This window comes from Cyrtonyx montezumae, unplaced genomic scaffold, assembly GCF_038088225.1.
Source record: "Cyrtonyx montezumae isolate F1298 unplaced genomic scaffold, pur_monq_1.0 scaffold_10, whole genome shotgun sequence".
NCBI classification, from domain to species: domain Eukaryota; kingdom Metazoa; phylum Chordata; class Aves; order Galliformes; family Odontophoridae; genus Cyrtonyx; species Cyrtonyx montezumae.
In genome coordinates, this window is record NW_027071826.1 from 6,531,195 (window position 1) to 6,817,996 (window position 286,802).

Sequence of the window (286,802 nt, forward strand, 5' to 3'; positions counted from 1 at the left end):
AGGAGCTGAGAAACTGTGTCACCTCCTGGCAGCCAGTGCCACTCCCCCTGGCTGTAGGTGTCCCTGCTCATTGCAGGGGGTTGGACCAGATGACCTCCAATGGTCCCTTCCAGCTTCACCAGTTCTATGATGTGGAGGTTGTGCAACATGCACTGGTCTGTAGCACTCAATTGCCTACGGAAGCGATGTCTCACTGCAGCACTTGATGGCATTCCCAGAGCTAATGGGCACTGGGGGAGGACTCCATGCTAATGCTTTTGGGCTGGGGTGAGCACTCACACATTGCAGTGCATGAGGCCCTTTCATGCCCCTGCTTCGTCAAAGCTTTGGACATCCCCAGAGCTTTTAGCAGCCTCCAGGCATCCCTCCAGATCTTTAGAATCACAGAATCATGGAGCTGTGTGAGCTGGGAGGAGCTCTTAAAGGCCATCTGGTCCAACCCCCTGCAATGCAGAGGGACACACAGCTCCATCAGGTGCTCAGAGCCCTGTCCAGCCTGACCTTGGCTGTCTGCAGTCAGAGCACTCACCATCTCTCTGGTCAACATGTTCAACCTTTCTTTGCCTAAGCTCGTGTGCATTGAGCAACCAATCACAGGCAGCTGAAAGGAATTGCCAGGATCATTGTCCTGCGTACAGGGACAAAGCTTTCATTTTCCCCAGCTGTACATATCAGGCAGATTTTTCCAGCATGCCCCCGCCTCAGAGTTAAGTGTACAATAACCCAAGTGTGTTCTTCAAACAAGGGTGAAACCTCTTCCTATGTGCCCAGGAGCAGCTGCTGTTCTTGCTCAGAAGATGGAGCCGCCTTCTGAAATGATTTTCTAAGGCTGAGAGCAAGCAATGCCTGCAAGGGGATGTTGCAGCGTGCAGTTCTGTCTCTCCAGCTTCTTCTGCTGCTTTAATTATAACAGCGCTTCAACGCTTTCAGAAGAAAAAATGCTGAAAATACATTTCTTCTCTTGCAAGCGATGAGAAAATGCCTTTCACCGGTGTTTGATGTCACAGATGTTCAGCACCACAAGGAGCAACGGTAAGAAATATCAGAGATGCTGAGCAGCGCTGGTTGCAACAGAGCAGCAGTGTTCTGCAGAGGCACTCCTGCAATAGGTGTGCTCACACGGGGCTCACCAACAGACTGACATCGCCCAGCTCACCGCCTCCATTGCAGCTGCCTCTAATGGCCGAAATGCAAAACAAAAAGCATTTCCTGTCGTCCCCTTTTACTGAGCCCTTTGTTGACCGCCCTTTGCTTGAAGCATCCCCGCCACGGGTTTATCTGTCCTGCTGATCTCGGCGAACACATCAAGGGCCATTGACTCTCAACACAAATGAATTCAGATGGGTTAGAGATCTCGCTGAGGTCACCAAGTGCCCAACCAGTGCTCAAGTGTCTAAAAACTGCCACCCTCAGCTCATTTCTGCAGCAGCTTCTTGCCTTGCCCAGCTGTCTCCAACCAGCAGATGTCCCTTCGTGCTGCTAACGGGGCTGGAAGCAAACACACGAAACTGAATAAGGAATTATCGCAACACTCCATTTTTTAGCCATCCCTGAAGGACCCCAGCTGTGAGCAGCCAGCCCTGGGGGTCCTCTTCTTGGGAGGCTTTAATTGTTTGCTCAGCAAAACCCCTTTTTCCACCCAGCCCAGCTGCAGCCCCACCAGAGCGACCCAAGCACCCTGATGGGCATGCACAGTGAACACAGCAGCTCCTCACAGCGTCCACGCAAGCTCAGAGCCTGTTTGTTTTTTTCCCTTTGTCTTAAAACACAACTTGGCAGCCGCTCCATCCCCTGCAGTGCTCAGCTCCCTGCCCAGCAGCCGCCCTCACAAAGGCCTCCGTGGGCTCTAAGTGCAGCAGCAGTCTCATTCCAGATCCTGCTCCAGAATGAGATGACAGCTCGAGGGTCCTGGCTACGAAGAGATGAAGACCGGGCACGTTGACAGCAAACAGTTCTCACTATTGTTCAGAGCCTCCTTTCCTACACAGTGACTCAGTTCTGTGGGGGCTGGTGGATGTGAAATGGGGACTGGGGACTGGGGTTACTGGAGCAGCTCACCAGGCTCCGGCTTCTAGCTGCAAGAGGAATCTCAGTGCCACAAGAACATGGATGCTGAGATGGGTTGGAGCCCAGCTGGTGGGAAGCATGGGTACCTCAGGTGGAAAGCTACAGAGGGATAAAACACAAGAAGAACGTGTACAGTTTTAAACCTCCTCTTGGATGACATTACTTTTCAGAAATTGGGCAAAAAGTCAACATCTTACCATCTTAAGTGACTCCATAAGCAGGCAAGAAATAGCACGTTATGTATTTGTTCAAGAACCGTGGAGATGTGGTAGAGTCATAGAGAATCCCGAGTTGGAAGGGACCCGAAAGGACTGTCAAGTCCAACTCCTAGTTATGTAAGAAATATGTAAATAATGTTAGCAATTCATTTGACAAGAACTCTACGGCCTGTTGAAGTCCAGGTTGCCACTGATTCCCTTGAAAAGATGAACCTTATGGCTCCCATGTGCATTTATGCGGAGATTTATTAACTGCAGTTGTAAACACAAACTTTGGGACTTATCTCCTCATTTATTTTAATTAAAACCAAACTATTTGGGAAGAACAATATATGTATTTCCCTCTACATTTCCCTCCATCTAGAACCAGAAGAGCAATTTCATGGGCTACAAACAGCCCCTGATGGCACTCTGTGTATTAGGGGACGTGTAAACCTCACACCCAGCAACATGATACGAACTCCAGTAGGGCAAGGACAAGTTCACATTTATGAACATGTAACCGAGTCACATGGAGGCTTCCAAGGACTTACAGCTCGAGTTTGAAAGTTAGAGAGGTAAAAAAGTAAACACACAAACCAAACACACTCTTCTTCACAGCTAGCTCAGTGGGAGTGCAACTCTGGCTGAGGACAACAGTCAGCTCTGGCAGCTCAGTGCACCAGTGTCCAACAGTTGCATAGGGAGAACTACTCTACCAGGATTGTATCCACGCTTTCCTGGATGAGATCAGACTCCAGTAAACACGCATCCAAGTGATCTTGGGACAAGCTGGAACTCTTCCCCACGCCCTCGCTGTCGCCGTAGGGCCGGAACCTGGGGGTGAGGGGGCTCTCCAGCTGTGGGCCGCAGCCGTGCTTGGGCTGCTTCCCCCGGTGTGTGTACATGTGCTCCAGCAGCTGGCTCTTCCGGAAGAACGTGCGGCCGCAGACGGTGCAGCTCAGTTTTCTCTTCCTCGAGAAGGAAAAGTTACAGTTCAGCTCCACCGGCTCGTGGTCCTTGGAGATGAGAGAGAGCTGCCCGATCTGCAGGGGCTCGAGCTCGGCGCAGCCCGGGTGCTCCAGTGGGTTCTCGTCCTCCCTGAGGAGGAAGGCCCCGAGGCGCTGCCCACCCTCCCTGCCCTCCATCAGGGGCTGCACCTCCCCGAGCCCGCTGCTCTCCAGGATGGAGGCTGGCACGCCGAAAGGCAGCGAGCCCGAAACATGGGTGTGCAGGTGCTCCCGCAGCCCGGCCCGCGAGTCAAAGCGCTCCCCGCAGTAGTGACACAGGTGCACCCTGAGGCTGGCCTTGGCAAGGACGGGGTTTGCTCTGCCTGGAGAAGGAGGGCTGCAGCTCTGGGACACCACAGGCTCAGCCTCGCACTTCTCCTGCTTGATGGAGACAGAAAGCTTCGGCAGCTCCTCCGCCGGCCTGGCCAGTGCTGCGGGCTGGGCTGTGGGATGCGGGCCCGGCTGCTCGTGGCTGCTGTCATCCAGGCCGATGGCGAGGGAGAGCTGCAGCTGTGGGTGCTCAGCTGGAGCAGAAGGCCGGCTCCCCGCGCTGCCCAGCGTCTCCTTGGCACCCGGCCACTCCTTCGCTGCTTTGTGCGCGGTGGAGATCTGGATCCCATAGAGGTTTGAGGACTGCACGGCCTCTGAGGGGAAGGCCTGGTTCATCTCGACAGCGAGGTGGGAAAGGTGGTCGGCGTGCAGGAAGCGGATGCCCTCCTCCAGCCGGCTCTGACTGACCGCCTGCTTTGGGCCCTTCCCGGTGTACATGATGTGCAGGAGGTAGCTGAAAATGTCCGGCTGGATATCTGCAGGCTGAATCTTTATGCACTCACTGAAACAAGACAGATGATTAAGCACATTGTTGACTCCAAATTACAGCCCTGACCCATTATCTGCCCATTCATCTGCACAGTCATTGCCTTGCAGAACACAGGCGCTGCCACCTGGCTGCAGGGCCATGACGGGCAGCGCTCCTTGCCAAGGCCTGCAGGAGCACGGCTGCCTTGTGTACTCAGCATGTTTGCATATGGACCGGGCTCTGAGCACCTGATGGAGCTGTAGGTGTCCCTGTTCATTGCAGGGGTGTTGGACCGGATGGCTTTTAAGGGTCCCTTCCAACTCAATTCCATGATTCTGTGTATCTGTGTGATGGCAATAACAGCACACAGGGCCATGGTGAAGGACTGTGAGCACAGCCAGCCTCTGTCTGCCCCACCTGCGACAGCACCTAACCACGTGCACCACCCTCTAATAGGAAGCACGGAGTGTCTGTGCGCTCAGGTAATAAATCCAGCCACCACTGCTGTGTAATCTTTACAAGCCTTGCACCTAAGTGTCAGCAAACAACACCTACTGCCACAGAAGTTCACCCGTCATCTCACTTCCAGGCAAAGGCTGTGCATGGATGGACAAGGATCGGGGTCTGCAGCATTGCCCCTATGGGAACGGCTGAGAGCCCTGGGGATGTTCAGCCTGCAGGAGAGGAGATGGAGAGGGCATCTTATCAAGGCTTATAAATACCAAAAAGATGGGAGTCAAGTGGATGGGGCCAGGGTTTTTTGGTGGTGTCCAGTGACAGGACAAGCGGCAATGGGCACAAGATGGAAGTTCCATTTGAACATGAAGATTTATTTATTGTGAGGGTGGCAGAGCGCTGGCACAGGCTGCCCAGAGAGGTGGTGCAGTCCCATTCTCTGCAGATATTCAAAACCCGCCTGGACATCTTCCTGTGCAATCTACTGTTGGGAACTGTGTTAGCAGGGGGCTGGGGTGGGGGATCTCCAGAGGTCCCTTCCAACCCCTGTGATTCTGTGACAATCTTCCTGGGGAGGTGCTGGAGGCCAGGACCACAGGCAGGAGGGATTAATCCATTGCTGCAGTTCAGAGGTGAGGTGAGGACTTGGAGCCAACTTCTGTATACCTGCAGAACCGCTCTGGGCCCGGTCAGGTGAAGCACCTGGAGAGGAGATTGGAATATGTGGATGCTCACAGTCCCAGCCCTTATCTGCAGCCTCTGAAGTGCAGAGAAGAGATAAGGCCACAGCTCCTTGTCTGCCCTGAGCCCACGGATCCTGTCAGGAGGGATCTGGATGAGCTGGAAAACTGCCTGAGCCGCATGGGGTTGGCTTTCTCCTTGGCTGGGGCAATTCCTGAGGCCATGGCAGCACCAGTGCTGGGGAGGCTGTGTGGGAACCGAGGTGTGGGCCAGACTAGGAAACAATCTCAGGCCACATAACATCCCCACTCGGGATCTTTAAGAGTGCAACACTTTTAGAAAGAGGAAAAAGCAGAAAGCCGAGCAGAGCAGTAAGGAGACAGGAAGACAGCTGCGAGTCCTTACCTTGTCTGATGGATAAATATCATCTTAAAATAGTTTGAGAAAGCAGCGAGCACCGCTCTGTGGGCTTTGAAGTAAACATCTCCAATAGCAACTGTGCAGTCGCACAGGAAGCCGAACTCCCGCTGCATGTTCAGCTGCTGGAGCAGGAGCAGGCTGTGGCCGGCCACGTCCATGGCGCGTCTGGGAGGAGGACGGGAGGTCTGTCCCAGCACGAAGTCCCATCAAGCACACAGCACGGCCCCGGAGCCTCCCCCCGCTGAGCAGCGGTTTCTCCTCCCGGCACCCAGTCCCGAGCCCACGCCGGGCTGTTACCGCACCCGCTCCGCGCACAGCACCGAGTGCTATTGTTCCCCCCACCCCGGTAGCACAGCCGCGCTCCGAGGGCCGCGAGGGGCCGCTCCCCGCGCTCGGCCGCCCCGCACCGCTTACCCCCGCGGAAGCGCTGCCCCGACCCTGCGCGGCTCCGCCCGCTCCCTGCGCGGCGGATGGGGTGGGCGCAACTCCCCCCGCGCTTCCTGCCGCCGGGCCCACGAGTGGAAAAGTGAGAGAGGCGGCTGCGCGGGGGTTGCGCGGTCGCTGCGCGGTGCTGAGCCTCCGTCCGCGATGGCGGCGACGGCGCAACCCCGCGCAGGACTTCCCCCCCACCCCACCCCACCCTCCTCTGTCTTCGTGATGGAGCGGGCGCTGCCGCTGGTTCGTCTGCTGCCCAGCGGGTCGGTTTGAATGCGTTTCCTACTGAAAATGGCAGCGGGAATCACCGCGGGTGCGCTTCCTCCGCGTGGGTTTCGCGCAGCCTGGCGCACGTGTCGCGCTCCGCTCCGCGCTGCCTCGCACGTTTTTCCGGTCGCCTTCAGTTTTCCCGGAGCCTTTGATGTTTTGCTGCTCGTTGGCACGGTGATTTTAATCGGGCCAAATCCGAAGCCTTTAGGGCAAATGCCGCCCCAATAGCGGCAGACGTGGGACTGCCCCCAGAGCAGCCTGCGGGAGGGCGAGTGCTCCGCTCGGAGCTTGCTGCCCGGCCCACTGCGCCCACAGATATTCCTTTTTCCAGCATTCCCTGCCTTCCTTCTCCTATTTGCACACGAAGCTCACTGGGCTCGGGGCCATCTTCCCGCATCGGCAGCCGGGCTGAGGTTTAATGGCGCCCCGATCCCATTGCCCCTTCTCAGCACCGCTCGCTGCTTTTCTTCCCTCAGTGCTCGGCGGTGGGTGCTCAAGGTTCCGGGCTCCGCTCCCGAGCTACGTGACATGTTTATTAACCCGTGTGCCAAGTGAGGGGCTGTTTGCAGACCGCAGGTTATTTATTTAAATGATTAATTATTTACACGTTAGCTAGGTTGACCCTGGCCCAAACGTGGCAGAGAAACTGGAGCCAAAAGGATGGGAGCAATGATGAGGAATGACATTTCACCGTCAGAAAACCAGTCAGTGGTTTCACGGGGCTCCAGAGGTACAGAGTGGCCCAGCCCACACCTCCATGGCGGCCACTGTGATGCCATTCTCAAATCTGCCATCAAATCTTTTGCCGCCGTCGCCCACCTGGAGCTGAGCTCCTTGCTCTATATGATCTTCGTGGTTCGTTCCAGCAGGAACGATCCGATGTTTCCTTGGGTACCCGTGGTGAACGCAGAAGTGACGGCGGCTCTGGAAACCGCCTCTGACCGCCCGAGCTCTGCGGATGGAGCGCTCCCGCACAGTGCGGCCGGTGCCCTTTGGGTGGAGGAGCCGAGCGTCCGTCCAGCAGCCCCGCGGAGAGCAGAGGCTCCTGGCAACGCCATGGCTCAGCTCGGGAGGTCACGGAGAGGCGCGGGGAGGGTGGGGAACGGCGCTGGGAAAACTCTGAGAGGGGAAAGAAACGAAAAAAAAAAAGCAAAAAACCCCGAAGCGCTGCTCCGTGATTCGAAGTGGCGTCGGATGTGCGGTGCTCCCTGCATCAGCCGCGAGAGGGGCGGCGGCAGCGGGTGGAATTTCGGCGATTAAAAGAAGTAATAACCAGAAATCCCGTATCACGCGGCGTGGGGGGGAGGGGGTTCTCTCCTGATTCGAGGCAGCTGTCACACCCAGGGGCCGGGAAGCCGTGCACGGGGCAGCCCCGGCTCCATCCGGGCGCGGGGGCAGACCCCCCCCTCCCACCGCCCGCAGGAGGCCCCGCTGAGCGCCGGGGGGGTGGGGGGTTCCCGACGGGCCGGGGTGGGGGCGGAGGGCCGGGCCCGGCGAGCGATGGGAGGGGGCGCGGAGCCGCTCCGGCCCCGGCGCGATGGGAGGAGAGGGGAGCGCGGCAGGGAGCCGCCCGCCGGGCCCGGCATTGGCGCGGCGCAGCAGCGCTGGCAGCGGCGGGGCCGGGAGCCGCCGGCCGCCGAGGGGAGGGGTCCGGCTCCGTGCGGTCGCGGCGGAGCCGGCGCTGCGGCAGCAGCAGGCGCGGCGGGGCGGAAGTCCTTTGTTGCAGCGGCAGCGGCGCAGCGGCGGGAGCGGCGCGGGCGGCTCTCCCCCTCGGCCCGCGGTGAGTGCGGCCGTGCGGGCCTCCAACCGAGCGGCCCCGCGCGGAGCGGAGCGGAGCGGGGCGGGGGGAGCGGGCGGCAGCAGCTCCGCCGCCGGCGGGAGGTGGGAAGTGCCGAGCGGCGCCGGCCGCGGCGTGGCCCGGCCCGGCCCGGCGCGCCATAGTGGAGCTGCCAGGTAGGGGCTGCCCGGCCGGCTCTCGGCCGCCGCCGTGACCTTGCGCCGGGCGGGAGGGGCCGGGCCGGGCCGGTGCGGGGCCGCGCGGTTCTCGGCGGCTTTCCGCTCCAGCTGCGGGGCAGCGCGGAGGGGCCCTGCGGAAGCGGCTCGGGGCGGCGGATGCTGCGCGGGGCGGGGGCGAGAAGGGCACGGCGGCCGCGGTTCCGCGCTCGGGGCTCTGCGCCGCGGTGAAGCTCGGACGGCTCTCCGCGCTCTGCTGCTTTGTTGGTTTGGTTTTTGTTGGTTTGGTTTTTTTTTTTTTTTTAAGCGAAAAGTTGAGTTGCGGCAGTTTCACGCAGAGCGGAGCCGCAGTCCGCGGGGAACGCGCCAGCGCACCCCACCCCACCCCGGCAACGGGCAGCGCTCGGGGGCGGCCGGGACCGGGGTGGGGGGAGAGGTTGGGTATTAAAGGCAGCGGTGCCGAAGGGCTGCGAGGGCTGCTTCCCCCGCGTGCTGCCCCGCACGGAAAGGTAACGAGAGGAGGAGAGGAAGCGGTGCCGCTGTGCTGTGCGAGTTGGTGTAACTCCGATCCTCGACACGTCGGCGCTGGAGCTGCCTGCCCGGCTCCTGCCGCTGCGTGACTGCCCCGCGATACAGCATCGCGCGGCGCGGGCCGAAGAGCCAACCGGGGCTGGGGCAGCGCCGTGTTCCGTAGGCATTTAATTACATTAAACAAACATTCCTTTAATTAAAGGTGTTTGTTTAACATTCCTCGCTGCAGCCCTTGGAAAAACCCGCACAGCCCTCGCGAGCAGGGCTTGCTTTCTTTCTCTGCAGATTAGAAACCGAAGCTGTCCCAGGGCTGAGCCGGGGCCGTCTGAGCGCGGGGCGCGGCGCATCGGGCCGGAGCAGCACGTCGCATTGGTTGCGTGCTGCTGGGTGTTTGTCCGGGTGGGAGTGGAGCTGTGGGCTGGTGCTGCATGGGAAGCTTGGCAGAGCGCTGGAAAGCCCCGGCTCCAAGGAGCAGGGAGGCTTGGGCCGTGTGGGGGAGCTGAGCTGAGCAGATGCTTTATGTCTGCTGAGCACGGCTTCGGTTTTGTCACGGGCACGGGGATCGGCAGTAATTACAGTGAGAGTATGCACAGAAAGTCCAGGATCTTTGGTGGGCGCTTATCTGCTGCGTGAGAAAAAAGCTGCTCTGAGCTGAGATGGTGGCAGTGTCCTGGTGGCAGCCCTAGTGCCCGCTCCTGCAGGGGCTGCAGCTGGCCCCAGACCGCCTCTGCAGGACGTGCTGTGCGTTTGTCAAGGAGCATTGACCAGTGGTTGCTCCGTGGTTGCATTCTCTGCCCCTGCTGCTGCTGCCCGAGCACAGAGAGCACCACGCACTGAGCTCTGCTGCGGACACAGCTGTCAGGATTTGCATGAAGACCATTTTTAGCTTCGAATTGGTCTGGTAACTCTTTCTTTGCGTGCCTTGGGCCATCGCAGAGCTCTCTAGAACTAACCAGCTGCTGCCTTTTTCTCCACTAACCCACCTCATCTGATGGAGACTTTAGCAGTTTAGTTTTTTTTATGTGCCACAAGTGAATTTCAAAGCATTTAGGACCAGGAAGCGCTGACATGTCGTCTGACCCATGTGTCACAAGGCACTCCACTTGTGTGCGTCCAGTGACTGGTTATGCCGGCACGCAGCCTGTATCAGCCAGGGATGCTCGTCTGGAAGGCACTTATCTTTATCTGAGGGTCTTGGGTAGGGCTGAACACCAGGATGTCTCCTGAAGCTAACAGGGTGAGTTGGAGGGCACACATAAAGGCTCATCAGCCAGCTGCAAGGCTTTCAAGGGTGTCAGGATGTTCTTCCGCAGATCTTTCAAACGTATCATTACCACGTTGCCTCAGCACCTTTCACAGTTGTAAAGGCATCAGATAAATGGTGACTGGGACTTTATTGAGCAGTCTTCGGTGGATAACAAGTTACTTTAAAACATTGCGTGGGGCTCTGCAGTACTTTGTACTCCAGAGACATGACCTGAACTTGGTTGAAGCTGCAGTGGCAATTCTAAGGCTTCAGTTCAGACTGTTTTCCTAACTTAGCTGCTCGTGCTTTCCTGTCATCTTATTCATCTTTTGTGGTGAGTGCGTACTAAGAGTGTGACGCCCTTTAACTCTCAGGGTCTGACAGTGGAAACCTGTTAAATTGTTTCAGTTTCTCATTTGCGGACTCAGGTGCTGTGTCAGTGGAGAGCTCTGTGAGCTGCTGGGGGAGTGAATGGCTCCCACCATTGCTCCTTGCCTTTCCCTGGGTTTGATCCAGCTCAGGTGTCAGCTGGAGCTTGTTTCCCTGCACTGGCAACAGGGCATTTAACATCAGTAGATTCAGCCATCAGGATGTGCATGCAGATGAGGATCTGCATCTTGGCAGGCAGCTTCACAGCTCGTGTGCCTGAAGGCAGCTAATGGAAGGACTATGGGAGGAGGAGAAATTATAGCCGGTCCTTCCTCATCCAAGTAATGGAGCCTAATTAGACTTTCCCTGACAGTACAGAGGTAAATTAATTCACGATTGTGGATCCTGCACTCGCAATGCAGGCTGCATCTTATCCATACCTGCTGTTGTGATAACAGTGGTCACCTGGCCTCACAATCTTTGCCTTTTTTGCAAAGTTTGTGTAAACTGAGTACTTTCTTGGACTCTGCAGTACTATGGCAATCTCAGTGGCTTCCTCTTGCTAATGTCTAGATAAAACATGTTGCTTGTCAGCAACCCCGTAGTCAGTGTACCAGCTGAATGCCCAGATTTCTCAGGGAGCGTGAACTTGTGGGATAGGATATTTCTCGAGCATCTTGATGCTGTCATTTAGGGATCCATATTCTCTGCTGGAAGCCACGAAGGCAAAGTAATTCTTTAGGGAGGAGAGTCTTGGGAGCCCGCATCAGGCTGAGATGCGGCGTGAGAATGGGATGGGGAATTGGCTTTCTGCTGCCCAAGCAGTGCATTTCTTTGGAAAACTGGGCGTTGGTTCCTTGAGGTTTTTCAGTCTCATTTTCTATTAACACCGAGTTCTCCACTCATTTATTATACTTTTGTCCAGCCTCCTCTTGGTTTCTGAAGAAAAGCAGCCAGCCACTAAGCATGTAAGCAGTCTGTTTTTGCCTGCTCAGCAGTGGAAATGCTGGGTTTTGAAAACCACCTACTAATTTTAGGAGCCGAGACGCTCCTGAATCTTGAACCTTGTGGTACTTCTTTTTTGAAGACAGAGAAGTTAATAAAAGAACTTCAGCAGTCCCTTAAAGGTTTAACAAGGAAAAGCTCAAAGACTTCTTCTGTCTTAAATTTTCTGAAATGTTTTAAAACTAGAATTCTGAGGGAAAAAAGAGAACATGGAGCTACAGTAAGTGCTGTTTCCTTCTGGTTCTGAGCTTCTAAACAACATCCTTGGTTTGCGTAGTAGTGCAGCTTAGCTTGTTGGTGATAATATCTGAGTAGTAATTGTACCTGAGTGCTGATTCAAAAGAAAAACACTGTGGCATGTGAGCAGCTGGAATCAAAGCTTTGCTGTGTGCCAACAAACACAGCCTCCGCATACATTTTATGCTTCTTAGAGTATGAGCATCAGACTGAAATTACCTGACTAAAACATCTACGCTTCTCAGTTTCGTGTCAGACGCTTTTCCAGTACGTTCTTTTTCAGACCACGTCTGCATGGTTCTGTGCTGCTCACAGCACGGCTCATCGCTGTGCTCACTGCACACATCAGTTGTTACTGAAGATGGAGTGGTGTAGGTGCCTGGTGGACCTCCCTGTGATGTTTGTGCTTCATAAATGCAGTGTGCTGGTCAGGCAAGTGGTCATGTTCCTTCCCTTTGTGAAATAGGAAGCAGAGTCAGAGAGGCTCAGATAGACATTTGGACTGACCAACTTGCAAGTGTAGGGCTTTAATTTTCCAAGGTAATTGATGCTTAATACACACAGCCGGTAGCTCCTATTTGTATCAGGTACTGCTAATGGTTTCTCTGCATTAAGATGTTGGACGTCTTAAGAAGTGCAACCCTGATGTTGATGTGACTTGTCCCAGCACTGACAGCAATGGGGTACTGTTTTCCAAGCAGTGCTCTTTCTTGTGAGCTTTTCCTCTGCGTCTGCTGGCCTTTTCCACCTCACCTCCTCCAAACCCTGTGCCAAATGAGCAGGGATCTCACACTGTGCACAAAGGGCAGTGCTGCTTGGATCCATCCCCTGGACAGACCCAGAGGGTGAGCCCAGTAAAGAAAGAAGCCTTTGGTAAGAGGAGGGCTGGGAGGCTGCAGTGTGTACATAAAAGGTTGCTGAATGACTGCTGCACTGGAATTTAGCTTAATTAATGTCTTGTGTATGCAGTTAACTTTGAAACCTTAGGTTTCTTTTAAGATGGATGTTTTTGTCCTAATGACTGGTTTTTTTCCAAAGAAAATTTCAAAAATAGTTTGCAGCGTTGAACCACCCACGTGGTGTGTGACAAATGCAAATCTCTGACATTTTAGCAATTAAAATCACAAAATAATGGCAGAGGATCATTTTCTGAGAGCTTGCTCTTGAAGGGAGGACATTTTCCAACAAACCTGTGATATTTGCCGTAGCAAAGGAGTGGCAGAACTCAGAGTTCGGTTCCAGTTCTGAATGGGTGAATGCTGTAATAGTTCTCTGCCTGTTGCTCAGCAAAAGCATGTGTGTGTAACTGTGCTTGTGTGTGTGTGTATAGAAAATATTTTTCCTTTCTGCCCTACCACTTTGGTTCTTCCCCAATCCCTGGTGTCCCCCCCCCCATGTAGATCCCCACTGCACCAACTTTTCTGCCCTCTGCTGTTCCTGATCACAGCCCTCCTCTGAGCTCAGCCTGTCCCACCTGCTCTCCTGATGGCTCCCTGAGCTCTCCCCTCACCTCCCTCTTACAGTTTCTCATCTCCACCCAGTTTCACTGAGCCCATTCCTTGCTGGGCTTTCACCAGTCAGTGCCAGGTGTCGTTCCCTTCTGGCTGCCAGGGGTGCTGGGACACGTCCTGGTGCAGTGAGCACTGTCACCAGTCTGAGAGTGGAGGTGGCACACAGCAGCCAAAGGGGTTTTCACACTGGATGGGATGGCTTGGATAGGCCCCTGTGTACTAAGCAGCTATATGAGAATGAAATGCTCTCAACGAGGCTGTCATCTGAGATTTTAGTAAGGCACAGCAGTCTGAAGTGTGAACAAACTGATAATTTCTACCTTCTTCTTCCCCTCCTCCTGTCTAAGTTTCTTGTTTAGCTAACCAAATTCAGGCAGCTTTTTTTGTGGTGACAAAGAACATCTCTAAGACATGCCCCTTTCTCTCATGTGAAGTCTGATTAAGGTTTATGTCTGATTAATGTTTATACATCAAGGGAGGTGGGAGGCAAGTGGATGAGGCCGGGCTCTTCTCAGTGGAGCGTAGCAACAGAACAAGGAGCAAAGGACTAAAATTCAAACATAGGAAGTTCCATGCAGACATGTGGAAGGAATGCTTTGCAGTGAGGGCGATGGAGCACTGGAACAGGGTGGGCAGGGAGGTTGTGGAGTCTCCACATGTGGAGATATTCGAGACCTGTCTGGACACCTACCTGTGTGACCTATTGTAGGGAGCTGCTTTAGCAGGGGTTGGATTGGACTCGATCTTTTGAGGTCCCTTTCAACCCCTGTGATTCTGTGAGGTCTCCTAAGATTTTGCAAGACAAAGTTCTTTCAATTTTAAAGAAAGAATGGTATTTTAGATAAACAAAAGCTCTTTCTTAACCTCACTTTTTGAACTGCTTTAACTGAAATTTTCTGGAGAAAGAGAAAAGCTCAAAGCAGGCAGTTCACAAGGGAACATTTGCCTTTGCTGGTTGATGTCAAAGTTTTAAATAGACCAACACAGGTTCTCATAGTGGGAAGTTTTGGCAGCTGTAAATATTTGGTGACACACGGCAGGTTAATACAGCATACGGAGGAAGGCTGCCAGTACTTTCATTAACATAGATAACTTCAAACACTCTCTATTTTAATACCTCCTCGTAGTACTGCTGTGATGGAGGCTGTGTACACATCTGAGCACCTTGCTGGCCTGGCCAAGCTAGCTCGTGCTCGGGCTGGTTCTTTACAAAGCAGTGGTAGGAGAAGGGCATTACCGGTGCCTTATTTTTGCTTATTGGGGCTCAAGTGCTGAAAGCTCTGCAAGAGTTTCTCTGCCAAAAGAGGAAATGGGTTTCGCTTTTTCAAAGAAGAAGGAAATTTAGAGAAAATGAGTTTGTGCACCGTCACTGCGATGGCTGCCAGGTCATTCCCACTAGTTTGAAAGTCCTCTTTGCAGGTGTGTGCAGGTATTCGTGACCTTGCTGCCCGTGCTGCTGTTTTGCTACTGGAAGACATAACGAAGTACTTTCAGTATGCAGAAAATAAAAATGAAGAGTTCAAGCTTGCCACTTTGTGAGGACAAGAAGGTTCAAATAAGCTGTCTTGATTCCTTCCTCTGTCAGTTCTGATGGAAGCTGGCACTGAAACCCAATGGTTATCGGAAGAACTGTGTCTTCTGTTTCTTGTTGATTTTCAGTCTTTGGATGTGGAAGTTGAAGTCAGTTCTTTGTTATTATGCAGTTGCTGGTCTTAATTCTTGATGAAGTCTACTGAATTGCATTCAAGTATCTGATTAATAACCTGAAATACTAAGACACCTTAGCACTTCAAAGAATATAAAGTGCCCTTTAATGTTACGTGATGTTGAAAGCTTTGTTGTTATTCTCGGAAACCCCTGAAGTTACTCAGAAACTTAGTTGTCAAATTTCTGTAGAGAGGGCATGAAGCTGTTTCAGAGATTCTTCTGTTTTCAGAGCCACCCTCTTGCAAGTTAGTAAGAAAGCCATTGAATGGATTTTATGTAACAAGCTACATTTCTGCAGTAGACATCACTGACCTGAACTGGACAGAGAATTGTGATGTGCTTACTTTTGGAGTTTTGGGTTCTAGCAGTAAGTTGAGGGAAGAGGAGTAGCTGTCATCTAGGTGTTAATCTTCAGTATAAAACCCAAATCTCAAGATTCCCATTGCCAGTCAAGGTCTTCTGCTGATAGTGGTCCATACAAATGGCTGTTGTAGGGAATATTACTGGGTGGTGATGAGCATTTCCTCATGTAGAGAGCCTGAATGCATTTTTTTCCATGACACTCATTTGTGGAATGAAGGAGAGCAGTGACTAATGTTAGGTCTGCTACTTAACAGCCCAGGCAACATCTCTGCTTTGTGAATTCAGTGCTTGTTGTGGAATTTAATTTCTCTGCTCATTTTCCAGTCAATGGGAGATAGGTGTGAGCTGGAAGGGAGATGATGGGGAGGGGATAAGAAGAAACCAGGGAACATTTTGTGTGTATTTTGTTTGCATTTTGGATGGTTGAAAGACATGACAAATCAATCTGCATTTCATGGAGTCATAAAATGCAGTTTGTACATGTTGTTTGCTTGCCTGTATCTTATGTGTGCAAATCTCTTACTTTCTGTTGCTTGCAATAACTTTCAAAGTGTGAAGCATGCTCCTCGCTGCTTTAGGTCTTTCTCAGTGATGGCATTCTTTACCCTTCCTTTTGTTTTCTCAAACCACCCTGTCCTGGTCCTTGTTGTTTTAGCACACATTATGCATGTCAGTAAAGACTGAGTAGGGAATAGCCTTACTTGGTTGCAGTTTATCTTCTATGACTTGAATGGACACCTCCTGCATACACCTTCCAGCGCCTTCAGAGCTTTGCTCCAAGTGTTTGCTATTCCTCATCAAGGCTTCATCTCTCAGTGCTGCCATCTCTGGCTTGCTGGCCTTCAGTCCTCCATTAGCCGAGTTTGTGTTTTGTTTTTTTTTTTGTCCAGTCTCCAATCTAAGTGTTTTGCTTGTATTATATGAAAGAGTGGTTTTAAGAAGAGCTGGAGCACGGTGTGCACCACTTCCTGCTTCTGTGCTGTCCGTGTTGCACAGCAGGCTTGTGTGGGCCGTGCTGCCAGCCCTGCACTTCTGAGAATGCACCTGAGTTGCACGGCTCCTCATCTGATAGATGTCTTACAGATAAGGTCAAGAAGATCCCCAAGCAGCCGTAAAGAGCAAACAGTGTTTAGATGTAGCCTGTGTAGATGCTTCATTGATGCCTCTTCTGAGTTTCCTTTAGTGGGGGAGGGAAAGACCAGTTTGAGCCCAGCACTGGTGCCAGTAATGTGTTGCAACATAGGTCCTTTGGTCTGGCAGGTGAAAAAGGCAAGCTGAGACTCAGCGGTGGTTTCTTACAGTCAGCTCACCTTGTATAGCTGTTGTCCCGGGGCCGTCTTGCAGAAGTCTGCCCTGTGAAGCTTTTGAAGTTCTGCATCCAGAATTCCTATCTGAAAATCTTGGCTGTAGGACTTTGAGATATATTTGCTAATTTATATTCTAGCAGCATTGCTTTAACTGATTGTGGTGGTTATGTTTATTAGTTTACTGGTCTTGTAAGGCTAGTGGTGAGAACATGGGACGATGGATGTTTTCACTGGCATCAACAGTAGTTGCCAGCAAAGATGTCCAGACGGGAAATCATACCACAAACAGTGTGAGAATAGGAAGATCTAGAGAGGAAAAAGACAGCGGTTCCTTTCTGCGCTTAAATGTATTCTACTTCTTGTGCTCATGGTTTTAACAGATGTCATCTTCTTTTTGCAGGGCTGTAATTGAAGTACAAGATGGCAAGAACCAGCCACAGCAACTACGTCCTTCAGCAGCTGAACAACCAAAGGGAGTGGGGCTTTCTGTGTGACTGCTGCATTGCTATCGATGATATTTATTTTCAAGCACATAAAGCAGTCCTTGCTGCATGCAGCTCCTACTTTAGAATGTTTTTTATGAACCATCAACACACTACAGCCCAGCTGAATCTAAGCAACATGAAGATTAGCGCTGAATGCTTTGATCTTATTTTACAGTTCATGTATTTAGGAAAAATTATGACTGCCCCTGCCAATTTTGAGCAATTTAAAGTGGCCATGAACTATTTGCAGCTCTACAATGTACCTGAGTGTCTGGAAGATATACAGGATACAGACTCATCTAGTTTAAAATGCTCTTCTTCTGCTTCTAGCACCCAGAACAGTAAAATGATATTTGGTGTGCGCATGTACGAAGACACGCTCGCTAGAAATGGCAGCGAAACAAACAGGTGGGGCATGGAGCCGCCAAGTTCCACAGTGAATACATCCCATAACAAAGAGCCCGATGAAGAAGCTTTGCAGCTCGCCAGTTTCCCCGAACAACTGTTTGATGTCTGCAAAAAAAGCACCACGTCCAAATACTCTCACACAAAAGAGCGTGTGTCCCACTCGCGCCGCTTCGGAAGAAGCTTCACCTGCGACAGCTGCGGGTTCAGTTTTAGCTGTGAAAAGTTACTGGATGAGCACGTGTTATCGTGCACCAACAGGCATTCGTACCAAAGTGCCAGATATTACAGTGCTGAAAAAATAGACTTTAATGAAAAGGACTCTGCTTCTAAAATAATCTCCACGCAAACGGAAAAATACAAAGGGGATTCGAGCCAAGTCACCGATGACTCCTCATCTCCCGTGTCCAACATTACAGGCAGGAAAAGCAGCATGGTGGCATCTGAGATGTCAGGTGAGGAAGGAAGCCGAGCCTCTGAGAGGAAGAGGATTGTCATCAAGATGGAACCAGAGGACAGTCCCGCAGATGAGCTGAAAGAGTACAATATCATCAAGGTGACAGGTAAAGACTGCAACGAGTCTTCTGATAACGATGACCTCGACGACGAGCAGGAAGAGCCGCTTTACAGGTACTACGTTGAGGAAGAGATGAGAGAGAAGAGAAATGCTCGGAAGACTTTAAAACCCCGTTTGTCCATGGATGAGGATGAAAGAAGGTGTTTAAAGAGTCCGCGGCACCTTAACAGGAAAGCTCCCTCTGTCCAGGAAGATGTCGAGAATGCTCCCTGTGAACTCTGTGGGCTAACAATCACCGAGGAGGATTTGTCCTCTCATTATTTATCCAAACACATAGAAAATATATGTGCCTGTGGCAAGTGTGGTCAAATCCTGGTCAAGGGCAAACAGTTGCAGGATCATGCACAGACCTGTGGAGAACCCCAGGACCTGACCATGAACGGTATCAGAAATTCTGAAGAAAAAATGGACTTGGAAGAAAACCCTGAGGAGCAGTCGGAAATAAGGGACATGATGTTTGCGGACATGCTGGAGGACTTCAGGGACAGCCATTTCCCGATGAACAGCCTTCAGAAAAAGCAGTCATATAAGCATTCTGCCTGTCCTTTCCGATGTCCTAATTGCGGGCAGCGTTTTGAGACTGAAAACCTAGTGGTTGAACATATGTCCAACTGCCTGGAGCAAGATCTGTTCAAGAATTCCATGATGGAAGAGAATGAAAGAGATCACAGACGTAAGCATTTCTGCAATCTTTGTGGGAAAGGATTTTATCAGCGTTGTCACTTGAGGGAACACTATACTGTTCATACCAAGGAAAAACAGTTTGTTTGTCAGACATGTGGGAAGCAGTTCTTAAGAGAGCGCCAGTTGCGGCTCCACAATGATATGCACAAAGGAATGGCCAGGTATGTCTGTTCCATTTGTGATCAAGGAAACTTCAGAAAACATGACCATGTACGGCATATGATATCTCACTTATCAGCTGGAGAGACTATATGCCAGGTCTGCTTTCAGATATTCCCAAATAATGAGCAACTGGAGCAGCACATGGATGTTCATCTGTATACATGTGGAGTATGTGGAGCAAAATTTAATTTGAGAAAAGATATGAGATCTCACTATAATGCCAAGCATTTGAAAAGAACATAAAGCATACTCATACTGTTAAAGCATTAAATTGGCAGCAGAGAGAACACCAAAGCAAGGCATACAGTATAGTAGACAAAAATTAAGAAAAAAAAATTGAAAACAAGTCTTTTTTTTATTATTATTTTTTTAAGACCCTCTTAATCATAGGTGTCTAGGCTCATTAAGTATATAGCTTTGAAAAGCTTCATGTGTTTAATTATTACATTTTCACTGTTTCCTAATATCAGTTTCTGTTCTTAATTTTATTGTTTTACTAAGTAGATATACCAATCATTATTTTTAAACTGTAGATGAAAAGCACAATGTTACCCCTTCACTGACTGCTATTAAACAGTTCTCGGATCCACGTCCGTAAGATGAGTGCTTTAATATTTCCATGTGTTGTTTCTTCATGTGAAAATTTTAGATCACAGCGATTAATATGCAAGAGCATAATTGTTCACAATCCCAAAATTAATTTTCAAAAGGAAAAAAAATAAAAAAGCAATGCCAAGACGTAATCCTTTGCTCTCTGACTCTGCTGTAAGGGCAGAGCTGGCTGTGCCGATCTCAGCTTCTTGGCTTTGTTGAAATTCGCATCCCAGTGGTCAGAGCACATAGGCTCAGTTAAACCTTGCAGAATTGGACTGGTGTGGAGAGGGAGTTAATGACTGTCATGATAACTGAGGAGTTTCCAGCAGAGTGGTCATTATCCAGACTTGCAATTGTAGCAGAACTGTAATGGGCGCTTCTGCCGTGTGAGTGACTTCGGCCTTTTGCTGGCTACCCTTACCCACGTGGGTCTATATAACCTGCTTATCCTAATATACAAGGAAAGACGTGCTGTGGTGGATTGCTAGGAATACAGCATTGCAATGTGCATTGAAGACTTCTTCATTTCTCAGCTTAGCTGTAAATGGGTGCCTTGTCACTTCTGTTGGGAAGTTAAAAGTGGGATGGGTGTGTAGATAGTCCCATTGCTTGGGTGGGAAGGGAAGGGGGAGTGTGGCTCATGTCAACCTTAGATTTTTTGTTTCTTGTTTTCATGATACTTTCTGAATGTTCTGTTTTTCAACAAGAATATAATAAGAAAAGACTGCAGAGTTTGTTTAATAAATGTAAAGACATTTAATGCCTTTAAAGATTTCTTTCTGATTCTAGTATAGCCCTAATCTGTGTAGCTTGTCTCTTAATTTAACTGAATTTAAAAGTCCTGCTAACTACCAGCTGACATCAATTCAGTGGGCAGTTTGGCCTTGGGGAGAACAACTGGCTTTGACTCACAGGCACCAGCTGTCTAAATGTTAAGTGTATGGTTTTTAATGGGGGGCAATAGGATCCTAATATGCAATGGTAGAGAAAACTAATACAAAATAAAGTCTAGCTGTACTTTCTCCCAGCAGATCTTACTTTAGCAGCCAGCATAGTAATGCGGCCTCCTGCCAGGCCGTGGAGAGGGAAGTGATTTCAACCAGCTTGCGTGTCAGTGGTGGGACTGAGGGCAGAAGCAGGGACTGATCCCTTGTTTCTCAGGAGTTAAAGGGGTGTTGAGCTTTGAAAGACTGTTTAGATAGATTAAAACAGTTCAGAACCTCCGCTATATCTAAATCTATCTAGATCAAACCGAGTACCAGAGAAATCTTGTTTTTATTCAGTTTTAAACGTGGATTGGAATTTCTCTTGTTGATTTGATGAGGGAGTGGGGAAGGGCCCAGCCATGGGGCTGCAGGCCTGAGCTTGCTGCTGGCTCCCAGATGCTGCTTCAGTTGCAGTGTGGGCCTGCAGCATTTTGCTAGAACTGCTCAGTCTTAGGTTTTCTTGAAGGTGCTGAAGCCAGCTGAGTCTCCAACAGCAATGGGACTAAAAGCACTGCTGATGTTAATGCACTCCAGCTCTTGAGTTAATTCCAAGCTTCTCTCTTACTCGGATTTTGTTACACGCTTCCCATCCCATGCTGGGCTGAAGCTCAGTGTGTAAGAGTTCAGAGAATAACCAGGATGGCTATTGTAGCACTCTCAGTGCTGGATTCAGTGGTAGAAAGGTGATTAGAGGGATCTTAAAGTATTTGACTGCCTGTAGCAATCATCTTAAAGACAAAGTAGTTAAGCACTTGCTGTGGTAGAAGGATTGGGGGCTAATACGCTGCACGCAATGTCTCTGATGTTCATGTTCCCTCATAAGACAGTAGCTATGGCTGAACTGGGAAAAGCAGCTAAGGGAACTGAGGGAGAACTAGAGAGTGCTGTGGAGCTGACAGAAGAGCCTCATGGTACAGGGTGAGCTGGAGGAGTGGGAAAGCTTGGTGGGAGCGGGGGGGATGGCAGAGGCTGGAAGGATCAGGCAGAGAGACAGAATCAGAGCTACATGAAAGGAAGCAGAGGGGAAAACATCCTAATGGTAGCACAGAGGGGGAGCCTGGAGGAATGGATGAAGTCCTGTAGATGCCTGTTGAGGCCAGAGTGAGTATGACTTAGCTTGGCTGGGAGAGCTCTCGACCCAGATGATTAGCTCGCTATGGCACAAATGCATAGTGCAGATGGTGTGCTTGTGCTGGAAGGTCAGTGTGGCATAGCAAAGAATAGTTAAAGATCTTGTTGAAAAGGAGGAGGTGAGTTGTGCAAAGTAAAGATCATTCCGGAATACAGGGAATAGTTAACAGTAATATATGGACGCCTCTGGTCAGGGTCAAGAGCCATTCTTTAAGGTGCATTGGTCTGAACTTGACCTAAAAAATGATTCACTGAAAGAACAAACAAAATAACTTCTTAGCGTGAGTAGACCTGTCAACTACAGAAGTTAAATTCAGGAATTGTGAATGATGGTATTTATGTGAACTATCTGACTTTACAAACGCTCTGTAATCTCCTTTGTTTTTTGAATATAAACTGTATTGTAGTATCCTTTCAAAGGAAAGCTCGTTGTTCCTACTGAACTTGAATGAATGTTTTCTCCCTGTTCTTACAGAACAAAAGCAGTGCCTTGGTGTTCACAGGTATGCATGTCCAGACTAAGGCTCAAAAAGAGCATGAACTGCACTACGGGAAAGCTTAGAGTGGAGGCAGAGAATAGCAGAATGACTTAAATAGCTCAGCAGGTGACTGGGGAGTATATGACAACAAATCAAAGTTATTAAGGCATAAACAAGATGTCTTGCTTGCAAATAGATGCAATAGAGAACGTTTATGGTGACATGAAAATATGCAGAGAAGAAGGGGTGGCTGCCGTGCTCCTGAGGTCAGAATGGGACAATGTCCACAGGGGTGTGAAATGGTGGTGCTTCAGCCCTCCTACTAGGAGAAAAGTTACTCTCTGTGGAAACAGAATGAAAGCACATTGACAAAAAAAACTTGCAGTGATGGGATCCTAGAAGTCTTACTGTTACTTGAAAGATAATGAAGGGGAAGCAAAAATACTTAAGTCAAAATTCTGTTTCCTCTAAGAAATTTGTACTTCTCAGTCATGTTAACATAGTTCCTTTCCATTTCCTTCCTGCACTGTGTGGAGATTTAGCTTATAAGACCCTTAAAAAACGTAAGGATCCTTAAGATCGGATGCATATTGCATTGGATAAAGCATAGCCAGGAAGAAACAAGGATGCTATTTAAAAAGTGTTTTGCTATTCCTATTTTTAGAGGATCTCTCTCTGTTGTGCTTTTTTTCCTCATTTTGGCAGTGGTGTGAGCAGCAGCCCTGAGAATTCTTAGTGGCTGGCCTAGGTATTAGCTTTCAGGATTTACTGCAACTTAGAAGAGAGAACTCATAAAGACCTGAAATGAGCTTTAAAATATAACAAAAGCTGTCAAGCTGCTTTTTCAGTATCAAAGGAGATATCCGAATGTTTAAATATATGTGTGTGTATACTTAATTGGCAACTTGCTAATTCAAAGAATGTTTGCGTTTGTGTATGACAGTATTTGTAGCTAACAGGTCCCTGGAGAAATCTTGAGTTGAATATCACAGAATTCTAAGAATTTGTACTTTTACGTGGGGGCAACGCTATTTAATACATGCAGATAATGGAGAAAATACAGTTCAGCATATTTTTAATTGAAATCTAAAGACTGAAAGTCTGCTGTCCTGAAGAATATGTTAAAAACATACGGTTATGAAAGCAGATGCTTTGCCTACGCTGCTGTATTTGAACACACTAGTGCCAGAACATCAGGTGTGTCTCAGCTACTGCTGAGGATGTAAGTTTGTTCCTGATGGTGGTACCTTGAGCACTGTGCAGGTTCCTTCCTCCCCACCAAGTAGTTTCAACTCCAGTATCCCTTGTGTGCCATCTTCTCCCTTGTCAAAAGGCACGTGTCTATGTGGCTTAACAGTGAACTGGATCAAACAACAAACATTTTGTTTCCCTGAGGGTTATTTTTTGTCTGGATCGGTTCCCTGTTGCAGTTCCTTCTCTATCTCAACAGGAGTGTTGGTATGAGGGGAGAAATGAGTGGCTGGGAGCGGGCCCATTTGCTTACGTGAGCTATGTCAGAACTGAAAGCATGGCCGAGCTGCTCAGTTAAGTCTCTGTCTCACCCCAGCATCTTCATGGAAGCTGTATTCCTAATTCCTCTCCTATTTCCTGATAAGGAAAAAAGGCAGCCCAGCCTCTTACGCACAGATGAGACACATCTATGCTCTCTGCCCTCTTTATGAGAATTGGAAACCTTCCTGCATTCAGCTCACCCCACAAATATGCTCTGGAGCTTTCTTCGTCTTTCTCGAAATAGACGACGCAGCGCTCTGTGCTGGGTTAGTGCGGTTGGCCCAAGGCCAGGAGTGAGCTGGGCCCCTCGGCCATCCAGCGCTGGGACCTGCTCCCACCTCCCTCTGCTCTGTGCCCTGCAGCTCCAGATGTGCTGCCCACAGCTGGCGTAGCACTCACTGCCCTGTTACTCTGCCTTCTCCCTCTGCGTGCTCTTGTATTTTGTGGTAGCAGGAGACAGTCCCGTTTTGCTCTTAACACTAAAAGCTCAGAGCAGAGTGAAGTCAAGGGGATAGTGGCAGTATCTGTTCGTATCCCGGCATTCCTGCTTCTGAATTATAGGTGCTTCCTAATCTGAAGGAGTAAAAAATCAAGTATTCTGACCTTCCTAATTCTTAACTGGTTTGAAGCTCGTCCCAGACTTAAAGGCCTCCAAGATGAAGCATGACCAGTGTGACTTTAAGAAAGTCTGATGAAGGCCAGAAATTAGGAACGTATTTTTAAAAGCGGGCGTTTCTGTAGCTCTCAGTAGCTATAAATCAGTTTTCTGCATCTTTGTCCAACTTGTAAAAAAAAACCTCCTCAACTATTCTTGCAGTGCATTCTTAAGAAATGTTGGTAGGTTGAGGCAAGGTGCCAAAAAACCAGGACACTTTAACTGTGCCTTCTACCACTTTTTTATAGAGTTGCTTCTATGATTCTGGAATTCATTGTGATTTTATTTTTTCTTGAAGAAAGACAAATCCTAATTTGTTACAGGGCAACAGAGTGCACGACTCAGGAATCAGCTTGCCATGACTATAAATGTTCTGCCCTGAAACTGACAGCCCATGTTCCTTTCTGTGTACTCAAATGACCACCACTAGCTTTACAAGAGAAATACCATTGGACGTTTCTTTGGGGTTTTTTTTTGCCCTTATTGTATTTTTGTTATTCAAGTCGTCGGAAAACAATATCGTGCTTCATAGTTTTAGAGAAACTGTTTCTCGTGGCATTCCCTATAAGTAGTTGAAAACGTATACTTAAAAGTTTCATCTTCATGTATGCAAAGGAACAGACTGCAGTTCTGTGATGAGCAAGCAGTCAGAGGCCAGCTTTTAACTGCTCATTTTATTTTTGCATTGCTGGCATGCTGCCCCTCATCTCAAGAGCCTAGAATGTCAGAAGTGTTCAGTATCTCTGATTCTCTTGCAAGTCAGAAGATACCTCTGCTGCACACTGTGGTTGCGTGCCCTGTGTTAATTACCTTGTTCCAAAATCCACATCTGTCTCATGATGGATAGAAGTTTAACTTCTGCCATTCAGAGGAAACCAAAAGGTTGAGTCTTTTCCTGTGCCTTCTGGCCTGCTAAAATTGTAGTAAATCTTCCTGCAGCTACAACCACAGAAACAATGCTGCTCCTAGCATTTCCTGTGGGAGAAAAATGAGCCCTTTTGGAGCTGTTCAAGAATTTTCCTGTCCATGACTAACTCCTGCTGCTGCTATTGTGTTCACTCAAACTGATTTGTATCAGTGAGATTTTTGGGAGGTATATATTTTTTGGAAATGGGACACTCAAGGATAAGTGTGCTTTGTAGTTCTGTAGACATCCCAAGAGTCCTGACAGGGAATAAGAAGGCCTCAAAGGCCTCAGAATCCTGCAAGATGTGTGGACAATAGGAACTCCACTGGAGAACCTGGGGCTGTGCAAGTCCCTGTTTTCCCAGCCTGTCTGTAAGGCACGGTGCTGGCAGTGTCAGTGCACTGCTGAAGTCTCTGCAGCAGTATTACTGCCAACATGAAAAATGCTAAAATCAGTCTTTCCTTGTTGCTGTCCTTTTTTTTTTTTTTTTCCCTGTAACAAGGTTGCTATTTTAAAAAGGCATTCTTTGGATTTTCTGTTTATGCAAAGTATAAGTCCTTAGAGATGAAATCTAGAATATCCCTCCCATGGGAGAAGGAAGGATACAATAGCAGTGTAGAAGGGAATATCGGATAAGATCCCTGGATAAAGAATTTGTCTAAGAACCTTCCCACAGCCCAGGAGAGAGCTCAGATCTCTGAGATGCATTTCTATCAGGCAGATTAAACCTCATTTTTGTACATTTACCTATGCTGTTGTGAAGCATAGCACCAGCCACAGTCTGGGTGCCTGCAAGTATGAGGATGAGCCCCACCTAGTCTGCTTTCAGGCAGGGTTGTGTTTCACTTAAGTTCTACCAGTTTATATGGACACTGTCAGTTTTGACACAAAGTCAGAGCTCCTGATGAACTGTAACTTATAAACTGAAAAATATAGGACATAATAAGTATCTCAGTAATTATTACTGTTCTTTCTGCTTTATTTTGCTGTGCAAACAAATGGTTAAATGGTTCAAAGGCTGTTTTCTTTGGAGAATGTTTATTTGATTGAGTTCAGTGTGGCTTAGACTCCAAATAAAAACACTAATTTCAAACAGAGCTCTGCTATAAAAGTAGAAATAGTCTGTGGCCTTCTAGACCTCACAAACCGTGTTGGTTTGTTACATGGAGTCAAAACAAAGATGTCCCTTAAAACACATACACATTAACTCAGTGTCTTTCATACCCTGCAACCTTTTATTTCAGATCTGCTTTTCTCCCTAGTTGTTAGAACTGTGCCAAAATCCCTGAGATCCTGGGTGGATTACAGACTACTCAGCAAAAAGCAAATATGGTGCACATGGACCATCCAGCTTAGATTATTAGAGAACTTTTGAGAGCTACTGCTCCTATTTACTAAACTTAAAGTATTGCATCCTTTGGATTTTGCAGCAGGGCTTGTCTTCCCTTCTAGATTCCCTTTACATTCCAGAAAGTGGAGTGAGGAAGAACACTGTGAATGCTTCTCTTTCCACAGTTATTTTTTTTTTCCTTCCATGTCCTTAGCTGGCTGAATCTTCAGTTTTCTAATATATATGCTAAGCATTAAAAAAAGCACTGCTAGTTCATGATGAGTTAGGCCAAGTTCAACCACTTAATCTGACAGTCAAGCCCATGCAGATGCTAGTAGTACAGGAACTTGGTATCATGCCAAATCTGTAGGGTTACCTTTGATCTGTCTCCAGATTCCCCTTTATTTGTAAACATCTAGCTAATCACAGACTTCCTCTGACTTTTATGAAGTAGAAGAAACTGCATCCTTTGCAATATCTATGAAGTGTTTCTACTTTGCAGATGTTCATGGATTTGTGCAATGGGAGATACGAGCTCCATCTGGTGGCAAACTTAAAACGTGCACATTTCTATTTAAGATGGATCGTTTCTGGAGTTCAGATGAGTTTAATGTGTGAAGAGCATAGAAGCAGATCCTGTGTGCATTCTCAAAGCTACTTCTATTTTTAGGGCAGCTAGAATTTTTTAGCCTCTGGAAGGAAGGTACAATATTTTACCTCTAATCTAGCTCACTGTGGGCTACAAGCTACTACCAGCACTGGCAGTACTTTGGTATTCATAGCTCTGTACATATACCACACAACCACGGTTGGCACTAATATACAGCATTTTTGCAGCTCCATCAGGAAAAATGTGGTTTAATATTCACAGGCAGCTCACCTTTCCATGCTCAGAGGTGGTCCCACGCAGCACTGTCGCAGGATTTGGGGGAAGCAGTGTAAAGAACCTCAGCCATGCCACGTGAGCTGTGTGTGATCTACAAGTAACAGAAATATTTGTCTGTAAAAGGTGGGGTGGCACCTAAATAAATACTGATATTACATTGATATTAAATGTTGATATTAAACAGTGATACTGCCTGGGGGAGAATCCTTTGCTGATTTATAAACAAAAAAAGATGCATTTCGTGACATTAGAGCTAGTCAAATAAGAGCTACTTTGAGATAACAGCATCAGTCCAATGTATTCCCCTCCAAGATTCAAAGAGCGTACTAGGCAGCTGCAGTGACTAACAGGACTCTGAAACCAGCAGTTTGCCCAAAGGTGTGCCAGGAAATTTGGCCCTGAGCTGGCTTTCAGGGTGCCCTAGCAGGTGTACAATGCTGATCAACCTGGCTTCCCTTGCAGCCTTAAAGCCCTTCCTGCTCTGCAGTGCAGATGCAACCACTTGGTCCAGTGCTGCTACAGTGCACGTAGAAGTATCATGTGTAAATTAACTAGCTGTTATGTGAAAGTGGGACAGCAGTATAGTTTGTCCAGGGTGATTTCCGTAGCCAGAGGAAGAAGTCAGTGTTCCATGACAAAAAGAGGGTTGTCTTTACAAGTTGCATCCATGTGTTTCCAGTGTCTTAACTGTTCCTATCAGATACAAAGTTGCTCACATTTGTCATGTTAGTGTGGTCCAAAGAGACAGGAATTGCAAACATTTATATCATTCAGCTGCATTTAACCCAAAATAATAATCCCGGGGGAGGTAAATATGTAATAATCACCTCTGAATTAGGCAAGTAAAATCAACAGAAATGAGTGAAGAGGCAAATATGAAGCAGTATTCCAGAGTGGTGGGTGTTCCAACCTATGAGAAGTCCAGGCCAAGGGGAAATAGTACTTGTGTAATCTTTGAGCGTCCACTAAGCCAAGCTGTAAACCACTGCTGGAAAGTTACACATATAGTAACAAAAATAACCTCGGAGCCTACGGAACCAAAGGCTTTTCTTCAGCAAGTCTTTAGCTGTTTTGAAAACGAAAGGTAAAAGAGGAAGAAACGAGCAAATGAAAAGTTTCTGAAACAGGAGCAGAACGTTGTTTAAGGCTGTGTTTTGCTGGGGTAGGGGTGGAAGGAACCGTGAGCTTTTAAAGAGTTCCCTTCTGTGGTGGGTGTTCTCGATATAACTGAAGGATAGTATTTAGAGCAAAACCACACCACAGTGAGGTGGGAGGGACCACATCATGCTAGCAAATATAGTACTAGAGTGTGGGCTTCTGACTTTTAATATTTTTCTTGCATTTCTTTTCTGCATGGCAGTAGTGAAATAGGGACTTCTAAGCTTCTGAACAACTGAGAGAACCAGGTTTGAAGAAGACATGAGGAAGAACTGTCGGCAAAAGATTTCATAAAAACTCAGAACCACGTGTGCCAGATCTGAATTGGCACCACCTTTGCTTTTTTGACACACTGCAGCAGTCGCAAAAGGCACCAAAGCAGTCAAATTAGAACACTCAGTTAAAGTTGTTTTGGACTCTTCTCTGTATTACAAAACTTATTTCCTTGTGACTATTATTGACACCTGTCAGAAACAAATTTGAAGTCTCTTTCATGGAGCAGACAGCCCAAAGAGGCAGATGCCAGGCATTAAGGGCTGTGCTGAAATGAGCTCGCACAATCTGCTGTTCATGTGCTGCCGTGCTGCTGTTATGAAATGAGTTATTAGAGTTTCTTATTAGAGTTTCTGTCAAAAACTGTTGAGACTTTTTAGCTTTAAAGTATGTACTCATGAACTAAAATTAATGCCTTTTTCAGACAGTTACAATGCTAAACTAACAAGTGATAGAAGAGAGGGAAAAATGTTTTAGTCTGGAGTACAAGGTGAAAAAAAAACCATTAAAACTGAGCACAAAGGGTCTCTGAGGAAGGAGAGGATGGTGAGAAAGATCCAGCTGACCTGACTCCCTTTGCTGCCATGATCATCATATGCAAGCTGAAGAGGACCTTCCCCGGAGCTCAGAGCTTATATGTGGAGAGTAAAGAAATGGTGCTCTGGTCTTATTACAAGGATGGTGAAAAATTGTGACCAACAAGGAGATGAGTAAACACGCAGTAATCTTCACAGGGCACAGTGTGCACATGGTCTGGATCTGTAACTCGAAAAAGCTGCTTTGAAGAAGAGAATCAGGCATTCATGTTCAGATTTGAGTAATTTAGCAACCCTATTTTTTCCAGCTAAATTAATGGGAAGCAAACAAAACAAAACAATGCAGTAAACGCTCAAAAATAGGGCCATCGTGGCTTAAAAAAGATAGTAATTTCTTTTGCTTCTCCAGACAGCTGGATCAAATTGATTCTTGTAAGCAGACTAAACGTGCTCATCTATATTCTGCTGTAGTTATGCATCTTACTAATTCTGCTTATGACTATAAAAGGATGTTTTATTGTTTAGTATAACTGTTACCTCAGTAAGTCTGTCTACAATTTTATTTATAATCGGCATTTTTTTCATTACTGTTGTTATGAAGTATGTAAAATATTGTCTGTATTGCAGCTTGTACAGGGCGTGTGTCTGTGCTTGCTTTACTCTTTTCGAGTTTATAAAGATGCTATACAAATGCAAGAAAAGATGTTCAGGTATCTTTGAATGTCGTTCCTTAATCTGATTTCAGAGCCCCACACTTCTCAGCCTTTAGGTATTTAAGGAATCAGTGGTATTAAGACAAAGCATCTTAAAAATAAGGACAGGAATTTTACAAGTCTACAGTACAGTACTGGAATGCTGGCACTTCTGTCCCAGTGGCGGTGCTGGGAGAAGGAGAAGGCTCGTTATAGCTGGGAAATCTAACAGAAAATGTGATGTCCTTCCCATAGAAAACAGGGAGCACCCTCACAGAAGGGCCACTGCAAAGCAGAGAAGAGAAGGGAACTGTGTTTATAGTATCACCTAAAGATTGTCCTTAAACTATTTAACTTTTTTTTCAAGCAGAGGACATCTAGAACAGGCTCTGACTGTTCCTTAACTTAGCAGTTATTTGTAGTCTATGTAGAATATCAGTGAAGATATGCCAGGTTAATTTTCATCATCTTTAAAGCTTAATCTATGCTTCGATACAGTATCTTTAATAAAATGTTATTACAAGTCTGCTTACTATTTTTATTTAATTCCATCTTACAGCCAAGTTAATAACAGTTCCAGCAACAGGCTGAAGTTCCAGTTACCATCAACTTCATCTGCTCCTGCATTTTTCCCATTCACCAAATAAGAATGACGATATCAAAAACCGAGATGAGTAAAAATCAGATAACACGAGAAATTCACAGCACTGCTATAGTTCATTTATCTTCAAAAACCTTCACATTAAGCATTTAACTGAATCAGAAAGATAAATCAAATTCTGCTGGCCTGTCAGTATGAAGTATTGTGCTTTCGGTATACTGTTTTCCTTCTTTAAGGCTCAACATCATTTCCCAGCTTTACAGTTACTGCCAGTAATGATAGTCTCATTAATGCCTTTCACAGCTGTTCTAGCCAAAATTCTTTGTTTTCATTCACTAACCACCTGTACCACACAAGTATCCTTTTCACATATTCAAACAAGACCAAGTACAGTTAGTATTTAAGTATACTAGAATATATTAGAATTTAAAATAGTCTTAGCAAGGTGCAGATACGATGTGAAAACATGTGATGCTTTTTAATAGGAACAAGTGCAATTTGGAATTATTAATAAGCAAAGGAGCAGCTGCTTGATTTCAATTGAAAAGAATATATGTGTTACTGTGGATCAGGTTCTGAAAATGACTGCAACATCATGCTGTTGCAAATAAAGGTGAAATTTATGATGTCAAAATGGGAGTATAACCTGCTCCTTTAGGCATGAGTGAGTAATGTCTCCTATTTTGATTATGGCTTTTGGAAATGAAGATAAAGTTGCATGCAGAGTACCCAGGAGAACGCAATGTGAGTGTCAAAAAGCACTGCCTTTAGGAGAAAGCAGTGTGAATGTCAAGAAAACACCGCTTCCGAGGACAGATTGAATGATTTTAGGCCATTTTTCAAAAGAGATGTCAGAGAGGAATCACAATAATTTTCATATCTGTAAAAGCTGTGGGCAAAGAAAAAATACAAGTGTTCTCTCATATCCACAATCAATAGGAATAGAAATAATTGGCTTAAACTGCAAGAAAAGAGACTTTAGTTCGACACAAAGCAAGGTTCTGATCTGATTCTATGATTACTTGCAAACTAGCTGCTTTGAAGTCCTTTATCGTGCCAGTAGAGCTAGCACTGTCTGTTAGAAAAGGAAACTGCAGTTATAAGAAGTAGTGTAGAACTGAATGCCTGAATTGCACAAGGCACCAGTTGATCTAGCTGGCAGTAGTGATGCTACCCTCAGCTTTCGATCACACCTCAGCAAACTATCAGAAGTATATGTAAATAAGAGTGCCTGAAACCACTTAATGATAAGATAATTATTCCTTGAAACATCAAGAGCTGGTTTAATCAATGTTACATATTTTCTTGATTTTACTGAGCCTGTTACAGCCTAGTTTTAGTTGTGACATGGTGTAATCAGCCATTTTATTTCTTAAACTGAAAAAATAAAAAGATAACCTCTAAAAATGACACGGGAAATCCTTTAAGTGTAATCTGAAAATGTGCCAAAGATTAAAAGCCAGAAAGTGAAGAAAGTCACATGCGTTTTTTAAGGTCGTGATTTTAAATTTGATTTCTAATTTTGGACTTGAGATCCGTGAACCAGAAGGTTCAGCAGTACTTCATTACTGTGCTCTATATGCTGCTATTCTAAATATTTCCACGTGACTGCTCACACATTTGTACAGTTTGCAGAAAACATGCTACACTGACTTGCAGGTTTTTATGTTTTGCAGAAAGAAAAAAAAAGAGAAAGAAAAATTTAAGAGAAAACAAGACTTGTGGTTGTCTTTCAAATAAAGGAGTATCTACATGCAAAAAGTGAAAGCATCTAAATACAAAATCACTCCCAAAAGTTCCATGGTTCCCCCCCACACAGACTGTTGTTTTTAACACAGTCACACCTTGTCAGAAAAAAACCTGTTGTCACTTCAAACGTGGTAGTTCTTGTCTGAATTCCAATTGCCTTCATATACTCACAAATAGAAACAAGATGAAAAAGCTGCAGTGATGAAAGGGCAGTGTGGTCAAGTATTATTTGTTCTTGGCACAGTTGTTGCTTAGATCTGTACTGGGTGATGTAAAATAATTTGCTCACTCACCAGTACGATCCAGTGTATGCTGTTTTCTGGATACTTTTGCAAATGGGTGATCATCTCCAGAATTCAAGATCTAAAACATTCTGATCATCAGACCTCAACTCCTGTATATGACAGGCCATAATCTTTATGAACCGAGCAGCTGACATCTGATTAAACTGTAACTTGTGTTTAATCCTATTTTTACACTATATTGCCTTATAAAACCCGTGGAAAAAAAAATCTTCCTGTTATCAAGATAAAGATACGGGCAGAGTGCTCAGTTCCGTTCCAGATACCAAGCTCTTGCTTCACAGAAGAAATCTAAATATCATCTTCAGCTCTGGCAGGGTGGTGTAATGGAGAATAGCCTACAGCATATTGCATAACTGCCAAGCAGGAGACATGGGTGTGTGGTCGATCCTAAACACAAATAGATGCATCAGAGAGGGGCCTGTGTATTCCAAAGGCACTGACTGCATGTCCTGGAAAATGTGGCTTACAGATTCAGGACAGGGAATCCAGCAGATGTTTCTTTAAAAGGAAAAATCAGACTTGTGTCCTCAGCATAAAACTCACTCTCTAATTTCTGAACCAGTCCGTTTGGCTCACCTGTAACATGACTGCATATGAAGCAACATAAAAGAAAATCCTCTGGCTCTTCCCATATGAGAAGATGACTGTAGAGATGAGTTGGTGCACAAATTGTGCTGCAAGTCTTAAGAGAAGTGCTGACAAAAAGCAGGCTTGTAATAGCTCTGCTGAGAAGAGAGAATAAGTCTAATGAAGCTCTAGAGGCTGTTCTCTCTAGTTAGACTGGACTTTCTCTAAGGTCATCTGTAAGAGATGAGCAACAATGAGAAAATCACATCAACTTTTGGTTGGAAACAGAAGTTAAAAACAGCTTAGACCAATCGGTGTTGTTGTACAAGAAGAAAACAGCAGCTGTGTGCTCAGCTGGAAAAGAAATACTTATGCAGGGGCCTAGATTAAGTATTTGGTAGCCTGAGCCCACAGATCTTTTGATTTTTCCTGATGTTGTCCATGATTGCCCATAATTTACGTTATTAGCATTAAAATGGTATGCTTATGCCCTCCTCCAAGATATTTTCCCCACGTTTAGTACAGTGAAACTCCAATTAAAATTTTAAAATACATAGGACTGGTGGTAATAGGGTAAGCAGTAATCCAATCACTATGAACAGCTCTTTAGTGGGTTATCAGCACATCTGGGTATCTGCACAACTACACAGTTATTGGACGAAGGGAACCATCACCCCAAACAGGTTCCGTCTGGAGCTGATAAAACATATGATTAAAAGCTTTTGGCCAAATTCATGAAAACTCATTTCTGAATCAGACAGAACTGTTTGATTACTAATACATTTAAATAAGGTATCAAGTTAATTTTGATACAAAGCCTGCTAATTCTGCTAATCAGTATTTTTTGTGTTATTTCCTGGTTCATTTGTTCTCTCCATTTCTTTTTATACGTATGTTTTTGAGGCAAGAATCCTCTTTTTACTCTGAAATAATAGACAGCGCCTCAGTTTATATTACATGTACCAAAACAGGGTTCTCATGCATCACTAGCATTCTCAGGGTCAGCCCTTGGAAGGAAAAAAATAACAAATGACATTTATTTTTCACCTGAAGCTGAATTTATCAGCCAACTCTTTTTGTATTTCTCTGGCACTTATCTCTGCTCCCAGGGATACAATCAGCTGAATGAAGTAGCAGGGAATGACAGGAAGGGATAGTTTAGAGATGAATCAGCCACTGGTTTGACTGCAAAAGAAATCGACACCCTTCCCATCCAAGAAATATGCACATGGGATGTACAGAGAAGCTCCTGCTGGAGGTAGGGAGACAGACAGCTTCCACTTTCCATTGATCTCTTCTGGATTTCTCCAAGGTCAAAACCTCTGTATTAAAAAGGACCGAGATCTGTGGAAGAATAATAGTTATGTTTGTTACTGTAGCGTCAGAAATTGAAGCCCTTCTGCCCGCAAACTACACACACGCAGGCTACACAGTAAAAGAGGTGGAAACTTCATGTCACATTAAAAAAAAATATTTGGAAAGCACACTAATTGAAGCAAGGCTGTTTTTGCAAGGATGTAATAACTCCGTGGGCATAAATCACGCCGGTAAGAACTGTATTTCCTATGAAACGCAGGCGGGACGGCATCTTACATGAGCACAACACGCAGGAATTTGGAGGCGTTTCAAGAACGGCTGCCACGCAGCGGGGACAGCGAGCTGCACCCCACGGCAGCCCACGAGTGGAAATGACACGGGGTGTGTGTGTTGGGAGGGGGGTGCGGCTGTATCGCCCCTCTGCCATAGAGGGACAGCGGAGCTCCCTCAGGGGAACGACGGCGGCGGGCCGGGGACGGGAGGGGGGAGAAGTGGTGTGAGTCGCGACCAAATAAGGGTAAATTCCCCAGCAGCTGGCAGCCGGCTGCGGCGTGACACGTTTGACGGAGCTTTCAGGGATTACAAACACTACGAGCAGCGAGCGAGCGCCCGCCCGCCGCAGCCCTCACGGCGCTGCGCGGCTCCTATTGGATAACGCCGATGTCAATCATTCGCATTGCGTCGGACGTCCACTGGAACTTTCTAGCAGAGCTACGGGGAGAGGGCGGGGCGAGTGAGGAGCGCGCGTTGTGATTGGCCGAGGGGAGCGACGCACGCTGCAAAGCGAGACGGATCGAGAACAAACAGCAAGAAGTCCGAGGGTTGGGCCGGAGGGTGGGAGCCACGCTTCTGATTGGGCAGGAGGCAGGGGGCGGGCACTCTTTGGATAGTCTCGCATGCGATTGGTCAACTGCAGCGGCCGGGCGTCTGGATTGGTCCTCAGCGTTCTGGCAGGTTCCAGAAGAAGGCTGAGCCGGCTATAAAAACGGTGCGAGCGGCACCGTGACGGTACATCGCGCCGCAGACAGCAGCGGGAGCGGGTGGACGTAACCGCGAGCTAGCAACTGACCAGAGGAATCCGTCATCATGTCTGGCAAAGGGCCGGCCATCGGCATCGATCTGGGCACCACGTATTCTTGCGTGGGCGTCTTCCAGCATGGCAAAGTGGAGATCATCGCTAACGACCAGGGGAACCGCACCACGCCCAGCTATGTGGCTTTCACCGATACGGAGCGCCTCATTGGGGATGCTGCCAAGAACCAAGTGGCGATGAACCCCACCAACACCATCTTTGATGCCAAGCGTCTCATCGGCCGCAAGTATGATGACCCCACAGTGCAGTCGGACATGAAGCATTGGCCCTTCCGCGTAGTGAATGAGGGTGGCAAGCCCAAGGTGCAAGTGGAGTACAAGGGCGAGATGAAGACCTTCTTTCCAGAGGAGATCAGCTCCATGGTGCTTACCAAGATGAAGGAGATTGCTGAGGCTTATCTGGGGAAGAAGGTGCAGAATGCTGTAATCACAGTGCCTGCTTACTTCAATGACTCCCAGCGCCAGGCCACCAAAGATGCTGGCACCATCACTGGCCTTAATGTGATGCGTATTATCAACGAGCCCACAGCAGCTGCTATTGCTTATGGCTTGGACAAGAAAGGTACCCGGGCTGGAGAGAAGAATGTGCTCATCTTTGACTTGGGAGGGGGCACTTTTGATGTATCCATCCTTACCATTGAGGATGGCATCTTTGAGGTGAAGTCTACAGCTGGGGACACCCACCTGGGTGGGGAGGACTTTGACAACCGTATGGTGAACCATTTTGTGGAAGAGTTCAAGCGTAAGCACAAGCGTGACATTGCTGGCAATAAGCGAGCAGTGAGGCGGCTGCGCACAGCTTGTGAGAGGGCAAAACGTACTCTGAGCTCTTCCACGCAAGCCAGCATTGAGATTGACTCCCTCTTTGAGGGCATTGACTTCTACACCTCTATCACTCGTGCCCGCTTTGAGGAGCTCAATGCTGACCTTTTCCGTGGCACTCTAGAGCCAGTGGAGAAGGCCCTGCGTGATGCCAAGCTTGACAAAGGCCAGATCCAGGAGATCGTGCTTGTGGGTGGCTCCACTCGTATCCCTAAGATCCAGAAGTTGCTGCAGGACTTCTTCAATGGCAAAGAGCTCAACAAGAGCATCAATCCGGATGAGGCTGTTGCTTATGGTGCTGCGGTGCAAGCAGCTATCCTTATGGGAGACAAGTCTGAGAATGTGCAAGATCTGCTCCTGTTGGATGTCACCCCTCTGTCTCTGGGCATTGAGACAGCAGGCGGTGTGATGACAGCTCTCATCAAGCGTAACACCACGATTCCCACCAAACAAACGCAGACCTTCACCACCTACTCAGACAACCAGAGCAGCGTCCTCGTCCAGGTGTATGAAGGTGAGAGGGCTATGACAAAGGACAACAACTTGCTGGGCAAGTTTGACCTAACGGGCATCCCCCCAGCACCCCGTGGGGTCCCTCAGATTGAGGTAACTTTTGACATAGATGCAAATGGTATCCTGAACGTCAGCGCCGTGGACAAGAGCACGGGGAAGGAGAACAAGATAACTATCACCAATGACAAGGGTCGCCTTAGCAAAGATGACATTGATCGTATGGTGCAAGAAGCAGAGAAATACAAAGCAGAGGATGAAGCTAACAGAGATAGGGTGGGAGCCAAGAATTCCCTTGAGTCGTATACTTATAACATGAAGCAGACGGTGGAGGATGAGAAACTGAAGGGAAAGATCAGCGAGCAGGACAAGCAGAAAGTGCTCGACAAGTGCCAGGAGGTGATCAGCTGGCTTGACCGAAACCAGATGGCAGAGAAGGAAGAGTATGAGCACAAGCAGAAAGAGCTGGAGAAGCTCTGCAACCCGATTGTCACGAAACTGTACCAGGGAGCTGGAGGAGCTGGGGCAGGTGGCTCTGGTGGCCCAACCATCGAAGAAGTTGATTAAAAGGACTCAACTATAGACTAGTTCATGGACAGTCACTCCATTCTTTGCTTTATATATTTTTTCTAACGTTTAAGAAAAACGTCATTGCCAATAACAGAGTTTATTCTGTTGGGTGTGTATAAAGGCAGATGTATCAGCTTGGTTTTGATAAAAGGGAAGGCACGTCCTGCTTTATAAGGTTAGTAATAGAGAAGATTTGTTAATTCAGATACAGCTGCTCGTATTCTGGATGTTTGTTTCTGTTTAAATGTCTCTTCTATAAAGTAACCACTCGACTGTTGCAGTTGACAAGTTTCAAGTTATGCATGGGAGAAAAAAAAACTTTATGAAAGATGAGAAATGCCGATTGTGGAAGTTTTGGTAATAAATAAAATGTATTTAAAGCAGAAACCTATCTTTCTCTTTTCTGTAGTGGAGTTGGGGTGGTGGGGTTTTGCCTGGGGGACACGGGGGGTTGATGGGGCTCCAGGGAGAGCTGGTGGGGTGGTTTCCCTGGGCTGGCTGGGAGGACAGTGTGGGGCTCAGGGTGGCTCGCTATGTGTGTGTGCCACCGAAATAATGTGGGAACAGGGGCAGGGAAAGGATCCCTGCTCGCTGGCAGCATGGCGTGGTGCAGCTGGGTTCAGTGCATGGCCGGCTCCGTGCGTTGCTGAGTTATTTTCAGGTTGCTTGCGTGCAAGCGGAGCTGTTATTGTTTCCTGACTGTTTTTTCCCTTGCTGAAGATGATCAGAAGCGAAGCTGCCAAGGATTTCGTGTGCTCTTAACTGCTGAATAGCAACCGAGTGGAGAAGTTGGTAGAATAGGCAAATTTTGCAGTAGTTAAAACTCGTCTAGTTTTCCTACAGACTGCCTCCGGAGCTCTCGTTGTGTTACTGGAAGGAAAACTGCAGTGTTTGGAGGCAGAGGACTAAGGAGCAGTGCTGGAAGAGCCCGCTGACACGCACTTTTTGAGCTGCCTTGTCCTTTAAGGGAAAAAAAACCTCGGAGGAGGGAGCGGGAGCTGCAGGAAACCGTGCTTTGCTCGGCTGCCTCTTGGTCAGGGGACAGCTTGCGAAGGTGCTTGGATCCCGGAGGTTGGCGGAGGTATAGGAAGCAGCCCTATAGAAGGTTCTGCTACAAGAGCCAGGCTAAAATAAGCTTTTGTGCGGCGTTTGCTGGATATGAAAGTCCGGCTGATGAGGTGGGGTTTGCTGCGGCTTTCTGTTTCGCGTGGCTACGGAGAGGGGTTGCAGTCGCTACCGGAATGCGAGGCTTGTTAAAAGCTTGTTTGATCAGCTGTTGTCTCAAATTACTCGGAACCACTTAAAGCTTATTGAACGGTTCATATGTAAATGACAGGACAATCACAGTACCACTCCAGCAGTCAATTACCGCAACTTAAGCACCTGCTGAGTACTTAAGTGAAGTCTCAAAAGGCTGTAATCAGGCCGTGTGTTTTTGGCGTTTACGTACGCCGCCTTTTGCTGGCGATCCATCCCTTTGGTTTCCAGACGGTAGCATACATAAGGACCCCGAGGATGAGGGAGTCACCGTGGCTTTTTTGTTATTTTTTCCCCACGAACTATTACGAATAGCAATACGTCATCTGTAAGCGACAAGTCGTTGCTGCGAGCTGTGACGCTGCATCAGGTGGGCTCTGCGTAGCTGAGGCCCCACTGCTTTGGGGCGTCGGTATCCCCGCGGTCGTTGTAAATTAGAGTTAACTACTTTTTCTATTGACTGACTTGTAACCGTCCTTGCCACGTGGTTTCCTTTACCCTTCAGTTCTCGGTGTGTGCGTTCTTCAGTGTCGCTCCCCGGTTATTAAGTACAATTTCTTGTTGTTTTTCCCAAGCGTCTATTTAAATGGGTTGCAGGGCTAATTTAGCTGCATGCAGGCAGCAGGCTGTTTGTCCTACGCCTGCTCTGCCCATGTCCTTTCCCTCACCTCGCTCCCTCTGCTCCGCGCCTTCACTTCAGCAGTGGGGCTGAGCCCTCAGGAATGAGCCTCTGTACAGATGCTGGGGTTAAAGGACCCCCAGGAGTTGAGGATGCAAACAGGCTAACGCTGGAGTCTCTGTGGATTGTTTTTTTATTATGATTATTATTTTTTGTCTTTAAAAAGTGATCCTTTTTAGTCTAGACGCACCTCGACTGTGTGTGACATGTAAAGGGTGAGAAACTTCTGCCTGCTTGCACGGCTGGAAAAAGATTTGAAGCCTCGAGGCACAAACGATGCCTTTCAAATACGTAAACACCCTCCCCCAAAATGCAAGAGGCAGAAAGCGTGAAGAGCTCAGAGCTGGATTCCTCGCCTTGGTCTGCTTAGTTTATAAAACAAAGGATAACTTGGAGTTGTTTTTGGTGCGGTATGGAGGGGGTGTCCTGCTGGAGTTAGTGGCTACTTCCTACCGACTTCAGTGTGTATGAGTTCCCTTCAGCTCCTTACATAACTGAAGTAGATGTCAGAGGGGAAAATGCTGCTCCTCATTTGCAAGTAGGAGTATCTGGTGTGTGCTTATAGCTCTGTGCAGCAGCAGTTGCACGTCTGGAACGGGTTTGGCAAAGCCAGGGAAACAATCTAGTCTAAAATCTGCAGTTTCATTGCTTCCACGCTCAGCGTGCCTCATCCTTTGTGCTGCCCTGACTCGCAGGGAAAGTCACCTCCTTTCACCAGAGCCACGGGTTTGCGTTTCCAAATGTTGCTTATTCTCAGGTGGGGCCGTGCAAAAGGCCAAGCCCATAAGAAGGTTACCAAGCAGCTGTAACTTACAGCACTTGTGTCACTTCAGAGTTAACTTTTGATGCCTCCTCGTATTTGCTGACGAGGTTTATGTAAGTGGCATTATTTTATATAGAGGAACACCCCTAGCATTAATCCCAGAGAATTTAATCGCCTGAATTAAAACCTGTCAGCACCTTAGCACCTTGCTCCACGTGCAGCAGGCATGTAGCAACGCAATGCAAGGCAGTTATGCACTTCCCACCCTCACTGCCTTTGCAGTGGAGAAAGCAGAGCCCCCAGAAAGCCCAAGCAGAAAGAAATTAATGAAAAAATGACTGCAGTACTGTCTGGGAGGGGGCAGCGGGGAAGCTGGCTGCGGCCGGCCGGCCTGGTGACTCAGCTGCCTCCACAGCGTCTGTTTCAAGTCCTGCAGCGAGGCCCAGCAGACAGGCTGCAACCCTGCTCGTCCTTGTGATACCATCTCAAAGACAGGAGCCAGTATAAGCCCGCAGCCTGCTTTTATCTCTGGGGAGACACTGCAGGGAGCCCCGCGGGCTGGGCAGCTTGTCTCCTGGGAAATGCCTGCTCTTTATTTGAGAGGTTCTTCTTGAAGCTCTGGGGCAGTTGAGGAGGTTCTCCTCGAAGCTGTGGGTGCTGTGGGTTGCACCCAAGGGATGTCAGCTCTGAGAGATGTGAGAGTTCAGGGCTGAAATGGGAATCTTGTCTACCTCATTGACAGCCACTGCCGTGGGTGCATGGGAGGGAAGGGAGGAGAGGGCAGATGTGCTCAAGGAATTCACATTTCCAGTCTCAGCATTTTTTTCAGTGTATGTGTGAGGCATTACTTAAAGGCACGCACTCAACCCTTGCCTGCATACCATTTTTGAAGTCTCTTTTTCAGTCTTGCTAATGCATTGCAATGTAGTGACATTTCAGGCTCTAATTATTTAAAAGATAATCCAAATTTCTTCTTCTTTACCCAGCTCTATGCCTGGCTTGAGCTTCCCTTACTTGGTCCCTATTGAAAGTGCATAGTGATGTGTTCCCTACCTCCATGTGGGACGCTGTACTTCTGGTGTAAGGGAATCCTCTGATATTAAACCAACAAACCACGTGGATGCTTTTACTGCAGCAAAATTATGTTCTATAGTTCTTCATCACTGGAAAGTTACCACCCCTCCCTACCCCACAGCAAAACAAGTTATGCTCGTAAAGCTTCTCCAGCACACCTATGTGGGTCAGGTATCACATCTCTCCACTACTCTCATCCACGTATTTATGCAGCCTGCCTCTGGAGTAGATTCTGCTTGCAGCAGAATAATGATTATATAGTTGGGCAGGCCAGCATTTCCAGATGCAACAACATACTTCACTTCCACATATGAAACAGCAGTATTTAAAACCCCTGACCCGCCCTTGCATGACCCATTTGTCTTTACTCTCTCCTGCATCAGTAGGGTGGAGACATGGACAAGCTGGTTCCTCTCGTCGTCCCAATAACAGCACCAGTCAGGCATTTTAGAGAAGGCAGCTGGTACACTTTTGGTCTTTTTTTGTTTGCTTGCTTGCTTTTTTTTATCTCAAGTAAATTCAAAAGAAGTATAGAGATTTTTTGTTCCTCTTCCAGTGCTCCCACCATTTAGGAATTACTTTCTGTGTGTTGGCCTGTACAAAAATTGACAGATCTCTGTGGCATCCTGGACAATAAGGCATGAAATCATTCTTGCTCGTGCTAAGACAGCAGTCAGCAGCACTGCCCCTGTACACTATTTACTGGAACTGGTCTAAATGCCACTGCTCCAAATGATTGCAGGCCAGGAGTTAAACATCTGTTTTGAATGGAATTAAGGGGACAAAACCACTTCCAGAAGTGCTAATGCTATGTATTACAGGCTAGAATCTATTAAAAAAAGACACAACATATGCATGGATTTAGTGGTCTTGATTGCCTTCCATCATGAAATTTTTTCTAAAGATCAGTTCCTGTAAGAGCTGTGGCACAGTAGAACTGACAGTCTAGCAATCTCCTGTCATAGCTGAAAGTCACGTGGTGTTTTTTTTTTTTTTCAGGCCATATCTAAAAACATAAACATGTTTCTTTCAAAACCACATTTATCTGTAATTTGGCAGACTCCTTTTTTTCCTGCAGACCTCATTCACAATGTTTGCAAATATTCAAAGACAGCATGTTTAAAGACAACTAGTGCTAGCAAGTCCTTAGTCCTGTCTCTGGCACTACAGGTAGAGGAGAGCTAAGCTAAAAATCCTAAATGAAGTAGAATTTCTCAGCAATAATCTGAAAACTGAACATCAAATTCATATTATTATTTTAATAATTATTATTATTTTGAAAGCTCACAATATTGAATAGAGGATGTCTTGTCTGTATTCAATTTTCCCTATGTTATTTTCCCCCTCCTGTAGCAGGGAGATGGTTATTAATCCTTGGGCCGTTGATGTCTTTGTTAAGCTCCTCAGATTTCTGAGCACCTCAGAATACTGAGTCAAAATCAAATTTTTGAGAACACCTTTTGTATATGAGGCACATTTAGATACTCCCTCCTTTCCGTAAGAGGTGTGTTAATAACAAAAGGTTGATTGTTAGGAGCACAAGGCAAATGTCTGGCTGCATGGAAATAGCTGACAAGTGCTAATGTTCGGTATCTCATCCGATAAAACCATGTGGAGGGAGTAACTGCATGAGGATTTCATTAGAAGAATATGCAGCTGGTTTTTCTGGCTTTTCAAGCGCAGACCGTATTCCCATAGGCTGTGCTGGGCAGTTACTATGCTCTGATTTCCCTGTTCTGGCCTTGGCAGCTGGCTCTGCCTTTGACTGTCAAGCACCTTTGGCAGGGCTGTGCCCGTGGATGTGTCTGTCACTGAACACGGCGGGCAGCTGGGCCACGGGGCTCTGAGCCTGGGACATGGCTGGTGTGGGTGTTACAGGACATCAGGCAGACACAAGCTCTCTCTTCATGTTTTGCTTTGGACATCTGAAGAATGAGAGTAAAGGCTGCAGGGTTGATAGAGGAAAGCAATGCAAATTGCTGAAAGCAAAGAAACAGAAGCTTCAGTTCTGTGCAAAAAATCACACCAGTGCTAATGCTGTTATGCCTAAGGACATTATTCCATTCATACAGCATGATCGTGCTTTTAATGAGCAGGTAAAAGTAGTTGGCAGGTAAATGGCATAGTCATGGAATAAGTATTACCTTCTGTGGAATTGAATTCTGTATTTTTGTGTCCAAAGCACACGTAGCAGAGTCTAACATTACCAAGAAACCAGGGCTGACATTGACCTGCCTCTGGGAAGAGAGGGGAAAATCAGTACAGGGGCTACAGAAGACAGGCTTGGCACAAGAAGAAGTAAAAAGAGGCAGAAAAGTGGATGGCTGGATGGTGATATTTTGCTGAGTTTGTGCATGTGTTTATTTTCTAGGTGTGATATCTGAATTAAACATTAGCTATTCCTAAGGGTTGGATACGTATGCGTACCTTTGAGTGCTGAGACACGCATGGATACAAACACCACAAGAAACAACATTAAAAAACCCCATCAAGGCTGCAAAGTCACACTGGAAAATGCCAAGTGCTGAAATTGTGAGCAAATGAGCAATCCTATTTTTTGCTTTCTTTGTGCTTGTGCATCATAACCCAGTTTTTAATTACATGGTTACAGATTTATTTATTTTTTCCTATAGGGCACCAGGCTTGGTCAGTGTGTATGACAGACAGTATGTGCTCTCTAAGAGAGTAATATGTCCCAATCCAATGCTTGCCTTTTTTACTGTATGCTGTCCAGCCCCAGCTCTGAAGGAGTATGGTGTGCAGCTCATCACCACCACATGCGAGTGCTTCCCATTGCCATCCATTTAGCTTTCACTTCTGAGATGAGACACAGGTGATAAAACAGCAAAAGCCAAGCACTATCTGCCTGTCATGGGGTCTTCCCTTGTAAGTGCCAAAGAACTGTTTTGTCAGACAGTTTGGTATTCTGCATTCAGGTACAGTTCTCACTGACTTTGGTCACAGCTGTGCATACTTAGTCCTGCATGTCAGGTTTCCATGAAGCCAGGGCCCTTGGTTCTGAAAAAAAAAAAAAAAAATCATGTAAATAATGGCCATTAGATTAAAATGTGGGCTGAAGTGATTTGCCTGGAATTTTGTGACTGAAGCCCATATGGAAATCAGTTTCCTATATAGCCTCCAATGGCTTCAGCCATTACACCTTAATTTCCTGTCATCTTCTGGCTCACCCACTTTATAGCTCCCAACTTTTGCAACCGCTGGAGCAGGAATCCAGCAGACACTCTGTTCAGCATAAAGCTGGGCTTTTAGTTTCTCTCTCAGGCTGATATGCAGTTTGGCGATCAGCCTGGGTGGGATGTTTGTTGCTCGGCTCTGCATCCTTAGCTCATTATATAGCCATGGCAAACTCATCTCTTCCAGCAAGCACTCATTAAGGAGAGTACAGTCCAGTGCCTGAATACTTTAGGCCTCTTGGCTGAGTAACCCTGCCAGGCCCAGTTGTTTTCCCTGTAGGTAGTTCTCAGTGCTAGTTTCTCTCCATCTTTCCTCTGGAGTTTTGTGCCAATTTGCTCCCGCCCCCAGCACACCCTAAGGCTCGTCTCCCCTGCACTGTGAATGCTAACAAAGGAGACCCTGAGCATCTCCAGCATGTCCTTTACTTGTGATATCTCTTTTGGCATGACTCCTACTGGAGCCAGGATAGCCTGATGGTCTCCTGAGGCTGATGATAGCCCTGCTCTACTAAGCAGGCAACTGCTAAGCAATTAGTTCTGTTCCTCCCACTGTCTCCTCTTCCTGTAGTGCTGCCTGACTGCCATGGATGAGATCTGAGGTCGCTCTCAGACCTACTTCTCTCATCCTCTTAAATATATAACTTGGCTGCCAAGTCATAGGTATGTACTTGGCAGCCTGCAATAGCAACTGGAAACAAAACATACGCAATTCTGTATGTTAAAAAAATACAACAGACAACAGTAGAGAGCAGAATCAAATCTGAATTTTCAGGGTGATATGAGGTTCTTGCTTATCTTGGATTAAGTTTTTAGCGTGGATAAGCCTTTAAAGAGTTCCTACTGGAGAACAGATGCATTATCTGGACAGCTATGGAAACAGAGGGAAAATTAGGCACAGCAAGCAGATTGCTTCATGGAAGTTTGATTTCCCTATGTTGGATTGTCCCCATGTTCATCCATGTGCTCATGAATATCTCAGCACTGCTTTCAGAAATATCTTCCATTGTTAGAAAGCATTGCAGAAATGAATGAGGCCATCTGGAAGAGCTGAGAGCAGGAAATATTCTGTCTTTCAGAGCTGACTTGTTTAGAAGTCTCAGATCACATATTTTCATTGCTTCAAAGTACATTTTCCTAGGTTGTGGCTGTTTCTCACCTTTTAGCTGGAGGGATCTGCTGAAAGGTGTGATCCTCTCCCCATTGCCTCATCTTTATCTGTATTGCCTCTGGCCCCTCTCTGACCCACAGAGTGCTAACTCAGTGGAAAGCATCTCATTTATTTTTGCTGGGTTACTGTTTTGACAGTTTAGGGAAGCGCCTCGCTATGGGGACGAAGAAGGTAAAGAATCAACACAGAGATAAGCAGTGGTAAATGTTGGACGACAGAAAGAATGCCTCTTCCATCAGCAATTAGCTGGCTTAGCTGTAACACAAAACCTCAGCCTTCTCTTGACTTCTACAGGCAGGGAGTGCTTTTGTCAATAAAACTTGTGCCAGTTTGGGGTGCAATCCAAGCAGCACGAGGTGTACACAACAATACTGTTCCACTGTGGATGATCAGTATGAGAGATTTTCTGCTTGAACAGCAATGCTTCAAAGCATCCCAAACATCACAAATCCTCCCTCAAACCCATGACCTTAAGCAACCTGCCTGAGTAACCTCCCCTTTTCGGGGGAACTCACAAACCATGAGCTGACTACTTGCACAGAAAATTGGACGTGTCACGGGACATGGGACTTTAATATCTCAAAAATCCCAAGCTAAAATGTGTTTAATGGAGTTTTGTACAGACAACAGTGCCTTTACAGGGGTGAACTTCTGCCCATCTCGTGTCGGTGACTGCAGCTCCCGACCTTCCGATGGAAATGAGAGCAAGGCCCGAACGAGTAGCACTGAGCTGTTGACAGAAAACATTTACTTTTCCTGTTTCTCCAGTAAGGATTCCCAGGGAGACCGTTGGGCAGAGGTGGGAAGGAGCAGAGCATATGATGTCCTGAAGCTGGAGGAGACTTTGTGAGCCGGGTTCCACAGCTCCTGGGGGCTGTTTCCAGGATACTGCCACATACAGCCATGCTGCAGGCAGGCACTGTGACCTCGGTGAGTCCCCTCGTCCCACTCTGTGTCGCTACCTCCCATGTGTGGCTCTGTGGTGGGTCTGGGGGCTGTAGTGGACCCTATGGGTTGTGTGGACCCAATGGGGCAGCTATGGGGCCATCCTTCAGCCTTACCAGTGAGCACTGCGCTGTGTTCTGAAGGCACAGGCCTGGTATTCCCTCCTGCCTGTGTTGCTGTGGTAGGCGTTGCTCTGCCAAGCTACCCTACTTCCCATTTTTCAGCTGGAGCTGAAGAGGACTGAGAAGTTTAGGTATCTGCTCTTTAGGATTAGAGGATTAGAAACACTGTTTCCTAATGTTCATCTCCAGAGTCTGACCTTTGCAGAGGCTGCTGGCATGATCTTATTTTGGTGTTCTGCTACCAAATTAAATTGAGCAAGAATCGGAAACTCTTGTTGTTGTCTGAATGGCACCAGGCCAGGAGTCACTGAAAGCCTTTTGTGTTTCACCTGGTTTAAGTTTGTAGGCAGAAGGACTTCAGCAATAAGACCCATTTTACTTAAAAGGTGACCTGCATGTACCAGCTAAGGGTTTGCAAGTCTTGTTAATTAAGGGTTTGCAAGTTCTTGTTAATTAAGAAAGGGACTAATCCATCTCATTTTGTTTCCATGAGGTTTTTGGCTTTGCATGGATACTGTAAAATTGTGTCACCGGCCGTTTGCTTCAGTGTTCCCTGAAGATTCTCTCTGGTGTTTATTTAAAGTTCTCAGAACATCAGTAAAGCACATAACCCATCCCATTTTTAAACAAAGGCTTCCTTTCTGCTGCTGCTTAGTCACTGCAATTACATAAATATTATCAGAAACAAATAAAACCGATGGTTTGTTTAATCCATGACTACATTTGATCTCTCAGCCTTCATTAATTCACTGTCAACCGAAGAATTGATGTTCCTTAGCTAGCTTTCAGTGATTTATTCACAACCTGAAGGACATAGAAGAAAACAGATCCCTGTTTTTCCTTTGTTATGCTGGCAGCCTTTAATCTGAGAGATCTTCTGTTTAGCTAATTCACAATCAACATCTGAGAGAAAAGCAGACTTAAAGATATACAATGGCCAATATGCACAGCGCTTGTGTTATAAATATTTTGCTGAGCTGAACAGAGAACAAGAACCCAGTGCTTATGACATGTAACCTGCATGCTGTTTTCTTGCAGACGATAAAACTAACTTCAGGCGTGTGGTACTGGAAGGATGACACTAACACACTTGAATTTGCAAGGTAAAAGAATCCTGTTCAGTTTCAGATTACACAGCTTAAGGTTCAGCAGTTCCACATAAGGTAAAATCAGTCTAATGTTTTGCCTGAAAATCAACTGCGGGACAAATCTATATGTTTATATTATATATAATGGTTGGACTGCGTGATCTTTTCCAACCTTGGTGATCCTATGATTCTATAGATTTGTGTGTTTGTTTCTTGGGACTGGAGCTTGTGAATGTTAACTCTGTGACACTGAGTCACCATCTCTGGAGGTTGTCAAGAAAAGGCAGAGGAACATGGTGCAGTGGGCATGGTGGTGATGGGTTGATGGTTGGACGAGATTATTTTAGTGGTCTTTTCCAACCTTAACAATTCTATGATTCTATTACATTTTACCCACTGATGGAGATAAACAGAAATGTGCATTTACTCTGCACTACTCTCAACATGAATCTACTTCCAAGGGATTGCTGAAAGCGTGTGCAAGTTTTGCTGTGTTCCAGAAACCGTGTGCTGGAGCAGCAGTGATGACAGTAGGATGGCCTCCCTGGCACGGAGAAGTGGAGGTCCATAGGCTGATACATGGCAGTGAGAACTGAAGGACTGTGAACCTTTTGGTTCTGCAGGAGAGAAAGTGCATGTAGCTGTGCTTGGAATTTCTGAGACAGTTGTGGATCAAGATTTTACCTGGCATGAAAAATTTCCATACATTTAACCACTGAGGAACAGCTGCATCCTCCCCTCCTCCCTTCCCAAGCACAAGGCAGGCAGTGTGGTTCCCACTGCCACCTCCCTGCCGTGCTGGCAATTCCCAAGCCTTGGTCACAGTAGAGCTGGGCTACTCACTTGTTCCCTGACCACAGGCTGATGCAGGTGCCTTTCATGGTCTGAGTCTCAGCTGCTCCAGCCAGCTTGTCTTGTGGGTTTGGGAATGCAGCTGGCTCTGTACGGTGCTCTCTTGGGCAGGAATGAATTCCACAGCCATGTTTGATGCCTCTGCCATTTGTGGTCCCGAAGAAAAGCTTTGCATTTTGCATTTAAAATGTCTTTCCTGAGACAAAACCCTCTTCTATCTTCCTACATAAAGTACTAGTGGATCTGAAGGTCAAGAACATATATAATGGTTAACGTACCATGAATATGGTTAAGATGGAAATTAAAAGAAGGCTCCTATTCACTGGTGTTGTTAGGACCAAGAGGGTCCACTTGAGACACAGATGACTTGAAGGGTTTATGTGACGCAGGAGACAGCAGGAGGACCTTTGCTTACTGTGTGCTTCTTTGTTCTTGAAAGCAATATCTCATGTGGACCTCACCACAACCCAGATGTTTTCTTTGCATCAATTAGAAGACAAAATAGATATGTTTTTGTATCACTGAGTTGATGTCTTTGCGAGTTGATGTCTTTGCACTGCTGTTAGAAATGTAAATGCATACTGCTGCATTCTCATACTCTATTTCAGCTCCAGTCCAGCAGCTGAGGAGAACCTTAAAGAACAAAAATATGCTCACTTACAGGAAATATGTGTCAAGACATTAAAGAGGTATTTCACTTCCACTAAGCTAGCTCAAGACGGAACACAATTATTAGGGTGGGAATATTTCATCAGTTGTAGGAGGATCGTGTCTGAACACAACAGGTGAAGCAGGAGCCACCTGTCATTTCAGCAGGGTGGTTGAGTGGTCTGAGCAGAGAAACAGGGCCAGACATGCCCTGTGCTGAATGCCAGCTCAGGCAGTAGCCTGCTATGGCTTTGGTAAAGACATTCAGATCTCTCAGAATGAGGTAATAATTCTCATCTACTCTAAAGAGTATTGTGAGGTAATTAATTCACCTTTGTAAAGCACTTCAAAGATTAAAGTATTATTATTAATTTTATAAATTCACAACATGGTGTGGCTGACTTTCATCCATTACTTAAAACCTCTTTGATCTAAATAATACGGTCACGATTCATTATATTAGCAACTAAAAGGGCAAATTCAGAAGCAACCTTGGAGGTGAAATGTCCTATTTCTCCCAACATTCCCAGCCTGCTTTGTGGTTATAATGGTTGAAAGTTATTTCGGGATATCTGCCAAACACATGCCTGGCTTTGTGAAACTGCATGCAATAAGGACTGTGTGCACTGGGTAGGTAATGTCACTATTCTGTGACTGGAATTAACAGTGTCTTTAAATACTACATATTGGTCAACTACTAGAATTTTCCAAGATGAATGCAGTGCTTCGCTCCCTGAAAAAAGGCTGTCTGACAATGAGAGAAAAATCTGTAAGCTGTCAAAGTGGATAAAACATGAATATGTGACGCTGGATGATGTCAAATGTGAGTAACTGTTGGTGTCCTGCATCAGCAAGGCATTGCCCAAAGAAGTATTTCTACTATGATTGAGCAATTTTTGGAGGAGCAATTATTATTATTTTTTTGCTCTGTATTTTCAGATCTTGCTTTCCTTTTGAAAGAAGAAAATGAGTCATATCTCATGCTACCATTTGCAGCAGTTATGGGGTATGCCATTTAGGATTTGTTTCAAGAATTACATGTGTGCATTGGGTAGTGGAGGGACTATGCTGTGTAGAATATTAAATCATAGATTTAAAATCTCTTCTCTGGGGGGTTAGTGGGAAGCAAATGCATTTTCTCCTTGATATGCAGAAAAATAATCCTACCACTTGCTCGAAAGCATTCCACTCGGTTAGATAAAGGAAACTAAGACCTTGGGCCTAAATATCCAAAGGTTGTTATTCATCTTAGTCCAAGTTAAATGCAATGTTTGACAAAACTCTTTTTCATAATAATCTGGTGGTGCAGACTTACCAGTGACCTTTCTATCTTTTATTCAGGAATAAGAAACTGGATGAGTTTCTCATGGCCCTGCTTTTCTACATGTCTTTTTACCTGGAAAAAATTGCCCTGGAAAAGAAAATCAGACCCTTGATTTCGTGAGTATAGGACATCGGGGTGTAAATACCTGGAACTTGTCCTAGCAAATCCAGACTCGTGGGACAGTTTTTGTGGCAGTGGGATTCTGCATCCGAGCGAGGACCATTGCTTGAGCACAGACTGCCTGTTGGCCTGGTTGCCAAATGGAAGTCTAAGAAGAAAAAACACTGTTACACCTCCTGCCCCTTTGGCCTCTGCTTTCCCAGGACATCTGAACTAGTCATTACTAATACCCAAACTGTTGTGTGCTCTGGTTTGAATCGCCATCCCCCAAATCACATTTCCCAGTGACAGCATTAGCATCCAGTCCTTTCTGCTTGCAGAAGCACCCACAAATCACAGCTGAGTTTGCTGGGTGTTAATTTGTGCTGTGGGTCACGTTGCTCTAAGAACTCATTTCTAAGTACTTTGCAAAGCAGGTTCAGATGCCTCTTCAGCACTAGAAACATGTTACAACATGAGAAATATCTGCTAGGCAAGCAGTTCCCAAGTAAGGGTGTGTGACCACATTTGCCACCCTGCGAAGTGGAAGTGTGGATGCCAGAGGAACAGTTTAGGAGCTGCATTGTTAGGGAGTTATGTGCCTAGGGAGAAAGTGTTACAGAGCTACAAACCATGATTATGACAAACCTTAACATTTTGCTGGACTCTTTGATAGTCCCCGAGAATTGATTGATTGTTTCATTAAAACACACAGTGATTGTTTTTTTCACCATTAATGAAACCTCGATATAAAGAGGGGCTGATTTATCTGAAATGAAGAAGAGACTGCTGGAGGATTGCTGGCCTTAAGGAACTGATTTGTTCCATTTCCATAGATTGCCTGATGTTTCTCTCATTGTGCAAAGAATAATGCATACAGAAAGAAAATCATCAACATAATTTCATACACAAAAGTCTTAGGTCCAGTTGAGGAAGGATGAGGCAGACACTGCATTGGCCAGGACATCTCAACATGGCTCGTGTCATTAGGTGGTGTGGAAAATGCAGAAGCAGATTCAAAGAGGAGTTTGAACCCATTGCAACATGGGTTTGTATTTCTTGGGTCGGGGGGGCTGTGATGGTAGCTACCAGCTATAAGCTCTGGATAATCTCTGCCAGAAGAGATTTTTGGCTGTGTTATGGCACACGGTGCTCCCAGAGTGACTGATATTCTGTGATTCTGTGATGTCTTTTTGTGGGAAATGTATAAGAACTCTGAGCTTCCCGAAGGGATATTCTGCAATTCTGCTTTACTGAGATTCATTTCCTCCCCTGAAGGGAAGCAGTTTGCTTGTGTGTAGTATAAAATCAGAGAAGCTCAGAGAAGAGACATTAGCCATGCAGAGGTCAGGATATTGATCTATGAAAGCATAAATACAAAGAAGAAAAATGAAATGACAACAGGCATATATAGATCTTACTTAATGTTGAACTTTATCCTTAGTTGTTCTTGCACCTAAGCTGACATGGAGGACCAGGTGTGAAGAACTTTCTGACACTGCAGCTTCACTGTGTCCAAGGTTTTCTATTTCCTCCCTTATCCACCTGGTCTAATTCTGAACTTGGTATATGTTATATTTCACATCAAAATCACACAAATATAGGAAGCACTGCCTTTTTCCTTCTGTGCAGTAACGTTCTGGAGTAGTTTTCTACTAGGAAGTACTGAAGACGTGGGAAAAAAATACTTTTTTTTTCTGATGATGGAGCTCTGTGAGCTTGTGAAAGGGATTTTAAAACCACAGAATAGAATCATAATGACAGAAAATTACACTTGTGATAAGAATCCTGTGGTATGTGATATGCTTATGTATTTGAGAGGATGTGAAATAAGATTGCACAGCCATTTGCTTTCCTGTACGTATCCCACTTAAATCCCATGCTCAGGGCTGTTGCAAGTTGCTTGCTCAGGAAGAAAAATCCCTCCCCCTTCCTTCTTGATCTAATTAATTTCAGTGGCTTTTTGCTTTCCTGAGTAGTACTGGCTAGGTGCCACAGGCAGAGACAGACTGAAGGCAGGACATACTGGTACCCCTCCAAGCTGGTTAATGACACCTATAATTTGCTCAGCGTTAAACTGACTGACAGGTTACTTGAAGACTGGGCTTGATGACTTGCCTGCTTCTTTAGCAGCCCGACGTTCCCACACAGCAGTCACAGCCAATGTCTGTGTAGTCCTTGAGCTGCTCTTACAGACCTTGTGTGTGAACCTTCTGAAGCAGAAGACCATCCTCATCTAAGACCGTCCTTGCTTAAGAAGTCATTGCTTTCACACATTATATTTCCTTATGTCAGAAAGAGTTCCTGTAGGAGAAAACCAGATCTTTTGTTTTCTTCAAAAGAGACCAACCAGTTTTCCAAAGCAGCAGGCGTGAAGCATTGCCCTGCTGGAGACAGCCTGGGAGCATTCACCTCTGAAATATGCAACTAAGAACAAAAGCTAAGCAGTGGTGAATGAGACATGAACGGAACACGGACTATTATTTCTGTCCTTTTTTTTTTCCACTTACTTTCTTTTATGTCTTTTAAGTAAAATCTGTTGGATTTTATTAGCAATTATCCTTGAGAAGCCTGGAGTAATTGTCCTAATTATTAAAGGTGGGTTGTGTGGGAAGCTTTACAGCTGGAGGCCACCAGGGACAGATAAAACAGCTCTCCCCAGCGCAGAAGGAGGCTGGCAACTTTTAGTCCTGTAGTGCTCCTAGCACTGGGAGACAGCCGGGTGGATTACAGGGGAAGCAGAGGAAATACAAAGCTCTTTGGTTTGGCATTTCCTTAGCGTTTGATCTTTAGTGGTTTAAAATAAAGGGTTGTGGGGTCAGCCGTTCCTATTTAGAGGCCATCCCAGCAGCGCTTTGTGTGCCTTTTTGAAGAGGAGTAAGTGCTGTCTCTGAATGTGCCAGCACCACTGCTCCAGGCTGCCCAATTGCAGAGTCTATGCCTGGAGACATCTCTGTGTGCCTCTAGGGCTTTCATGTAGGCTGCAAAGAGGGGTTCATAAGCTATGCAAGATCAAAGACAGCAACCTGAAAAGCTGCAGGCATGGAGCTTGCAAGTTCTGTGGGGCAAGAGAGGCTGTCTCTGCCCAAGCACTAGGCCTGGCTGTCACAGCAGCACTACAGAGCTGTGCTGGAATCTCCTGAGCTTGGCCTTATTGCAATGTGATGGTGTTGTCATGCGGTGTGTTGGCTTGTGTGCCTGAAAAATATGCTTACTTCTCAGGAACTGTCGATCTTTCTAGCATCCCTTCCCTAACTATTTTTTTTCTCTTTATTTTAAACAGGACTGTGATTTTTCTGGAAAATAAAGAAATGGATGATGTGTTGGCGAAGTTAGCAGTGGCCAGGATTTACCTTGCCAAGGTTTACAGTAACCTTGTCCTTGGGAGAGGCATAGCACCACAGAGCCACACGTCTCATGGAAAGTAAGCCAGAAAATGATTTTCCCTGACATGTCAAGGGCCACAGCAGCCTAAGGCCCCTTTTGAGTGAAGGCCCAAGGCCATGCTTCTTGTCAGTCTAAGGGTTACGAGAGGACTGTGAGGTCTGGTGAGGTATTGGAACAGGTTGCCCAAAGAAGAAATGGAGTTGCTGTCCCTCCAAGTTTTCAAGAAAAGGTTAAGTGTTGCACTGAGAGACGTGGCCTAGAGTGGTCTCAGGCATGGGCTGATGGTTGGACTGGATGATCTCGGTGGTCTTTCCAACCTTTATGATTCTATGAAGTACAGACTAGCACTGTTCTCCCCGCAGCTCTTGCTAGTAACTAACTCCAGAAGTGTTTCTGATGAGCTGTTGCCAGCTGATTTGGCACAAGTTGTAGCAGAGCTCTGGATACCAGATGGTGAAACTGTAGCCCTGGTATGCGGAAGCCGTGTTAGATATACAGAGCAGGAAAGTTTGATGGGCTCAGCATGAAAGCCAACAGGACAAAAAACAATGCCAACCACACATCTCACCCCTGCCATTTTGACTAAACCTTGAAAGCAAATGGTTGTGTGCTTGCTGGTTGCCATTTATCCCTGCATAAATTTCTGTTTATACCAAGTTTGAGAAAGTCTTAAGACTATTAGTGAGGACAGGAGAACCTGCTCCTGAAGAGCAGCAAGAGAAGGAACTAGAGACAAGGTTATGCTGGGAACTATGGGTGTTAGAAGAGTAGGGAAGCAGGGAAGATAGTGCATAGATTTTTTGAAGCAGTGGAGATCAATAATTCTCTAGATGCCTTAAACCCAGTAAAGGACTGAGAGGGGCAGAAAGCCTTTGTGGGAATTAAAAAAGATGAAGATTGGAGATGGATACACACAGTGTTTCCTTTCCATGTTTCCTTCCCTTGGCAGTAGCCACTACGCACTCCAGTCCCTGGAGATCTTCTTAGAGCAGTTTCAGGCATGTTTTTCTAACAGCTGCTGTTAAACTGCTGCCAGTCTTCCATAGGAGCTGCAGTCCTTTTCCTGCCCACCTGCAATGTGGCTCCTGGCAGCAGCCTTGCTGTTGTCTGCAATTGGAGGAACCTGGATTTCCTCCTAGCCAAGAGGGGAAGGTACATGGTGGAGGCAAAGGGAAGCTGGAGACTGCTGTCCCAGTGAGGCTTTAATGACTCTAATTGCTGGATCCTGAAAATGAACAGCACATTCTCATTGTATCCTGGGATGCTGGTATTTCAGAGGGTATTCCTGGGAACAGTGTTGTGTACCAAATGCCTGCTTCCAGATTTCTGCTGAGGAGAGCATCCCACTAACCTTCTTGTTGGCTGGACAGGGTACATCGTGACAGCATTCGTAGTTTCTATTGGGTGGCCCTAATGCCTGCACTTATGAGACCTAGTATGAGGAACTTACTGCAAAAAGCAGCTTGAATCCAAGGACTGGATGCAGCTGGATAGAACAGCCTGAGCTGCATGCCCAGCTGGTTAGCTCTGCTGCCTCTTTACTCATTGTATTGTCTGGTGGGCAAACCCAGAGAGCTGGAACAGGGAACTGTTGTCTTCAGTATTTCCATCACAGTGGGGGTTAGGGACTGGCTGTGGTTTGGGACGCTAGTGTCTGGGCTGTAAAAACACAAAGAGCCACAAAAGGGCTGTGTCTTAACACATTCACAATGTAAGGTGTTGCATGCAGAGAGACCTGAGTTACTCATAGCAGGGTGGTGGTAGCTGACTACAGCGGACTTCAGAGTTAGGCTAATGCTGAGCATGTCACAACATACAGCACTTCTCATACCATGCAGCAATTACATAAATATAAACCCTTCCAGGCTGACTCAGTTGAGCCTTAAATGTTATCTGGAGCCTCCCAGACCATCGTTACGTGAACTGCCAAAAACAAGAGCTAAGGGACAGAACTGATTAGCACTCCCAATTGTAAAAGATGATTGGGAATTTTATCAGCACACACGTGTTTTGGGATAGAAAAGGTCTTTTTTTTCAAAATGGAAGCTGTGGTAAGGGTTACTTTTGATGATTTTTTTTTTAACTTGAAAAATGTTTAAATTTGAAAGCTGAGAAACTATTGATAATCCCCAGTTTCATATTTTATTATAACCCAGCTATGGTGTTGAAGCTTGTGCTTCTTCCCATAATTCACCATAGCAACATCTTAAAGAAATTGGATTCTATGTTGGGAAACTATTTTCCCTTCCAGATCTGCCAAACGTCCATGTTCTCATATGAAATTACAGATTTTTCATGTGAAGTCTTTCTCTGAAAATTTAAACATCCTCATCATAACCATTTACATGATTTGTAAAATGCAGCATTAAAATCTTAGTTTGATATCCTCCCAGACTGGAATTTGAAAGTCCCCCCAGACCTGTTATTTGTGCATGTTAGCATGAATTCTTTTGTGCCTCCAACGCTGAGGAAGGAATAGGTGTGTCTGGCTTTCTCCTTTTAAGTTGATGGGGGTTGTGCAACCTTTTTGTGGTGCCAGCTTCCTTATGGGCATTTGTCATGATGGGAAAAATACAGAGCGTTCCCAAAGCAGGAAACACACACACACACACTGTCTGTGGCACAAACAGAGGCAGCCCTTACGGGTCCCTGAAGCTGACTTGATCCATGAGCACTCGGAGTCACAGCTGTAGTTGAGGATGCTGCTAAAGCACAGGAAGTGTTACAGGAACAGTAGTTCCTGTAGATGTCTGGAGCCATTATCTTCTTACATCCAAACCTTGTCCTTGGCTGTACCTTCTGTCACCCTGACAGCTCCAAGAAAACACTATTACTGTATTTCTAGAAGTCATGATGTTCTTTGCTTGCTCCTTCACATGTTTCTTGCAGGTCCTGTCCTGAATCTTGATGCAAGTTTGATGTCTTCCTAAGCCTTTCTGCATTTTCCTAGGTAATTAGCAACTGTGCCCTAGACATGGGAGGACCTCCTAGTTCAATGCTTATCTTAGGAAACTTTATTTCAAGCAGGTCTCTTAGCTTAATACCTTACCTGAGGGAATAAAGCACTGGGGGGAAAGAAGGGTGGAGACCCCTAACATTATTTGCTTTTAATTATTGGTGTTAGTTTCTGTTGCTAGCCTCCATATCGGCTTCTCTGCTAAACTGGGAATTGATTCTGAGACACTGCATGAGCTATCTAATGCTGAAAGGTAAAGCAGAGTTTTACATTAAGGTTTAATAGCTGGGGTTGCATTAGGTTCCTCTGCTCTGGTATTCTACAGAAGACAGAATTTCCAGAATTCATAAGGAATCAAAAGCACTGAAGTTATCTGGGAGATCTGCTTGGGTGAATGGCCGTGCCATGCTTGAAGATTCAGGTTTTTTTTCCCTTGCACAACAAGGGGGTTTGGGTTCTCACCTGAAATGTCAGGAGAGGTATGACTGGTGAGAGCTAGGCGGGGAGATGTGTGGTCCTCCTGGTCAAAATACCTATCAATGAAAGTCAGAATAGTGTAAATAGAGATATGGGGCTGCAAGGTGTTATCTTCATGGTCTGCAGTGTTTCTGGGGTGCCGGCAGCTGGGTATGCCCTACAGGTGTGGAACAGTTGATGCCATCAGGAAGGCAAGGGACATTTCAGGAGTTGGTGAGTTGGCACAGAGGCAGGATTTCCCTTGTATATGGCAGAGTGAAGCCAGATCTGGTGGGATCTGAAAGCTGACTGAGAAAACTCACCTTCCCTTCCACAAGGATGAGCTGTGCCAGCTCCAGGGGAACAGAGCAGCTTTTGGGATGTGTGTGTGTGTCACCCTCTGCTTTGATGGCTGATTCCATGATGGACAATCATTTGGATTTCCGTGAGAATCCCCGGGCTCAAGTGGGTGCTGTGAATATCTCTCAGGCTTCCACTGGGCAAATTGCAGCTTCTTTAACAAAGGCACTTTGTCATTTTCGTACATGTTTTAAATTTCTTCTTGGAGATGCATCAGGGTTTTCCTTTCTGTTTTTGTAAGTATATTGTCTCAGCATTGGCCTGGCTTTGTACTCTTGGTAACTGCTCGTTGCTCTTCCAGTGATGCCAGGAAGAGTTTTCTATTTGCTTCAGTGGGAACTGGGTTAGATCAGTCCTGGCTGTTTTTGAGAGGCCCAAGCAGAGGGCTCAGTTTAGATAGCATGGTGGGGAGCCTCGCCCGCCCTTCGCATCCAGCTTTGTTCTGTTGGATTTAATTAAATGAGCCGTACAATATTTTGCATTTTCTACTTCTGACGCAATGCAGAAGTCCTGTCTTTCTCTTAGACAGTAGGGCTCTGCATGCTCGTAATGAGGATTTACCAGCAACAACTTATTGCTGTGGTGAAATGCCAGCTTGGCAGTAGCCCATGAATCACATTCAGTGCTGTGTTCAGAGGACTGAAAGGGTGACTGCTGCTATTAATTTTGTGCTCTTTTTAACTGCCTTAGGAGAAAAACATCTTCGCAGAAAGATCAGAACTTCTTTGAGGTAAGAAAGACAGAAAGATGAATGGAGATTTTGACTGAGTGTCAGCCCAGACCAAGTCCCTCCCTTGCACATTCAAATGCTGCAGACAGCATGCTCCTTTCCTTTTGGTCCACCCAATGGATTACTTGCAGGGCAGAATACCTACAGTAAAATTTTACCTCATGGGCCTAGATTGCAGTGTCTGTAAAATACCACTCCTGTGCCCTTCAGCACAAGCCCTTTCCCCCCTGGGAACCCTCAGCTGGGGATTTTCAGTCCTGCCCTGAATCTCAGATTGCAGACAGTTCCATCACAGGTTGAGAACCCCCTGGGAAGCCTGATCTGTAGGTTTCTCATCAATGCCATCTTTATAGGAATGAAATTTCACAGTCTTCTTTCATTTCCATTGTGCTTTGCAATATTTTAAGATGCCAATAAGCTCTTCTGGTCGGCCACATACAGCTGAGTGAGGAATTTGAGCCTCTCTATGTAGCAGGGCTTTGATAATTTGGGCCCTGCTGTTTTATATTAATTTATACTTCTCAAACTTTAGAAATTCCTTCAGAGAGGAGAACTGTGTATTGAATTCCAAGGGTACACAGTAATTCCAGTGATACCATCTTTTCAGGAACCTCAGTAGAGGTTTGATTTCCTGAGTGTTGATCCAGCTTGTGGCAGGGATCACATGTCTTAAAATGGTGTGAGAAGCTAGATATTCCTATTTAGTTAGCAAGCAGATACATGAAGGTAAGATGCAATGAATTTGAATTTGTTAGTAATATTTTCTGTGATCAGAAAGCTGTCATTTGGGGTGGGAATCATCTTGTCTAATTTTGGTTGCCCAAACAATAGCTGTCCCATCAGCCTAAGCCCTCAGGCTACTTAGACAGTCATGGAGATGAGAAGAAGCTCGGCCAGGGATGAACTGTTGCTTCTTGAGACAGATGAGTGTGATAAGAGCCCCCACAGAATGACTCATCCCACCAGTCTCTTTCCATCGATTATTGAAGGAATCTGGGTGGTAATCTCTGGTTCATTTTGGAGTTCCTTGCAGTGAAGCTAAACTAAAGAGGTCAGATTCAGCAAGATGAAATCCCTCTGAGCTAACTGTGTTTCTAGCCTCATCTCTCTGTATACTTTTAAAGAAACCAGTGCTTTCAGATCTTCACTGGTAAAGTTTGATGGCAGGTTAGTTTCTGGCTTTTAGTGGAGTCATGCCAACCTGCACTGTGGGATGTGCTGGGGCTCTGAACCTTTTCCCAGTGAAAATGGGATTCGTGTTTTCAATTTAGGGTTTCTACAACTTCTGCAGCTGTGTGACTTGGCTTGTGTTCAGACGGAAGCACTTCCAAGTGATTCGGGAAGAAATCGGCAGGCTCCTTTGCTCCGACATGTTCAATCTTGCCTCAAGAGACAGGAGCCATGTTTTCCTGCAGAAAGCAGGTGACCAGACTATTGATGCAAATGCAGTGAGATTACCGTGCCAGAGGTACGCATTTGACATACTGATGAGCCCTTAGGTAACCTGCCCTGTCCGAGTACACTAAGATAACATCTGCATTTGTTTTCTTTCAAGACAAGTCCATGCCAAGCATCCACACGTAAACAGCAGGGTTCACCAGCACTCACCTGTGCTCAGCACACTGCTGCCCTTACCGAAGGAAAGCGCTCAATACCGCTCCCAGAACCACTACTGTCGGGGCAGAGACCCACAGCCCTGCTCGTGTGACTACCTACCAGAGTTCTCAGAATTGCTCTCTACCAAGTAAGGGATATTTCTTGATATAATAGATTTGGTAGTGCTGTTAGAGAGGCTGCCAGACAGCTAAGTCTTCCTGGTTGGCAGAGGGACCATTGGACAACTCTGTGATTCTGTGACAGGGAATTTGCCTACAGGAACAGGCTTCAGTGAGCCTGAAACTTGTGGTCATGGTACTCTTGGTTAACTGATTGAATTGACTACTGTCTATCCTACTGCTTTGTTAACTGGAAAGTATTATTGGGAAAGCCAATAGAAATAGAACTTTTTCTTCTGATTAAGATAAAAACAGAAAACTTCAAGCCTGAGTGTGCCATGTAAGAGGATTCTATTTTTCCCTCCGTCCATTTGTGAGTTACCTTCATTTTCTGGGTCTTCCAGAGTTCTGGCAACCTCATGAATGCACCATACATACAAAATCTTCAGGCCTATCTACAAAATAAGAATGGTGAATCCAGTATTTCCCAAAAGTTTGCTACAGATGCACATGTAATTGCTTTGTGAATGCTGTCAAACCTTGGTGCCTCCTAAGCATCTTATTTTTGTAACTTCTGCACAGTAATTGATGTGCAGACGGGCCAACCTTTTGAGGCAGTGCTGAGTTTCACTTGGACATATACTATTAGAATTGCCTGCATGCACACCAGGCAGAAACATGACATGATGTGTGAGGTGCTGTGTGAACATGTGGTTCTTTATCCCTGCAGCAGAGATGATTTCTGCAGAATGTGTTATTCACAGTCCCACTAAAGCAGGTAGCATTCTTTGCTGGTTTTCATTGGGAAATACTACAAGTTGTTTTCCCTTTCTCCTGTCTTCCTCTGCTTCATTGTGTCAAACATATTAACAACATGTTTTCTAACAGGGTGGGCATCATTGGAGCTCATTGTAGTGAGTTAAATTCCCTTTTGCTCCAGTCTGATGAGACAGTGGAAGAGGAAGAACTAGACCAAGATGAAGAACAAAGAGAAGAAGAAGGAAAACTAAAGAGTCATTCCTTTGTCCTGACCAAAGATCTGAGTCTATCAGTTCTGTGAAACCCTGAAGAAGGCTTAGTACGGAGAGAGCTGTATTCTCACGAGCAATGGCAGAAGCTGACTGTAACCAGAACAGCAGAATAAAGTTGAGTGGCATGGCTTCACATTGCAAAGTAAATAATTTTGAAACTGCAGCTTAAAAAGCCAAAATCATTTGTCAGAGGTGGGGTCGTTTAGCATACGAGGATCTGCATGGGTGACTGCAGACCCAGTCTGTAATTCCTGGTCTGTCACTAACTATTCCTTTTCTATCTTAACGCCTTCTTCTCACCATTTCTGAGAAATTATTTTACTGGCTTATTTTGGGAAGTGCTTTGACACCTGCAGGTGGGTATGATTATTGATTTTAATGTCAGCCTTCTTTTTTTTTTAAAGGATTAGCTAAGTAACCAGGAGACGTGACTTACTGTGGCCTAGAAGTTCCTGAAACTCTCCTTTTAAAGGAAATTACTCTTGAATCTTAGATATATCGTTTACTCCTGTTTTAATTTCCATCACCTCTCATTTAGTTCTAATATTTTGTAGCCTAATTTGGTAGCCAAATTTATGACTCACTGTGAAAAGAGTACAGAGAAGAGGAATCTTCTTCATATACATGATGTGAATTGGTACACTCTTTACTCAGAATTAACATTTCCAAGTTTTACATTTGCGTTCATGTTGGGCAGACAGGTTAGTGCTCTTGTGATCTTAAAAAATGGTGGCAAGACCTTCAAATGGTGCTTTGGTTGCAGGTTTTCTGGGAGTCTGGTTGGGCAACAACCTGTGCAACTGTCTCTCCAGGCTGCACAAGCTACTCCTGGATGGTGCATACCTGGCTGGACATGCAAGAGGCAATTGTGGTATCACTGCCCTGCAGCAACACGGTTTCTCTACTGTATGATGTAGCAAGATGTTGGTCAATATATGGAGCAAAGGGAGGCTGCTTCGCAGCTTCCTTCTCATGGTGTTGGGAGAAACCTTTCAGTTTCTGCTTTAGGAGGCCTTGTCTTGATCTCAGTCACCTTTGTCTGTGTCTGTATCATGCTGTATGGCACACTCTGAGTAAAACCTATTGAGTTCTGCTCTTAAGACTGCGATAGTAAGCCAAGTCCTCAGTGATGGCTTTGGGCCATCTAACAACAGCCTTGAACTTTCTAGAAGGGGTTGAGAAATACTTTGAAGTTCAGATCCTTTAGTCAGCAGAGCCCTTTCCAGGGTTACCTTCTCAGGGCTGAGCGTCTGCTTCTTCTGAGGCAACGGATGTCTAACACAGACACCCCATACCTGTTTAAGCATGTAAGCAAGGCCTGGCAGCCTTTCACACATGACAGTGAGTCATCCTTCCAGCAGGAGAGAGTGAGTCAGAAAGGGCAGTTGACAAGCTTTATTTATCGGTCTGCTGTTATTTGGCCCCAGAGAATTTCACTCTGGAAAACCCACCCTTGTTAATGATAGGCAGAGCTCAGAAGCATATCATGCGACTACTGGCTTTTATTCCCATAGGCTTTGCATGCGGTTTTATTATCAGGAAGTCACAGCAGATTGGCCGTTTCCATTAATTTCTCTTTTTAAAGATACTCTGAACATGCCAGCTGTATCAGAACAACTTGCCCAACCTCGGGTTACCATAAACAATACAAATTCAAGTGCCTCTGGGTGATGAAAAGAGCCGGGGGTTCTGTGCAGCAGCATTTACTGAGTTCCCATTTACTTTCTTCTCTTAGGGCTGATTTGTTCAGAGCTTTAATCGAATGCTGCTAGCATAGCCTAGTGTCTTGATTGGCTTTTGATTACGGTTCTGCCACTCACAGGCTCCATATAGGGTGTGTCAGGCTTTCCAGTGTACGTGTCTATTTTCAGAAGTTATTTTGCTCTGTTGTAGAAATTCACACCAAGAAGAAAGTTGGCAGGAAACTTTGCAACTCAGAGATGGAAAAAGAAACAGGGGAAAAAAAAGAGAGTCTGCCTGATGATTAATGAAGAAAACTCTGCCCTGACTTTGTGCTTGGGAGAGAGTTGGCACTGCAGTGGAGAGATCCATCGAGATGTGAGGTGACTGTTCTGTGTAGCTGAGGTACAGAAAGAAGCAGTGTAAGCTTCATCCGTTCTACCTGTGTTGCAGAGGGGTTCAGGGCAGTAACCCATGAAGGTAGCACTCAGCAGCAGTGCTACAAGGCTCAGCAATCTGAGCCCACATGGCAGAGCCTGGGGCTCTTGCAAGTTCTTTGTGATCCTGTTGGTTCATCTTGTTCTGTTAGAGGCTGGTGCAGTGCCTGATATTCAGGGAAAAGCAGTCTTAGCCTGCTCGTTTTACTCTGCAGGAAAGGTAGGCCAAAAGCAGCACTTCATCAGCAGATGAAGACAGGTTTTGTCCAATTTAACTTGGATTCATACATGCATTCATGCAGTTAAATTTGCTGCACAGGAGACTAACACTTCCATATGCCTTTGGTAGTACAGCTTTTTGCTCCTAGCCACATGGGGACTTAACAGATGCTGCAGTGGTGAAAGGCACCATCTTGTTTCACAATCCTGCCAATATCCCTCCTCTGCCTCCTCTGAGTCCACCATTTTACTCCATCTCCTTTGCCCTCTCAGCTACACAAGAGATTCAGAAGTCCTTGACAGAGCTCTGAAGATCCTTCTCATTGCTCCTGTTTGTTCTGCTGCTCATCTCCCTCTCAAAGCCAAGCTGTACCTACCAACCAGTCAGCCCAGGAGAAACAGCAGCTCCTTTGTGCAGAAAACTGACACCATCACCTCAGTTGCTCCTCACCAGGGGACAGGCGTGATGCTTGTGATGCCTTTTTACCTCCAGGTGTGCTAGGGGAAAGAGAGTGGCAGTCAGACTGGAAACTGAACCAGGCAATGATTTGCACTAGGAGAGGATGTTGTCAGTCTGGATTTTCTTAAGCAAGGCTTCCAAATGGTAGTGGCATGTGTAGCTGTGCTGGATGGGACTGGAACCTCCATCTTGTAACTCATGCTGGAAATGTCACGCACCAGTTATGGTTCTTGTGGCTCAGGCTATATCAGAATGTTTGCAGTGAGATTTTTACAGTTTGCAGCAGAAATAAAACAAAGTGCAATTCACAGAATGTGAAGATATTCTTACTCTGGCTCTTCTTCATGTGAGAAAGCTTGAAAGAACAGGCTGTAATTATCCTGTCATCTGTTACAGCCCTTCTATTTGGAAGAGATGACAGTATTAATGCAGTGTGTTTCTTGGTGTCATTATTTACAAAACAATAGACATCCTTTTTTCCTTTTCCTTGAATACAGTAGAAACAACCACAAACAAGTTGTTTCCACACACACGTTCCCAAATCTGCTGGTCCCAACAAGGTCTGACTTGGAAAGAGTTCCCTCTGTGATGCTCCTTACTTTTCTCCCTCCTGTGCCAAGCCAACACAAGCACGTCAGCCATAGCTGTGTCTAGGCAAGTATGGCAATTCCTGAATTTGCAAAATCCTGCTGTGGAAACTACATCTCTGGGAGAGGGTTTCCACTGTTCATCTGTCTTTACTATGTTATAAAGGATAGTTATTCCTTCTACTGAACCTGGCGTAGGACGCATGACATGTTTTTACTATGTTATATGGATATTGTGGAGTGAAGACTTGCCCAAAGGCTGCTATTAGCATTTCTCAGTGTAATAATCAAGAGAAGGAGTTGCAACATCTAATTTAGGTGTTTATAGCAGGTCATCTTAAGATAGTGCCTAGATCTCTATATTGATTGTACTGGGAGACACGGTATTGCAGACCTGGGTAGGCAAGGGACTGACCCACCCTTTGTCCTTTGTCCTCAGAAGCTGTAAGAGCTCTCGTGCCCGAAGCGCTGTGATTTGTGCTTTTTAGGAAAGAGGAGGGTGAGATGTCAGAGATGGTTGTGCTCTGTACAGAGAGGAGCAGCTCAGATAGTCCTGCTATGCACTGTGTGATGGGCTGGTCAGAAGCTTATGGGACAGGATCAGGTAGGCATTTGCTACAGATCCCCTTGTCAAAAAGACGAAACAGATGAAGCCTTCTCAAGAAACATGGAATAAATGTCAGTGTTTCAAGTCTTGACTTCTACAGGAGATACTATCTGTTGTGACATCTGCTGAGCAGGAAACAGCAGGGCACAAACAGTTCATGTTTCCTGAGTGGGTCAGGGTCAATGGATGCTGCTGGTAAGGATGTGAAAAACAACAGGAATGATTTCTACAGGTGTGTTAGCAGTGAAAGGAAAACCAAGAAGGTGTGGATCCACTGCTGAATGGTGCAGGTGAGCTAGATGAATAACATGGAAATCTGCATTTTCTTTGTCTCAGTCTTTACTGTTATAGTCTGTTCCTGGTTATCCATGTCAAGTGACAGAATTTGGAAGATAAGGATACTATCTATAGTAGAAGATGGTCACTCTGGGGTGGCTTAGATAAAATGGACATACACAGATCCATGGGACCAAATGGGAGGAAGTTCAGATAGACATAAGGAAGAATATTCTTTGTAGTGAGTGTTCTCAAGCACTGGAGCAAGTTGCCTATAAGTGTGTTGAATTTCTACCCTAAAAGGAACTCAAAACTCAGCTAGGTAGGGCCTTGAGAGACCTGCTCATTTATTGGGCAGAAAATTGCATAAGAGTCCAGCAGAAGTCATTTCCAACCTATTTTTTTCTATGATTCTCAGTAGATGTCTGAACATATTCTGAAAAAGTCATTTGGAAGTGAGATATGTGTGCCTTAAAATGTGCAACATCAAATGCAGCATGGCCCAAATGCCACCCAGCCCTTGAATGGGCCCATAGGCCATGGAAGTACAGAGGAGAAGGTAATAGTGGTGGTGTAGGGAATGCAGCCAGTAGAAAGGTCTCTGACCTTGGGCCAGGAGGATTAGTAGCACTTAAACAGTGCTCTCTTCTGCTCTCTCACCCTGTAGATGTACTGTAGGTATTCCTGATCAGGTACTCCTGATCCTCCCAATGCTCAAGGTATTGATGTCACACTCTGAAGCCTTCACGAGTCCCTGACAGCTCTCTGTCCAAGAGCCCTGGGTAGCCTGAGCTCTGAGTCAGTGCTGACACTCGTTTGAGCAACTGTGGCAGCTGGGAGCTGATGTGTTCTTGTTTCACCCAGCTGGCAGCAGTTACAATAGCAGCACAGAGTGCAGGGAAGGTTTTGCCAGGGGGTTAGTCACCAGCAGACACACTGTCTAAGCTCCCTGGGCAAATACTCTGTTTCTAAGGTGGGCTGGCACCCACCCTGCTGTGTCTTCACAGCTCTTGCTACCTGACCTGGGAACTCTGGGCATACCTCTAGTGCACACTGAAACAGATGCTACGAAGGACTCAGTTTCTTGCAGTGCTTTTGCTTTGTCCCTGAGCAGCTCCTGCTTCAGGTGGTGTCACACACAGCTGATTCAGCAGGTTCACACCCACAAGGAAGCTACCGTAAGTATTTCAGGTTTAATTTAGGCTAATTTAGGTTTAATCAGTATTCTGGGCCTTTTGTCATTCTTGATTTCAACACTATTTCAGAAGGGCTGCCTTTTGGGCTATTGGATCCTCTACAGACTACTGGTTGGAAGCAGTTTTTCCAGGCTTTTATCTCTACAAATGAGACACTCTGACCCCTTCTGCCTGGCCAGGAGGAGCTACAATGTCCTGGAGCCTCTCTCCATGGATGGTGAAATCTTGGGGAGTAAAGTCCCAAAAGAACAAAGCTTAACTCTGCAGTAAGAACTACACCTTAAACAAGGTAAGTTGTTTGTGCCTATTAGTGATTAAACAGACATTTTCTGTCATTTCTTTGAACAGTCCTTGATGTTGAGTCTGAATTACTGGCTGACAAAAGTTCTAACCTCAGTCCTTCAGCGCAAGTTGTATGACCATGGAAATGTGAGAAAACTTGCTGAGAGCATATCTGCATTAAAGTAATAGGCTTTGGTGCAATTCTAAGAGTTGATTTCCAAACAGGGTTTAATTTCTGTGTTGATCTGTGCTTGCCATGCCTAGAACTGTATTTGGTTGGACTAGATGGTCTTAGTGGTCTTTTTCAACCTTAATGATTCTTTTTGAAGTTGTCATCCTTCTCTCCGTGGTCAGAACTGCTGCGATTGGAGTACTGCTCAAGAGGGGACAGTTTTTTAGGGAAAGGCCAACTGATACACAGCATCATGCAGAAGTTTGGTCACAAAGCAGGGAAACTGGGTAAAACATCCAGGAGCTCAGCTTAAGTATCAAGAATCCCTTATAGCTTAAATGATCTTATGTATGATACAATAAACGTCACAGGATAAGAATTGTCTCTTGATACATATATATATAGCAAAGATCAGTGTCAGGTTCCTTTCAAAGTAAACAAGGTTGTACCCAAGAGAGCAAGAGTTATTACATGAGAACAAACAGCCAGATTTGCTGTGAAGTTTGGATTTCTACATGATGTTCTACTTTAAAACAGAATAAGCAAAAAAAAAAAAAAACAAGGAAAGCAGTGAAATAGTAATTTTGTAGTGTATAAGAACTGAATTCAAGTGTTAAGAGCACTTACAAACATCATTATTAATACAAAAGCATTGCTTTATCTTCAAAATGAATTCTAGATGGGAACCTGCGTCAGTTCCACTGAAGACCAGAAACATGTCTGTATATTATGTTTTGACAGAATATTCTTCTGTGATTACACATTCTGGTCCCCTTGGACCAGAATATCATCCAAGCCAAGCCCGTCCCTGATGAATTAATATCAATGGAGTCACATGGCAGGATTGTGACTCTTCCAGTACCCATTAGTCCAGGATTAAATTGGCATTGAATCGGCCTAGTCTGCAGAACAAACTCCTGGCTCTCATTCAGTGCACTCACTGCAACAAAATGGGCATTTTGGACCTGTCTCATCCTTCTGTCCCTCACTTCTCTAGCACCATGGACTTTGGTGAGGTACATTCAGGCAAAACACCCAACTCACTTCAGCTTGTATCTTTCTGCCACTTCCCTGCTACTCAATGAGATCACCCTGTTGTATGTTTTAGTTCATTTGCACCAACCATAAAATCACTGAAGTAGAAAAAGGCCTCTAATATCTTTGCCCACCACCAACCCATCCATCACACTCACTAACCATGTCCCTCCATGCCACATCTCCGTGGTTCTGGAACACCTCCAGGGATGGGGTCTCCACCACCTCCCTGATTCTGATCCCTCACCACTCTTCCTGGGGTAAATTTTTCCATATATCCAACCTGAATTTCCTCTGAGGTTCCTATCTCCTCTGGAGCACAGTGCCCAGCTGAAACTCCCAAAAGTGGGAGCTGCTGAAGAGCCTCTGTGGCTGCAGGGAAGGGAGGCAAAGGAACCCATACAGGTTCTGGTGTCCTGTTACCCACAGTGTACTTACCACTGGGTCCCACCTTCTCAGCCTCACAGGGACAGAAAGGAGCTCCATGGCTTTGGAGTTGTGCATGCTTTTTGCCACTCAGGGGAAGGCTAAGGCTGTGACAACAGGTACACGCCAGCAGAAGGTACTTTCAGTGCACAGCATGGAGTTATTTTGGTCTTTTAAAATCCAGTACCTATGCTATTTATCTTTGAGCTCCTTTTTCTAGCGCTGGGCCTATTTATACTCACACAACCATAGCACCCTCTGTTATGGCAATAATTCTTCATGCAGTGGCATTTGTAGCAGTGAGCAGAAAGCAGAAGCTGTTCCCCTGCAGTGGCTGGTCGTCCAGGGGATGTTGGCAGTGTGTCAAAGAAGTCAGGAACTCTCAGAAAAGAAAAGGAAAGAGGGAAACAGAACTCATAGGCCAAGAGGCAAAGGTATTCCCATAAAGGCTTAGTGGTTTTGCCAAGACAATTAAAATTATTTACAAGGAATCAAGTTGGTTTAGAGAAAACTTGGAGGTCTGTGAATGTCAAGAGCTCCTCACCCTTACAAGGTAAAGGTTAGTGCTGTGCTTCGTATCATTACTTCCCGAGGTACCCCATGCTTAGCAAATTCCTCAGCTTACTCAATTTGTGCTCCAATGATGCTGTTCTAGTTTACAAAAGGGAAAGTAGCTACACCCAGCTGCCATTTTACTCTTTTCAGGAAAGAGGTGATGCAGGGGGATAGCAGATTCAACCTTAGTTCATTCATTAATATTTACATCAAGTAAATGAGAAATGAGCCAGTCTTTTGGCTGTCCTGTGACAAATGTAAGCTTATTTTGTTTGTTTGTTTGTTTGCTTTCCCAGGGAACATAGGAAAACGCAAAATCCTATTTGGTAGTACTGTGCAATAACCAAGGCACACATAGCATCTGGACCTGCATGCTCTGTTGGTAAGTGCCTGCCTGTTCAGAGGGACGCAAGTTTCCTGGCACTGGCGCGAGCAATAGCTCAGAGCTTTTTGAGGATTAAGCCTTGGTTCTCTGTGCTGGCATTCTCTGTAAAGGTCAGTTAGCCTTTCCTGTGTACCCTGTCAAACTCACTGACACTGAGCCCCTTTCCTTTGCTAAAAATGATTCAAGCCTTGGGATATGCTCTTGACTAATGAGCTATTTTGGTTTCCGAGCCAGCTGTTTCATGGGTGCAAATCGATGTAGCACTGATTTGAAGTAAGAAGAACCAACTTGGGCTTTGACATCCTTAGCTGTTTTTCCAGCGTATCTGTTTTGGCAAACCCTCTTAGCACAAACAGAGCTTATATCCCTGTCGCCCCAGCTTGCCACCGCCCCATCTGCATGGGTAAGCCACTCCTTCAGTTCACAAACTTGCTGAGGGGGATTAAGGGTACTGTGAGCAAGTTTGCCAGTGACATCAAGCTGCGTGATGTGGCAGGGAAGGGAAAGGACTGCCATCCAGAGGGGCTTTGACAGACTTGAGAAGTGCGACCATGTGAACCTCGTGAAGTTCAACAAGGCCAACTGTGAGGTCCTGCACCTGGGTCGGAGCAATCCCAAGCATAAATACAGGCTGGGTGGAGAATGGACTGGGAGTAGTTCTGAGGAGGTGTTGATTGATGAGGAGCTCAACGTGAGTGGGCAGTGTGTGCTTGCAGCCCAGAAAGCCAACATCAAAAGTAGTGTGACCAGCAGGGTGAGGGAAGTGATTGTCACCCTCTGCTCTACTCTGCTTTTTGACAGACCTCACCTGCAGTACTGCGCTCAGCTCTGGGGCCTGCAGTATGAGGATGTGGACCTGTTGGAGTAAGTCAGAGGGCTGGAGCACCTCTACTGGGAATCCAAGCTGAGAGAACTGGGGTTGTTCCGACTGGAGAAGAGACAGTTTTAGAGGGATCTCATTCTGACCTTCCAGGGCCTACTGGATAGGGACTCTGTCGGGGAGTATATTGATAGGATAAAGGTTTATGTCTTTAAACTAAAGGAAGGTAGATTTAGATTAGATATAAGAAAGGACTTTTTCAGTGTGAGGGTGGTGAAGCACTGGAACAGGTTGTCAGAGAAGTGGTGAATGCTCCATCCCTGGAGGTGGTCAAGGACACTTTGGGTGGGGTTTGGGCAGCCTGAGCTGGTGGGAGAGGTCCCTGCCCATGAGGTTGAAACTGGGTGATCTTTAAAGTCCCTTCCAACCCTATCTATAAGTCTGTTATATCATTCTATGAAACCCAGGTTTTGAATTCCTTCTTGTACCAGGTTATGTCCATCCTTGAATGGGTTCTTCCACCTGATCCTTTCCTTCCTCCATGGTCAAAGAAATCTGTCTCTTGGTCTGTGCCTCTGTGTAACAATCCAAGAGTGCCAAATAATGTATACAGGACTTTGAGTATCCGTATCTCCCTTTCATAGCTAGAGAACTTGGGCAATATATGTCAGGTAGCCCAAGGCCATGAGGAAAGCTGTGACCAAACCTGCAATTACAAGCAGTTTTCTGACTTCCTCTGTCTTAGGCGTTAGAGCAGTCATCATGGCTCTCTCCTACGCTTGTCCTTACACACACTAATGACTGTTTTATATTTAACGATTTCTGACATGAGCTTGTTATCATTGTATTCAGATGCTATCTGAGAAAACCATCCTTTCTCTTTACTAAAGTGATGGAAGCATATACTTCTGGCGCAGTTTGGCTTCTTCAGCTAATTAACCAGGAAAGTATTTTTTTCATTGCTGAATCGTTTTCAATTATTGAAATCAACACCAAGACAAGCACGTTCATATAACGTTTATCTACTGATGAATCAGAATTGTGAATACACAATCCAGACTTCTTACATCAGTTCAAACACACCAGACATTCCTTCATTGAGTTTTGGGAAAAAAGCTATCATGGACAGCTAATGCAGCAACAGTGTATTTTATACCTATCTGACTTATACTCTAGTTTTAGTGTAGGAATATCTGAAGCACATATCAGTGAGTCATTTGTTGAAGTATTGAATCTTAAAGCAAGGAAATCATTTTGCTGATTGAATTTCTTTGCTTTCTAGTATGTGTCATGGAAAACTTTGGTCATTGTGCCAGACCTTGCCTCTGAGGAAGGTCATATTCTTTTACCACCTCCTGATTAGCAAAATACTTGAAACTCCCTTCCCTACTTTTAATTAGTAAGCACGATTGAAACCTCTGTGGGTATTTCCAATAGTTGCTGGAATGCTGAGGCAGTAGACATTTACTTGTTCTGGCCTGCTGGGCTGGAAGGTCCCAGAACAATTTGTTTACATGAAGTTTCCTATTATGATGAAATTTGCCGAAGACACCACATTTGGAGGATGCTATTTCTGCTAACGTGGTGAGAAGTGCTGTGATGATCTTTTAGACCTTCAGAACTGGCTAGTTTTTGTCATGTGGCTCTCAGGCACATTTTCTAGAGCAGAGATAACACAAAACCTTTTGCACCCCTAAAGGAAGCGTCAGCTAGGTGGAATTATGTGATAGTGAGGAACCAAAACAGCAGGACTGTGGATGGTGGGAGGCTTGATGGATCGTGGTCCTGTGGCAAACAACAGGCTGAAACTTATAAACCAGCTCCTCTGTGAAACTGCAGGGAGCTAGGTGGTAACTCCTGAGCCTGGCTTTCTCACTGAGACCTCACAGGGCAGAGGCAACATCCCATGGATCGTGGTTCAGGAGAGCAGTGGGGAAGAAGGGCCTTTCATTTGTTGTTGTGATGCCCAACTCAAGCTCTTTGTGAGGACATTGCTCATTCATTTATTTATTTTCACTGTTCCCAAGCTAACTGTGGGATTTACTCTTTGAAAAAGAAACAATCAGGCAAACAAAAACAAAACACCACAACAGCCTTTCAGTTTTGTTATTAAAAAAAGAAAAAAAAATGTAGCAGGATGCATGTAGCTATTAAATTAGAATGTTTATTACTTGCTCATTTATTCCTTAAACTATGAGAAGAATTTCTTTTCCTTCTGATCTTTCCCAGCCTGGTTCTGTCTGGGAAAGCTGATAATATCTCACTTTAAAACAGCTATTTCTCATTCTGTTTTGGGCAGACATGGTGTTGCAAATGAAAGGTGACCGTAGGAGGAGTGGCGAAAATGTCGTTGCTCTATGGGCTGATGATTATTAGTCACAGTATATATTGGGAAAGGCTCTTCATAATTTTATATGCCACAAAAATAGTTTGTTTTTGTTCTGTGCCTGATGAATTGCTGTTTCAGCTGGATGTTTGTTGCAGCTTGTTTGATTACAAAATCTTTGGTCATCTGGATAGTATTTCTGTAGCACGGGTGAGAAGTCATGGAAGTAGCACTAAAGCTTTATTAGGAAGAAAGTTCTACTGTTGCTGTTGAACATGAGATAGACTATGAAGGGGAAGACAGGATATGGTAGAAATGCCAACACTATAATTTAAATCTATTTTGGACATCCTTTCCACTCTCATTATATATGAAACCCCTTTCAGTAGGGGCTTTACACAACGTGGGTGAAAAATGTATGGAATTTTCCTTTCCAAAGGAAATCATATACTAATTAAAGTTAACATTTTCTGAAACACACCATGCATATGGGTGTGGGATTGAACATGCAGAGGGCACTCTGAAATCCTTCTCGTGCTGTTATTAATAAGCAAACTTTACTAACAACACACATTATTGGCAAGATTGTTGTGTAACATACTTGTTTCAAAAATAATGGTTTTGTGTCATTCTCAGCAATATGGTAAAAATATAATTCATGTAAAGAACAGCAGTTCAGAAAGGGACTGAAGACCTCATTGTTTAGTGGAATACATCATCTGCTGACTGGTCTGTTCAGTTTGGGCTCCAGAGTGTAAACTCCAAGGTCAGGTTTTTTATAATCTTGGTGTGAGCTGACTGATTGAAGCACGCACAATGGAAGGGCAAGCCAAAGGCTGCAGATCTTACTGGCATTTTGTTCTACCAGATTCTCAATTTTAATTGACTGAAAAAGAAACCCAGACCTTTTCATATGAGACTGGAAAGGAGAGCTCAAAACTGCCAGCAGTTGGTAGTCTGAATTGGTAGCACCTGGAAACAGAGAGCTAAGACATGAACAGTGATTCCTTCCATAGTGGTACTGGTTCCCATGGTTGTCCCCTACTCTGACTGACAGCTGCCAACACTCATCAAAGAGAATGCACTGTGAAATACAGGAGAGAGAGGTGATCCCAGTCCTTTGAGTAGAGCAGAGATCGACACTGCCACGGTTACAGTGTTCCCCCTTTGCACTACTGCCATGGACAATTTTCCCAAGAAATGCCTAGATTTCTGCTTTGGGAAGGACTTTTTTTTTTTATTCTGGAGGTGCAAAAGAGATTTCCTACCACTAGGGGAGAGTGAGGATGAACAGATCTGGCTTGCAGTGTTATAGGGTTTTTCTTTCAACCTATTTTTTTTTTAAATCAAACAAACGTACTGAGAAAAAAATGATGAGAAATGCTTCACTTTGAAAAACGTGGCAGTTTTCTTTTCCTTTTTTTTCTCTCAATATTCCTTTTTGGTAACTTCACACACAAAAAAGTTATTTATTTATTTATTTATTTATTTATTTTTAGGCTGACTCAAATGATCGGCATGAAATGGTCTGATTTAGTCCAAACAATTTTTATGCTGCCCTTTGAAAAAAAATGTGAGGTCATCTCATTTTATTCAGCTACTTCATACTAGGAAAACTGCCAAATTCTTGCAAATTTTCCAGAGGCAAGAAAGGATTATGCAGTGGTATCTCTAAAGGCTAGTGTTGTTTTTATTTAGCCCACTCATGGCTTCAGACAGTGGGCAACGACCCCCAGTACTGACTGAGGGTTTCTTCAGCACTGGCTTGACTGGCATATTGGAGGTACTGGGAATCACTCAGAAGAGCAGGCAGTGACATGCAGCTCACTGAAAGGAGAGTACTTGGTTGGTTTTTGTGACCAAACAGGAGAGAAGGACTTTTAACATCAGCTCTAATGTAGCTAGCCAATCCCTGTTTAAGAGGCTGTTTTTTTCTTATAATCCTATTTATGACTTCCTAGCTATCATTTATGAAGGATCATCACTATCTCAGGCACTTTACAGGCACAGTTTTTTAACTGCATTTTTAACAGCATTGCTTTTATCTTAATGCTAAGCAGACAGTCCACTTTTGTTTGACTACTTTTCCAAATTTACTCTTCCAAACTAAAGGAAATTCATCTTTATTTTTCAGTGCACTTCTAGTTTTCCTCTCCCTAGTTTGATCTCGTGGTTTGTAATTCCAAATTTGGAAAAAAAGGAAATTGTCAATGAGACATATGGCATGCTCTTGCACTTGAATGTACAAATCCATTCGGTGTAATATCCCTTTTTCTTTCCCTGTCAAAGGGATAATCACACTGAGTGAAAGCCTTGCTTTCAGTCTCTGTAGAAAATGTGTTTGCACCAAAATATGCACTCACTGTGCACACCCAAAAAAGAAAAGGCAATTACAGGTAGGCATTTCAGTTCAATTTCTAGGTACAGGGGAAGCTGCTTATGTAGGCAGCGTTCTCTGGTGGTGAGCGATGGCTTCATGAACATCTGAACAAGCAAGTTTCAGAATACAAGAGCTGCCATCAAGTGGAGTTACACTTTTCACAGGAACTATATCCTGTAGTTGCAGCCCAAGGTGATGGCAGCTTCCAGTTATTCAATACAGAATAAAACCAATACTTTCCCGAAGAGAGTTTCCACTTAAATGACTGCCCTGAATAGATTTCTATCATTTTATCGCTGTATATATGAAAAATTAATTGAGCGGCATCCCCACAGAGACATTTTTCAGGCTGTGGCCATGGCTGGTTAGCGTTGTCGTTGTCTGGAGAAAGAATTGCTCTCGTGAAATTCCCCTGATGGAGAGGAGCTGTAAAAGAGAAGTGTAGGATCCTGACCGACATGAAGAAGGTGAGAAGGGAGCAATTAATTATGCACAACTCTTTATAGCATGAGAACTGAGCACAATCAGATGAAATGTTTAGACTGTTTTTAAACTTTTTTCACTTGCTACTCAGCTAAGCTGTGATAACCCCTAAATCACCGGATATTGGTTAGCACACACATTTAAACAAATGGACTCAACAAACAGATAAATGTCTCCTAGTGCTTATTAACCTTCAGCTGATGAAATTCTGAAGTTGCAGGTTACTAGAAACTATGAGGACATAATGTTTTTACCTTGCTCTGTTTACATCCTTCCCAAAAGCACTCGCTTATCAGCTGTACCTTTTCAGGTAGTACGTGTTTGTGCAGAGATCAGCTAGACAGTGCTACTGCACACAGCTTCCATTGGTTTGCTGATGAGACACTTCTCAAGCTGCTGATTGCTTTTGGGCCTTTTTACCCAACACCTTTGGACTTTCCCTCTGCTGATTTCTCAGTGAGTTTTCTAAGCCGTAGTATGTGAAGTTTCCCCTCGCCTACTAAGAACTGTACAAGGCAGAGATCCTGGGAAGGGAACTGTGACAGTCATGTGGTTTCTCTGCCATTTACTTAGGAATCGAGGCTCAGTCATGGCGTGCTATCTCTGAGCAGCAAAGATGTGATTGCACAGAGATAAGTGCAGTTGCTCACCAAACCTCTTTGCCACATGATTTAACAAATGCCAAAAACTTCCCTTCTTGAAATGATTTTCCCAAAGTAATTTTTTTAACGTTTTTTTAATGTACCGTTTATTGGTGAATGTCTAGAAAACAATGTTAGGAAATAATTAGAAAAGGCGTGGACAAAAGCGACAAAAAAAAAAAAAAAAAAAAAGGAAATCAGATGGAAAATCAGTCTTGCGTGTGGGAAGCATTGCAGCTCCTCTGCCATTTCATTTTCCTTGGGTGCCCTCTCGCGTCCATCGCTAGTACAGCCAAATTTAATCCATTTCGAAATCGTTTGTTCCTTCCTGTGTCAAATTCCTATAGCTCCAAAGAGTCAGTGTGCAAATTTTCAGGTTGCATGCATAATTTGTCCTTTTTTTTTTTTTTTCTTTAGGACGGTCCGGGACCAAAGCAGGTTTTCTCTGCTTGCATTTTGCCTCCCCTGCTACAGGCACAGCCAACTCCTTGCGAGATTTCAGCCAGGCTCGTAGCCCTGCCTTTGAGATAAATGAGCACAGCTGTGATCCCAGAGAGCTGAGGATGCTTACATGCTCACAGCAGCTGATTGAGACCATGGCTCGTACTTGGACTAAAAATATTTCCCACATGTGGGTGTGTTGGGTGGCTCAACACACAGAAGGTTCAGTTGTGATGAAAAGGCACAGAGTCAATGGGTTTTCTGTCATCTGATATTAGGCATCTGCTTCAAATCAGTATATTTATAGAAGGAGACTCATTCCTTGCAGAAGCACAGTGATGTGTTGTCACCTTGCTCTAGCATGTTCCCTGCTGTGCTGCTCAATGTCAGTGAGCAGAGTGGGATTCCCTCACACTCCAGCCAGGTTTTGTACATCCCATTGCCATTCTTCCTTCTGCTGCACAGGAGAAAAAGCAAACGAGGGAGTTCCTCTCTTTGAAACCTCAGCAGATGAACGCCAAACATGCGTACCCATGAGTGGGTTATATCTGGGGTTCCTGAAGACACGGAAGGAAATGGGTCAGTCTGGGCTAACAGACATCCTGATCACTATTTTATTTATTTATTTTCATTTAAGAGTGAAAATAAGAGGCATGAAATATGAGGGCAGGTGAAATGGAAAATAGATTATTTTCTACTCTTAATTAAAAGGGTAAAATAGCATGGGGAATGGGGTTCTGGCAAGACAGCTTTTTAATGTCAGCTCTAACTGATGCAAGCTTGTGACAATTTACTGAAAGATTATTATTTGTTAACTTAAATGAACTGAGTAAGCAATACTGATCAAAAAGAGTGTAGTTAGCCCTCTTGTAAACAGAAAGGATAAAGATCTGCTGGGGATGAAGAATGACAAATTGGCCAGTGGGTGATCATATGGAGACATTTGAATATTTCAGAATATATCTTGTATAAGAAAGCTTTCATGAGCAGGAGGCAAAGGATTTTAGTTTTCAGGACGGAGAGCACACCATCTTTCATCAGCACTAACCTCACCTTATGAGAAGATAAAGATTTAAACACGCGTCCTTACTCCGTATTTTGTTAGATGAGGTTTTCTTTTCCTGGCACAGCGGCGGTTCGCGATACTCTCACTACCGCCCTCTGCTGCTCACATTCAGAATGAAAAACTCCACACCTGCCTGCGGCTCCCAGGAAAGCCAGGTAACATCAGCAATGAAACCACCGATAATTTTGGGATGAGGATGCAAAATTCTAATAATGGATATGACTACATTAATTCTGTCTAAGTGAGATAAGAAGAAACCTCCTGATGGAAAGGTGTTTCATAACTGCTGCAGGATTTCTTCTGTTTGTGTCTCTGCTGGGGAAACAATATGACAAATGACCTAATGTAAATGAGCTGTTTTTAATTAAAATATTCCGACATTTTAGAGACTTCTCTGAGAGAAAAAATATCGATTTCTTTTTTTTTTTCCTCCTCCTATAAACAATAAAAATATTTGTGTATTGAGGATATTTATTTTCTCTAATATTACCAAAACAATCTGTTATTTTGTGAGCTCTCACTTGGAGTTACGGCATCACAAACAGCAGGAGGAGCTTCAGTAAGGAAACAAACACCAGAAGAAGGAATCTTCAAAAACCTAAAGTTCTTATTTTCACAAATCCATCTCAGAAGAACAAGTCCAGTAAGAAGGGAGCCAAACTGTGTCTATAGAAGCATAGTCTCCATGATGATAATGCTATTTTTTTTTTTCACAGAAGCCCAGAACTTGCGAAGCTCCAGGCATGTGACAGAAGCTCACACCTAAGAGATGCTCAGTCCTGCCTGGATGGCACAACACAGCTTTATTAAGTGCCCCACTGTGTGTCTAAATGTGCTGCAGCAAGTAATTTCGCACCATGCGTACAGGCAATTCACAGAGATCTGTACGTAGTACTGGCTACATCTGAGCCACTTGGGGAAGACATACTGACAGTAATGAGCTTGTAAGGTCAAATGCTTCCACATCAGTGGGCTTTTGTATTCAAATGCCAATAGTGAAAGTCCATACAGGCACCCTGCTGCCCTATCTTTTGGCTCAGCTTCAGTCTGCAGAGTGCCACTCAGGTTGGTGGCACACCAATTGAGTACTAAAGTGAGCAATTTCTTTCTTGAGTGAAAATGCAGTTCAGGTGTTTCCAGAATTAATAGCCACGAGTTACACTGGGCTATAAACTTTACTACTGTGGTCCCTCAGTAAGGCAAAACTCAAAAGAGCTTTACTGGAACAGATTATGTTCTGTAACATTTCTGTTTATTATTGTAAAATGATCAAATTGGATTTGATTGATGAATTAGTAATATTTGAATCAACAGTAACATTTGAAGCATTGCAGAGAAGGCTACAGAGATGATTAGGAGCCTGAGGCATCTCCCTTCTGAGGAGAGGCTGAGAGATATGGGACTGTTCGGTCTGGAAGAGACTGTGAGGGTCTCTCATCACTGTTTATAAATATCCACAGGTCAGGAGTCGAGTGGATGGGGCCAGGCTCTTTTCAGTGGCGCACAGTCACAGGACAAGGGGCAACAAGCACAAGACAGGACACAGAGGTTTCATATGAACGCGAGAAGGAACTTTACCGTAAAGGTGACAGTGCTGAAACAGGCTGCCCAGATTGGTGGTGGAGTCACAGAATAGCCCAGGTTGGAAGGGACATCAAGGACCACGAATCTCCAACCCCCTTGCTACAGGCAGGGCCACCAACCTCCCCATTTAATACTAGACCAGGCTGCCCAGGGCCACATCCAATCTTGCCCTGAACACCTCTAGGATGTAAAGTCCCCATCTCCGCACATCTTCAAAACCCACACTCCTGTGCAGCCTATGGCAGGAACTGCACTGGCAGTGGGCTGGGCTGGGGGACGAGCAGAGGTCCCTTCCAACAGCTCTGTGATCCCGTCATTATCGCAGGCTTTTATGAAACATCAGAAAAGCCACCCCACTCTCCAGGCGCGGCGCAACTTAATGCCGTTAGCCAGAAAGTCCTTTGTCCCACACGCAAACCCGCTCCATCCGGGAGGATGACGGAGCACGCGGAAAGAGGAGGGCGTGGCCAAGTCTCGCGAGAGCCGGTAGGGCCGGCCGCCACCGCGCTCCTCCCCGTGCCGGTCCCCGCGAGCGAGGCCTGCGCCGAGGCCGGGCCGGGCCGCTCCGCTCCGGGCGGCGGCAGCGGGAGGAGGGCGGGCTGCGGCCGGCAGCGCGGGGCACCATGCCGGGCGGGCGGGTGTGCGCCGCGTGCGGCTGCTCGGAGATCGAGGTAGACGCGGCGCGCGGGGATGCGGTGTGCACGGGCTGCGGCTCGGTGCTGGAGGACAACATCATCGTGTCCGAGGTGCAGTTCGTGGAGAACAGCGGCGGCGGCTCCTCCGCCGTGGGGCAGTTCGTGTCGTTGGACGGTGAGCGGTGGGAGGGAGGGAGTCGTGCGGGGAGAGATGGGAGACGGCCACGGCGCGCTGCGGGAGGCAGGGTGGGCGTGGGGGAGGGGCAGGTGGGTGCGCTTTGCGGTGGGGTGGATGAATGGGGAGAAGGTGGATGCGGGAGGTGGGAGGGATGCGTCACGCGTGGAGGGTGTAAACGCACGGCGATCGGAGCTGTGTGGGACACGTGCGAGTCACTGAATCGTTAAGGCTGGCCCAACTGTCTGCTAAGCCGTGTCCCTCGGTGTCACACCTTCGTGCTTCTTGGATGTCTCCTGGGATGGTGACTGCACCGCCTCCCGGGACAGCTGGCACCAGTGCCTCGCTGCTCTTACGGAGAAGTTTTCTCCTAACGTTCAGCCTTTTCCTAGTGTCCAGGAAGGGCTTGGGACGCTGTGTGGAACAATTAGGGGTTGAGCAGGGAGAGCGTGGTGGTGGGAAAGGCAGCACAGCACATCGGAGCCAGAGGGTTTGTAGCTGAGGGTTTCTGTAGACACTGCCCGGTGCTATTGCCATCTTCCGTCTCAGGGCACTCATGCTCTATTTCTTTTTAAGCTTATATGTAACTCTAAAATCCCTCACTTCTTCCCTGTAGAGATGACATTTTAAGGGCTTGTACTGCTTTTTTGCCTCCCACCCAAAATTATGCAGTACAGATGGCATGCAAGCTAGAGCTCATTTTGGGAGCTATAAAAAATACCAAGAGGGAAATAGAGCCTCAGTATGGTGCAGATCTCTTTCTTCCCCTGGGTGAATTGTACAATAGTTTCCTAATAGTTTCTTTTAGGGACTTTTTCCCTTTTGTGCAACTGTGGGATGCTGTGGCTGGCTGCTCCTTTTTAATGGAGAGTGTGTTCCTTCCTTCCTATCACATAAGCAGTTACCTATTATATTACACAGAAGACGAATTCTGGCACCCATGAAGAGATGAGCACTGTGAGGATAGGTGGGTGTGTGAAAGTGGAAACCTGACTGAAACACATTCTAGCATGTATATGATGCTTTATCTGGCTGACACAAGAGGTGGTGGCAGGAGCTTCACTGTGTGCTGATAACAGGTCCCTGTGTGCATTAATGATTGCATTTTGGTGTAGAAAGAAAGTAATGCAAGAGGACTCAGAATAATGCTGCTTGTAGATTGGCAAGGTTAATACAAGGAGGAGTGAAGGGCCCTATTTCATGCAGTAAATGTCTTAAGGGAGCTTGCTGGGGGTTGTACATACTAATATAATTCTTATGTTCCAAAGCAGATGCTTCTCTTTCTGATTTTAAATTGAGTAATACATGCTAATCTGAAAAGATGTATTTGAACTGTACTAACGGTGTCTTTGTGATGTAGGCTTGTCTGTTATGTCAGTATAATGCTGATTTAAGTCCTTGGGAGTGGGAAGAACATTCCTCTATAAGCAAGACAGAATTCATCCCTCTCTGTTTTGTCCTGTCTGAACAGTATCCAGTGGAGTGTGTATTTCTTTGCCTTGAATATCAATTTTCTGTCTTTAAAGCAACGTTTTCTGGTAAGCTGTAGCTTTCAGTGATTCTTCTGATTATGAAAACAGGTTTCCATCAAAGTTACTGGTTTCTAGCACCTTCTCCTGTCATCTCTGTGGGCTTTTAAGCTCTGTGGCTCGGAGGATCCTCTGAGTTTGAAATGCTTCGGGCTATGGCTCCTCAGACTGCAGCCTGATGCTCCCAGGGGGACAGCTGTACTGCTTAGAGTGTTGTGGTGTCGGAGGTGCCTGCCTACTGGTTCTGAGCGCCTGGTACCTGGTTAGGAGGGCAGGGGTGGATGACTTGAAGACCATTGCCCATGTTTTGCAAGGTGTGAGGGATGTGCGGAGCTGCGATTTGAGTGGGGCTCTTAATGGCTGAGGAGTTTGGATTTCTTGGTTGGCAGCAAATCTCGTGAGATTCCCAAACCCATTTTGTGCTGTGTGAGAGATTCTGTTTGTGTGCTAGTGTACGTAGAATAGCTGTTGATGTCGTTATTCATTATTTATTTTCAATTCAGCAAAAAGAAGCACTGAGATATTGTTATTTCTCTTTGGTACATCTCGCAAAACCTTTTAATTTACAAAGCCATGTGTCAAAGATTCAGATTCTTGCATCCGTTTGCTGAAGGAGGGAAGAGTCTTTTGCTTCTCTATGTTAATACAAAACCACCTGCCTACATCATGCCACGTCCTTGATTGTAAGCCCAGCTGCCTCATCACTACACATGGGAAAACCCTCCTTTTGGCCTGGAAGGGTTAGAAGGAGGTGTGGGATCACCACAGGTGGTGGTTAAGTTCGGATGTCAGTGTGTCTAGCACAGGAAGCCACAGCCTCAATGCTGATGTCTTCACAGAGGATTGGTATGGTCACTGCTTTCCAGTGTAGATCTGTGAGTCTGTGCCTTCCATTGTTTTAACAGTTTTAACAACAGAGCAGTAGTGTGCTGAGAAAGTGAGAACTTGCACTGGGATTTGAGTGAGAGATCTTGCTTATCTACTGAAGAGCAGTTTGGGAAATTGCCATCAGCTGGACAAAAGGGCAGAAGCAGTGAAGGATGAAATAGATGGATGTATAGGTGATTATGTGGAAAGAATGTATTTTGGTAAGATAAATTCACGCCTTGTGGATATTTTGGAGGTTTCTGAAAAAACTATTATTTGCAAAAAGGATATTGTTGGATTTGCAAGAGGAAGTCCTTCCAGAGCATAATTACTTAAACAATAAGAAGCATAGAGCAGGAATAAATAGTAATACTCCTGAAGGAAGGGGCAGTGAAGTTAGTTCTATAGACATCTGGGCAGTGTGATCTGGAGAGCACGTGAATAGTGTGTTAATGAGGTGGGCTGGCAACACTAAATTATTTGGGGTAGTAAAGACAGTACGGTACAGGGACCTTTTGCTTTTAGTAGTCTGGGTAGTAGGGTAGCACATAAGATTGAGAGTTGCAGTTTACTCCGTATTCTGAAAAATATGTGTAATAGGCTTGACCTCTGGTAAGTGATGAATGAAAAACTCCTCTGACGTTGATGTAACATAGGCATGATCTCTTTTGAAAATGATTAACTAAGCTTGCTGATCTTGTGGGAAGTCAGTCGTAGAAGTATTTACAATTAGGAGAAAGTCTGTGGTCGGGTGTCCAGAAATCAGGCTGCCACACAAAGGTTAATTTAGAACATGGGTTACCAAGTTGCATGTGCACTACTTTGTTAAATGACCATGAAATCTTCCCTGATGGTGGCTTGGCTGTATGAAGTATGATGTGTTTTCATCAATACACAGAGGGAGGTAGACCAGGTCAGTCCTGACGAGACACCCCTTCAGATGGGCATGATCTGTCTGTCTCAGTGTAATAACACTCTCTTTGAGACTGTGCCCTTTCATTGCTGTAGTCTTGATGGAAAAGGAGAATATGATTGCAGTTTAGCCTAACACCACAATTTTTATTAACACAGCCTATCCTTGTGAAGGACTTGTTGGGAGATGAGCAGGTAAATTCTTTCAGTAGGGAAGGGATACCCTCTTTATGCTCTAGAAGGAGGCCAGTGTGTGTCAGTCTGTCTTCTGGTAGGAAAATCTTGAGGGAGCACATGCTTGTGAAACATTCAATAAGCCCCATACTATTCCAGCTGAGTGCACTTTTTAATTCTTTTGCAGTGAGGTAGGAATCTAGTTTCATCACTTAATGCTGGACACATTATTCTCTCGAAACTTTTGAAGGCCATGCACAAACGTGTTGTTCTTGAACTTGCTTAAGCTTTTCAAGAGTCAGAAGATGCTAGTGGAAGAGAGTTATCATGCATGTTTGAGCTCCAAGAAGATGTTATTTGCACACAAAATGTTTGAGGCATGTGCTTTTCGTACTACATCCAATTTTGATAAACATTCTCTCTCAGAAAATAGTCCAAAAGATTGTTCTATGTCTTTGTGCTATATCTATGCAGATTTTCAATTAAAATCCCTCATTTTCTTAATAGAAATGAATGTGATGTTTTTTCTTAATATGCAAGCTCTTAATGGACTCCTGTTGGTCACGGTATTTTGAATACATCCCAGCTATGAATAACATGCTTGTAGTATCTGAGAATGAGCTGTATTTCTGTCCCTTAGTTATCCTGTATGTGTGTACATGGAAAAGGAGCTCTACTGATCCCTTCTCTGGTCTGCAAAGGTTGTTTGCCTGCTGTTTTTGTGGGAAGCCAGATTGTTATGAAGGCAGCACATTGATCGTTCTTTGCAGCATCTGGGTAGTAGTACACCAGTCTTGAGGTACTCACAGGGAAGTAACTGTTTTCACAAGTAATTTCCCTGAGTCTAGCAGCAAGAATAAATACGAAAGAGAAGAGAATAAGCTGATTAAGGCTCAACTTGATGCAGGTTTAAATTGTCCAGATCTCTCTCTATGTTTTTCTTTAAAGAAAGTGAAAAAGTGGAAGTCTATGGCTTCAAACTGTGACACTAATCAAAGGAGACAAAAACAGCCCTATCTGAGAGCTGACGTGCAAGTGATGCAGTGGCAAGCTGGAAGACATAACCAAGAAAATACAGCACAGAAAAATGTCTCTCCAAGGCATGCTGACCTTGTGTTCTTAAGGATCTCATGGCTGGGGAAGCTCAGGTTCTTTTCTCCCAGGAAAAGTCTTTAAATGCTTGGTAATTAATGGAAAGAAATAGCATCTGATAAGCTTCTTGGAAGCAAACCGTAAGGCAGTCTGAAAATCTGCCTTTTCCAAATCTCTTGAATCTCTGTGTGCATGCAGTGAGGCTTGTCTCCTTCCAGGGCACTGCAGGGTCCTACTGGCTCTGACTAGCTTCTGCATGGGGCTCCCCAATCCTGCCTGTGGCCTAGCAGCCCAGCTATGGCCCCAGATCCCTGCAGGCTGATCTCAGCCAGTCCCTCATGCCCAACTCAGCCTTCTTTGGGCTGTGTCGGACCTTGGTTCCCCTCACTGGGTCTGATTGTGACCCTCAGCCACAGCCCAGTGTTCTGTTTGGCTTCAGTTCATCCCTGGTCCCATAGAGGAGCCTGATGCCCTGTGCTGGGGCTGTCCCTAGTCTCTTACAGAATTTGTGGTCGTATCTCTAGTAAAAAAAAAATCAGAGTTATTCCCCATAGGCTTTTAGCTAGCTCTTAGCATTATCTTCCCTAACCAGCTGCCTGTTTTTGTAAAACTTAAGAAACCTCACAGTTTTCAAACCTGTACTCTTATTTGTGCTAAGGTGAAGCTCTTGCCTTTGCTTTATCTTGTTAATTCAACATTAGGCTTAGTTGGAAAAGTTGCTGTGGAGTTATGTAAAGAAGGGACTGTTGCTCAGATATTAATTATAGAATAGTTTGGGTTGGAAGAGACATTTAAGATCATCTTCCAGCTTATAGCAGGGACATCTTCCAGTAAACCAGGTTGCTCACAGCCCCATCCAGTCTGACCATTTTTAAATGCTTCCAGAGAGGGGGCATCCACAACCTCACTGGGTAACTTCGTTGTCTCACCACCCTCATTAATGACTGCTATAAAAGGGCCCCTGGTATGTAATGGAGGTGATGGTTTTCTGATTGTTTTTATCCCAATCTTCTTTTCCCAAGTTGGCTGGCTTGTAGCAGCAAGAAGTGAGATCATACATCCATTTAGTCTTGGTCATTTTGGTGACGGCTGTGGCGTGGAGAAGACAAGCTGATAGAACTAGGGGTGTTTTCTAACTTCACAGAATACCTATAAGATACTTCATCCTTAAATTCATTCTGTGGAAAGCCTCAGTAGGAGAATTACAGGGTGATGTAGGCTGGCTGCTGAAGTGTGGTTCATGCCCCACAGGATTTGACCTGCATTTGGCATTGGAGATGAATGTACATCACTAGCATCTCTGTGCAATATTGAGCAGCATGACTGTCTTGGATCAGGCTTACTATTTTAGCGTTGATTCCTTGAGATTTCTATTTATTTTGGTGGCTTTTGATTAAAAATATGTAATAAACAATTAAAAATCCATTTGTTATTTGAGATGCACAATACTGATGTGAACTCAAGTATTTAAGTGTTCTTATGTAGTGATTAAGTCAGGAAGTTTTAGGAGAGTGACAGTTGTGCAGGCATTCATAGAAAGGGAAGTCTGCAAGGGGCATTGACAGCATTAGTCCAACTTCAGAATTGAGTCAAGATCAAGTAAAGCTCATGGCTCTTGTGCAGCATCCATATGTAAGATTATCTCCAAGTGTACATGAAATTTTAAGACTCTAAGTGGAGGCTGAGGGGAAGAAATATCACTTGTGGGAAGTTATTTGCTTACTTTTGCTCAGAGGGTGAAATGACAATTGTGAACCAGTAGTGCTGAAGATGGTAGCAAGTGTTTGTTCATAGAATCGTTTGAATTGGAAGGAACGATTAAAGGCCGCCTGGTCCAACCCACATGCAGTGATCAGGGACACCTACAGCTCCATCAGATGCTCAGCCCCATCCAGACTAAACGTGAACATCTCCAGGGACAGGGCGGTAGGGCATCCACTACAGTTTCATAAGAACTCTGGTATAGGAGGCTCCACAGTGCTTGTAAGTAGGCTTTTACCAATGTTAGAATGTCAAGAAAAAATTTCTTCCTGCTGATTTTATTTTATTTTTTCCCATATAAATGGTAAGTATCTTACTGCAGAGACCCATGTGCACTGCTCTAAACTCTGGATGTGTACTCTCCTGTCCCTTGACAAGTTTAATGTAGCTTCCACATTCGTATAGCTGTGGTATGTTGCATTTTCCAGTTGTGCACATAGCAGCTTACTGTAAGATTCTGCATATACTAGTTCTTTGTCTTTACATCTAGGAATGTGAGCTACATTGACCTCAAGTGCAGAACTTGACTGCAGTTTGACTTGATCTAAGTATTTGGTTCTTTGGGGGTTTGTGGAAATGAAGTGTGTTGAACAATGGAAAGCTGTGGTCAGCCAGCTGGAAAGAAGAGGGACTGGATACTAAAACTGAAGCTAAGCTTATTAGGTATTCACTTTCTGTACCTTCTTTCCTCTAGAACTTGATAGGAAGGGCTAATATGGTGAGGTAGTTGATAAAGAGGATAGTCCTTGTATCCCTATCAGATTCTGTGTTTTTGTCTGTGATAGAGGATTAATATGCATTTTTCACTATTACAGAGGTGGTGGGAGTAGGTGTGGAGTTTCAAATTACTAGTTGTTAATGAGTTTCTGTGTGGGATATATTGACAGTCAGTTGCCCTGGCATGAAATGTTAGTTGCAGTGGAGCCTTGAGGCCTGAAGTGGGTTTCAGCAGTAATATGTATACTTGAAATAAAACCACTAGGATCTGAAAATAAAAGATATCAGCGGAATTCCTCTTAGTTGTAGTCCAGTGTTCTAGAGATTGTGTAAACCATAAGTGGTCTTAATGTAATTAGCAAAATGGAAGAAAATGAGTTTACCGGGTTTGCAGACCTCTTGGGGAAGTTCAGAAGACCAGATTCAGTTTGTTCTAGGTTTTGACTTTTCTGATTACAAAACATTTTGAATTGGGAAGGAAGCGGGGAAACACATCTGCTTCATGGAGAAGATAATTACATTTCACTGAGATGAGCTGTATCACTTCTTGCTTCTCTTCTGAAATCCTCAAGGTGGCAATCTTGCATCAGAGCTAAGTGTATAGGGCTGTGGGTTTATTTTTTTTTTTCTTGTTTTTTTTTTTTTTTTCCCCAGTGCTGATTCTTTTATGTTGTCCCTGTGGTGGCAACAAACGCTTGCTTGGAGTGCTGCAGAGTATAGTGCTGTCAGTCATGTAAATGCTCGATCTTGCACGTAACTTGGATACAGACTGTCTTTCACAGACTCATTAAATTTGGGTGTGGTGGCTGCAACGGTCCTTTATTCCTCGGGTTGGTAGTTATGAAAATAAGCACATAGATAACTAGCTATGATGGACTAGATTGAAAGTTTGTCCTTATGCTTTTATTCAGCAGCAGTGCTTCAGCAGATGTGGTGCATGTGTGCAGGCCTGTGAGCTTCCCTGTGAAAACGGCTGAGAAAACAAGTCTTTTGGTCACAGTTGTTTTGTGTGTTCAGAAGACTTTAATTACATCATTTTGCTGTTGTGGGCATGAGTTGTAATGGAACATTGACCTACTCTCCTTTTGATTTTTACAATTAACTTTAATGGGAAGCTGATTAATTTTTTATGTTCGGCTCCTGAGCTGACCCTGGCTATGAAACAATTGGTGTGATGTGGTCTGCAATGTTTACAGATTTTATGTTGGGTCTGTAAGTATGTGGCTTTCAAACAGAAGCTTTTTCTCCTGACGTGCGCTGAAGAAAGGGCTGCAGTTCTTCAGTTTTAATTTTTGGAGGGAGGGAATTTTTATAACCCTGGTCTTAGCAAATAGCAGATATGCTTCAGTTCCACTTGCAAGCATCTTCATTCCCAGTCTTCACTTGCTCTTTCATTTAGGGGAAACAAAGTCTCTAAGTCAGGGACTAGTGCTGTTTCTTCTCCAGGTGCCAGATGTGGAATTCAACATGTTAATGGCTCTCAGAAAATGGCCCTCTTGCTGCAGGTGCCCAAGTAGCTGCTCTTTGCCTCCTCTGTATGGGGTGATGTGATCAGCACTGTTCCTGCTGTCATCTATTTGTCTTTCAAGGTTGTCACAGAGTTCAAACCCGGCTTGCTCTTTTACATCTTGAGGAACATCTTTTGTACAAAAGCTGAGTGGTGTATGTTTATTTGCTGGCAAGTCAGTAGAGCAAAACAGAGGTGTCAGGGTCTAACCTGCATATATGGCATGAGTAGCAGATGGGAGGATGGCAGCTCTTGGCTGTGGGATCATCCGGTCCGAGCCCACTGCTGTGGGTGTGGGGCTTTGAGCTGGATCTGTCTGAGCTTTGTCCAAGTGTCATCAGGTTTCCAGGTATGTCATAAAATCACAGAATGGTTTGGGTTGGAAGGGACCTTTAAGATCATGTAGTTCCAACCCCCTGCTATAGGCAGGAGCACCTCTCTCTAGAGCAGGTTGCTCACAGTCCCATCCAACCTGGCCTTGAATGCCTCCAGGGTTGGGAGGACCTCCATCATTCTTGGTTCTCCTCATCCTGTGTCTCAGGGTGCTGTATCCTGCTGAGGGGACCACAAAAACTGAGCAGCTGTACTGCTGAGCTGGCTGGGACATCCCTCCACACCTTCCGTTGTCCAAGCAGAAGTGGTAGCAGTGGGACTTGATGACCTTTGTAGGTCCTTTTCTACTCACATATTCTAATTCAAAACTTCCACAGTGTCCAAGGCTAACTAGAAGAGGAGGCAAGCCTTCAGTGAAGCACAGCTTGAGAGTATTTTAGTTTCCAAAAATAACCAGGAGATGACAGTTTGCCTTGGGAGGCACCACCTCCCTGAGGAGGGTATTTGCGTTGGCTTAGGGAAATGTTAGTGTTAACGTTGAAGATTTGGCAGGCAGTGTGGTACTTCCAGACACCAAATACTTCTCGGATGTGGGTTGTTGTTTTTTTATTTTTTTTTCTGTCTCAAAAGCTGAATGTGAAAAACCAAGAGCCTGTTTAATTCACTTCTGAAGTTGTAGAGGAAAAGTAGAAAAGGTCAAGAAATGTAAAAATTTCAGTTAAGCTGGAATGTTAATTTAGTTGTGCCTAGCGACTGCTATTCCCTTGCTTCATATGTCTTAAACGACTGGCTCTGTAGGGCTTTTTTGGGTCTTTAAATTCATTTGATGATTTCACTGTTTGGGTTTGGTTTTTTTTGGTCTTTTTTTTTTTTTAATAGTTTCTCTTATTACCTGGTTGTATGCTTGTGTTTAATGGGTTTGGTTTGCATTCTCCTTGCAAAGATAAAAGCTGGTGGTGAGGCTTCACAGCATTAGTTGGCAGTTCTGAGAGGGTAAGTCCCCAGCAGACTTTTTTTCTGTCTGTTTTCAAAGCCAAGTGCTAACTGAAGCCGTACAGCTTTTCCAGTTAACTAGCTGAGGAATGGACATGTCAGTTGTGATAGCAGAGCTTGTCTTTCAGAATGCTCTGTCAGTATCTGCTGTGGACTCTATGGCTCTGAGAGAAAACACTTTTAGACAACAAAGTATAAAATGGTACATAAGGAAAAAGGATCTTAAAGCTTTAACAGCTGAAATCTCATCTTAATCCTCTTTTGTGGTCTTTCTGGATTTCTGTGTCTGAGTAAGTTGTTTGTTTTTTTTTTTAAACAGTATCCACTGTCACCACTATATGATTATTTTAGCTTCTTGTTAGTAACAAGGAGACCTGTAAAAGTGCAGCACAGCTGTTTTGACAATGGTAGCCCACAGAGTTCAGTATTTTTGCCCATTCAAAGGGGAATGGGACTCTCCAAGTGTTCTGAGGTGTTGTGGCCAGGAAGAGGCATCTCCTGGGGTGCTGTTGGCTATAGCTGCTGTGTGTGCTCCCCAGCTGAAAATCAGGCTAGTGAGACAGCCTGGTACAGCAAGCGCTGTCATGAGAGGAAAAACAAATGAGTCTTGGAAAGAGAACTTCTGAATATTTAGATTTGTTGCTGAGGAAAACATGCATAAAACTGTTGTCACTGTCGCTATATTTTTGCCAGATAAACCAATACTATTAATTGTACACCAAATCCTGTGTGAGTGCTGGAGTGTTGTGGCAATAATCTCTGTTTACCTGATAGTTTGCTTTGGGGTGCTCCCAGAAAGGAGAGAGGCTGTCTGTAAGAGCAGCAAGGAGATGGTGCTGCCTGTGGCAGTCCCAGGGCTGGGAGACCCATCTTGCATCCAGCCAGGAGGTCAACGCTGAACATTTTCCTCTCTAATTAGGGTGTTGAAGTACTTAAGCTGTGGGGCATTTATGTGAGAGCTTCTGATTATTGTATGTTGAAAGGCTCTGTTAATGAAGCGAAGGTGAAGTCAGTTTCTGTTGTGGATAGCATTGAAAACCTAATTTAAAGGTTTTATGGAGAGATAAGCTTGGAAGGCTTGCAGAATATTCTACCAGAATATTAGCTTTTCTGTTTTTTCTCATCAAGATGTTCATTATGTACAGCTGAAAGACTAGCCAGGAAAATGTTGTCAGAGGCTGCCTTACCCAGGTGTGTAGCTGCAATGCCCTGAAACACTTGCAGGTGTAACATGGGAAACCATAACTACAAGATCTGGAGGAAAACCATAGGCATGGTAGGAAATAAGATGATGTTTCCTATTCTGAAGGGCACAGTGAAGTGCAATTACCAACAAATTACTGGTTTTCAGTCTTTGCAGTTTAGCTTTTTGGTCTCGCTGCTAAGCTGATCGATTCTAGCATCCTGCTTGGGGAAGCCTGATTATTTAAAAAAAAAACAAAAACTTTCTGCTTTAATAACAGACTGTTTCTGTCCTCAGTAGTTTAATTCCCTGCTCTGCACGATTCGTTTGCATGAGTAGCTCCATTGACTCCCAGAGGACTCCACATTCAGACTCTCAGCACTGGCACAGATTTATAAACCAGCCTCTAGTTTGTGCTAATTCACAAGGCAGACTTATTTTAGACTGCAGACTTTCAGGGTGTATACATAGCAGTTCCAGACTTGCACATTTTGTAGCCTAAGCTTCTCTATGTGTGTCTGATGTTAAACTGAAGTTATTTTACGTGTGTGTTATGTCTATAGTAGCCTATGCTCTCATTATTGAATGCTAACCATGTTTTTATGTTCTGTAGTGGCAGTAATCAGCTATTAAAATTCTGTACTGAATATTCTTTAGACAAGAAAATACAATTAAGACATTTTCTTGTTTTACTTTGAGCAGTATTTTACAACACTGATTTTCATCTTCTGCCCCAAATAAGGAATGTGATTTGTTTTTAATTGAGGCTGAGACTGGGGAGGTCCTCAGGGGGAACTGAGTGGCACAGGGCTTTCACTCTGTCTTAAGCCCTTCAAGAACCTTACAGAGCTCTCCTTACTGTAATGTAGCATGTTGTAAATTATACAGATACCAAGTACAGTGGCTCATTAACTTTTCTTCTAGTGTTTTAATTCAGTTATTGCATTTGACATGTTTTTGGTTTTTGTCTTAATAGGTGCAGGCAAAACACCGACTTTGGGAGGAGGATTCCATGCAAATCTGGGAAAGGAGTCACGAGCACAAACTCTACAGAATGGTACTTGAAATCTTTAATTTTGTTGAAGTGACTTTTTTTTTTAATTAACATGATTGATTGCTGTAAATTAGTAGTTTTGAATGTGACCTCAAAACCTTGGGAAGCCACTTGCTAGTCAGTAGTAGTCAAGTCGGCATAGTGCTGATTTTACATTGTGCTCTCATTTGGTTGCCATACCTGATTTATGAGGTCAGGTAGCTGACTGACAAAGGTTAACGACACCTTACAGTACTATCAGAGTTTAAAAGACCTTTTTCAAGGTTGATGTGCCCATTGCACTGTTTTCTTTATTCTTTCTTAACTTACTGTGGCTTTACATCAAATTTCAGAGTACTTGTGTTGCTTTCTGCATGTTTATTTTTAAGTATAATTGCTCAAGTGCTTTTGTTTTTATATAAGAGCGAGGCAGTGCACGTGTAGTGATCACGTACGTGTAGTAATATGCTTAAATAGTAATCACATTCTTATTATGTGACTCTTGAACAGAAGTATGGAAAAAGGTTGTAGTGTCCAGAGAATGTTTATGTTCTCATTACATGCAAGATTTCAGTTGAAATCTTTGTCATGTACAGTCTTTAAAGAGAGAGAATAAGAACAGCTTTTATTCCAGAAGTGGTCTGCCAGTTTCATTTGCTGGTGTTCATGTCAATGGACAGGAGTTGTCTTTTTGGTAATTAATACTCTTGTCTCATGACTCCTGGAGATGTCAGCTGATGGATTGTCATAGCTGGTGTGTAATTAACCAGGGGATGTGGAAAGCACCTTATCAGTAGAATGTTGTTTTGGGGGGTATTTTAAGTAAAGGCATTTTCTTTAATTCAAACCTTTAATGTTACAACTAAAACATACAAAGTCTTGGCTGATATTGAGACTGCATAGATAATGGAATCATAGAATCACCCAGGTTGGAAAAGACCTCCAAGATCATCCAGTCCAACCATCCACCTACCTCTGATAGTTTTCACTAAACGATGCCCCTCAACACAAAGCCTAAACATTCCTTGAACAAAATCATAAAGAAAGCATGAAATTGATCTGATATTTTATGGAGGTAGTTTCAGAAACAGTAAGATTGAAATATACGCAGATTGCTTTGATCAGCATTATGCAGCTGTTTGGTATACAGACTGTTTTATTTGACTGTTTGTACCAAGTATCAAGCCCTGTTTGTTTGGCAAAGTAAATCACACTTAGTGAGCAGGTTTCAATGTCGTGTCTAAAAGTGCTTTCATAAGAATTCTGAGTATCCACATCAACTATACTAGTGGAATAAAACCACTAGAATACGTTTTACAGTATTAGAGTTGTCATCTGATGAAGGCATTTAAATCACTTACGTAATTTTACCCGGGCATTTTAATAATAAATTGTCTGGTTGTGTGTAGGAACTGCTCAGTTACTTGACTTGAATTGTAAGAAATGAAATGCTGAGGTGAGAAAACATTGTCATCTTGGAGTGTGGGTATTGTTTAAAAAAACCATTTTAGTAACTGAAATTAAACCAGATGTAGGCATTATTCTTGAAGTTAAACCTGCCTTCTTTCCTGGCTGAACTTCTTCTTGGGGATGTAATATGTCTGAGTGTCTTCCATCCCAACTGATTTCGTGTGTGCTGCACTTGTCAGAATCTCCTCATCATGTGCAATGATGTTTATTTGGCATCATAGTTGTTTGAAATGAAGTAGTTTCCCAAACTGTTCGGAAAGGGGAAAATAATTCTTTTTAGCTATACCTCTCTGAGGCTCTTTACAGTTTTCCTTCTTTTGTGGCTATCCTTTATTTTAAAAACAACAAAGGCATTTGGTCTTTGAGTTCTGTAGCCAACCTGTATTTGTCACACTGCCAGTCTGTCTGAGAAGTTTGTTTCATTGAGCTGAGCAATGCTCTTGCTTAGTCCTGGGCATGACAACAGCAGCTGCAATTTCAGGTAGAGCAATTGGCATTTGAAAGGCCCTTCTTTCTGCTGCTCTATAATGAGCCAGTTGTCTGCTGCATTTAATCACATTTCTAGCTTTATGTAGTTCTTAATTGCAGATTGAGCTGCGGCAGCGAGCTTATATAATCTCACCCTGTCACTCTGTGCCCAGATCATGATTTTTTTTAATTATGTGACTATCCATTGTGTTTACACTTGGAACTGTAGCAAGGTAAATGAGCTGACTGTGTATTTCTAGAAGAAAATGCGTGAGGTTGTTCAGTGTGTGAGGCTGAAGAGCATTGATAGGTGGCTGTATTAAACACTGTGCTGATCAGAAAATTGCCATGCTGTTTATTTGCTGATACTCTTGTGTTTGCACTGCCAGAGTTGGTCGAGTCGCAGATGCAACAGGCTGCTCTCAGTGTGTGGGGATGCATCATGGCTTGTAAGCACCCTTCCCATGACTTCCAGGAGGTCTGTTCCTTGGGATCTGCTGTTAATGCTTAGGTCAAGGCTATAGGTCAGTGTATACACACAGTTTTCTCCCATGTGGTGCTCTGTATAGGTTGCTGCTGAAGGGAAGAACCAGACAGGGTGGAAAGCAGCGATGGGCAGCTGAGCTCCTGAGGCTGTCCCCAGTGTCTGAGAGCAGCTGGGAGGCATGTGTGTGGTCTGGAAGTGCTGGCAGGTCTCTGAGCATGCCTGCTCTGCTTGCCAGCAACCTGCAAGCTTGACATGATCCGGGGAAACGTCCAGCAGCGAAGCAGGAACTTGTTATTTCTTAGGAAAAAACAAAACAAAACACAGTTCCCCCACTACTTTCCCTTCCTCCTCGATGTAGCTCGGGCCAAGTTCTTCCCATCTGTAATGTCTGTCTTTTCAGGGGAGGTGGTTTGGCCTCGCTGTCTCTTATTTAATCGCTAGGAAAGCAGCTGGGGTTGGCTAAATGTATGATGCTGCTGGTTTTTGAGGCCTGTAATTAAAAGACGTTTAGAATTAGATGAAAAACAGTTTTTCATTAAAGTAATAATTTATGTGCTTTTTTTTCTTTTCCTTCATTTGAAAGTGAAGAAACACCACAGTAAAATCTCTGTGCAACTGCTGAGCACTTTTAGGCTCTTCTGCAAAACCATTATTTTGCGCATTGCTATTTACACGTATGCTCTCAATACAGCCATGGCAAATCCTGAGGGTTTTACAGTTTCCAGGTGTGTAAGGATGTCTCGTACACAGAGATAGCATGTATGTCACAGAGCCTAACACACATGCTTTATTTTTCCTTGCTGTTTATAGCATGGTGGTGCATGGCAGTTTTTATTCTCTGCCTTTTTTTAACCAAACCAGCTGATGTTTGTGGGTGTTTGGTTGGGAATTGGCTGCAGTTATAAAAACGGGAGTCTTGTTTATACTTGTTAAGATATGTATGCAAGCAAGGCCTAATACTGTTGTGTTTGTTCATTATCAGTTTGGTTTCCAGTGTGCTGTTCCATGCTAATTGAGTGTGTGAAGCTCCACCAGTTCCTTAATCTCAGGCCCACAAAATGGTGCATCTCTGCTCCTGTAGAGCTCATTTTTGCTGTAAGAACCTGCACATCCATGAGATGGTATGAAGAGGTGTTTCAGCTTGCTTTTATAAGGTTTGACAAAATAGCCACGCAGTGCTTTTTCTGTGAGGAGGACGAGTTAGGAATAAAATATCAGCTCAGAGAGGGGACCTTTGACTAGACTTCTTTCTTTGTTGTCTGAGCCTCTTCAAATTGCTACAGTACTGCCCAACTTTTATGGGTACTTACAGGGCTGAAATTGAGAGTTCTGTCTCTTTAAATCTTACTTTACAGCTCTGTGCTACATTACATAACCTCCCTAAATAGCTGGTTTATTCTTGCTTCCTTGCAGGCAATCTGCTCTTGCTATATCCACATCAGATCCATAGTTACAAGGGAGTTGTTCTTGACTTGAAGCTCTGATACTTTCAATAGTCTTCAGTGGCCTAAAGAAAAGGGAGTGGGGAAGGAAGGTCAATGGCATGATTATAAACTGAAAGCTTCAGTTGCAGTTTTGGTTAAAACTAAGTTTGAAGATTGCAGCTGCATCTAGCTTAATCCAATTTCTTAACTGTTGCACTGTGTTTTTTGTCATTTCTTTAAATGAACATGTTCTCCCTCAGTCCTTCTAAATGCCAAAACGTAGCTAACAGTATTTTAATCCTAAATGGGAAAGCATTTCTGAAGATGTTTTTTAATGAATTTTTGACTGTTATGTGCACTGTTTACTTAATTCTTTCACATTTGTTGTCATCAGCAGTATCATAGCTAGTTTATCACGAGTGATTATGGAGGATATACTTCCAACCAGAACGATACGGTGCGAATTAAACCAGAACAATATATTACATGCATGAAAAACAGATGTAGCCAAAGGAGGGAAATGGGGAACATGTCTTTATTTAACAAAAGTCAAACAAGGGAGCAGAGGATGGTAGAATCATGGGATGATTTAGATAGAAAGGATCTCTGGAGATCTACAAAGTGGTGGCTTTGAGGTTGCATTAAGTTGGTCAGTGCCTGGTGCAGCTGAGCTTTGAGTATCCATGAGGATAGATATGGTACAGTCTCCCTGGGCAACCTGTTCTTACACTTGACTGCCCTCAGAGAGAAGAATATTTCCCTTATATATAATGTGATTCTTGCCTCTTGTCCTTTCACTGTGCATCTCCAACAGTTCTCTCTCCATCTTTGTAACCTCCCACTGAGCAGCTGAAGATGCCAGTAATACTTCCTTCCTTAGCTTCTCTTCTGTAGACTGAACAAATTCAGCTCCTGGCCTTGCATCATGTGCTCCACTCTCCTAATCATCTTAACAGCTCTCTGCTGGACTTGTTCCAGTGTCAGTGCCTTTCTCTTGAAGATTTGTCCTGGGCTGGACAAAGTACTCTAAATATATTCTCACGAGTGCTGAATAGAAGATAATAATTGCTTCTCTTGACCTGCTTGCAGTACTTCCAATAATGCGTCTTTAGTATGGACTAGTGTGCAGCTCTAGCCTTCATCAAGTGCTGCAGTCGTGTTCATCATTTTGTCCAGGAAAGCTCCTGATGCTTTTCTGCAGAGCTGCTCCTTAGCCTGTTTGCAAATGCAAAAAAAAAAACCAACCCAAAACCCAACAACAACAAAAACTATTTGCCTTGTTGAGCGACTGTAATATGGCTTTGATTGTAATTATGAAGCATCTAATCTACCATTTTCTTATCCTACTTGCATTCATTTCTGTGATACAAGCTAATCCTAGTCCTCGCATCTCCACCATCAGTTTGTACTCTCATTTTCTTTTGTTGCCTCTTCAACTAATCATTGCTTAAAGTTCTCCTTTTCTGCTTTTGTCTCGTATCCTTTCTTTACTCTCACCATGAGAGATTATTCTTTTAGCCAGACTGTTGCTTTGATCTTACCCTCTGATCAAGCTAATGCCTTGTCTCTTTATGAGTCCCTTGCTATAATTAACAACTTTCGTCTGATTAATTTTCATCTTTCCTTTTGATGTGTCATCTTTCTTCATGACTCCTTGGAGAGGATGTAGGGCCTCTTTATTTTTGGGATGATTTTTCTCCTCTGGTAGACTTTTTAATTCCTGACATACCACATCCATCCAGACCCATATCGTGGTTTGTGCTGGGATTTAGCTGGCAAACTTTAGATGTCTTTGTGAGCTTGTCATCGTGAATTCCATTCAGGATCTCTAAATAGAGGTGGACAGATTCAGAATGTGATTAATTTCAACCAAAAGGAAGTCATATGACTCATTCTTTTAAGTGCCTGTTTCTCCCACTGAAAGGAAGTCTAGATAGACTAAGCTCAGATGTTCATCTCTGCTGATAAGAGTGATGAATCCTGCACTGTCTGTGTTTGTGGATCCATCTTCTCAACACAGACTTAACATGGCCAGAACTGAACTCCTGAATCACATCCCACTGTCCTGCTTTTTGCACGTTAACGAGGTCAAGCTTTGAGGAATCAGCCCTTCAAAGTTACTCACATCTGTCTGTCTTGTAGGTCCATCCTCTCTGCTAAATTGTGGTTGGTTCTTAGACATAACACTTGCATATGTGCTTCTTGTGCAAATGGTCTCTTGACCTTTGCTCTTCCTCTTTGATCAGAACACACTACAGAGTCAGGAAGGCAGGCAACTTATGACTTGTGATCTTAAATCTTTGCTACCTTAAACTCTTCATGGAAGAATTTTCAGAAGAATATTTTTCCAGCCAGTTTGCCCTTTTTCTGTTTGTGATCACTGTTACTTGTCACATAACCTTTCAGCAGGGAACATTTCTGGTGTTACTGGGCTGCTGTGCGTTGATATTCCTGGTCCTGTGTATTGATGCAGGCTCTGGTAAGTCACAAAATTATTGCCCTGATGCTGGTGTCCCTGATGGGATGACCTTCAGGTCACTAGATACTTCAGATTAATGTCTTTCCCTGTACTTTCTCTGTTACTCTTGGGAAGATGTAGGGTTTGATTCGAGACATCTGAGGATACCAGACTCTTTCTGGTACTGCTTTATGTAGCTTCTCTTCCAGTGCATGGTGTATATATCTCAGATAGCAGCTCCAAGGTCTCTAGTTACTTATTGAAAGGTCTGTCAGGTCCTTCAGCTGATCTGGGACACCCTTTTGGTTAGGGAATAATTGATTGCTTCTTGCCTTTTTGGATTTGAAAAATTTCGAGTGTTAGCTATCCTTGAATATGTTTTGATAGAGAGTGATGAATGAAGTAGCTATCTCAGAGCTGTCTTCAGGGCTTTTGCTACACTGCTTTGTCCTCTAAGGGTTTCTGGTGAAGAGGGGCTGGGATCCTTTAGAGCAGAAGATGTGCTGGAGGTATGGTAATGGTGGGATCTTGCCACGAGTGTGACTGGCTGCATGGTGAGCACTGAAACGCATGAATCGGCCTTTACTTTTCTTACTTACTCTGTTGCTGTGTTTGCTTGCCCTCTAAAGGGAAAAATTAGAAAAGAGGTCTCCAAAATCCATTGGAGGCATTGATTTCATCCATATGTGAACTTGGGACAATCTGTGTTGTTACTTCGTTTCTGTTAATTGTGAAGATTGATTTTCTTCTCAATTTCGAGAACAGTCTTACAAGAGTTAACAGATGCCCTCTATTGTCTTAATTAAAAACAAAAGCCCCTTGGTGTTCAGCGCTGTGAGCTGGCCTGGCTGTGGCTGGAGTTAAAGGCGTCTTTCATGGTTCTTTTGCTCTTTCTCCTCTCCTGTCTCTGTTTGGTCTGCTAGTTTATTAATTGGCTGAGGGCAAGCAAACTGTTGTGCCAGGGAAGCACAAACCTCTGCTTCTTTTTGTCAGGCAAAAGGAGAAGTGCTTTCTAAAATTACAGACACTAGTGACATTTTGTACTTGGGTATTAAGATTTGGGCATCTCATGTCTTCAGAAATTTCCCTTTTAACTGTGACAGTCTCTATGTGACGTGAAGTAGGACAATATGTATCACATTTGTGGGATTCGCTGACAGAGATTTATCTCCCTCCAGCCTTGTGTAGGTAATTGGAACCTGTCATTTCTCTTGAGAGCAATCCCTTAAGTAAAGACGGTTTATCTAGCAGGCTAATGTTTTTTAAAGCATTCACTCTTTATAGCAGTGTTCAGGAGAAGATGGGCTTGGATATGAATAGGTCTAGCTTCCTACTTGCATGCTGTCACAGAAAACAAGTAGCTGCCTTTCTCTCTGCCCATCTAGTAACATCTCCCCATTTCTGTGCTGCTTCTCACCAGCTTCTGAATTAAACCATTCTAGCTTTGGAAGGTTGTTAGACAGCTTTAAAATACACCTCAAATAATGGAGCTTTGATTTCAGTTCTGTGTAAACGTCTCTCTGTATTATTTTCATTATGAAAATATACATCACTTATGGCATAAGACTTTTTTAATGAACGCTTGCAGATGATTTTTGAAGTGTTTGTGCCGTTTATAGACACACCAAATCAGAGGGGGAGAATGTTTTTTTTCTTTCCAGTGCTGTGCTCTCTGACTGCACTGAGTTTCTCACTTGGTGCACTGAAAGCACCTTCATGTTTTTCCCTATGAAATAAATTGGAGATCTTGTGACGCAGCAGCTCACAATGTTCTCTCAGCCTGAGGATTTGAAAGTGTGCTTTGCTGGTGGTGCCAGTGCAGTTCTCTGGAAGATAGCTTCCCTTAAGTAACAGCCACAGCCTGGAGCTTCTGGAGCCCTATGCCACGGGATTAACAAATAGCAGAGTGATGCAGTGCCTGTGTATGCTGTTTTTAAATGGGTGACTGACTTGCTTATGTTGTGATCACTTTCACCTGCAGTTACAACACCATCCCGAGCTGCTTTTTCCTTGTCATGGGTAGTGGTGTGAGCACCCCTTGCATTGGAGCATACGTGTCAGAGTGGGACTCGGCTGGCGTGACCCCTTGCCCCACAGCTGACCACACAGGCGTGCTGTATGTGACTGTTGCAGGGCTGTAGTGATACCTGCACAGGAGCATCTGGCATGAGAAATTAGACACTACCAGGTTCTGTACCAAGTATTCAATGTATGTTCAGTGTGAGGGTCCCATCCCCCATAAGTTGCGCAGTGCCCCTATGTCTACCTCCCACTTAAAAAAATAAAACAGCCGAAAGCACCCCAGGAGAACAAATCCTTCTTTCCAGCCAGGATGGCTGTGTGCACACGTTTTTAACCTGCGTGATCTCTGTGACTTGCTGTGTTCGTGTGGGTGGTTGTGTCAGCCTGGGAGCTGATGTGCTGTGGTGCGTGGGTGACAGCGAGGTGCTGCGTTAAAGGGCTGGGAGCTCCTTTGCCATCAGAAGCCCTTGTCTCGAAGAGCTAAGGCTCAGCCCCCTGGCCCTACAATGAATGTATCTAGCAGCAAAGCTGCTTTGTAGCCTGCCTTTCTAACCCTTCAGCTGCTCTTTCCCTGCTGCTCTTCAGGGCTGGGGCTCAGCCACCCTCAGCTGGGGTGGTGCGTCTGTTTGCTATGACAGTGAAAATGTTTGGGTTTCATGACAAAAACAAACAAAAACCCACAAACCATCTTTTTTTTTTTTTTTTTTTTTTTTTTTTTCCCCTCCACTTTCCTGTGTTTCTTTCACTTTGCTTGCTACCACAGTGGATGAGGGAATGGATGCTGAAAAGATCACAGAATCATAGATTTGAGTTGGAAGGGACCCCTAAAGATCATCTAGTCCAACTTCCCTGCAGTGAACAGGGCCACCTGCAGCTCCACCCTGTGCTCACAGCCCATCCAGCCTCACTTTGGGTGTCTGCAGGGGACGTGGCACCTATGACCACTCTGGGCAACCTGTGTCAGTGCCCCACTACCCTATTGTAAATTAAAAACAAACAAACAAAAAATTCCCAACCAAACAAAAAAACCCTTCTTCCTTATGTTCAGTCTAAATCCTCCCATCTTTTAGTTTGTAACCATTTTCCCTTGACCTGTCACAGCAGACCTTCCTAAAGGGTCTGTCCCTTCTTTCTTCCTTACAGCCCTCCTTTAGATATGCAAAGGCTGCTCTCAGCTCTCCCTGGAGCCTTCTCTTCTCCAGGCTGCACAGCCCCAGCTCCCAGGCTGTCTTCACAGGGAGCTATTCCACCCTTGGGTCACTTTATGGCCTCTTAAACCAGCTTTGCAGCAGGAGAGGCTGAATACTGGACCATGTCATTAGGCACTTTTTTTTTAATAACATATATTTATAATCCACTGTCCTGTTAGGCTCAGTCCTGCAGTCAGTGAAGGAAGGTGTTTTCTGTTCTTCTGGCTTGACTTAATATGAGTGGGAAGCCTTTTAGAAGCGTTCTGTAGTTGACTGCTGCTAGCAGATGGATGCTCTCTGCTTGAAGTGCCTCAGGCTTTTATATCTTCTGTTTCCCCCCGCCCTCCTCCCAGCACACGCCCTGGAGCGTGCAGGCTGTGCTAATTTCGTCGCAACTTAAAAAGGAATGATGAAGAAGAAATGCTCTCCTCTAATAGAATTCTTGTCCCTTGCTACGTCTTCAGGGAGTACTTTTTCATTTCAGGATCCCTAAGGATTTTTTCAGCAGCATGTGTTAGCTGTTCTGCTATACTTCACCAGAACGGCAGTAAAATTCTTAATGCATTAGGACCCAGATGCTAATTCTGTTTATAAATTAATCAATTCAGAACATACAGCATACGTGACACTCAGTTTGATTTTCAAGTGATTTTAATAAACTAGGCTTGACTATTTCTAATTCCGAGGTGGCCTTTCATCTGGATGAACTATAAATGAAGCCATTAAATAAACAGTTCATTAACCTGATATGCTCAAACTTCTGAATGAATTCCAGAATTTTACTAATTTGGCTGTTGCTGTGTCAAGAGCTTTCCCCTCACTTACTGATGGAAATCAGCAGATGCTAGAGCTGAGTTTAGCTTTTGGTTGTTTTTTTTTTTTTTAGCAGAATTACAAAATGTTACTATATACTAATAAAAATTCCATGTATTTCTAGTTAAAAATAATCAAAATTATACAGACCCAGAATTATATGCTCTCTACTGATCACTATGCCTTAACTTAGCTGTGCAGTGTTTTCAAGGCACTGGCTAGGATCAGCAGGTGGTGCTGTTGCACACTGCTTTAAACACCTCTTTTAAAAGAAGTTCAAATTCTGGAAGAAAATACTTGTCAGTTATTAAACTGTAGTTTTGTGGGAGGAGTGGCAAGAAAGATAGTTCCTTTAATCAGCTCTTTAAAGTAGATTTGTTCCTAAGTCAGTTTTTTACTTCCAAAGTTATACATTATTTAGAGCTGTAAAGAGAGGGTTTTTTTTTTTTCCAAAAGTCTTGTAGAAGTGTCTTTTGGTAGGTAAACTGTGGAATGGGAAATCATGAGTATATTGTTGCAAACTGCTCTTTCAGGTATCTTCTTATACTCAAGTAGTTGAATATTTGGAGCAATACAAGTGATTCAGTACTAGTCGGTGTCCATGGAAGCTATGCGGGTAAAAAATGAACTAAGGCTGAGTAATTGTGGAAGGGAAAGGGTTATCCATCCATATTGAAGGCACTGGCATTGCTATCACTGTAGTTATGATTTCTTGTAACACTTCGAAAATGAGTTGTCTTTGTTTCATACACTTTTTTTTTTTTTGCTATTCTTTTTTGCTATGATTGGTTTTGAATGGAAATTATGAACAAATGAGATTTATAAAGCAGAGGTAGAACGTGGTGGAGTGACTGTTCCTGGAGATTTTCAAGAACCATGGAGTGTGGCACTGAGGGTCGTGGCCAGTGGGCATGGTGTGATGGCTGATCTTAGTGGTCTTCTCCAACTGTAATGATTCTATAATTGTGCAAGTGTAGCATGGTCCCTTTCAGTCTGAGCTCCAGTGTCAGTAAGAAGTTGGGTTCAGTGTGCTTAAGGCTGTTTTTGAGCTGTGCTGTTTAGATGAGGCTGGTTGTTAGCAGGAGCTGTGTTTGCTCAACAGTGTTGTTTGGGGTCCCAAATGTGTGTCTAAAAGTCTGGCCTTAATCACCTCCATTTAAAGCCTTTATACTTTTAAAACAAAATTGCCCCAGACAAACACAACATAAATGAAGCTAAGCTGTTTTAAAGTCAGTTCAGGTTACGCCTGCGTTTTCAACAGAAAGGCTTCTCTTTAGTTTGGGCAGTAGAAAAATCAAACAGACGTGGATCCTTCTTCAAAGAAAGGTCATTAGCGACCAACACAACTAAACAAGTGGCTAATTATGTTCATCTGTATGATTCTCCATGAAATATGCAAACTAACTTTTTTTTTTTTTTTTAAGAAAATCAGAGATTGGATTTTTAGAAGAAAGCTGTGCATTCTTTCCCTTACGTGCTCCAAACCCACACGTTTTATTAACAGTACTTTTGGATAGTATATTATAAAATGGGTAGAATTAAGCAAGCAGCTTAGGATCATAGTTGTGGTTTCCAGGGGTATACATGGAGCTGGGGATCCGGTATGGGAATTAGATGCACGTGTTCTCATGTGTAGCTGTTATTCATGAGAGAGAACGTATACAGTATTTACATTTATACCTTAGATGTACTATTCTGTTGCTTTCGTCAGTCATTATTCAGAGAAAACATTCCATGTGTTTTTGTAGTAGGAAGCATGAACTTAGTGTTGCTCAGAACGGAGCTCAGTAGGGCTTGATTTGTCAGGGTCAGTTTCTGAGAATGGGTTCCTTTCCAGAAGCCAGACTTCAAGTCTGATCTGAGGTTTTTGATGGTAGTGCAGAACATACTGAACCTGAAGGTCACCTCTTTCCTGTCCTTGCAAAATCGATGTGTAAAACACAGCTATCTTGTGATGCTTTCAGAAGGGCCAGCACATCAGTTGTCCTGTTTGAAAGGGAGATTCAAGCACTGCAGTCTCCATCCACGCTCCAGTGGGGCACAGAGCAGGTGGGTGCTGATGGTTAGCAGTTGTCTCCTTACACTCGGGGTGTTGCAGAGTCTCTTAATGTAGGAAGGCATTTCTGGTTCCTTTGGGCACGTGTGCAGGCACATGCAAGCATAGATGCACGGAAATCATTTTGCATGGGAAGAGACACATTCTAAATCAAGTTAGGAGATTAATTTGAATGCTCATAGAATATGTATACTGCTCATTTTGAGGCAGTAGGCAGCTGTAAGCTCCTGTTACCAGGGTCTTTTTAAGCTATTAGACAAATCAGAGGGGCTCTCGCATGTTGCAGAACTGCTCTCCAGGCAGGCTGCAGAACTTCTTGCACGTGTCTCACTTCTCCTGGCTCTGGCTGATGCCTGCAGAAAACTACTTTTTCTTTTTTCCTGTCTTAGTAGCTCAGCAGAAAATCTGAGGTACACTGGCAGCTCTAAAAGGTATGCTCGGGGGGCGAGGATGGAAGGGAGCTCTGGGATTTCCCCTTTCAGCTGTCTTAGGTAAATTCATCCTCTGATAATTTACCTAATCTCATATGAAAAAAAATAATGATAACAAAACATCAACAACAAAACAAAAACCCCCATAGATTCCTTCTAATCACTAGAAGATTAGGAAAAAGCCTTTACAAAATACAAAGGATTAAGAGCAGAGCCCCAGCTGCTCCAGTTGCACCAAGTCTTCAGACTGAGGGTTTTGTGTCACCTCACCCTAGGTCTGCTGTGGAGTGAAAAGGAGAAAGCTGGCTTTATGTCAGGAAGTTAGTAATGGTTCTGAGTTTATCAGTCGCTCCTCTCTCTCTAACTATTAACCTCCATCTAAAGAGTGAGATGAATTGCACGCATTTGCTAATCCAAATTCATCCTCGTTTCTGAAGGTGAGCACAGCTATCGTCAGCAAATTGGCATCTGCAAATGAAGGAGATGTTAGAGGGATGCCTTATTATTGTGAGCCCCATGTTGCTTGCCAAATCCAAGCAGGTGTTATGTTTGCTTACTTCCGTGGCCGTGAAAGCTCTGCGAGCTCAGGGAAATAGCTGGAAATAAAATTATTCAGTGTCAGCTGAAATCTTCTAAGTGATTTTGTAAGCAGTACTAATGTGGGTGAATAGCTTTGCGAGTACAATCTCCTTCTACCTCAAAATAATACTTTACCTAAGGGCTGCTTTCTTCTGGGGAGTGGGAGGTGATGAACTTGTCTGACTTCTTTAGTTGTGTGAAATCTTTGTTTTTAAGCTTGGATACAAGGGAAATAATTTTCCAGCTTCCCTAATGATATGATGGGCAAATATGGATCTTGAGACTATTCAAAATGACCTCAAAATAGATTTAGAAACTATAGTTCCTAACATGCACTAGAAACAAACGCTGCTTCTGATGCAAACTGAATCAGTCCTTGAGTGTGTCAAGGAAGAATACCACTTTTCAAGTGATTTTTGGAACAAATCCAGGGTGCTTGTGAGGTGACGTTTGTAGTCTGAGTGGTCTGTGTTATTCCAGCTGGCCCTATACTAGAAGTTAACTCTTGATTGCTGCCAGCTTCTTTCTTTAGAGCAAGTGGGTATCTGTAGCTTTGGTCAAAATAAAGTTGTTAGACATCCTGTGGATTGTAAATGTACTTCTGTCTGTGTCTGTTCTTGGTCCACAGCAAATCTAGCATGCTCTGATGGCACGTGGTCTCTTCAAGGGTTGTTTGCACCCCATTTCTGATCCTGTGGAGCTGGGAATAACCTTCTTTCTGAAGGATTGCAAGGCACCTTACGTGTTTTTTTTCTACTGAATAGACACTTTTCCTACTGTGTGTGGGTAGTTCTTCTTTTCTATGAGGGTTGTCGGGTATTATTTATTTAGTTTTTAAGTGGGAGAGGAAAGTTGAGGTCGATCGTCATCTTCGACATAGAGAACTAAAGCTTTGAGTTCATTTTGGCTTTCTGAGCAACACTGATTTGTCATGCCAGGAAAGTCAAGTACGGAGCTTACAGTGGCACTGAATATTAAATACAGTCCTAAGAAAACTTCGTCAGAAGATAAAAGGCAAGTACAAGGGAGTATAAGTGGTGATGTGGAAACTAGAATGAGAACCTTCAGACTGTCTACTTTGGAGTGCATCCCTACACCTGCAGCAGAAGTGAAGGACTGCCACCTTGCTCAGTGCAGAGAGCAGTATGTGTATTTTTTATTTTCCTGCAGGTGTATTCACTCACTATTGAGCTAAGAAGGATGCTTATGTCAAATATCCATTTCTGATTTTGTCTGGAAAGTGTAAAAGGGAGACACTTGGAACAAAATGCTTTGTTGAAGCTTTTGTTATGATTTCAAAAGACAGTAGGCACTTTACCTGAAACTAAAACCATCGTGGATTTGGAGCCCTCAGAAATATCTGGCTGTTTCAAGTTCTGCTCCCCGTCTACACGAGCATGACTTTCAATTGGAAGGTGAATGCTGAAGCTTATGGTAACTAAAGCTGGATCAAACAAAGCAGAGCCTATGCTTCTTGTTACATGATAGTGTAAGAAGATGGAGTTTGATCACGCAGAAATGCTAACCTCAGTGTGTTCTGTAGTTAATTTAGTGTCCAGGCCCATGGATAGATGAACATACGGTCTACAGTGCTAGGGAAAATTTTATCTGCCTGTCTGCTTTTTCTTTCACTCCAGAGTAAAATACAAAAGGTAGGAAGGAGAAAGGAACAGATTAAAATTGTTCTGTTGAGGGAAAGCATGGTCCTTGAGGTTAATTATTATAGCAGTAGAACTTGCGAGGCCTTTGGTGAGGAGGCTCCTGGTAGCATAAACACATTGGAGGCAGGCTGCTGATTGAAGTGTTTGTTTGTTCTTGTGGATGTTAAGAGGTCAGTAAGTAGAATTTACTCCGTGAACTCTACCAAAGCAATATGTTTTTCTTAGGTTCAGGATGATGCTGATGTTAAGTGATTCCTTGATTGCAGTTCCACAGAGTCCAAGAGGACAAAAGTAGGATTTCATTTTGGTATTTAGAGCACCTGCCTGATTGAAACTGAGGCAGGTAGTGGCTTATGGATAGCTTGCTGGAAAAAAAAAAAGATTCCAAACACTGTCACTAATCAGAAAAATAAAGTGGAGACCTGTCTATAGTCAGACTTGGGCATTATTAAGTTGAGATGGATCATCCTCACCACTGGTACGAAAACTGTTTCTGAGTGAGGATACAATCAATATTCTTCCTCGTGTTAAGCATCAATGTCAACTCTGTAGGAGCAGCGACAGTATCAGGGGAGAAGAATCCATGTCTCCTTTAATGAGGTTTGTTAGGTTGCTGCATTGCAATCATTGCATAAATCCACTGATTTCTGTTTAAGTCTTTAGTCAGAGTGTTCTCTGGTAGCTCTTTTTCACCATGCCACATTACCTGGGGAGAAATGAATTAATAATGGATCTAGTCTTGGACATATATGTTTAATGGATTATCTCACGTCCTATCTTGGAGTCATACTTCACAGAAAGCTGTGCTGTAATTGAGCTTTGAGATTTAACACTTGAAGAGGAAGGTGTAATTGTGCTTACCTGAAATTTTCTTTAACTGCTGAAGTCTGGCATGCTGAAGCTGAGTGGGTCATCTAGAACATCAAAAGAGGTCACTATCTGAAGCTTTGATTATGGAGGAAATGTCACATACTGTGAGTGGCGTTGTGATTTCATTGTTTCTGTTGTTTTTTGTTTTTTGCCAATACTTAATTAAGAAAATTAGAATGGAGTTCCATGGGCTATGAGAAAGGTTTTTAGAGAAGTGAGATCTTAAATACGTGCAGGTGGATTTTTGCTCTACAGTCGATGTAGTCTGTGTTGCTCGGCAATGGAAATGCAAGTAGGCTGAAATGCTGTTGTACTGAACCAGCAGAGGTGGCAATTTGTGGAGGGTGGGGACCTTTCCTGTTGTATTTATTCAGAGTGCAGAATGATTCTGTCATAAAAAGTTGCCCCCCTTTTTTAATGCCTTACAATTTTGCAAAAGCGTGAGAACTTCAACGTTGTGAATTAGCATTTGGATTTGGGTAAGATCACTCCATATCATCCTTTTTTTTTTTTTTTTTTGTCTCTTGTTCTTCCTGCATTCATATGTTCCAAGCAGTGGGGGTTTCCACTAGTTCCCTTGGGATGCTATTATGAGGCCTGATGAGTTGTGTTGTAAATTCTTGTTAATACGGTGCTTACATTTTCCTTTAATTTCATGTTGTTAGTTCTTAGTCATGAGCTCATGTTCACATCTATTTATGGCTTAAACTTCCATTATCTTCCAGAAATCTAGTCATTTTATGCTCCTCTCTTTATAAATCATGTTCAGTAATGTTCAGGCTGGAAGTTCAGTCTCTGGGTTTTCAACAGTCATTGTGTTTGTCACGCCTCCCAAGCCTCCGTGTTCTCTCTCTTTCATTTGAAGGTGATGGCTGTTCCTGAGAACAGCTTCCAGTAAGAATTCCCCCTTCACAGAGATATTGCTAATGACATCTTGTGTGTGACGAATAAGTTCATACGAATGGAAAAGATTGCATACATAGAGAAGGATACTGCTCAAAAATGCCAAATATTTTTGAAGAAAGCCACGTTGGCTCTGTAGAAATACATAGATGGCGTTGTGGTACTAATTCTTTACTGGAACAGCCTGCACATCTGACTTACACAAATGTTATTGTTTAAAGAAATGTAGGATTGGTTCTGAAATATGTGCATTCGCTCTTTGACCATAAATCTCCTTTCAGTTCCAAGCTGAAGTAGATAACGCAGGAGACGGGTTTGATAAATAGCATCGCTGATCCATTTCATTGTTTAGCTGAGATTTGTGGCAACCTTCGCTTTATTTTTAGTTTTTAAAGGAAGGAAATGCAAGAGATGAGGATGAAGCTCTGTCTGTAACTTCTTCCATAGCCTATGGCTGTGCACAGATAAAATTACCAAGGGCAGTTGTAGTTCTGATCTAAGCAGACCTGTCGTGGTAAAAGAGAGCAGCCCCCTCAAATGTGTACTCCTCACTTGTTATCTGCAGCTGATGGACTTGGCTAACGGGGACAAACCGAGGGCAGAACTTTATTCTTTAGCTGCAGCCTGAATAAAGATTGATGCTCTGTTACCTAACTGCTGGGCTTCTTATCCCTCCCAGATAAAGGAATGAAGCATTTGACCGTTCTTGTCAGCCTCATATAAAAATACCTTAAATAAGTATTAACCGAACACAGTCTTTCTTGCTTTTGTTATGGCTCTGTTCCTTTCCCAGCTTGAGTTTTACTTCTCGCTCTGCTTCCATTTTTAGATCACGTTTTATCTCTTATTCCTTTGATGTCTTTAATAACTGCCTCTTTTTCTTCACCCCCCTCATTTATTTCACTCCATCTGCATCCTTTGTCACTTGTGATGCCTTCTCACCACATTTCCATTTTTGAGATGATGTAAGGAATTTACCAATTAGTCGATATTTGCAGAGCTTTTACTACCGGACTTACCACGTCAGACATGTTGACCAGTTGGGCATGGTCTGAACGAGGAGAGAGTGGCTTTTATGTTCACATGTAGAATGGTGGAAAGGAAAACCCTGCTGCAAACCAGACCCCAAGAGCAGCGTGGGTCACTGGGGCCTTTTTCAATCCTGTAGCAGCAGTGTGAGTTGTACAGGTTGAGAGCAAAGAGGTATCAGTCTCTGTCAGTGAGGTCATTCCTGCCTGCACGGTCAGATGATGGAGAAGTGGGAATAATTCCCTGCTAACAGCTGGCGTGCAGAGGAGTGGGGCTGAGCTCTCCGTGGGGGGAAATTGTTTTGTGTGTGTCTGAGGACAGCTAAATTCTCAGGCATGTGATAGAAGATAAGTACTAAAAGGTGCACGAGGAAGGAAGAGAAGGTTCACAGAGATGCACGGGAGCCTCTTGGCTTGAAAAGGGAAGGGCTGGGCTGGCTTTTATAGCTGAAAAGGAGGATTAAATGGAAAGATTAAATTTTTTAAGCAATCCTAGTGTGTGTGACTTCAGAAAGCAGTCGCTGCAGTGTGGTGTTGATAACTCAATTACTTCTGCTCTTGTCTCTGCTTCTTTGGCCTCACTCAGCCACACTTGTGGCCGGGGACACCTCTGGCTTGGCCTCTTCCTGCCAAGGGAAGCAGTGAGGTCAGTGGGGCTGCTGCCTGCTCCCCTGCTGTCTGTGGGACTCTGAAAAATGGCTCCTGCCAGCTTTCCCTCTGCTTTGCAAAAGCTCTGATCCACAGGGAAGGAGCTAGAACTCGCTGTCAGCAAGCAGATAACATTGCTCTGATTTATACGCTGTTCGCATCTGTAAAGTTTTCTGTTGCAGCAGTGAATCTTTTCTGTTCAGTCTTCATTTTTGTTTTGTTTTAAAGATTTTGACAACTTTTACCAACAGGCAGCAGATGTTGTTTGGTTTTTTTTTTTGTGATCATGTGACTATATTCTTGAATTCTTCTATCTGTGTAAGCTGAGTTGCTTCTTGGTTAAATGCTTTTTGTTTTGGAGGTGTGAAATAACTTCTGATCTCTATGATAGTGCTAGAATTACTATCTTTTAGAATTATTTATATGTATGTATGTATATATATTCCCCAAACTGTCAGATTTATTGCATGTGCATTTTTCTTATTGTTGTGGTGATGTAAACGTGATTTTGGATGGCTGAAGGTACAGCTTGGATCAGCAGTAATGCCGTGTGACAGCAGGAATATTTCATCACTTGTTGTGACAGGAGTAACAATTGATAATTGATAAGTCTGGGGGGAAAAAAGCTTTATGTGCATATAGGTATAGAACATCTGTCATGTAAAATGTAATTAAAAAAAAAATCACTGTCCAAACAAAGCAGGAAACTTAAAGCACAGCCAAACTGGTGGTGCCATCAGAAGGAAAGCTTGCATGTGTGGTAGCAACCATTACCTAAAGGTTTCTGCTGTCTTACGTTTTTCTTCCTGATTCCTTTAATGTCAGGCAGGTGATGGCTGTCCTGTACTAATGATGCATGTGCTCTCAGTTCTTGCTGGTGGTACTGCCTTCCTTCCAGCTGTTTCAGTTTTGAAACAGATACACATCGTACGTGAGTAAAGAAAAAAAAAAAGTTGACAAAACTTCTGGAATTAAAAAAAGTCCTTTATTGCCAAAACTAGTCTGAAACCACCTGAAGCATTTCAGTGCACAAACAGCTAAATGAACACGTGAGCACGTATGTAAGCTGTGCTAAGTCAGACTTTATGTAAGCACGTTGCATCAGAGGAGCAGCGAGGGCTGGGAGCGGTAGCAGAGGGATGGGAGGAAGCGTAGGTATCGTGTGTACGTTTCTCTTTGACCCATTTAGGCTGCATTTGCTTTAAGTCAATCCACGTGTAGGCTGCTGCTGACAGCAGTTCTCCTCGCCTCAGCCACATTCAGCCGGCGCTGGGAGGTGCTTGCTGTCTTATGGGGAAGCTGCTCCAAAGGAGAACTGAACTTCTGGTTGGTCAGGCTGACTGGCAGCAGGGTGGGTACCCTGATCTCTATCAGCACGTGGCTGTGAAAATGTAGTGCTGGAGAGGGGAAGCACTGCCTGCAGCAATAGCTTGGGCTTTGGCTTGACTTGAAACAATCATGGTGCCTTCAGATGTCCAAGAACCAACTGACTTGCTTTGGGGTGTTTTAATGTCAGCACCGAGTGTGGTTTTCCAGCTTTTGGTAGCTGAAGTGAAGGATTTTATTAGCAGGAAGTTCTTTAACCTTGTTTAAAAAACAAAACAACAAACAAATTGAGGATAAGAAGCAAGCAAGCTACTGTCTAAAGATGCTGGGAAGAAATGCCAATAGATTAGGTGCAGCCCGTGGATAAAATATATGGCTTCAACTTCTAGTTGTTGAACCCAGAGTAGCGGGTACATGGGAATGAAAGTACAGCAGCACCACGTGCGAGAGAAGCAGGATTCCAGGAACTAAATGCAAAGAATTGGAGGAACCACTTGCAATGCCAAGTTTTTCAGAATTGTAAGGCAAATTAATTCAAATGGCTGGTTGCAGCTTATGAAAAGAGTCTGTCCTCGTGGGAGTGATATCATATAATCAGGGAATGGAAAAAAGAGGTGAGGAGGTGGGGGAGGTTCTATGGGTGCTTTGCCAGGCCTGTTTTGGGACCGATGGAATACAAGGGCCAGTTTGGAGTGAATGAATACTTAAAATACAGTTCAGTGCTGGGAAGAGATGTTAACAGCAGATTTTCTGGCTGAAAGAAAAGTAGTTTAGTATTGAATATTAAGAGGAGGTTGAGGCAGTGACCACTGTCTGAATTTTTAAGCCATTAACCTTAATGGAGCCTGCTGGTTCTCTGAAGCTGAATATGTAAAGATTTGAGGCATGGTGAAAGAGCTTTACCAGGATGGATGGGAAAGCTCTGCCTGGCCATTGGGGTCCCCTTGTGGGAGGCCAGAGGGATGTGTTTGGCTGTCAGCAGGCAAGGACACTGAGCACAGGTCTCTGCATGGAGGTGTTCTGGTTCTGTCCATAAGAAAAAGTGGTGGCATCAATCCAGCCATCACCTTAAATCACTTTAAATCACTTTCCTTCTGGGCAGTAAGATGTTATGGGAAAAACTCTTAGCTATCCTTAATAAAATTAGAGTTGATAGTGTGCTTGGTCAGAGCTGCTGCAGTGCCCTGCTGTGCTGCTGCTTCTGCTGCTCATTGGCTCTTTTCAGCACTGGAAATGCTCTGTGTGAGCGCTGCAGTCATCGCTGTGGTTTCCTCTTTTCCTTTCCGCATTGTTTGGTCTTTAAATGTTTTTCTTGTCTTTGATCGTGGGACCCTCCTCTTGATTAGGCTTCTGGGAGCAGCCTTCATAAATGTTACTGATGGTGCTGTGCTTTCCCTGTTGTGGCTTTGTTTGTTTGTTTGACTTATTTATAATAGAAATAGCATAGAAGCCTGGCATGGAGCAAAGAGCAGGAAATTCATTCAGGCTTTGAGCTGGGACTTAGAGAAATTGAAAGATATGACAAAGCACGCAGGGATGCCCGCACATAAGAACTGTTCTTCCCTTTCTAGGGAGTTCTTTTGGTGAGTTTTATCAAGGCAAGAAAATAAAAGGAGTAAAACCCAAATGCAGAATAAAATCTGCACATAAAATTCAGTCAGTGCAGTAATTCAGCTTCTGGAAATGAATACTCAAGCAAAAAATCACCCCAAACATTTCTTTTAATGGAATCTAGTGTTTGTTACCATAACAATCCCTTCTGCAGAAAAGGATTAGTGCAGTTAACGTGACTCCATTGCCCAATTCAGGTACTGTTAGTTTCCAGAGCCCCTGGAGCAAATTGCAGAAGGGGAGGAAATCTGTATGCTTTGATTTTGTTGATGCAGTTTAGTATTGTAATAACAATTCATTTAAGTTCTGGCTGTGTACTGCCTGTTATTTCCCTGGAAACTTATGCTTCTTGCTGAAAGAGTACTGCTTGGAAATAGCAGCATTAGTCTCTGTCAGTCTGAGGGAAGGGCTGCAGATGAGCAGGTAGAAGCCAGATGAGAGTAATATGTAGCTGCAGCTACTTGACATTACTGACTTTTAAGGGATCCAAAAAAAGGTATGATCTCTCTTGAAGAGCAGAAGAGAACAAGATGTTTCTGTAGTAACAAGATCGTAAAAGAAAGAAAATTGCTTGTAAAGGATGGATCTGATTTTTGCCCCTTTTTCTGAAGAACATAAGCTGCAGTTTTGCTATCAACCTCCTCTTGTGCATGCATTTAATATTACCAGGTTTTTCTTCACATCTGTTTTTCTGACAGCAGTTGCTAGCTTCTGTATTTTGCTTTTTAATAACAACAGTTTTCTCAGTCCAAAGAATGGAAATTTTCTGAAACAAATGGTTAGCAGAGTTCAACTGTTGTATCTGAACTTGATAAGTCTTCCATGCCAGCCCAAGGCTTTGATGTTGGCATCAGCTGAGATGATGGTTGCGTTCCTTCCAGCATGCTGAGAGTTAAATGGGTATCGGCACTTTTCGAGTGGGCTTGGACCTAAAAACAGAAAAGGGCCTTTTGTTTTTCAGATGCTGATTCTGCAGTGTGATAAACTTCACTGCTTTGTAGCCTGGGAATTTGATTTTGTGTGATCCTCACAGAAATGCAAGCTTCTTTTTGTCTCTTGTCCTTTCCCTGTTGTATTCCCCACCCTGCCCCCGGTGTGATTTTCCTTAGGGAAATAAATGGCAGCTGCCCGCTATTTCTGTTGTTTCTAGACCTTTTTTTCCTTCTCTCTTGTAAAGGAAAATATTTCTTTCCTGAAAGACCCAAGGAAGGTGAGCAATATTGCATGCTGCCGCTAACACAAGAGAGGAACCTAGTGGGATCCCCTCACACTGTCATTTTTTTTAATGATTCTACTGGATAAAATGGATGAGAAAGTCAGGGGGCTGTATTTTGCTTTATGATCGGGAGCACAGTCTGGTTTGAAGGTGTGTCTTTTCCATCCACTAGAACAGGTTGATTCATTCGAGGAGTTTGTAACACTGCAATGTAATCTGATGTACACTGGGTTGAGCAGATTGCTAATAAATTGCATGGCAGTTTTGGATATTCCTACTGTCTTGGCTGAGCCCACAGAGCTTGATGCGCTCTTGGTGGATAGCTGGAGCAGCTAGCTGCACACTGGGACCATATGGTCAGACCAGCAGAATGGGCATCAACCAGCATTTAGGGCTGATTGAAGCCATGCTTGTAGCCTAAAGCAAGCTGTAGGGGCAGTCAGCAGAGGAACAAGGAATAGAAGGTAAGAGAATGCCACTCAGCTGCAAGGAGCAGTGGGAGCAGAACTATTTTCCAGATCTCGTGGACATGATGCTGTGCTGTAGCTTTGCTGGAGGGAATTACTTGTTGATGTCTGTTGATAGGAGTGGGTATTTGGTCTCAGTTTGTATTTTTCTTTGTAACTGGAGTATCGGATGGAGAATTTATATCGATCAATTGTTTCCTTAGCTCCAGTTTCTCCTAAGTGTGAACATCCGCTCTTCAGATGCCAGCAGAGTAAATTGCTGTACTTGTAGTTAAGTAAAATGCATATTTTTCAGTTGTAGAAATGTCAGATCATTGAGATCGGCAGAAAAGACTGAAAATCACAGAACAACATACTTTTGATTGTTGTCTGACTGTGACGAGGGCACAGTACAACAGCTCAGTACTGCTGCACTGAGTCCATAACATCCAGCTGATAGTTGCCTTTTCTTGGCAGTTATCCTTTGGGTGGAAGTGCTTCTCGTATCTGTGGAGGAATCATAATGTGAAGTATTAGGGCTGCTCCAGAAGTAATGCCTCCTGTTTTATTATGTTGACCCGTGATGTTGGAGGCGGATATTGGTGGGATAGCAGTAGAGGATGAACCTTCCCACCAATATTCCATTACATTTTGCTGCTGTGTGCCAGATGGCAGCAGAGGGGCAGTCTGACAGAATGGTGTCTGATATGGAAGTGATATGAACCAAAAGTGTGTCTTTGAGTTCCTTCAGACAGTGGATGTGAGCACAGTGAGGTGATAGCTCAGTGGTGACAGTGGGTCACCTCTTCTGGTGCATATTGTTATGAGTGCTGCATGCAGGCTCTTATTTGTTGCTGGCAAAAATGCCTGGTGGTGACTGTATAGAAAAATGATGTATTGTCGCTGATAATTTGCTCTATTTGAAAGTCTTATTGTGCTCTTTGTATCTGTTGTAGTTTCCATGGAAGTAGTTAGAAATAACTTTCAGAATCACCTAAGTATCTTGGGCCCCTTGTGTAAAAATCCAGAACAGTTAATAATGTTAACTTTTACAAGTGTGTGTGTGGGGGGGGGGGGAAGGGGAGGGTTGTATTTTTTTTCCTATTATGTAAGATAACAGCAGAATAGAAGTTTGTTGTCATGTAAAATTAAGGGAGAGGAAAAAAACGCAATGTATCTTTTGATCTTTCCTTGGTAAAGAGGAGAGTGGTTACAGCATGTAAATATTTATCTTCAGTGACACTATAAATAGTACCTTCTCCCTCTCCTGTAACAGATGAAGACAAAACCAAGTTAGTCATAGAGATACGCATCACTTTTAAGGCACTTCTTGTTCTGTTTTAAGTTGTTCATTTGGGGATCAGAGGGATTGTCACAGTTGGCTTATTTTTGCTTAAACTGTATGACTGCCTTAATACTGCAGAGCAGCTTCAGGAACAACCAGCACACAGCATTAAAGCATTCATTGGTCTGCTGAAGGTCAAGTAAGACACTTAATGAAATAACGTTCCCTAAGTGGATGAGTAGCGTTCTGGGCTCTCCGATCTCTTTGGTATTTGTCAGTAGACAATAACTGGCCACCCCTAAAGTAATTGCATTTAAAATATTGATGCTGGATGAAAAGCTCAGCTAAAAAACCTGTATTACTCAAACAAGCGTCCTATTTACTTAGGACAGATTATGATGAATTATACTTCAACATTTGAAATTAAAAGAAGGTTAACTACTTAGAGAATATTAATGATAGCTGGGAGATGGGACCAGCTAGTGAGAAAGATTGCTTATGCAAAAACATAAATTTCAAACACCTTTCTCAGCGTTATTCTTTTCTGGTGTGTTCTTTGTTTTTGGAGGGGCTCACGAGGTGTGGAGCTCTCCCTGTATGAGAATGGAGTTCCTTGGAGAAGGAGTGTTGTGTACTGGGGGGCAGAACAGCAGAGTGCTGGGGAGAAATCCACGTAGATGCTCTGTGTCTCCAGCTCATCTGGATTTTTCTCTGGTGTGTGCCCCAGGGTTGCATCAACTGCTGCTGCTGCAGTGGTGGCATGGCAAGCTTGCTCTTCATTTCTTACTCAGTGGCTGTATTATGTTGGACCCACTCCCACGTGGAGCATACTGCTGTGGAGCTGGCTCTGCTTACTAGTTGTACTGTTAGCCCAAGAAACCTTCAGGAATGCAACCAGCTCATCATTTGCACGGGAGTCCTGCTTTTATGTTTGTGTGAAAGCATTACACGTTTTACTTCTGAAACTTCTGCAATTTTCTTGTTAACAGTTGCCTGTGTGGCTTTGAAAACATTGAATTGGAGGGAATGATTCACTCCTGTTGCCAGTTTGGATCTCCCTGAAGCCAGGGAGAGGCACAGGGGCATGTGTCTCTTTATTAATTTATTTCTAAATGGTTGTACATCTGCATGTAGTGCATAAGATCTCTACGGATGACAGTTCTTTGTGTGTGCATCTTAGCAACAGTGCCTCACAAACTGACTGGAAAGGAGAATGCCTCCAGTGAAAGGCACTTCTTTTGGTATAAGAGCCCTAACAGGATCCTTGGGTTATGAGTTACAGGGCAATTTCTCCTTGCCTCTTCCAGGAGCGTGTGCTTCTTGCTCCATCAGGTAGTGGGTTGCTTATAGTAGGTCCTTCTTTGATGCCCATCTCTTCTCCTGTCCTAGAGTCCTGGGTTGGTGGGATCCAGCATGGCTTTCCTTGAAAATAATCTTGGAGAGCTGAAATCTCTGCTAGGGACCACAGCAGACCTGACTTTAGGTATAGGCACCGGTAACAAGGAGAGCAGCAAAATCTACTTTATTGCCCTTTCAAGTCAGAAATGTTCTCTGTTAGCTAAGTGTGCTGCAATGTAGCTTTCCCTTGCAGACCACAAGGCATCCCCTCAGCCCTCTGCTCCGGGCTGAACAAACCCACTCACCTCAGCTACTCAGATATCTTGCTCTTCAGACCTGTCCTCATCTTTGTAGCCCTCCTTTGGACACTCTCTTAATAGCTTTATATCCTTCTGATACTGTGGTGCCGAAACCTGCCCACAGTGCTCGAGGTGAGGCCACACCAGTTTAGACATGGTTTGTAGAAAAATAAAGCTCAGAGGAGAGTGAGAGATGGATAAGATCTAAATTTTGAGAAGGTGATGGGTTTTTTTTGGTGTTTTTTTATTTTATTTTAATTTTTGAAACTATGACATCAGAGCCCCAGTTGAGTATGTGCTGATGTTAGTGGAAAAACTACTCACTTCACGAGCTTTGGATTACTTTTGAGTGGCTTACTGTGCCAGTGCCTCCTGTGGAAGGTGATGTACCCTTCCTGTCATTACTTCTTCCAAATGGGTTATACTTGGTTGCTGAAAGTGACTTAGAGGAGATCTCATTGACGATTGCATTCATTGCTGCGTGTGCTGAGAGCAGAAGCTGCAGCTTCCTTGTAGATTTTGTTTGTCTGGAGTTTTACTGACCCTGCTTGGGTTTCTGGAGTTGCTCTTTTTTAAAGCCAAATCGAAACAGCACTTTGACAGAAGGTTGTTCAGAGGTTAAACGTTTCACTGTGTTATTAGTGATGATTATATAGGAATTTGCATAAAATTAAGAAGCAGTGTTGGCGGGTGTACTTGGGTAGGCATTGCACAGCCTTTCTCCATAGGAGAGGTGGTGGAGGCACAGGGCCAGCTTTGTGCCAGCTTCAGCAAAGCTGCTCGTAACGCCTCTGAAAGGAGATGAGTATTTCCTGTGCATACACGTGCTGGAAACATCTGTCCAACACATTGAATTAAAGGATTTCTCTTGATGTGCTGTCTGACCCCTAATGCTGAGGAACTTTGGTACTGTTTTCCTCATGACTTCCCCCATCTTTTTCTTAAGCTGTCTTTTCAACGTACTTTTCCGTAGCTGGAGTTGTGAGAATGGACCGAGACTTTGCCTTCCACATCTGTCTTAGCAGCTGTACTGCTTCCTGCTATGAATCATCTGAAGCACTTTTTTTTTTCATTATTTTGTTTAAGGGTGAAGGCACATTTGTTTTCCTGAAGCCACAAACGAATCTCTGCACTCTGGCAGCCAAGCCTTAAATGAGGGCTCTGCTGTGAAAGTGTTCAGAGGAAGGAAGTGCCTCCCTATCGCTGTGATCACAGACAAGCTCTCAGAGCAGCTTCTTTCCTTTCAGGCTCAGACTGTGGTCAGGGGAACTGCAAACTTGATCGGTTCTTGGAGGGATGCAGCAAAATGTCTCATTTGTTTGTATGTTAATGTCAAACATGCAGTGATCTGAAGCTTTCAGAAGCTCATCTCTATAGTGCTAACTTTCAAACTGTGTTTCGGGGGGGTCAGGGGGAGGAGGGAGGGGGGTGTAATCCTTTATTGGAAAAGTCTCAGATATATTTTGGATCCTCTCTTGGAGGATCTTTGCAGCTTTCAATTTCCAGGGCTCTCTGATGGCACGTGTTTCAGTTATAGGAGTCCCAAATGAGGCTTTTTTTTTTTCCTGTTGTATGGATGATACTGCTTCCAGGAACCCGAGTGATTGCTGTGTTCTAACTAATGTATTCAACACAGAGATGAAATCCAAAATCCACTGTCTTGGTTTTTGTCTTCAACTCCTTTCACCCCAAAAAAGTACATTAATTTTGAAGTTTTAAAGAAATTTTTCCTTGTTGATTTTTCTAGGAAAACGTCAGATTCACCACTTAGGAAACCAGCTTCAACTTAATCAACATTGTCTGGATACTGCCTTCAACTTTTTCAAGATGGCTGTGAGCAAGCATCTAACCCGGGGCAGAAAGATGACCCATGTAATTGCTGCCTGTCTCTACCTGGTGTGCAGGACCGAAGGAACTCCTCGTATCCTTTCACAACTGTGCAATACAGAAGTTATCACTTGGTGCCCTACATAAAATGCCATTTTGGGAGGAGAAAGCATTCACTGTTGAACAGTAAAAAAACATACTTTAGCAAGCAAGCGTTCCAGATAGATCTTTTTTTTTCCTAATTTTGCAAAGATAAGTGTTTAGAACCCAAGTTGGTTACTGTTGGTTTCGTATAATGAAGTGAGTGATTCAGGTAAAAGTTTTCCCATTATATTTCCCATAAATATACAATCTTTAGTAGTTTTCCATGGATCCATACATTTCTCTCTGTGTACCCTCAGTAACTTCTTGTTTCTCATAATTTTCTTCTAGTGAAACTGTACTGTCCCCGTGCTTTGCGTTTTCAACTTTAAAAAACAGATCTCAGTTCCTCTGGATTTTCCATTGCAGTACTTGAATTTCCTTCTTTTAATGCTCATGGGCAGGACAGTATCACTACTGTTCAAGTTTTGGGGGAAAATTGCATTTGATAAACTAGGAAATTTACCTAAACATCATGCAGGAAATCCAGGGCTGGAGATGGAATGGCACTGAGGTTAGAGTTGCAAATGAGTATTTCTTACTCTAGACATTCCTATGTTTGTTTTGTACATCTTTATAATGTTTGTAACCTCTAAACATTGATGGGTATCCAGATTTATTAGTTTTAAATGTGCTTTTTTTTAAATGTTGTGTTGCAGTTACTGGAATTTGGAGATTAGTAGCATGGGCATAAGAGAATACAAGCAATTATGTCTGTATTATTTTAGCTATCTTTTCTGCTTTAAAGTGCATATACCATCAGTTTTCTGTTTGATGGTTTCTTTTTTTTTCCCCTTGTGTTGTCTGTTCACATGCTTACATTTCTTTTATGAGTTGAAGAGTTTAGGTTTTCCTTTAAGATCTTAGATTTTTTTAGTTTTGGGAACTACATTCAGTGTTTTAAAATTACTGTTCTCTGATAACGTTGTGGTCGTTACATATATACATATGTATTATTGTATCTGTAAAATTTTTGCAGATGTCATGAAGTTAAAAGCAGGACTTATCTGTTACATTTATCTTTTCTAATGTAAAGTCTTTGTGCAAACTTTGAGTAGTATAAGTCAATAGCTACTGTAAAGACAGAATTGAATTGCAAGCATAGCCAATATTTTTTATGGCTAGGTCACATTTTAAAAGCAATTTATTTATAGTCATTATCTGATGCTGCTAAACAAAGCCCAGCCTTAATATGCAAGTCTATTTTTCCCTGCTGATAATGATGGGGAGAAAAAAACCAGCAACGTTTGAAACACTATGAGCTGTTTTGAGTGTATTAAGTGCGACTTATTCTTCTAACAAAAATTCTTTGCTTCTTTGACATATCCTTCTTTAAGTACTTCAGTATGTATCTCACTTGCATGCAAGTTGTACTGGTCTGGTTGACACTTCATAAATACCTAAATTCATTTTTTCACCTTTTTTGTTAAATGGAGATCATTTCCTGTGCCTTATCCTGCATGTGAAATGCTAGGAGCATGGTATGAATGAGACTACATAGATGGCTGCTGTCTTTCTGTATTAATATCACAAAGAACTCCACCTCTGTGTGCACAGTTACTGTGCAGCCTGGGATTCAGGATGTGGCAGTTCATGACTATATGGCTCAATTCTGTTGAAGCTCATTTTTTAAAAAGCAGAAACTTCATTTTGTAACTGATATAAAAGAATTTAAGTGTGTTTAAGCAGTTAATACCAGTGTCGTTTAAAAATCAAACCTCAAATTAGAGACTCTTAACATTGAATTCTAAGTTGCTTTTTCTTATTTCTTACCCTTTCATTAGAAATTTCAAAACCTGAGAGAGACAGGTGCATATTGCTTACCTTTGAAATTAAAATATGTTTTGAGTCTCTGCAGATTAATTACAGTGATCACTGTTGGTGTATTGTGTATTTATTTTCAGTGTGCATCTTGCAATGTACAGATGTGCTGTCAGGGCAGAATTGATCTTGAAGCCTTTGAATCCAGAGGGGTCAAGAGCATACGTAGAGAATGGCAAAGTGATGAGATGGTTTAGCAAGAGTGCAGATGCATGTTCTGGATGGTAAGCTTGCTTGCAGCTGGTCTTGGTCTTCTGGAGAATTGAGCAGAGGATAGTATGGAAAGAGAAGAAATACAGTGTCCAAAATATACAAAATATTTTTAACACTTCAAGATTTATATAACACTGCTAAGGAGGTGCACAGAGCTTTTTATGTTTGTTGTCATTGTTCTGGGTGTAGAACTCTTACAAAGAAGTTATTTGGAAGAAGGAAAAATTATTTGGGAGGGAAAAGGAAATTCAGTACTTTGGTGTATGTTTTTGAGGAAGGAGATAAAATGGAAGAAGATGCAGAGGAGCAGCATTTTCAAAACTTAAAGATAAAGCCTTGGTATTGGGTGGCCCAAGTGATTCAGTGGGGTTCCTCAGAAGTCATAGAGGTGAGAGAGATTAGATGGTGACAGATTGGTCTTTGAAATGGAAGACCATGCATTTCTTAAAAAATAGCATGGTAGAAGGTACAAGATGTGTATGTGGCCTGAGGAAGTACTGCTAGGTGTAGCTGGGCTGAAAAGGCAAGAAATGGTTGTGTGTGCATACCAGTGCCAGGATGAAAGGAGTGGGAAGCATCTGGAGAGGGAAAAGAGGATTTAATTGTCTGCACTGAGCTCAGTTTGAGGGAATGGAATGTATTTATCTTAGGTGGATATCTGCGTATTCTTCTTTTCTTTTGTAACGTGTGTGTTGCTGGCCAGCCTCTGAAAATGTGAGGAAAACTCTAGCCAATTCTGCTGCTGCATTCTGAATTATGCCTGCACACCCTCAGCCTGAAATGACAAACAATAAGTTCTTCGTGGTTCCTGTGTGCTGTTTAATTGATAAAAAATGCAAATTACATAATACAACTAAATGTTTAGTTCCTTAGACAAACGACATCTTTTATTTATAATTCCTTGGAAAGCTTCATCCTTTGTCTGCAACCCGAATTCACGTTATGTCAGTTTATGGCTTTTATTATCTTATTTGACACAGAAACCCACAATGCAGTAACTTTGACATAGCTTTTCATTTACGTTGTTTATGTTACTTGTCAGTGTTAATGTTCTAAAGGAAGATGGTTTACTAGCTATTAGCGGTCTCTGGGAGGAGTTTCACCCTTTTGGTGAGCTACCTACGAAAGTATCGTTCTCTTCGTAAAACCTATCTATATATTCAGTGTCAGAAGTAAAGCTATAATGCAAAAAAACATCTGCATGAAGGAGATAGTGGTTTTGAACCACCAGGTCTGCCTGAGCTCGGTGCCTACCAGGGGCTGAGCAGCTCTGAGCACTCCCAGGCCATCTGACTGCAGCTGGCACCGTGAACACTCAGGGCACTGCAGCCTCCAGCTTGTAATTCATTTCTTGGAATAGCAACAGTCCTCGGTTGTTTCTCTTTAATGTTTTGAACAGCTTTTCCACCCCTACATATGTTTGAATGGAAACAAAGGGCTCTTTAGCTGGCCCTGCAGTTTCCGGGAGGGAGAAACTGGGAAGTGCCAGGCCAGGCTGTGGGTGACGTATGGGCTGGGCTGCAGGCAGCGGGGTCACTGGGAACAGTGCAGGCTGGAGGGGGCTGTCCAGGTGCAGTATCAGTTTGTTTTCATCAGGGAACATTTCATTCTCTTTGTGGTCCTTTTTTGCTATATGCAGCTGTGATAGAAACTGTACAACTGTCCGTGATTTTGTTTGTAATGCTTTCCAATGCTACCACCTGGGCTTTTTATCAGTAACATTTTACATGATAGAAGTCTTTTATCTACCTCACCACTGCCACCTTAACCCCCTCCCTCTTTGAAGCTCTTTGGAAAATCCTCCCTTAGTTGTAAAACAAATCCTATTGTATGAAACCTTAGTAAATAAAAGCTTTTCCACATGAGAAGAATCCTCACGAAGTCCCCTTTCCAGCTATCTTGTGTAAATATCCCAGTTTGTCCATGGAGGTAAGTTCAGGGCAGGTTTATCCCCCGGGGCAGCCCTTCTCAGCTCAGTGTTCACATTTTTCAGGTGGCTTCAGCAGCATTTTATACTTAGAGAAGTGGGATGAGTTTCCTCCAGGTCAGTGCAGGGCAGCCAAGTGAGGCCTCTTCTCCAAGTTGTTTGTAGAAGATCCTTCCTGCTAAATGTTGAAGCAAAACAACCTGTTAAATGTGTTTGGAACAGAAGGAGAGGGCAGAAAGTTTGGTGCCTTGCTTTCTTGTGGATAAACTTGCACTGAGTCAGAAAGTGTCGGGCACTGTTCCTCCCTTGCTCCCTCTGACCCCAAGCCTCCCTTTTGTTTCAGGAAGGGTCGTGGAGGTGTTGCAGGATCCCAGCAGGCAAGAAAGATCTGGGGAAAAAACCTGGGCATCTCCTCTCTGAATGGAGCAGTACTTTGTTATTTCCTTTTTGTCAGCAGTACTTGCACTCTATTGCCAAGCTATTTGAATACCTCCCCATTTCATGTGTTTATTTTCATGTCACAGTAAGGGAAGTTGAGAGTATTTATCTTCATTTTCCAAGTGCAGAACCGAGGCTAAGTAACACGTTCAAAGTCACTCAGAAAATCTGAGACGGAGTCAGGACTTGATCTCCTTAATCTTGGATTAGGCACTAGTCAGTGAACCTTTCTCCCTTTTTGGACTTTGTGAGAGATGTTCAGCTGATTTTCTTGGAGCAGTGTGAGGTTCTGTTGGCTTCCATACTGTCTTGGGAAGCTGTGTAACCTCAGGATGAGGGCCTTTGGTGGATACATTCTTCATTCCCCTGCTTAACACTTCAAGGTCTGTCTTAGCAAGGAAAAGGGCAAGACTTTCTTCTTTAATAGATATGAGAAATTAGGTCTCCAGCAATCTTTCGACCTCTACTAAACTTCCTGGAGCCATAGTGTACCCAATTAAAACGTTAACTTTTGAAATTAGACTTCAATCAATGAAATTTTAGAGCTCTAGTTAGGGAAATTAATAAAAATGGTTTATATTTCTCTTTTGACTGTCTTTTTAGTCACTGACATTTTAATTAAATATGGTTGCATTCAAAATGTTTTGGTTTTTTTTTCAAATATTGAGTTTGACAAGGGCATAAGATATTAAAAACTGATTTTAAATTGTGTAGTTAAAAATGCATGAAGTATTTACAAAAGCAAATTGCTTCATTTCACTGTATTATTATTATTATTATTTTATTATAAAGGACACCACTGTATTGCTTCCAAAGAAGATGCTTGGACTGGAAGTCTTGGAAGAGCCTTGTCCACTTCAGAATGAAACTTAAAAATTGTTGGGCTTTTGTGTGGCTGGATTTCAGTTGGGAGAGTTTCACCCTATTAATGAAAACCTGTCAGCTTACATATGTCACAAATATTGCTGCCCCATATTACTTACATTTTGTTCCAAGGAGCTCATGTATTTTGTAGTGTGTGGCTTGTATGTTCGTTCTTATTTGATACCACAAGGGAGAATGCTAAAGATGTAAGGAGGAAGACAGGTCAGGGACATTAACAGAAATGTAGTTGCTGTAGCTCCCTGGGCTCCGAATTTTCGATCCCTTTCCTCAGGGGTTGGGACTGCTGGATTTCCACAGCTGGACGTGTGACATGAAGCTAACGTATCCAGTCTCTTTTTCCATGTAGTGAAGGGGAATCATAAGATTTTTCACTTGACAATTCTGCTTCATGGTTTTTTGCCGTGTAGGGAGATACAAGTACATTGCTGATGGAATGAGATGTTTGTGTTTCCTGCTGATGGGAAAGATGGACAGCGTGCTCATTGATGCTATATTCAGGCTTGTTCTCTCTCTGCTTTTGCTTGCTGTGAATCTGACTTTGTAAGGTGATGTTGAGAGCCTAACAGAAGAGCATGTGATTCCCTTAGGTCTTGTGCCACACCTGTCAGTCCCCTGTGGATGTCTTTGTAGTATCTAGAATGAAGATGGGGTACTTGCACTTGTATCTGATGGCTTGCAGTGCCTTTTGATGGGAAGTCCCTCTTAAGCAGAAAATGACCTGAAGTCTTTTGGACTGGCCTAATGGCTCTGCCTGTGGGGAACAGGGCCCTCAGGTTCTTCTCTTGCCCCCTGGGGGGAAAAGAAAGGCAAAAACCTCAGTTGTGCCTGCCTCAGATGTGGCAGGAAAATAGTGCGTGCAGCTGCTGAATGGCATTATCCTGCAGAGTGCCCTGTCTCTGAAAGTCATGGTAGCTTTCCAGGGGTAGACCATAATTTTAATGTGGAGATTCTGTACTTGGATGATTTTCTTTGTTCCTGTAATATTTTGAAAACCATATAGAAGGGAAACTTTACATTGCGAAGTGTGTCAAGTCAACGTCTTGCCATTTAAATTCTTGTGCTAAATGCCCGTTATGGATGCTGCAGGGAGGGAGGGGAAAAGCTGCTGTAAGTGCAGTAGTGATAATTGACCCACTTAAGAGAGCTGCTCTAATTTTGCATGTTACAGCATCCTGGAAATTCAGATAAGAATGTTGATCTCTCCAGCTAATAGGATTTCTAAATATATCATCCAAAAGAAGCGGGAGGACTGTAATTTTGCCTGTCTGTGTGTGTTGAGGCTAATCTTTTGTTTAAGAACTGCACACTCTGAAAATCTGCTTTTTTTTATTAACTTGTTACTAATTCGGGATAGAGAATTATTTGACCTCTGGTGCTGGCATGGAGGAGACTTGATTCTGCCCCATCAAATTCAATGTTGAAATTCTCACCACTATATGTTAGTGACCAACTCTTTTCCCTCTGGGTTCTGGCACCCAGCAGGTGGCTCAGATTGTCAACTGTTCCATAATGCAGCTTTAAACAAAGCCTCTGCAGAGATTGGGGAGGGGGCAGGGTCACAAGATGGCCCATAAAGATTACAGATTAGGTGGTTTTTCATAGCTTTGCTGTTTCTGTTTTCCCCATTCAGGTGAAATTTTGAACAGTAAAGGTCAAAATATTCTTCTGAAATTTGACTGCTGAAGTACTTCTTTTCGCTTTAGAGCAAAGTGTTTCATACCTCTCTCTAAGCAGTTCTTTCTCAAAATAACAACGATTAATGTGACTGCTGGAAAGCATGGCTTTTAATTGCAGTAGAGCTTTCGCACCTTGGAGCGTTTTAATTTTGGAGGTCCTTTGCCCTTGCCCATCACACCACCTTGTGCTGGGAATAAACCTACCGTTGCGGTCCCTCTTTGGAAGGAACAAGTGTTACTCTGTAAACTTCTGGATTAGGTCCACCGAAGCCTTTGTTGCTGTGGTTTGAATCGCATTATGGGCAGGTAGAACAAGTGCTCATTGTTTGGCAGCCCCGTGCTCTCACTGTCTTAGGCCTTGTGTAACACAGAAATACTTGCAGCAGGAGAATCTGTGCCAGATTTTTTTATGCATGCAACAACAGACTCTTTAAATTCATTGCATGTTATGCAACCTTAGTAACTGAGTTCCAGTTTGGATTTGGTGAAACATTCCTGTGATAGAGGTGAATCGAGGAAAGAAAGAGAAGAGGGGAACAGGAAAGCTGTGAAGGCAGTGACAACGCTGAGGTGAAAATATGGGGGGCAGCCCTAAATTACCAGCAGCACGGATTGGGAGTGAGGCATTGAAACAGCAGCAGAGACACTGCAACTGAGGAGGTGAATGAAGTCCTGAGTGATAGACGGGGTGATGAATGAGGGGAGGGAAACGTGGTGGCAGAGAGGACTCCTGCTAGTGAAGCAAATACAAAGAAGGGATGATAAGGAACGGAATTACACCTCTGATGTCTTTGACCTTCAGTTATCCTTGTGTGCTTGTAAAAATAAATATTTAACAGTCATCTTAAAGGCTGTTTGAAAGAGAAAATGATTAGGTTGGCTCTGCTTAATTCAGAAGTTTCTCTCTGCATCTGAATTTTGGTGCTTTTGTCAGCAAAAACAGCATTATAACTGAGTAATGTTTTGAACTTGATGGGAGCTCGTCTGTTGCAAACACCAGCTAAATAAAAAGCAGCATGGTATGGCTGGTCATTGTACAGCACATTCTTGCTTTTGTCAGAGGATGTTGTGCTTGTGGGGTGGGGTGTGGAGGAGAGGCTTCCTTCGCTGTGCCCCCACCCTCCCCTTCTTTGAAAGAAAACTAGAAGTTACCTGACGCTTTAAGTAAACCCTGGCAGGAAAGCCAGTCAATCACTGTTGATGCTTTTGTTGCGTTCACTGAAAAATATATTCCTGGTTGTAGCCATTGCTAATGATTTCTGCATTTTAATACTTCAGAAGTCATTTAGAAAATTAAATGCTCTCTTCCATTCAAATCATTTTGAAGATTCTATATTCGCATTTTAATGCAGTAAGAATGATGCCTTAGAAGACAATTTCATATTCTTAAATAGTTTAATTAAGATTGGTAATGCCAAATAGAGTAAATAAAATCCACTGAATTGAGACCAATAAGCACTTCTGTGTTTGCGATCTGCAAATACTACTTCAGCTGTGGTCTTCTAAAAGTGTGCCCACTTTCAGCACACTCTTAATAATAATAATAATAGTCTTGGGGACAATTTCTTGCATCTGAATGAAGCGTAGGCCTTTTAAAAATTAGTAAAAAAATACTTCTCAAGAACTGTCTTATTTCTTCAGATGTTTGCCACCAGGATTTTGTTCGCGTGATGTAGTCTTACGATACAAAATGCATACAGTCTTTGTTTTTCAATCAAAGATCTTTAGGATTTGGTAACATTCTGAGTGAAACAGTGAGCCGAGCCTTTCCTGACCTCCTCACTGTTAGCCTGCCTTTGTGGCCGGTCCATACAGCCCATGTCCTTCCTCAAAGGCAGAAGAAAAGGTCTTTTCTAAGTTGAATTGGCAGATTGGCTCAGCATTGCTGTAAGTCTGCATGATGTAATACTCAGTCACGTGGTGGTATGTCTGCTGTTTTCCCCCCTTTGAGAGAGAGAGAATCATTTTTCCATATTATCCAGTTTCAGCAGTTTGAGGAAAACAGGAGTTTTTAAATGAGACCTGAAACAACCAAAATCTTCATTTCATCCAGAGCTCTGCTTTTGAAGCCAAATGTTCCCCATGCCTTCTTTATTTTGACTTGCTAATTGGAAATAAGATGTTGAAGATAATGTGTGCTTTGAAGTTCATGTATTGTGTATTTTATTTAGATTTGATGCTTTAAACAGTTGACAATAAAACATAAATTGCATAGCTCTTTTCTTTAGATCAGCTGTAAGTGAATCATTTATGTTTTCAACATCCTTCCACTTAGGAGGAGCGCAGTAGTCTCAGTAATGTTTTGACTGCATGTGTTGGTAAAGTGCTATGAGATTTGCTAATCAGTATTTTTATATGGAGATATATAACTGTTTCTTCAGTGGTGGAACATCTTGTCTGACAAGAATAAAGTCCTATGCCTAGACAGACAGTAGAAATCAGTTCTCTTAAGATTCCTTTTGTGTATTTGGTAAGCAGGGAGGAATTGTTAATGCGTGTGTATTTTATGCTGTTGCATGTGAACTGCTAATGATGGGAAGCAGGTTTTGAAAGAAGGGAAAAATCTCTTAGCTATATAGGTTAGGAAACAAAACAAAACCATCAAAACCTGGCAGAGAATCACATCTGACTTATTTCCCAATTTCTGTAATCTTTTTAATGCGATGAGAAAATGATGCAGTAAAAATGCACATTCAGCAGCATGACGTGTCCTATCTGAAGTGAGTAAGTCTGTGACATGAAAATACTGAGCTCCTGACATTGCCTCTGTCTTACTGTCCAGGGATTTTCTTACCTTATCAGTACTGTGGCTTTTTGGTGGTTTGTGTGTTTCTGTGATTTTTTTTTCCCCTCATTTTTTAATTGCTCCTTTTAACTTTTTATTGTGTTTGTAGAGAGCCTTTTAGCCTTACAGTTTCCACGGGGAAGCAAAGTTGCTATTGTCATTTCAGGCAGTGTAATGTGTAGCACAGTTGTAGGATAAACAAAGAGCTGGTGATTCAGGTTAGGCTGCAGAAAATGTGAGAGGTTACCTGAACTTCAGCTGCTCTGTGAGAAAGTAGCACTGTGTCCTTGCTTTGCAAGGATTTTGTCTGCTTCTAGCTAGCTTACATTAGCAACACACCTTTTTTTATTTCTCTCCCTAATGAAGCCGTGGCCTCAGAGTAATGAAGTTCTGTCTATTCAGCTCCAAAGGTTGTTAGGCTGTAGAAGCTTTTTTTTTTTCTTTTTTCCTTTGTGTGACTTTTCCTCTTGGGCAAAAGAGCTGAACAGTCTGCGTTGAGAGCATTTCTTTTTTCAGTTTTCTATAGAAATTACCGGTGGACCGTCCTTCTTCAGGGAACCAGGGGAAAAAAAATGTAAAATGATTGTAAGTTATTACTGAAGAAGTCCTATTCTAAAGAAACATCTGGAGTTTTCAGCTCAAGAGTCTCAGTTGGTACCCAGAGAATCAGAGAACATTCTATTCTGTGTGTATCTGGAGTTGAAGGTTTTGGTTTCCCATGTGAGTGCCAATAACTTCTGCAAATCTGAGTTGATTTTTCAGTATGAAAATTTCTGGTCCTTAAAGTATCAGTCTTCTGGGGAACGCAACAGATGGGCTACATCTGTGCTGCTGTTTCGTAGGGACTCCCAAATCACTGCATTCTTATCACATCTGGAGTGCCCTGTTCATTGCCAATAATTATGTTCAGCACTTATTCAGATAACGCTTCTTCAGCTGAAAAATATTTTTGTAAACTTTCAGTATAGTATTTATTAGTTTTTGCCTTCTCTTTTCCACATAGGCTCTAGGCTCTTACTATGGCAGAGAAATTCTGGTATTGGTTGCTACTATGTTCATTCCCCAGTCCTTGAACCAATGACTTCATTGTCTCAGCTGTTTCTCATAGTCATTCAGTGATGAAACAAGAGAGTGCTCCAGTCCTTGTTTTTTGCTGATACTGTTGGCAGCCCTCCCTGTGGAGCTGTAAAAGAGTCACTTTTCTTTCTGCTGCAACTGGAGAAGATGGGAGCGGGAGCAGGAGCTGTGAGTGCTGGCTGAGGAGCAGTGTCAAGAACAAGAGGGCAGTGACAAAAAGAAGCTGCAAGAAAAGTAACTTGCAGTGAACAATTATTATTATTTAAGAACCTTTTTTACCAAAGCATTCAGAGGGTTGTAGAATGGAAGACAGAGAATTTTCCACCTTCCTAGCAGGCAGAGAAAGTGGGATTCATACAGGGGAGTGTTTACATAGGCAATGTATTTGAAGCTGGTGAAATACAGAGACAATCTAGAAAGCCCATGCCCCGTGTAGGATCAGGGAATAATTTAGATTGGAAGGGGCCTTTTCAGTTCATTTACTTCAGTTCTCCATTCATGTCACCAGTAGATTGCTGAAGCACTACTCAAGTAGAGTTTTTGTTGTCTCTCATCACGGTCCTGTGCTTTTTAAGCTTCACGGTAAACCATTTTTTTTCTTCCCAGTGTCTAATCAGATTTTCTCCTGCTGCAACCTGTATCAGTTGCTTTTTGTTCTTTCACTGTATGCATCCAGAATGAATCTGGCATCTTCTTCTCTGCACACCATCATTTGGTGGTTAAGACAGCATTAGATCTCCTTGCTAAAGGCGTTTTCCAGGCTGCTTGAGCTGAACTCACTCATCCTCCCATCATACATACAGTGCTGCAGCCCTGTGACCATCTTGGTCACTGTAGGTACTGTAGGGTACTGATGTGTGTCATGAGGACTTAGACCTGAACGCGGCCCTCCAGATAGATGCAGCCTCATAATTACTGAATAAAGGCAAATAATCCCCTAACTGCTGGCAGAGTTTCTGCTGATACAGCTCAATATGTGCTTAGTTCTTCTTGATGCAGGAGCATGCTGCAGACTCCTGCTCAGATTGTCTTTGGGGACCTCCAGCTCCTTTTCTGCAAGCTGTTCTGTAGCTGCTCAGTCCCAGCATGTACTGCAGCAAGGGGTTATTCTGTCTCAAGCAGAGGACTTTTTAAATGTAAAGACCAATGCAGTTCCTGCCCACTCTGTTCTCCAGCTTGCTGAGGTCCCTCTGAGTGCAGCCCTACCTTTCGGTGGACTGACTGCTCCTCCAGCTTGGTGTCAGCTACAGATCTGCCTGTGGTGCTTTCTGCTTTGGTGGCTCAGTGTGAACGAAGACAGTGTTGCCCATGAGGGATGCCTGTTTTAACTGTCTGCATGCCGGGCTTTGAGCTATTAATCCAGCCCTTAGAGGCTGGCAGTCCAGCTAGTCCTACACTTACCTCATAGTCCATCTGTCTATCCTCTTGTCACTGCAGTTTGGGCAGGCTGGCAGACTGTTTAGCTTAGAGGGTGTCTACCTGGTTCAGCTCTTCTCTCAGATCACCCCTTATCCATTTGTTGTGTTTTTCTTGTTTTTCTTTTTTACCTACTGTATTTCTTATATGCGGTTATAATGACCTAATATGCAAACAGCTTTGTCAGCAGGGCTGTAGTTACAGTTTGCTCCCTCCTTACTGAGGGGTAGAATTTCTAGTGCTCTGTGGAGGAGCTCAGCATTAGTCTTCATCTTCTGGCTGGAGAGGTGAAGGCACAGAAGTGGAGTGAAGCACACTGCTCAGTGAGGGCAGTGGTGTAGTGTAGTTGGGTCCATCTCCAGTGCACCTGAAGCACACACAGCAATGCTCTGCCTCCCAGCATGTCCTGTCCTGTGTAGTAGTCTCCTGTGTGGTATTATAAAGACCCTGAAATATATCCTTCCAACTGTATTTGTGCAGTTAAAATTGTGAGGGACAGCAAATTCTGCTTGCTAGTTCTGCTGTCGTAACACTGAGCTTGTTATCAAAAGCCTAGGCTGAATTTGTAAGTTTGGATAGCAGGGGGGAAAAATGCTATCTGTTTTCTTGAAAGCTCTGCAAATGTGACACAATAAGCAAGCAGCTGTAGACACGGGACCCACAATAGCATTCTCAGTTGTTGTTTGGAGCAGAGACATATTTTAGGAGCTTGCTGTAGAATGTTATTTGAAATTACACTGCGTGGTTACAATAAAAATGCTGCAAGTCTGTGTGAAAGGAGTCTAAGGAGATCTTTCCCAGCGTATCACTGGCAGTTTTTATTTTCCCAGAGGCAGATGATATGTACATCATTACTGATTTCTTTTTTTATTCCTGGTGAAGAATTCCATCAGCTGAGATAAGTTTACATTCTTAAAAACTGATAATGAAAGAGCAGTCTCTGTGCTGTAAGGGAGACGCGAGATAAGTACTTTCCATTGCTGCAGCATTCAGAAGATAATACAGGGATAGAAGTTTAAAATGACACTTCAAGAAAATATTGCTTTTTCCATCTTGATTTAAACCGTTTAATGAAGGTTAACTTCTAAGAATGTGAGAAATGCTGTTTGCAAGCAAATGAACTCCAGTGTGTTCACTGTGCAGCATTGTTTTGAAATGCTTTGGGAATTCCTGTTTAAGTGAAGCAAGTTTTGATTGTAATGTCTATGGAATTGTGGTGCCTATGACATGTAGAGAACTGCAGCAGGTTTGTTACTGAAGGTCTCAGTTTTCAGTAGGATGTGTGTGTATGGCCACTTCCTTCCTGCTCTCCCCACCCCATACCTGACCCCAGTAAAATGTTTTCCTATTGCTCCTGAAGGATCTCCTCATAAAGATGAGTAACCTATTAAGAGGCAATTGATACTTGCTTTATCTTTTCTTACACACATACAATTTTTCAGCGTTTATATAAAGTGATTTTAGAGCAAATTGGTGCAAAGCTGGATTTAATCTTTACGTTTCTTCCTTCAGTTTGCTGTAGGAGCTTCTTAGCTATGTGTTTAGGGTAAAGGATCTATGGAAGTTAGGACTGGCATACTTGAAGGGGGGTTGATATGCATTGCATCTATTTTCATCATAAGGAACTCAGAATCTGACTTAGCTCCTAAGCCCTTCTTGCATGTTTGGGACAGGTGGGCAAATTTTACTGTGTTGATTTGTAAATCACAAACCTGCTAGTTAATCAACCCCCAGCGTGTGCTTGTCAAGGACAGGGAGATGGTCTGAAAAACAGTTATTGACCATAAAGTTAACTAATGGGCATTTATCCCAGAAGTACAGTTGTCATGTGCTTTATCTGTCCCTTTGTAGAATGTTAGGAACTACAAAGTCAAAATGATCACTGTAGTAGTGAGAGGATCAGGAGATTTCAGAGCATTTCACCAAGGAAGGGAGAACTATTTATTTATTTATTGTAACTTAATATTGAAAGATAAAATGTTTGTGCAGTGCAGTGGCAAAGCTGGGAACAGAAACCCAGTGATCCTGACCTGCTGCCCAGTGTTCCTCTGGGCGGCCTTTTGTTTTCCTGGGGAAAACTGCTTCCACAGGAGAAACTTTTATTTCCCGCCCCTTCTTGTGGATAAAATTGAAGGCATATCATGTGCCCATGACTGTTTTCCCAGCTGAACTGGTCACAGTGAAGATTTATTCTAGTGATTGAACTCTCTGAGAAGTTAGCTACCTTAAAATCTCAGATATGTTGTCTTTCTTCCCTGCAATGTGAACTCCTCCCTCCCCCTGCAGTGTGATGCTTGCAAAAGGACCAAATTTAATCTTCTTCTAGAGGCAACTTTTCAAGACATAAATTTGTTTTAAATTTAAAATCTGGTGCTTTATGTCCTTGAAGGAGAACGTGTCACATTGAGAATTGTATCCGTTTCAAAGCATGATGCATCACTTGTCTCTAGCCCTGAAAGGTACTTCAGAAATATCAAATAACAATTTTAAGCTAGGAAAGCCATTAAGGTTCTTCTTTTCTTGAGCCCTATGCATTTGGGCTTGCAGGAACTGAAGATACCTTCTCATCCTGACTGAGAATGGCCAGTGGTAATCTCTCCTTCGAGCATTGCTTTGAGGTGACAAGGCTGTGTATTGTGTCCTGTCCACAGGTGGGTCAGTTCAGACAAGGTAAAGTAGCTGCTTGTGTTTGTTACTGTATCCCGAGAGACTTGGCTATCTGTCTGAGGAGGTAGCATGGGTTTTCTGCTCACCCACTTGGCTAAATAAACCTCTCTTGAATACTTCTGCAGCAGTACTCTAAAGCACAGCCTGTGCGAAATGCCTAATGTTTTATTCCACAAAATGCTGTTTTTGGTAACTCATTTGGGATAAGCTGTTACTTCTGAACAAAATGGCAAATATAACGAAAAAAAAATAGATTTCTTAGTAGAACAGCAAACTGTGTATGCTTCTGTGCTGGTACAGCTTACGTAGGTTTCTGCTGAAGTGTGCACTCTCATGTAGAATTTTTTTCATGTTTAGTGCAGACATTTCTTAAAGCAAAGTCTTGGGTTGAGGCTTTCTCAGCCCACTGATGCAGTGCATCAGTTGAGCTCCTTGTTTTCTGTTCCTTTCCTCGAACCAGGCTGGTGGGAGGCACTCAGTGAGTGGAAGAGGGGACTGTTGCGCTGACTGCCAGGGGCTGCTGATGAACCGGTGCTCGTTTTCAGCTCCATGCTGCGTTTAGGATGTGTAACAAAGGTAGATGGGTGATTGAGGAAGTTATTGTAAGTTACCGTAGTGCCTTTAATCAGACTTGCTTTGAGAGGTAATTAACAGCTAGGTAGTGTTTGTGGAAGACAGCCACAGCTCTGGCTCTGCTCTCCTTTCCTGAGAGCAAGGAGTAGCAAGGTGTACATAGCAGCCTCGCAAAATATGTATTAAATAGAACATAAAGAAAAACTCCATGCTTTTAATTAATAGCAAATAATTAATAATGCTGAGGAGCAGGAAACTGATGAATGAAGAAGTCAGAAATTTCTCACGGAGCCCCTGCCCCGATGATGGTTGTGCTTGATGATCTTATGGGACTTTCCCAACCTAGATGGTTCTGAGCCTTGCTCGGCCGTGCCCTGGCAGAGAACTGGTCATACCCACAAAGTTGTTGTGATGGTTTTCCAGCAGAGTTCAGGACGCTGGTGACCACAGGAGTGCAGAGCATGCTCACCACCTGAGGTGGGCATTGCTGTCAGCTGGAAGGCACTGCTGGCAGAAATGGACAACGCTTCTCTGTGTTCTGAATGCGGGAGCTCCCCTCAGTGCACTGAGAGTATCCAGACTGAGTAATGAAAGGGTTTCAGAAACACAGGCGTGTTCCTACCTGTGTGTGATGTGGAAAGGCTTGCAACAGAAGTTTATTTTGTGACATGCATTGATATGATTCTCTGAAAGGTCTTTTAAAACGGGAAGCTTAATGCAGCCAACTGTTGGATTTTCCACTGGAAGCCGTTAGGAAGTCAGCAGCCTCAAAATGGCAAGGATACCATTCATTTCTTTTTGACACTGTGGGTTTTTTTGTTGTTGTTTAAATACAGATTCCAGCGTCAGGAATTTCCTGCTGAGTGAATCTGTTTTATGTGTAGGAGATCGAATAACGTGTGTGCATGAATAAATCACGTTCATTGATACTGGAAGGAGAGCAGGGCTTGAGATTCTGTGTCCTTCTCCCCACTGTCACTCTCCCATCCCACCAAAATTCTGAGATTATGTCAGTGCATTGGGCTCCATGTGGGCATGAAGCAAAGGTGTGATGCTTGGCTTCTAGTATCTATACAATTTGGGTTGATTCTGTTAGAGTGCAGCAGTGCTCTGAGTGTTGACCAGGTGTAAAGCAGAGCAATGCTGTGTTGAATTTTTGTGCAGAAATCATGCGTGTGCTTGGAACGGGGAAGGTGTTACCAGGTTTTCTAAGACTGGTGTACTGTTAAGCAGCCATCCTGCAAGCTCTTGCTCCTTATTGTTTTAAAGTTTCTCTTTCAGATAAGGTGGGTCTTTGTGTTATGGAGCTAGCCCGGGAGGACTCTGCAAACAGTATTACTTTAAAGAGAAATTTGAGAAGGTGGGATGGATGACAGAGAGATTGTCTCGGGCTGTGTTCGGGATGAATGCTTTAAGCCAGTGCGAGCTGGCACGGCTTCAGAAAGAAATCATCTTGCTTTGCCCTTGCCTGCTTGTTCCTCCCCCAGTCCGTCCTCTGCCTTCTATCAGCCCAGGTGTTTATGCAGTTATGTGTGAGCCGGGGAGTTAATCCAGTTGAAAACAGGCCAAAAAGAAAAAAGGAAAAATATTTATTTCGGGTGGTTCCCTAGGCAGGTTTGCCACATGGCTGCACAAATAGCAGTCCAGGGAAAGCAGTGGTGACAGACTGCAGCGGATCCAGGTTGAGCCAGGCTGAGATTATTCTTTGTTCACATTGGTGCTAAGTGCCAGGAGGCAAACCATCTTAACATCTTATAGTTCTTAAATCTTCCCAAATGCTTCCATTTGAGCTTCCTGAGAAGCAGAGTTGTAAAGCTCACAGCAGTGCTGGTTTTCCTTTGCAACTGCTGGGTTGAGAGTGATTTTCTCTGCTCCTGGTTTCATTCACTTTTCTCTCCAGCTGCAAACCTGGCTGACACGTGCTGTGTTGAATTCCCAATTGTCAGCTCAGAGTAATTCTTCCAAATCTGCACCTCTTCTGTTTTGTGAGATGTCCTGGTACGAGTCATAAACATTGTGCAGGGAAAAGAAAAAAAGCTAATCTCTTTTACTTTTATCTAAGTCTTTACTATTGTCTTCCTCCCCAGCTGCTTTTTAATGCCCTCTCTGTTACTATCTGGCCATGCTGTGCAGGTTTCTGGGCAGTATAGCTTTACTCTCACTTGCACGTGTGAACTCTTTTCAGACACACAACTTTTCTGCAGTCATTTCTGCTATTTACTGTTTCTTTTTCTCTTGCAGCCTGAGCTTTGCTCCTTTCCTGGTGCCTCTCTCCTATTCTTGTCTGCCAGCTCCACTCTTCTTTTAAGTTCTTCCTTAAAACTTGCTTCTCCTAGCAACCTCTCTTGTTTTGCCTCACCAGAGCTTCTTCAATTTACTCTTCAGCGGAAAGGATCTCCCTTTCTTGTTTGGAGAGGATTTGTTTTCTGAATGTAGCCTGCTGTTGTTTATATACACGGTCACATTGTCCAGGTTGGAGATGAACTCAGGTCTCTAAAAGCTTAATATTTACATTTTCATTCAATGCTTTAACTTTCTCTTCCTGAAGCATACTAACCAGGTTATCTTTTGGTGGCGTCGCTCACGTATTCCTTGCATAGCATCCTGAATAAACGAGGCAGCAAGCTTTTTTTGGTTAAGAAGTATTTATTTTATTTTGTTTCTCTTTTTTGATTGTGTCATACTGTGCTGTAAACTTACATGTGACTTTGTGTATACTCCATAGTATCACACAAAGCAGGTTATTTACTTGGAGTCAGTAACTCTTGGGCTGCAGCCTGGCCTGAACTCTTCGCAAACTGTATTCTCTCAGAGCAGCATTTTCAGAAGAGCTGAACACTGAATATTCAGCTAACCTGGCTTGCTTTTTGAAATGTTACTGTAAATGGCAATGACTCTGAAGAAATATTAAGAAAGCAGCAGCATTTCGTGATGGCCGAGTTGCACATGCGCTGGAGAATTAGAAGCTCAATGTAACTTGCAGGCAGTGGGTTCATCCCATCAATCACGTTCCAAATTCAACAGCCCTCTTGCTCTAGATTTTGTCCTTAGTTGCCAGGTAGGAGGGAGAGACAACTGGAGTCAGAGGCCAGCTCAGCCCCTGTGTGAGCCAGAGGGCTGCTCTTGTCACCTTTGCAGCTGAAGTCACAAAATTGGGCGGGCTGAATGCAGACTGAAATGTTTGTCTGCCTCCTTTTTAATAGATCTACCTACGTAGACTGCAGTACAGTGGTGACCACCACTGGCTTTGTTAGAATTATGAATATAGAGGTGTTCTGAAAGGGAACCATTGGTGATAACATGCTGGTTGATCTGGGGAAGTGGCCCAGCAGTGATTTTTGTCTTTAACAATTAGGGAGTTTAAAGTACTGGTTTTGTGCAAGACAGACATGCAGTTATGTGCAAAGAAGAACAAAACAAATGAAAACAACCACATAAATAACCCCAAACCACAGGCCAAAATGCAGTTTTTTTTCTCATGCAGTTGTCTTCACATGAGATAACTTTTTTTTTAATGAAAACAGCTTTTGTACTTTCCAGTTTGATGTAAGTGCTGTCTTTACATGTATATGCAAATGCTATGCAAACTCCTTTGCAAAGTTAAGAAACTTTATAAACTGGCTCCATAGGATTTCAGCCTCAAGGCAAATCTTTGTGAGAGTTGTGAGAAATGAGTTTTCTACAAAAGAATTGGTTTGGGTTATTATTTTCTAATCCTGTTAATCCAGTGTAGTTGGGAAGAGAAATGTTTTTAGAAAACAATTAGTGCTGTCAGTCAGTTTTAATTAATTGCTAATTAAAACAGTGAAAGTTTGTAAAGCAGCAGAGATTTATTTGTGATAAGTCACAATCAGCAATCACTTGCAGTATGAAAATATAGCAGGGCAAGGATATAGGACTGAATGATGGAGAACTGGGTTCAGGGCCAGGCAAACTCAATCACTAATTTTTCACCCCAGTATCGCTGCGCTTTGTTGTCCTCCAGCCCTTTTATCTTATCTCTGTGTGTTTGTGATCGTAGGTGCTTCTGGGAAGCTCTCATCTCTTACGGAGCTTATACAAAACATAACATTGAAATTGCAAATGTTTAGTTTGATTTAAAGTTTGAGAAAAATACGTTTTAATATTCAGAATGCTTGTTGTTTGCTTGTCAGTTAGCTTATTAAGGTTTGCTTTTTTTTTTGTTTGCTTGTTTGCAGCCAGCTGAATCACTCTCATTGAATACAGAGAATGAATTCAGGTTTAACTGTTGTACTACCTACTGGATCTGTTAGGAATTTTTGTTAGAAGCAGAAAGTGCTTTAGCTCCAGCTGAAAAGGGTGTAGCTTCACTGTTGGACAGCACAGCTCTCACACATCTGCTGAGTGGCTTGCAGTTACTTGGCATTAATCTTTCTGTATCACTGACTGTGTAGTGAACTTGTAAACAGTAAGTAAAAACTTGAACAGTAACTTGAGAATACTTCAAAAATAAGATAAATATACTCTCCCCCTAAAAACAAACAAACAAAAAAGGACCTCACCAACTCAAACCAGTCTCTGCATCTTCTCTGTGCTGCTCATGTGTACCTGTATCTTCCAAATATGATGCTATATATTGCACTTTGACACACTAAAGTGGGCACAGTAAAAACCCATGATATTGTTTGAGGGCTTCCTTATTGATGTGGATTCTGTCCCACATTAATACCAAGACATTTTTAGGAGAGGTAACAACTCCATCTCCTACTAGAATTCCTGCATCTCTTTATAACCTTAGTCAAGTGGCATTTCTGCTTCCTGATTAGCCCAAAACTCAAAAGGGGATTTTTATCCATATAAGTACTTCAGAATTGCTGGAATATATAAAATGTAGGCCTGTCTAAAAGACAAATGCCCTCTTGTTTTGGTATTTTGGGTTTTAGGTTTCCGGTAGTATTCATTTCATCACAAACTTTTGTTTCCTTCGGTACTGAGAATGAGAACATTATTGCAGTGATTCATTGTGGGCTCACATTATCCACAGATTACCAGATTATAAAGGCAGAAGGGGAGTGCTCTGTCCTCTCAGTCTGACCTCTTGCATCACGTTGGTCAAAGGATTCCCTTGAATTAAATCTTTTGAAGTTAAGCCTTTAGACTCACATCCTTCGCTTTGAAAGTTTCCAGAGGTGGACGATCAGTTGCATACCTTGGTGAAGTCAGCTAAAAGAATAAGCACAGGAAAAAAAAAAGACAAAAAAAGCAGCTGAAACTATTGGAGTTTTCTTTTCTTTCTTTTTAAATTGGGTACATTTATAACCTGAGAGCCCCTCGTGTTTGTATTCTGTTATTTTGCATGTGTCTATCTATGATATCAGTAACTTTCTGTCCCTTGGAGAACTTTTCCATGTCCTAGCAGTCTCCTTATGTAAAATTATCATTTTCTTTCTGCTTCAAAGAAAACATTTATCTTAGGGTTGTATAAATTTTGAGCACATATTAAGTATTATCTGCAGTTTTCAGCTGTTGTTGTATGTTCTCCTGAACTGTTCCAGCTCTGCAGAGGAGTTTGAAAACAACTGCCTGTTTTTACAACTACTTCCTGCTGATAATTGTGCTCACAATATTCACAGTAAAGGCCAACCCATTGCTACTGCATGACTCAAATTTCCCTTTTGCTTTGCTGTAGCAGCTACACATCTAATAATTGAGAGATTGCTGGAGGCTACCTTAAATGAAATCCAGAAATGCCACATTTTTACTGTGACCTTTGCTTACTGTTTCAATGTACACTTGATGCAGCTTCTCTATGGAGCGAAGCAACTGTATGCTAAAGCATCTATAGTATGGCTCAGCAGTGTTGCCTGAACTCTGCAAGAGTATTTCCCAACTTCTTAGCTCTAATCTTCTGTCCCTACAACTGCATGCGCCTTCTCTATTTCTCTTTACTTAGAACAGAAGGTAGATTTATTTTTCTTACGAGCTCTTGCAGTGTCTTACTAAGTTTGGCTCTTCCACCAAAATATTTTTAGCTGTTTGATGAGAGTGAAGAATAAATTAGTGTACAGATTTCATGACTTTAACTGACATACCTGGGTTAGAAAAGTAGCCTTCTGGCTCACCTGAGGTGTGCATTACCCTTTGACAGTGATTCTGTCTCAAGTGGCAATAGGTGGCTTCCAGGGCTGTGCAGCTGCTTGCTTTGGCATTTCAGGAACCCATAAGCTGCTTTTTTTTTTCCTTCTTCTTCTTCTATTTATTTGATGATCAAGTCTGTCAAATACAAGTGATAATTTTAGTTCTCTTGGTACTGAAAGTATCTCTGTGTCTTTAGGTATCTCAATGGTGGGCAAATGGTAACTGGACACTTCAAGTCAGTAACGCACTAGGAACGTTTTTAGATCTGGAATGTTTCTCAAGCATAAAATTGCTGTTGTGATTTCCTTTTAGATCTGTTTGAGGAGCTGTCAAGAGTTGTGGTTTCTTGGCAGTTTCATTACTAAACTCTTTCCATTTTCCCCTTTCTCACTATTCTGTCCAAAAAGTCGCATTTAATTCAGTATTACTCTGTGTAAATTTCTAAGCTATATTTTTTCTTTACAGATTGTTTGCGTTAGCAGTTTTCTTACTGTGTTAAAGATTACTTTAATGCCTTATATAATTTTATCTATAGTAGGTTTGGGATTTTTTTCAGAGACTGAATTTCATGTAATTAAATATCCAACTATACTGTGATTTTTCTTTTATTGCTAAAATCCACTTTCACCAAATAGCGTTAACATTGTTGAATTTTGTAGTAAATTTGGAGTACTAAATTCATTTGATTTAAAATGCAAATTAAGGATAGAAATGCTCAAGGATAAAAATTGTTAGTGAACAAATGTTTATGTATAACGTGATTACATTATCTGAATTATTACTGTTGATAATATTTAGGAGAAACTCATACAATGGCGTACCCTACAAACATCACACACTTGCATTAGTGATACTTGCATTACTGTGGTGTATTGAACTATATATATATATATATATATATGTTTCAGTGTTTCTTAATGCTGAATTTCTTAATGCACTGCTGCATAGAAAATTTCTGCATACGTTTGCTTTGCTTGCCTCCCTCATTAAGTTTACTTGGATTCTGCTTTTAATGGTAAATCTGGAAGTCCTTTATGACAGGTGAAGCCAGCCCTGGCTGGCTGATAGCTGGAGCACGTGAGCGGTACTTTGGTCTCAGCGAGAGGACTACCTTTGCACTTTAAGCTTAACGTTTGTTTGGCTTTCTTTTTAGGACTGAAGACAGTATATTCAAAAATATGCTTAATTTCAGTAAAATCTGGTGGAGATTTAAGGCAGTTTTGTCTCCTTTGAACTATCCTAAGTCCCAGGTGTGTCCATGAGGAGCAGTGGTAGGTGACCTGATCCCATAGTTGAGTACTGGATGATGAATGAATTTGAAAGTAGAATCATAGAATCGTTTCAGTTGGAAGAGACCCTTAAAGGCCATCTGGTCCAACTCCCCTGCAAGGAACATGGACATCCACAGCTCCTTAAGGTGCTCAGAGCCCTGTCCAGCCTGACTTTGAATATCTTCAGGGATGGGGCATCCACTGCCTCTCAGGGTGGTTTGTGCCAGTGTTTTATCTTCCTCACTGTAAAAAACCAACCAAGCAAGCAACCAAAAACCCTAAAACTTCTTCCTTCTGTTCAGTCTAAATCTTTTAGTTTGAAATTATTTCCCTTTATCCTATTACAGCAGACTGTGCTGAGGAGTCTGTCCCCTCCTTTTGTACAGCCGCCCTTCAGATACTGAAAAACCACTCTCAGGTCACCTCCGAGCCTTTCCTTCTCCAGGCTGTGCAGCCCCAGCTCTCTCAGCTTGTCCTTGCAGGAGAGGTGTTCAGTTCCTTGGCATGCTTTTGCGTTCCTCCTCTGGATGTGCTCCAGCAGGCCCACATCTCTCCTGTACTGAGGACTCTGCGTCTGGATGCAGTTCTTCAGATGAGGCCTCACCAGTGCAGAGCAGAGGGGCAGGATTGCCTGTCTCCCTGAGCTGGTAACCACGCTTCTTTTGCAGCCCAGGATATGGTTGGCTTTCTGGACTGTGAGGGCACATTGCATGTCCAGCTTGCCATCCCCCAGCTTGTATTGTAGTGGGGGTTGCCAAATGCAAGACTTTGTGCTTTGCTACATTGAACCTCATGAGACGGTCCTGGACTTGTAAGCTAGCATAGGAGATAGACTGATGTTTTACCTCCATAAAATACTTTCATGCTTTACTTACCTCTTTACTAATGTTGTTATCTGTTACTCTTCTCTCCCTCGGCTGCAGGATACAGTGAGTGGTTGTAAGTTGTGGAAGATGTTGTCTTTTTCTTTCAGACCACCACTTTACGTAGGCAGCTTGTGCAGTAAGCGCAGCAGCAAGTGCTGGCAGGAGTTTCTGGGGAGCAGAAGTGTTAGCTGGGTGCTGGCTGTGAGCAGAAGTCTTGCATCCCAGTACCTCACCTGCATTTGCTTTCTGCTGCACTTTAACTTGGGCTTGTTCCTTCATTTTTTTTCTTGCTAATGACATTTAGAAACAGTCACGTTCAACAAGTGTTTATATTCCTTGACTTCTGCACAGACATGTTACTGGACCTCAGTGATCTTCTTCAGGTATTGTATCTATTTTTGTGGAAAAATTCTCTTGATAAAGGCTACTTTCAAGCAAAGTGCTGTCAGCGTGGGCTGTTTGGGGTGTTTCAGTTTCTCTGTAAAATTTCTGAATTGGAAAATCACTGGGTTTGTAACTCAGTAATTGCTCAGTGAAATCAAATATGAAATATCTTCTGCTTTTAACATTGCAAATAATGTATTAAGAATTAGTGTGATGCTTTTTTCACAATTCAGAGTCATTGCAATGGCACAAGGTTACACGCTTTTAACATAACAATCGTAGAAGACAAAACTCTTTGTAGGTAATACAGTGTAAATGGATTAATGTATGCCAGGGTTTATGAACTGTATTTTGAACAAAATGTGCATTTGCTCTTTGTGTGGAAATAGAAAGCTCTGCTGGCATACGCTGCCTTACTTGCATTCTCCACGTTCAAACTGTTTTACATACAATGTGAGTAGGTTAGTTGCATCTATTTTTGTCCTCCCAGCTGTCTTGATAAATGGCATCCCTCTGAAGACTATTTATTGCTTAAAGCAATCTGCTGGAATTACAATAATCAAATGAATCTTTAATTCTTAAAATTACTAACATTTTATTTTATTTTTTCCAAACTCTTATTGTATTAATTTGATTGCTTATAAGCAAATATTACATGTGTAGATTGGGGGGGTTTATTTCACTTTTAAACACAAGTTTAAATAATCACTTTTAAACACAAGTGGTTTTTTTTTACGGTGGTTGCTATGAAATAGGATGATTGCAGTAACATGGAGAGTATTTGCCAAATGTGAAGAAGAGGTATTGAATCTGAAAAAGAAAAAAGATGTCCTGTTGGCAGGAACAAAGTCTGAATGATTTGGTTTTATTCCCTCTGTACATTCCAGCCTGAAAAAGTGTCAAGATGGGGCATATGCAATCCAAAAGGTTAAAGGGGGGTAACTGAAGGGATGGGAGAGCCAGAAATAGATCAATAGTATGGAAATAGTCAGCCCTGGAAAGAAGAATAGAATGTAGTGTTTCACTGTCATGAACTTCATTTACACATCTAGCTATGTGAAGATTTCTGATAGCCTCCAATTTCTGGTTTCTTAAAGGTGAATCTGAGCAAACACAAATCTTAAATGTCATTGTTAACTGCAGTTAGCCAGAAAGCCCTTTTGAAGAAAGCAAAAATGAGCTTTTTAGGCTTCCTCTAGATCTCTCCCATCAATCCCAGTTTGTTTTATTAAACAACACCAAAAAAGTAACACAAATAGAAATGAACCACCTCCCATTTTCTATTTTAAGTCAACTGTATATACATGCTTAAAATACAATTATTTACAAAAAAAAAAAAAGCTCCCTAGGTGATTCTTAGTTTTTGATGCTTTGTTTCCCTCTAAAATTAGTGGCTCGTTTACTGCTCAGACAGTGTTATCTTTGTGTTGTGTTTTAGATCAGTCTTTGCTTCCAGATGGTATGCCTGAAAACTAAAAGCAGTCGGTTTATTGGATGGTACTCTTACCTTGAAGTGACTTTTTCTTTCAAGGACAGCTCTGCTATTGTGAAGTTGGGATGTGGATGTGATTCAAATGAAAGGTTGTTAGCAGAAGCGATAGATATTACTGTCTTTCCAAAATATTTAACTTGCTCGGAGTTACCTATGCAACATATGTTCTACTAGTTCAGGTAATCATTTTTGCCAGTGAAATAAGAAAGGTAGTTAACTTATATCAGGAAAAATAAGTCTGAAAAATGAGTTACTCCTGAACTTTCATAAACTCTTGCCTAAATGCTAACAGCTAAGCTTGATTTTTTTTTTTCTGTTGAATTTTCTACTTGATACAGCTCTATTGCTGCAGGAGGTGAACTGATCTACAGGGTTGTTATTTGTGTGACCATAGGAATTATTTAGAATAGAAGGGTTCAGTTGGAAGGGACTTTCAAAATGATGTAGTCCAACTGCCAACTTTTCTTTTGAAGAAAATTAACGAAGCATCATTCTGAAGGCTACCGAGTTAGTGCAGAACACCTTGAAAACCCTTTTAGTTTTTCCCCTGTACTGATGACTGAGATGGGAGAGTTGGGCTTATTCCACTGGAGAACTATTTCATTTCATAACAACTTCTGGAACTTCAAAATTGCTGTCAGAATAAAATAAAATGCCCCCCTTTTTTTCATTGGAAAGGCCAACTTTTTTTGTGTGTGTGTTTTGCTTTCCATTTTATCTCTAGATGAAATACGTCCTACGTGTTTGAAACCTCCCATTGAAAGTGTCAGGTTCAGTGTGCCTCTGGTACACTTAGATTTTAAAGCATCAGCTGAAACGAACTGAAAATGTGCAGAGCAGTGCTACATGCTCCCTGTGCAGAGTGAAAAGGCAGGCTGCATGTTGATTGCGTTGGATGGATGATCAGTCACCAGTCTCCGACAGGGAAAGTACTTGTTTATATTTTCAGATATTGCATTTTACTTGCAAATACAGTCTTCAGAGCGGTCTGTAATCAGGCCCTTTGTTTGCTTTTTTGTTATTCCAATCGAAGTGACAGGACTTGCTTGTTGAGGAGAGCTGAGAAGCTTGTCTAGCCTTGGCCGAACTTTTGATCAGTTTGGGTTTGCTCATCTGTTTCAGAGCATTCATTCCGTTTACCTGGAGAACTATTTAGCTCGTGTTTGAATGCTGCCTTTCCCATCCAAGGAGATTCCAGTTTCTTTTTTTACCTTCTTGTAATCTCCAGTGTCATGGTCATTGCAATATAGTCGTAAAAGACTTAAGGAAGAGATGATGGCACTGCTTTGATCTCCAGTTTCAGCCTTGTCCAGTGTCATTTTAGTGTGCCTTATGGTGTGTCCTGCTGTTACATAAGACTAATGCTGCCTGAAGGAATGTTAGAGTCAGGCCCTTTAAAGCAGTGCACAGCAGAAGGATTAGCATCAGCTGGCATAATAAATGAAAATGAGACATTCTGACTTGATATCAAGAAAAGGTTTTTCACTGTGAGGATAGTCAAGTGTTGGAACAGGTTGCCCAGAGGAGTTTTGAACTCCTATCCTTAGAGGTTTTCCAGCCCCTGGACCACCTGGTCTGTTCTGGTGCACTGACCCTGCTCTGAGCAAAGTCTTTGGATTGGAGGTGTCCTGAGAGCCTTTCTTACCAGAGCTTTCCCACGATTCATGATGAGGGAAGAGGATGTATAAGAAGAGAAAATCAGTACCTGCTACTTGTTTATCTGGTCTTTCCGTCTGTCTTCTTCCACTTCAAAACATAGCTCTTATCCTCTTCCATTTCTTTCTCTTTAAGTTCTGCAGTACTTTGTTGTCCAGAAGGATAATTATTGTGAGTTATTTTGGGAAGCTTGTAGATTTATTTATTTTTATTATTATTGTTTTATTTTTAAGGCAGCTCTGGGCCTCGCTGATTCTTCTGTGCTTGTCACAAATTACTCCCTTACTTTGCGGTATAGATGGTACGATTCTGATTTATTGTACAACTGTGGTGTTGGAGGAAGAATGCTAGGACTATAGTGGATGTGATTAGTGAAAAGTAGGCTCTCTCTATGGGGTCCCTAGGATGAAGGCAGAGCTTTAAAATGTAGCATAAAAGTAGCTGCTTAATTTTGATTTGTGTCTTTTCTTCAGCTGCAATTGGGCAAGCTGGCTTTTGTACACATTTGTGGGTTTTTGTTACTCTTTGGAGGTTAGATGTAATGTTCTGGTTCTGATATGGACATTTCAGGAGAGGAAGGGTTAAAAGAATATATGTAGATATATAAATATTTTAGACAGTACTTATTGGCTTTAGTTTTTAATACCCTTTGTTCCTTTAAAGATATTAACATGTTGACTGCGTTGCCTTTATTGCCCCTTTGCAAATTGCTGTGTTGAGTTAATTTAAACAACCTGGTTGGGACCTTTAGGCATTACTATACTAGAAATGTTAATAATGAATCAAATAACCACAGGTGCCTCTTCCCCCAGCAACAGACACTCTCCTTAAAAACTCATTTGCTTTTCATGCTTGCTTAATTATTTAGGCAAGCAGCCATGGATGTTTCACAGTGTGAATTCACATCGAGTTCCAACTGCCCAGTCTTCGTCTTTCTGAATGACAGAAGAACTGAGCACCATCACCATTTGTAATATTTTTCCACGGTGCTGTGCCATGGCCATGAAAAGGCTTTTTGGAAATTGTTCACAGTGGAAGAGTATTGATTTATTAATTTAGAAATATGGATGAAGATTTTTGCTTGAGTGTGATTGCAACTTTATTGAATGCCGCTGTCCAGAATTTAATGTATCTGGTACCTGTATGAATGGGGGATTCCCTCTTTTCCAAAGAGAGTTTAAAATTCTGGAATGTGTTAGAACAGCTATATTCCCATGGTACTGGTATGGAGGTATTTGTATTTGTAGAAGTGGAAGTATATTGGTATTTATGAACATGTCAGGAGTGATTTGAAATCAAGAGGAAATTATGAAAGGATAAGAGTCCCTATGGAAGTGTCCCTTTGAAATCAGCATCTGATGACTGACAGATGTGAAATGAAAAGACTCTGTCTCTGAAAAATACTGTGAAGGGCAAAGAGTATAATAAGTAGGAGGATTTTTCTATAAAGATCTAAGTGAATAATTGGAAGCCGTTCCTTCTCCAAGTGCCACTTTTAGCTAATACAGAGTGTTCTGTAACAAGAGCAGAAATGAATGGTAAAGGACATCATCTTGTAGAATCTTAATTTCTCCTGTAAAAACTTAAGGTTAAAAATGGGATGCTTTGTGGTTCCTGAGTGAGTATATACTCTTCGTCTGAAAAATGCTGTTTAAAAAAAAAAGGACAAAAAAATACCAGAATGCATAGCGGCAGATCCATATGCTTGGAAGTGCATGTCATTAAATGTGAACTGAATGTAAAATAATGTAGTAAAATACAAGGATATGCAGGTATTTTAGAATACCCACTGTGGAAGAGGTTGACGCTCCTTTCTGTTGTATTAAGTGCTGCTGCTCAAAACTAATGCTTGCATCTAATTTAGGGAATTTGAATATCTGATCAAAACAATACCGAGATCACAGGTCTTTGAAAGTCAGTAAAACAGTTGCTACACTTTGACTGAAGAGAGTTTGGGAAAATACAGGCTTTCAGTTTGGTTCTCGTAAGTTAAGAAGTGGGGAAAAAAGAGACCAAAGTTAATGTGGTGAGCTTGAAAGCTGCCACAATTCGAGCCTAAGCCAGAGACATCTTTCTAGAAGGGCACTTTTGTTTATTCAACATTCTAAGAACTCATAAAATTAGGTTTTATGAATGCAAATGTCATATGGTTCTAAATTTGGGACATGAAACTTTTGATGGATTGGAGTAGATGAATTTTTATTAAAAGTTCTTAATGATGAACACTTGGAATTAAAGTAGCCCTCTAAATTAATTCCCTTAATTTTTGAAGCTTAGCAGTGCGCAAAAAATGTGCAGAAGTTGAACAAAGATAGGTTCTTTCTGTGTGCCTATTAGGTATCTGTAATTTTTCCATCTGTTGCAGGAGGGATTTGTGTGTCTGTAACGGTTCAAATTAGTGACAGTGGTGTTAAATTTTGGTGTGAGGGCCTTCTACTAAAACCAGAAATGATGTGCCTTGTTGCAGCAGGTCATTACTGATTTCAGGGTGAGCTTTAGGCCACATTTAATGTGCTGCTCATGAGATGTGCCCCAGAACCTCTGAATATTTGGTAAGTGACAAAGATGATTAGTGTTTTGTTTTACGGGGTCTGAAGTATATCTTGAGCTGATCTGCCAGGAAAACTGGAACCAGTTGAGTATTTCCAATTCTTTTTGTGCCTTTACACTGACATTAAAGAAGTGTGAGATTCTATGCAGAGCACATAGAAAGAAGATATTCAGTGCACTGAATTGGTAGTATCTGGAGACTGAAAAGTTCTCTTGTGATGAAAAGAAATACCCTGATGTACCATTTTAATTAGCATTTATTATTTTATGCAAATACATTGCCCACATCTTGAAGTTGGTCGTAAAACACTGCTGATGCAGGTGAGGTGGAAAGGCAGGTTGGGTTAGAGTGTATCACTTCTCAGATAGAGCATGGATATGGAGGGCTTTAGGCAGGACAAGGGTGGGAAGTTTAAAATAAAGAAGTCACTTAGAAGTTTTATAATGCATTTTTCTTTGTTTTAGATTTAATTCAACACCTGCTTTGTTAATTAAAACGTAGCTTAAAAACAACAACAACAAAAAAACAACCACCACCACCCTGCCTTCTTATGTCTCTTTGTATTTATTTGTTCTTTGATAATTGCATTTCTGGAAGGTTTCCTTGGGAGGAGTTTTGTATAATGACGTGGTTAGATGGGGATACGCATGAAGAGTTTGGATATCCTGGCAGAAAATCCAGAGGGAAAAATACTTGACTGAATGAGAGGCTTTCTCTAGACTAAAGTGAAGGAACTAGATGAGTTTGTGACGCTCTGATGGAAACACTGCATGTACTTGGCTCCACTGAAGTAACTTTATTGATTTGTGCAGTGAAATCATCCTTGCAGAGCAAGATCTAAGCAACGAGGTTCAAGATTTATAGTAACTCAGTCAGCCAACTTAGAAGGCTGAAACTACAGCCAAATCCCCACTCTTTTTGTTAATATTTTTGGACAGAAGGTCAAAACAGTCCATTCCAAAGTTGCAGTGAACGTAGAGCATTGAAAGCCAACTGAAACACTGCAGCTATTTTGCTTTAGTAATGTCTCTGTGGCTCATGGAAAGTCACGTGCTCCCAAACTCCTGTATGAATTGCCAGATTCAGTAGATGCTTATTTTTCTGTGTTGAATTCAATGACTTATTTCCTAAGCATACTTCTTGTTCAGAGGTTATATTTTGTTTGCTTCCTTGCCATAGAATAGTATTGCTATGTCATCTGGCTAAAGGATGGTAATATTTCATACTGTACTTCTGTATGGGACAGGCCGGTCTGACCGTCGGTCACACAAAGCATGGTCCAGTGATCTCCTCTAAATGTGGACTAAATTAATGCCATATCACGTACACTTATTTGCTTGAGCATTTACTTTCAGGATATGTGATAATTCTGAGGATTTATTTGAAATGTTCCCTTTTTATATTGGAATTCACACCAAAAAAAATCATGTTAAGAAAATTTTCACATGAAGAAGTGCACAGTGAAAGCGTGCCAGTATTAGTTGGTTGCTTTGTCACTAGTTTGGTGAAGCACCTATACCCTTGAAGGGAAAACTGCTTTTAAACTGGGTAAAGCTCTTTTGTTAAACTGCAGGGCAGTGCTTAGTAACAGGTTATGTATTTCCACAGACAACACTGTTGTGCCATTGACTGCTTAGTCCACGTGTTCATCATCGTGGCATACGAAAGAGAGATGCAGTTCAGTTGCATGAAAGCAATAAGAGTCCACACTACAAGGAAAAATATAAATGGGACCCCCCACCTTTTTGGTTGTTCAGGAGAACAGTTTTTTATACTGACTTTCAACCTTCATGGGTGCCTTGGGGAGCAAGGTGTGCATGGAGCTTCGTGGGAATGTTTGGAGCTAATTGGGAGTTGAAGTATATCCTGCCTTACTTGTTGACCACAAAACACATCTTAAGATAGCAAAATAAAACTTCCTCAGTCTTTCCAAATGCAACTGCAATTGCCTATGCTATAAGTTGCAAATCAGAGTATGAAGAGCAGTTAATCCCACCCCTTTACATCCTCCTGGTTGAGCAGTGATGATGCGGTGGGGAGCAGAGAGAGGTGGGGTGGAGAGTGGGGCTCTGCCAAACTCCATAGGTTTTCTGTGAGTTGCTTTTTTTTTTTTTTTAGGTTTATTATGTCGAGTGATGTGGGTCAATGTCCAAACCAGTCAGAACCAACCAATAACCTTGGGGCATGCAGCACTGCTCCTTTCATTGGAAGAAAAGTTGGGTTTGTTCTTGTGCAGCACTTAATTATCCCACCTCACGTGATCGTACAGGGCTGAAATTTGCACTTACTTGTGATTATTTGCTGGGGGTTTGTTATGTCACAAGAGAAACGACGCTGTAAAGCCTTCTCACTGCTTTAAGATGTTAGGTGACAACTGAGAAATTGTCCAAGTACTGCAGAGCAGCACTGAGCCCACTGAAGAGCATAACAAACAGCTTTGTAGGGTTTTTTTTCACCATCAGCTCATGCTTTGATTTCCAACACTTACTTGTGCAGCTTTTGACGAGCAGCAGGTTCTGCTCTGTACCTACAAATATTTCTAGTATTACTTTAATTGAATTTTTTAAAGCAAGTTTTTTTTAAGATTTCAAAGGTTTTCCTTTTTATTCCTTTACAATTAAAAGGTGTGTTGAAAACATTTATGGTTTAAGATTTAAATAATGATTTTTGTCTTTTGCCAGGTGAATGTCTATGTGCTGGGAAAAACTTTCCTTCTTTTGGCGAGAGAACTCTGCATAAATGCTCCAGCCATAGGTACTTCTTTACACTTTGTCTTTGGGGTGTACTTTTGGTATGATTACTTTAGAAGCATCTGTTATGTGTGTGTCCATAGCATTAACCTGCTAAAGCAGTAAGTTAAAAACGAAGCTGGAATCAATCCAGCAGTACTGCCTGTGAGATCCTGGTCTCCTTTATGTAGGACCTTAGTGGTGGTAGATGCTGTCCTCGTCTACAATTTTGATGCTTTTTCTGGAAGTAGCTTAGGCCGCATTAAAGCAATAGACTGATGATATTCATGAAGTGTGTTATTACCTGCAAGTTTGTGAGGGCTTGTCAAACTTCAGCTCCGCAAAAACATCTTGTAAGCATTTGCCAAAACAGACTATCAGTCCATTGCTGTAGTTGTTCAGTGCTTGAAATACAAGTGACCTGATGGAAAACAGTGTGCAGCATTTTCAAAGCATGCAGCTTTTCCCAAGTATTCTAATAACTTTTTAAGTAGTAAATCAGTGTTCAAATCATAGCACGCAGTGTTGTGAAGGTGGGGTTCACCTGTCAAAAGGGTAAGAAGCTCCTGTCTAGGTTGCAGCTTTTGAGCCAAGGGGATTCATGCCAATTCCTGCTATAAGAATGTGACTTTATAGAGAGGTCTTGTGACTGTTGCCCACCTCTGTGCAGAATTCTTTTCCCCGTATCTTAACCCACCATCACTCCCATTCTCCTTAATCTGTACTGAGAGAATCAGATGCCTTTGTGCTCAAGAACACACGTGCCCTCCTTCAGCTATGCTCAGCTGGTCACGTAACTGTGTTCCTGCTCTTTCAGTTTGCAGCAAGAGGACCAGCAGCTCCCCTGCTGAGCATCGTCAGAACAGTATCCAGAAAGCAATACACAGGCAGGACACAGCTATCTCCCATCATTGCAGTGAGCAGGATTAGTTGGCAAAACAGTTAGCACAGCCTGATGTCCTGTGTAGACATCTTGTTTCTGTAGTTTTTTTTTTCTGTTCTGAGAGAACAGACAACATTTTATTACAGTTTAGTTTCAAGGTAGAAAAATAATGCAGCTCAGATAAAAAAAAAAAAAACCAAAAAACTTAAAGTTAAATGTAGAGGTACCTGTCATATGTGCAAAAAAAGTAAATTCGATCATTCTACATTACAATGTTTTATAAAGAACAGTAAGTACTTCCCATTAGTTCAGCTGTAACTGTGGTCAGATGCTTGAGGAACACACCTACCTTAATCTGTCTCTGAGAAAACTGGAGGATGCTAGCTATAAAAATGACCATACCCCTGAAAATACACAGGGAGAAAAAAGGCCTGCAAGGTTCCCTTTATGGTGGCTTCCCTCAGTAATTCTGAGTGACCGTGTTGTAAATCTGTCTGCTCCTAAGGGTGAGGGTGTGATGTGTATTTAAGTAGTGGCTGTCAGTGTTACAGCTTGTGACTGCATGAGGCTTTATCTGTCTGCCTTGACTCTGGCTCCTCAAATCTGGTGCATTTTGACAGTGCAGGTGTTACTGCTGCTGTTTGCTGGGCAGGGCAGAGGTTAACGGAGATGATGGCAAAAGCAGAATGCAGAGGGACAGGAGAAGCTCACATCTGTAAGCACGTTACCAGTGCTGGTTATGCTCAGGTTTTTTCTGTTCAGCTTAGGCAACCCACAGCCAACCTCTGAGTTTCCTTCCTCCTGTCCTTCTTCATGAAGGACAACGAGGGCTGCCTGATGGACGGGCTCTGCAGGTGGGGGAGCCTCTCTGTGGCACTGCTCACACCTTGCAGAGGACAGCCAGCCAGCAGTTGTTAGCACCCGTTAACTACACTGTAGCTGAATTAACAGACAAGCCGTAACATCAGTAAGGGGCAAGTACACAGGATTTAGGGCAAGTAGAAACATTTTATATTTCACCAATTCATAAACTGCTCTAGTTTAGAACATTCTGTTTGAGTCAGCTGCAGTCTGCAAGTTAGTTATCTATATACAAAATAAATGCACGGTATGTGCAAAATTTAACATTTTTCTGCTCACTGCAGTCTTAATTAAGTCAAATAGCTTATGAATAAATAAAATAAGATTAAATTCGAGAGCATTCCTTCACTTATTGGTATAGCCTGATGTAGCAGATAGGTAAGTAGCGTAACATTCCGTACTGCTGTACAGTTCTGTAGTAAAACTGAAGAATCCCTTAAATGTGCAGCGTTGCAGTACTGGAATACAATCAAGGTGAAATGCATCATGCATAGAAAATGAGCTCAGGGATTTGTCCTCCTTGTACCCCAGTCCCATTGGTACTGTCCGAGGAACACTGGAACTGAAAGGTCACTTTCCCGCACTGCACTTCAGTCATTCCCTCCTGCCCGAAGTAACTGAGCTCATTGCCGTCCAGAATGGCACTTACATTGTAAAACGTGTCCTGCTCAACCTGCACCGGGTGCTCAAACCACACCGAGAAGGTATTACTGGAGCCGTCGGAGGTAAACTTTGTCAGATTCTGAGCCAGGACTACTCCTAAGCGCTTCAGTTCAATTTTGACGCTGTATTCAGCTTTGCCACAACTCGACCCATACAATCCCAGTCCCGCTATAAATATCCGTTTGTCTACGGCAAACTGAATACTGTCGCACCGCCCCCGGTACCTCCACTGGTTACTGCGGTACGCAGACGACTGGAAGCGATGGCAGCGCTGCGGCACGAGTCCTTTCCTTTTCGTCAGCGGAAACTCGAGTTTGGGTTTGTTGGCAGCCGTGTACCACAGGAATATGTTGTGCGTCTCCTCCAGCGTGAGGATGTCGGACTGGGCCGCCCCGTTGGCGAACTCCTCCAGAGTCATCGTGGGGATCCGCACCAAGTACAGCGCTTTGCCCAGCACGTTCCTCTTGTTGCGCGGCGTCACCGGCAGCCCCTGCCTCTTGCACTCAGCCTCTGCCCAGTTGAGAACCGCCTCAAACACCACCACCTCCTTGGTGTTGAGGGCCTCCCGCGTCACGATGATCTCCAGCGTCTGCAGGTCGATCTCGCAGAACCCTTCTGACTTGAGCGCCATCTCCGCCTGAGCATCGATCACCTCCCAGCAGCGCTGGGTCAGCTCTGGCTCCTCGAAGAGCCGGCTCTGGGACAGCAGGACGCACGCGTTCTTCGCCTCCAAGCTCGTCTCCAGGAAGTTGACGCACGCCTTCGCCAGGGCCGGCACGATGTACTTCTTGGCAGCGTAGAGCGTCGCCAGCACCGTGTCGGCTTCCAGGTCTATCTCGTCGCTGTACATGTACCTAGGTGAGAAAAGAAGTTTCTTAAGGGAAAGCGTACAGGCACGGCCCATGGAAAAACCTCATCTCTAGTCATCGTTGCTGGCTGTTAGTCAGACACTCAGCATCTGACAGCTCATGAAGCACTAATACGTGCGCGTTGCACGACGCCAAGCGGGAGCTGCATATTCTATAAGCCACTTTGATTCGGTCCACGTAATTAGCAGACTCGGAGCGGCCACTTACTTTAATAGGATTAGAAAGGCTGCGGGTTCCACATCTGGGATATGGATTTCGGATTTGACCTCGGCGAGATCGCCGTAAAACATAGCGTAGAAAACGGAGCTGCCCACTGCCAGCACGTACTGCAAAACAGAGAGAGCAGCTCAGTACCGCGCGTCGCTTCTGGGACGAGGAGGGGAACCGAGGCGCGGACGCAGGGTCTGCACCAACCTTATGGGCAGGAACTTTCTTGCACGCCCCCGGCGGGCCCACGATGAAGTGGACGTCAGCCATGAGCTCGTTATTGAACATCAGCGCGTTCCTGCGGGCGAGGGCAGGGAGAGGCCGGTTAGCGGCGGGCGGCCCGGACCCACGCACCCACCCGACCCGAGGGGGGAGGCGTGGGGGGGCCCGGCCTCACCTCTCGCGCAGCGTGGGGTGGCACGACTGCCAGCTGGCGCTCTCCAAGTTGTTGTTGTTGAGGTTCTGGAGCTGGGGCGGAGGGGGCGGCTGCGCGCTCTGCTGCAGCTGCAGCGCGGGTTTCTTGCTGCCGGCGGCGGCGGCGGCGTTGCTGTTGGCGATATTGGTGTTGGCAGGGTAAAGTTCTGCGGCCATCTTCTTCTTCAGGGCCAGGGGCACTGCCTCAGAGCATCCTGGCGCCCTGCCGTTTGACCTGACGCTCTTTTTGGACTTCTTTAAGGTCTCTGGAAGCAGAAGAAAAAAAGTCAAACACTTCATGATCCTGCCATTGAGGCACCCGTGGGGAAGCGGCATCGGCGAGAGGACCGCCGGCTCCCGAGCCAGGTCCCGCGGCGTGGATGGGCGCTCCCAGGCCGCCGTCACGGAGCGCTGCGGTGCTCACCTCGCAGCGGGGAACGCGGGCAACACGGGCGGGCGGCTCCGGCCCCCGAGGAGGAGGAAAAAGAGAAGAAAAAACAGCCAAAAAAAAAAAAAAAAAGCAAAAAAAAAAAAAAAACCACCAAAAAGCACGAAGAGCAGCACAGCACCAAAATCCCCCCAGATCCAGGGCACGGCGTCAGTCCGCAGATCCTCCAGGTGCTACCGCCCGCCGCCGGCTCCCCGCTGCCAGCGCCGCTCCGCTCCGTCCTTCCCCTCCCGGTGCCGGGGGCGGCGGCGGCGGGGGCACATCCGGGCCGGGGCGGCTCTCCGCAGTCCGCTGCCGGGCGCACCAACTTTCCTCCTCCTCCTCCTTCTTTCCCCGCGGCGGCGGCGTCGACCGCCGCCTCCTCCTCCGCCGCACGGCGCTGCTCCTCCGCGCTGCTCCCGCCCGCCCCGGGGGCGTTGCTGGCGGCGGGGCGCCCCGGCTGCTCGGCGGCGGAGGCAGCGCCGCCCCGGGCTCTCCCCTCGCGGCTGTGCTCGGCGCGGCTCTGCCGGGCCCTGCCTCCGCCTCCCGCCCTAAGAGGCAGCGCCGCGCCGCGCGTCACGGCCCCCGCGCCAATGGGGAGCGCCGGGGCGCGCCGGGCTGAGCCGCCCCCCCCGCTCGGCGACGTGCGCCGGGCAGCGCCGCCCGCTCCGTCCTTCCCCGCCGCGCCCGCCCGGGGGCGCTGTGCCGAGCGCTGCCCGAATGGCGCCGCGGAGCGGCCCTCGGAGCTGCCCGGGCGGGGGCGCCGCCGCGCCGCGCATTGCTGTGGGGGCGGGGGGGACCGGAGCGGCGGCGGGGGCACGGCCGGGGCTGAAGTGCGAGAAGGAAGGGCGGCGAGGGGCGGCTGCTCGGTGCTGTGCTGCAGGGGCTTCTCCTGATTCGTTTCTCTTTCCTTTTTTTTTTTTCTCCCTTTTAAAGTTTGTCTCCCTTTTATCGCTCTCCCCCGCTTTTCCGTATTTTCTTTAGTTTTATCGCTCTCCTTTTTATTTTGCCTTTTTTCTTTTCCCTTTTTCCCTTCTGTTTTGCCCTTCCATTCTTCCTCCTCCTGTTTTCCTTCCCTTGTACTTTTCCCCTTCTATTCCCCCACGTTCTGCATCCTTCCTTCTATTTTTTCACTCCCTTTTGCTTTCCCGCGTTTCTTCCCCCCCTCTTCCCCCTTTTACTTTCTGCTTCCATCACCTTTTATCTGTCCTCCTTTTATCTCACCCCACTTTCCTCCTTTTATCCCTCCTCTTTCTATTTCCCCCCCTTCTCGTGTTTTGCAGACCCTCACCCTTCACCCCACAGCTCCATGCTGTGCCCTCAGCCCATCTTCTCCCGGTGGGCAGGTGCTGTGCAGGACCTGCATGGGAGGTCTGCCATTGGCTTCAGCAGTGTTTTACAAGTGTTGGTTCATTATTTCTTTTTAATCCACGTGGGAGACAGTCACGTTAACTTTGGCCTCGGTTTAATTTATACATCGGTGGCATTACTTTTTGGCCTTTTACGGCCTCTTTTGCTTTTGGCTTTTCACTCGAACCCATCCACGCGTTCATATTTTGGCTGTTTGGTAGCTCTCAGAATTTAAATCAGCTGGGTGTAATGTTCTGTCAAATGACCTGTGGGCACAAGTGCTGGCAGAAAACACTGGGCAGCTTCTGTGCAGATGCGTGCAAATGCGCCCCAACTCCTCTGCCTCGGCCTGGAGCTGGGTCCCTGCCCTGTGGGGCAGCCCTGACCCCATGTGTGCAGCTCTGACCCCGTGCAGGGCAGCACAGACCCCATCTAGGGCATCCCCAACCCACGTGGGACAGCCAGGAGTGGGCTGGGTGCTGCCTGCTGGCGTTGCACGCGGTGCTGCAGCATCAGTTGCAAAGTTTGCATGTCTGCTGAGTTTGAGTATTGCTTCTGGAAGCGCTTTGCATTTTGGAATCGGTCGTTTCTGTTTACTAGCATGATGAATTCACGCTTTTCCAAAAGCTGTGTTAGTGCCAATGCTCGTTTTTACAAGAAAGTGCTTGGAAATGGGTTTCTTTAAGCTGTTCTCCCTGACTGTTCGCTTGCAACGGGCACTTTAACGTGGGCAGGGTTCTGCTGGCACGTGGCACAGCCGCCCTAAAGAATCACGAGGATCCATCCCAAATCTTTGGTTTTTATGCCCGTAGTCAGGAGGTGACTGCTTTGGCATATCTTAGGGTTTGAGGGAGATGTGTTTGGAAGGTTTTGCTCTATGAATGCGGTGCTCTCACACAAATATCTTTGTGTAACCATGTACTGCTGGTGCACGTAATTAGGGATAGCAACAGGGCACTGCTGTCAGAGCTTGGTGCTGCGTGGAAGTGCTCTGATTCGTTGTAAATCCACACGGTGCTGCAGTGCTTTGCGCTGAATTTTCATCTTTATCAGCGTAAGTGCCCACATAGGAGATCAGCTGAGGAAATTGAGTCGGGGCTAATAGTTAACAGTTTACCTTACATCATAGATTTTCGGTCAAGTGATAAAAGGCAGGCAGGAAATGAGCAGCTGATAGCTGAAATCAGAGTAAACACGTGTTACGCGCGGCTTTTACAAGATTGTTTGATAAATTATAAATCGTGTTAGGCAAAGCACGATCCGCACTGACAGATTTCGGTGGGTCTGAACCCGATGACACCAACACTTGAAGAGAGTTTGTACATCAGGAGGAGCATCCTGGGCTGATGTTAATCGTTGCAGGCTGTTGACGTTGATTGAGTTCCAGCAATTTGTGGCTAAATACGTCTTTGAACCCTGAAAAGCACTAAGGACAATGCTGTGATGTTTTAAAAGCCTCTTGTCTGTAAGAGAGGAAGCATTTTGTTTTAGCTATGCCTGTAGTGAGAAGGTGATCCTAAAGTTGTGCTGCTCTATGCTTGTTCCCTGAGATGTGAAGCGAGCTGACCATGACAGCCTTACAGCTCTGTGTGTCATAAATCAAGGTTTGGAATTAGGAGTAATTGTGTTGCTTTCTCTTGCAGATCCGTGTTTATATATTCCTCGGTTTGCACATATGCTGGAATTTGGGGATAAGAACCACGAAGTGTCCATGACAGCTCTCAGGCTACTGCAGAGAATGAAGCGAGACTGGATGCACACTGGCCGCCGGCCGTCCGGGCTCTGCGGGGCAGGTGTGTGAGATGTGGGGTGTCAGAAGTGTGAGACACAGCGTGCCGGCTATGTCAGATGTGAGGCGTGTTGCTCCACCCGCAGCAGGTTGTGCAAGAAGCTCTGGGAGCTGGGGACAGCTGTGGACTTTCCCATTTCCTAGGAACTCAAATTTCAGTTCTGCTCCTCCGTTCATTGCTCAGATCCTTTACCTCTTACAGCTTGGGTTTTGTTGGTTTTTTTTAACCTTTCTGGGGCTCCTCTCGCTCCCATTCTGCAAGCTGTAGCTTTTTGTCAGCTAAAACTGTACCATTAGTGCAGGCACTTGTAAATGTTTCTTTACACTGATTCTTATGCAAGAAATGGCCTCTCTGACCTAATATGTGAAATTATTTTCCTCTCAGTCTTTTTCTGAGATTCAGTGCAGGCATGATGCTTACAAAAACCTACAGGACTAGGCTAAGAGATGGTTGATACCAGCTAGTGAGGTCAGACTAATGAGGAGTGCATGTAGCCACGTCATTGTGTATGAGACATCTTATACATGCGTGCTTGAATAGTGCATAAATCATAGGGAACCCAAAACTATGCGTTCTTCTTACAGGCTGAGAGCTGGGGTTGTTCAACGTGGAGAAGAGAAAGCTCTGGAGAGACCTGAGAATGGCCTTTCAATATCTAATAGGGGCTGTAAGAAAGAAGGGGCAGGGTCTGTTTTGACAGCACAAGGGGAAACGGTTTCAAACCATTCAGTAGACATACAAGTTGAAGCAGGAGGTGCTGAATTGGATGGAGGAGGTCCTACATCCATCCACACAATAAACAGCGCATGCAGTTCATGGCTCCTTTTGGTTCCTTAGCCTTCATACCTGTGCCACACATTGTCTGGAGCTGCGTGAAGGAGCAGATGTTTGGTGCTCCCATTAGGAACTGGAGCCATTTCCACACGTGCCTGGAGTGGAGCTTTGGTTTGGTTTCCTCTGGAGGAAAGCACTTCTGCATGCTTCAACCTCTTCTTCTCACTGAACCACCGCATGATGAATGAACGAGGTTGATAACTCAAAACTGTCCTGCTGCTCTGAACCAAAACACTGATGTAAATGCAAGCTGTGCAACTTATCTGTCTGTGTAGAGGGTCTTGCACACCAACAGTTGAGCATCAGCAGGCCGGTGATAATGGTCACAGGACTGAGGAGAACAGCTTAAGCAGGTTCTGTGTTTTGCTTTGGGGGATTTAGTAGGACAGCTTTTTATTCAGCTAATAAATTCTGCTAAAAAGACGATAACTTTGACAACGTGTGATCAGCCTGATGTTCTTGTGCTGTATTGAAATAGCTGTGGTTTCCACAATGAGCTGAAGTGTAAAATTTTTAGAGTGCAGTTTGCAATCAGCTTAGTTTTATTGGGTAGGAACAAAGTCTGTAAAGTTGAGTCAGTCACGTGCATTCAAGGATGCAGCTGAATATAAGCATTTACTGCTCTTTATCTGAAGGCAGGGGCAAAGAGAGGGTATCGTTATCTGTCTGTTTTCTGCTTTTCTTCAGCAATTTTTCCTCTTTCTGACATTGACTGTCCCTGCTTATTCTCTAGCTCTGTTAGTGGCAGCGAGAATGCATGATTTCCGACGCACTGTTAAAGAGGTCATCAGGGTGGTCAAGGTTTGTGAGTCTACGCTAAGGAAAAGGTCAGTGCCATTTTATTACTTTTATCTTTCGCTTACAGAACTGAAAAGTGCTGCAGTCTAAAATGGATATATAACAGAGAAAACCAGGTTATTTTCCTTTTCACAAGTGCCAGGAATAAAATAAGTACAATGTGTTTAGCTGGTCATATTGAAGCAATAAGCCTGCCTCTTATGTAAGGCCTCGAATGCTTAGCAAAGATGGTAGGAAGCATTGTGGCTGTTTAATGGGTGAAGAGTTTAAGGCAAACAGTATTTGGTCATAAATGTTAACAGAAGAAATAATTGATGGATTCTCAAAGCTGAGGAGGCCCCTTGGGATTTTCTTGCCTTGATCCAGAGTACTGTGCTGAAGAGTCTTGTGCTTTTGCTGTTACTGAACAGCACTTTACAAAATGTTTTGATAAAATGCTCATTTTCAATATTGTTGCACTGCTAATAAGTGGAAGACAGCACAATGACTTTAATGATAACTTCACTGAATTATTGACAGAAATTAAGAACTATCAACCTGAAAGTAAGAACTTTGCCTGTACCTTTGGCGTGGCTTTTGCTGAAAAGATCTGGGAACACTTTCCAAGTGTCAATGAAGTGAACATTAGTAGCAGTCACCAATTTCTCTCAGGTTTGAAAATGTGTAGTCTTTTCTTTTCTCCTAGGTTGAAAATTGACCTAACTGTGAAGTGCCATACTGTTTGTTGCTCCCAGTACAAAATATTTATACCAGCTGTATATTTTGAAGTTGGCTGAACCAGAGTTTGTCTTTAGGAAGTTATCCTGGTGTTTTACTTACTCACCACATCACTTTGCTCCATGTCTTCATTTATGGAGCAGGAGTGATAACATATCCCTGCCTTGCCTGGGTGCTGCAGGGATACATTTTAAATTGTTTAAATGGCTGTAGGCACTTATAACAGTTAGGATGAATGAGTAGAAATGCAACTTTTTTCCCTCTGGTCAACAGGTCATGTGTTCTAGTGTTCATTTTGTATAATTGATGATTTATGCACACACAGTCGATTCCAAGACGCCTTGGTTACGTGGTTGAATAGTTCATTCATACTAAGAAAATAAGCATAATAAGCTAGAGTTGCAAGGAAAATTAATTTGAGCAATTGTTTCAAGCAAGGAGATTTTGCTTCAAAATTCATGCTTTGAAATGTTTACTCAAGTCACACACATCAACTGAAATGACAGCGTTATTTACTTTGACAGGGTAAACGTGACAGCTGAATTATTTTCAAGCAGCTATAATTACAACTATATTTATCACGAATCTATAAATTTGATTGATGTTTTTCAAATAAGAGCACGTTATATAGTACTTAATGAAGGGAAATAAAAAATACCATTGAATAACTGTTTCTGCACCCCATTTTTTTCCTCCTCTTTCAGGAATTCTTCTCAAGATGCCATCAAGTAGAAGTTGTCTGAATTAATAAGCAGTTGTTTCATGCTCTTAAGAAATTCTTTGCGTCTCAGTCTGATGTCGATTTATTGCCTTTCAGTTATTGCTGTAGTGATTCTGATCTACAAAGAGCTACTGCTGCTCTTTGTGTTGTGAAGCTGTTCAGTTTGGTTGGGTGGAAGAGCGATAATGGGACACCTCAGGTGCTTTGCTTGCTGCTGGTGGCTTTCCTTGGAAAGCCTTTGAAGGAAACCAAGTGGGAGTCCAGATAATGCTGATAATTCCGGCCTCCCCTCTGTTTTGGTTGGATTTTCATGTCCCCCCCCAGTCTGGGATGGACAAGGATGTGGGATCAGTGGCCAAGGAGCTAGGAACAATGGGTTTTAAGAAGGCTGAGTTAAGCTTACTGCTGTGCACCGGGAATGGGGCTCAGGAGGAGGTTCACCAAAATGTGCTGTACCTTCAGGTCTTAAAAACGAATGAGCTGATCATAAACAAAACCCGTTTTGAAAGGAAAAAGCAACAAACCATGACAGTGGCCCTTAGACCCAACACTGATCCTCAAATCAGGATGTCCTATTCTGTTTGGCTGAAGAATGGAGTGACTTCACTTCTAGCACGTGTGGCTTCGGTAGGGGCTCAGTGAGAAGACTTTGTAGTTATTTCACAGGGCCTTTTCGCTTTGTGTTTTGAAGCACACAATTAAAATGTGAAGCTTGTTGCTGTTGTTGAAAGGGAACACATTAAATATTAATGAATGTACTGATAATTCTATCTGCCTCACTTCCAGTCTAATTGAAATGATATTAACTTATAGATCACTCTATGTATTCAAAGTACTGTACGAATATTAACTAATTAGTCAAATTGTTATTTTTTTGTGTGTAATCTTCTGTGGAGATAACAGAAATTAACTTTTCATAAACTCAGTGCTCTTATTTGGTTTAATTCTCCCAGTAGTGTCTGTTTAATGCACCTATCTTTGCTTCTGCTTCTTTTAACATTTACATATGCTGCCCCCTCGTCTGTTTATTTACCTACTGCATACTTTTTCTGCACACAGAATTATGATCTACGTGCAGCAGAAATGATTTTTGTGATATTTCTCCATTGTACATTATCTAATGTGGTGCGGCCCTTATGTGTGTTTGAAGATCTTAGGCATTACTTCAGGAGAAATTAAAAATGTCAGCTTATCTTTGTTAACAGTCACGTTTTACTTCTTTGGCTTTATCTTTAAATTAAGCTGCTTTTTACATAAAAAAATGTTTCTTCTCAGTTCCATGAAGTACTATCTGTTAAAAAACCTTTCTGCAGTGAACTTCAGATGGAGTAATGTATCAGTAGAAGTGAAGCTTGATTGGGAAGGAACTGAAATGGAAGGCCAGAACAGATTTAAAGAGCTCATTTATGAGGCGTTTCTTAACACAATAAAACAGTATTTTTGGTAGACAGAACTCCATGCCAAAAGAACTGTGGTTACCACTCAGTGTGGAGATGCTGCTGGGGCTTTTGTAAGCAGGGTCCTTTGCTTGTGTTCTGGGGACCCAGCTCTAGTTCTGTCAACGGTGGCATTGGAATTTTTTCTGGAAAAATGAACAACTCGTGCACAGAGATAAATGTGCTGCCCATAGCTTTCCTTATTTTCATTGCAGCAGTATCTGATTCACGTAAACTTTGTGTCCAAACTCCTGCTGCAGTCTGAAGCTGGGCAGACTTCTTCAAGCAGAAGCAGAGAGGAGCAGTTTGGGATGTGAATTCAGATCCAGGAAGGGGAGAGGAAGCAATAGGGATGCTGCACAGGTGGCTGCAGGGCCAGGTTTTCCAAAGTAGCAAAGCCATATCACAGCCAGGACTGAAGGCAGAGGTGTCCAGAAGTTGGTGTTCTGCTCCGATACGTGTACAGTTGTACTAAAACTCTGTGACAAACTGAGAGAGCAAATGGAGAAATATTTGATGTCTCAAGTTAAATAACGGAGAGATGTCTCAAGTCTCCAGTTAAATATTCGAGTGGCTTATAGGTGATTTCTAGAAATCTTTCTAGGATAGTGAGTAAAATGGGGCTTGATCCGTGCCTGTTGGTATTGCATACTTTTGCAAGCTGGTTTCTCTGTTGTAATGAAAAAAGGTTCTGTTTTTGATGAATCCAATTTTGCCAGCTGTGTTACTTTTTATAAATCTGACTTCCATACAGCTCGTAAGCTAACATTAATTAGAGTCCTTATATGTTTCAGTATTTCATGCTTATTTTAAAAACTGCCATTTCAGATTTATTTGGTGGCTGTTACTTCTGATACAATAATTAACTTCTTAGCACTAACTCGGGCTTAGATCTTGTAAACAGTTTTCTCTGTGTTTGACTTTGCTCGACTGAGCGGCTCTGCTAAGAAATGAAGCAGCGTGCTATTTTTCTTCTTCAGGAGATCATAGAATGTTTTGACATACTGCAGTGGAGCAACCATGCTAATGGAGCAAAATTTTCAGTAGTGCTGTAGCGTTTTTGTTTTATTACCGTGCTGTGAGTGCTGCAATCAGGGGAAAAAGAAGGACAAAGAATTCCAGTGGGTTTGGACCCATTCAGGATGCCCAGGACAGCCCATCGATGGGATGATTAGTGGGTTAGCTGATGTGCACAAATGCTGTCAGCTGTGTGTAAGCATCTGCAGAGTTAGGAAAAAATTATGACGATACATTTGTGATGTTTTAAAGCTCTGTATTGGTGAAAGCAAGCAAAAGCAACTGATTCTTAAGGGCGCTTCTGATTAGTACGAGAATAAATCTTTCAAGGTACCTATTCTTTAATACTTTAAAAAAGGACCGAATTACTAGCAAGTGAGCACCATAAGTGAGCAGTCCCTAGCTAATTTGCAGTAAATGACTGTGTGCATACTTAGTCCACGGCAGAAACGGATGAAATATATCAATGTAGGACACCACGGAAGTTGTTCAAGGGGAAAATAATTCTCTGTGAAGGTGTGTTGGGCCAGGAGCACACAAGTTTAGCACAGCCCAGGTGATGTTGTTTCAAGTATATGTTGTTAGATAGATAGATAGATGTAGGTTGCTCCAAAAGTAACGCCTCCTGTTTATTTCCATGAAAACTACAAGAGATACAGAGAGCACAGTAGCACTACTTTATAGAGCTACAAAACAGTATTTTTCCAGCACAGCCACCACCACTAGCTTTGTTTTTTTTCTCCAGAGCTTGCATGCAGCGCTAGTAACAATCTGCACCAGCAGAGGTGACCCACTGCTGAAATGTACCACCCACTGCCACACTGTGCTCACAGCACTTCTATTAGTTTACATACTAGGAGATACCAGGAAACTTCTATATTGTGTAGGAAGCATTTCATAACTATTTCCAGTACATGTTCTATATTTATTATCAGTGCTAGAGTATGCGTTTATATTTCCTTAAATAGTTCATGCGTAAACGTTGTATAGCTTGGATAAAATGGATAGAGGAGGATGATGCAACAGACATTTGTAATTTAGAAAACAGTGATTGTTTGCCACAGCAATGCGAATTCTGAGCTTTTCTTTTGTTAGTGAGCATGCAGGTTTGGAGTGGTAGGCAGTGCTGATGAGCACCGTTAAGACAGTGGAGATATAGTTACGTATTTTTGTACTCAAGTAATATATAACAGTAAGTCCTTTACTTTTCTTGAGCTTTTAAGTGTTGGAGTTGTCAAATCAGCTGGTCTGTTCACTAAAATATTTCTTAAGTTTCTAATCTGTCTGCCGTTCTGTGCAGAGGCCCATCCAGCACAAGGTACCTCTGCTTCTAGAGCTGTGCACAGGTTGTGTGTACGTAGCAGGGCAGTCAGATGCTGTGTAACTTAGCACAGTTCCCTGGTCCTGGCTGAGCTTGCCAGCAGTTTCAGCTACTTTTCCTATTCGGAGGAAAGAGGGAGCAGAGGGCAGTGCAGCTTCTTCTAAATTGTCCCTGCTCACAAGTCCCTTTTGGACTTTGGAGTCCTGAAGCATTTGTGAGTTGGACTCCAGAGGACCTTGCTCTTTTCAATGCTTTGTCACGCCCCACCACCACAGAAGTTCAAGTAACCACTAAAACAGCATTCAGCTATGCATGGGAGTCCTTTTCATGGTGGTTTTTTTTCCTTCTAAGCTGTAGACTGGATTCATAAGCCTCCACTGGACAGTGTTCCTGAAAGAAAACAAAGTGAAAAAAAACACAAAACATTGCTCTACTTCAAAGTGACTGACCCATTTTCCCTTATTGGGAGCTAAATTAAGTGTGAATTGAATTGGTTTACTGTTTGGTGCACAAAAGTGCTTTATCGGAACACGAGGTGTGTTTTTGTCTGTAAAGCGATGGAACAAAAGCTGTGGAGATTTTTCTTTGGGAAAAAAGAAAAGGGCCAGGGCTAGGAGCAAGTGACACCAAGCCCTGGAAAAACTTTGCTCCCAAAGGAGCTTGCTTGAAAGAGTCTGTGAGAAACTGTAAGGGGAGGGTTTATACTGGAAGTTGAATCTTAGCCTGAACTGATTGCCACTGGCTCAGCTATAAATAGAAAATACTTATCTGCCAAATTTCACTTATTTGGAGGCCTTTTGAATTCGTCCCAAGGTAATAATATCTTAATTTGTATATCTGTTTATTTTCTTCCCTAGGATAACTTAAAATGGCTACTCTTATTAGATTTTCTTTTTTTTCTGTTTTTTTTTTTTTTTTAAGATTAACAAAATTACAAAGTGAACTTGGATATCATTTGTATGCAGAACTTAAAAAGTAGCCTGCAGGCACTTGTGTTTTTCTTTTTTTTTTTTTTTTTTTTTTTTTCCTTCATGAGGGTACTCCCTCACCCCTGAAATTATCATACTTATAATTAAGATTGCATCAGTTTTTCTTAGCTGCCAAACCAACGCTGCCTTGTTCCATGCAGCATCGACTGCTGCGTGCATCAGTTTGCTGCCTTGCTGGCATGTGTCCAAACACTGGATAAAATGAAAAGAAATGTTTAAAAATATGCAGACAGGATATCAGCCAATGTAAGATGCTGAGGCAGGAAAGCAGTTGGCAATTACGGGTATTTATTTATATCAAGTGAAAGGAGAAAACATTGAGGGAATGGCTTGCTCTTCTGCAGCGTGATGCTTAATGTAAGACTCCGTAGCCTTGCTTCTACTCCTTCTGGATGTGTTTACTGGCATGAAATGGGCTATATGGGGTTGTCTTTTCAGCCCATGGAGAACAGGGGTCACGTGTAGCTGTGCCTGGCAGTGTTCTGTGGGTCAGGCTCTCATCCTGGCCATGACTTACAGCACTCTCACTAGGGAGATTGCTTAGGAATGAATTTAACTGAGTGATGTTCAAGCTGTGGTCATCTTCAGGGGATGGTTCGTCATTTCAGGAGGAAGGTTACAGTCCTGTGGCTTAGATCTGCCAAATGGAAAGTCTGAGCTTCCAGCCAGGCTCCTGTGCCTACACGGTCCCAGTAGCCACCTTCAGAGCCGGGTGGTCAGCACTCACCTGGTTTGGCTTGGATCAGGGCTGAGGAAAGGGAGGACACGGGCATGGGAATGCATGGCCAGGCTGGTTGACTGCAACTGTGCTGTGGATTTAAGCTCCCTTACAGCATGGCTGGCAAACTTGAGGTAGCTCTACCCAAATACACTGGAGGTCTCAGGATGGGCATCTGCTGCTGTTTTGGCTCAGGGTTGAAGCTCGTTCTTGAGACAGCAGTGATGTCAACTATGAACACTGGCTCACCCTTGGGCTAATATCTGACAGGTGCAGAGTACATGACGTGAGTCATGCAGGGTCACAAAGCGACAGACAGATGGAGCCTCGGGTGTCTGCAGGGGGATGTGCACAGGGTTCAGTGCTGAAATCCAAGTCATCTTGTCACTGACCTGCATTCATGAGTCACTGATTTTTGCCTTTGACGTTTTCTGTGTTGCTCTGCATGCCTACAGGGTGTTGCTGTTTTGACTTGGTCTGGGCGCTCATCTCAAACTCCGAGTGAGCATGGCATGAACGAAACATGTGTCTGTCAAAAAGTGTGTTGGCTTATAACAGCGGGAGGAGAGTAACGATTTAGCTAGGCAAGGCTGGTTGGGAGGAAGAATCTTGCTGAAGTGGGACTACCTCTAAGACCATGGTTCATGCATCCACAGCTCGATGTCTGTAGTTGGATTCTGACTGCAAAACTCTGTGCTTCTAAAATGACGCCTGGATTTGGCATTAAATGAATTCTGAATTAAAATGTTACCTGTTTTGTTTTGCCCCTCAATTTATTAAAAATTAACAAGTGCACACAGTGATAAGAATGTAGGGAGAGAGAATTATCAGGTGTTGTTGGCGTTGGCCCTGGAGATTGTTATAAATGGAATTTGTGTCCTATAGAAAATCTGTTCTCCGGAAGGAGTTTTATTGCAATAAAAAGCAGAAGAGAAAATCATGATTAGTTCTGGGGAGGAAGAAAGTCTGAAATGTCCTGAGCTGGGAGTGCTGCAGCAGCTTAGTGTTCAGCTTTGCAGATGGGAGTGGTCGTTAGCTTTGCTTCCTTTGGAAGATGGGAATATTCCAGTGAAGCAGCTGCAGTCCTATCGATGCAGTTTTCCCATGGAAAATGTTGATATTATTAAAAGGGCACTTTCTGTCAGAAAAGCATTCTGCCAGACGTTTCCTGACCTGGCTTTACACTTAACCTTTTGTCTTGTTTTCTCCATTGGTAAGACGGACGTGATCGTTCTCAACTACCTGTATAAAATGCTGAAAATTGTGGCTGAAGTGAAGATGTTGCAGTGTCATTTAAGAGTGAATTTCTTTGAAAGATTTGACTGCTTTCATGGCATTTCCCTATGGAGCCAGTCATATCTCTCACAGAGGCAGGAGCTTCTGAAATGCAAACATTAAACAAATACAAAGCATGTTATTATAAAATTATACTCATTCATCTATTCTATCTGTGCAATAGGCAGATGATCCCCTTATTTTACTACTGCTTCTTTGTGTCCTGGGAAGATTGCTTCCTGCTTTTGAGCATACTCATAAACTATGATGGCAGATATTTTAGTTTGGGAATCTGTTTTGTTTTTGTTGTTGATCCCAAAAGCAGCGAGACAGGAGACATGAACTGTATTTCTCTTGTTTTGTCAGGCTGTACATAATTGATTGTAATGGCTGTGGTATTTCTGTTCAGTCTTTGTTCATCAGAAAAAAAGTGTGTGTGTGTTACATACTCTAATAAATCAAAAGCTAATTTGCGATATGAAAAGATACTTTACAGCAAATGAAACAATTAGTATCACTTCAGTTTTAATTTGTTCTGTACTTGAGCCAAAGTTTCTAGTTCTTGCAGAATGTGCATTCTGCAAGTCAGAAATGTGATGAATTTAGTGACTTTTAAAGAAGATCTTAAAGATGTTATGGTAATATGATATGTGCTTTGATAGGTTGACAGAGTTTGAGTATACGCCAACAAGTCAGCTAACCATAGATGAGTTTATGAGGATTGACTTGGAGGAAGAGTGTGATCCCCCTTCATTCACAGCTGGCCAAAAGAAATTGAAGATACAGCAGGTAAATTCTAAACCCAATGTTCTGTTCATTTCTCCCCTCTTTTCTCCCTCTGGATCAGTTAATGGTAAATCCTAACTGGCTAGCATCTCTTAAATTTGGTTGCATCTATTTTGAGGTTCTTAAGAGAATGGTGAGCATTAGTGCATATGGCACTCATTAACTTAAGGCATATACATATTTTTAATGATATTATTTTGCTACCTCGTTCTTCCAGAGAGGCATCCTCCTTCAAGTACATGGCTTCAGATGTAGCCTTAAATGTGCCCTGAGGAAGAGTTGAAGTATCTCTTCAGTCCGAGTTGACCCCAGCAGGAAGCACGGTGTCACTGCTCTTGTTGTCAGATGGGGACATTTGGGTGTTTAAGCATATAAGCACCTGTGGAGCTCCTATGTTTTGCAGGACACCAGTGTTTGCTGCTTAACACAATAGCAGTGTTGTAGATGAGAGCCAAGTACACCCTACCTGGGTGCTGCCCCATGTGCAAGATGATGCAGTTACTTTCCCTCCGTAATGCTTGGTTTTTTATGCTGCATGTTTCTCTTCTGCTCTGGCCTTTTACTGAAGCATCACATCTTTATGTCCTTGCAAAACTGGAGTCTCTCATGTGACAAATTAAGCTGAGCTTGTGGCACATGGGTCTTGAGAAGCTGTTCTCATGCCTGCACTTCTCCTGTATGTGTTCTGTGCACTCTTCCATTCAAATTAAGCAGGATTAAGAGATGAGAGTGGCTGAGGTGCATGCTTTGTAATCATTAGAAACCATACATTTTTAAAAGGTGGTAGTATTTAATATTCTAAATATGCTGTCATTTAAAGGGCTGCTGGTGTGTTTGTGACGTTCTCAAGAGTCACTTAGGTTCTGTAGGTCAGTACTGCAGACTGCCATTGTGTGTGCTGCATCTGGCCTGTACACAGCAATTCCAGAACTGCCCTTGGATTTACTCACATCTACATGGAGCTTACTGCTGTAGACTGGGGCTTGTATATGCAGTTTGCTGAAGTAGAAATTCATTTTGAACTATAGAGATTTCTGATATATTGTTTTAAATTGGCCAGTAGCTTGATACCTGTCTGGTGATATAAAATAATTTGAATTTGGATTTGAAACCTTCTTATTGCTTTTAAAATACCCTGTGATTCTGTGTCTGTGTATACAGTTCAGAAATAGAACAGGGATGTTTTCACAGTAATTTCACGTGTTTTTCTGTTTATTTTCATTTCAGCTTGAGAAGGCGTTATCAAAAAAGCTGGAAGATTTTGAAGGTATAAGTTGTGTTTAGTGTAACAGATCACTCATTTCTTCAAAATTGCATTGGTGATTGCTGAGTTTTATTTTTATTTCATCACCACAGGTGAAATATCAAGCTATCAAGATGAAATAGAGATTGAATTAGAAAACAGTAGACCAAAAGCAAAAGGTGTATTTGCAAATTTATCTAAAGGCGGTAAGTCTATAAAGTCTTGTGACTGCTTAAATAATAATAGGTTCATATCCTGCAGACAGTCTTAACTGTATGAACTTGATTGTGATAAATGTGATTGTGTATATGCCTCTGTAGTAAAGAATCCCTACTTACTGTATTAGGGTTCTCTCTACTTTTCCACTCTTCTTGCCATTTAGTTGATTCAGTTGTCAGCCTTCAAATGGACAAAATATGTAATACAAAATTAAAAAAATAGTAATGAAAAATAAAAACAAAACTAAATCATATTCATTACAATTGCTGTAGAGTAATCACTTTTTCATTCCTGGCACATTATAAGTTTGGCACTGACACCTGTGAGTGTTCCTAGTCACTAGTGTTTAGTGCGTAGTACACCAGTACGTAGACCCTTCTGTCAGTGAATGCCATGGTTGACAAGTTGGTGTGGTGGCTCTCTGTGCAGGTTTAATTGGCCATTCATTGGCCAACAAGTAGTTGGCTTCTTTTGAAAAACCCTTTTATCTGCCATGATTTGATGACACGATGCTCCTATTTTAAACAACGACTCTATTGACAAAAATGCACTTTAATATCCAGGGTCGTGAATTTGAAGAGCATCTGGAAACTCCCTGCATTCATATGTTGTACTAAATAGTGTGTATGTTTTCTATGGATTTTCTGTACATTTTTTTTTTCTTTGAGGGTGTACCTCTCTATTTACTTAATTTCTGTATCAGATGGCATGCAATGATTTGTTGGCTTTTTGATGTTTTGGTTTTTTTTTTCCTTACAGATTCTATAGAAGACAATACATTAAGCATATTTGGAGAGGAAGAGGGAGAAGATGAAGAACTGGAAGCAGCTGCTAATCACTTAAACAAAGACTTTTGTAATGAACTTCTTGAGAAAGATAGGATAAAACCAGGTGAAGATGGAGAATGCAAAAATGGCAATGAAGCTCCTGTGAGACCACCTGCATTGGAATCCTTACTCGGTCCACTCCCCACTGCAGCTAGTCTTGGCATAACAGAGTCCATAAAAGAGTGTATTTCTTCTAAGGACCGAGAGCCTGGTGAGTAAAAGAAAACCTGAGAGGGGATGTATCTGCTTGCAGCCAGATGTGGGTTGTGTAATTTCTATGCATCTTGGTAGTTACTTTTTCCACGAATCACTGTAACATTGACAGGAGCTGTGAGACTGGATGAGACCAGTGGTCTAAGTCATTGATATTGGTCACTGACATCTGCTCCTCAGGAAGCTTCAGGAAAATCTGGAGTGCTTATTTTCCGAAGCCTGAGAAATGTGTATTTCTTAGTCAAGTAGATTTGCAATCGTATGGTAGATGATGGGCATATTTCAAGCCATGCAGTCTCAATTACGAAACTGGAGGAAGAAGATTTCTGTAAGGATGACTGAAAATGAATACCCAAGTACGAGAACTTCAGATGAAGGCAGGCTTTCATCTGAATTTTCATCCACATTTTATTGGAGTCAAATGCGATGCAGTCTGCCTCTGAGAATATTCAGTCACTTGCAAATGACAAATATTTAAAATGTCTGAAAGAGAAATAACTAGCTGTATGTATTTTCATTGATATGGGCTTTGTTGTCTGATTTTGGTGGGTTTACTATTTTATCTTCAAAAAAAAACCCACCAAATCTGTCCGTAACAAGTAGCTCTGTGAGGAAAAGTAAGTCCAGGACTGATGAAAGAATCCAGTTTTGGCGGGGCCATAAAGCAGACAGTGTTGCAGACAGCTAGCCATTTGGGCAGGTTTGTTTGCTTTCACTTTTGTGTGCTTGAGCATTTTGAAGATGGCATTTTTAAAATTTCCTTTGCATCTTAATGTCACTGAGAAGTGGACTTATCTAAAGGGCATTTTATTCGTTATCACAGTTAATTTCTCCATCATAAGACACACCTGCCTGAATCTGTTCTGTCAGCTTGGGGGCAGATCCATGAGAACATTTTGTTATCCAAATTGTTCTGATGCTAATTTCTGTTCAACAACACCTGTTTCTAACAGGGTATTCCCTGCCTCGATAGATGAGCTGAATGCATTTAGATTCTTACTATATCAGTGTTTTCAGAAACATATCAGGATGACTGTGTATTTATATTTTGTATGAACTAAAGCATATAGAAACAGTTGAGTGGTTTTGTGTTTGCTTTAATTACGATTAAGAAAATGGATGGCTCATGGCTTGTCTTTCCCTGGGAAATCAGCGGTTTGCGTTGAAGAGAGGTCAGTAATGGCTAGAAGCTGTTGTTGTCTAGCTGGCCAATGACCTGTAAAAATGAGTTCCAGTGATGGGTGTTTCTCAGCTGGCGCTGCTATTGACCATTTTAATGGCTGGGCTGAGGACTGAGGGATTCTGAAGATGAAACTAACCTGGTACAGCCAGGTGTGTTCCTCTAAGCTGGGCTTTGGGCAGGAGGATGTGTGGCTTCTCCTGCTGTGGCTGGTCTGTGTTCTGCTTTTTTTCTTTTTTTTTTCCTCCCCCAAAGGTGGAGGACATGCCAAATTAAGGGAATGTTCAAGAATAAATAGGTTTCAGTATACTCATTCTCTTAATGAAACTGGGAAATCATTGTGGGCATGGTAAGCAGGTACTTGTGTTTGTAGTATGCTGTGAAGCTGGCATGCTGAATTGCTGTTTTGGTTGTATTTTCATTATAGAACCTGTCCCAATTTTTTTTTTCTTTATTTAAGTGAATGATGCTGTTGATCTCCATGTTAGATCTGGTTGTCTTTGACCCTGTCTGTACTGCAGGGTAGACATGTTATGGTGCAGTTCCCAGTCTCCACACCCTTCCAGTGTTATGAGTGGGTGGTGTGGGTGCATCATCCCTGAGGACCTTTGGGTACAGGAATAGTGATGGAGCCTTGGTGTGTTTTGGATGACCAGGAACCTGGCAGGTGGTCTGGGAGGACATGTTACTGCTCAGAGCAAAGAAAACTTCTTGTGGAGATGCCTCGTGTTGTTCACCTGTGCATCGTAACACTGAGCCCCATTGGAAGCACTGTGAATGTCTCCATCACTTCAAGCACTGATGCCTTCAGTTCTGCCTTGCCATGCTGGGAAGTCTGGGGAGGATTTGTATGCAGAGATAGTATCAGGCCAACTAGTGTGGTTGTAAAAATCAAACACCTTCCAGGCCCTCCTTGAAGTCTAAGAAAAAAGTGACAGCTTTCAAAACTAAAAATAGGATGAAAGCGGTTGCTCCAAGTTTAATTTGAGATAATGCATTTAGAGATCGTCTCAGGAAGCAAAAGTAGCTTGTACCTGTGGAGAGAGGAAGCAAAGATGGTAACATTTCTACATTTATCCTGTGTATCTGAATTTAGTTTAGTACAATTTACACTGTGAATCTTGACTGGATATGAGTTTGCTGTGGCACTTCATGTTGCAATGCCTTGTAATGTTGGAGAAAGGAGAGATCCTAAGGTGACATTTTGTGCCACCTCCACAGCTGTGTAAATAACAAAATGGGAACCTTGCTCTTCCCTTGGTCATTTCCATCCCAAAAACATCTTCTACTGAGCAGAGCATTGGGGCTAGGTGGACTGGAGATCTTGGTTGGGACGATGCTGTATCTCCTTGGGGCTGCACTTGCTGATGGATGGTCATGTTGCAGTGGTTGGGAATGACAGGTGTGTTGCTACGTGGTGAAGATGCACAGAAACCCCTCATGGTGATACCTGGTGTGGCTGGGCAGGTGGCTGTGAGCAGGTGAACTGTGTGCAATCTGTAGCATCCTAAATGCAGGGTATCCTTTCAATTTTCTGTAATAATCTCTCTTCCTAAAAAAAAAAAAAAAAAGCTCTGCTGTAGGTACCTTCTGCAAAGTCCTTTTATTTGGCTTTTTTTATGCAGTAATTCAGTTTATAATTGCCTGCATCAGCTGCTTTGGGAAATCTTCCACCTTTGTGCTACAGTGGCTGCAGCAACAGCATAAGGTTTCTCACAAATTGCATTGGCAGATACGAGTTAGGTGCAGAGCCTAGGTATTAAGAGGAATTCTGTATATTTTTGCTTCGCTTACAATTGGTGTTTGAGCAGTGTGAGACTGTCTGTATGAATGTTTTATGGAAAGCACAGTATTTTAGCAAATTTGCATTACAAAGAGGGCACGTAAGGTACTGGGTTAATGAGACTGAGGCTTAGAATAAACACTGCATTTGACAGTTTTTTCTCCTACAAAGTGTAATAATTTGCAGAGACATTTGAGCTGAAATCTCTCAGAGTCGTTGCAAACTGCTCCTTACACTTTGTGATAAAAGAGCTTTATTGTGGGATCACAGTTTCAGAGGTGGATCAGTGTGTTGGTTTCCTGGTGGAGCAGCATCGCCTCAGCCTCCCCGTGATGCATGTGAGTGTTCTTTCTGGGTCTGAAGTTCTTCCAAGAAGGGCACCATTCCCTTCAGGAGACGATCACAGTCTCTGTTTATCATTCTTCTTGGTGTTTCTGTCCTGATGTTTGCTGACTGTCACCTTCTCCTTCCCATGCCGCTCTGCTAGGCTGCACGCAGCCAGTTCATCTCTGTATGCCACACCAGCCAAAAACGTCTGATAAGAACAGAGATGGAGACATACTGCAGGGTGTAAGTTACCAACTATCTTGGCGCTTGTAATTGCAGCAGTGTTTCAGACCTCATTTAGTTTTTGTTTTGAATCAAAATTCGCATGCAGTCATTCTGGGCAACAGTTTCAAATCCTGTGTGTGAAGCGATGGTAACAGGCTCCTGCATGTCCTCATGGAAGTAAGTGGCTCTTGCAGCGAGAAATCACCGTGCATGTACCATCTTGCACTTGGTTAGGCATCCAGCTAGCTGCTAATTTCACAAAGAAAAAGGTTTAGTACTTGTTCATAATTAATAGTTTGCTCGTTTATTACTCCTTGTGTTTTTGCCTCCCTTTCTGCCACGGGCGTCATCTGACACATGGGCTGAGGTCCAAAGGTGTTTCCATTGATTTCTGTGGGTGTTAAAGACCCCATGCAGACAGCAGTCACTGATTGGATGCTTGTCAGCATCCCTGTTTACCAACTCTTCCCAACTTCTTGTTCGAGGAGGGCATGGAAAGTGTCTGAAGAAGAAGTTACGTGAGGCAGGGATGGGCTAATCTTAGATGGTGTTCTCCAGCTGCCTTCTCCTGCTCCCATCTTAGTCCTGGCCCTGGTGGAAACTGGTCAGGGTATGGCTCTTGGCAGCAGTGTGTGTGGCTGGGAGTCTGGCTAATTGCCTCCCATCAGGGAGTCCCAGCTTGGTTTCTTGTATGGTGGGTAGGAAGATTACTTTTCAATAAATGGAGGAGTGCTGACTCCCACTGTGTTGGTTTCTTCTTCTGTGGTCTCCCTTTCTTTCTCAGATTATTTTCTGAGCACATCAATGCCAGCCATTTGAGAATACATAAATGTATATGCGTGTATGAAAGTATACAAGAAGATATAATCAGTAATTAGGGAGAACATTATGAAGCTCTATTAAGTCATAATTACCACATACATGAGAAATAAAGCTGCTGAGTTTAGTGCTAATCGTGTTATATATGCAAAGTACAACTTGGTCATCAGTGTAAGCATGCGTGTCCCCATCCTGATGGCTTCTTCTGGCTCTCACTCTAATGGTGCTCTCACTTTAGTGGTTTTAAGTTGAGGCTGTGGAAAGCAGCAGTGTGGTGACATGCTTGGTGCTACCTTCCTCCTCTGGCACCTCTCAGGGTCTCTGTGTGCCATTGGATCACCAGAGAGTATTTTCTATGGCAGGACTAGCTCTTTACCAATCCTCAGAACAATAAAAACATTAATGCTAGTTCATCATTCTAATCTAGTGTCTATACTCTTGTGTTTGGCAGTCTTGACAGGCCTTATCACTGATGGAGTTTTCATTATGCTGTTAATGAGATGTGAAGTGCTTGCTGCAGCCAGCATGGTAATGGGAGACCACCAGCTGCTTCAAATGCAATTTTTGGTACCTGAGATCTTTGGTGGGAATTACAGATGACATGGTCTTCTTACCTGGCTGGCTATGTATATCACTCCCACACGAGTACTGTGCGTGCATGTATTACTCCAAAATCCATATATACATATTTTGTTGGGTGTGATCTTTGCATTTCATTAAAAGTTAGGAGTGCTACAAATTAATTCCATATTCATATCGTGAGTATCTAGGAAAGTTAAAGGACAAAAACTATTCATATCGTTTAGCTGAAAGATTTTCAAGCAAATCTGGGAGTTTTAGAGAGAAACCTGCATTTGTTAGAGGTGCTGGGGAGATAAATGTGAGTGACAGAATAAACTGAATCATATGAACACATTTTTTTAAGCATTCACGGGTATATGTGTTAGGAATTTTCCAAAGGTTTATCAGTACAGACACTCCTCACAGGAAGGTGTGTGTCACTTTTGTGCAGCAGCACAGTGCAGGCAGGGAAATTGGGGGAAGCTTGGCTGGGGCTTTAGGAACAGTTCTTTGCCTGTAAATAACTAGAAATATGGCATCAGTTGTTCACCAGATCCTAAGGGAGAGCTGTGTGGTGCCTCAGCATTCACAGGTGCTGATCTAAGTTTTCTTCCTGTTCGGGCTCCTTTTTAAGGTTTTCTCCTTGTCAGCACACTCTGATGTCTGAAAAGATGCTACTTCTTAGCGTGGGAGATGCTTTCAGGGGCATTTATATTTGCACCCATCTTTCCGTGGTCTGATTTCACTGGGAACCTGCAGAAATGCAGCCCATTTCTGAGACCATTACCCTGCTCTTAAATCACTGAAGTTGGCCGTGGATTAAAGAAAAACTGGGAGAGATGGTGGGAGGGTGACGACACACACACAGGAAACCTGGCTAAAAAACCTGATTAACTCCCCACCAGCATGAGAATTAAATGATATTTCCTTTTCCACACCTGCCAAAATGTGAGGCTATTAATGCTCACAGCTATTTGGTTAGGTGCTCTGTTTTCAGAAGAAGCAGGCGTTCCTGCTCTGCCCTGCTGCCAAAAGGGAAGAAAAATCTTCCACCAAAAACCTCGGTGAAAAGTGAAATTGTTCATTAGAGTGCCGTGGAAAGTGAAATGTGCGGAGAATAGGCGGAGAATGTCAAGTTAGGATGGAAAGCTAACTGCGAGGAGGAATGTTATTTAAGCAATCCATCATGGCATCTGCAGTGTCAGAGTGTAGAGCCAGGCTGAGTTCAGGGAGGATTCGTGGTCCCAGTTGTTATTGAGAAAAAAGACTTATTAACCTAGGTCAAGAAGCCACAAAACATGCCCTTGGAAGAAGGAAATAACAGCGCAGACAGATTTGCACGGCTTAGCTACTTTCAGTTTAATATGACGGACAATAAATCCGTGTGCAGTGCTGCTGTGGGTCCTGTCCATTCCGTTTGTCTTGCATCTTCTGAGAGAGCTGAAGTGATCCTCCATTTGGTGCTTTATTTTCTTGTGACGTAGGCTCAGCTGTTAAAGGCAATACCTGCAAACTGAAAATGCACAGAGGTAGCACCTTTCAGAGATGTGCCATTTCTGTAATGTTTGAGGGTTGGTTTGTAATGTAGCAGTTTGGGTTTTTTTGCTTTTCTTTGGCAGGTTTGAATTGAGTTGGAAAAATTAATTCCTGTATCCTCTTAAGGATTAACTTCATCACACCCCTACATACTTCATCTGTTTTAGTTGTTAGTCTGAAATCCCAGGGCTGGCATCGTGGTCAAGAAAAAAGATGTGTATCTATGGGTTGGGCTGCAGACTTGCAGAGGTGACCTTTGTAATTAGGGATTTTTTTTATGACAGTACAGACTGTTGGTGGAAAGTGTCATACACTTGGCCTTGTATGCTGGTAGATTGATGCATTTGGTTTGCTAAATGCATTCATTGACTAAAATGGATGTATTATCCAGAAGAGGAGTGACGTGAATGTTGACAATGTTGGCAATTAAAAATAATTTTGGAAACTAAATTTTATTACTCCTCTTTGCATCCGAATTTGTTTTCCAGTGTTACTTTAGGATGGATTCACTTATTAGATCTTTTTCTTCTGTGACAATGAGATAATTGCTGTTTATTTGTTATTCCGTAAGCAATTATAATCAAAGCAGACAAAAATAGATGCTGCTTTGACCTGGAATCAGAGTGACCTGTCAACATGAAGCTACTGTAGTCTTCAGCTTTTCAATTTAATTTTTTTTTCATGTGTGCTCATCAGAGTGCATTCAGTAGGGCTGAAAAAATTGCTTTTAGAGTTTTCAGTGTTCATTAATTACAGCGATGCAAAGCAATAGAAACGGAGAGATAAGACCCGTTATGGGTTAGTTATTAATAACAGAAATGGTGATGTTTTGTTGAGGGCTGTATGGACTGCAGTGGACTGGCCAGCTCTGTAGAGGTTTGCTTGTGAATTTTGGGGGCAATTGCAAAACAATTGGATTTTTTACAGCTAAGTTTTGCTGAAGTGGAAAATACTTCAAGTTAGCAGATTGAAGATAAGGCTCATCTTTCAAATCAAGATGTCTGTTTACACAAAAGATTATAAAAGTTGTTTTCTGTGAAGAGAGACAGTTTACAAAGGGATACTAGAAATAAGGGAAAGAATATGAAATGAGAGAGAGTAAATAATACTGTGAAGTAGTACCAGGAAAGATATTCAGAACAAGAAGTAATGCTCTTGAGGTAAATGTGAAGACATAAGCCAGAAGTAAATGTCTCTACAGGGGGTGAAAGGATGTACCAATTTCAAGCAAATTTGCTACCTATATTCTGTATTCGATTCAGCTATGGTGGTGAAAACACCCTGTGCTCACAGATGGTGAGGAGGTAGAACAGTTCTGTGACCAGATCGTTCACAGTTCTAGAGGAACAAGACAAATGGCTGGTTTTGGAAGTCACATTCCTAACTGGTTTTCTGTTCAAGGTAAAAAATGTGTATTTTTCCACATTTGTAGAGGTCGGTGTACTGAGATGCAGCAATATCCTTATCAACATTACATTGTGTCACCAGAGGTGCTGCTGTATTCTGTCCATGCTTTTCATTCAGTATTTTTCATAAAGTCCCTCTTTATCTTCAAGCTAGAGTTTTTAGCACTTCACAGAAGCTCTGCTTTCTATGCCATCACAGTGTCTCGCAGCTCTGTAGTGTTCAATTCTTTGCCAAGACCAAAGACAAAAACAGAAACCAGAACCTCCAGTTCTGCTGCATGGCCAGCATTGGTGCATGATCACCCCACAGGGAGCTTTGTTGCTGGGACTCCTGTAGACCAGTGGAAGCTGTTTCAATTTCCACCAGACCCTCAGCTGCCCACTGGGGCAATGGGAACGTGTTTTGGAGGCTGCGTGTAGGGACTTTAAGCCCTGCAGTGAATGAGATTGAAGTTTTCGAATACCCTGTTACCCAAGATTGTTTAATATGCAGAGTACAGCAAATAAGATTCATACTTGAAGCCCTAAAGAGACATGTGAGCAGTGAGGAAGTTTGGTTTGACAAGATGGGGAAGGGATGCAAAGGGCTATGCTGAATTCTCTCCCAAGAAAGCCTTCTTTTAACGTTAAGGTTTGTTGCCTTACCTGGACTTTGAGAAAGTTTGCATGAAACCTTCCTGCCTTTGAAAACTTGATTCTAAAGGTATTTTGACTGAAACAGAAAATTTAATATTGAGGCATCGTGAACACGGAACAGTTATTTGTGGGCAAGCCATTTGAAGAGTACTAATACAGAACGGTGCTGAACTTGAAAGGATACAAACCATGTACACAAACTGGGTAGAATATCACTGGGAGCAATAAAATCTAGGAATTCTTCATACTGCTTTCATTGCAAACAATTTTTATGGTGCGGCCTGTGAAGCAATTGAAATGCAGAGAGCTGGCACATCACTAGATTGATAATTCCTCTCTCTGCTTACAACGTATTCTTGGTACAGATGTCCCCAATTCTTTCTTTCTATCACATTAAAGCGTCTTGTCTGTTTCAATTTCATGCCTGCCTCAAACATAGCACTTTTTTTTTTTTTAAATCATCCCTCTACTTCTCTCTTTTCTCTTAAAAAGTTTATATCAGATGAAATGTAGCGGCTGTTTCTTATCCTAAGGTTTGTGCTTCAACTTTTAACAAGCTCATTTTTAAGAACAGTCTTTCCTTGAGAGAGCGCTTGGCTGATGCATCAATAATTATGTAGTAATAAAGCAATTCTATCAAATGGCACCTCCTTGCTGAACAGATCTGTTTTGCAGAGCCAATGACAAAGATAAACGTTTATTATGTTTTACTGCTTTTGGTTCTGCAGATGCAATACAGCTCTTTTGTTTCTGGGGCAAGCATTACGAGAAGTAATTTCCAGTTGTGGAATGTCTATGGTAATAAGGATGCATAAGTAGAGAGAACTCACATTGACTTTCAAATACCAGAATGAGTTTGCAGTGCTGGTGATTTAGAAATAAATAAAGATATTTTTTTTCTTTGCTTAATCAGTTTTGCAGTCACTGGGCTGGAGCACACGTGGAACCCTGCAGTATCACAGAGTTACTCTTTTGAATGAAATACTACAGTATTAGTTGCTGGTTTCCCCTGTCTTGGCGAGCTTCCTCTTTCTCCATGTTGCATCCAAAGTTTTCTACTTTTAATTTTACTACAAAGCAGAGAAAAATGTCATGTGTAGAAGTAGCACAAAAGCTTGAAACTATCGCTCTTGTTTCCTTTCTTTTTTCTAAGTTACAGTATAATTAAGGCTGTGATTTAGATGACTTGGTGTTGTTCAGATCTGTCCCCTCCTTGTGGGCAAAATGTGGAGCATCACAGTCTGTGACTTTTTACGGCCTGTATATGCACAGCCATTGGAGCCTGTGTAGCTGAATGATCGCAGTGTCACTGTAGGGATGAAACTGTCCCTAAATAACACTTGAGGAACACCTTGAGAATTAAACTTCTGTGAATACAGATGCTCAGACCCTGCCTTTGCAGCCTCCAACATGTCCTGCTTGTCTTGCTTTCAGGCTTTCCTGGTCAGGAGGTGAGGAGCTGAAAGCCCTGAAAGTCTTTGTGGCAGCTTCTTGCTATGTCAGCAAACACTTTGCACGCAGATCATTCATTTTAGTTGGCAGTCACTGACAGTGATGTTTCTCTGTTAAGCCTTATTTTAGCATTTGAGGATTGCTATGTTGATTTTTATGGTGTGAAGGAAATTGCATGGGAGATTTTTTGTTTTGTCTTTATTATTCTCTGCTTTGTCTGGCCAGTAGGATTCAAAATCTTATTCTTTCAGGAGACGAGGATTCTGTCCGTGCAGTTTGCTAGCTCTTTCCTCATCCCTCTGAGGGAAACCCATTTCCTGGGCTTATTTCACTGCACAGTTAATGATGCTTAAGCCTCCTGTGGAAAGAGTTTGCCTAGTTAAAGCTAATGCAGAGAACAGTCCATCCCAGTCTTGTCTAAAGAAATAAAATATTGTTATATTTTTATCTATTCCATAGAAAAGGGCAGTAAGTCTAGGTTTGCAATGAGGATCTTGTGGTTTTAGTTTCATTTTGTAGTGAAATGGTAAAACAAAAGTTATCGAGATCTTACTTTCTGAAGGTAACTTTGTTTTAGTTAACTTAAAGCTCTGAAGAGAAGGACTTGGGGTCCAGGTGGACCAGTGGGGCACGAGCCAGCAGTGTGCTGTTGTAGCCAGGAAGGCCAGTGGGTTGCATTAGGCAGAGGGAACTGGGCCTCTTTGTCTTGGAGAAGACTGAGAGGGAATCTGATCAATGTACACAAACATTTTGTGAGAGATTGTCAAGAGAGTGGGGCCAGGCTCTTCTAAGTGGGGCTCAGCAATAGGATGAGAGGCAGCATGCGTGTATACTGAAGCACGGCGAATCCCATCTGAGCGTGAGGGAAAACTTCTTCACTGTGAGAGTGACAGAGCACTGGAACAGGCTGCCCAGGGAAGTTATGGCATCTCCTTACCTGGAGATCTTAATAACTCTATGATTCTGTGAAAACCTGCCTCCCAGAGATCCCAGCATGCTGTAGGTGACCCGGCTCGGGCAGAGGGCTGGACCAGGCAATCTCCAGAGGTCCCTTCCAACCTCAGCCATTCTGCAATTCTGTAATTCTGTGAAGTAAACTTTAATGATTTCAAAGAAATCAATACTGCATTTAATGCTGAATGTGTTTAAAAGGATTGGTACATGAAATGCACATCCCTCTCTCCAAATGGGCTGCAGACACGTAGTCATGTTTCTGAGAGTTGTTGCCATAATACAGTATGTTATGGTGAACTTAGATTAAGCCTCATGGGAAAGCATCGTTATTCAGTAAATTAAAGAAGAACGACTTTGATACGATGCCATATGTTGTAAAATAAAATGGATGCATGATGGGAAGAGCCATGAATCCTTTTAGTGTATGTAAGGCAGCCATGATTTGTGATTTTCTTCCTGCCTCTGCAATACCATGTTAAGGAAAGACCTAATGTATTTAAATAAAGAATGAATTACATTTAATGGGGTGTGGGACCTTATCATTTCCAGTGCTTTCTTTCAAGTCTGTTACCAGCCTACCTGATTTTTGAGACTTGGTACAATTGTTTAAGCTCATTGCTTCGTGCTGTATCTGATCTGATTTAAGCTGTGTCTTTCTTGTGCTCCCCCCCCCCCCCAGAGAAAACCAGTAGCTTGGTGAAAATCTGTAAAATCAGCAATACGCAACCCAGCTAAAATGGCACGTGAAATATAGTCTTGCTACTGTATAAACTTTATATACAGCAGTCAGATGTTGAGATTAATCAGAGTGACAGGTTGTACAAGCATATGGCTGGCCTTTCTGATAGCCATTAGCTTGAAAGGCCAGCTTTGGAACTGGCTTCATTATTTATAGGTGAATCACACTGCTGGGCTTTGTCAGGGAAAGGTTATTTCTCCAGAAACCTTCTGTGAACAGGAGGGCATTTTTCCACAGATCCTGGAGAATAAGACAAATTATTCTCTAGGAACTTCTCCACAACTTTCTTCTTTCAGAAAGCTGTAGTATTGGAGGGCATTCCAATGCTCCAATGGTGTACTTCAAGCATATGGAGTACACATGCTGATTACACCGTGCTCACTTCAGTCTAACCAAATGCCAAGGCACTGGGGCCTTGGAGCTCCTGCTCGTTACAGTTCTCCACTGCTGTCTATTGTACATCTGGAAAGATGTTCACTCAAATCACTAGAACGTGTGTGGAGATGCAGAGGGAATCAGAGCACGTCCTTCTGAGGAGCCTGGTGAAGCACAGGCGACCACACCAGCCTGCCCTGCCCCACTGCCAGCTGCAGCCACCCGCTTTGGGCTGCAGGGCTCCATCCTTGTGTGCTTTGTAGGGCCGCCCTGATGAACACAGTAATGCCTCGCTCCCTAGGACAGGGCTTCTGTTGAGCATGCTTCCCACCCACTGGCTTCATTTTAAAAGCTTTTACTTTTTGCAGCTTCCACTCTTGCCTTTTATTCTACTGTGATAATAATAATAAATAATATTAATAATAAACTTTTACCTTCTTTTTCCTCATCTCTGTAATTCCCTGCTTGCTATTTCTCATTAGCAGTGAAGGAAGGAAGAAGCTGGGTAACAAAATGAGAAATTTCTTACCTGATAATTTTCTTTCAGTTAACAGCTTCTTGCCATTCAACCCACCCGGATGAAGTGCTAAATGGCCATAATACAAATTGATTTTTTTTATCTGAATGAAAAATCAGATATATAATTTAACACGCCGTATCATGCTGTTGTCTTAATGCTAATAATTGCTGACTGAAGCATTTCTGTGGTCTGAGTGGCTTCTGTTGGCTGGCACTGATGTGCCATAGACCTGCTCTGGACCTCAGCACAGGCGTACAAACATACCAACTTGCGCTGAAGGAAATTTGCTCCGAATTATTGGGCTCTCCTCTGAGCCGACCTTGAATTTACTCTGATGTCCAGGAATACAAGTTAGTGTTGCTTTTAAGTTCCATCGTGTCAAAAGGAGCCTCTCAAGTACTGTTTAGACCCTCTTGATTTCTTCTTGCATGAAAACTGTGCGTATGTACTGTTGGTGAAACATAGTGTGGTTCATAATTAAAACTCTATAGATAAGAACAATTCAAGCAGAATTCTAGCATTTGCTTTTAAACTCTCGTTTCATTTGCGGTGTGGAGGCAGGTGCAGATTTAATTCTCAGTAGAACACGAGCCCACAGCTTGGTGGCTGAGTGCTGGCCAGGCAAGGACCCAGGTGGGCATGCAGGGATGGACGGCGGAGCGCTTAGCGCCTGCAGCAAGACCTGGCTGCTTACCACCTTGCTGCAGTTACAGAAACGGTGCTCAGCACTTAAACACAAAACCAGCTGTTCCCTTTATGACTGGCTTCAGTGTAGAGTGCTCTTGCTGTTTTACACAGTGGTCTGGCAGCACAGGGAAAGTGAGCCAGAGGCTGTGATCTCAGCCTGCTTCCCTTTGCCGGCGGCTCTCCGGGCAGTCGCACAGCCGTAGCCTGCTGCAGGAGGTACAGCCACACTTTGCATTTGAGGGTGTGAAGAGGGGAGCTGATTGAGATGCTGGTCAGTTCTTCTCCCAGGCTTTTCCCTTTATATAAACTGTTACTGTTGGATACCCCTGCAGAGATTTAAAAAAATGCAGAAAATACAGGCCAGAAGGCACCAAAAAGAAGAAAGGAATGGGGGAAGCGAAAGGAGAAAAAAGATGCCAAGAACAGCATAAAAGGCAATGGAGGAAAATGTAGCAGGCAGTTGGTGACTTTCCCAAATCAGATGGAAAAGAGCAAGAAGTGGGGAGGGCTCCTGTCTCTATAGTCTCCATTTTAGAAACCTTTTAGACTGGAGAGGTGAATGTGGCCAAACACATAGGAGGATGGTTGGACTAGATGATCTTGTAGGTCCTTTCCAACCTTATGAACCTATGAACCTATGAACTGAGATGTGAGTGCATATCCGGAGCCGTGTTGTATCCTCCACAGTTACACTGTGGTCAGTGCTGGCATTGTTAGTGGCAGAAATCACAAGCTGGAGAAGCCTTGTGCCTTTGCATGGGAGCTTTGGAGCTGAAAAATGTCATTTGTGAGAAGTAATTAACATGTTTCTGAGTATTTGTCAAGGTGGTCAGTGATGGTGGTTGGCTTCACCAGCAAGAAACAGCTCTTGGCACATTGTTGAGAACACTTGGTCCTGACAGCAGAGCTGTGGTGTTAGTAAAGAATGAAGAGCCACCATCAAGTGGGTTGCATAAAGAATGCTCTTTCTTGCTATTTTTAAAAGGTGTTGGGGGCACACAAAAGTTAATAAAGAAGAGGAACACCTACTGGTTTTGAGGACAGTTCTCAGGATGTTTCTTCAGTTCAAAAGCTTAACTTTCAGCTGGATTTATTTTGGGAGGTAGAAAGGACTCTTAAGGGTTTCTTGTATTTCTATGTGTTGCAATAAGTGTGAGTTTACCATCTCAAAAAAAAAAACCCAAACCACTCTTCAGAATCACAGTGGCACTGTTTATTGCTGGGTTACTTCCTTACCACCTTCTTTACAAATGAGTACTGCAGGGGAAATTTCTGTAAAGAACAGAATAGTTAACTGTTTTCCTGGTGAATAAGTGTTTAAATTAACAACTTTGCATGCCTGCTAGACCGCTGCTAACCTTTAAATGGATATAAAATGTACAGGAATGGATCAGTTAGAACCTCCATCCACTGCGAGGTGAAACAACGGTGATGTTTTTCAGCATGGATGTACTGCTGAAAAGCAGCACTCGGTTTCTCCGTTTTCTCCAAAATTGAAATTCAGTTTACAAAAAACGTGCTCAATATCTAATAGAAGTTCAGTTAGAGATGACTGACTGCGGGAGAAGCTTTTCTTGTAATTCATTCACATATATCATTAAGCACACAGATTTGAAATTCTGTTCTTGTGATGGGATAATTGTTCTGCGGCTGCTGTATCAAAGCGACGAACGCAGGAAGGCCATCGGATGTCAATCAGCTGCTGCAGAAAAACGCCTAACACCTGGAGTTTGAGTCCCAGCATGAGGAAATGGAGATGCAGATGCTCGCTAACGCTGGCTTTGTGGCTCTGAGTGGTGTTAAGACCAAGACTTGCAGGAGCAAACCTTATAGATTGGATATTACAAATATTTCCTCTTGGAAAGAGTGGGATGCAGTGGCACAGCTGCCCAGGGAGTTGGTGGGGCCGCCATCCCTGGAGGCATTCAAGAACAGTGGAGATGTGGCACTGAGGGACGTGGTCAGTGGTCGTGGTGGGAGTGGTTGGGGTTGGACTGGATGGTCTTAGTGGTCTTTTCCAGCCTTTGTGATTCTGTGAAAACCTTCTGCATACAGAGAGGTGAGTGAGCGTGATGCAGTGAGTGTAAACCAGCCAGACTGGTGATGATGTCCCACTTAAGAGCAGAGACTGAACTAAGAAACCTGTACATCCCCTTTTCTGGAAAGGCTTGCCTTGGAAACAATAAGGCTTGCAGGTTGCTATTGCAAGCTGTTACCTCATGCTACAGTAGCACAGTATGTAGCAGATACATGGCATTTCTCTGTTTTTATTAGCTCAGGCTTTTTCCCTCTTTGCCCTTCATGTGCCCCATTTTGGGCTTTGTCTTCGCACTCCTTCCAGTCCCCATGCCAGGCACTGAGTGTGCCAGCCCTGTCCCTGTGCTGCTGAGCATCCTGGCGCCAGCCTGGGCCGTGACCGCCCGTCTCCTGTCGGCTGCAGGGAGCAGTGCTGGGAAGAAGGGGCCTGGCTGCTCCCAACATGCCGTGTTTGCTTTCTCTTGAGAAGCAAGCAGGCTGGAAACTTGGCTTCAGCTGGAGAGGACCCCTTAACCTTGCCTTGGCAGAAGGAAATAATAATGTGACAGACTTCATTTATCTTTTTACTGTATGCATGGCCTCGTGTGCTCCGTAGTCCTTTAGACCTAAATTGCAATGTGGAATTGGCACTGTGGAGTAGGCTGTAATTTTCAAGGTGGCCTCAGGTACAATAAAAAAAAAAAAAAAGCCCTGTTTTTTACCTAACCACGAAAATACAAGTCATACATTTCTATGACACTTATTTTGCCACTAAGAGCAGTTAATTTGACCGTGTCCATTGTGTTTCGATTTTCGTTTGTGGCATGCTTTGCACTGGGGCTCTTTGTTGCAGCCTTTCCAGCTCTCGGCCCGCTGTGTGATGGCATGGTGGGGGATGTGGGTGCTGTGTGGGACTGAGCACCCGCTATTACATAAGCTTCAGAGGATTTCCTGAGAAGTGTTCAGCCTTCATTGCTGTCTGTAAGGAAATCCTCTTATCTGGGCAGCGCAATAAATAGTTCTGCCTCCTGTGTGAGAAACAGAAAAACACATTCTTCAAATGTCCGTTGTCAAAAATGTGGGTTTTTAAAATATATCAGCAGGAATTATTCTTCTGTAATAAATCCCCGTAATAGCGTGCTACGTATACATTTAACTGGATACACAGAGGTAGAGAAGAGGAGGAGGCTGTGCTAAAAGAGGGCTTAGTGTGCATTTAGTAATGACAAGAACAGTAAATAATCCTGCAGGTTTACAAACCTAATCCCGAATGTCTGTCTGTAGCTCTCATGTCTATTAGAGTCCGCTGGCAAAGATGTTAAGAGGCTGCAAAGAAAGGGCTTTTTTTGTTTTTTATTCTTATAATATTCAGGGAGACGGCTGGCTGACTGAAAGCAGTGAGTGACGTGGATGTGGCTGACTGGGACCTTGACTGAAAGCTCTGAGAGCTCCTCTTCCTCTGCCTGCAATGAGAAATGCAGTGAGGAAGGACCTGGCTGCCCCTCTTCCCCCTCTGGCTCGCTGTCCTCTCTGCCCGACAGTAGTTGCATTTAAATATGGCAGTTTTTTGCTTTTTTTTTCTAATCAGAACTTATTTTTTGTCCATGCCTGGCAGCAGAGTGGTTGTTTTTCTTAACAGAAGAAATCCCCTCTAAGAGCCGTGTCACATGGCACTATTGCTTTTAAATAAGCTTTTAAGAGGTTGGACCAGATGTTGGCCACATCTGTGTTTTCATTTCGTTGAAAATTTCATTTCAACCCTTTTATTAAAGGGGAAAATGATCATTTGGAAATTGTTTTGAAAACTTCAGCAGCTGGGAAGATCTTTTTGGTATAATAAAAGTAAAGGGGTATACTTCCAGTGCCCCGGAGCGAGCAGATGAATGATGATGGCTGCTAGGGTATGCTCATGACTGCCATGGAAATTTTCAGATCAAAGTGGATGTATTATTCTTTGAATCAGCGTTGGGTAACAAAACACTTTTTTTTTCCAGTGGAAGTGTTAACCTAGAGATTTGAAGGCTCCTTCTCATCTGAAAAACTCCTTGCGGTTAATGAATGCCTATCACATTGGCAGAAGAAAGGGCTACTTGCAGGCAGAGTGGATATCCTGCAATTACTCCCTCTACTGCCATTATGGGGTCTAAGAAATGCTTATTATATACAACCTGCTTCTGGACTTTTCTCTGCAATTTACCAGTTGGAGAATGAGTTTTCTGTCCCTGGTGCTAATTGATCCAATGAGAAGAGCTGGCACCTAATTCAGTAACAAGTTATATTTAAAATGTCACGTGAAATTGTTCATAGTGCCTGAAATTACATCATTTTCAGTCTGGCATAGTAGGGCTGTATAAGGAAACAGACATCTACTGTACCGTGCCATATAAAATTTTAAACCTCTGATCCAAAAATATAGCAGAATATAAGGGAAGCAAGGTGTTTGATGATGAATAAAAGCAGTGGCAGTTGATTTTGGTGGGATATTTTTATTGTTCCTAAAATGCTGTGGCAGTTTTAGCAGTAAATAATTTGGGGATGCAGAGGATTTTATGTCAGGTTGAGCTGTGACTTGAGTCCAGAGCAGTTCTCAGGCACCACTGCCAGATTTTGGTTCCCTAGCCTGTGATGTTGTTCAGAACTTACCAGTGAGTAATCTTTCATTTTGGCTCCTTTTTAATTTTGGTCCTAACAGAAGTAGTCAATATTTTAGTTTATCTGGTGCAGTGAATTTGGAGAAAAAAACAGCAACAACAGTAAAAAAGGCAATCCTTTCTTAGTTCAGATAAACCAAATGGAAAGTTCATTTTTTTCCCCAAAAATCATGAGGAAAACAAAGAGAAGGAAAACCCCATCCTTCTGCCCTACAGCTTAGTGCCTGCAGCAGCTACCCAGAGCACAGGAGGATGGATTCAAGGCCCGGTTCTGCACAGGATCCTCCATCCCAAGGATTACTCAGCCACGGGCACACTCCTGCTTTCCGTTCTCGAGTTATTTTATTTTGTGTAAGTAATGAAACCTTTCTTGGAGCCAGGTGTGCAGTCTCCTGGGAAGACGTCTCAGACAGTAGACTACAGAGTTCACTCCCTGCCTCGGTGATTATTTAAGCATTTCAGTCACTGGAAATTCACATATCAGTTCCAGCAGGAGGGACTGGCAGCGGTGCTCGGCATGATGCCCCGGCTCCCATTGGGGATGCAGCACACAACCATTCCTCTTTCTGCTCTGCATGATTACGGCTTGCTAAAAAATTCCAGTCCGTTATATTGAAGGTATTTTAAAGAGGCAACAAACCACTTGGATGTATTTTCTCACCTTGGTTTTCCTTTCCAACCTCCTGAAAGCATGCTTTCATAGAACCAAAGAATCATTAAGGCTGGAAAAGGCCACTAAGGTCATTTGGTCCAAATCCAACCCATCCCCACCATGCCCACTAACCATGTCCCTCAAGTGCCATGTCTCCACTGTTCGTGAGCACCTCCAGGGATGGTGACCCCACCACCTCCCTGGGCAGCCTGTGCCACTGCATCACCTCTCTTTCTGAGAAGAAATTTTTCCTAGTATCCAGCCATGCATCCTTGGGTCCTGTCCCTGTGTGTGTGTAGTAGTGGGCGCTTGGCACGGTAAAGCAAAAATTTCACACCTTGGGTTTCTAAAGTACAGCTTATTTCTAAATGTAATGTCATTGAAGATATGTTCCTGAAGGCTTTTTCAGTCATATTTGCATCAGATTATCCGAATAGGTAAAGTTGATACTGTATTTATGAAACAATCTCAGAAAGAAATCAAAGCAAAGCATTGGGCAATTCCTTGCGACAGAACATTTTCTTTGGGCTGAAAGTCATTCTGTGTATGATTTGGCATGGAAAGAATTAAAACTTTCTGTTGATTAAGTTGAATTTTGAAAAGCAAACTGTAAGTGCTCAGTGTCTGATACCAGCAATGCCTGTAGGGCTGAGCAGCTTGATCCTATGCGCCTCCTCAAGGAGCACATCCCTCATTCCTACACAAAAGTTTGGGTTGGATTCCAGCCCTGTGGTTTTACGTACTTGAGGAACTGCTTTTGTGCCTGGTTTCTGCCAAGCTGAGGGTCACTTGTATCTCCTGAGAATGCTTTGAATTCCTGCCTTTGCTTGTTGTCTCCATCTGATGCCCCTCCAGGCCCTGCTCTGTGCTCTGCAGGCAGCTGAAACATTTGGCAACTTCGGGAAGCTGGGCCAGGAATGGGGTACCATGGCCCTGAAGTTACCAAGGTGTTCCACACCATTTCCTTGTTAATTTGCTGCTTCAGATTGATGAAACTGAATTTATTTATTTTTCCTGCACGTCATCGGGTTGGGTCATCCATTGTCCACTCTTGATAAGATATAATGAATATGACCAAGGAGTTTTCTTCATTCCCCAGAATAAATCTGTGTTGAATAATGTATTTTCTTCTCTACCTGGACTATATTAATAGTATATTAGAACTGTACATTAATATGATGTGGAAAATCAATTTTGCAAGTTGTGCTGGTCCCAAATTAGATCTCAGTTCTTTGCTGTTACGATTTTTAATGAATAGAATGAATATTAAAACTCTGTTTTCAAGAGTAGTTTAGTAAATACGTAACTATAAAAATGACAGTGACATTGTAATTACAGAAAATCATTATTGCTGCACATTTATTTAGACCCTTCCATAGCTTTCAAGTTATTTTAAGATTTGGAAATGTTTTAAGAATTCCCATTTTATGAAAAAAATGAATACGCACATTTTTATGGAACTGATATGAGTTAGGTAGTTAAATGATTGCAGATCAGAATTAAGAATAGAGCCATGATATGACTGTTGGTGTGATGCATTACTCACTGATCCATGTTGCTTCCTTGTAAACAGAAAATCTTTTCTAAGTTGTAATTTACAGACGAATCACCAGGACATAGGCTCTGGTGGAGAAATTCATGTTACAGTGAATGAAGAATGGTGTCGTCTTCTGAAATGGTTTCTCCAGGTTCACGGTGAAAACGTGTGCCTTAAAAAAGGAAAAAAGGATGTTTGGAAATGTGTGGCAGATTTTTAGTCCTAAAGAGAATCCTACTGAATCCTGAATTTTAAGTTAGTTCACTGTGGTGCGTGTTGGTGTGTATACCCTTGTGTCAAAAATGCTCATTGATGAGTGCAGAAGGAAAGGAGATTATGAAGCGTTACTTTATCGTAGCACTTGAATTGCAATTGATTTTGAAGAAATGTCTAGCTAATTAAATGTGTTCTTTCATGTAGGTGAAAATACAGGAGATGGTGAATTAGATCTCAGTGGAATTGACGACAGTGAAATAGATAGGGTAAGATATGCTTTTATCCCGAGTCTCCCTGCATTTGGATATCTGAGAAAGAAAATAATGGTTCTTGTCTGGTGTATGCTCTCCATCCCTGCCTCTTCACTCTGGCAGTGCTTGCCTGTGATCTGTAGAGAGGTTCGAGTGATTTCAGTGATCTGGGGTCAAAACTAATGTTCACGAAAGCTTGTGTGCTGATTTTATATATGTACAGGACTGCTGCTGCTGCTGTCTCACTGTGCTGGCATAGTTATGTTTTAGAATATCTTTTATTCTTAGAGGAACTTTTAAAACTTTGTTGGATCTCTAAATTCATAATTTAATTACAATATATTCAGCTTATGAGGCTGCCATGGAAACCAGGCTGTAAAAGCAGCACGTACAGCTTCTGTGTTCTTTCAAAGATTCCTGTAGCATCTTCTGCATTTATTATTGTTTGTGTGGCAACACAAGGTACCCTTTCCATAACAGCCTGAGTATAAAAGGCAGCTGTGGAGATGGCCTGTTAAAGGGCACACAGCAGGTCAGTATGTGAGCATGCGGTCCTCCCATCAGGCCCTGGTTTCCTCTCCAGCCACCACGCCAGTTGGAAGTGAAAAGTGCAATTTGAATGGATAATGCTGATGCTAAAAGCTCCTTTTGGGCTACAGAGTCACTGAAAACAGGAGGGTTTCATGGGGATTGCTGAGAATCAGGCTTGATCTGCAGAATTTTCTTGGTGAAGAATGGAGAGGTAGGCAAATGCTCAGCCTGAGGTCAGCTGGGCTGGGTGTGGGGAAGAGCATGGTGGAAATGGAGCAGGCATGGGATGTTGGGCAGGGAGGCTCCCAGAGCTGATTCTGAAGGGCTTTGACAGAGCAGATCATTTTTTTAAACAAAAGCGGGGAATGTAAAAGCAAGTTTTCTCTGCTTTGTAGCCCATAGTGTGGTCATAACTCTGCTTTTATGACCCCATGTTCATTTCCAAGGCAAGAGACTGTAATATTGAAGCCCAAGATTATGAACTCACTAACTTCACATAAGAAAGATAAATAACTGAGCTATGAGGAAGAATTTTACTATTACGACCCACCTTTAAAATAGAAACAAGTGAAATAGTGAAATACTGGCTGATAAACCAGCACCTGTGCAGCTGCTTGCTTGCCCCATTTGCCTTCTGAGGAAGGACCCCTCCCCACATTAGTTTCATTAGCCTGGAGTTACTTTTCTTATCAAATGCTTATGTGTACGTTTTACTTTGGAGAAAATCTGGACTACTGAAACCTGCAAGATGGAGAAGACTCAGATTGTTTTTCTTACACTTAAATGTTGTTTCACAGGTTTTGGGTCCATTGTTTACAGGTAAATTGTCTTGTTTACAAAGGATGATCTGGTTTGTCTTCTCTATTCTGTAGTTCTCCATTGCCAGACAGCACCTGTCATACAGAACCTTTGCTTTGCAGACAGTAGTGCTAGATACTGGGGTTATATTTGTGTGTGAGAAATTGAAGGGGAGGTCTGTCTAGCATCATGCCAGCCTGCTTGCTGTCTACCTCCCCTCCTATTTATTTATTTCTGTGACTTTTTTGAATAGTTGTAGTTGCTTTACAGCTCCACACTTAATAATGATGCCACTGTGACTAAGTGGAGTTAAATGAAGGAAGTTCAGATGTGTGTACTGCACCCAGCTCTCTGAGTTCTAGTGGGCTGAACATCCAACAAACTAAGCTGGTTTCATTCACGCAGACCATTGAACTAAAGATCTTGGTAACTGTGCCTAAACCTTTCCAGAAAACTACCTAGAAGACATGTGTTTCTGTTTTGGTAGCTCAAGGCAATGGTTCCCATGCTGTTTTGAATTACAGACCACCATCACCTCTCAGAATTACTTGCAGACTGCCGTGTTGTCACGATGATCTCTTATATCATCTGAAAAAGATCATAAAAACAAGATCATTGTAGATTAATGATGGATCTAGTATTACGATCACGTTCAGTGAGTCCTGGATGATTGTCAACCACCCCACTGCAGTTTGGAAACCCAGCCCTGTGTTTTGAAAACAGATCATTGTTTCTCCAGCTTTAGAATTTGCTAGAAATGCTCTCTGTTGCAATTCATATTTTCTTTCATACAAGTTGTTTTTTTTACTGTGTGTGTGGATGTTGTTTTTTTAATAAAATATGAATGGACCTTGTTAGTGGCTTTTCAGTTCAGTTTTGCTCTGTGGTTTTTAAGTCAATTTCTGAAAGTAGATGAACTTGTTTTGTCTTCTAGTATATACTTAACGAAACAGAAGCTCAGATAAAAGCAGAGCTGTGGATGAAAGAAAATGCAGATTACTTGAAGGAGCAAAAAGGTAAGTGGATAGGACTGAAGTTCCTCTTTTGGCCAGGGTTGCTGAAATTGGCAGTCTGTGTAATCTTCATGCTGGTTACCCTTTTGTCATCTTTCAGAAAAGGAAGCAAGAATAGCAAAAGAGAAAGAACTTGGGATTTATAAGGAACACAAGGTATCAAACTCTGTGCTAATTGTCTGTTGAAAATGTCTTGGAAATCCATTGCATCTGTTGATCACTCTGTGTGGAACGTATAGGGGGTAAAGGGACAGGTTGCCACTCAACAAGCCAAACCTAGTATATTTCTGTGTGTTACATAAATATAAAAGGTATCATTTCTCAGGTGATGAGTAAAAAACTTTCTTGCCCAAAAGTCTATTCTGAGTTACTACTGGGAAAAATTTGGTGCGTGGCAAAATCAGAGCTAGTTCTTCCATCTAGGATTGCTGCCCTAACTGCTTACTTATTTAAATACAATTCTTAAGATACGCTTGACTTTTTTAACCCACGCATGGGGAATTTGTACTTGCCCTAACTTTAGCAGCTTCCTCTGCTCTTAGTATAATGTTTTCTTTATGGACAGCTGAAGAGGTCTTTGTTACAGCCACTTAAAGAAGTATTTTGTTGTACCTTTCATAAAGAAGGTGCCAGTTACGTTAACAAACGGCATGTCCTTGTCTCCATGTTTAGCAGTTTAAAGCAACCTAATTGGCCATATATTCACAATTTACAGCGTTAGTGTTTTGTGTAATTGAGCAAGTGACAAGTCAGATCTTCCACATGCAGCTAAAATCCGTGTTCATTTTTAATGTGTGTATCTTGTATCTTTCTTTTCTGGCTAATGTGAAAGACAGAGTTTCCTACTTCCCCTAGGTATTTCAATAATAAAAACAAAACTAGACAATGAAACACTGTTTTATGCTTCAGAGTTTCTCATTCATCCCACCCTTCCAGGGCTGTGGAATTCTACCAGCAATTTTCAAAATTGTATAACTCTCTGGCACTGAGAAGTAGCCCAAACAACCCACCTTTTTGTTCTGACAACACAGGAGTTTTTCTCTGGCTGTATTGTTTCTGACAGCTAGGGTAGAACTTGATTAATATAGTGCTTTCCAATTTCAAGGTAGCACTTGACCCATGTAGGTAAACAGAGGGGCTATTATACATTAAAAAATAAATCTCCTGTGGAGCTTGGTGTTAAAACCTTCCTTTGAAAAGGAAAAGGCTGAATGAGAAACAGAAGATCTTTTTTTTTTTTTTTTTTTTTTTTGTACCTAGCTAGGCATCGGTCCCAGATAGGAGTGTTCCCTGGTGTCATTTCTCTTTGTCTGAGTCTGTGCAGCATCAAACTGCAGTGTTAGTGCTGGGCTTGCAGTGCTTGGCCGAGGGGAGGTTGCCTCTCTGTGCAGGCAGCTGACGGTGCAGCGTCCTGCTTCCTCTCTCACAGCATTATTGCTTAGAAAGCTGCTGCTAATTTTCTTGGCTTTTTCCAGTTTTGAGGAAGAGTTGGATGTGCAGCTTTCAGACTTCATGTGAAATGCTGTTGTCAGTGCCTAGGGAAGTAACCCAGCTTGACTCTAACTTGGAAGGTAGTTTTAACAGAGGAAATGCTGGGTGATGTTATCGAGGTTCCTGTAGCAGGAGCTCACTCCATTTTTTTCACATGTGAGAAATGGCCCACGTTTCTTTCCTGGCAGCAGTACAAATGTGTGGTAAAGAATTTGTAATAATCTGCGTGGGCATTCAGCAAAAATGGGAAAGCCTACACTGAATTCTTGTAGAAAGAAAAGTCCTTCAGCATTAGTCCTGCTCAGCCCCAGGCCAGAGAGAGCTGACCTGCCTTGGCCCCATCACCCATCCTGTCCCCAAGTCACCAGCCCCTGTGCAGAGACTGCTGAGCCACAGGTCGCCCTTCTGCTGCACAACGGTTTTGTTTGTCTCTACATCACTAATTTTATATTTTAATTAAGCCAAAGAAAGCTGCAAAGAAGCGGGAGCCAATTCAAGCCAGCACAGCAGGAGAGGCAATTGAAAAGATGTTAGAACAGAAGAAAATCTCAAGTAAAATTAATTATAATGTGCTAAGGGACCTGAACAGCAAAGGAAGTAACACACCAAAGAAAGAGGATGACAGCACTGATGACAGCACCAACACCAAGAAGCTGTCAAGAAGAAAATCTATTGCCAGTAGGAATATAGCCAACCCTGTAAACAGTGTGGGAAAAAGGTACTGCAATTGTTCATTTCTATCTGTCTGTGAGACTGTCTATGTATCTTTCTGAGCCAGACAATGTAGGTACTGAAACATTTGTCTGAGGCTAAAATAATGCCGGGGGTCTTGTTTTTATTTATTTTGCCTGCAGTGTCACAGTGGAAACTTATTTATAGTTCATGTATCAAAGGTCTGTTTTGGTCTGAGTTAATCATTCCAGAGAAGAAGAAAAAAAAAAATCAATGGAAATTCATAAACATCAGTCTTTTAACAGCTTTTCTCCATATATCCCTGACATTTGGTGTCCTCCCTTCTGGGTTGTCTGTATCTGCTGACATGACACTAAATGTTCGAAGGCTTTGGCTTTTTGCTTGATTTGAAAAATACAGTTCCCATCTGTTACGACAGCTAGCTGTTTTGATTAGCTTTTATTTTAGTTTTATTCCAAACTTTTGTTGTTAATTGGTGACACAAATATAAAGCTTTACAGTAAATATGCTTGTCGGTTTTCTGGTCTGCATTTGCAAATGTTTTATAGTGTGATGAAAGCTACTATTTTAATGTGCAAAATATTCAGACTTGCCGGGCAGATTTGTGGGGCTCTGTAATGTGTATAAGGAGATTGATGTGTCCTGTCTGCAATATTCGACTGTTTTATTAGCCTGCAGTTCATGAAATCGTGTCGGATGGTCATTTGGATGATCTCTCTCTGTAGTAATTTCTTATTTCGTTGTTAGATATTTATTTACTGCCTAAAAGACGTTATTTTTTTGCTTCCAGGCCCTACACCACCAGGAAATTCAGGCATTTAGTATGGAAATGCTAGATGGTGTCTTCATGCCATTGTTTGGAGGGTGAAGGGCAGGGGAGGGGTGGAGGGAGAGAAGGAGAGCTGGGGTTGGTGATGGCACTGCCTGCAGCAGCACTGCGGTGGGCAGGGGGCATGGGAGAGGGCTTGGGGCTGTCTGAAGTGAAAATCAAGGAGCTGCTGCTGGAGGTGCTTCAGATGTTCATTTTCCCTTCCTAAATGAAGCAGCTTTGGGGAGAGAAAGGCAACCACAAGGTGTGAGAGTTCATCTAGTAGTGAAGGAGTGGGAACGTAGGATACCTGTGGAGGTGAAGCTGGGGGGGCTGGTGTGGACATGGCTGTACCCAAAGCCATTATTATGACCTGATTTGCACTTGGACACTTACATTGGCTTTGGTCAGTGCATTTAGCTTCTCAGCCAAAATTGCATCTAGCCTCACTGTCACTTGGATAAAGATTTTGCAATGGAACAAGCATCTTTTCTGCTCTTCCTTCCTTATTCTGTGTTTTATTGGGATGATTTTATCCTCATTCAGCTTCTCACCTGTAATAGCAGCAGCTATCCCATTTGTTATTCACTGAGGGTTTTAGTTTCCTATGTAAGTTGCTACTTTGGGTCGTGTTTAATGACCCAAGCACACGTATTTTCTAATAGGAGGAAAATGAAGATACATTCAGGATTAGCTCACAGCATTAGCATTGGTTTTGTTGGGATTTAACGTGTACAGTGAGTTTCTGGAGTTTGTAGTGCTCTGATGCAGTTGTCAGAAATGGGATGCTGTGATGGGACTTGTGAGGGACCTGTTGCTTTTCAAGACTTAGCAGTAACATCAACAGCTGAGCTGCTTCACCACATCCATGCTGTGTCTCTCTGAGGCCTGCTTGTCAGCCTTGCTGGGCACTTGGAGCTCTTGTTGAAGCCAGCATCTTAAACCCTTAACAGGTGTTAAACTCTTTGGAAAATCATGCCATAAATATTTAATTTCACAGTGGTGCAACTTGAAAAGGTTTCTAAATAAATACACAAATCAGTATTTTCCAAAAGCAGCTAATAAGATGTGTTTATTTTTCCTCTTGAGTGCCTAAAGTGCATCCTTAAGATGCATAACAGTTTCCTGATGATGATTAGCAGATCCTAGATACAATGAATTTCACAGCAGAGCACTTCAGAGAAGGTTGGTGATACATGAAGATACGTGGTTAAGATTTTGCACTCCAGAAGTAGACAGTGTTCCTGATTAAATAATATCAAGGACTTGGCAAACCATTAGTTTTTATTTCGTGCAGTTAAAGATTTATGACATACTTTGATTTTTTTGCTAGTAGTCTGAATGCCACATCTTTTAAATGGCATGCATAAATTTTGGTGTTTTGCATTGTTCTAATATGCCATGCATTCATTTTCTTTGTGCAGCATTGTTCCTCTGAGAGGTGAATGGCTAAATACTTTCCCAGTGATACAAAAATAATGGCAGTTTATATGCAATTAATAATAATAAAAACCCAGAACATTGCTCATTAGAAAATGAATGAAGCACATAATGTAGCTTTATCCAGGAGGCATTTGTGGAGTTGTTGCTAACTGTTTTGGTTTGTAGTGATTTGCAGTCCAGCCTGCTCAGCTTTGGAAGTCTTACATATTTAGCAAGCTCTATTTGACTGCAGTAGTACCTTGTATAACTGTGCTTTGATGCAGTCCCTTAGTTTGTCTGAGGTGTAGTCAGGATTTAAAGAGCTGCTGATTTAGTCCTGATCCCAATTAGGTCTAGGAAGTGAATACTGTTTCTTGGTGATTAGAGCAGTACTCCTGTAAGGGTATTAGGTTAGGAAAGTAGACTTTATTGCTTTCCATGTGCAAGCAGAGGTTTTACAAACACAGCTGACTTTGTCACGTGTCTCAGGAATCATCTTCTGATGCAGTGTGTAGCACCTTGGAAGCAGGAGGTTTGTCTCCATTTTTCAAGTTGTCCCTTGCTATAAAATATGCCATGCTTGTGTATCTGGGAAGAGGACTTTACATTTTCTTTTAAACAAGCAATTTCCACAGCCTGGCGTGGTGCAATGTCTTCATTATCTAATATGATGTCAAATAGCATTTGCAGTGCTAATCTGTTAAAGTCTTGTAAAACGTTGTTGATTTGCAAGAAACTTATGAAGAGTTGGAATGCTAACCATCCTCCAGGGAGTGTGCTGCAATGGGATATTCTTTCAATCACAACAAAGCTATTATAATCAGAGTTAACTTAATAGTTACTTGGAGCCAAAGAACTTATCTTTCATCTCAACACTGTTTCTTCAAGATTCCCAATTTTGAAATCTCAGCCCTGTTTCTGAAATTTTCTCAGGGAGGCACTTGGAAAGAATTACCCCGAGGATAGTGCAGAGTCCACCCTTTTCAGATGAGCAGATACCATATTCACCAACATTTTCAAAAGCAAACTGGATTTTTGAGCAGTTTTCTTCACCATGGATGCTGTGCCACTTTCTAAGTATTAGGGAAAAGACATGCTTTTTTATAGATACATTCCCCCTAACTATGCTGGGGTTGTACTTGATGTATCTGTCAAGATAGTATAAAAATAGTAAAAACAGTGCATCACGTTCAGGTTGTTTGTGTTCTGGTGGGCATCACAGTTGCTGCTTCAGGAGCAAAAGGTATTTCATAGTGTGTTACAGACATGTAGCACTGTGGGTATTACCATAGTAGCGATTGCAACTTTAATTTCAATTACCAGTTGCACATTTTATCTTCACTAATGTCTTCTGTGCATATGAAACGGGCATCACAGAAGACAAATATGTTGAACTCCCAGAGAAGAGCAATTGCCACTTTGAGCCACTTAAAATCTAAACTCCAGTTTGAGCTTCAAGTCCACTAAAAACAGCGTCTGCGAGCTTTTGGTTGGAAGCTAAATAATTCATTTCGTGTTTGCTTGAGCTGAATCCTGCTTGCAAAGTGGAATGTGTTGTTCCAAGAAAATGTGGGAACAAAAAAGCTTTCAAGTCACTACTTTTTAAAAATTTTATGCCCATTTATTGCAATGTACTTGAAATTGGTAACGATATTAAAGAGGACGGGATATATCATCAGGGGAATAAATGTGTCAGGTTAATCTCCTAAAGAATTTGCCTTGGAAGAAGTGAAGCAGGACTGCAAAGCGCAGCTGAATCCACTGTAATGAAACAAGGTTGTTCTGAATGGAAGCATGTGAATATGTAATAGAAAACCAAATCAAGCTTGCTGCAAATATGACAAAAGCCCACGGTAGAGATTTCAGGTTTGATTAGATTTTGGCTTTCACCTCCAAGTTCCCTACATGCTCTCACTTGTGTCCTTTTGCTGGTAATGTTCCCCCCAGCAGGATACGGTGTGCGGTGCCTGGGGCTGTGGGGCTTGGTCCTGGCCTTCAGCGATGCTTTGGTGTAGCATCTGCTCCAACTATGTCTTTGTTGACTTCTCAGGGGCTGTCACAAGCCCTGAAAAATTAGTTTGGAGAAGAGGAGGCTCTGAGGAGTCTTTATTGTGGCCTTCCAGTACTTGAAGGCTTACATGCAGGAGAGGGACTGACTTTTTACTCATTCTGATAGCGATAGGGCAAGGGGGGGTGGCTGAATTAAAAGACAGGAGTTTTGTCTTAGATATTAGATAAGAAGTTCTTTACTCAGAGGGCAATGAGGAACTGGCACTGCTGCCCAGAGCTGTGGGTGCTCCATTACTGGAGGTGCCCAAGGCCATGGAAGGGGCTCTGGGCACCCTGAGCCATCCTGCTATGGCAGGAGGTTGGAGCTAGATGATCTTTAGGGTCCCCTCCAACCTAACCCATTCTATGATTTTATAATTCTATGAAATATCCCCTTTATTTCAAGGGAGAATGTAGGTAATGCTTTGTATGCTCATGTTTGGCATCTCATTTAACCACAGTAAGTTACCTGGTGCTTTCTTGGCATCTTTGGGATGCCTGAGTGTCTGAAAAACCTTGAAAGTGATATTTGTATTATGTTTCTACCTATCCTTTATACCAAATAGACTTAAGTGGTTGTTCACTCATTTGGCAACGTATGCACCTGTATATCCTTCATACACTGTGTGTAGAAGCAGGTTGTTTCAGAACCTCTTTGGTTAGGAAAAATTAACATTTTAACAGTGGTTTGAGAGATTTGGAAGTGGGTATCTGAGAGGTCCCTTGATTGTAGGGGACACAGTGGGGCCTGGTGGGCTGCTGGGCGTCCACAAGGATACCCATGGGCAAGCTCTTCATGGTGAAGCTGAGCTGCTCAGGAGGGAGAGATGTGATGTCTGGCAGATGTGAGGCTTTTGAAAGTCTTTTCTGTACCAACTTTAGTATGTATTCTCCTTACAAATTGGTCCTTTGAGATGACATCTTAAGAGTGTTTTTATATTCTTTAATTTTTCCACCATTAATTTTTATTTTTTCTGTATTGCCTTTAGCTCTTTGTCTAATTTACCTTTGATAGACTGTTTTTTTTTCCCTCTCTGCTTTGAAGTCTATTACATGACTTGGAATTCATATGTATTACTCAAAGTGAGATATTAAACTTTATTTCTCATCTTATGCTGTGCTTCAGGCCTTCTTTTCTTATGTGACAAACGCGCTAGCACAAATCTCCCAACAGAGACAAAATTCCTTGCAGAAGATCAGGAGTGCTTGTTGAGATGGTAGTTAGGAGTTTCTTCTGTAGCTTGACTATTTTTGTTGGTGTTTCCTCCTGAAGCACTCTCTTGTTGGCTGTGGGATTACCCAGTTCTGGTTCCTGGATATGAATGTGCATGTGAGAGCCTTCCCATGTGGGCACATGGCATCACAGTTTGAACCTCCTGTACTCGATAGATAAATTCTGCAGCCACTCTGACATAAGTGTTTTCTTATGTGATTCCTGCTTTGAGAAATTCTGTGGAGTGTAATTTGATGTGTGTTTGTGCTTTGCTGTGGTATATAATCATTTAAATCAAAGGTTAATCAAAATGATTAGTCATTTTAAACAGGAAAATGGTGACATTTGATAAGTACCACCGCTTAAAATAAATCTTGCAAGTATTTTCCAGTCCTGTAACTTTAGAGGGACAAGTTTATGCAAATTATGGTTAGCATTTTATTTACAAAAGGCAAAGCCAAGAAAAAATGAATTCAACCCTTCCAGGCCTCTGCTTCTCGATTCATGTGTCTGCATTAGCAAAGGTGGCTGTCTTGGGGAGAGCTTTACCAAAGACCTTGGGAGGAGCTGACGTGAATTTATTTGCTTGTTCACAGTGAGTTTGAGGAGGTGATTTAGTAAAGCCTGTCCTAGCATGGTAGCCTGGCTAGAGGTGCAGGTTCCTGCTCTTCATGTGAGCTGAGAAGGAGATAAGCCAGAGGCAAGAGCTGGGGAGAAACTCATCTAGCCCCACATTTCTTAAAGTGAACATGTAAGCTAAGATCTGTGAGCGCTCAAATCAGATGAGCTCAGTCCTTCCCTCTTCACTAAGAATGGGAGGAGAAATGCATTTCCTCTGCATACGCCACTCACTTGAGCATACAGAGCTATGCAGTGGCCACCAAACAACGTGGGAGGGAGGAACCAGGAGAAAGGTGTTCCTCTCCCTCCAACTCTTCACACTGAGATGAGACAGAAGGAAAGATTTTTTATTTTTATTTTTTTTTTAGAACTTCCCAAACCTATCCTTCCAGCGGCTGGGAGTGTTTGTCAGGATTTGATGTTTACTCTGGTTACTGCATCTGTTTAGAAAATCAGTTCCTTAAAAGTTCTGGAGTCATTTGCTTTAGAGTACTGGGATTTAAAATACTAAAACTTCCATACTGCAACAAAGCTGTCTGTATTTTTCTCTCTGCGGTATATAATTGGAGACAAAAGCCCCAGGAATGGCTCTGTGATAGGAGAAATAGCATTAAAAAGCTTTCTCAACGTGAACCAATTTATTTAAGTTCAGTAGTGCTGCAAATCATCTCTAGTTGTACATCATTCATTAAGAGCATTCAAATTTTATAGTACAGACTTTTGATATTGTCGAAATTTGGCTTAGTGTAAGGGAATGTGGTCTATTGCCACTGCAGAGGGGTATTCCTGAGCTGTTTAGTCTTATGGGACACTTGGAGAACCTTGTCAAAACCCTTCAAGATAGAGCAAAGACACATCTAGGGTTGTGTGAGCATTTCACAAGTAACAGGCTACTGCCAAATTCAGTGCTTGGCTCCATTTACCCACAATAATTAGAATGCCTTCAGTTTAAAACTCCACAGGCATTGATCTGGCTGACCTTGTGGCCCAGACCCGGGTCAAGGCTCCTTCTTTTTACAGCAGCCTTGTTGTTTGTTTAATGTAAATTGAATATTGCCTTTCTACCTCCCACTCAAGAAAATCATCTCCTTGTCGGATTCCAAGGGAGGTCAGTGAGCAGTGTGAAAATGCAGGTGGATTTTTGTGACTGCCTGAAGCAATCTCATCTTCCGTGAAAGACCAAGGAGGAGCAATTTTAGCCCAGAAGATAATTGTGCATGAAACTTGTCTTGCAAGCTCCTTGTTTGTCTCCTTGGGATCCCAAGTGTAATGACTCTTGCTGTCAGAACCTAAAGGTGCATGCTCTACTGTCACAGCCAGAAGTATTTGGGTGCTGTGAAATGCTTATGTCATTAGTCTGTAGGTTGTTATGTTTTCTTTCTTTTTTTTAATTTTATTTTATGAATAGAAGGTGGTTGTTTTCTGAATTGATTTGTCTCTTGACTCTAATCCAGCAGGATATTCCCAGTATGTATTTGCTCATTTTATTAACATAAGATGAGGGAAGAGTATGGCTGACATGCTTTACGTTTGCAAATGAAGTTGAGTTGTCAGTGGATATTTATTAAATACTTAAAGGGAATGGGACAAAACAAAGAAAAAGTTGCCTTGTTCTAGTAGCATAAATCGTATGTTATTTTCCAAGTCTGATACTCAAACCAGGAGAGCAGCTACAGGAAGCATTTTGTTTCTTGGTGTTTGCATACATTGCCAGACTGGGTAACTGGCAATCGTTATGTGGTTGTGATTGCAGTTCTTTCACCACAGCTGGGTAAAGTATTGGAAAGTTATGGCAGTTTGTTGTAAAACTGGAGGTACTGTGTTGCTCACAGAATATTTAGCAGAATCTGCATAATTAGTTTTAAATTGGCCGCTGTACTGTAACTCAGTCATTTATGTAAGTGCTGTTCCATTACCCAGTGATGCTGCTGGCGTGCTGACTGATTTCAGTTTTACCTTGCTGCATTTGTTACTAAAAATAGGAAGAAACATTGAAATGACTTCTAAATGTGTTCTCGGAAGATATAAACAGCAAATTCAACTTTTCTGTTGTTGAACTTCCAATTCATTCTAAGTCAAAAGTTCCTGTGCAGCATTTCCACCCTCCTCCAGCAATGGTCTGAACAAACTGATTGCTGTGTTCAGCATTTGCATCAACCAACTAACTTCCCCACCCTCTCTAGAGCAGCACATCTTCTTTCATGCAGATCCCTGCCTTGTGACTCAGGAAGGTGCAAGGGGGCAATTCACTGGCACTTGCATATGTTTTCCTTTGTCCATATGTTTTTACATCAGGAAAGAAATGTGTTGCTACAGAGGTGGGATGGGATGGTACAGAATATAGTATTTGTGGACCTAAAGACCTGCAGCCCATCTTCCAAGTGCACATTTAGTTGAAGATCCTCTCATCCTGAGTGCTCTTGCAAGGCATCGCGTGGCTCAGCAGCTGTCAGAAACTGCAAGTGTTTGGAAATGTTTCTTTTCAAGCAGGGGTGCAATGAGACGCACATGGTGTGACAGATCTGGAATTTGTATTGATATTCAAAGTTGATCATTCAAGTATGGGAAGAACCCAGGACACAGAGAGTGCTTTGAAGTCCTATTCAGGATAGAAGTACTGGGCATGCATTAATAGTCTGCTGTCTCTGTATTCAGAAACTGTTCTAAATGTGATATTTATGTGAAAGAAGTATATTTACAGCATAGGGTTCTTTTAAAAGATATCAGTGTATTTAATCTGACCGTTTGGTTATCTGAAATATGAAGGAGCAGTATATAGATTTGAAAGGAGAATGAAGTGGCTGGCATACTTGTAAGGTTATCTTTGCTTGAGTAGAGTGGTGGCATGGTAGCTTGAACAGAAAAAAATGGTGTTGTGTACTTCTGCATGGATTTTATCATGCAGCAGTGAAGAAACAGATACCTTGGAATCCTAACTAAAACATTGAGCAACACAGTCATCAGATTAAAGCTGCAGTTCAATCAATCAATCAGCTGATGAATTAATAACAGAGATTAAAATCAGTGGAGAATCAAGTGATTAGAGGGAGAGAAGCGAGGCAGAAATTGGTGTTCTAGGACACGGGTCTGGTTATTGCAGGGCACAAAGTTGGGCTACACAGTGAGCATCACCTGCTGCCCAGCTCCTGGAGGCTGCAGGTGGGCCCTTCCAATTACTGTGTTGAAAACTCACTCCATGGGTTAATTTTGTGCCTAAGCACACTACTTAGATGATGTTGGTTTAGATGCTTGCTCTTTTTCTATTCTCTGCCAAATGAACCGTGTGCAAGCACTCTTTATTAAGCAATACTGGCTTCAAAACTGATCAGCAAATATAGCACGTCTTAAACATGTTTGCACTTCATTCATACCTTTTAAAATATTGCAGAAAAAAAGATTATGGGAACAGAATGGAAGAAGAGTTAACCCTTTGTGCAGGTTTTTATGGAGCATTTCAGGTAGGAGAAAACTTTAGGTCACTCATGTTGCTGATTGGGGCCTCCTGTAGATTCCTTATGGGCATTCCTACATCAAGCTGTGCCCTCTGCATCCTCTCCTCCTCCTCTGGAAGGTGTTCAGTGCGTTAGGATCATTAGTGTCTCTCAGTAATGTGCCTTATATTTATTGCTGATGTGTTTATTTATGATACAGGCTTTGTCTCTTCAAGTCATGCACTGGTAAAGTATGACCTTTCTTTTCCTATGACCTGGTCCAGTCCAGATGTGATTTTTACCTTTGGATAATCTGGAACATAAAATCTGACATGAAGACCCAATAGTCTGTTACAAGACTTATATTTAAAGTCAGAACATACTGTGCTCCTAATGTATAAGAGAGGACTTGATGAAAAAGCTTTGGTTTCATCATATGAAACGTTCCAGATACAGAGATATTTTGATCTTGTACTGAGGGACATGGTTTAGAGGGGAAATACTGGTGGTAGGTGGACAGTTGGACTGAATGATCTTGGAGGTCTTTTCCAACCTCGGTAATTCTATGGTCCTATTTTATTATTCTGTACGACTTAAATTTCCTTAAATTCCTGTGGTAAAGAAGCTACTTTTCATCCGTGGATCCACGTTTTCATTTTCCTGTTATATTTTAAATATTCTTGTTCCTTTTCACCTGAAAAGAGCTGGGGGAGTGAAAGAATTTGGTTTAACTGGGTTAAGAAAGTGTCCTTGAAACAGTGCTTTATAGAATATGTTTAAGGTTGTGTTGATATCTCTCTTTTGGTTAATGTGGTCTTGTGTATAGATGCTATGTGAACATTCTTGATCTCATGGCATAAAGTGTAACAAGAATTACAAAATCTATTTTATACAGGCAAGATGTAGTTATCAATTTTGATCTATATATGACATTTCCATGCAGTTTTCTTCCTTCTGAGTGCTTTTGATGAGCTACTGGTCAGAATACATGGATGATTCACAGCTCAGATAGGCTGTACCATGCATCTCATGAACATAAGCCTGATTCATCAGCTCTAAAAGCATGAAATGAAAACGCTCAGTTCTGTTGAGGATGTATGAGGCCAGGCTCTTCTCGGTGGTGTGTAACAATAGGACAAGAAGCAATGGCCTAAAACTTGTATGTAGGAAGTTTCGTACAAACGTGTGGAAGAATTTTACAGTGAGGGCGATGGAGCACTGGAACAGGGTGGGCAGAGAGGTTGTGGAGTCTCCATCTGTGAAGATATTCAAGACCCATCTGGACACCTACTTGTGTGACCTATTGTAGGGAGTCTGCTGTGGCAGAGGGGTTGGACTTGATGATCTCTTGAGGTCCCTTCCAACCCCTGTGATTATGTGATTTTGTTCCACTATGTGAACAGGGGTGGAGGAAAGGGAACAGCTAATTAAGGGTTTTAAACCAGCGAGGTTATGCTTGTTTTTTTCCTGTAACTAATGAAGTGAGTCCCATGTGATGCAAGTTGAGTATAAGCCACAAGAAATCATAAATTTTATATAATGCAAAGTAACTTAGCAGCAAGTGACTTACTAGCTGGAGAGCTCTGGGTTGAGAGGTGCCTGTTTTGTACAAACAAACCTCATCTTGCTGACCTTTGCAAACTCTGGCTGCCACTCTGTCTATCCAACCTGAAGAGATCAGAAAGCCCTTCACATCAAAAGGGACCCACAGACGCCGTTATCTGCAAGGGTCCCATTGTGCTTGGGGGTGATTTATCAGGAGGCAGCAGCCTGCCTGCTCCAGAGCCTTCACCCGCTGGCACCAACAACACAGAGCAGGACCGCTGCTGTTGGGCAGGCATTCAGTCTGCAGCTTCTGCCTGCTCCAAACAATGCACATCTCCTGTGTGATGGATGGGGACCCCGACCCCCTGCGTCATCTGCCCAGAGCTGGATGGAGGGCTGCTTTTCTTGAATCAACATTTTCAGGTGCTTCCTGTGTGCCCTTCAGGAGTGGATAAAATTCATAGTTTGTTCAACTGCTGAAAATGTGAACACAGTTAAAACATGCTGAAAGTGCGTCTTTCAGCACGTGGTTCACTTCTGTTTCTGGATTATATATATATATATGCATAAATATATATATATATTCACACACATATGCTATATATATATATACACATGTGAATACAGATTAAAAAAAGACAAGTTTTACAGAAAAGATCCTTTAAAAATAGCTGTTGGAGGAAAGTGCAGTTTTTCTGCATATATTTCTACCTCATTAGGAGCATTGGCAGAAAACGTTTTGAAGACCCAGTGATTGCTAGGCTGTAGTTTTTGTGTTAGTTTTGGATTGTGGTTTGAAATTATTCCTTAAAACATAAGCCGGTCTAAAATTAGGAAATTCTGAGATCCAAGCCCTCGAGTGAGTTTGCAGTAGTATCTAGTGACTATTCTGTTGCAGTGTTGGTAGCTAAGAAATATTAAGCACAGCATTCTATTATCTTTTCACTGAAGACCAGAGACTAGAAAACTAAACTTTATGGTTCAGCATTTGCTGATAGGATTTGCAGTTCGGGGAAATCCAGATTTAAGATGTTTTTTGCAGAGAGCTTACGAGAGGCCAACTTCACAAACAGATGCATTTTTGTCTAAATTACTTTCCCTCTCTTTTCAGTCTCAGTGTCTGTTGATTTCATTTTAAAACCCATTTTAAAGCAAGTGAAACTAAGGTTTTTTTTCTATTGCAGTAATCCATAGTTTCAATATCCTTCTTCTCTGCAGCTCTCAGTTTTTAGAGCTGTGGACGTAGTGGGGCTGGATACCATAGTACCCATATAGTACACATACTGGGCTCTAGTTTCAGGCCATATTAAAGGTTGATGACTATTTTCAGGCTTTTTCTGAAGATGTAACTCTCACTGGAGCAGGCTCCAGAGCACAGCAGAGCACCTCTCTCCTGTATGCCGCTCCACTTCACAGCTTCAGAGAAATCTGACTAGCTTCCAGTTTAAACTGTCTTAATAAGGTAAATCTGAAATGATTTCATATACCACCGTAACTCGAGGGTCAGAGTCACAGGAGCTGTGGAAGTGCTGATATTTAAGAGAGTTTTTAAAACGGACTCTAAACATAGGTGCTTTAATAAGGCCATTCAGGTGAGACAGGGAAGGTTTTAGATAAGTGATTTCAATCACTCAAGTTTTTATTAGTGAATCGCCTTAAGATTTTCCGTATTGTAACGTATCCAGGGCTGGCTTTTGTCCCACTGCCCTCGGTGGACTCTGGTTCACACTGTCTGGAGGTGGAGCTGTGTGTTTCGATATGTGTGCAAGGAATTGTGAGTCGGTCCCTAACGAGGCACATCGTGTGATGAGTGCATGTTCTCAGGCTTTGTGCATGCTTTTGGAAGGAAATGGTAAAACGATTCACTCAGTAACACCTGAATTCTTGCCAACGGGTGTTATAGCTTTCCCTGATAACTTGCTGAACATGCTCTCTATACCATTGCTACAGATAGTTTCTGTTGCTTTCTTTCATGCAATACTTTTGAGGACAGCCTTGTGTTTAATGGTCTTGCCTTCCTTTAGCTCTTATCAGCTATCTGTCAGTGTTATTTATTCTATTTTTATTTCGTTGTGGCTCATAGGTGCTGTTTGGGCTGCAGCCTCTCTCAAAATGTAGAAAAAGAACCTTTTGATTCGCACAAAGAGGATTAAGTTGTGTTTTTCTTAGAACTTCAGAAGCACGAAATAAAGATTAAATAGGAAAATGGAAAAATAATGCAGAAACACTGAAAGGTGCAGACTGATTAAACTGTAGGGAACATTCACATGTCTGCCATTTGGTCTCCTGAAGATCGATACTGTGAGACTAAACTATGATTCTGTGGCAATCTATAATATCTCTACCGTATTATCTTTCAGACTGTTATTACTGGACTAAAAATGGCTAGTTTTAAAATTTGAAGATATTGGAATACTCATCCTGGTGTTCATTATTTCATAAAACGGATCAAGGGTGTTCTCTGAGTGCACACAGTTCAGTACTCTTTCAAAATGATATTAAAGAGTGATCGTGTTGTTCCAGCAATCCTGTCCAGTGTGGTTCAGCTTGAAGGGACACACAGAAGAAAAAAAAAGCAGAGCAAAATGTGTTTGGTTCATATCTGGTGCTTGGTCATTATAAAAGTCTCGTCCCTCTTTGCTGGGTAATAAAGAAGTAGAGCATCTGTGTCATCACAACTGTGCTCAGTGCGAGCCACAAAAACGGCTAGCAAGTTTTTGTGATGACTTCTGGTCTTTGTAAGCTGGATTCTGGGGGTTTATAATTTGGTGAGGAGGGAGGAACATTTTTAGTAATAGACTTATTCCAGTGCTGATAGACAAGTTATGAAGTCTGGGCTAATTATAATTTTCTCTGGCTTCATAAGTGGATTTGAAATGACATGTTTGCTCTTATGCTCTACTAACTTTTTTTCATTTATTCTTTTTCCTTTCAAGCAACTGAATGCCATATTGCCTCTAAATTGGGAAAATATTAAATTTCCATAGCCTAGTCTTAGAGTCTTGTTTCTCCAATTACATTTCAAGACGCTGATGGACAATAGTCAATAAAGGCAAAAAGACAGAATTATTAACCATGGATGGATTTGGAAGCCTGTTAAAAATACGAACAGAAAACAACCTGTCCTGTGAGCTGTGTAACCACCAAAGTTCACCTTCTCCCAGTTGCATCATTTTTCCCTTGGTCATTCCCTTTCTCCCCTCAGGCAACACCTGCATCTCTGCTCTGTGAACCTTTGCTGCAAGCTGAGCTGGGTTTTTTTTTACATGGAGCCAAAGCCCAGCTGATATATATATATATATCTGCGTGGTATCAGGCCTTTCTCCCTTTGGGGGATCTCTTTGGGTCTCTTCTTTCCATTTACACTTTTCACAGAGGACATACCTACTTGGTTATTTTATTCACTTCTGTTTCTGTTAGATTTTAGTGTCCTTGTATGGGTGGAAGGATTGGAGTGAAGTGAAAGACCGTTGGGTGCACTGTCAGCATCTCCTATATAATTATCTTTACTGCACAGTGGAAGAAAGTGCACTTTGCATGTGTGGGCAGAGGTTGCCCGTGAGTGGATTTCTATTCCTCTAACTGATTTAAGAGGATTTTTAAAGTTGGTGTGTGTTTGTGTGTGTGTGTTTTGGCTGAGTTACTAGCTAAATAGCTTCCAACAGTTAAAAACTGTTGCTCTTTTGAGCAATTTTCACTGTGAATCCGAGATCACAGCACTCCTAGGGAAAAAATAATCTTTAAGTCTCAAAATGCCTGTGTTAAAGTTGCCTGGTATTGGCAATGAATGCGTAGGTGGGAAAAATAATCTTTAAGTCTCAAAATGACTGTGTTAAAGTTGCCGAGTATTGGCAATGAATACGTAGGCATGATGCATCTCATCAGCTTTGCTTGTAGCTAACCAAAGGGAGTTTGTCATAACACGAGTCGCTTATTGATGACACAGTCATCTGTGATTGATTAGAAGTGGCAGATTTATTTCAGCTTCAACTCTTTCCATTAGCATTCCTATCGACCATCTGGCAGTGGAAGGCCTTGTGAGACAGACTAAGATCTTGTTAAAAAAAATTACAAGATTTCTTAGGGCCTTTTCTGCCAATGTTCTGATGGGCTGGAAAGTTGTCAGCTTTAGTTTCCTGACAGTTCTTCTTGTCTGAGAGTGTTGTGACATGCTGGGTCATCTGCGATTTGTTTTCAATGGCTTTAATGTTTTTCAATTATTTCAGCAGATATTCAGTTGGTGGTTGTGCAGGTATTGTTTTGGGATGTGTTTTTTTGGGTTTTTTTTGCTGTGGTTAGGGTGAGAAGGAGCATGTTCTGCTTTGGTGGGAGAAAAAGGACAAATAACTTTTTTTTTCAGAATGGTACCTATGGAAAACCAGCACTTTCCCTGAATTTCTAGGTGATGTAAATGTCGCGCAATAATCAAAATCATCTGCGCATGCTTAAGATACCACATTCAGAATCATGGATAGATTGCGTACCACAGAGGAATGCTTTAGGGGCAGAAAATGAATTCTAAATGAACTGTGGTGTTTCAAAATGGGGAATTGCCTCCATGTCCGTTAAATGCTAGATATATGAACTGGTATGAGAGAAACATGGACCTGTCATACAGAGGATGATGAAACCTCAGGACATTTAGTGAAGCCCTTACCACTGAACTGTGGATTACGTCATGATCTGAAGTGCAGCTGCTTCTCTGGCCCTACCATCCCCTGATGAGTAATACTGTATCAGGGCTATCTTTGGTAAACAGCTTTATGTGACTTTTCTGCTTCAGTGTTTGTCACTTAGATCTGTAGTGCTGTCTACGTCTTCCCACTGGCAGCATCCCTTGCTTCTCACAAACGTAGTAAAGGCTTGAAAGCTTGTTGGTAGGACCCCTTACGTCTAGATTTTATAGAGGACATTGTAAAGATAAAATTAATCTGTGTGTTGCAGAGAGGTGAATTATGGCTAGAGAAAGCACATTCTGCATGGTTTTCCCTGCATTTGCAGGGTTTGGTTGTAACAGTGCTTTGAAGTCTTTGTTAAATGTATTTCTGGGGAGATGGGGGAGGTGGGAGTGGAAAGGAGTCCTTCCATTTCTCAGAGTGTGATAGATTTCTGCCTGGGATCTCCAACTTGACCTTAGTGACTGCAAATATTTTAAACAGTTCTGTGGATATTTCAAGCTTGTGACTTGTTGAGGAGTAACACAGGAGGGTCTTCCTTCTAAATGGGCTCCTCATGACACTTAGGTGCACACAAACGTTGCAGCAAGGGGAAGTGTTAAAATATATGCATGAAGGTCAATGCAGCACGTCTTATTAGGAGATTTCCAGCAATAGTTCTCTTGAATAATCTCCTAACAATTTATTTTCAGTTTTGTATACAATTTTGCAAATTGTGTTGAGGCAGCATTGAGGTTACATAGCTGCTAGTTACTTGCATAATATTTAGCATTAAAAAGGGGATGAATCCCTTCTGGTTTTATTTTCTGTCATTAGTAATGTTTATGCTGAGAGAGCATGCAATTTCCGCAAATGAGATGTTTTTTGGACAGTTAGCAGGGATTATCTGAAACACATAAATAATGTATAGTGTAATTCATTTGAAGGTCTGCGTTTGCCTTTTTTGGTCTAAAGCAGGGGAATATCGGAGTAAAAATTTGGAGGAAATTTATTCAGCCACTTGAAGGCTGAATATGGAGGATTAAGTCTTGTTTGTTTAAAGTGTTTCTCAGAAAATGCTTCTCTTGTCTACTGCTGTAGTTCTGCCATCATATCTGTGGAAGATCATTATCATATTCTTTAATAAGGGCACATATCAAAGCGCGTATCAAAGTTGGAAGCAACTTACTTCCAACCATCTGTGAACTATTTGATACAAACACTTTGCAGAGCTGCTAATAGGCACCATCCTTCTATCAGAAAGTTTCTTAGAATTACTCACCTACGCATTTATTTGTCCTACTTACTAAATTTGCTTTTAGAAACAATGCTTTTTGGCAGCTCCTGTTGTATTCATACTGATTTTTGGATAACTGACTGGACTTACTCACAACACCATCTCGGTGTGCTCTTTGAGACCACTTGCCAGTTGTCTGCTTGAACACCATCTGTTCCTGGCACAAGTTACCTTTGAATACCTAAAAAAACAGGTCATGGGAAAAAAAATCTTCCAGGAGCTAATGATGTTAGCATACCCTACTTCTCAGCTCCGTTACCCTTTTCCTCAGGAAACTTGGGACGATTTAGACAGATTCCCTTACCCCAAGATCTTTCCTTTGAGGAGTACCAGTATCTCTGCCCAAGCAAACAGTGAGAACGGTGCTAGCTTTCAAGAAGTTGCTTAGTGGAAAGCTTGAACGGCGTGTGAAATCCAGTCCTACTTCATAATGACACAGAAAACTGCACTAATGAAATCTGCAGGAGACAATAAAGTGAGTCATACAGCAGAGAACACTGAAAACAGCCGTGCAAAACAGTGCCACTAAGAAAAAAATATATAACTGAGAGCAGGAAATAAAAAGAGCATCTTGGAAAAAATCCAGGCTAATGCATCCAAAGAAATATAATCTGAAATGCAGACGTACATGGGAGCACAAGCTGTAAAAGCCATAAGGCTGAAAGAGATGGAGAGATAGCGGGCTGCAAATTAGATATGAGGCTCTACAAAAGGACCAATTTGGGCCACATGTTGGAGAAGCACCACGTGACAGATTAGGGAGGCATTAGGCCTTTCTTGGAGAACCATTCATTTCTGCAGATGAGAGAATTGGAGTCATTAGAGTGATTTCGGCGAGAAATAAAATGGTGATGATATGGAGGAAATGCTGAAAATAAAGGTGCATAGTTTCATGATAGGAACTTGCATATAGGTGAACGCTACAGGCATTTAAAGCATAGACAAGTGAAACAACAGCATATGGCATGGCAGAAGTAGGAGGAAACCAGGGAAAAGGCTTATTTCAGTGGAACAGCAGATGGTGGTGGTCAGGTTGAGAGCCGTGTTTGAAGACAGCGTAGTCAAAATACAGGTTGAGGGCCAAATACAGAAGAGATATCATGAGGTCTGCATCTTTCTCGAGTTGTATCTGATTTAACCAAGTCTGAATTTCATCCTTTAGGTATTCATAGGCTTGAAGAAACAGGTTAGTTAGTGTGGGCTGTAGGTGACCTTGTTTGAGCATGGGCTTGGACCTCCAGAGGCCCAACACAACCTCAACCATTCTGTGATTCTGGAACTTCGTGATGGCAAAGTATTTATGTAATCCCATGGGTCCTATGCAGCTGGAAGTGAATTTAAATGCACCATGGCAATCCAGAGGGTGCTGTATGGCATAGTCACTTCTGGGCATCTGTCATGCCAGGCTCTGGGCTGCTGTGTTGCAGTTGTAGCAGTGACCCCATTTCATCTTCACGCATGGGAGTCAGCACCTTCAGCCCTTCATTTTTTCAGCTGATAAGCCAGGTAGAAGTGTGAGAGGATTTAAAAGCATCTTAAAAGAAACTTGCAAATTACAGGAGCTGGTTTGTGTCTCCTGCACATCAGCTCTTGCCTGCTCTGTCAGGTGGGAAGGCTGCAGCAACCTCCAGCCATTGCACAAGGAGCGTCTGAGAACAGAACCTATTGCCTTTCTCCACCAGTATTTCTGTCGGCTCTTTGAGTGAATGTAGTCTTAAATAAACCAACCTACAGGTAATTATTTCTCCACTCCAGTTGCCTTTCTCAGAGGCATTTTTCCATTTTAAGTAGGAACGATTGATTTGAGAAGTTCTCTTCAATGCAGCAAGTGGAAAGTGAAACTAAAATCTGACTTAACTGTGATCCTGGCTGCAGTTCAGTTGCTCATATAGTAAAGGCTATGTGAAAACAGGTAGTTTACTTGCTAATTTTTAGAGTGGTCCATCTTGCTGTTTGCTAAAACTGCATTTCCTTATGGCTGATCACTTGAACTCCTTTTTCTAATATTAGCATCGATTCTGTTATAGCAGAGTGATAAAGTTGCTTATTTCTCAGTCCTTTTAAATGTGCAAGCCTGTCTGTAAGAGTGGCAGACAACTTATCAGCTCAGCAGTACTGCTTGCCAATGCCGTATGTTTGGTTAAGGCTTGCAGACAACCTTGAGAGTTTACGGCCGTTGGTTTGTGTTTCCATCCCTATTTTACCACTAGGCTTAAATCAGGAATTTTGCAAATCCTAGTAAATATAGAGTGAAGAGAGGATCTGTGAATACAGCAGCCCTGCCTCCTCCCACAAAGTGGCCTCGTCCTGGCAGAGGGTCTGTGGATGTTGGGGGGACATGTAGACCTGCAGATCTGTGGGTGCGAATTGAGCCTAGAGTTTAATTTATGACTGACTTACTGGAATGGAAAGGAAATGAAAGAGCCTCCAAAACAGCACTTTTAATAGCCCAGGGTTTTTTTTTTGTGTGTGTGTGTTTCTTTTTCCTTTCAAATGTTCTTGTCCTATTACAACTGACACCAGTCAAGGAGAGAGGAGGCTCTTTAACCTTAATGCAAATAAAACAGTAGTGCTCTAACAAAAGTCTGTTCACTTTATACCTCCAGGCTGATGACCCTGACAGACTGGAGAATTTAAAAATAAAATTACTCATTAGTTGTTTATTTGTTGGTTTTTTTTTTTTAATTATCTGTTTAGTTGTATCAATCCATTTGAAGCATGATTTTTGCTTAGGAAGAGTAAAAAATTACCTGTAGCAATAAATCCATCTGTCTGTCATGCTGTTTATCTATCTATCTATCTTTCCCCTGAAGACTTTAAAACGTTGTTTTTTATTTTTATGCTGTTGCTGAAAATCAATTGTGACATTTTCTGTTTAGGCTGCTAAGGGTTTTGGCAGATAGAACATGGATTTTGTCTTTTGATGGTGAATTCATTTCAGTGTTTGTTGCAAAGTCCTCAAGTGTTTAAATGCATAGTGATAGACAACTAAAACTCCCACTGTGCTACACTCCACCAGGTCTCTTCAGTAGCTCTGCTATTCAAAAAGAATTGGGACTTGTTTCATCTGTTTTTACTAAGTGTGAGGCTTGCACGCTATTTATGTCAGAACTAAAGCCAACTTTGCATTTCAGTCTGACATCTAGAGTATAACTTTTTATCTCTTACTCCTAAAGACACCTACTCAACTAATGATGTTATTCCTTTAAAAACTGTGATGCTGTCATGTGTATAACGAAGGAAGAGCAAAAGCTAGTCTGCAAAAATACTGGTTGTGTGAGGGAATACCCAGCAGAACTTTCTTACTGGCCACGGTGAATAGCAGCATTTGAGAGCTTTGGTTGTGTCCATTGGGCTGTTCCTAATGCTGAGTTTGATGAGTCTCATGGAGTTGTCTTTTGTATGAGGAGAGGATGGAGCTGGTGTCAGCCCAGCACCTCCTGCCCTATCTTGCACAAATTATTCGGGTGATGTCTGCAGAAACATATTGGCGTTCTCAAGCCAAAAATGCTTCTTGTGTCACCATGAGCTCTGGTGGGCCACGACCCCAGGGCAGGACTGCTGGGACAGCACTCGCTCAGTGGCTTCCAAGCATTGCTTTTGTAGAGGGATGAGAGAAATCTGCTCTATGGTTGTCAGCGTGGTGCTGCCATTTGGTACAAATATCACATTGCATATGCTGTTTCTGAAGCGTGTGTTTTCCAGTTGTGTTAGGTGAGATGAGTGGGGCATTTGAATGTTCAGGCTACCTGCACAGTGTTGTAGTTCAGTGGGAAGATGGAGAGGCGATAGATAAACTTGATTTTGGATGGATCAACTTTTTGCTGTTGTTGGTGACACTTCTTTTGTGTGTAAAATAGGTTCAGTTTGTGCTGGAAGTATATATTTTGTTCATGAAGAAATTAGAGGTTCATGCTGCTGTCTTGTTTATCCATTAAGATTTTCAAATAAGATACTGAAATCCAGAACCCTCGAGGTAAGAAGAGCCTCAGAGAGCCTTCAGTTTTAATTTTCCCACTGAGGCCAGCCAAAACATTACACTTCTGAACTAACACATTCTTGCTCTAAGAATGACTGTGAAAGTTCACGTCAAAGGGCCATAAATTGCTACCAAAGTGATTTCCAAATGTAAGTCTATTGTGCATGTGTTTAAATTCGATTGAGTTCCTTTAAAACAGTTTACTCTAAAAAGCTTTTTCCATTAAAAAATGTGCAGTGAAATGCATTTACATTACAATATGGCAGTTACATTACATTGCATTAAAAAATAAGTATTTTGTGCATCTGTTTATTTACTGTAACTTTTTGCAAACCAACCGAGGAAAGCAGCAGAGAGATCTGTAGCCTCATACTAAAAGCCCAAGTGTTAGTTTGCCAACTATTGAGGTTCCCACGATATTTTGAGGACACAAAAAAACTAAGGCGAGCTGGAATTATGCTGTGATGCTGATAAAGGCAGTGCAGTGTATGGAGGTTAAACAACTGAAAGGCAGACATATTTGGAGTGAGGCTGTGCAGACTGTTGTCTCGCTGGGGCCAAGCACTTCTTAGGCATTTGTTGCATATTTTAACCAAGTATAGAATGTAGGAAATCTAAACTTGACACATTCAAGACTTAGCTTTTTATTATTATTATTATTTTTTTTTAAGACAAGGTGGGAACTTGTTTTTAATTTTTAAGCTAGGCTTTTTAACTAATGCTTCAGAAATGCCTTTTCAAACTCACAGAGCAAAATGAGTGTGATGCTGGAAAAGAACAAAGGCAGAGTTGCTCATTAGACATAGTTAAGGCTAAGTTGATCACTGATACAAATTTGCATTATTTTCCCTGCGTGGCATTCTGTAACAACTTTACTCTGTGTGCTTTTGTTCCAGTTGACATTTGCTTGAATGGCAAAGCAAGTTGGCAAATTTTGTGCTGCTGGTCTTTGAAGTTGTGACTTCAGCCCAAACAGCCTCCTCTTTGTGTGCAGCAGGGAGCCCTTTGGCTCTGGAGAGGGATGCATGCAGCACAAAGGCTAGAAAGGGTCTGTGCCTATTATGAAGTGTCACCATGCTTTCTAGCGCTCAACTTGAAGTAGCTCAGGTCTTGTAGGAATATCGGGTTATTTTCTGTGAATTTTTTCTTTGCTATGCAAGGAGTTAAAGTTCAAAGTGCACAAGATTAACCTGAAAGTACATTTTTGATCTTCAAACAGAGCTTAGTGTGCAGAAGGATTTAAGCTACAGTGGGAATTCACTGTCTCCTCTGTTCAATACAATTGTTTTTTCATGACGCAGTTCCAGTGCAGGCTCTGAGGTACAAAGGAAGGAGCAGGGATTTACTTGAGATGGATAAAGTTTGCTTCATGTTTTACTCATTCTTACTGGAGTTGTACTGCTGCATGTCACCACTTGTCTGAAAAGCTTGTCAGAATTCAGTGTCAAAATATAAATGATGGTTAGGAAAGAGGGGCTTCGTATAAATAAGACAGCATATAAATACCTATTTATTGTAGTGTTTGCACATTTCACGGTCAGCTGAGCTCCTTTTACCATTCATAGCCCATATCCTTGTGATTGTGATAGGAAGGTACCTTGCATAGCATGTGTGTTACAGCTCCTCAGATGACCCAGTTTGGTCATAGCTGTACATTTCTGAGGGAGCACAGTGCTGAAGGATAATTGTAACAGTTAGAGCTTTTCAGCGTTTTCATGTATACAAAGCTAAGGATGTGGATGAGCAGTCCCAGGATGGAGCCAGAAGGCTGCAGCGATTTTCTTTGTAATACATCTTCTGTAGCCACTGTTGGTGGGTGAAGGATGCTGTGTGAACTGGGAGCTGCTTGCCTCACTTGTACACCGACCTTCTTGAGCAGCTGGATATTCGATGGCTGAAGAATAAAGAGCTGGGGACCACAATTTCTTGAAAGGAAAGGGCCTCCTGAATTTGGAAGCTTGATGCCAGCTTTCTGGCTGTGCAGGTGAGGGCTTGGTGGGAGAGGAGGCATCGGGAGCCATCTGGGAGGGCAGTGAGGCCACGTCAGCCCCGTGTCCCTCAGGCCAGCCGGCTGCCTGACCTGCTTTGTGTGTGCCCTTTCACCCGTTTTGGCAACTCCAGCAATTTCAAAGGGCAATAATTAGCTACAATCTATTTAGGCTGACCCAGCTGGTTTTGACTGAGCCAAATTAGGGACCAGCGGCCCAAGCATCCCAGAGTCCTGAGGGGTTTGGCTGCCACAGTTGCTGAGCTACTCTCGATGACGTTTGAAAAGTCATGATGGTCAGATGAAGTCCCTGGTGACTGGAAAAAAGGCAATGTCACAGCTATTTTTTAAGAAGAGTAGAGGGGATGACTGAGGGAACTACCACCCTGTCAGCCTCACCTCTGTGCTGGGGAAGATGGTAGAGCAGATCCTCCTGGAAGCGATGCTAAGGCACGTGGAAGAGAGGGAGGTGGTATGGGATAACCAGCATGGCTTCACCAAGTCCCGTCTGACCAACCGTGTCTCTTTCATTCACTGTGGCAGTGAACGAGGGAAGAGCCACTGATGTCATCTGTGTGGACTTCTGAAGGCTTTTGATATGGTCCCCCCATGTAGATTTGATGTGTGAACTGTTTGCTGAACGAGGAACTGATGGTGAGATTGTACCCAGAGAACGGTGGTCAGTGTCTAGATGGACATCAGTGACAGGCGGTCCTTACTGGAACAGGTGCTTTTTAGCATCTTCATTAATGACATCAACAGTGGGATTGAGTGCAGTTTCAGCATGTTTGCTGATGACACCAAGCTGTGGGATGCAGATGACAATCCTGAGGATGGGATGCCATCCAGGGAGACCTAGACAGGCTGAGCAGTGGGCACGGGTGAATCTCATGTGGTTCAACAAATCTAAATGGGAGGTCTTGGGTCATGGCATCCCTCACTACCAACACAAGCTGGGAAGAGGATTGGGCAGAGCCGTGCCAAAAAAAGCCTGGCGGTACTGTTGGATGTGAAGCTGGACATGAGCCAGTGGTGTGCCCTCACAGCTCAGAAAGCCAGCTGTATCCTGGGCTGAATCAAAGGAAGTATGGCCAGCAGGGCAAGGGAGGTGATCCTGCACCTCTGCACTGGTGAGACCTCACCTGTGGAGTCCACAGTGCAGGAGAAATGTGGACCTGTTTGAGCTTTGTTTACAATTAAGCTTTTTACAATAAGGATGGTGAGGCACTGGCACAGGTTTCCCAGAGAAGTGGTAGATGCCCCATCCCCAGAGACACTCACAGTGAGGCTGGACGGGGCTCTGAGCAGCTGATGGAGCTGTGGGTGTCCCTGTTCATTGCAGGGGGGTTGGATCAGGTAACTTCTAAAGGACCCTTCCAACTCAAACAGTTCTATGATTGTGTGATTAAACAGGCCTGTGGAGTGGTGAAACCAGAGCAGGATGCAGCGAGAAGCATCTCCCTTACAGTCTGAATGAGGTTTCATTGGTTAATATGTATCTGTTAGCACGAGTATTAAGCTGTATTAAAGCCATTATTAACTGAAAATAAATCAGCATTCCATGTAGGATTCCCTTTCAATAGGTAACCTAACTTAATTTGAGCAGCGCTGCGTGGAGCTTACACAATGCATTGAAGGAGATGATGCTGCCTGCTCCCTCCATTTGAATTGAATCCTTCTCTCTTGAAAGGAATTGCACATATTGTACACAGATTTTAAGACAGCAATTAGATTTGTTTTCCTTCTTAACAAATTCTATTTAGATTATTTTTTTCTGGAGGAAAACGTGGCTGCATTTTAACACTAATCTGTTTGTACCAATTGCATTGCTGAGGAGATGGGTTTTTTTTATAACATGAAGGGCTTCTGGGACTCTGTTCAGTCATTCATTAGTACATAATAGTATGTACAAGCAAGGACTTATGGTGTGTAGCAATGCTTCTTTTACACTAGTGTCACGTTCAATGGTAAATGGCTGCTTTCCCAGTTGTTTGCACCATATCTGTACTTTATTAGCCATGCATGCCTATACTCAAGTAGAGATTGCAATGTAGGGTTAGAATAAAAGGGTGCCATTTATTTTCTGGACCTTTGCTGTATCAGAATTTGGATCCAAAGTTGTGAGAGGTGTGCATGATTTTACAGGGACTTTGACCTGGAGGGAAGTTCTCATAGCTGAACATCCTATTGAGCTTTTGGTTGTTGTTTTCTCTTTTTAAATATTTTTTGGCTTTGAGGTGAGATGTCAGACCATTTTAACTCTGAAAAAGGCTGTAAAGAACAATGTGCACGTATTCACAGGGTATGTTTGCATCTCATGGATGGACTGGACGCTGCTCGTTGGTGAAACGGTGCAAGTTTGGCTACATCTGTCAGGATCCCTGGTCCTTTTGGTGTCAGCATGTCCCGGTGAGGTGAGAGCAGGTATCCCACAGCATACCTGCATGGAGCAGGAACGCTGGGCGCAAGCTTACAGATCGTCACTGCACTGATGGCAGCTAAGCAGCCTGGATTACCCTACCTTGCAGAGCTGGGAGGAGAAGCTGGCATACCGGTCCTGCAGGCTTCTTAGGGAGCTCAGTTTGCACAAGACAGAAGGTACACAAGTGGTAATGAGGCAATCACATGCCGGCCTGACTTCAGCCATCAGCAGAGCATTGCTGTGGTTATTAGCTAAGTATTTCCATAATGTCTGTGCAAGTTATAATTAGAACCAAGCCTGCCCCTTGCTAATTACAAGCTTGCTTAGAAGTATAGTTTATATAAAGCTTTTAGAACTTTGTATGGGGAAGATACACATCCACAGGCACAATCGGAATGATGCCTTATTTTCAAGCCGAAATGTATAAGCCCTGTTGTCTGTTTCTCCCTCCCTTCACACTTTTATGTTGCGTCCTCGTCCAAAAGTTTTGCCAGAAATGCTGTCCAAGTCTCACCAACATCAAACCAGTGATTTTTGAGATTTCTTCCAAGTGCTCCATTCTTACTACCAAGAGAGTAAGCCAGATGTAAAACAGCTAAGATGTCTTTGAGCTTTGTGTTTGGAGAGGATGAATAAGAAATACTTAGATCTCTCAAAAAAGAAGTTAAGGCGTCTTGAAAGTTTTGTTAAGCACTCAGTTCAGGATCTACGTGAATACTGATCCGTCTGTAAGACTTTGCTGTGTGTTTGCTTGGATGGTGCTGCACCTGCATGCCTTCAGCTGAGACTCTTAGGAATAAAGTGAAGCTGGCAGTGTAAGCACAGAGCATGTCTGCTGTGATAGTGCTGTGGCATCACAGCCTTCAGTTTCTGAAGAGCAAAGTGAATGCAGTGGAGCCCGTAGGGGCTTTTGACATCTTTGGTACAAGGAGATATCCACTTAACCTTCACTGCTTTTTAGGAGGAGAAGCAGAGTGGAATGCATATCCCTCATGTATGGAAAGGGGAAGGAAATTCCTGAAAGAACTGCAGCTAATGAATTACCTCTACTTGCTTTTGTCTAGCCATATTTGAATTTTGTATTAGTTTGATTATTCAGGTCAGATCAGATTTAGGTCAGTTGAGATGGATTTTTTCCAAATCCAGCTCCCTTGATTCCTACTGTAAACGCTTACCAGATGACACGATGCGAGGCTGGAACAGACTTGAGCTGTGTGATGACCAAATAAAATCTCAGTGGAAACCACTTCCACGTTCCTAAGATCAGTTTCTCATGTAATAAATTCTGCATCCAAAATTATATCAAATACTTTTCTGACAGCAGTTTGTTGTTTTTTTTTCTAACGGACGTATCCCAGCAGAGCTGTTTATGCGAAGCCTCTCTCTTGTGTTTGCTCCCACATGCCTGTTTTCCAGACCTACACGGAAGAACAAATACATGTAAAAATGTCTCAATGTCCTTGCCAGTGCTGTTAGACCCACCTTGTTTTGTCTTGTCTGAAATCTTCCATTTCTTTCATATTCTCCCGTCAATAAGAGTTATTGTAGGAAATCACCATTAAACACTTCTCCCAAAGGGAACAATGGGAATTTATTTGCTGATGCCTTTCCTTAGCAGACTTTCATTGCTTTGTTCCTCCCGATCCTCTCCTGGCTGTGAGGGATGGAGAGGAATCATTCAAGTGAGGGCCTTTCTTGTGCCAGGTGCCCAGCTATGGGCTAAAACTTGCAAAATCTTACAACATAGAATACCTGGGAGGGTGAGCATCTGGGAGCACACATTGGTGTCCGTGGGCTTGGAAGGTGGAGGCCAGACCACTTCCCAATCAAATGCACTCACAGGAAAATCTACTTTAATTAGGGTTTTTAGTCTTGATTTTAGAGCTGTGTGCTTTCAACTTTGTTAAAATTGAACTAAAAAATATCCAGAACTTCTCACTAGAGCAGCCCACAGCTTCTCCTCCCGTTACAGCCTATTTATTAGTTTCCTGATACGTTAAAGGGGAGCCTTGACACCAGACTTCCCGGAGGTACGTATTGGCTCATGGTTTGCAACATGTCAATCTCTTCTGCCTTAGATCAGGCAGATAAGACCTGTACCTTCAGTTTTGGGAAGTCCTGATGTACCGAGGTCATGCGAGAAGGGCGTGTGCTTTCCTGTGTCTCTCCTCAGTGACTGCTACAGCCAACTTAAATTGTCGACTGCCATTCGTCAGCTTGATTAGATGTGTTCTGTGCATACCTCAAAATGTGTGATATTTTAAAGCTGGATTTGCTATTTAAATAAGAGGTTTGCCTTAATTGGCTGTTACAAATTACAAGCAAGAGGGAATGATTTATTGCTTATAATTAGAAATGAGTTACGAGAGGGAATGTTGGTAATCATAAAATAAAGCTTGGAATACATAGATTTCCAGATGGCTGACAGTGAAATTGCACTTTAGTGTAGAATAGACCAGATACAAGGAAAAAAAAATATGTCATCCACCCTTATTCCTTGATGGAAAGTTTGTGCAAATCTGCAGATACCTGAATTTTGAAATATTAGTTTTGCTGCATAATCTGATGAGAGCTGTTTAATTTGCACAGTAGTGCATGCTGTCAGAGGTGATGGAAGAGGTGAGTTGCCGGGTGTTATTTTTGTCCTTGTCATGTAATCGGGGGAGATCTGACATCACCTTTGAGTATAATGATCTCAATGGGTTGCTCTCAGGGGCTGCAGGTTACCAAGATGTTTTTCTTTTCATCTTTTTGCCTCATTAACTGTTTTTATGAGATTGAGATTGATCAAAACACCTGTCCAAAAGCAAATATTTGTGATCCTCCTTTCCCAAGTCTAGCAAAACACATTTGTATCAGAAATAAAAGCAGCAATGCGACTGGTGAGAATTTTTCAATAGTAGAAGGCTTCTGTTGAGATGGTAATGTTTTTGTTTGGCTTTTTGAATTTCATTTCTGTTACTATAGTTCCACGAATGATTTTTAAATGATTTATGTTTGCCTTATCTGCTAATTGTTGAATCTCTGCCTTAATAGATGCATTCTGCGCTGTTAACCATATGAAAGGCCATGTTACAAAGTAGTTGGACATATTTGGATCACCACCACATGAGATTTCTCACACCCGTATTTTAAAAATGACATAGTCATTAGACTTGCTTAACTGAGACCATCGTGATTACTCATTTACCTTCATTAAAATGCTTCATAGCTTCCTTATTTTAAATAGCTTTTCTCAGCAAGGTACAAATCTGTTTCTCTGCCGTCATTTTATGTGAAAAAATTTGCATGGTGAAAGGAATAGCGTATTTTCAACTGATGTTTTCCTGACCAGTGGAGAGATGAGCTCATCAGTATCTCTATTGACAAGGCGGGGAAGAAGGTGTGTCAGCCAGAGATATTAGATCAGTCAGCCCTTCTTGTCCTGGAGCAATTGTAATTTCCCATGGTCTGCAGCAATTTCCTTTAGAATCAGATACGTGCGGAGATTGTTTTGGATCTGCTGCTGTAGTATAATTTCATTTGGTCCACATAAGGTGGCCTTAGATTTCATTCTTTTCATTTTTGTTGTTGAAAACCTTTTGTTTTAGTGGAAAGAATAGCAAGTTGCCATTTTACAGCATCTAAATGAGGAACGAGTGCTGCAGCTACGGAGAATATTGCTCACTCTGAGCTGGGTTAGTGAAGACAGCAGATGTTGGCAACCTCTGCCCTTCTCAGAGAGGCATGAAATGAGTGTTTTGTTCACTGTACATTAGCAAAGTTCTGCCTTTTCGAGCGACATTCAGAAGTGCATCGGTGAGAGATGTAGGTGCTTATTTCTTTGCTGATAGGTATTTCCTGTAGTGAATGGTAGAGGCTCTTTTTTTTTTTTAACCAGTTTACTCCTGTGAGTTCATTCTACCTAAATACTTCAGCCTGGGTATTTGCTAGAAGAAGCCCACCTCATTAGTGCTGCACTGTCTTATGCTGCACTAAAGAAAACTCTGATTAAAGAGGACTGGATGGGAATCAAAAGTGGAAACAATTTCTCATTTCACTCTATTTTTTGTTGTCATTCTAGCTTTGTGTTTTTCTACTCGAAATGGCTCTTCCTATAGTATTTCATGAACAGATAGGATACCTGGTAAGGTTGAGGATGGCTTCAAGTTGTGCCAGGGGAGATTCAGTCTGGGTGTTAGGAAATACTTCTTATCCAAAAGAGTGGTCAGGCACTGGAATGGGCTGCCCAGGGAGGTGGTGGATTCATCAACACTGAAGGTGTTCAAAGACCATTTAGATGTTGTGTTGGGGGACATAGTTTAGTGAGAACTATTGGTGGTAGGTGGACAATTGGGGTGGATGATCTTGTAGGTCTTTTCCAACCTTGGTGATTCTATGGTTCAATCAGTCTCAGTGGTATAGCTCCAGAGCTACTTGGGGTGCATGAGCTGAGGTCATTGCTGTGTGGAAATGCCCTTCAGTTTGCATGTCTTTGCCATTAGCTAAAGTCAGCGTGGTCCTATAGCTATAGGAAGTTATTCAGATAAACTCCTTGGTGCCTTCACATGGTTGATGAGCTGGGCTGGGCAAAGGGCTGGTCAGCATGGCTGTCTGAAAGCCAGACAATTCAGGTGCACATGGTTTCAAGGCGTGAGGATCAGTGATGCTCTGTCATTCTATAGAGCTGATGTTTTCTATGGGCTCTTCTAGATGTGCCATGGTGCACCCTCTCACCCAGTTGTTTTTCTCCAGGCCATTGATCAGTGTCATTAACCACGCATGGCCTTGGCCATGTGCCTTGGCTTCCTTCCTAGGGGAAGGGAATGGCTGTCGTGAGCACTCAGCCCACAGCTAGCAGCTGTATGTGCAAACCCCAAAGTACTCTGGGAATGTTGTCGTTATTCCAGTCTGCCTTCTCGAAACAAGCTGTGGTCCCTGTCCAGGGAGGTCACTCCTCTCTCGTGCTGAAATGGCAGAACCATGGGTCAGCATCTCAAAACAGTTTCCAACAAGATCATTAAAGCCTCACAGAGAGGTAATTCCCAGCTTTCCGGTAAAGGATAACATTGACAGTACCTAATTAAAGGGCACTTTTAGCCGGGATAAACATTTATATTAATTTCCTTCTCACACAGATGTCTGGTAAACTGACTTCCTGAGGCAAAACCATCTGGCCTCAGGTGGGAGGAGTATCTCAACCAGCATGAAGAACCTGACCCATCTCCTACCAGACTGTTTCTAAATGGCTTTTTCTGTCACTGAAGTGGCATACGTCTGAAATACCCACGGTAGAGTGGTATAGGTTGGATACACATTTGCCTTGGAAGACCTGCATCATGGCAGGCTGGCAGATCCAGGCTCTGCTCTCTCTCTGCTCCCAGTCATGTACTCTGGGTTTGTCTGTGTATAAAATTAATATGTGCAGTAAGCAGCAGTAAGATGTTCCCTACTTGGATGGACTAAATTAAAATTCAGTAAGAAACACGGCTTTGGGTGAGTTTCCAAATTACTTTCAGGATTTCACTGAGGAGATTGTTATGGAATCGTAAACCTTTCCAGTGGGCAAACAGCCTGATGTGAGTTACGTGCTTTTATTGCCTCATGCTACTCCTCCTCTTTTATGTACTGCGCTGTGTAATCTTTTGTTATTAAATAATAAGCAGAATAAAAACAGTTGTTTGTCACAGCCAGCTTGTTTTCCAGAGAATTTGTTCACTTTGAAAGTTCAGTCTGTGTGATCTTCAGCCCTGTCAGAAGCTATTATACTGCATCTTCTTTTAAATCGTTAAGCTGGAGGACAAACCTAGACGTTATCGTGCACATCTCAGCTGAGAGCAGAGCAGATTCAGTGGGGAGCAGCCTCTGATGACATGTACTGTGCTGCTCGTTTTTGTCGGGAACATGTCAAGATTATCTGCTTCCAGTGCTACGTGTGTTGGCTGACACGAGCATTGGTAGATCCCTATAATTTCTGAAGCAGTTTGAAATGTGGATATAACACTTAGGGCTGTGCGAAGTCTTTTTTTTTTTTTTCTTTTCTTTTTTTTTTCCCCCTTCTGATGGATCGTATTGCTGTTCAGAAAGTTGCTGGTTTGTTGCTCCCTCCCACTGTACTGTAATACAGTGCACTGACTGTATTTAATAGTAGAGTTCATAGGAGGAGTGCTCCAAACTGGAAATCGTCATCGCTAATGAGCAACTGCTGGAAAGTTTGGGAAGACCAGGCACACCACTGCTTTCCAGTCACAGCACAGTACTTGAAATAGAGGCTGTTGCTTTAGTGTAGGCATGGGATCATGCCTTAACGCAGGATGGGATGCTCACTTAGTCCTGGGCTTCGAAGGACAAGATTTTTCTGTGTACCTTGCAAGCTTATTATAGATTAAAAATAGGGTGAGATGCTTCACTTTCCTGTTTTTTCAAGCTCTTTGTTTGAGCCACAGCACTCAGACCTGTCCCAACCTCAAAAGCACTTGTGCTTCTCCGTGAGGACACGCAGCACCCCCTTCCTTCATGCTCTGTAGTGCGGCCAGGCAGCAGAAGGAGCAGTATGGGTAGCCATGGCAGCCAGTAATTGATGGCTCCATATGGCCAGTGTGCAGCTGCTCTGGTTTAAGGAGGTCAGGGCATCAGGGCGTTTAAGGAACTAACAGAAACCCAGGCACCCCTATAAAATCTTCCTGAATGAGTTTGTACTGTAGTAGTAGACTTTTCCATAGATATGAGACCGAAGGGAGAGAAACCAACTTTTATTAATTCATATATTTTTTTACTTTAATCTAATTGTATTGAAAAGCATCATTTTAGAGGGAAAAAAAGTTTTCCTCTCTTTGGGGTGGTTTTTAGCTTTCCTCAGTTCTTGCTGTAGCTTGCAGTAGCACGATGCAGAGAGCTTGGCCCAGCCCTGGGCTTTAGGGTGCATTAAATGTTGTCCTGAGGGAGAAACCACGTTACCCAGACTGGATGACATGGCTGTATTTCTAGTAATGAAGTGACGAAGTATACTTTGTGAGCAATTAGCATGGAGCAGAAATACAGCTTTAATTTCAGAATGAGTGCAGGAGTCATTCACTGCTAAAAAATGGCATGGACGGGCTCTCAGACATAGCATTAGTTTGCAAATAAGCTTTTCGCAAGTGTGAATCTTATTATTTTCATTAGGGGACCATTTTAATTAAAGTGAGACTGGAATGTTTACTTTCTGCTTCCTATGGCTTGTGATGGTTTTCTTCACTGTGTGAGCATACGCATAATTTGCTCTAAAAGAAGTGTCAGCAGTTTCTGATTACGTTGTGAGTCTTACTCAACAGCTTGATTTTAATTGGGGGGAGGAAAGATTTCAGGGCGATCTAGGGAGGTCTGAAGCCTTCTGGTATCATGAAGCAATAGGTGCTATCTTTGGTGCAATGTTAATTACAATAATCACTTCTAGTGGTTTAAAATAAAGGTCCTTCATTGCTTACCCCTGTTGGGTTTTTTTTGTATTTTTTTTTTTTCTCAGTTATGTCAGTGAAATACAACCTGGATGGTAATTAGCATCCTTCAGCTGCTTAACCTTTTGGCACCACTGCGTTTGTGTTTCTGTAAGTGCCCGAACAGAATGACTTTTGGAAAGCACAGATTGACAGGTAGCCTCAAATTTTGGGACAACTGCACAATTCAGGCTAGGTAGAGAAAGGAGACAGTCAGGCACTTGGGGTGAATTTTGCCCGTGCCTTCACATACATTCCCTCTAAGCCCAGAAGTCCGCCAGGAATTGTAAGTAATAGATAATTCATGTGGGTCAAGAGTATCTCTTTCTTGAAGATTTTGATCATCATAAGATATGACAAGAAGTGTCTGCTGCAGAAGAATGTGTTCTGGATTGTGCAGCGGTACAGCTCCCGAAGCATTTCTGTGCCATCTTCATCTGAGTCTGCTGCAAGGAGTCACCTTGGACTCCTTTGGTTGCTGAAATGCCTTCTGGGTCTTGCGAATCATCCCAGAGATGACCGTTTTTGGAGCTTAGCCAATGCCTTGTATTTTAATATTGTCTTCTTCATCAGAGATAACGATCTGAAGTCCGCCCTGCTCGTTCTCCGGGGTTCCGTTTCCTCCTGTTGATTGTTTGAAATAAATAAGTAGGAAAACAACCGGTATCTGCGTGTTAACAGGAAGGAGTGACTAATAGAAAAAGGAGAGGAAAGATACCGCTTATCGTAAAAGAGTACATCTCTAGAAACATAAATTGGTATTCATTAAGTTGTTTGCGTAGACTTAGTTAAAAGATGTACTTGAGGAGCTGTTGGAGCCGTGTTTCAGTAGAAAACAAGTCATGCTTTTCATGGCTGGATGTATCTAGATGAGGAAGAGAGACCAGAAAGCAACAGTAAATGATGGATTGAGAACAGCCTTCGTGGCAGTACAGAGACAACAGAGTGTGAAATGCTATTCAGAGAAGAATGATGCTTAATGCTTAGCTGTAGTGTAATGCAGATCCATCTTTTCTCCCCAACTGTGAATGTCTTCTTTGATGCAGTTTTTAAAAAAATGGTTATGTTCAGTTTCTGTCACTTCTTATTCCAGGCGTGCAGGGTCCCCTTGTTTTTGATGATGATTTCTGTAACTAGAGGATAATGCTAGGTCTGATAATTACAGAATCCCGTGTGTATCATCTTACTGGTATCTTGCATGTGTCATCAAATAAAGGGAAATAGTCTCAGAACAGTGCTGGGCAGTTCAGAAGGTGGCTCATTTTTGTCACGTCTGCATTATTTTACCCAAAAGCATGACCTGCTGCTCTGTGCCCATCCATGCTCCTTCCTGGCAGGCAGCCTGCAGGTGCAGGTTTTGCTGTGCTCAGAAGTGCTGCGGCTGCACACAGGGATGGCAGCAGAGGGATGCGGCGTTGCTGTGAGGGCTGCTTGCTTCTTCTCTCCTTCACTGCTTCCTTGAGTCTTTTTGTTTCTGTAGTATGTGATAAAATCTATTTCATGTACCTTCAGGATGAGCTGAGGTGAGGTTTTGCTGTTGTGCTTGTTGACTGGCTTTTTTCTTCACGATCCTGAACTGGGGGCAGATGCTTACAAGGGAATGCGTGTATTAATTATTGTATACTGTGTGGCTGTCTGCTGTTAGCTTTGCTTTGTGTCTTTAAAAAGTAAGTGCACAGCAGAATACTGATGAAGTGCTTTCATTTTTTGCATAGTGAATCCTGTGCATCAAACTCTTTTGTATATGGTGTAACTTTTCTGATGTTCACTATTTCTTTCCTTTTATTTTTTTGTAGATTAAGACCATTGATTTCTACACAGCTGGCTAAAAAGGCTGCCATTGAGGAGGTATGTAAAGCCCAGCTCTTCATAGAATCATTAAGGTGTGAAAAGAGCACTAAGACCATCTAGTCCAATGCCAACCCATTCCCACCATGCCCACTGACCACGTCCTTCAGTGCTGCATCTCCGTGGCTCTTGAGCACCTCCAAGGATGGTGACTCCACCACCTCCCTGTGCCAGAGCATCACCACTCTTCCCTGAGAAGTGATTTTTCCTAATATCCAACCTGAACCTCCTCTGAACCTCTTCAGTTAGTCTGGAAATTCCCACAAGCTTTTCTCAGCCTGGCTCAGGCTATATACTAAATACGGGCAAAAGAAATGAGACTCATGTTTCAGTGGTCAGACAGGAGCTGATTACTGCAAGCAGTGCAAAGCTGAGGTTGCCTGTCTTCTAACCAAGATTTGGCCTTACTCGTCCATCACTTTAGCCTCATAACCTCTAGTTCAGTAGGAAAAAGGAGAAAGTCCCGTATATATTGCAAATGTAGTAGGAGAAGCAGAGCTTGTGCCTGTTTCATCACTTGGACCATGCCCCTGGAGATGGGGGACAACAGTAAGTGCAGCTTCTGTGAAGCTGGTGGTGACATTAGGGAAGGGCTGTGGTTCTGGGGTCTGCCTGAGGAGGCCGGTGAAGAAGCCTGAAGCGGCAGCTTACCCAATATAGCTTGGCTTACTCTTTTTTTCTTGTTTGTTTTGTTTGCTTTGGAAATAACTTTTCAATGGCAATGTAATTATAGCTACTAAGTGGTCACCATCACAAACCCTCCCAGGGTGGCTTTGTGCATGTGAATGTTGTGCTGAAGAGGTCATGACTGTTATCAGTCACAGCAGTTACAGCTTTCCTTTGCTATTATATTTACAGTGTACAAAGTAAACACGTGCATTTTGCTGATGATAAAAGAACCGTGTGTCTGACAATTCTGTTCCTAATATACCAAAGGAATTTGTCATTCTTTTTCTGCCGTGTGTGTGTGACACTGATGCCCTTTTGAAAGGGTGCTGGCCACCTCTGATACAGCCTCATGTGCTTTCACAATGCCTATGCCTATGTTAAGTTCCATGCCAAGCTGAAGTCCAGGTTGTCTGGAATTGAATCCAGGAAGATCTATTTAAAAGTGTTGTTTGACTGCTTTATTTTTAAAGTGACTAAAACCCACTGGTTTTCAGAAGCAGTTTGATATCCTGCCTAGGGAAATACATTTTCACTTCTTACGTTATGCTCATTAGAAAACCCTGCGCATTTTTAGAAATATAGCAATCTGGAAGTGGACATGATAATTAGAAGAAGGTCACATTTTAATTAGCATGGTGCAATTTAAAAAAATAATGACTCAATTGTAGCTCTTTTATATTCACTCATTTTTTTCAGAGCAGATGGATACTTGAAGCTTTAAAATTGATATACATTATGATTCATGTCAAACGGTTGGGTCTATTTCTGCTTATACCTGAGGTGTAGATGGACTCTAATTTCATCAGTCTAGAGGCAAAAACAATGGTAGGAAATACAAAATAAACTGGAGGGAAGTACCTCTAAATTGTATGATTAATTTGAGCGTGAAAAATAATGAACATTTGTCTTTGAATGATCCAAATACCTGAATACTTTCTGTTAAAATTAATGGGCACCTTGTGGCCTATTAATGAGCTATTGAAGCAAACCCGTAGCTGAGTGTGAATATCTCAGGTGGATTCTTGGTTGACTGGCATGGTATGTGACAAGTTTGGGAGCAGCTTTGATGTTTAAATAATTCGACAGTCAGCTTTCTGATACAGGGATTTTCTGTTGTGTTGTACCTGTGAAGTGTTTGGAATTAGAAAGATTCTGGGAGTAAATACACTAACAAATAATTACGATGCTGAGACAGACCTTATCGCCAGCAGAACTGCAGAAGATGCAGCAGTCCATGGTTGTGTGCTGTGATTTAAGCCCTGGGGCACTGCGGGGCTTTTCTTGTGGTGGGGATGAGGGAAGCTGTACTGGGGCAGGGCGCATCACTGCAGGAGCTGGATTTGGTGCCTTCCCCATTCCTAAAGTTGAGACAGCGTTACCTGCACCTCCGCATTCACTGCTGTCTGCTTGCTGTGCACTGCCCTTGCTCTCTCTCTCAGTGTCCTGCCTAACCTTGGAGCATCTGAGTAGGTGCAGATGCTGGAATGGGTCCATCAGTGGCCAATTCCCAAGTTAGAGTTTGGAGGTCATTATTCTGATGTATTTCATAGGAAATGTTATAGACACTGTTGTGTATTATCAACTTAGTGCTCTACCATAGCATTAAGTGCTGTCTAAAGAGTGCCATTTGTTCCACAGCTCATTGTGCCTCCAAATAAATCCAACCAGAGCTGTCAGAGCTAATAGTCTTTCTTTTTTTTTCCTCATTTGAAGGGTACATTTTTGCCATCATTGAAGTGCCAGTAACATTGTTACTGTGTAATAGGCCTGATGTGAATCAAGCACAAAGAGAAAAAGGTTGTGAGCTTACCTGTGCGACCTGGTGTAGGATCCTGCTTTGGCAGGGGGGTTGGACTCGATGATCTCTCGAGGTCCCTTCCAACCCCTATGTCAGCCCCTGGAGTGGCTACGCCTCCAGCACTAGATATGGGCTTCCAGCTCTCCTCTTGCTAAGCATTACATAGGAACACTGAATAAAAAGAAGGACTGTCCTACTGCCCTTTCTTCTGTTTTGCAGGTGACCTTTCCAAGTGCACAAGCAGAAGGCTCTAACTTAGAGAAGCCAGCGGCTGTGCTGGTGGAGAGTGGCCCTGTAACTTATAACCTTGATGAAGAGGTGGAAGAGGAAGAAGCAGAAGAAGAAGACGATCATTGCATGAGTGCACTGCAGTTAATGGGAGGAAACGGTAAGTCGGGATGTTGTCTGCATTACAGCCTTTTATTTCTCTGATGCTGTCAGGCTTGTTGGTGCAGAGTTCAGGACAGACAGGGTTCCTGTACTTGTGCCAGCCCCCATCCCAAGCAGAGCTCATTCTTGTGAGAGACTGGAGTCAGAAGTGGGACTTTATAGGGACTGCACCAGAGAGAAGTCCACATCTCGAGCTTTAGGCTAAGAAGGTTTCTCAAGAGGAGATGTTAGGCCTTCTTTGGAATTATATTCATTAATGTGAATCTGGGGAACTAAGGAGTCAGTAACCCCTCTGTTAGAACAGTTTGGGGCTCATTGTCTCACGATTAAACCCTGTGGACTTGGCTGTCCAGCTCAAGACATTCATCACAGCCCATTTCTTGGATAAGTGTTAGGAGGAAAGAGTTCTCCAAATTCAGAAATGACATCAGTAGCGTGTGGTGTGCTGTATGGTACGCTGATGTGTGCTGATTTCTTTGGGTTACCCAGCAAACCCACACACTTAATTGGATTTCTCTGCTGATGGGAAAGGGCAGTATCCTTTCTGTTGTGTTTTTCCTAGCTGGACACATCCACATTTACCCTTTATTAAAAACATCCCCTTAAAGGTTAAGCCTTGAAAATATATGAAAATATTTTTGAAATGAGGGCAGCTAATTATGGATTTTGAAGAAGGAAGATGAGAATAAGGCTTGTCTTGAAATGTTATTTACTGCAGAAGTCTTTCCAGAACTATTAATTTACCTTTCATGGACAATATATATATATATATATATATATATGTAGTTTTCATAAAGGTGTGTATTGCTTTTAAATTGCTTTCTCCACTTAGAAATAATTGCTGAACCTTAGGAAAAAAAAACAAAAACAGTTTGTTGCCTGCATTTATTATTAGAATAACGTTCCCAAGAAAAGGCACCCATGTGGGGGAGGGTGGGTCCATGTTTATTAATAAATCCCCAATAAAAATAGAATAAAGGTCACTGAGCTATTTTTTATTTGTAAATGTTGCTATTTTAGCTCCATTCTGAGAACATTCCACTGCTCCCTGTCTGCTTTGGACAACAGCTGAAAAATCAGAGTTAAAAAAATAAAATAAAATAAAAAGGAAAGGAAAGGACTGTTCCCAGAATTCAGATGCAGGTGTGCAGAGCTGCTTAGCAGAACAAATAACTCCCTTCTAACTGCTTTCTTTATGGATTTTTAGACCTGTCTGGCTGGAATAACTGCAGGAATTACAGATGCTGAACGTCACCCATTCTAGACGAATTATTATAGATTACACTTTATTTCTGCTTCAGAGCATTCACTTGACTTTGAATGAAATGTTGCAGTATATTAAATTTGGAATATAAAGGTTAACATCACTGAATGCTCACATGTAATAGTTACCTTTAGATTTAACTTTGCAACAGAAAATGTCTTTCTCACTTTATTCAAGAAGGACACAGAAGAGAAATCGGTGTGTTAGAAACACACAAATGTGCCTTCTAATGCAGAGAACACACAGTGACAATCAGCATCATTTTAGGAAACAGAGCTGGGTTGAAAAAATGGGAAAATTGTGCCTCTAGGGGTAAGGTAAGTGTGGGAGTTCTGAGTCAGATGTATGGGACACATTGCATGACTCCTCTGTCATCAATGGAAACCCTTCCCTGGAGACTTTGAAGGCGAGGCTGGGTCATCAGGCCAGCTGCAGTGTCCCCGTTCATTGCAGGGAGTTGGACTGGATGGCCTTTAAAGGTCTCCTCCAACTCTAACGATTTTGTGATTCTGTGTAGGGAGATCACAGTGACAAGTGAGGGGAAATATTTCTATGCATATATTTACAAATAATTTTATTATGTGGAGCAAGAATGGTAGAACTTTCTTTAACTCAAAGAAAATGTTCTTTTTTTGAATGTTTTTTTTTATGGCAAAACTTCTCATCCAGTTAGACAGCAAGAAAACAACCCGAAACTAGCTGTACTTCTTTGAATGTTCCACCTACCTGCAATATTTGCATTTTTATGTATCTTTGTCTTCGTGTGTTTCAGATTATGGCTGTGATATGGATGACGATGATGGCTATTAGTTCCATTGACTTCTAAAGGACATGGACTATTTCTTGTTCCCAGAAAACCTGCAATGTTCAAACTGTGTGAATGGTGAAAGAAGCAGTCTCTGGTCAGCAAATGTTATCCAACAATCCTTGCTTCTGTAAAGTGAATTTTAGCTTGGCATTGGCTCTGGTCAGTTGACATTGACCCATAACCCAGCAATAACGTTTGGGTTTGTACTTGAATTATTTTTATTTTGGTGGATCACGGCTTGAGAGTGAAATTATTGGGGGTCGTGTTTTCAGATAACAAAAGAGACAAAATAGACAATGTATAACGAGTTGTATAACTCTGCTTAATGCACGTTGTTGAAAGGGAGCATATAGAAGGACAGATAGAAGGATGGGTAAAAATGTGAAGCCCACCAGCTGATTGAGTACACCAGGATTAATTGTCTTAAATACTACAGCCAACAGAAAATGTTTCCAACCTTTATTGTAAAATTGACCTTGTCATTCTATGCAAGCTTCAGTACCCAAACCTATCATAAATTGACAAGTTATGTATTGTACCTATTTCTCTGAAGTAAACATTTATTGATATTAATCAAGTCATAGATGTCCTAAAAGTTTTCTCAATAGAAGGTAATGTTGGCAGTGAGGAGGTGACTTACACTGTACGTCAGATTTTTATGTGTAAGGAAGGAGAAACCCTGGGTGAGGAAAGAATCGGAGAGAGAAGGCTGGAGACATTGCTGGCGTCACGTACCTTTGGAGTCACTGGGGACAGCCAGGTGCTGTTGTGGCTGGTGTTGCTTCAGGAGTGTGACTCCAGTCATCTCTACAGAACTGCTGCCACCCAACTGAGTTGGAGTGCAGGTCTGCTCCCAGAGCTGCCTGGCTTTAAAAGCAGTTGAAAGCAAGAGAAAGCTGAGCTTTTTAATAAATAAGCTAGCATCTGCTTTGGCTGAATTTAATTTTATGTAATTTATTTAACTTTCTATGGGTAAATTAAAGGTCACCATGCAGCAGCCTGAATTTCATGGCTCAAATCCTACCCTTGAACAGTCTCTGCTACATGAATAATGCTGGAGTTTCAGCTGTATTTGGCCCCAAAATGTCAACAGGCAGCTCCTTGTCACCCAGACCAGCAACCAACACGTTGTGGTGGGACAGTGGATCAGGAGCAGAGTTGCAGTGCTGGCTCCCTCCCCCCGTTCTTCTGACCTGCCTTTCCCTGATGCTGCTCGGACTCTCCAGTCCAGTGTGAGATGCACTATGGTCTGAATGGCTGCAGCTTCAGGAGCTAGGGTGCTTTCAGTTCTCTCCTTGTCTTTGACAATCATGAATGCTGTAGTATTGCAGACTTCTCTTATACTGGGGAAAGATGGGTGTTCATCTTTCCAGTATGGTTTCTGTTAAGCTGGCCTTCCTGGTTAGCTTATCCTTCCTATCCTTTCTGGGATTAAAGCACTGTTTTAAAGCACCACTCATTAAAGCACCAGCAATTCTACTGACAGAGAGTAGATCGCGTCAGGAGAAGCTGCCTTGGGAAGGGACAAGCCCCAGACAGAGGAAGGGGCCGATGGTTCTCATACCTCTGGTCACTGCCAACAAGGGAAAGGACCACATGGCCTGCTGTACTTCTTCTGTCCCTTTCAGTGGTTTGCATGAAGAGGATCATGTAAACAAAGCCAGAATGAGTGCTTTTTTTTTTTTAGGCACAGGGTGAGATTTTGTTTGTCTGGTAAATGTAATGTGTTGAGTAGGTTGCATCTGCTAGATATTTTTGAGATACTCCCAAGGAGGGGAGTGATCTCTCTTAACTGTGGAGCTTGGTTAAAAAAGTAAAATAATTAAAGTATATATATTGCGAGGCTGGTGGGAAGAAAAGCTCTTCTGAACCAGATTTCAGTTAGTTTGCAGCACATCGGTGGGAAAGAAGAGATTCCTTATAATTCTTTGGGGAGCGGCTGATGCTTTCACTGAACAGCTATAGCATTTTTTTGGTATACTTTGTAAGTACTGCACAAGGAAGTTCATGGAGGGGATAAAGCTTTCTACCTCTCTTTTATCTATACCATAATTCAAAATCATGCTATAAGCTGACAATAAAAATAAAATAAAAACAGTAGGTTTTTTTTTTTTATCAGAGTTCATGGTCTTGTGAGTCTTTGAGGCAGCTGAGTTTGAGCATTGGGGTTTGAATTAATCTGCCAATAGCACTATTACAAGTACCCGTGCTCTTGGTATATTCTCAAAGCTGGGTTTTATTCCAAGGTACACATTATTCTCTATGCAGGAAATAAACACACATAAATAAACATGTGTATGACTCATGTAGGTCGCGTACGCTTCTCAAATGCATAATGTCGGTTCTTAAAGAAACCATTGAGTTTCTTACTGCTGGGGGTCTTCCCTGCAGTTTTCTGTATCAATTTTTATGGGTTTGTTCCCCCTACGGAATACTAAACCTGCTGCCAGTGCAGTGACATTACGTGCGAGAGCTGAGAGTCCACTTGAATAACTCCTGCTAGCAAATTTTAATTTCAGTAGCACGTTGCGTTTCTGAGGACGTTGTCTCCTGCACTGTGGTCAGTGAATGCTTCTCTGTGTCAGGCAGGAAAACACTTGCAGTTTTTGAAAGCTCTTACAAGATTTGATTAGAGAAAACTGTCGTACAGCCTGCTAGAAGGGGCAGGTAGACAGCAAAAAAGGAGCTGCACATCCATAGCATCTCAGTATTGCTGGTGAAGCTCGTGGCATGGTTTCTGCACAGGAGTCCTAAAGGCAGAGCCATGGCATTGCTCTGAGCATTGTGGGCTGTTTAAACTGTAGTGGTTATGTATATTTTTAATTTATTGGTGACTTACCGGGATTTTTATAACGTTCATTCCTTCTTGATTTAACTAAGCTCAGGAAATGTAAACAGATTAGAACATGCTAGTTTCTGTTTTTATAGCTAGTCATTAAAATGTAAAAAGATTAACACTGCATTAACTGTGTTTACTACTGTTGATGTATCTGGACTATTTTGTTGTATGTAAGTGAGCCTTTATTCTCTTGGAGTCATTTGGCCCTTGCTTTTTTTCAGATTCTGATTATAATGAAGATAGACTATAAGACTTCAACATTTGTTGTCCCTAAGTCTTCTTCCTTGAACTCACACAAGCTGTAGATCATAGATTTTCTTGCATAAAGCATGTCTCTTGCTGCAAGTCACTTTGCTTGACAGGCAGAATTCTCCAGCTGTTGCATCCAGCTTGTCTGCCATGCAGCTTTTTAACAATCTTTTACTGTGGGGATAAAAAATGAAAGAAATAAGGAAAACAAGAGGATTCTTCACTGTGGTGAGTGAGTTTTCAGTGTCTTAATCATCCATGACGTTTCTTTAAGTCCACTGTGTTCAGTTCAGCAGCTCAGAAATGGTGCCAGGCAGACAGCCTTGCTTCGAGGGTTAAATGTATTTGTCTAAGAAGTCCTTGCCATCCTCGTGGCTCGTTTGTATTCCTTGGATTGCATTGAAACTCTCGTTGCAGATTTGTACACTTAATGTAGGGTTTTGCTCACTAAGTGTTCTGTTTCTTATGTTTGTGTTGAATTCTTGCATTTGGTTCAGTTGGTGCCAGGGAAGTTAAACCTGTTCGATGTAAGCTTATGTATCTTCCTTACACAACCACAATGTGACTCATACTAAGCTTTCTTTTCTTTCTTCTTTTTTTACTGTAATATATTTGCTGTAAATAAAAAGTAAGACCCTTGCAGAACCCATCTTTTATGATGCTCTCCTGCTAATTTCTGATTCCTCTGTCTTCATTCTTGTGAATGTTCATTTTTGACTGCTGTGTCATTAGTTGACACTGGAAGAAATCTTTCTAATTCAGAGCTCTCTTTTGTCTCTAAAAGTGAAGATAAATCTAATCAGGTAAGTATGATTTGCCAGAAATTGCTCTGCTGATAAATGTAGAAACTTTCTGTAAGCTGCATAACATTACTGAGGTTTTTGCACCAAGCTATGTAACTAAATGTGGAAACAGTATGTAAAACATAGTAGGACAATAGCAGTAGTTTTGGTGTAGGGATGTTTTGATTTAGGGACGTGGTTTAGTGGGCATGATGGAGATGGTTTGATGGTTGGACTAGATGATCTTAGTGGTCTCTTCCAACCTTAATGTTTCTGTGAGTGAGCGTGGTGGGATGGTTGGATTAGATGATACTGGTGGTGTTTTCCAACCTTTATGATTCAACAATACAATATTGAACGTGCCTCATTCCAGCGTTTTAATGGGTTCCCTTGATCTCCTGTAGGTACAGTCTTGTTCTCTTTGACATCATGATGATTTCATTTGTCATTTCTTTACAACTCTTCCAATTCTTTCCATTGGTGGTTGGGAATTTCTCCAGTGATGCCCACCTTGACACCCTCTCCATCATAATATCTAAATTTCAGTGAAGTGCTGTTTGCCTCAGCCTCATATTTACTGCCTTTCCCAAGCTGTGCAGTTTATTAGCTTTGTCGTGTAATTTTTTGTCTTCCCTGCCACATCAGGCTTTCATAGCCAAAACCATTCTGTCCTCCCAAATGCCTTCATCAAATCCGCCTCCTTTAAGGGTCTGAAAATTATGTTAACAAAGCTGAAACGTTGTAAAGATTTATATTGGCTTCATTAGTCACCAGCAGATCATAACATCTTTGTGTCAGAAGTGCTGCCCCTGGTCTTGGTTATACACCCTTCTCCAGATCAGGATTTTGGAGCAGATATCTGAAATGGAAATGCCATGTGAAGGGTGTGAGCCCTGCCCTAAGCAGATGTCGTTTGGTAGGGAGGGGTCTCAAGTTCCCAAAAATGGAGATTAATAAAACTGAGGGGGGCGTGGATATATCTGTGGTAGATACATATAGTCACTGCAAATTGGTTCCTGTGACTGCATCAGGCAATAAGAGCTTTCCTGCTTTACCTCAGCTGAAGATCTGTGCCATTAATGACAGTCCCAAGGGTGTTAACATCAGGAGAGAGAGGGAGGAAAGTGCTCCGGGGTAAGTAATGGTTTGTGATATGCAGTATGTTGCCCAAAGCCAATTCTTACTCCGTTTGTCAATCCCATCAGTCTGCCTTTCCCCATTAACCAGCAGAGTGGAGTTACCTGTTCTGGTGATGTTAAAATAAATGAGGAAAGGGAACTTCAGTGGTGATACAGCTGTAGTGTGCAGCATGTAATGCATTCCTCTTCAGCTCTCTATGGCGATGGCTGCAGCTGTCAAAACTTTTCCTCTCTAGGTGGTAATAGACTGCTCCAACGCATATCTATAATTGAATAATGATCCTTCAGAGCAGCGTTGTGTCTGGGAAACAGGCGAGATCCTTGTATCTGCTTTGATTCCTCCCTGTTCACAGAGAGCTCGCCAAAGGAGAGTCTGTATAAACACACCAGCACAATTCAGTAAGATTCATGGGTTGACACAGGGTAAAATACAGCTACAGCAAATGGTTTCAAAACTCCAGTCACTGTTTCCAAGCAAACCCTTACACAGGGCCACTGGGAAATGGCTTGATTTGGCTGCACGCTGCATTAAATCAGAAGGACCTACCATAAGCTGTGAGGTCTCCAGCAGCAAGGCAGTGCGGTGTGAATCATTGTATTTTCTTTCTGGACTGTCCAGCGCCAAGAGAACGAGTCTGAGTGGATTTGCTGCCCACAGTAAGATGAAGGATCTTTCATCTTTTTGATCTTCCTTGTATATTTTAGGTTGGTTCAGAGGAGCTGGCTGCACTGCATTAATAAAATGCCCTCTAAAACACTGTTAGTTGGTGTGCTCGATATTCACGCAAGTATAAATTTTACGGTCTCCTCTAGCAGAATCTCTGACCATAGGGACATTGCCAACACTTGTACAGGAGCTCAGCCTAGACCCCAATTATTGTTGCTGCTTGTGGGTATAATAGTGGTGTGAAGCAGCCATGTCTCAGGTGATTGTGCTTGATGGGTACATCTATGAGGAGATGATATATGCCCCCATCTGCTGCAGATCTGAGTGGGGAGAAGCCATTGTACTGATACCACTGTGCAGAGATAGGTTGGGACCCCAGGGCTGTGTTTAGCCCACGGATCAGTCCTGTCTGTTTATCCAGTTATTACTACAGCACATATGCCCAGGAGATAATCAGTTGAGGCCATCCAAAGCACCCCAAGAAAAGATTGGAACTGGGTAGAATAAATACGGAGCTATTGCAGGACGTAGGCCAGGTTTGGAAGGCAGGCTGTGGCTCTGTCAGCATCATTTCAAGCTTGCTTTTCCAGCCAGGCTTAGCTATCTATTTCTTGAGTAGATCTTGAGTTGGCTGGAGGCACACATGGCTTTGTCTTTTTTTTTTTTCCAAGTTATTCCCTCCATTTCTGTAAGTTGCACCTCGCTAGGATTTGCAGCTTTCTTTCCAAGCAGAGTCCTCTGTGCCCAGCAGGAGTGAGTAATCACTACTGAAGAGCAGTGATGTCAAATGGTACAAGAATGAGGGGGTGAAAAACAGCAGAAATGGAGAACTGCAGTGAGACTTGGAGTGGGAAGGCATTGTTTGCTGCATGTGACAGAGCTGAGGATGTCCCACACCAGAGGAGGAGGAGCAAGCAGGAAATACAGCACAGACCTGCTCTGGTAAGCTGTAACCTGACATTCCTCATTTCCTCTCCAAGAATTTGGTGCCACTGAGTCACCCTTATGCCTGGGTGTAAGTCCCTTGTGGTCATTGCATTTGACAGCAAGAAATGTCTCTAGGAAGATTGAAATTACCCACTGGAATCCTTCAGATGTGTAATAAATATTGAACACATAAAATGCTAACAAAATGGAACCAAGTCAGACATGAAAGGGAATTCAGCCTTTTTTAACATGAAGACAGTGTGATATCAGCAACGCTGCAGTGTCTGGGAGTAGTCTGAATAAAAATGTGTATGTATTTAGGAATTATGATATTTATACAAGAAATGTTCAAAGGGCTGAAGTCTTCAGTCTCTTTAATTAGTCATGGGACTGAACACCATTGGCTTTCCGTGAAGGAACTGCAGATTGTTGCTGTTCTGTCTGAGTACATGTCCTGTTTTCCTCCGGTATATTTCATTATAAAATACCATATTAAAGCTTAAAAAAGTCTTTTATTAGCTAGCAGATGGTTTTGCAAGTCATTTTAATGAGATAAAGAAAACTTTAATGGCAGATGTATAAATTTGTGCTTAGACAGGCTGTTGCTTTTGGAAAATTCTTGGGAATGTTTTCTCCTTGATTTGGCAGAACTTGGCACCGGATTACCTACAAGGAAATAGAAGGGATTGATTTATGCTGACTGGATCCCTCCTGAGAGTGGTTTTGTATTGGTGTAGCATCATTGAGTTCCACAGTTATTCTGTGATTTACAGAAGTGCAAAAGGAGAGTGAAATGTGATTAATGTGATGCTGTTCAGGAGAAATATTACATTTCTCAGATACTTGCCTCTTTCCATTGCTGTGGTCAAGGGATGTTTTGGGGGCAGCAGAATGCTGTCTTGACTATCATATGGAAGAACCTGCTTAGTTTTGGCTTCCTTCTCCCACCAGTGTTAAAACGTCCTCAAATATCAGGCAGTCGTGTTGAAAGTAGGAAGATGGCTCCTACAAAACAACGAAACAACCAACCCAAAATCTCAAGGCCTTGGTGGTTCTTCCTGGCCTGTTTCTTTCATGAGCAACCAACACCACATTCTTCAGAGGCGTGAGCTGGCTCTTGGTAAATGCACTCACATCTGGAATAAACACCCACTCCATGAAAGGAGGGGTTATTTCCCTCTTAAGCATACAGCTTCTTGTCTGTAGGTCTTCATGGGAGTGGTCGCTGACATCCAGACCTGCTTCCTCCAGAGATTGGTTGTGGCCATGTAGGAGTCTTGGCCCACTGGGAGCATGCAGTGATTCATTTGCACAGGCATAGAATTCTCTGTCCCCAAACGTAATAGAAGATGAGTCAAGCTTGATAAAAGCAGTAAAAAACGCCTGCAAAGAGAAAGTTCCTAGATACCTTCTCATGCTTTGCTGTCCTTTGGTCCTGCCCTGGACTGCTGACCCGGTTATACCTGGCTGAGCTTCAGCATTAGCTCTCTGCACTGCTGGAGGCCATCACCCTTCTGTTTGTTCTAGATCTAGCTGATCTAATCTCAAAAGCCATCTTTCAGATTTGGAAAAGCCAGGCAGCTATATGCATTACACAGGTCGTTAAGGAAAGGCTTCCTCTTTCTCCACATATTAACTGAGTAGGTATAGTTCCAGCATGAATTATCTTAGCAGTGCTAATATTAAGTAGCAAATGGATGACATTCATCGCTTTGTCACCATCCCTACAGTCCTCTATTTGTGCCGTGACTGTTTTTTGGTAATAAAGACCCTTGGCATGTTGTGCCATTTGCTCCGTCCAAGAGCAGGTATTTCTATGGAGGCTCATCTTGAAAGAAGTCATTTGCCAAGAGGAAATTTGGTGTTTGAAATGTGCTCGTGCGACAGGCATCACAAAAACCTTGTGAGGAACGAAGGCAATTTGAGATGTCTGAAGCACGTGCAGAATAAATTGCAGCTGGCCTACCTGCCCTGCACATTAAGTGCTGCTGCTAGCTTCTTTCTCTGGCATTTTTCACACCGATGTTTTATTGCTGAAGTTGTGTCACATCCTGTTACGTGTGTGCATTTAATTGGGGCTCCGTCAGTGAAATGTGAAGTTCATGTGAATTAAGCTGAACTAAGCCACATCCTGAACACCACAAACCTGTCTTCCTTTGCTTCCTGATGGTTGTCCAAAATCCTCCTCGCAGCCATACCGAGGGCTGTGTGCTGCTCCCAGCCTGGCTGGGAGGGCCTTGGGCTGCTTCTCAGTGGCACCTTTCACTCACTTGATGCTAAACCCAGGGCAAAGTGGCGGTAGAAATTCCCATAGGAATTAGCACTGAGCCGGAATGGGAGAGTCAGAAAGTGCCTGACACTTCTTTTGGAGCAGCATGGGAAGAGGGAAGGTATGTCTGCCCTAAACTGGAATTTCCTGTAATTTCTCAGTTTTCACAATTCTACAATTATTAAAATGAGATTTTTCTCCTTTTTCTTTGCGTTAGCTGGACTCTTTGAATCAGAAAGTGGCTGGGACTGTTATCTTGCTCCAATGTAATTTGATTCTCACCTCCCCCCCTCTTAGTATTTGATGAGAAACCTTTGTATTTTCATGCTTTAATACAATCTGGCACATAATTACAAATGACTCATAGATAATCTCGGTCATGGAGCTCTCTGAAATTAGATGATAATTTAGCCTGGAATTTCTGTAGAAAGAATGAAGAAAAAGACAATTATAATTATTCTAATCAAGATATCTTTTTCTTTGCCTGGGGTATTGCTCTGTGAACTGCCAGAGGCCTGAAAGTATTTAGACCGTTTCTGCCGCTCGCTGTTTCCCAGACAAACACGGCTGATCACTGCGGATTTTCATCACCGTGAAATTTCTGTAAGTGCTCCTGACAGAGAGAAAAGATGAAACGCGCAGGGGCTGAGCTGGTGGGGTGTGAGCAGAGCAGAGATGGAAAGTAAACAGTCCGGGTGCTTTGTACCAGCTGCTGGGGCTGAGGGAAGGGACCAAGCCGTGCACTCTGGTCCCAGTGAAGGGAGGATACTGGCCCATAGGGTGCTAGGTGAGAGAGGTGACCATGAGGTATGGCCTTAGTGGGGAAAGAGTTATCTGTGTTGGCAGCGCAGGGTTGGCTGTGGTCCTGCCTGCAAAGCTGGGTTTGGGACATCACCTGCCCCTGCTTGTTTAGCCAAAATCCTCTTGAGTGAGAGTTGGTGGGCAACAACAACCAACCTAGTGTTGTGGTCAGTCAAGATGATACGAATGGAAACGCTAGGAGATTGGTAGGAAAATAGAGCATTTCTCTTCTGAGAGACTCCTAAGAGTGTGGCTTGCCTCACCCAGCAAAGGCAAAGAGGGGATCTGAGTTCAGTCTATAAATACTTCAAAGGGGCAAACACCAGGGAAGGGAAAAGCAATGAAAACAAGGTTGCATAAGAATAAATAAGAATAAATTAACCATGAACTAATCTAGGCTGAAAACTGGAAGGTTTGTCGGTGTTCTGTGAAGTCTCTCCCGGTTTTATGTTCTGTTTATTCGAGAGAGAGAGATAAAGGTTGCTGCCTTCATCCCAGAGGATGAGTCTGAAACATAATGACCAGCTGGGTACTTGCCAGCATTGCTGACCGTCCTGCTCTGCTTATTGTGTCTGGCAGCAGCATGAAATTAGCGTGCTTATGTCTGTTTCATAGCCCTAACAGCCAGCACCCGCCTCCGTCCCACCTCCAGGCTGACTGCTGGCAGTGTCTCCAGCAGGTTCAAGCACTGCTGGTACAGCAGCTGGCCTGACCAGAGATGAAGAGGTGTGAGGCCAGTGGAGGAGTCACTTAAACTGAGCAGAAAAATATCATGGAAAGATGGAGCTGGGGAGGGAAGGAATAGGATTTGCATGCTAGCTCTTGGCATTCAGTTTAATCAAATCTAGTTTTCAAATGAGGTGGAAGGTGCAGGACACTAAGGGATTTGGTGCAGAAGTGGGACGCAGTAGGTCAGGTTGATGGCTGGACTTGGTGATCTTGAAGTTGTTTCCAACCTAGATGATCCAGGGATTCTATGACCCATGTGGGAAACGAAGCATAGCTCCCAGGTGGTGATTGTCCATGGGGGAACTGCCTCCTTGCCCTCTTCTGCTGGCTGCCTGAACCTGGGTGTTAACAGCTGAAATCTGACCTTGTTTTTTTTGCCTTGCACGTTTATATTTCCTGGCTTTTCCCCTGCAAGCTCTTTTCCCAGTTCCTCACACACTTCATCTTGCAGTGTCACACTGATCACTTGGTGAATGAGCCCACCAACGCAGGGACTGAGCAGAAGTATCCTTAAAAATAACCTGTCCAATTTTCTTTTCTTTCCTTAAAATAAAAAGCTTTCCCTCTTTACCCAGGTGCATCCACATTCCCAGCATGGTATGTGCAGGATGCTGACAGAGACAAAGGGTGAGACATTGCGCTGACAGCCGAAATGTCTAACTGTACCCATACACTGTGCTGCTGGAGTAGCAGGAGACTGAAGTTTTGATAGATGCAAAAACAGCAAGATCAGAGAGAGGCTCCAGAGCAGCTGCTGGGAGACAGGCACTTCGCAGTGAAGTGAAATGCTCTGAGCACTTGATGTGTGTGTGTGTTAAGAGGGAAGCCTTGCCAGTACAGGAGATCTGCTTTAACTGTGTGGGACCGAGCCTGTCAGATGGATGAACAGCCCCTGATGGGATGGGGTTCACATTCTCGTGTATTTTTTCAGCTCCTTTGCAGCTCTTGCGGGCTGAGTGGGGCTGTTTGAAGGTAGCTTTGTGGGAAGCATCCCATCTGGGCCTGAGAGCCTGGGTCTGCCAGCTGAGCCAGGATGCTGAAAGAAAATGCAGCTCTAAATATTTTGTTTGGTCTAAATCCAGATATCTCATTACACTTCAGATAAACTGTATTTTATTTATTTCCCTCCCCCCCACAAAGTTAGACGTGCTCTAACATTTACACTGAGGAGCTGTATGTAAACTTTTGAAACACTGCTTCAAAAAGAGAAGTTAAAATGTGTTTTTTGTTAAGAAATAACATACTGAATATCCCCTGCCAGCATCTCTTTGGGATCCCTTTTTTTTTTTTAACCAATTTGTCACAGATCTGTGAATTTCATGGGCCCATCTGAATCCATGCTTTTGATTGCAGAAGCTCTGAAGAAAGAAGTTGCCTGGTGACAGTGGGGAAGCCACTCTGCTGCCTTGATGCCAGGACCTACCCCTGCTCCTTTGGAAACTCTGCCCCAGCATTGTTTCTTTGCTCCAGTGGCAATGTTGGAGGGTGAATCAGAAGAATCACCAAGGTTGGAAGACTTCCAAGATCATACAGCCCAACTGTCCACTTATCACCAATATTTCCCAGTAACCATGTCCCTCAATACAGCACTGAAACATTTCTTAAACACAGGCAGGAATGGTGACTCCACCACTTCCCTGGGCAGCTCGTGCCAGTGCCTGGCCACTCTTTCACAGAAGGAATTTTTCCTACTGTCCAACCTGAAGCGAGGACACACCATCCTGTGTCAGTGTGTTCAATGTTTGGGGCTGTGTGCTGCTCCCTGCTCCTGGCTGAGCTCTGTCTCTGCAGGGGCAGCTCCTGCCTGTGCTCCTGCTGGTTTCTGAAGGAGGTAATGAATAGGCATGAAGCCAGAGGTGGGATGACATGACAGAAAGGGTCTTTGGAGGTGCTGTAAAAAGAGAATTATTTCTATACAATTTAACATGAATGAACGGCTCCTGAAGATTAAAGGGAAAAAAAAAAAGCAAAGCAAAACAAAAAAGTACGTAGGGAACAAAAAGGAATATGTGTTTGCTTTTAGCACCAGGATGCTGCTGCTCAGCAGCAGGCACTGAAGGCTGATGTCTTCTTTTCCTAGGTGACAAGGACAGCAGGGCTGTAAGCACAGCAGCCCTTCGCTGGTGGATGGATGTCAGCTTGAACGCATCCAGCAGGGCTTCTGTGGACATGGCCATGGTGTGTCCTGCTTGGATTCAGCATGGCTGCACTGTGCTTATGTGGTTTGGGAAGTGAACTGTAGCAGCTTGTGGCAGGGGGAAAGTTCTATGGCACTGTGAACTCAACTCCATCACATGCAGCAGGCAAACCCACCATGTACCAGCTGTCTGCCTCGCTCAGCCCATCTGATGTTATCCTCCCATTCCTGTAATTAATCAGCTTTTCCTATGCAGAACCAACCCAGAACGTCTTAAGCCAGGACTGAGAAAGTTATTGCTCATAGATACGTATCTAAATTGCTGAACTGGTACCAACCAAATAAAAAATGAGATTTTGACAAATGCTCCTACCTCATGCGGAAGCCACAACGCTTTGAGGAGCAGAATAACTCAACCAGTTGGTACCTGACTGCAAAATTAATGGTTGACTCTCCATTCCATATTTATTTTGAGTTGTCACTTCCATTTTAGTTTTCCCTGCTTGGGGATTATCAGAGAGCACGAAGCCATGAGGGTCCTCACAAGCTACAGCAGGAGCAGAGCGGGGTTATGGCGCGCACGCAGGCAGGGGAACGGTTCCTCCTAAATGTGATTTATGGTAAGTGGAGAAGGGCGGGACTTCCCAAAGCAGCTAAGGGAATTAGGTTCCTGATTCCCATTGATTTCCCTCTGACAGAGATTAATGTACTGTTTTCCACTTTGTGATGTGCCCAGATGCGTTGGCAGGGGAGGATAATATATCAATCAGTGAGTAATGCATCTACTTGCTAACTTCGACGCATGGCAGAGGGGTATTTTACATTGCACTCTGCATCGTGCTTATTGGCTGCTTATCATATTTTAGTTTTTCATGTTTTTTGGTTTTTTATTGTGATTGCAAGATACGTTTGCAAGGCTTTGTGGGATACTGCACTGACAGTGATGAGGCTGAAATGTGGACTGCTCTTCATGAAGGGGAGGAGGCAGCGGGTTCAGAGAGGCAAAAACCTTTTTGATTTTATTTCCCAAATTCACAGGAAGAATAATGCGTCTGAATGGTATTTTCTGAACACCTTAGGCATGTTGCTGAAGCCGCGCTTGCATGTCAGAGCTTTTTATATTCCACCTTATGATACTCAGCAGAAGCAGGACATTATTGTCACTAAAATATTCCCAATGCAGTGAAATTTGAGTGGGCTAATTAAACAGTGTAAGAACCTTGCCAAAGCTCAACAGTTTTGTGTGGAAGGAAACGTCACGGTGTCCCTTCTCTTTATTTAAATGGGAGGAGAGGAAATATGCGAGTCTAATGAACTCTATAAGTTCCTGTGGCTTATTCTGAGCAAAGCAACCTTTAGCACCATTTGCATTATTAATATCCCAGATGGGCAAACGAGATGACATTTGACACTAGAAAAAGTTCACGTAAGAAAACTTTATTAACCTCATCCTGCTGTCTTCTTTGGATTCCTCATCAGTTTTGGGGAGGGAATACTGCTCCCTGGAAATGTGCTGGAAACAGTGAGCACTGCCTGTCTGCTCTCTGTGGTCATTTCATATTCCATTTTTTTTTCCATTTATTTAAGGACTGCAACATTGGATGTTGGACTTGAACGCTGACACTGGGCTCCCATTCAGGATGGTTGATTTTGGATGAGGCATGTGTTCCTCCAGGACTTTCTAGAGAGGGCTATGATCTTCCATCTACAGAGAGAGGGAAATGGAAACATTGGTGGTCTCTTCACCTCTGGGTGATAACTCTTTCTTCATCTGCTCTTGGCAGGAGGAAGAAGTTGGGCCCATTCCCTTTTTTTTTTCATTTGCTTTTTTGTTTGTTTTAGGGAAAACAGAAGTGCTTTCATGCTTTTTGGTGTTTCTTTATCTATTCTAGATGTGACAGAAGCATGAATTTGAACACTCTTTTTGGTGCATTAAAAAGAATGTGGCCAGCAGGTCAAGGGAAGTGATCCTCCCCCTCTACTCTGCCCTGGTGAGGCCTCACCTGGAGTATTGTGTCCAGTTCTGAGCTCCCTGACACAAAAAAAGACAGGGAGACAGGGATGTTCTGCAAAGAGTCCAGCAGAAGGCCTCAAAGATGATAATGGACTTGGAACATATCCCTTATGAGGAAAGGCTGAGAGACTGGGGTCTGTTTGGCCTTGAAAAAAGAAGACTCAGAGGGGATCTGACCATATCTATCGATATCTTTGGAGTAGGAGGCAAAGGGATGAGGCTGGACTCTTCTCAGCGGTGTGTGGCGATAGGACGAGGGGAAATGGCCGCAAATTGATGCATAGGAAGTTCTGCTCCAATGTGTGTAAGAACTTCTTCACAGTGCAGTGACAGAGCACTGGCAAAGGCTGCACAGAGAGGTGGTGGAGTCTCCTTCTCTGGAGATGTTCAAGAGCTGCCTGGACGCCTACCTGTGCAACCTGTGCTGGGAGCTGCTTTGGCAGGGGGTTGGACTCGATGATCTCTAGGTGTTGGCTAAGGGTTTCTGTGTGTCCCTGAAGACCAAACTCTTGATATATTCTGGGTTAGAAAATCCTTTCCTTAGTATATACATCTTGCTAACCCCAGGGTAAAAACCAACCCCAGACCTGGAGTGCTGAATGGTCACACCTTGTCCAGGGGTCACACTGTGTTTTGCAGCCTGAGGATGCTGCTGATCCCGTTGCCCGTCCTTCATTTGTCCATGCTACCCAGAATGAAATCCCAGGGCTTGGGCAGCAGTTCTTGTGCGTGGTACCACACAGAGTACCTACAGACTCATAGGGAATCCATTATAGTGTGTTCTGTCCCAGCAGGAACTGTAAGAGAAACCTCAAGCAAGACTTTGCAAATTGCTAACACAGTATCATAGAATTATATGATCTAGATTGGAAAAGACTTTCAGGAGGGGAGTAGTGGGAGGATCCTACTGAGAAACATCTTGCTCTACAGAGCCTGAGATTAGGAGGTGTTAAGAAGCACAGAGATGTGGCATTGAGGGACATTGTCAGTAGGCACAGTGGACTAGATCATCTTAGAGGTCTTCTCCAACCTCATTGATTCTGTGGTTGATTCTAGGAAGAAAGCACTGCAGCTGCCTGCCAGCCCCTCTGAGGTCTTCCAGCAGCATAGGGACAAAACAACCACTTGCTTTTAAGCAAGTAAGAATGTTAGAGCTAATAAAGCCATCTGTGTGCCTCGTTTCTGTTTCATTCTCTGCTTTCAGTTAGAGTTTGGTATTTCAGCAGCCTGTGCTGCTGCAAGCCCATCCCTGCTCCTGTATCTGTTCCATGACCTTCTAATCCACATGGTGGTCCCATCTGGCCCACCACAGCTCCCTCTGCCATTGGTGTGGCCCTCCCATCTGCTCTGCTACAGCAGCACCTCATGCAGCCTTTGGGAAGAGAATCATGCAGGCAGCAGAGAATGGATGGCACTGCAATTGCACTCAGGTGAGAGGCAATGAGGTGAAGAGAAGCGCTATCAAAACTGCAATGCTTCGGGTTGATCTGTGTGTCGAAGTTTATTGCAGTTGTGGCTGTGTGCTTCTCTGTCTGAAAGCTGAGACCTTGCAGGGCTGAATTCGGCTCTTGGGCATCACCTAACTGCACCAAGGCAGGTGGGGTGCATGAGACAACCAGCTGCTGGAGGTGGGCTCCTGCAGTCATGAGCAAGAGATGTCATGTTGAAAAGTCATCAGCCCCCTTGTGCCTTGGGTTATGGATCATAGAATCATTAAGGCTGGAGAAGACCTCTAAGATCATCCAGTCCAGTCATAACCCACCCTGAAATGGCCACTGACTACATCCCTCAGTGCCACATCTCCATAGTTCTTGAACACCTCCAAGGATGGTGACTACCACCTCCCTGGGCAGCCGTGCCACTGCATTACCATTCTTTCTTAGAAGATGCTTAGGGACTGAAGGAAAGTGTGTGCTAAAGCTGACTCTCAGTTCTCAGCCTCCCTCTTTCCATGCTTTCCACTTTGGCAGGAGCAGGGCTTTGCTGAGCAGGCTGCCTTCTGCCACTCCTCATCAGCCACCTTCCCAGGCCTGCCTGGATAAATAGAAATCTAACACGTGCACCAAATGGCAGAATTGCAGAACTTCAGCAACTAATCACAGACAAAAGTTAGGTGCATTGCAGCCACCAGGCTGATTTCTGCTAAGCTCAGGCTAAAAATCCCAGGTCAAATGCTATTTATGTTGCACAGCACTTCAGAGGCAGCACTGTGAAGAAGCAGATAGACAGAAATGAAGGTCAGCCCAGGCCTTTTAAACACTGCATTACCTAAATGGCTTTTCCTGCCCCAGCTGACTTTAGCCCAACTCCAAAGGAGGAGGGCTCTGTTCCTGCTGCAGTGAATGACATTTGTGTGTTTACTGTGGGGTTGTGGATGCCCCTTCCTTGGAAGCATTCAAGGCCAGGCTGGATGGGGCTTTGAGCAACCTGCTCTAGTGGGAGGTGTCCCTCCCTATAGCAGGGGGTTGGAACCAGATGATCTTAAAGGTCCCTTCTCAACCCAAAGCATTCTGTGATTCTTTGATTCTGTTATTCCATACCTGTTGTGAGGCTAGGGGTTCAGAACTGGCCTACATATCTGTGAGCAATTCTCCACCTGCTGGCCTGGCTGGGAGATCCTTTCTGAGGTTGTTATCAGTGATGGCATGTCCCCAGATTGCCTCACATATTTCATCTGCTTCATCTTAAAAAAAAAAAAAACCTTCAGCGACTCATTTTCTACATCGCTGTCAAGTCTTTAATTTCTTAGATGCATAAAGCTGATGTGAACACGCCCATGTCTGTAGCATAGCCTTGGCTCCTCTGAATTTATGAGAAGCTTTGCAAAATTTGAATGATTGAGTTACAAAAATAACTTTCGATGTAATTAACATGCATTGCCTTTCCAGGTAGCAGGGAAATTGGATAATTGAGGTGCAGGTGATGGAGGTTGCACGGCTCTTTGTGAAAGCACAGAGTGTCCGCTGTACCTCTTTGAAGCAGCCTCATTAAAAATTGGTAGAGCAGCATAATAACTCACTGTGTAGTTCTGCTTTGGGAATAGCTTTCTGCAGTGGCCACTGCAGTGGCTCAGAGCTGAATGCCTCAGGAAGCTGGGCATGACCTCGCCCCGCCAACTGCATGCCATGGAGTGCCTGTAGATGGGCATTGCATTGAGCTCAACACTTGCAGATCAGTTGGCTTCAATCAAGCCATGTGCTTGCAAAGGCCTCTGTGCACCGAAATGCATGTCCTTGACCTACTGCTAGTTATGAACATAGCCAGGTTCTAAAATCATTTGTTTTTTCCTACGTTGTCTTGCAGTTGTGTAGAAGTGAGGCTGCCCAGTGAGCTCAGCTGCTGAGTCGGGCACCTTGGAGACCTTTGTCCCATGCTCTCAGCAAACTCAAGAGTGCATGGCTGCATTTATTTCACACTTTGTGATTTTCACTTGGAAGCAGAATATCTGAGGCTTTCTGACACACCTGGACATCCATCTGTGCCCAGCTCCCATATGGGGGCTGAAGTGATCCTTTTCACCAGGTATCACAGGAGTGGAAGGTCAGTTTTGGTTCATAGCAAACAGGAGAGAACTGTGCAAATGCTGGATTTCTTCTTGTTCATTGACTACAGTGGAAGCTGAAGAGGAAGCTCAGGCTAGATAATCCAAGCTTGATTTCCCGGAAGTCATTTTGCAAGGTGAAATATTAAGCAAAATGCTTTGTTTTACTGAGAATGCAGTGTATAACTGCTCGGGTCCTTAACTTTGTTTTTTTTTTTTTTTCATTACAAAATTTGAAACAAAGCCATGTATTTCAAAAGGAAGCCTGAATTTCCATAAATTCCACTCCCCTACTTCTTGTTTTTCTTTCAAATTTGGAACAGAACCAAGGAATTCCTTCCAAGGTAATAAAATTTGACCATCTTGAAAGCTTTACTTTATAGTAAATTCTCATTTCACCTTAACTTCTCTGGTTGTTTTTCCCTAGAAGGAGTGCCCCGTCTGCTGCCCCCAGGCCTTGCCTCTGGCACCGTGCCCCATGAGGAAGCTCTGGGTGAAGCTCATGTGTGATTTGAGGCATGACTTCAGCTTGCAGAGCAGTGAGAACTTTTGGATGGTCCCTGGTGACAGCACGGGGCAGCTTCCCAGAGAGCCAGAGATTTCTGAGCAACAGAAGGACTAAACATGTTGAAAGGGACAAACTTCTGGGCATCGATCTATGTCAACACAGGCCTAGCCAGGTCAGCATTTAATCACACATCTGATCTAGTGATTGGCAACCCTGCCCATGGCAGGGGGTTGGAAGAAGATCTCCGAGGTCCCTTCCAACCCAAGCCTTTCTATGATTCTATGATTAGACGTGTTCTCAGCCTTAAGCTTGTACACTGCGTACTTTCCAGAGCCACTTTGTTGCTGTCCAGAAGTCCCTGAGGAAGCTGTTGATACCTTGGATGACAAGAATGAGTGCTGTGCACAGCTTCCAGAATTGTAAGAGCTGTAACTAAATAAACTAGCAATAATTGGATTTATCACATCTAAATATTCCTTGGTATGAAGTCTCCCATCCATCTGTATGTGGGTGAAAGGATTTCCTTGTGCACAAAACCAGGAGGTTAAAGAAGAGAGAAAGTGTAAATGAGTCCTTTGGCTGCAAGAATTTTATTGGACTGCAATTCCTCTGCGGCAGAAGACGCTGACTATTACTGTGTTGTAGTGTACATATTAGAGTATTATACAAAATCTTACCGTGTTTGCTGTTCTCCATTAAACAGAGGTGTATGTGCATTTAAATAGACCCATCATGACTTGGGTTTATTGCACCAATAATTCATTTATTTATTGCAGGCTTATTTTTATTGCTGACAATATTTTCGGTGTAATTTGAAATTCAAAAGAAATTGTCACAAACAGTCATTAATGTTTAAAGGCACAGGTTATTATTTAGTGTCATGCTAGTTATATTATACATTATGCATTAAATACTTTTTGGTGGTACACTTACTAAATACAAATTGAGGCAAACCAGTCCCTCAGTGGGAACAGATCTGCCTATTTTCTTTCTACTTTCAGCCTGACGTACAAATGAAGATCTTTTGGATTTCAAAGCTGGTGCTGTTTCCTCCCCCCTCCCCCCACACTCCCCACTCTTTTCAGGGCAGATTTCCAGGGCTACAGGGACTTGTTAAAAGGAAAGATCAAACATAATATATATATGTATTAATGCATGAAACAGATATATTTACCTCACAGGGGCATTGAGAATTAATTAGTCGCTGATTAGAAAGCAGTGGAAAATGAAAACCACTATCTAAGCACTTGATAGTGTTTTCCCTTTGAATCCACAGCTGGAAATGAAGCCAGCTGGAGAGCATGCAGTGAGCAATGCCCAGCCTGCTTTAAGCCACACATTTTTCTAGCAGCTGGCTTAGGCTGTTTAAGTATGGATAGTTTTAATGAAAGCAGTCCCTGCCTCGAGCATGTGGCTACCTTGCAGGTGTCTCCAAATGAGGTTCACCATGGAGTCGTTCCTCCATTTAGGATCCATGGAATCGCTTGGTTTGGGTTAGCACAGGCACGGCCACCCCAAGCCAGGCCTCAGAGCAGATCTGGGATAACAGTCCCCCTGAAAACCGCAGCCCCTATTGGTTTTCAGCTCACAGACCAGAGGTGGTGGATGCCCCATCGCTGGAGATACCCAAGGTCAGGCTGGACAGGGCTCTGAGCACCTGATGGAGCTGTGGATGTCCCTGTTCATTACAGGGGGGTAGGACCAGGAGTACTTTAAGGGTCCCTTCCAACTCAAATGATTCTAGGATTCTGTAACTTCCCATGCCAGATGTCTACGTGCGTAACCCTTCTCACAGAGCTTATTTTCTGTGGATGCGCTCATTCTTCCTTCAAGCCCAGGTAACCCCTTGGCACCCTCAGTGCCATGCTGCAGGGAGCTTCCAGATGTCCTCTGTGTCATTTGAATAAAACCCTCTTTTTGGTTTTTTTCTCACCTGCTGCCCACTAATTTAATGCCACCTCATCCGCGTACTATGGAAGCAGTGAGATGATGTTCTCCACGCACCCTCTCCGTGTCACACTTGAACTTACAGACCTTCATCACAGCTCCCCTCAGTCATTTCTTTTCCAACCTGAGCAGAAAGCCAAAGCCTATGTTGCTATGTCTTCTATGTGGTAGTGTTTCAGGGCATTCCTCAGGGACAAGGCTCATTGAGCCAGTGCAGGAGGAAGGGAAAACAGCTTCTCTCCCACCCTGCAATGGAGTTCACATAGCTTGCTCTGAACTTCACCAGAGATTATCAACACGACATCTTCCCTTCCCTTGAGGGCATATGAAAGCATCCATATAAAAGTGTCGTATGAAAGCATCCATCCTCTGGTGCCGGGGGACGGCATGTCCATCTGTGTGGCTCTGGGCACAGGCTGTCAGGGTGCTCACGTGCTGTTGTCTGCACAGGACTCCATTGGTTTTAAATAGGAGCCTTTGGATACAGAGGGAAACAACTTGCCGCGTGCAAGCAGCATCTCCCAGTGTTGGTCTTTCTGCTTCAGCTGTAGATGGAGTGAGTAGAGACTAATTTTATTTTATTTTTTTCCTAGAACAGGCTGAGCCCCAGTGCATGAATCCCTCATTAATCCAGCAGAATTACTGCTGTCTACTCTCCTGTAGATTTCACCTCATCCTCTCTTCTGCTGCACCTCCAGCCTTGTTAGCTCCCTGTCAGGTGGGAGTAGCAGCAGATGCTGTGATGTACTTGGGGCAATGCTGGCTGTGCTGCTTGCCAGCTGCTTGCCGCCTTTCATCATGGGTGAAGGGCAAGCCCTAGATGACTTTTCTCATCATAAAGGCATACATTTAGGTCCTAGGCTGCTTTTAACCAAATCTTTTAGGAGCTGAACATCTTTGGCTGCATCTAGTTAAAAAGCCAGAAGAAAAGAGGGGCAGGGAAGTGGACAGACAGCAGAAGAATCGTAGAACCATCCAGTATTCTGAGTTGGAAGGGATCCATGAAGATCACTGAGTTCAACCCATGGCTCCACACAGGACCACCCAAAATCCAAAGTCTGTGTCAGAGAGCATTGTTCAGATGCTCCCTGAGCTCAGGCACTCAGGGCCGTGCCACTGCCCTGGGCAGCATGTTCCATGCCCACCACCCTCAGGGGCAGAGCCTTTCCCTCACCCCCGGCCTGACCTCCAGGCACACCAGTGCTGAATGTTGGGGCAGCAATGATGGTGTGGGCTGGCACCAGCTCCCCTCCCATCAGCGGCCTGGGCATAGAGGAGGTGATGGTTCCCACTCCCATATCACTGCCTGGTTTCACTTCACTGCTGACTAGGACCTGGATAGCTGAAATCCAGCTGCTGGTTGGCCATCTGGAAGGAACCATGAGAAAACAGCAGCACTGCGAGTCAGAAAAGAAAGCCTGTTTACATCTTTGGTGGAGTGGATGGAGGCCTCCAACTGGCCCTGTTTATTTTAGGGAATGTTTTGTGGATCATCAGGAATGTCCATTAAAGGGTTATATTTAATATTGCTTTTTGTGGAGAATGCAAAGCCAAGGAGACCCTTTCGAGCCCTGACAGGGTGATTAATCCACCTCTCCGCAAAACTCTCCTTCAAACCTCACAACTTCAAAGCAAAACCCCCCGCACCTCTGGCTGCAGGGTGTCCGTGCCTTGCTGCCTGACATTTGATGCGAAGGGGATTCATTCTCCCACATCCAAGCTGAAATTCCCCAGGTGCTAATCAGTGATTTCACATTTTCAGCTTGAAACGATTTGTGTGAAAGACATTAGATGCCAGGGAGCAGGCTATGCGGGAGCCGCGCTCACTCCATCTTTCCAAAGAGGAAGTCATTTTTTATTTGCCTTCCTTGACTGGTGACATTTAAGATGTTTGCCCCCAAATTTTAAGCCGTAGGAGAAGACGGACCACCCTGTGCTTTGGCATTGATGGAAACAAATCTGGCCATGGAGTATTTGTGTGTTGTCTTAAAACTGAGCTTCCTTGCTGAGATATCTTCTTTAGTGGAAATTAAATAACATACAGTTGCCCCTGTCTACAAGGCTCATTACTGTCTGTCAGTTCTGACCATTATATCCACTTAAAATACCACAGGGAGAGCTTATTGGGATTCTTCTGATATACTATTCCTCCAAAAGTCAATCAAAAACCAATCTAGTGCACTTAGAGCTTTTACTGCTTTGCTGAAGACAATCTCCCAGGATCGGCTAATCTGCACAGCCTGCTCCGATAGCGCAATGATTTTTAAGGGCATGTGAGAAGAGATTACCTACCTGTTTGTAAATGAGAATAATGGCTTGCTGTGGGTGTAGGAACAGAGGTGACAAATGCAATTACTCCTCCAACTGGAGGGGGAAAAGCACGAGCACAACGCACTTCTTTGGGCTGTGCCATAAAATTGGTGGAGAGCTGCTTGGTGGGACCGGGGAGATGGATGGCCTCAATGGAGCTGAGTTACTTCCCGGAGGGGCTGCTGTGTGCTGTTGAGCCCGATGTGGGAAGGGGAAGGTTTGCTCTCAGAACAACTAACGGCCCCACAGGGTCCTGTACTTTGCTGTGCTCTGCACTACAGACAGGGCAATGGGGAGACAGAGGGAAGGCTGCGCTGCAGGAGGACTATGGGGCAGAGACAAGCTCCCCCATAGTGCACTTTAGTACCCTTTGAATGGTCTGGGAATAATGTGCTAGGGCATTTTTCAGTGTTCAGAGCTTAATGTCCCAGTTTCTGTTTTTCTTTCCCTTAGGTGAATCTGGAATCACCCTCTGTAAATTCAAGCTGGAGTTTCCTTGCCTCAGGTGTTTACTGTGTAAGAGGGGAAGGCACAGAAGAAATGCAATGCCATTTGAAATTAAAGAGGTCTGGGCTTGTCTGTGCCATCTCTCAGTGTCCTTCCTTCCTTGCTTGCTTGCAGAAACAGTATGCAGGAGACCACATAATACTCTGGTAGCAGAGAGGGCTCACCTTGATGGCTCCTGTCTATCTCTGGGACATTGCTGAGTATTAGATTTTTTTTATGCTTTAACTAAAAGTCTGAATATTAGGCTACTTGTTTCTCTAGTTCCCTTCTGGATGTACTCTGGTAAAACCTCATATGTTGTATTATGGAGATATTAAATACACAGTCTTTTATAATATTTCTGTCCAATGCTATCCTGGAAGAGCAAGAAAGTACCACAGATGGCTAAATGAGGAACGTGGCTCCTAATCTGATCAGCACCTTTCAGTCCTTGCAGATATTTGCACATTACAGGTGTGTGCTCTGGGACTCAGCAAATCCCAGCATCAGTTGCAAGTGACAGATGCAGGTGAGTCTGCTTGCAGTTTGTCATAGGGGAAATTCTCCCCCATACAGAAGAGCTAAGTGGCATTGCATAGACTAACAGGGCCATGTCCATCTCTGAGGAGGTGCCACTGGGTGTGGGGGAGCATTGCTCTGCCTGGGCAATCACGTGCTCCAGAAACAAGGAGAGGCCCAAACCTGCCTGTGTCCCCATTGCTCCCATCCTGGCCCATCCATCCGAGGTAGATAATAATCTGGTTGCCTCTTTTCCACCACCTTAAGCAGTTCTACTGCTCTGTGTGTGATGGAGCAAAGTCTGGATGCAGTAAATGCTTAGCTTGATCCAACTGGGTGATTACATGTTTGTTAACTGCTAAAGGCTGCATTTGCAGTTGAAAACTCAAATAGTGTAAAAATTGTAAAGTGACTCATAAAGTGGCTAACATGACATCTGTATAGTCTTTGGGAGGCATTTTCTACCCTTTTCATACCCAATCACAGATTAATTCATCAGTTTGATAAAATAAAAAGTAATTAATATATTTCTGTCATGAATCTCCTCGTAGTCAGAACGATAAAATATTCACAAGAGAGGTGGCTTGGAAACACGAATTCGATGAAGATGATTCAAAAAGAAAGAAACTTTAATTAAAGTCTAGAAAGGTCATTGAGTCCTACAGTCAGATAATGGTGAAATTATAAAACAGACGGCAAATGTCCCCAAGAAGAGAAGCAGTAGTCTGGAAAAAAAAAGGGAAGATATTGTTAGCAAAGTAAAACTCCACTTAGCAGAGGCATTGCTCCCTCTCTAACATCCAGAGAGCAGGGAGAAGTGGTCAGACCCTTTAGGATTGCAGAGCTTAAATGTTAAAAAAAGGTTATACTTCTGGAGAAGAACACTGTATTTTGGTTTTGTCTCAGCCATTTTCCTGATTCCTTTTTTTTCAGTTGTACTGTGGTATGGGAAGACCCTCTGGTGTCTCCAGAGATAAACTTGTCCTGTTAGTGTGAACTGGTACATGCTGCTTCTCCACACACCCCAGTACTGCTCATAGTGCTGTGCTGCTCTCAGTGTCAGGGCCAGCCAGACTCAGCATTGGTCATGCAACCCCAGTTCAGCCCCGAGCCTGAGCTATTATTGTGCTGCCTTGAAGCCTTCTTTGAGATTTTCCTGTGCCAGTTGCTGCCAGGTGAGTGAATGGAGATACCAAGAGCAATGAGGCCGCTTTCCTGCCTGATTCATCCCAGCACCGCACCTGCATGACCTGTGGCAGCAGGAGTGCTCAGGCCTTGCTGCCAGCAGGCCTTGGGGACTAGAGCATGCTGAGTGATGGGGACACCCCATTATTCCTAGCTAAATCAAGCACTTTTCCCAGCCTTTGTGCTTCGTTCCCTTCCTGCAGACAGGGAAGGCTGTAAGTGCTCTCCTTTGCTGCCCAGCACTGACTCATACCTCGAGTCTGTTCATCATGGCTGTTGTGGAAGAAATGTCAAGTGGCTGTGTAATGAAACATGGACGGCAAAATACGTGTACCAAATGGCTTCCCCGGCCCTCACGCTTCACAAACCAAACAGTGTGGCACTTCGTGAAGGAATCTCATTGATTTCAGCAGAGGACGGGTTTCTCTCATAACATGAGTCAGCCTTGATGTTACTGACTATAAAGCAGCAGCCTTGGCATCTGTCTTTGGCTCTCAGCAGGGATATGAGCAATTTGAAGTGATGTTCTCAGACATTTAAATCACAGATCCATGTCCCACGTCAGAGATGAAAGAAGGTGAAGACAGATGAAACTAAGCTGTGACAAACAGTAGCTGCAAGGTGGGCTGAGGGAGGAAGCATAATCTCACCTCACTTACCTGCAGTGCTCCTCTGCCTAGCTCCAGGCTAGTGTGGCTGAATGGGCCGCCCTGGAGCAACTGCACTTCTCAGGGATTTATTTAACACTAAAAAAGCCTTAATAGAGATAATCAGAAATAATCAGGGCTATTATTTACTACGAAGTGGTAGATGAGACCTACATTCTGTGCAACCGTCCTGCACCCAACTGCAATGAGGTTGATAGAATTAATGCATACTTACCTCCATCACTGCAGTGGAACTGCCCTGTGAACCTCAGCTGGTGTCTGTTTCATAAAATGGCCTTCAAATGTCACCAGTCATGCTCTCCGTCGTCTGACCCAGCACCCACTTAGCTTTTCAGTCATCTCTCTGCTTCAGCATTACCTCTATCCTAGTGACGCAAAGACCAAACTAATTTTCATATGCAGTGTCTTATTTGCGTAGCTTGTGCATGAAAGATCAAAGGTGGGCCAACAGGGCTGCTCTTTTCCCTAACATCTTCAGTGTCTCTTTTTCTCACTGAGATATTAAACATGTATGACAGTACAGGCCAAACTCTTTTGGTTATCTTTTGAGCACGTGCTGGATGGACTGAGGCAGACAGAAACCAGACCTACATGTCTCCTTCTTTTGCCGTTTTTCTGTGCCTGAGGAGCAAGGATCTAACATATCAGGTTGACCTTTTATTTTTTTATTTTTATTTTTTGGTTTCTATAGCAATCAGTCGATTTTCTTTTTTCTTTTGGTTTGTCTTTTATCTTTTGTCGCATGTCTACTGCATTTTCCAGAGTGTCTTTGACTTACAGTGCATTATAGATTGTATATATTCTCTTTCATTTGCCTATTTAAATCGATTAACGTGTTTAAACATTTCCTCCTCCTGCTAAAGGCAGCATAAAAGCAATGTTTTTGCAGTGGTGTCTGCAGGACAGCTCACTGTTTTCACACAGGTACCCAAGATTTACCTCCATCAGTTATAACATACCATTATCAGGAATCAGGTCACTTAGGCATGTTATTGAAATTTAAAGCATCTCTGATTTCGTAGTTAGAGCTAAGGAAAACGTGCTAGAAGTTTTGAGAACTGGGGGAAGAAATGTTGAAAAGGAGATTTTTGCAAATTGATCCCTTCATCTGGTTGGGGGAACAGAAACACACTTCGACTATTTCAGACAACTCCAAACGGACTTTTAACTTCTTAAAAGTTGAAAACATCTTTATTTTTTTCCAGTGTAAATGAGCTACAAATGCAATTTAGGGTGAACAAATAAAGAAAATGTAGGAGGACACTCTTCTGCAGAGTAGGAGCATTTCTCAGTACTTCCTCCATAAAGGAGTGGGGGATTAGTTTCCCCCAAGACTATTTGCATCTGAAAACGACAGATTTCACCTGGCTCCAGTCTCAAACAAGAGGCATCTGTGAGCACCCTGAATTAACATATGTGCAGAATTGAGCTGCCAATTGACGTGTTCATGTAACAGAGTACACAGAAAGACTTCATGCTGAGGACTGCATAGCACCTGCCCAGGTAGGAAAATCAGTTTCGTTAAGAGTTGAATGATTTGCTAATGGGTTTCAAGTACAGGAGATGGCTGCACCTGGCCACCCGACTGCATATGTGCATTTCCAAAGAGGGAAGAGCTCTGCTTAGCCCACAGGGAGTATCCCAGTGGGAGTATTAGTGAAACTGCCTCCTGTGGGAACGGAGTCAGTGTCTCCTTGATGCTGTGACTAAAAGCAGTTTGCATTTAGGGGGAGGAGTGTGAGATGCTCCATGAGTTTAGGGTTTTGTTTTATTTTTTTCTGTGAATGCAAGCTAAGAAAAGGCATCTTGTGATCAAGCAGACTGTTAACTAACCATGATAGAGGGTGTTTTCTTTTGGTTTTGAACTAGAAGCAATATGAGATGTCCTCTCCTTTCTGTAACGGTTGTCTTCATAAGCTCTTAAAATGTTATGCTCGACTTTAGATATTTTTTTTTGCTAGGTTTTGGGTTAGCCTGGCTTCTGTTAAGAGTGATATCAAAGTGAAGAAGTGTAAACTAAGGTATTCATTTCTGTGGTCTGACGATCCTGTATGCTGGTTAGTTTCACAGTGCTCTAAACTCAGTGTTTCGCTCTATGTGGAAATGTGTAGGTGAGCTCCTGGGCAGCAGGAGCAGAGTACGCCTGAATCCTAAGGAGTTTGAAAAAGTCTGTAGCAGGGGTGCAAGCACATGCATATTAGCAGGCATGATCAAGTGGATTAAATGTAATCATAGTCACGTAGTATACAATAAATAAATACCAGATGCACTTATGTTCACAAGGAGTATAATTCATTGCCAAAAGAAGCCATGCATTTGTATCTGGATATATGGGATATACAGCTATGTCATTATAATGTACTTATCACTAGCTGGGTGTGTTAGATAGCCATATAAGTACATCTTGTTTGTTAAGTCATGGTATAAGGCAATATAAACACAATGTTTTCATAGCCACATAAAATCTCTCCCACTTATCAGCTCAGCTCATCATCTCACTTCCTATCTCAGCAGAAAATGTCTCATGCTTAATCTTTCTGGCTAGCTCTTCTACTTTGATGAGTGTTTCTGTGCTTTGGTTTCCTGGATATAACGTGGGGACAGAACTTGGTGTATAACAGGTCATAAGAAACAGGGATCTTGTGGACTTAAGTTTTTAATTCCCTGGCTACGAGAAAGAACTGGCAATATTTGTGTTATGCTTGTGGAAGTGTTGTGACTAACCTGACAATTGCTGTATGAGAGAAGGGGAGCAAAGCCCTGAACAGGTACCTGGACAGCTTAAACCTGTCCCACTGCCCACAGTGAGGGACCTGGGCAAGGTGAGGGGGAAGCAACTCCGTGCTTGTAGACAGCTCTATTCCTGCAACTGCAAGACAGAGGTTGTTGAAGGGTGGATAGCAGGCTGTTTTTGCTCTCTCCTTGTTTCTGGTGATGCCTAAAGGACAGCTTGTCTACACACCTGAGCAAGCGGTGACTTGTTTGTTTGTTTGTTTATAAATCACAGTAATAAGTCAAGAAAGAGCAAACACTGAAGGCTATGTGACAGCAGGAAATTTGATGTAGTTCACAGTAACACTTGAATATCATTTTGTTTTAAAGCCCTTTCTGAAGTTGGGTTGACACAGATTTCCCCATCATGTGTGGGAAAACTGAGGCACAGGATCTTGCTACGGTCTCCGTTCAGGTTCAATAACAGAATTAAAATTAATGCTTTTGAGTCAGTGTTCTACCAAATAAACAGGGTACAGAATAGCTGGTTCAGATGAAAGATGCTTGTTTAGTTCATTGATTTACACAATCATCTGTGACCATGACACTGTAGAACAGATGATACTATTACTACTTCATGGTAAGGAGATATTACAGAGCCTTTGTCAGACTCATTTTGGTCTGATCCATTACTCAGGAGCATCCAAGCCAGAAGTAAGTCATAATTTGTCCCTCTTAGGCAAATAACCATTAAAATCTTCACATTCTATTCTTTCCTGTGAGGAGCTGCAGATATGCAGTATGTTTCCTGGAAAAACTGTTCTGAAGCACTGTAAGAGAATTTAATCCCTTCAATCCATCTTTAACCTGGTCTCCTAAAGGATCAAGGTGCATACAGTTGCAGTCTTTCGCTCTTCCCCTTTAATAAGGGTGAGCCTCTCAATTGATGCTAAATGCAACTGATAGGGGAGAGAGAAATCTCAACGATACCTCCAGTGTCAGGACTTCTGTGAAACTGGCAGCCAAAGGATAGTCTCTGGGGCCACCACCAGAGGCTCCATCATGACCTTCCTAAGTACAGGCAGGTGGGGTGGTGGTGAGGGGAGGACCAGAGAGAGTGTGGGAGGAAACATGGACTGTTGCAAAGAGGTTTACCAAAATCCAAGGCATTCAAGAAAACCATGCAGCAGTGGTGCAGTTCAACTCTTTTGGAGTACCTTGTGCTCTCTCTCGGATCTCCTGTGGTACCTCATTGGGAATCACGAGATGCAGTTGCCAGAAGTGAAGTGTAGGAAATGCCATATAAACCAGAAACCTGCTTTGAGTTGCTCAAATTCTTAAGGCATGGCTGTGCCACACTGCAAGGGTGCAGAACAAAACCAGCATGCTGAGGGAACTTCGGGTTTTCTTTCCCATGTGTCTTCCATGCTGCACATCACTGGGATAGCTTCCACAGCACTATGCCAGCATGAAATCACATGGTTTGGAAGGGACAATTATGATCATCTGGTTCCAACTTCCCTGCTATAGGTAGGGACTCCTCCCACTAAAGCAGGTTGCTCAAAGCTTCCCCCACCTGATGACATGGCCTTCCATCTTTAGCCTGGAGATATCAAGTGATAGTGGCTGTCACTGCTTTCACTATCCTAGGACTGAACACAGCTCCTGAGAAGGGGCTGGCTGGATAAATGAAATAACAGAATCGCTGAGGTTAGTTGCTAAGATCATCCTGTCCAAACCATCACACCATGCTCACTAACCATGTCCCTCAGTGGCACATCTACATTCTCCCTCTAATAGCTGAATGGAACCCCCCTGGACATGACCCACACTGCAGCAACATGGAGCCATGGCCCCAGACAAGACATACTGTTGTGCAAACATCCACCTTGTCCAACTGCATGTACATCATTCTCCAAAGATAGCCTGACGTGACACGTGCATAGAGGAAGGTGGATCAAGTGGTGTTCCTGTTTTTATTTTAATAAGGGGAGCAGCAGGAAAGCTCTCTTGGCAGCTGAGATGGCTTGTGCTTCCGTGGAGATTTGGGAGCTTGCTGTTTCCAGGCTCATCCCACAGCCTCCCTGGCATGTGTGTGGTGCATTACTCAGAGCAAGAGCATCCCAGAAAGTGATACGTCTACTGAGCAAAGCTGCAGCCCACTTAACGGGCTGGTAAAGTAGCCGAGGTGCTGCTTGAATTACACGGACACAGCCTCCTGATTTTGCCCTCTTTTTTTTTTTTTTTTCCCCCCATCCAGTGCATTTCTATGAGATGAAAGCACAGTAAGCGACACTCTCAGCTGCTATCAGCTCGGTTTTAATGTGGACTTTTCTGAGGAAGGAGAAAAGAAAAAAAGCTTCTCCCAAGGTCATTAGCTGACAATTGCAGCCTGTTTGAAAATTGCTTGCACTCCCTGCTAATTGGTCTACCAGACCTGTTCATTTGTTAATTTGATGCCATTAGGTAACCTGCACATCTCTGCTGTGGAAAGAGTAAGGACAGAGGCGGCTGTTTGGGTCTCTTGCTTTGAGTGGACCTGACACAATAGGGGACAGGGGCCACCCCAAGGGCAATGGGATGCAGTAGGGAAGATCTGGGCTTGGTGGTATGAAACCTGGACTTTGGGGTGAAGGGGAGAGGCTGAATGAATAAATTGATTTAGGTTGAGTCAATAGCTCAACCTTAAAGCAATTATTGCAATTACCTAGGTTGGCATCAAATTGACTGCTTTTGGATTTGCGAAATAAAAGGGAAAAAAAAAGGTGTTTCAGGGTTAAATGAATGCTTTATTTGACCAAAAATGAATTATGTATGAGCAGAATAAATAAGACCAAAGGGTTGGAATCACAGAGTAGGAGCAGATACCTGTCCCGACCCTTCCTTTCCTTTCATCACATGGCTCCTTGTTACGTGATAGTAATGCGGAACAAGGACAAGGTCTCCCAGCATGTTGTCCTGACTGTTGGCTGTGTGAAACATGAGGGGACATAACAGGGAGAACATTTGTCTGCTGGGGCCAAGCCCAGGAGGGAAGCACAGGTCTTAGTCTCCTCAGAGACAGTGCTGTGCCCAGCCCTGGGTCTGCCCTATAGCTGGATGGTCAGGCTGTTTTCAGAGGAGAAAGACCTTGAATTCGTGAAGGAGGGGATATGAACTGAGATTAGTGCATAAGATGTGGCAATAAAAGAGTCATCAGCTGTGTCTCACAGTCTGTGAAAGGTGCCAAATGCCCTGAAACTATTTATACATTTAAGAATATTTGGTGAGTGCAACTTAAACTGTTCCAGACTGGCTGAAAAAGGATCTTTTAGAAACTTGACTATATGATTTTTAAAAATAAATACAATCTATCTTCCTTTTCATCAGATCATCCTCTTCCAGCTTTTTGTACTGCTGCACCAAAGAGAAACACAGCCCATCAGCAAACTGGGTTGATGATATCTCAATGTTAAGGAGCTGTAGCAGATGTAATTTCTATAGTATGGAGAAGTGAACTAGCTCAGCTAGTGCACAGGAATAGCAGCTCCCACCTGGACAAGGCTCAGCTTTGGCCCCTGTTGTAAAGGGGACTCATGCCATCCTCAGAGCCAGGAGCGTGCCAAAATGTTTTGTAGCTCAGCCTCATTCAAACAACTGTACCACTCATCCCACAGGGCTGCCCATCAGCCCCCTGATGTCCTTCATCATTGACCTTCCCTTGTAGTCTTCACTCCCAAAAAAGTGGGAGATCTCAGGCCCAAAGAACTGCGAGGACAACCTGGTAGTCAGTGGGTAACCTTTGCTTTAGAAATGGAGGAGGAAAATAGTTAACATAAACCTCACTAGACTAGGGCTGTTGCCAGCAAAGCTGTGTTTGTTGCAGATCACACCTCCTTGCACCTGATGGTCACAGCTTGGCTGGAAAAAGCTTGTCGGCTTGACCCTGTGTAAGGAGACGGGGGATTTAGCGGGCTCTTCCTTGCTGCGTTTTGAGAATTTCTTAAGAAAACATTTTCCTTCCATGGGTGATTTCACAGGTTGGGAGAAAAGCAGCTGTTGGTGGTTCACAGCTCAGATTTCCCTGAGAAGTGTAAAGTCTCAGCTGGACACCGTGATGATGGATTTTATAGATTTCCCCTTGCTTCCTCCACAAGCACCAGGCAGCTAAACCCAACAGTAGGCTACAGTCTGTTTCTCTGTGTTTTACTTCTCCTTGAGATAATCCATTTGCCTCTGTTCTTTGAAAACTTACTGAATAAGCCACTTGTTTCACACTAGTGGGGAAATAACACTTTGGGGGCCCCTTTTGTGCCTGTCTTATGTATAACAGAAGTGTGGAGTTTTATAAAGGCTAATAAATATCCAGCTCTGCCAGATGTTAGCTTTCCTTTTTTTCCATCGTTTTTTGCCATTCTTGAAAGGAGGTCAGAATTTGAGTTCCACACTTCATGTGACTGCAGATAAAATGGGACTGTTTCTAAGAGACATGTTGTGACAGGGTAAATTATCACATTTTAGCTGGTGTTAAATATAGAAATGCCACTTAAGAGGGGATGCATTTTGTTTGGCATCTGATATTTGTCTCTTCAAGGCATCCCTGTGAGATAGTGTCTGTTTATTATCTTCCCCTCCTTTTATTATTCTGCTGTCTGTTGACAATGGTTAAGAATGAAGTTGGGCTTTTATGTGTTTTGTAATGCTGGAGATACGGTGGGGCAGGTCATGGTCCATGGGGAGCTGACTCCAAATTAGCCCCAGCTGGAGAAATTCCCACGTTCAACATGTGCCTCGTCCTCTCCATAGGAAACTGCTGGGTTAAAAGCAAGGAGTGGAGGCAGGTAGAAGATGCAAAATATCCATGCAAATATGTTGCCCTGTGGATACAGCTGGGCACGTGGGGCAGGAGAGAGACCCAGGGGGATGTGACACAGCACAATAAGCAGTGCTGGGATGAGGAAGGAGGAAACCCTTTCCCTTAGGTTGGAATCACTGAATGGCTTAGGTTAGAAGAGACAGTAAAGATAATTGAGCTGCAACCTCTCTGCTGTGGGCTGGTTGGCCTCCAACAGACCAGGCTGCCCAGGGTCCCATCCAGCCTGGCTTTGGGCACCTCCAGAGATGGAGCACCCACGAAGAAAGGGTCAAAACTCACTGGATTGAATGGTTTTGAAGTTTGTTTGGTTATTCTGGCTAAATCTAGTTCATTGATGGATCTATTTTCTTCTCTTGTTGGAACAGCGTGTGTTTGGTCTCAGTTATAAAATTAGAAAGTGCCGTTTTCTTTCTGGTTTATGCTCTCTGCTGACTCTGAGAGTGGTAATTGCATGGAAACTTGCATGGCTTATACCTAAAAGGATCTTAATTTTAATGCATACAGAATTATGCCTATTGAAGCCTCGTTTAGTTAGAAGCAATGCAGGTTTCCATCAAACACCTTTCCAAACAGAAGCCGGCTTTGCACTTAAAGTGGTTTCTCAGTCCTAACTTTATCTTCCCCACCTTGGACTCAGCTCCATTAAAGTTAATCATCATTGTATACTATTACACATTCAGTTAATGAAAAGTAGTTTTCTCCAAAGGTGAAGTGTTGTAATTAAGGTCTCTGCATAGCCACAATGGCTTTTATGCCTTCACCCTATTTTCATTTTTTAAAATTGGCTCTTTCTGTGCAGAACAGAAGTCCAGAAATGCTTATAATACCAGCTAGTTCTGCTCTGACAATGAGAAAAGTAATCGTGTTGGATTGTGTGGCCACAGATACAATTTAGCAACAGGTTCTTGTCCCTGCCATGGATCATCAGTCAGACCTGTTAAAACAACCAATTGAGCAACACTGGCCTACGTAATAGCAGCATTGGTTTTATTCAGAATGATGCCAGGCTGCTTTTAGAGCAGTAATGAGACTGATGCAAGATGAGGAGCGTGGTCTGGCCAGAAACAGCCTGGCCCAGAGGGGAGAACAGGTCAGTCCTTCAATACTCAGTGCCCACAGGCATGCCAACGGAGTGGGGAGGTGATGGTGCAGCCCCGGCTGAGCTGAAGAGAGTGAGACCAGGAGATCTTTAAGGGTCCCTTCCAACTCAAACGATTCTATGAATATGTTGGAATAGTCACTATATCAAGCTGTTTTGTAGAAAATCACTGTTTTTTGGTTACGGGCTAAATTCACTTAGTATTCATTCCCTCAGAACCTGAATTAAAAGTTAAAAAACAAAGCAAAACCCCCCAAAAACAAAAAACGGTGCATGGAAAATTCCTGATGTGTGCTAATAAAAATGTTCTTGTGTATGTTCTATGATGCACTTCCAGCTATATAAATATAGATGATTTGTAGCTCTACACAAATAAAGCGGGATTTTCAAAAGCAATCTAACTGCTCCCAGCCTAAACTACTTGGAGTAAAAGCAGGGAGAGTTTATAATTAAATTCACTGGGAGCTGTGCTAGTCCCCTGCTGAGTGCCTTTAAACATTTCTCTCCTTAGACTCTACTGGGAGAGAAATAGACTGCATTTATAGCCATCTTGTTTCAATATAAACATGTCAAACTGTAAATCTGATGCAGCAATGAGCTGAAGCTGAAAAATTCAGCTCCAGATTTCTGATAGTCTCTATTTCAGATCAGCTCCTTTCTGGGCTTTGGATTATGAGAATCTGGGGCTGGTTTCTAATCTAGGTCCAGCATCCTTCCTTGCACTGGGAGATGCTCTCAGATCTGTATCCCTCTGAGCCAGTGTTACACTGCTGGTACTGGAGGAGTGCCTGATTCCTCTCAGCTCCAAGGTGCTTTCCCAGCGTGAAATACCTTTTTTCAGCACACATGTCCCTTAAAACCTTGCTCCCATTCAGTACATGATTACACATTTCCTTTATAACGGGAGCAGCGCGTACCTGCCTTTGGTCTCACGCTTCTGATCTGTGTGTCCCTGTGTCTTTCCATCCACACCCTGTAGAGAAACGAGCCTAATAATACAGCATCACCAACAAAAATAGCATCATGGTTATTATTAGCTTCAACCAGGTTTTATGCTGGGAACAGCTCGGTCTGTGAAATGGGCTGTATGCCATAAGAGAGGGCAGCTCTGCGTCCTGACAGGAGATGGAGGTTGGAGGAATGGGAAGAAAAAACAAATGAGCTTTGACAAATCTGGAAGATGATGGCATCAACCGGTGTATTGACAGTCCCAAGCTTGTGTAAGAATTAGGTCTGAGGAAGAAGTTGTGGGGTGGGTGAAAAAAGTGAATGTTACCAAAACAACTGAGATGTGAGCTGTGTTAGCATCCCTCTGAGATGCAGACCTGCACGCATCTCCTAAGAAGGTGTGTGTGCTTTGCAGATGTTTTCTCAGAGTAGGAGATGTCCTAATAAGCAGGTACATTGTTCTACGTGTTTAATCATGAGCAGCAATGAATGCCTGCTTCAATTCTCCTGCCCCTTCTTTTTCTTCACTCCTGACCTTTTCCTCTCCTAACCTGTCACACATGAAAAACGATTATTAAAAGAACTAAAAAAAAAAAAAAAAGAATAACAATAAAGAAAAGAAAGTAAGATGATTACATTTGAGGGGGACTTGGGAACATGAAGGAGAGTGGGAGCGTGTTATGTAGCTGCTAGTGTTTTCTCTGCTGCCATTTTACTGCTTTTCTGGGCACCCTGCCAGAAAAATGGCGAGTTGCACTTTAATTAAAGAAGGCTCTGTGTGCACTCCAGCTGTTCCTCATGTGACCGCCTGTCTTTGGGCAAAGCGAAGGATGCTCCCTCCAGCTCGCCCCCATCAGTGCTAACCCAATTCCCGACCACACACTGTCAGGCATGCGTGTGAACCTGCAGCACTTGGGGCACGATCTGTGAGCCAGACACTCAGCGCTGTGTTCTGGTATCCGCACGTACCCAGGGCAGAGCCTGGCAGCAGCGCTGCCTGGGGGCTTGCGAGCGCGTGGGGTGAGGTGTGGCTTCACTTAGAAACATCTTCTCTGCTGCAGTGATATCTGTAAGCAGGTCGTGCTGCCTGGAAGGAAGGCCATTTTGGGCTCGGTGGTGGAAGCTTGGGTCCCCAGTGGAGCTTCCGGGAAAGTAGAATTTGGCTGTGGATGAGTATGACTGATTTTGCAGCAGTAACTTAGATCTGAGATGGCCTGCGCTCAGGGAAGAACAGTGCCATTTCTTGTTATTATTTTATTTCCCCAGACTTTAGAGAAAGAAATTAGCTTCGAGAGAATCATAGAATGGGGTGGATTGGAAGGGACCTCAAAGCCCATCCAGCTGCAACCCCCTGCTGTGGGCTGGGTGCCTTCCCCCAGGGCCCCATCCATGGCCTCAGGCACCTCCAGGGATGGGGCACCCATCTCTGGGCAGCAGTGCCAGAGCCTCACCGCCTTTTCTGTGAAAAACCTCCCCCTGATGCCTAATCTAATCTAAGGAGAGACTGTCACCATTGGTGCACGTAAACTGAAAATCCAAAAGGTGCTGTATGGACTCAACAGCTATTTTGAGGATGTATTAATAAAGAAAAGCTGCCTAACAAGAAGGCAATTGTTGTCACAACCCTGTAAGAAAAGTTCCACAGGACCTTGTAACTTACACGTTTTTAAATGGTTTCTTGTCCTCTGAACCCAGTTCCTTATGGAAGAAAAAGTTTACTGTGCTAATGCGGGCTGTATGGTCCCTGAAGAGAATAGGTTGGACTGAGTTCTGTGCATGCTACAGGGCCCCTTTCAGCACGAAGGGCGCAGCGATGAATGTGACGTTGTTTGTGCCTGCTGTGAGACCGTTCTCTGCCAGATGGACCTGAAGGGGCCTTTCTCTGAGTGAGAGGCACTGCTGTAATTTCCAGGGAGGGCTGACGCATTGAAACCCAATGCTTCTGCGGCTGCAGCTCTGTGGCATTACCACCATCATGTAAATCACTTCTGAGGTGCTAATTCAGGTGCGAGGTGAAGCATCCTGCTGCCGAAGTGTTTATTGTGCTTTCACACACCTCACCTACTGGTAATGTGAGGCAGTTTCCTTCTGCACTGCTATGGTGCTCAGCCTCGTGCATTGACCTGTATGAGACTTCTTTTTGGGAGCTTTCCAATGCTTTTTCCTTTCATAACCTGTGAATTGTTCCTTCTGTGCTCTCCTGTCACCCTGCACACCTAGCTCTAATCGCATGGTTTATTGCAGGAAATGAATTGGCATAATACACTGAGGAGATTGAAGACTGAGCTATTATGTTGCTGGAAGTCAACTTCAAAGTCATGGAGGTGGGCTGGACATCCTCTCCCTTCCAGCAAAAAGCATAAATGGAGGCTAACCTGACAAGGGGGAGATTTCTGAATGGAAACACTGATCATAAAACCTCAGAATCATTACATTTGGAAAGGCAACTAAGATCATCTAGTCCAACCATCAACCTATGCATGTGACTGCTCTAGGCCATGCCCCTCAGTGCAGCATCTACCCTTTTCTTGATCACCTCCAGGGATGGTAACTCTACTGCCTCCGTGGGCAGCCTGTGCCAATGCATTACTACTCTTTCTCAGGGGAACTTTTCCTAATATCCAACCTGAACCTATACGGCAATTTGCCAGAAGTTTAGGTGAAGGCTTGGTGTGTGGCTTGGGATGTCAGAAGTCCACCCTGTAGGCTTTGCCCAGTCTTCGTGGGCTGCAGAAGGCCTCACAGAGGCTGAACAACTGTTGATGTGTGTCAGTAATGCTTAGAAAAGGGTCAGCTTGGTTCCTGGCAGCAGAAAATCACACCGCCAGCTGCAGATAGTTTCTGACCAGTAGCTGGAGGCTCTGGAGGCTTTTGTGCAATATTTCCTTTGTGCCTTTCCTGTTTACTGCAGAGCCCAAGTGATGCTCTAGGCACTTTGTCTGGATATCCTGCAAGTTGCCATTGTTCAATATGGGGTTCCATCAAATAAAGCTGAATGTTTTCCCCAGATACAGAGGTACGTGTGCAGGTCCTGGTGTTTGTGGTCCTGAGTTTGGCTGTGTCATCCTCGACTGTGAGCCGGCTGTGTGCTTTGTTGTTGGCTGGAAATCTGAGGAGCAGGGGCCTCTTTCTTCTGCACTCAGATGTTGATCTGTCAGTGACACCATCTGCTCGCTTGCTCCTCAGCTCTTTTCTCTGAAGTGATTTATCCGCGTTCTCCAATCCAGTTTCTGTTTGGGTGATGCTGTGATGGGAGTCCTTCATTTCTCTGGTACTGCCTTTCAGCTCAATACCAGACTGTTTCCTCCATCCAAGCAAGTTCCTCTTACAAGAAAAAAATTATAAATTATTTTCCTTTCTCTGGATGTAATTTTGTTTTGCTTTCTAGGCAGTTTATCTTCTCTTCACGTACATCTGAGCGAAGTTTGTTTGTCCTGTGTGCTTTGAAGTGCAGGCTTGGAGGCTGCAACAACTTCATGAGCTTAAGGTGGTCTGTGCAGAGTTGGTGCTTGCAGAGGAGATCCTCTGCTGTCCTGTGCATCATTTACTGGGGAAAAGTAGGAGAAAGGTTCACTTTGGGTACAATGACATGGGTTCCATATCAGCAGAATTATTTCTAAAACGTGTCTAGAGATTGTATTCCTAACATTCTGGTTTACTTCTGATGTTTCTCACAGGCTTTCCCTTCCTGAATCTTGGGTACCTTTTCTGGTTACATGCAATTTACTGCATCTTTTGACAATCTTGATTTTGGTGTTTGTGCATTGACTTGTGGGATCCAGTGGTTGCCAGTATGCAGACCACCCCAATGGTACAGCTTTTACTGTCTTTCTGTTGTAGTCTAGCAGGTACCCACATCCTCCAGGCATGATGGGCTTTGAACTTGGGTTGTGTTTTTGTGTGACTGCCATTTACAGGAGCCCTATTTCCATTCTTTCCTGAACAGCACCTAATCCATGTCTTGTGTAGTTCTCACCACAACTGGAATTTGTGCCTCTTGCAGTTTTCTCATATAGCATTTGATGACCAGATGAATACTTGTTCATCTGAGCACAGCAGACTCTGGCCTGTGGCTTTTATTGTAGCTGTCTGCTTGGCTTGGCACTCTCTTAACTCTGTTTCTTTAATTTTCTACTGGGGCAAGGCAGACTACCCTGTGAGGGAAACAAACATCTTGTTTTCAGACTTGAGTCAATTTTCCATGCCTGGATTTTGTTTTTCCAGTGAAAACATGGATGTTTTGGGAAGGTAGGTGAATGGGATTCATTCCAATACAAAGTCAGGATGTGGCCAAGGTATGTACCCTGCCTGGCAGCTTAAGCATTCCCTATTTGGCTCAAACACTGCCATGGCTTTTTTGTTTTGCATCTACTCAGGCTGACTGTGGCCAGCATGTTGAATGTGCCTTGGGAAGAATGACAGTGTGAAAGGATCCAGGCCTTTTTTGAGCAGGTCTGGAGTCAGAATTGAGACAGGAGTCACCTACGTAGAGGGGATAGCTGAATTTAGGTCCAGGGTGGAGGTTGCCTCCACCCTGGACAAGTCACAATGGGAGAATATAGCACTGAGGACAGGACCCAGTGGAAGCCATTCAACAGGTGACAGGAGAGCTGAGGATAGACTTCAGAGAGATTATGAGGAGAATATGAGTAGACACAGGACAGAAGAGTACCAAGGAAGACAAGGTTGAGGATGGGGGAGTAAAAGGAAGATGGAGGTAGAGAGGTGGATCTAAGATTGTGAAGACAGATGTCTAGCAGCCAGGCAGTCTGTTTGGCCAGAAGTTTTGGTTTCTTTATGTCTACTTTTGATCTCACTATGAACGTAACTGAAATATTTCCATTTTCCTGGCAAAGTGGATGTCCCCAGACCCTGCAGCTGCTCATTGAAGGCAGCTTAGTTACCAGGATGGTGGCCAGCATTGCAATGACATTATACAGCTGCTTGGGGCCTGGCGGTCTTTACTGTATTCATCACCTGCCTTAGGACTGCTCCCAGCTCTTGTTGCTGACCTGTTGGAAACCTCTGCCTTGCACTGAGTTTATTAGTCCAGAGACTTTGAATAAAATAGTTCCCATTCCAGTGAACTTGGATTTTTCGACAAAACTGATCTCATCCCAAAATCTCCCAGCAGCTTCGTCCACTGATGACTTTGGCATCTGTGAACTGAGCTGAGCACAAGGAGAAGATGCAGCATTTCGTTAGTTGCTGTTAGGCTGTTGTGTTGGCCGATGAAATGTTCTGGCCTCTAAGCCACAGCAATGCAGGTTTGTTTTGCAGGTCTTGGTTCCTAAAGGAATTTTAAAGCATTACTCTTAAAAATAAATAAATAAAATCATTTTTCACTGAATTGGCCAAAAGCCACAGCATAGTACATAACCTTCAAGCATTCCAGGAGCCTTTATTTGCAGCAGCAGCTGTATAAGAGGTGAATTGATGGAGATAGAGCAGTTCAAAGTGCATCCCATCTGGTGATTTTTTAACCATGCTGGATTGCCTCTGTGCTCGCTTGGCGAGAAACCCAAACTGTGCTGTGCTGTCTTTGCAACAGAGCTTTGGTCCCTCCATGTGCTGGGGTTGTGAGGGAGAGGTGTTTACACTTCCCAGCCAAGGAGGACATCAGGGAAGGAGAGCACTGATATTTCTGTCGCAGTCTGTAGTGAGATAATGGATTTTTTTCCCAACACTCAATTCAGTACTACTAATAAAGGAAGGGAATGAAATTCCTTGGGCATTATCTCTGAGCAGTCTCAAACTTTCTGCTTCTTTGCCCAAGATAGCAGTGAACCATGGCTTGTAATACAGACCAACGCCATAAATCTAATGTAGAAAATGGGAAATGCAAGGTCATGGTGGGTGAGTTTATGGACTTCTTAATTTTCTGATGGTAAGGAAACTTGTTTTCATGGCTTTCAGAGTTGGCTTTGGGAGGATAGATGCTGATACAGTGGCTTGGCAGTGTGGGTTCTGCACGATGGGGTTGGATAGCATGGTTGTGTGACAGCTTCCTCCTCAATAAATCCACCAGAAAGTGATTTTCCTGAAACAGTAAATTCATGTGAGCAGTTAGTTGTACCTATCAGTGTCACAACCAAGTCTTGTTCCAGGGCTGCTTGAAAGCCCAGCTGAAGTCAGGCCCTGATTCCAGCAAGTCACTGAACTTGCACGGCCCTACTACAGCAGCTGTGGCTTGAAATGGAGGCAGTTACCAAAATTGTTCAGTGCTGGAGCAATGCAGGGCAGAATGCACTTGTTCCCAAGTGCCTCTGTGTCCTTTGCTTTCCCACCCCGCCTCCTCTGCCCGGCTTTGATGCAGATGTTCCAGTTGTGTTCCAGTTTGTCATCAAAAAACTTGGATATTTTCTTATGCTTCTGAGGTCAGCAGTCCTGTTCCTATGCTAGGGAAATGTAGCAGGAGATGTGCTCTGACATGGAGACAGAGACAGCTCCTTTTGGAGAGCCCTGGTCCTTTGCATGCTTAAACCAGGTCATCTGGGTGTGATGTCAGGCTATAGTGGGGAGAGTCCCAGTCGCTGGGACACTTGCTGGAGAGCCCCAAGAAGCAGAGCCCGAATGAACATGTCTGCATGTACATCCACTCTCATCCTCTTTCACATCTGTTGCTTCCCAGCTTCAGAACATACCCCTCTTCTCAGCACAGTATAGTTTCCCCTCCCTGCAGGCTCCTGCAGTACCTGCTCATGTCTTCTCTTGTGCCTGAGTAACTATTGCAGCAGAGACTTCCTTTTTCTCTTTCACTTTTATTTTTTGTTTTGCTATAAGAACAGTCTCTCATTAGGTTTTAAAATAACACTTCTGTTGGAGTCAGCCTCCTACATGCAGCACCGGTTGGACTCTGCACCAGAAATCTGTGCTAAGGAGGTGAACCGTGTCTGACCGCCTGTTGCTTTTCCTCTGAGTTTCCCAGGAGCTGCTGTGCAACATTCCTCACCTCTGTGGTCTGTAGGATAAGGTATAGGAAAGGTCTGACTCAGAGGACACTGAATCAGCGTGCAGTCCACAAAGAGCAGAGGATTTTGGACCAAGTCTTAAGGAAAAAGTCTTGGGAGGGGTTTGGAGGAAGAGCCTCCTGCCAAGGAGTGCAGCAGAAGCCTGAAGCTGGGGCTGTCCCTGAGCCCTTTGTTCCACTGGGTGGTCGACACAAAGAGGCTTTAGCATTGGGAGCTGGCACAGAAATGTGGCAAAATGCTGTTAGTTCCCCTGCTTTTGTCAAAGGCACGTCTGGCTGCCAAGGGAAGTTTCCGTATCCTGCTGCCTGTGTTAGACAAGGCTTAGCTGGGACCTGCTGTGATCACGAGTCTTTGGGCTGCGACTGCAGTCTGGGAGTTTTGTTCCTTCTTTTGTAGCTGGATGGAGAGGACAACAGTCAAGTGTTTTCAGCTTTTCTGGCTGATAAAAGCTTACTACAAAGCTAGGTACCTGGGCCTGTTTCTTGAAATGAGTTGGGTGTCCTGGGGATGTTTTCTTTGCTTCTGCTGGGATGGAGCCATCTTTTCAGCATCTTCCCCTGGTTTCCAAAGCAAGCTATGGGATTGAGATTGTCCTCCAAGAAATGCCTTGCCCAGGGCTGGATCTGCGTGAGCTGCCTTGCTTAGAAGGAAATATAGTATGAGGAAACCAACAAGGCTTTATTTTTTACTTTTTACTAGATGTGGTGCATTTTTTGGTTCAGATTTTTTCGTAGAATCATTAAGGTTGGAAAAGACCTCTAAGGTCATCTAGTCCAACTGTCCACCTACCACCAATATTGCCCACTAAGCCATGACCTCAGTGCTGCATCTCTGTGTTTCTGGGACACCTCTAGGGCCAGTGACCCCACCGCAGCCTATGCCAATGCCTGACCACTCCTTAGGAGAAGGTTTTTCCCAATATCTAATTTTTTTGTGATTAATCTAGAGGCAAAAAGGGAGTTTTGCCAATGCGTAGGGTGCAGAGTCAGGACAAACCAGAGCAGAATCTTTGTAAAAGGGAGCTGAAGAAAAATCTGGAGACACATGAGATCTAATGGCAGTATTTGTGGGGAATTACTGTCATGTGGAGAAACTTCACACTGATTGGTGCAATTAGCTGATATCAAGATGGTGTTTAAGCTGTAAAAAGCATCCATAATGGCGATATGGGCAGAGAATTGTTGGGATGGAAACAGGCTGTCATTAAAGTGAAGATGAAATTATAGGATGTGTTTTCATTTGAGTTCATACAGTTTGACAGTTTGGAGAGAAAAGTTTCCTACTTTGAGAAAGTTTGGGCTTTTGTTTTTGTTTATTTTCTGATAAGGCAGTCTCTGGTGTGAATCCATGTGCTGAAGCTCTATAGCCTGAGGGCTGTCTTCTGCAAATATGCCTTTCTGGCAGCATAGAACAGGGCTTGGGTCCATTAGACAAGAGCAGTTGCAGGCAGTGATCATCCTGGATCAGCCCAGTGTAGGACGAGCATACTTAATCTTGCATACATGCATAATATGGAAAGAAATGAGTGCTTGCCATTTGTTTGACAAGAGCATCCCCTAGTCTGGGGAGCGCTCTGCTCAGTGGCCACGTTTCATGCAGAGGAAGAACCAGATGAGCCTCTCCCTCCTGCTGCAGCACACACTGAGAAACTGAATGTGTTGTGTTTGATATGAAAAGCATGTGAGATTTTTTTTTTCCCGTTTTCTGGTGGGAATTAATATAATAGAGCTGTCACCTTTCATCAGTCAAACTTGGTGGCAGCTAAACTCCGGGGCGGTAGCAGAGATGGGCATGTGAAAGGTGAGAAGAGAGCTGGAATTTGCATTGCAGGGAAGGGATTTTTCCATACATCTGGAGGAGGAGAGAAGTGCTATTCTATGGGGTTTGCTTATTCCAGAAATCCTGACATATTTGGGGCTGGACTGAGTCCACTGGGGTGGGCACAGAGAGCAGCTGGGTATGAGGGAGAAGTGCAGCCAAACGAAACAGAATCCTTTTTTTTTTTTTTTGTCAGGGTTATTTAGAGATAGGTTTAGAATGTTTTCCCAGCTCTGAGGAATGCCTCTCTCTGAACTCTTCCTGAACAATAGGCTTAGCTGCTGAGTAGGAGGGATGCATCTCCAATGGAGCTGGCACCATAGGGTTTCCCAGCTACATCACAGCCCTGAAGTCCAAAAGGCTCTGCAGGGCAGGGTTTGATATTCTATGTATTTAATATTCTATATAAAAATATAACAATTTTAAGAATTCTAAGTATGCATAATTATAGTGTCTGCACATTTACCTTCACAGCAAAGTCATAATTCTGTATGGCCCTACTCCTGCTAGCCAAACTCTTGGCCTTAACCTTATTTGGACACATCTTGGGCAAAACCAAATGCTGTGAGGTCTCACCAGGGGCCAAGCAAATGAGAGGCACTCAGCATCTCACCAGAGAGAACATGTCCCCAGGGTTGGCCATGCCATGTCCTGGCAGCCCCTGTGCAACATTTGGAATGGTTGTGCAGGGAATCTGGGGCACAGGCTCTGCCCTACTTACCCCTGCGGAGCTGATGGCACTGGAGCTGCTGCTCTGAGATACACTTCTCTTGGGGCAGGTTTTGCATTCTCTGTGTCTTGGCGTGGCATCTTGTTGCAGGCACAAACCTGCAGCCCTCCTAATTGCTGCCCCCAAGGTTTTCAGCTGCGCTTGGCAATGTGGAAACTGCCTGCAGTTCTCAGGATGCGTCAAGCATCCTTTTGTCCCTTTACAAGAGCCTCTCTTACCCAGACAGAAGAGCTGAGCAACATCAGAAGAGCATGGGACTGACTGGAATTAACAAAGAGGCAAGGAGAGCAACATTCTGCTGTTTTCCTCCTAAATTTTTTGGAGAGATGTCAGAAACACTGGGACAATCCTCCAATGAAGGTTGTAATTAACGAGGGCTGAGCTCAGCTCATTATCTCAATATGCTTTTTAGAAGAGAGTATTTGAATCATACCATTTTTAATGGTATGGGTATCATACCATTAAAGATTTACATCTGTTGATATGACCTAATGCACAGCACTGGATCTGCCCACCTGTAGATGCACCTGGTTTCTCCCACATCTAGGCCACATCTTATTTTTTCCCCTAGGAAACATTTATTTAGGCCAAATCTTGAGTGCTTTCCAAATTAAGATGAATTACAACAAAAACTGTTTGCAGACCAGGAGATCTGGGCATGTTTTGTCTCTCCCAGAGCACCTTGAGTGTTGTAATGGGACGGGCAATGGGTCTGTGTATCAGACCTTGACAGGCTGCCTGGTTTCACCCAGCATGTGGGGCTGAAGAAGGGAGAAAGAAAGGATAAAGTATGGGGGTGGCTGGGTGGGATGTTCTCAACTGATGCAGGTATTCTGAATGATGCCCTTGGGCACCCAAGATGGGTATCTGAGGTGTTTTCCTTTGGTACATGGGCTTTCCTAGTGGCAGGAACCATTGGATAAGGCAGATGGTTCTGCCTTTTCCTTCAGCCTGGTTGACTCCAGTGTCAGGGTGAAAACGAGAAGAAGCTCCCGTTCTCCCTCCCACAACAGGTTGCCTTCAGAAGAGCAGGGAGCAGTGCAATAACCAAACTTTCTACCTCAAAATAGCCAGTTTTGAACCAGTTCTTGCTTGGCATTCCCAGGCTAAGTAAGAAAACGCCGTGGTTTGAAAGCTATTTGTTGAAGCCAGTCATTCTGTAAGCAAGGGGCAGCTGCTGGGGCTGAGACTGCAGCACGGAATTTCTCTGATGGGAAATCTTGCCTTAGTGAAAAACGCAAAATGTGGGGATCTGCTTATCTGAAGTATGTCACCATCCCTCCTTCCACCCAGCTGAGATAACTGAAGCCTCTGGAGCATATTGTGTTCAGGGTGACCTTCAGGAAGGCAGTGCTGTGACCTCAGTGCCGTGCCTGGTTGCAGCTCTGTGCTGCCGGCGTAACCAGGCTCTGCTTTGCGGAGCAGAAGGTGCTGCTTCTTGGTGGGCTGTCATCGGAGACAGTGGCAATTGCCTCGAAACCTGTTCTGTTCGAATTTCAATCTGGCTCAGAATTTCTTTTCCTTCTTGGTTTCTAAATGGATAGTGTGCTTTAATTTCCTATCTTGCCAGGTGGCATTTTTGTAAGGTATTTGTTCGCAAAGATTGCCTTTCTTAGGGATGGGATTTATCCTGCAATCTCCTTGCCACATTTACTTCAGGCCCAGTATATAAGTTTTTCTTATGTAATCACTAATTAAAAAATACATTTTTCAGGACAGGACACCGTCAGAACATGTGACTTGATTTGTGAGGTTAAAGTGAAGCGTTTGATAATCTCTTCATTCTTTAACCTGAAAAAGATGTCAAGCTGTCCTCCCACCACTGCATATGACGTATATGAAAAACTAGGGGGAAAATATGGCTGTAGATCTGCTCTTCTGCAGACACCTAATGTACATAAAAAGGATTTTGTATTATGTATTTGCATAAATAACGGAAAGACAGCATTACTGGTAGGTAGTACCTACATCTAGTAGCATTTACATCTGTCAAGCCCAAATGAGAGCCGGGTGTTCATGAAGTGGAATGATTTAACATGCCAGTCTTCTCTCAGCTGTCATCTATTTCAGGAATTTCAAATCTTTCTAAATTAAGCTTATTTCTCCTTCTTGCTTGGCTCCTGAGTGGGGAAAGAAAAAACTTTCCTGGAATAAACAAATAATTTGTTTTACTTAAACCATCCTGTTGGTAGGGGGGAGGCAGAGCAGAGAGTGTGCTCTAACTAAAAAAAAAAATTGACATGGACGAATGAAAGAGGGAACAAAAGGTATGGGGAGCATGTGGTGACCTAGCACCCCAAATGTGCAAGGCGAGCGACACTTTCGCAGTGAAGGATGGCTAGAGATCAGCTTGGCACACCAGGTGGAGAGCAATTGTTCAGCCTGCTGGCAAGCCTCATTGCTCAGGTGATGGAGCAAGCATTCTGTATTTATTCTGCAGCCTTCCTGTGAGATGGAGAACTGGGTCCTGATGTCAGGCTCAGACAGGGAAGCTGCCAAGCCTTTCCAAGCCTGAAAGAGAGATTTTTCTAATGATTGGTGCTATGTAGTGGAAGTCAGAGTGTGCACTACCGTTGGATGTGGTTACATTATCATGCCCCCCTCTGGGTGGAATCAAAGATCTCAGCTGGCTGGAAGAATCTTCTCTCAGCTATTCCAGATATTTTCCACTCACATCTAGCTATTTTCATTTCCCACTGTTCCCACTTGTTTTCTCCTTGCCTCCCTTCTCCTCCTTGCTCGGAGCACAAGCTCCTCCCATGTTGCTCCTGCCCAGTGGTGGCACTGGCTCTTCCTCCAGGGAAGCTGGATGCACCTGGTAAAATAAATCCAGCTGTAAAAGCTGTGGACAGTGAACTTTAAGCAGCAATTAGCATGACTGGAGCTTGTGGTGGTGGAACAACATAAAAAAAAAAGGATAACATGCAATTCCTACTGGTGGACTTATAGCAGTTGCTTTGTGTGAGGGTACCCAGGATGAGAGTGCTGTTGACTAAATGTACCTCCTCAGGGGCCTGGAGTTTTCTTGGAGGTCTTTCCAGTGTGATACTTTTCCAGGGAGCTTCTAATAACTTCTTCCTTCACCTGTCTGTGTGCTTATCAGTTTGCTGAGCCATGATTCCCAGATGGCTGTTTAAAGACCCCAGGCACCCAACGGGGCTGCTGGACTGTGCCAAAGGCATTCAGAAGAACTTGATTTGCACTTGCAGAATGTGATGTGCTTTTCAAAGCAGAATTTCAAAACAGCAGCAACAATTGATTTAAAACTTATTTCAAGGAGTAGGTGAGAGTGAAACCATGCCAATTTTAACACGAAGCAGCTACGCTTTCATTGCCGCATGCCAGACTAGCAGCTGGAGAGTGCTGGGGAGCATGTTGTGCTTTGATGTTTCCAAAATGCAGTCCTAGGGGATTCCAGTGTAACCAAAAATGTTTGAAGCTCTGGCCTGTTGCCAGAGCTGGGGATGAAGAATGTTTCTGAGAACACAGCTCTGTGTGGAACCAGAGTGTATTTTTCCCATGCAGCCCATGGCAGAACTAAAGTAGTGGTGCCTCGGACATCTCTAAGCTTAACCCCAGGGCAATAGTGAAATACAAAGGACCAGGTTTTCAGGAATTCATTACTATTTTTTTTTTCTTCTTGGAGAATAGGAGTATCCATTAATTAACCTTCCTTAAGTTCGATGCCACTGCTGATTTCTGGATTTTTATTAACTGTATGAAGGATGTAAGTGAGGATTGAGTAGTATGTTCATTTCCACTTCTGTACACACAGA

At 43.5% G+C, this 286,802-nt stretch overlaps 5 protein-coding genes and 1 long non-coding RNA gene across 8 annotated transcripts; 4 read left to right on the forward strand and 2 right to left on the reverse strand.

Annotated features, from left to right (window-relative positions):
• Positions 1 to 2,478: 2,478 nt before the first annotated feature.
• Positions 2,479 to 5,788, reverse strand: ZBTB25 (zinc finger and BTB domain containing 25). Its single transcript, XM_065748984.1, has 2 exons — positions 5,616 to 5,788; positions 2,479 to 4,106 (listed from the first exon to the last, which is right to left on the reverse strand). The coding sequence occupies exons 1-2, from the start codon at positions 5,786 to 5,788 to the stop codon at positions 2,975 to 2,977; spliced, it is 1,305 nt and encodes a 434-aa protein (XP_065605056.1). The 3' UTR covers positions 2,479 to 2,974.
• Positions 5,789 to 7,824: 2,036 nt separating this feature from the next.
• ZBTB1 (zinc finger and BTB domain containing 1) lies at positions 7,825 to 61,539 on the forward strand. Of its 2 annotated transcripts, XM_065749073.1 has the most exons (10): positions 7,825 to 8,115; positions 16,965 to 18,876; positions 50,041 to 50,162; positions 50,279 to 50,345; positions 50,681 to 50,779; positions 54,046 to 54,186; positions 58,612 to 58,651; positions 59,923 to 60,119; positions 60,207 to 60,395; positions 61,255 to 61,539. In XM_065749073.1, exons 2-10 carry the CDS (start codon positions 16,985 to 16,987, stop codon positions 61,424 to 61,426), a joined length of 2,919 nt encoding a protein of 972 aa, XP_065605145.1. In that variant the 5' UTR covers positions 7,825 to 8,115; positions 16,965 to 16,984; the 3' UTR covers positions 61,427 to 61,539. The 2 variants fall into 2 exon arrangements, with proteins under 2 accessions (XP_065605145.1, XP_065605153.1); XM_065749081.1 differs by lacking the exons at positions 50,041 to 50,162; positions 50,279 to 50,345; positions 50,681 to 50,779; ... (3 more) ...; positions 60,207 to 60,395; positions 61,255 to 61,539 and adding an exon at positions 28,718 to 31,369.
• Positions 35,570 to 37,936, forward strand: HSPA2 (heat shock protein family A (Hsp70) member 2). The gene has a single exon (XM_065748994.1). It carries the CDS (start codon positions 35,642 to 35,644, stop codon positions 37,544 to 37,546), a length of 1,905 nt encoding a protein of 634 aa, XP_065605066.1. The 5' UTR covers positions 35,570 to 35,641; the 3' UTR covers positions 37,547 to 37,936.
• A 5,434-nt stretch (positions 61,540 to 66,973) lies between the features above and the next one.
• LOC136056786 (uncharacterized) lies at positions 66,974 to 77,582 on the forward strand. The gene is made up of 3 exons (XR_010622971.1): positions 66,974 to 67,148; positions 69,626 to 69,711; positions 76,782 to 77,582. It is a non-coding gene; the product is annotated as an uncharacterized LOC136056786 (long non-coding RNA).
• Positions 77,583 to 79,998: 2,416 nt separating this feature from the next.
• Positions 79,999 to 239,660, forward strand: BRF1 (BRF1 RNA polymerase III transcription initiation factor subunit). The gene is made up of 18 exons (XM_065749093.1): positions 79,999 to 80,265; positions 92,310 to 92,390; positions 120,143 to 120,316; positions 144,429 to 144,460; positions 152,842 to 152,914; positions 160,207 to 160,356; positions 161,921 to 162,014; positions 170,842 to 170,968; positions 172,193 to 172,232; positions 172,322 to 172,414; positions 173,187 to 173,465; positions 193,944 to 194,005; positions 196,254 to 196,335; positions 196,433 to 196,488; positions 198,285 to 198,541; positions 233,196 to 233,247; positions 235,934 to 236,102; positions 238,141 to 239,660. The coding sequence occupies exons 1-18, from the start codon at positions 80,079 to 80,081 to the stop codon at positions 238,176 to 238,178; spliced, it is 2,046 nt and encodes a 681-aa protein (XP_065605165.1). The 5' UTR covers positions 79,999 to 80,078; the 3' UTR covers positions 238,179 to 239,660.
• Positions 154,504 to 157,738, reverse strand: BTBD6 (BTB domain containing 6). 2 transcript variants are annotated; one of them, XM_065749126.1, is made up of 5 exons: positions 157,211 to 157,737; positions 156,770 to 157,052; positions 156,580 to 156,670; positions 156,373 to 156,491; positions 154,504 to 156,150 (listed from the first exon to the last, which is right to left on the reverse strand). In XM_065749126.1, the coding sequence occupies exons 2-5, from the start codon at positions 156,961 to 156,963 to the stop codon at positions 155,118 to 155,120; spliced, it is 1,437 nt and encodes a 478-aa protein (XP_065605198.1). In that variant the 5' UTR covers positions 156,964 to 157,052; positions 157,211 to 157,737; the 3' UTR covers positions 154,504 to 155,117. The 2 variants fall into 2 exon arrangements, with proteins under 2 accessions (XP_065605198.1, XP_065605189.1); XM_065749117.1 differs by having other exon boundaries at positions 156,770 to 157,738.
• Positions 239,661 to 286,802: the final 47,142 nt, after the last annotated feature.

What these genes read in the sequence shown, in the direction of transcription:
- ZBTB25 (XM_065748984.1), bottom strand. Translation starts at nt 5,788, where the DNA reads ATGGACGTGGCCGGCCACAGCCTGCTCCTGCTCCAGCAGCTGAACATG. An exon ending in ATATTTATCCATCAGACAAG is followed by an intron (nt 4,107 to 5,615) that starts GTAAGGACTCGC and finishes GTCTTGTTTCAG; the next exon opens with TGAGTGCATAAAGATTCAGC.
- BTBD6 (XM_065749117.1), bottom strand. Translation starts at nt 157,122, where the DNA reads ATGCCGCTTCCCCACGGGTGCCTCAATGGCAGGATCATGAAGTGTTTG. An exon ending in AGAAAGTTCCTGCCCATAAG is followed by an intron (nt 156,492 to 156,579) that starts GTTGGTGCAGAC and finishes TCTGTTTTGCAG; the next exon opens with TACGTGCTGGCAGTGGGCAG. An exon ending in GCCTTTCTAATCCTATTAAA is followed by an intron (nt 156,151 to 156,372) that starts GTAAGTGGCCGC and finishes TTTCTCACCTAG; the next exon opens with GTACATGTACAGCGACGAGA.
- ZBTB1 (XM_065749073.1), top strand. Translation starts at nt 16,985, where the DNA reads ATGGCAAGAACCAGCCACAGCAACTACGTCCTTCAGCAGCTGAACAAC. An exon ending in ATGCACAAAGGAATGGCCAG is followed by an intron (nt 18,877 to 50,040) that starts GTATGTCTGTTC and finishes GTCAACTACTAG; the next exon opens with AATTTTCCAAGATGAATGCA. An exon ending in TCAGAATTGCTCTCTACCAA is followed by an intron (nt 60,396 to 61,254) that starts GTAAGGGATATT and finishes GTTTTCTAACAG; the next exon opens with GGTGGGCATCATTGGAGCTC.
- BRF1 (XM_065749093.1), top strand. Translation starts at nt 80,079, where the DNA reads ATGCCGGGCGGGCGGGTGTGCGCCGCGTGCGGCTGCTCGGAGATCGAG. An exon ending in GTCCGGGCTCTGCGGGGCAG is followed by an intron (nt 160,357 to 161,920) that starts GTGTGTGAGATG and finishes CTTATTCTCTAG; the next exon opens with CTCTGTTAGTGGCAGCGAGA. An exon ending in TTACTTGAAGGAGCAAAAAG is followed by an intron (nt 196,336 to 196,432) that starts GTAAGTGGATAG and finishes GTCATCTTTCAG; the next exon opens with AAAAGGAAGCAAGAATAGCA.
- HSPA2 (XM_065748994.1), top strand. Translation starts at nt 35,642, where the DNA reads ATGTCTGGCAAAGGGCCGGCCATCGGCATCGATCTGGGCACCACGTAT.